This window comes from Homo sapiens, chromosome 2 (assembly GCF_000001405.40).
Source record: "Homo sapiens chromosome 2, GRCh38.p14 Primary Assembly".
NCBI lineage: Eukaryota > Metazoa > Chordata > Mammalia > Primates > Hominidae > Homo > Homo sapiens.
In genome coordinates this window covers 218,371,733-218,606,428 of record NC_000002.12, presented here as the reverse complement: position 1 = coordinate 218,606,428, position 234,696 = coordinate 218,371,733, and the positions used below count along the sequence as shown (strand labels likewise).

At 44.4% G+C, this 234,696-nt stretch overlaps 5 protein-coding genes, 1 non-coding gene and 2 pseudogenes across 44 annotated transcripts, besides 22 other annotated features; 3 read left to right on the top strand and 5 right to left on the bottom strand.

Moving 5' to 3' along the window:
* Positions 1–9,348: 9,348 nt before the first annotated feature.
* CNOT9 (CCR4-NOT transcription complex subunit 9) lies at positions 9,349–37,590 on the bottom strand. 6 transcript variants are annotated; one of them, NM_001271634.2, is made up of 9 exons: positions 37,451–37,590; positions 25,689–25,868; positions 23,343–23,458; positions 21,708–21,817; positions 19,029–19,124; positions 18,734–18,843; positions 14,027–14,125; positions 13,722–13,813; positions 9,349–12,321 (listed from the first exon to the last, which is right to left on the bottom strand). In NM_001271634.2, the coding sequence occupies exons 1-9, from the start codon at positions 37,472–37,474 to the stop codon at positions 12,153–12,155; spliced, it is 996 nt and encodes a 331-aa protein (NP_001258563.1). In that variant the 5' UTR covers positions 37,475–37,590; the 3' UTR covers positions 9,349–12,152. The 6 variants fall into 6 exon arrangements, 5 of the variants coding, with proteins under 5 accessions (NP_001258563.1, NP_005435.1, XP_047302227.1 ...); NM_005444.3 differs by lacking the exon at positions 19,029–19,124; NM_001271635.2 differs by lacking the exons at positions 9,349–12,321; positions 19,029–19,124 and adding an exon at positions 12,582–12,901.
* On the top strand, positions 17,109–17,215 carry RNU6-136P (RNA, U6 small nuclear 136, pseudogene; annotated as a pseudogene).
* Positions 28,317–28,817: an enhancer, noted in NCBI's record as "H3K27ac hESC enhancer chr2:219442335-219442835 (GRCh37/hg19 assembly coordinates)". NCBI's record gives its function as "activates a minimal SCP1, AML or CMV promoter by ChIP-STARR-seq in primed H9 embryonic stem cells {active_cell/tissue: H9 hESC(primed)}" and the evidence as "EXISTENCE:reporter gene assay evidence [ECO:0000049][PMID:30033119]".
* Positions 36,980–37,607: an enhancer, noted in NCBI's record as "OCT4-NANOG-H3K27ac-H3K4me1 hESC enhancer chr2:219433545-219434172 (GRCh37/hg19 assembly coordinates)". NCBI's record gives its function as "activates a minimal SCP1, AML or CMV promoter by ChIP-STARR-seq in primed H9 embryonic stem cells {active_cell/tissue: H9 hESC(primed)}" and the evidence as "EXISTENCE:reporter gene assay evidence [ECO:0000049][PMID:30033119]".
* Positions 36,996–37,185: an enhancer, noted in NCBI's record as "active region_17125". NCBI's record gives its function as "activates an Ori minimal core promoter by ATAC-STARR-seq in GM12878 lymphoblastoid cells {active_cell/tissue: GM12878}" and the evidence as "EXISTENCE:reporter gene assay evidence [ECO:0000049][PMID:35858748]".
* Positions 37,608–38,235: an enhancer, noted in NCBI's record as "NANOG-H3K27ac-H3K4me1 hESC enhancer chr2:219432917-219433544 (GRCh37/hg19 assembly coordinates)". NCBI's record gives its function as "activates a minimal SCP1, AML or CMV promoter by ChIP-STARR-seq in primed H9 embryonic stem cells {active_cell/tissue: H9 hESC(primed)}" and the evidence as "EXISTENCE:reporter gene assay evidence [ECO:0000049][PMID:30033119]".
* Positions 37,896–37,955: a silencer, noted in NCBI's record as "silent region_12323". NCBI's record gives its function as "represses an Ori minimal core promoter by ATAC-STARR-seq in GM12878 lymphoblastoid cells {active_cell/tissue: GM12878}" and the evidence as "EXISTENCE:reporter gene assay evidence [ECO:0000049][PMID:35858748]".
* Positions 38,046–38,115: a silencer, noted in NCBI's record as "silent region_12322". NCBI's record gives its function as "represses an Ori minimal core promoter by ATAC-STARR-seq in GM12878 lymphoblastoid cells {active_cell/tissue: GM12878}" and the evidence as "EXISTENCE:reporter gene assay evidence [ECO:0000049][PMID:35858748]".
* USP37 (ubiquitin specific peptidase 37) lies at positions 38,078–156,178 on the top strand. Its single transcript, NM_020935.3, has 26 exons — positions 38,078–38,251; positions 43,616–43,756; positions 45,546–45,609; positions 47,752–47,931; positions 52,705–52,876; positions 56,520–56,620; positions 59,338–59,510; positions 60,131–60,208; positions 71,723–71,820; positions 76,389–76,473; positions 96,289–96,450; positions 108,272–108,403; positions 108,572–108,695; positions 110,479–110,669; positions 118,008–118,125; positions 120,686–120,765; positions 124,195–124,359; positions 126,714–126,779; positions 129,448–129,589; positions 131,544–131,799; positions 140,253–140,419; positions 143,063–143,123; positions 146,524–146,639; positions 149,268–149,337; positions 150,711–150,849; positions 151,412–156,178. Exons 4-26 carry the CDS (start codon positions 47,776–47,778, stop codon positions 151,497–151,499), a joined length of 2,940 nt encoding a protein of 979 aa, NP_065986.3. The 5' UTR covers positions 38,078–38,251; positions 43,616–43,756; positions 45,546–45,609; positions 47,752–47,775; the 3' UTR covers positions 151,500–156,178.
* Positions 104,314–104,885: an enhancer, noted in NCBI's record as "NANOG hESC enhancer chr2:219366267-219366838 (GRCh37/hg19 assembly coordinates)". NCBI's record gives its function as "activates a minimal SCP1, AML or CMV promoter by ChIP-STARR-seq in primed H9 embryonic stem cells {active_cell/tissue: H9 hESC(primed)}" and the evidence as "EXISTENCE:reporter gene assay evidence [ECO:0000049][PMID:30033119]".
* RN7SKP38 (RN7SK pseudogene 38) lies at positions 105,392–105,700 on the top strand (annotated as a pseudogene).
* Positions 140,009–140,303: a silencer, noted in NCBI's record as "tiled region #3568; K562 Repressive non-DNase unmatched - State 13:Ctcf". NCBI's record gives its function as "represses a minimal TATA promoter and a strong SV40 promoter by Sharpr-MPRA in K562 cells {active_cell/tissue: K562}" and the evidence as "EXISTENCE:reporter gene assay evidence [ECO:0000049][PMID:27701403]".
* On the bottom strand, positions 153,134–187,306 carry VIL1 (villin 1). Its single transcript, NM_007127.3, has 20 exons — positions 187,261–187,306; positions 182,576–182,661; positions 182,078–182,152; positions 180,618–180,814; positions 178,356–178,464; positions 178,092–178,202; positions 176,942–177,144; positions 176,754–176,832; positions 176,482–176,580; positions 175,551–175,704; positions 174,472–174,572; positions 174,246–174,383; positions 173,478–173,636; positions 171,724–171,903; positions 170,995–171,140; positions 169,803–169,947; positions 169,117–169,305; positions 167,703–167,771; positions 165,567–165,707; positions 153,134–157,206 (listed from the first exon to the last, which is right to left on the bottom strand). The coding sequence occupies exons 2-20, from the start codon at positions 182,648–182,650 to the stop codon at positions 157,093–157,095; spliced, it is 2,484 nt and encodes an 827-aa protein (NP_009058.2). The 5' UTR covers positions 182,651–182,661; positions 187,261–187,306; the 3' UTR covers positions 153,134–157,092.
* Positions 180,423–180,640: a silencer, noted in NCBI's record as "fragment chr2:219290512-219290729 (GRCh37/hg19 assembly coordinates)". NCBI's record gives its function as "represses an EF-1alpha promoter that drives an FKBP-Casp9 reporter gene in an ReSE screen in K562 erythroleukemia cells {active_cell/tissue: K562}" and the evidence as "EXISTENCE:reporter gene assay evidence [ECO:0000049][PMID:32094911]".
* Positions 181,523–182,023: an enhancer, noted in NCBI's record as "H3K4me1 hESC enhancer chr2:219289129-219289629 (GRCh37/hg19 assembly coordinates)". NCBI's record gives its function as "activates a minimal SCP1, AML or CMV promoter by ChIP-STARR-seq in naive H9 embryonic stem cells {active_cell/tissue: H9 hESC(naive)}" and the evidence as "EXISTENCE:reporter gene assay evidence [ECO:0000049][PMID:30033119]".
* Positions 199,361–199,510: an enhancer, noted in NCBI's record as "active region_17124". NCBI's record gives its function as "activates an Ori minimal core promoter by ATAC-STARR-seq in GM12878 lymphoblastoid cells {active_cell/tissue: GM12878}" and the evidence as "EXISTENCE:reporter gene assay evidence [ECO:0000049][PMID:35858748]".
* Positions 199,541–199,750: an enhancer, noted in NCBI's record as "active region_17123". NCBI's record gives its function as "activates an Ori minimal core promoter by ATAC-STARR-seq in GM12878 lymphoblastoid cells {active_cell/tissue: GM12878}" and the evidence as "EXISTENCE:reporter gene assay evidence [ECO:0000049][PMID:35858748]".
* Positions 199,861–200,240: a silencer, noted in NCBI's record as "silent region_12321". NCBI's record gives its function as "represses an Ori minimal core promoter by ATAC-STARR-seq in GM12878 lymphoblastoid cells {active_cell/tissue: GM12878}" and the evidence as "EXISTENCE:reporter gene assay evidence [ECO:0000049][PMID:35858748]".
* CTDSP1 (CTD small phosphatase 1) lies at positions 200,488–210,078 on the bottom strand. Of its 28 annotated transcripts, NM_001400268.1 has the most exons (8): positions 207,265–207,687; positions 206,272–206,484; positions 204,717–204,865; positions 204,214–204,315; positions 204,024–204,080; positions 203,302–203,394; positions 203,012–203,197; positions 200,488–202,132 (listed from the first exon to the last, which is right to left on the bottom strand). In NM_001400268.1, the coding sequence occupies exons 2-8, from the start codon at positions 206,336–206,338 to the stop codon at positions 202,004–202,006; spliced, it is 783 nt and encodes a 260-aa protein (NP_001387197.1). In that variant the 5' UTR covers positions 206,339–206,484; positions 207,265–207,687; the 3' UTR covers positions 200,488–202,003. The 28 variants fall into 28 exon arrangements, 14 of the variants coding, with proteins under 14 accessions (NP_001387197.1, NP_001387202.1, NP_001387201.1 ...); NR_174456.1 differs by lacking the exons at positions 206,272–206,484; positions 207,265–207,687 and adding an exon at positions 209,915–210,078 and having other exon boundaries at positions 204,214–204,318; NR_174457.1 differs by lacking the exons at positions 206,272–206,484; positions 207,265–207,687 and adding an exon at positions 209,915–210,078.
* MIR26B (microRNA 26b) lies at positions 203,707–203,783 on the bottom strand. Its single transcript, NR_029500.1, has one exon. It is a non-coding gene; the product is annotated as a microRNA 26b (primary transcript).
* Positions 206,114–206,273: a silencer, noted in NCBI's record as "silent region_12320". NCBI's record gives its function as "represses an Ori minimal core promoter by ATAC-STARR-seq in GM12878 lymphoblastoid cells {active_cell/tissue: GM12878}" and the evidence as "EXISTENCE:reporter gene assay evidence [ECO:0000049][PMID:35858748]".
* Positions 206,434–206,513: a silencer, noted in NCBI's record as "silent region_12319". NCBI's record gives its function as "represses an Ori minimal core promoter by ATAC-STARR-seq in GM12878 lymphoblastoid cells {active_cell/tissue: GM12878}" and the evidence as "EXISTENCE:reporter gene assay evidence [ECO:0000049][PMID:35858748]".
* Positions 206,584–206,953: a silencer, noted in NCBI's record as "silent region_12318". NCBI's record gives its function as "represses an Ori minimal core promoter by ATAC-STARR-seq in GM12878 lymphoblastoid cells {active_cell/tissue: GM12878}" and the evidence as "EXISTENCE:reporter gene assay evidence [ECO:0000049][PMID:35858748]".
* Positions 207,644–207,913: a silencer, noted in NCBI's record as "silent region_12317". NCBI's record gives its function as "represses an Ori minimal core promoter by ATAC-STARR-seq in GM12878 lymphoblastoid cells {active_cell/tissue: GM12878}" and the evidence as "EXISTENCE:reporter gene assay evidence [ECO:0000049][PMID:35858748]".
* SLC11A1 (solute carrier family 11 member 1) lies at positions 209,535–224,156 on the bottom strand. 7 transcript variants are annotated; one of them, NM_000578.4, is made up of 15 exons: positions 224,054–224,156; positions 223,327–223,469; positions 222,064–222,186; positions 221,163–221,282; positions 219,688–219,794; positions 219,199–219,269; positions 218,797–218,864; positions 218,474–218,629; positions 216,401–216,559; positions 215,142–215,231; positions 214,934–215,053; positions 213,299–213,448; positions 212,236–212,309; positions 211,644–211,797; positions 209,535–211,504 (listed from the first exon to the last, which is right to left on the bottom strand). In NM_000578.4, the coding sequence occupies exons 1-15, from the start codon at positions 224,058–224,060 to the stop codon at positions 211,394–211,396; spliced, it is 1,653 nt and encodes a 550-aa protein (NP_000569.3). In that variant the 5' UTR covers positions 224,061–224,156; the 3' UTR covers positions 209,535–211,393. The 7 variants fall into 7 exon arrangements, with proteins under 7 accessions (NP_000569.3, XP_005246850.1, XP_016860255.1 ...); XM_005246793.5 differs by lacking the exon at positions 223,327–223,469; XM_017004766.3 differs by lacking the exon at positions 224,054–224,156 and having other exon boundaries at positions 223,359–223,446.
* Positions 209,874–210,003: an enhancer, noted in NCBI's record as "active region_17122". NCBI's record gives its function as "activates an Ori minimal core promoter by ATAC-STARR-seq in GM12878 lymphoblastoid cells {active_cell/tissue: GM12878}" and the evidence as "EXISTENCE:reporter gene assay evidence [ECO:0000049][PMID:35858748]".
* Positions 210,154–210,493: a silencer, noted in NCBI's record as "silent region_12316". NCBI's record gives its function as "represses an Ori minimal core promoter by ATAC-STARR-seq in GM12878 lymphoblastoid cells {active_cell/tissue: GM12878}" and the evidence as "EXISTENCE:reporter gene assay evidence [ECO:0000049][PMID:35858748]".
* Positions 211,173–211,841: an enhancer, noted in NCBI's record as "H3K4me1 hESC enhancer chr2:219259311-219259979 (GRCh37/hg19 assembly coordinates)". NCBI's record gives its function as "activates a minimal SCP1, AML or CMV promoter by ChIP-STARR-seq in naive and primed H9 embryonic stem cells {active_cell/tissue: H9 hESC(naive and primed)}" and the evidence as "EXISTENCE:reporter gene assay evidence [ECO:0000049][PMID:30033119]".
* Positions 211,842–212,510: an enhancer, noted in NCBI's record as "H3K4me1 hESC enhancer chr2:219258642-219259310 (GRCh37/hg19 assembly coordinates)". NCBI's record gives its function as "activates a minimal SCP1, AML or CMV promoter by ChIP-STARR-seq in primed H9 embryonic stem cells {active_cell/tissue: H9 hESC(primed)}" and the evidence as "EXISTENCE:reporter gene assay evidence [ECO:0000049][PMID:30033119]".
* Positions 213,180–213,849: an enhancer, noted in NCBI's record as "H3K27ac-H3K4me1 hESC enhancer chr2:219257303-219257972 (GRCh37/hg19 assembly coordinates)". NCBI's record gives its function as "activates a minimal SCP1, AML or CMV promoter by ChIP-STARR-seq in primed H9 embryonic stem cells {active_cell/tissue: H9 hESC(primed)}" and the evidence as "EXISTENCE:reporter gene assay evidence [ECO:0000049][PMID:30033119]".

Genomic DNA, 234,696 nt, shown 5'->3' with positions numbered 1-234,696 from the left:
CAGGCGTAAGCCACTGCACCCAGCCGATTATAAATAATTTTTTAAAAATTCAATCCTAAGGTCAAAGTAGATTTTAAATAATTTATACCTAGGTTGGGTTGTCTATATTCTTTACTGAGAGCAGGTTTTGATAGAAGAGTAGTAGTATGAAGGAAGGGGACACATTAGGAGGGAGGCCATTCATGGGGAACAGGAAGATTGGGGGGCATCGTAGTTTAAACTGTGCTGATTTCAGATTTGACTTAATAGAGGCCCTGTTTTACATGCTTGTCTTGCTCTCCCATTTCTACTTCCCCAACATGGCCAGCTTATTTTTCCAAGCCTCACCTTCACAGTCCACACTCCTCTTCTATACCCCCAGATTATATACCATCTTTCTGAGTCACTATTTGCATCAATTTAATGCTGCCCAACCTCCTTCCCTCTTGGGTAATCTGTGAGGGGTGTTATCACTCATAGTGGATTTTCTGGGAGAGTCTAGATCTCAAATATTCTGTTTCAATGTTCCCATGAATACAACAGTATTCTTCAGCCCATATGTTCTGATTTTTGGGGCAGGGACTTGGAGACTTTCACAAGGTTAGTATGGTTCCAGAGTGCCAAGGCATGCCCACTGCAGGACTCTCATGAAACAGAGGGAGGGAGCAGACAGACAGGGCCCCCTGGGCACAGTAAATGTCCATCTGGTATGGTTATTCCTATTTCCACCATGATCCTGGCTGCCCCTTCCCCCACTGTTGTCTATTATTAACAGATCCAGAAACCTGATCAGGGCAGTAGCAGCAGAGGGACTTTCTGGGAACCATGCCCAGGAAAAGCCTAGAAGCCCTAAACTGAAATGAAGCAGCAGCTGGCAAAGAGGAAGACCTAAACATGGTACTCTCGCCCTGCCACCCAGGCCTGCCTAGACCTTCTTCCTGACATCCAGAGCAGATGCCACCCAATTAAATGTCTCCGCTTGTCAGGACACTCAGGCTGGAAAGTCTGAGATCAGTTCCCCAGACTATCGAACCAAACTACTCAAACTTCTGAAATAAAGCCCAACTCCTTCCTGATCAAAAATGCAACTCAAAACAGTAAATTCCATTTAAAAATCATCAACATAAGGCCAGGCACAGTGGCTCACACCTGTAATTCCAGCACTTTGGGAGGCCGAGGTAGGAGGATTGCTTGAGTACAGAAGTTTCAGACCAGCCAGGGCAACATAGCAAGACTCTGTCTCTTAAAAAAAAAAAAATCAGGGCCGGGCACGGTGGCTCACGCCTGTAATCCCAGAACTTTAGGAGGCCGAGGTGGGCAGATCACGAGGTCAGGAGTTTGAGACCAGCCTGACCAACATGGTGAAACCCGATCTCAACTAAAAATATAAAAATTAGCCAGGCATGGTGGCACGTGCCTGTAATCCCAGCTACTCAGGAGGAGGCTGAGGCAGGAGAATCGCTTGAACCCAGGAGGCAAAGGTTGCAGTGAGCCGAGATCGCAACACTGCACTCCAGCCTGGGTGACAGAGCGAGACTCTGTCTCAAAAAAAATAAAAATAAAAATAAAAATAAAAAAATAAAAGGACTGGGCGCGGTGGCTCATGCCTATAATCCCAGCACTTCGGGAGGCCGAAGCAGGTGGATCACTTGAAGTCAGGAGTTCGAGACCAGCCTGGTGCCTGGTCAACATGGTGAAACCTGGTCTCTACTAAAAATACAAAAATTAGCCAAGCATGGTGGTACATGCCTGTAATCCCAGCGACTCAGGAGGCTGAGGCAGGATCATTGTTTGAACCTGGGAGGCGGAGGTTGCAGTGAGCTGAGACGGTGCCATTGCACTCCAGCCTGGGTGGGTGACAGAGCGAGACTGTGTCTCAAAAAAAAAAAAAAAAATCAATATGAGACCACCTGTAGAATTAAAAGCCAGGATATATAACTTCAAAAGACCAGAGAATATACATATGTGTGTGTGTGTATATATATATATATATATGTGTGTGTGTGTGTGTGTGTGTGTGTGTGTGTGTGTGTGTATGGTCAGTCCTCCATTCTAACAAAATTTAAAAGCAGAGTCCCAGTTCTGCTATTCAATTCTTTAAGTGGGCGTGGGGAGTGGGCAACAAGGTGGTATTAAAAACCCCAGAGAACAAGATGATGGAAAGTAGAATAAAAAATACAAATAGTATTTTACACCAAGAAATAAAACTTTCAGAAAAGGTCACAAAACAAAATATAAGTATGTGCTACTGGTAAGAGTCATGTCTACAGGCCGGGCACGCTGGCTCATGCCTGTAATCCCAACACTTTGGGAGGCCAAGGCAGGCAGATCACTTGAGGCCAGGAGTTCGAGACTAGCCTGGCCAGCATTGTGAAACTCCATCCTACTAAAAATTAAAAAAACAGCCGGGCATCGTGGTGCATCCCTGTAAGGCCAGCTACTCTGGAGGCTGAGGCAGGAGAATCACTTGAACACAGGAGGCAGAGGTTGCAGTGAGCCAAGTTCACGCCATTGCCACTGCACTCCAGCCTGGGTGACAGAGCAAGACTTCGCCTTAAAAAAAAAAAAAAGTCACATCTACAAAAAGGTGTTACTAAAAAAAAAAAGAAAAGGCCAGGCGCGGTGGTTCACGCCCATAATCCCAATACTTTGGGAGGCCAAGGCGGGTGGATCACTTGAGGTCAGGAGTTCGAGACCAGCCTAACCAACATGGAGAAACCCTGTCTCTACTAATAAATATAAAAAATTAGCCGGGCGTGGTGGCACATGCCTCTAATCACAGCTACTCAGGAGGCTGAGGCAGAAGAATCGTTTGAACTTGGGAGGCGGAGGTTGCGGTGAGCCGAGATCGCGCCATTGCACTCCAGCCTAGGCAACAAGAGTGAAACTCTGTCTCAGGAAAAAGAAAAAAAAAAGAAAAAAGTTCCAGCCTGGGCAACATAGCAAGACCTTGGCTCTACAAAAAAGTAAACACTCTCTTTTAGTCCCAGCTACTTGGGAGACTGAGATGGAAGGATCACTTGAGCCCAGGAGTTAGAGGCTGCAGTGAGCCACGATCATGCTACTGCCCTCAAGCCTGGGTGACAGAGTAGGATTCTGTCTCAAAAAATAAAATAAAAGTTGAAAGTCAAAGGAAAGTGGCTGTGTGTGATGGCTCACTTACGCCTGTAATCCCAGCACTTTGGGAGGCTGAGGTGGGCGGATCATGTAAGGCCAGGAGTTTGAGACCAGCCAGGCCAACACGGTGAAACCCCCAGCTCTACAAAAAATAAAAAAATTAGCCGAACGTGGTGGCACATGCCTGTAATCACAGATACTCGGGAGGCTGAGGCACAAGAATTGCTTGAGGCCGGGCATGGTGGCTCACGCCTGTAATCCCCGTACTTTGGGAGGCCAAGTGGATCACGAGGTCAGGAGTTTGAGACCAGCCTGGCCAACATGGAAAACCTCCCCCTCCATCTCTACCAAAAATACAAAATTAGCTGGGAGTGGTGGCGCATGCCTGTAATCCCAGCTACTCAGGAGGCTGAGGCTGGAGAATCGCTTGAACCCAGGAGGTGGAGGTTGCGGTTAGCCAAGATCACGCCATTGCACTCCAGCCTGGGCAACAAGAGCAAAACTCTGTCTCAAAAAAAAAAAAAAAAAAAAAAAGAATTGCTTGAATTCGGGAGGCAGAGGTTGCAGTGAGCTGAGATCATGCCACTGCAGATCAGCCTGTGTGACAGAGCAAGACTCTCTCTCAAAAAAAAAAAGAAAGTTAAAGGAAGAACTCCAATTTTCTTCTTAAGATTGCCTTGGCCGTGCACGGTGGCTCATGCCTATAATCGCAGCACTTTGGAAGCCCAGGAGTTTGAGACCAGCCTGGGCACATAGTAAGATTTTGTCTCTACAAAAAATAAAAATATGGCCAAGGGCAGTGGCTCACGCCTGTAATCCCAGCACTTTGAGAGGCCGAGGTGGGTGGATTACGAGGTCAGCAGTTCAAGACCAGCTTGGCCAAGATGGTGAAACCCTGTCTCTACTAAAAATACAACAAAAAAAATTAGCCAGGCATGGTGGCGGACACCTGTAATCCCAGCTACTCGGGAGACTGAGGCAGAGAATTCTTGAACCCGGGAGGTGGAGTTTGCAGTGAGCTGAGATTGTGCCACTGCACTCCAGCCTGGGCAACAGAGCAAGACTCCGTCTCAAAATAAATAAATATAAAAAAAAAATAAAAATATTAGCTGAGTGTGGTGGCGCACATCTACAGTCCCAGCTACTTGGGAGACTGAGGTGGAAGGATTGTTTGAGCCCAGGAGAGTGAGGCTGCCATGAGCCATGATCACTCCACTGCACTCCAACATGGGTGACAGAGACCCTGTCTCAAAAACAAAACAAAAAAAATATCCTCGGCTCTTCGGGCAAAATTTTAGAATCAGCTTACTAATTTTCAGAAAAATAAACCTGGTGGGATTTTACTTAGAACTGAGTTTAACAAGCAGATCAATTTGAGAGAATTGGCATCCTCATAGTATTTTTGTTTTCCAATCCATGGAGATGATATATCCTTCAATTATATAGCTTTTTAATTTCTCTCCACAATGTTTCATTGTTTTCAATGTAAAGGTTCTACACACTATTTGATATATCTATTTCTAGCTACTTGATTTCTTATGCTTTATAAACTATTTTTGAAATTTTACTTTCTATTTATTGTTGTATATGAAAACATATAATTGACTTTTTATTTTTTTTTGTGAGACAAAGTCTCACTCTGTTGACCAAGCTGGAGTGCAGTGGCGAGATCTCGGCTCACTGCAACCTCCACCTCCTGGGTTCAAGCGATTCTTCTGCTTCAGCCTCCCAAGTGGCTGGGACTACAGGCACATGCCACCATGCCCAGCTAATTTTTGTATTTTTAGTAGAGACGGGGTTTCACTATTTTGGCCAGGCTGGTCTTGAACTCCTGACCTTGTGATCCTCCCGCCTTGGCCTCCCAAAGTGCTGGGATTACAGGCTTGAGCCACCGTGCCCGGCCATATTTGACTTTTTTTTTTTTTTTTTTTGTATATTGACCTTATAGTCTGTGACCTTGCTAAATTCACTTATTATTATTATTTTTGAGATGGAGTCTTGCTCTGTTGCCCAGGCTGGAGTGCGGTGGCGTGATCTTGGCTCACTGCAACCTCTGCCTCCCGGGTTCAAGCCTGCTTCAGCCTCCTGAGTACCTGGGATTACAGGCATGTGCCACCACGCCCGGCTAATTTTTGTATTTTTAGTAGAGATGGGATTTCACCATGTTGGTCAGGCTGGTCTTGAACTCCTGACCTCGTGATCTGCCCACCTCGGCTTCCCAGAGTTCTGGGATTACAGGCGTGAGCCACCGCGCCCGGCCTCACTTATTACTTTTTAGGGGTTTGTAGGTTATTTCAGGTTATCTATGTACACAGTCATGTTACCAAATACCAAGGGTTTTTTTCTTTTCCTTTAAAATCTTTTTTTTTACTGGCTGATAAATGGAGGTGTGATTGATAGTGGACAAATGTGTTTAATTCCTTGTCTCATAAATAATATAGTATTTTATTGAGAGGTTTACGGTAGAGTTTTTGTTGATACTTTTTTTTTCCTTTTTTTTTTTTTTGAGACAGTCTCACTCTGTCACCTAGGCTAGAGCGCAGTGGCACAATCTCGGCTCACTGCAACCTCCACCTCCCAGGTTCAAGCGATTCTCCTGACTCAGCCACCCGAGTAGCTGAGGTTACAGGCACCTGCCACCACGCCTGGCTAATTTTTGTATTTTTAGTAGATCTGGGGTTTCACCATGTTGGCCAGGCTGGTCTCAAACTCCTCAGGTGATCTGCCTGCCTTGGCCTCCCAAAGTGTTGGGATTACAGGCGTGAGCCACTGCGCCCGGCCTGTAGACCTCTTGTCTGTATCTATCTAGATGATTGTGTGACTTTTCTCCTTTTATGTTGATATATGAATTGCATTGTATTTTTTTTGAGATAGAGTCTCACTCTTACATAGGCTGGAGTGCAGTGGCACAATTTTGGCTCACTGTAACCTCTGCCTCCCCGGTTCAAGTGATTCTCCTGCCTCAGCCTCCCAAGTAGCTGAAATTACACGTGTGCACCACCACACCCAGCTAATTTTTGTGTTTTTAGTAGAGACAGGTTTTCACCATGTTGGCCAGGCTGGTCTCGAACTCCTGACCTCAAGTATCCACCCGTCTTGGCCTCCCAAAGTGCTGGGATTACAGGCATGAGCCACCGCGCCTGGTGATTGATTTTGAAGTATTGAATCAATCTTCTATTTTTGCAATAAATCCCAATTAGATCTAATGCATTATCATTTTTATATATTGATAGATTTAGTATGTCCGGGAATCTTATATCTACATTCATGGGAGAGGTTTGTCCCTGGTTTTCCTTTCTTGTAATGTTCTTAACCAGTTTTGTTGTCTAGGTTATGCTGCTTCAAAAGTGAATTGGGATTTATTCCCTTTTTCTGGAACTTTATATTAGATTACTGGCTTTGGTGTTTCTTCTTTTGCAATGTGTGAATTTAAGGTTATATATTTCTTTTCTTTTTCTTAGACAGAGTCTCACTCTATCGCCCAGGCTGGAGTGCAGTAGTACGATCTTGGCTCACTGCAACCTCTGTCTCCTGGGTTCAAGCAATTCTTAACCCTCAACCTTCCAAGTAGCTGGGATTACAGATGTACATCACCACACCCGGCTAATTTTTGTATTTTTAGTAGAGATGGGGTTTTCACATGTTGGCCAGACTGGTCTTGAACTCCTGGCTTTGAGTAATCCACCCGTCTCAGCCTCCCAAAGTGCTGGGATTATGGGTGTGAGCCACCACACCCAGCCAAGGTTATATATTTTTTAAATTATTTTTTATTTTATTTTTTTGAGACGGAGTCTCGCTCTGTCGTCCAGACTGGAGTGCAGTGGCACACTCAGCTCACCACAAGCTCCACCCCCGGGTTCACGCCATTCTCCTGCCTCAGCCTCCCGAGTAGCTGGGTCTACAGGTGCCCGCCACCACACCCAGCTAATTGTTTGTATTTTTTAGTAGAGACAGAGTTTCACCGTGTTAGCCAGGATGGTCTCGATCTCCTGACCCCATGATCCGCCCGCCTCAGCCTCCCAGAGTACTGGGATTACAGGCGTTAGCCACTGCGCCCGGCCATATATTTCTTTTTACTCACGGCACCCTCCAACTCCTGGGCTCAAGCAATCCTCTTGCCTCAGCCTCCTAAGTAGCTGGGACTACAGGAGTGCCACCACACTCAGCTTTATTTATTTATTTATTTATTTAAAGAGATGGGGTTGGCTGCGCACGGTGGCTCATGTCTGTAATCCCAGCACTTTGAGAGGCCGAGGCGGGCGGATCACGAGGTCAGGAGTTTGAGACCAGCCTGTCCAATATGGAGAAACCCCATCTCTACTACAATACAAAAAAAAAAGTAGCCTGCCATGGTGGCATGAGCCTGTAATCCCAGCTACTTGAGAGGCTGAGGCAGAATTGCTTGAACCCAAGAGGCAGAGGTTGCAGTGAGCTGAGATCATGCCACTGCTCCAGCTGAGGCGGCAGAGCAAGACTTTGGTCCTGTTATGTTGTCCAAGCTAGTCTTGAACTCCTGCCCTCAAGTGATACTCCTATCCTGGCCTCTGAAAGTGTTGGGATTACAAGTGTGAGTCACTTACATCGTGCCATCATTTCAATTTTCTTAGGGTCTTCCTGTAACCTAGACTGGAGTTCAGTAGTGTGATGGTGGCTCACTGCAGTCTTGAGCTCCTAGACTCAAGCAATCCCCCGACTTCAGTAGCTGGGACTACAGATGTGCACCACCATGCCTAACTTTCTAATTTTTTGGTGGAGACAGAGTCTCACTATGTGGCCCAGGCTGCTCTTGAACTCCTGGGCTCAAGCAATCCTCCCACCTTTGCCTCCCAAAGTGTTGGAATTACAGGCATGAACCACAGAACCCAGCTTTCCTTTTTTTTTTTTTGAGTCTCTGTCGTCCCGGCTGGAGTGCAGTGGGACAATCTCAGTTCACTGCAACCTCAGCCTCCCATGTTCAAGCACTTCTCTTGCTTCAGTGACCCAAGTAGCTGGGATTACAGGTGCCCGCCACCACGCCTGGCTATTTTTTGTATTTTCAGTAGAGATGGGGTTTCACCATATTGGCCTGGCTGGTCTCGAACTCCTGACCTCAAGTGATCCACCTGCCTTGACCTCCCAAAGTGCTGGGATTACAGGCGAGAGCCACCCTACCCTGCTCTCAGCTTTATCACTTAACCAAAAATATTTTCTAGGCTGGGCAAGGTGGCTCATGCCTGTAATCCCAGCACTTTGGGAGGCCAAGGTGGGCAGATCACTTGAAGTCAAGAGTTCAAGACCAGCCTGGCCCACATGGTGAAACCCCATCTCTACTAAGAAAATACAAAAATTAGGTGGGTATGGTGGCATGTGCCTATAATCCCAGATACTTAGGAGGCTGAAGTAGGAGAATCACTTGAACCCAGGAGGCAGTGGTTTCAGTGAGCTGAGATCACGCCACTGCACTCCAGCCTGGGTAACAGTGAGACTCTTCCTCAAAAACATATGTATCTATATGTATAGATACAGATATATATGTATTTTTTTTCTAATTTCCTTTGTGATTTTTTTTTGACCCACGGGTTATTTAGAATTGTACTGCCTAAGTTTCAAACAGCTAGGGACTTTCTAGTTATTTTTCCTAGCTTACTCCACTGTGGCCAGAGAATATTATATTAAATTTTTTGAAAACTTTTTGAGGCTTGATGGTCCAGCTATGATCAGTTCTGATAAATGCTTAGGTGTAATTAAAAAGAGTATGTATACTATTGGTTAAGAGTGCAGTGTTCTATGAATGTCATTTAAGCCAGGTATGTTAATTGTTATTCAAATTTTCTGCTTGTTGGCCAGGCACAGTGGCTCATGCCTGTAATCCCAGCACTTTGGGAGGCTGAGGCTGGCGGATCACCTTAGGCCAGGAGTTCGAGACCAGCCTGGCCAACACGGCGAAACCCCGTCTCTACTAAAAATACAAAAATTAGCAGGATGTGGCAGCGGGCGGCTGTAATCCCAGATACCCAGGAGGCTGAGGCAGGAGAATTGCTTAAACCTGTGAGGCAGATGTTGCAGTGAGCTGAGATTATGCCACTGCACTCCAGCTTGGGAAACAAGACCGAAACTCCAATTCCCAAAAACAAAACAAAACAAACCAACAAATTTTCTATTTGTTATATCTGCTTTTGAAATAAACATATGAAAATATTTTTCCAAAAATTAAATTCCATAATGTATCAGGAAAGAAAAATATAATTTCATTCTAAGGTTTCCTATTCCAAATTTTTTCTCTGAGTTTTTGAAAGCAACAACTTTGTATATCCCCCTTTTCCTAGCCTTTAAGCAGCAGGAACAATGAGCAGAGGAATAATATGTAGTTAGTAAGCAAGGCATGCTCTGAAGGCTACCAATGCTGCTCCTGTTCCACCAGTGAAACAGGCCACAGGCCCTCTAAGGCTCTTGAAAAAAGAACGTGGAAGCATAGGGCAGCTGTGTCCCACTGACAGCCAGGCATGGAAACAATCCTGGAGATGTGCTCCAAGCCTTGAACTTGAGGAAATGAACATCAAAGTTCGTAAGATGTTTCAAGCATTACCTTGTCACTATGGAAGTCTCTCCCTACACTGGCACTAAGTTCTGGCCAATATGGCCAGGAGTGAAGTTCTGTCCCAGTAAAACATACTTTTATCAGGTAAGGGGCATCATCCCCCTCCCAGCCTCCCAAACAGCTTTTGTACCTCAGATGGAGTCTCCCCAAAAAACATGTTCACAAAAGAACCACTACTGCCATCTTAGCAGGGCTGTGTGTGTGTGTGTGTGTGTGTTGTGTAGGTAGACAGAGGGGAGAAGCAGGCATGACAAGGATCACCTGACCAAAGTGCCTAGTTACCCATATACTGATAGAATAAAATCTCCAGTGTAAAGGAAAAATTATTTTTACAAAAACAGAAGCATGTTTTATTTCAATCCTGTTAAGGGAGAGGGATGGAAAACACAAAATAAGGGGAGGGGTCTCTTTATATAATACACACACCAGGATCAACTACAATGAATAATACCCATTCCATCCCTCCCCCACCAACTCCTATGTGGGTTCCAAGGCCAGCTGAGAATAGATGGGACAAGAATTAAGACACTTTGGCACAGTAACATGGCCAATGCACCGAAAGATGGAGAGAAGAGAATTTCCCAGGGAGCAAGGCCCTGGGCCTCAGCTGCTTCCCCAGTGGAGGGGTAATGAGAAAACTTTGGCTCAGCAGGAAGGCGGTTGTCAAAAATCTGGGTTACCTTAACTGGACTCTCCAGATCACAGACTACGGGCTGAATAGAGTCAAGATGTCTATCCAGTCCATTCTGTTCTCTGCTTTCTCTAAGATCACTTCTCTTCAGGCTTGCAATTATTGAGGGTTGGCCTGCTTCTCCTCTTCATCTTGGAAGGCAGGGGGAGTAAGTGCTTATTCTGCCCTTCCTATATCTAGGCCACTTAATTACTATTTTCTTGGCTCTAAAGAGACAGAAGCCAACTAACAAGTCCGGCTCTCTTTGTGAAAGTCGGCTTGAAAGAGCCCTTGTGTTGGCAAAACTGCCTCTGCAAATGGGTTTTTTTTTTTTTGAGCCTACCCCTTATAGACCCTCCCCAAGCTTGTTCAGACACCTCAATTGTGTGAGATGTGGGCAGAAAAGACTTGGTCCCTCTCCAGAGTTGGATTAAGCAATCCCATCTTTGACTGGAGATAGGGATGAGAAAGCAGGTGCTAGCAGGGGAAAGAACCGGGGAAAGCAAGGCAGTTTACACTAGGTTGCAGATTCAAGCCTATGGATTGTGAAGAGCCACCTAAGCTCCAGAGAAGAGGAAATCTCTGACACGATATGAACAAGTGAATATTTTAGCGGCAACCCTGTAATTCCCATAGACTAAAAGAGAATGGTCAAAAAAAAAAAAAAAAAAAAAAAAAAAAGACTGAGTGAGCAGAACCCAGCCCTCCATCTTCAATCTGAATAAAATTAACTCATACAGCTAATACTGCTCAAGTACAATCATGAAGACAGATGGAGCTGCTGAAATTCACACTAAAACAAAGAAAAGGATCAAGTGGACTGTCACCTTAATCCCAAGCACCTCCCTTTTAGAGTTATTGAGAAAATATCTTTGAAAACTTGGATTGAAGGTGAGGTCCACCACCGCCCCTTGTCTCCCAATACAATACCCTTCCAAGACAGCCTGATTAATTAAGACATCTGTTTTAAGTTTAATAGAAGGGAAGTTCAAAAAGGGAAAGCACTGAGATTTGGGAAAACTAGCAGCTAAAGCCAGAAACAAGGTTAAGGTCCTCGTGGCATTCCGGACTGGGAGTAGAATGGGAGAAGGAAGGGAAACAGGTGGTGGGTTCCTGCTGTACTTTGGCTTTACATCTTTCCCCTGCCCTCCCATTTCTCCCAACAGCTTGATGCAGCTATTGGCCTGCCAGAGGGGATGTAATGCCCAGACCAACTTTTTATTGAGCTTATGCAGCTAACAGACTTGTAAACAGTGCCAGTCGACAAAGTTTTGCTGAATATTACAGCTTGTGCCCACTAAACACACCTCTCTCTGAGATTAAAAACAAAAAAACCAAAGTAAACAAATACTGAGAGAGAATGAAGAGACATATCTTGAGTCTTCCAGAAAGGCAAAATAAAAAACGCCACATGGCTTGGTCCCAGGCGTTCACCATGCCTAGAGTGCTGCTGCTATCACCACTGTCTCCCCTCCCTGCCAGTGGCTAGGTAGAGGTAGGGGAGAAGGGTCATCTTGGACATGCTGCAAATACAGCATTTGCTGGTGTTGACACCCTCCTGGGGCTGTGGTGGCAGACTGCTGTGTCAGGAGCCCATTTCCTGGGAGTAGCAGAGGGAGCCCAGGTCCTCAAGACAGCCTGAGATGGCAGCCCATACACCTCAGCAGGGGTACCTTGCCCCTTTTCTCCAGTGCGGTTCAGCATTGAGGTTGTCTATTCCCAGTCGGTGATAAAACCTGAGCTGTTTTTCTCGTAGGTTCCCCCTCCTTTCCCCAACTTGGGGGAGTAGTGGGAGGGAACAGGGAAGGATCACTGAGGGGGCAGGGGGATACCCCGGGGATCGGTGACCTGGCCCTCTTGCAGGTTCTTCACCAGTTGTGCAAGCCAGCGTTTCGTGGTGGTGTCATCTTTTAGCACCTGGGCGAAGGTTGTGTCTTTCAGCTGGTCAGGGAGGCACTGTCTGAGTGCTTCACGTGCCCTACATCAGAAACAAACAAACCAACCAGGGAGACCAACAAATAAACCCACATTTTGTGGACAGGGAAGAGCCCCCTTCTTAGACATAAATATTTAGAATACTGTGAATCTATGGCTCCTTAAGAAGCCATTAAAATTCTCTAAAGCTATATTAGGCATAGGCTTAGAGATCTCCAAAATCTGTATCCACAAATATTTTCTGAATGATGCCCCAATGTAGAATTTCATGAAAAAGCAAAATTAAAAGGTTCAATAGTTTACTTCCATTCAAACAGCTTTCTGATTTATTAAATACTGTCAAAATACTCATGTTAGAAATATATGGATTATGGCAAATAAAATAATTCAAAAATCAGTACATTAACAAGGATATCATCAAACTTATGATAACTTAATGAATTTTAATTCTATACTAAGTTATCAATTTGTGTCTTTACAGAAATTGCTTCAGTTTTATGGTTAAAAACCTTAATAAGAGATGAGCAGTGAAAACAAAACTATGGTAGCAGTATTATCAGATGAACTTTTAAACGTTTCATTTTCTTTGAAAAGATGACCAGCAGAAAGTCAAATCTGAAAACCTAAAAAAGGTAAATGTTAACTATGTGTAGAGCTATTTTAAACAAAGTTATAGTTTTTGCACTCAGACTAGTTTTCTTTGTACAAGTAGAATTTTAAATAAACACATTTTTAAACTTTAGTGAAACAAGAACCACTGAAGAACAGGATAAAATGGTCAACAAACAGGTAGGGCTTGAATAAACTCAGTGGCAGGAGACTGAGTTCACATTAAATCAAATCAAGCTAGCTCTCTTCCCAGGAACACAGAAATTGCTCCATTACGTGGTTTAGCAGAATATGAGCAGGTTGCTTTCAGCATGAATTATGGATTTACAAAGCAAAAGGTCAAACATTTCTAAAATGCATTATATCTACAGTGTATGATTTCTGGCAGAAAGATTATGAACATAAGCAGATAAAATAATTAGCTCAAGAAACTTATAGGAATCAAGGACAGAATTGGAAATAGAATTCAAGAGCCCTCTGGGCTGTGTTCCTTTTTAAGAGATCTTTGAAAATATACTTCTCTCTCTGACCACGTAGAGTAGCAACAGAAAATTCAAACAACAGGAGTAATGCATCATAAGGTTTCCTTTGGAATCGCCTAGACTCTCTGGAATTTCACAGTAGGATGGAGAGTTACAGTGAGAAGATGAAACTGATGGCTACTAAAATTCAGCATTTCAGATTTTTAAAAGAATCTAAGTTCTGTCTCAGACAAACTAAATGCAGTTATATCCCCACTTCCCTGTCCTAAAGACACAGGAGCTATGCCATGAGATTAGGAAACTGTTCAGCAGAGTATTTCCCTAAAGTCCTATACATCCTATAAATGTTTACCTGGGGTTATCTGAAAGTCGAAGGTAACATCTCACTACATGCTTCAGCAGACGGGCAGAAGGCTCTTTGGATAGCTGCAGGACCATCTTACCCTGTTTCCCCCAAAATAAGGGGAGGGGTTGGAAAAAACACACAAAACACAAACAAATTCTAATTGACATCAGAGATCAGATAGTCCAAGAATCATAAAAGGTTCCAAAATTGTTAGTTCTAGTCAGAGGACTGAAGTTGTTCAATGCCAGTTATAAAGAGATTAAGCTTTGTGATGAGAAGTAGTTGTAAAGGGGATAGATGAAAGAACTCACCAAGATCATGGCAACATGGGAGAAACGCTCATACGTCTGACATATATAAGCCAAACCAGTGTCATCTAACAAGATCTTCTGGAGGATGAATGTGGCAACCTGAAGCAAAACAAAATCGAAGAGTTTATAAAGTTGCTCAGATTTAATCTTCTCATTTTCTACTCATTTTCCCAGGCATGACTATCAGTCAGAAAATTGAGCAAGCAGGGATCCTTGTATATTATGTACAACTTTATCATATATGTATAGTACAAAGAATAATAAATATTACCATGTTGAACATTACTTTGTACCAGTTTTTTTTTCTAGAGGCTTTACATGCTTATCTTATTTTTATAATAAATCAATGAGGTAGGTACCATTATTATTCTCACTTTACATACAAGGGTAGGTTCCGTGTAATTATCAAATTCTTAAAAACTCAGAGACCTTCTCATTTACAGAGTACCTACTATGTGCCCGGTATAACTGTTAATCAATAATGCACCAGGTTAAGGTCCCAAGTGACAAAGTTACTATGGCACAGCTGAGATCCAAGCCTCATTTGAATATCTAAGGCTCTTCTCTTTTCCATAGGCCAAGATGATTTATTCAGCTATGCCTCCTCTCTTCCAGATGAAGTAAGGCCTTTCTTTCTTTTTTCTTTTCTTTTTTTTTTTTTAGATGGAGTCTCACTCTGTCGCCCAGACTGGAGTGCAGTGGCTCCATTTCAGCTCACTGCAACCTCTGCCACCCTGGTTCAACTGATTCTCCTGCCTCAGCCTCCCGAGTAGCTAGGATTACAGGCTCCTGCCACCATGCCTGGCTAATTTTGGTATTTTTAGTAGAGACGGGGTTTCACCGTCTTGGCTAGGCTGGGCTTGAATTCCCTGACCTCGTGATCCACCTGCCTTGGCCTACCAAAGTGCTGGGATTACAAGCGTGAGCCACTGCACTCGGCTGAGATAAGGCCTTTTTTGTTCTTAAAAGATCTTGAAGAAATAAGATTTTCACGCTTCTCTTTGAAGATTATCTAACAGTAATAAAACATATCCTGGCTGTGAAGCTTATATGTGGCCTCAATTTTTCCCTCAACTTGAGCTCATTAGCTCTTACATAAAAGAGATATTAAAATATTAGTTTAATTTAAATTAGACAATCACGATAATGATACTCTTTCTTGGCTGCTCATCAAAATGAACTGTGGAATTATTTTACTATTTTATTGGGGTTATAACACTGTAGTAGGCTGAATAATGGCTCTCAAAGATATCCAGGCCCTAATCACCAAACTCTGCAAATGTTACCTTAAATGAAAAATGGGACTTTGCAGACGTGATTAAGTTAAGGATCTTGAGATGGGGGATTATCCCTGTTTATCCAAGTAGGCCTTAAATGTAATAACGAAGTGTCCTTAAAAGCGATGTAGAGAAGGCCAGGCAAAGTGACCCATGCTGGTAATCTCAGCACTCTGGGAGGCCAAGGTGGGAGGACTGCTTGAGGCCAGGAGTTCAAGGATGCAGTGAGTTATGATCATGCCACTGCACTCCAGCCTGGGCGACAGAGAAAACCCCATCTCTTAAAACAAACAAACAAACAAAACAACAACAACAACAACAACAACAAGAGAGATGTAGGGAGAGATTTTACCACAAAGGAGAAAGCAATGTGACAAGCAGAAAGAGATTTGAACATGCCACATCGCTGGATCTGAAGAGGGAGGGGGCCATAATCCAGGGAATGCAAGAAATGCAGTTCTAGAAGCTAGAAAAGGCAACAAAAAGACTCTCCTCTATATCCTCCAGAGAAAGCATGACCCTCCTGATACATTGACTTTAGATTGGTGAAACTCATTTAGAACTTGTGACTTCCAAAACTATAAAACAGTAAACTTCCATTGTTTTAAGCCACTACCCTTCTAGCTTGTGGTAATTTGTTATAGCAGCAGGTTATATAGGAACCTAATATAAACTTACACACAGTGAAGTGTGTTAAGTGCACTAATCTTAAGTGTACCTTGAATTTTTACCTATGTACACATTATGTACTATAACCAGATTAAAATACAAAATATTGTATAAAATACAGAATATTTGGGAGGTGGAGGCAGGCAGATTGCCTGAGCTTAGGAGTTCAAGACTAGCATGGGCTACATGGCGAAACTCCATCTCTACTAAAAATACAAAAAATTAGCTGGGTATGATGGTGTGTGCCTGTAGTTCCAACTACTCAGGAGGCTGAGGCATGAGAATTGCTTGAACCCAGGAGGCAGAGGTTGCAATGAGCCGAGATCACTCCACTTCACTCCAGCCTGGGTGACAGAGTGAGACTGTCTCAAAAACAAAAAACAACAACAACAAAAAAAAAAACAGAAAAAAGCAATATTTCTACCAACTCAGGATTCCAGCATTCCCTTGTACCTTTCCCCAGTCAATGTTCTTTCCTCAGAGCTAACCACGAATCCAACTTATTGCCAGTAATTGGCTTTGCTTGTTCTTAAACTTCACATAATCAACATACAGTATGAATTCCCATGTGTCTGGCTTCTTTTGCTCAACAATGCCTTTGACAGTCATCCATATATTGAATATTTAAAATAAAAAGCTTAAAAATAGCCAGGTATAGGGATGTGTGCCAGTATCAAAGCTACCTACTCCAGAGAGGGAAGTGGGAAGACTGCTTGAGCCCCGGAGTTCAAGGCTATAGTGTGCCATTATCATGGCTGTGAATAGCCACTGCATTCCAGCCTGGGCAACATAGTGAAACCTTGTCTCTTTAAAAACAATAAATTGGTCAGGCACAGTGGCTCATGCTTGTACTCCTAGTACTACGGCAGAAGGCAGGAAGATCCTTTGAGCCCAGGAGTTCAAGAGTAGCCCAGGCAACATAGGGAGACCTTGTCTTTACAAAAAATAAAAATAATTAGCTGAGTGTGGTGGAGCAGGCATGTGGTCCCAGCTACTTGTGAAGCTGAGGTGGGAGGATCAACTGAACCTAGGAGGTCGAGGCGGCAGTGAGCCATGCCTCTCTACTCCAGCCTGGGTGACAGACAGAGATCCTGTCTCTAAATAAATAAATAATTTAATTAAAAATTAAAAAACCAGTGCTCACTTAGACAGCACATGTACTAAAATTGGAACAACACAGAGAAGATTAGTGTGGCCCCTGTGCGAAGATAATACACAAATTCATGAAGCATTCCATATATATATATTTAAAAGTAAAAAGCCAAAAAAATCATTATACCTGCTTACACCCAACTCAAGAATAAAATATTTGTTAGACTAAAAAAGTAATTTAATGTGACAAGGCAAATTTTAGAGCAGAGGTTGAATACTACCCAAAATTGTCAGCAGTATGGAAAAGTAACCTTGAAAAAAATCAAATAATATGAAATTTAAAAATTGAAAGTGATTAGAGAAAAAAATATGAAAGACAGATAATAGAGCATAACTGATGTTGAACCAAGAGACTTGAACGAATAAAAGAGAAAAATATACAAATCAACAAAAAAGACACAAGTAATATGCTCTTTCAGAAAAAAATTGAGGCTGGGTGAGGTGGCTCACGCCTGTAATCCCAGCACTTTGGGAGGCCAAGGTGGGCGGATCATCTGAGGTCAGGAGTTCAAGACCAGCCTGTCCAACATGACAAAACCCAATCTCTACTAAAAATACAAAAAAAAAAAAATTAGCCAGGAGTGGTGGTGTGTGCCTGTAGTCCCAGCTACGTGGGAGGCTGAGGCAGAAGAATTGCTTGAACCTGATAGGTGGAGGTTGCAGCGAGCTGAGATTACATCACTCCATCTCAAAAAAAAAAAAAAAAAAAAAAAAAAGGCCGGGTGGAGTGGCTCATGACTGTAAACCCAGCACTTTGGGAGGCTGAGGCGGACGGATCACCTGAGGTCAGGGGTTCAACACCAGCCTGGTTAATATAGTGAAACCCCATTTCTACTAAAAATACAAATATTAGCTGGGTATGGTGGCACATGCCTGTAGTCCCAGCTACTTGGGAGGCTGAGGCAGGAGAACTGCTTGAACCCGGGAGGCGGAGGTTGCAATGAGCTGAGATTACACCACTGCACTCCAGCCTGGGTGACACAGCAAGACTCCATCTCAGAGAAAAAAAAAAAAAAAGATATATGATTATCAAATGAACTTTAAAAATAATAAAAGACACTTGTAGGTAACCACACAAAAAAGTAAGTTCACCTAAAAAAGGAAAGAATTAGGCTGACCCTGAGACTTCTCTGCAATATTCAATGTTAGAAGACAAAAGGACTATGGCAATGGAGGTCTGAGACAGAACAATGAGGTAAGAATTCTGTACAATGAGTAAGAATTCTGTACCTTGTCATGTTGTCATTCATGGTTAAAGTACATAGTAAGCAGAAGCTCAAGTACATATAATTGATTATGTATTTTAAAAAAGCCCGGTTATAGAAGGAGCAGGATTGAAATTTTAAAATTAAAAAAATGAAACCGTAATAATATACTTAGAATTTACCTGTGGAGTGAGATGTGGGTTTGGAGAAAAGAAATTTAGTGTTTAACTTGATTTTCTTCTGAATGGTTTGGGTTTTTCAATAATTGTTTCATAATAATTTTTATTCAAAACAGAAAATATTCATACAAATTTCAAAAGCTTGAAGAGAGAAAATGATCCCAGGACCATAAGGAAGCAGCTTAAGAGTCAACACAATGTAAAATCTAAGTTAAAAGTACATACTGTTTTAGAAAGTTCACTTCCAGATTCCATAATTCGCAAACATAAAGGGATAATTTCTGTTGTTAATAAAAAGTTGATTACTTCTTGTTCATCTGTTTTCACCAGGGCCCCTAAAGAAAATAAGGACAAACAAAATTATTTTACAGTTAGGGTTTCCAGTTAACATTAACTTCGAACTGTTTATCCAGTGAGTTGTGAACTTAAATAACAGAACACAAACTGGGGTTTGTTAAAGGAATCAGATTCACACTCGTATTAAAAAAAAAAAGGAAGAGGGCGGCGCAGTAGCTCACACCTGTAATCCCAGCACTTTGGGAGGCCGAGGCGGGCAGATCACTTGAGGTCGGGAGTTCAAGATCAGCCTGGCCAACATGGTGAAACCCCGTCTCTACTAAAAATACAAAAATTAGCAAGGCATGGTGGCAGGCTCCTGTAATCCCAGCTACTCGGGAAGCTGAGGCAGGAGAATCAATTGAACCTGTACAGGTTACAGTGAGCTGAGATTGCACCACTGCACTCTAGTCTGGGTGACAGACTCTCTCTAAAAAAAAAAGCTTTCTGCACTAAATTGTCTTTGTACCTTTGTCAAAAATCAACTGACCATATATGTGTGGGTCTATTTCTGGACTCTTCATTCTGCTCCAATGGTCTGTAAATCTTTCTTTTCTCCAGTATTACACTGCCTTGACTACTATATTTTTCCAGTAGGTGTGGAACTCAGGTAGTATATGTCTTCCAACTTTGTTCTTTTAAAGAAATGTTTGGATATTCTAGTTCCTTTGGCTTTCCATATAAATCTTAGGATCAGTCTATTAGAAGGCTGCCATAACAAAATACCATAGACTGGTGGCTTAAACAACTGAAATTTATTGTCTCATAGTTCTAGCAGCTGAAAGTCTGAGATCAGGCTGGGCACAGTGGCTCACACCTGTAATCACAGCACTTTGGGAGGCTGAGGCAGCTGGATCACCTGAGGTCAGGAGTTCCAAGACCAGCCTGGCCAACATCGTGAAACCCTGTCTCTATTAAAAATACAAAAATTAGCCGGGTGTGGTGGCACGCACCTGTAGTCCCAGCTACTCGGGATGCTGAGGCAGAAGAATTGCTAGAACCCAGGAGGCGGAGGGTGCAGTGAGCCAAAATTATGCCACTGCACTCTAGCCTGGGCAACAGAGCAAGAATCTGTCTCACAAAAAAAAAAAAAAAAGCTGAGATCAGGGTGCCAGCATGGTATGGTATAGTTCTTGTAAAGTCTCTCTTCCTGGCTTGTAGATGGCCAGCTTCTCACTATGTCCTCACATGGCAGAGAGCGAATGAGGGAGCACAAGCTCTTTGGTGTCTCTTCTTAGAAGAATACTAACCTCATGAGGGCCATGTCCTCATCTAAACCTAATTATCTTTCAAAGGTCCCATCTCCAAATACCATGACATGAGGGGGTAGGGTTTCAAAGCATGAAATTTTGGGGAGGACACAATTCAGTCCATAGCAGTCAGCCTGCCAATTTCTAAAAAAAGTGCTGCTGGGATTTTGTTGGAATTACTCTGAATCTATAGATCAGTTTGGGGAGAATGAACAACTTAACAATACTGAATCATTGATACACCAATCAATGAACATGGTTTATCTCTGCATTTTATTTCATTAGAAATCAGTTTTGTAGTTTTTAGTTATAGATCATGCATATATTTTTAAAGATTTATACCCAAATTTTCACATTTCGGTGCTGTTATAAATGGCAGTTTAAAAAAATTTCAGCTAGGTGCAGTGGCTCACATCTGTAATCCCAGCACTTTGGGAGGCCAAGGTGGGAGAACCACTTGAGCCCAGAAGTTTGAGACAAGCCTGGGCAACAAAAAGTGAGACCTTGTGTCTACAAAAAAATAAAAAAATGTAGCCAGGTGTGGTGGCATGTGCCTATGGTTCCAGCTTCTCAAGGCTGAGGTGGGTGGATTTGTGTGATCCCAGGAGTTTGAGGGTGCAGTGAGCCATGATCATGCCACTGCACTCAAGAGTGGGCAACAGAGCAAGACCTTGTCTCAAAAAAAAAAAAAAAAAATAAAATAAAAAATAAATTTCCTATTGTTCATTGCTAGTACATGGAAATTTAATTTTTTTTTTTTGAGTCTCCCTCTGCCGCCCAGGCTGGAGTGCAGTGGCGTGATCTTGGCTCACTGCAATCACTGCATCTCCACCTCCCAGGTTCAAGCGATTCTCCTGCCTCAGCCTCCCCAGCAGCTGGGACTACAGGCACATGCCACCACGCCCGGCTGATTTTTGCATTATTTTTTTAGTAGAGACTAAAAAAAAAGTAGATGAAAAAATTTAACTGGGTGAACTGACAGATTCATATTCCTGGAGTTATGGGAGAATTACAGGTTTTCAGAATGCTTAGTGTATTTGACATGCATATTCTTAGGGCATTTCAGATATACGAAGCATTCCGGTATTAGAAGTAAGACAAACAAACAAAAAAAGACAGTGGTGTGTGCCTGTGCCCATGGTCCCTATTACTTGGGAGGCTGAGGCAGGAGGATCACTTGAGCCTAGGAGTTCAATTCCAGCCTGGGTAACACAGCAAGACCCTATCAGAAAGAAAAGAAAAGAAAAGAAGAGAAGAGAAGAGAGAAGGGAAGAGGAGAAGTCCCAAATTTAAACTCTTATTCCTTTAATAATACTCTTTATATATTGAATCAAGTTCTTATGCTTTACTCTCCCTACAATTCCAGCAAATGTTTCCACATATATGCTGAATTTAATCCCAAATGTTGGATCTCAAAGTCTTATTAACAACACTTAGAAGAGTGCTTGATAGGAGTCATCATGTTCCTGATACTTATTGATTAGTGAATGAGACAACCTCAAAGACAAAAATGAATGACTGGTGTACAAAAATCATAACCGGCAAGACAAAACACCCAACTTAGACTACTACTGTGAGTATTTCAGGCTTGCAAAACAATTCTAATAACTTACCAATAACTCCAAGGCTGGTGAGCCGGAGATACTCAAAGGGACGTGTTTTGCTGACAGTGTGCAAAAAGGGGTACAAAAAAAGTGGGATGTGTGCTGCGAGAAACGCTGACCTGGAAGAAAACAATAATTACATTCACAGCCCAGGGTTGATTTCTAAGGATCCTGAACTTTCAAATTTCTAGGTGGTTAATTCTGTAAGGCCTTAACATTGTCAGAGCAAGGAATCCTTAGGAAAACAATGTTACTGGTCATTAGTCTCAACCAATGGTTCTCAAATGGGGTAAATTTTGCCCCCTGGAGGACATGTGGCAATGTCTGGAGACATCTTTGATTGTCACAACTCAGGATTATGAAGCACTATTGGCATCCAGTGGGAAGAGGCCAGAGATGCCATTAAACATCCTACAATGCACAGGACAGTCCTCTCCTGCCCTCTCCTTTCCATCACAAAGATTCATCCAGCCCCAAATGGTAATGGTGCCAAAGCTGAAAACCCTAGTCCAGATCACAGTGGTTAAGAAAACACATGATTTTCCCTGTAATCAGCAAAAAGTACCTTACAAACTGATTAACTTAAAATATCCAATTGTGGATTTTAAAAAATAGACCACAAAATGCTATTAAGTGTCCAAGAGATTGTCCTAGATTATCTCCCTCACCTATGACTGAATAATAGTATTCACAGGTGCAGTCGAATAAACCTTACAAACCAATACAACAAAACAAAGCAGCCATTATCAGGCTTACCTGCTATACTTTAATAAGCACATTCTTCTTTTTTTGTTAGGGCATTTCAGATACACAAACCATTCTGAAAACAGTTTAGTCAGGCAACTAATAAGGAAATCAGTCTATTATTTTATATTATTTATAGTTACACCTTGTAGAAGAGCCAACGCCCAAGATTTTTAACACTCAAAGTACTCTTGTGTTTTTGTTAAGTGCTTAAAAGTAATTTTCTTAGTAATTTCTCTAAAGCTGTGTAAGGTCAGTGCCAACCTAGCATACATATTTCATAAGGAAACTTGACAAAGAGGAAAGGCTTTAATAAGATGACTATTAAGTGCCTTTGGGGCCATAAAAGCCCACAAAGTAGATTCCTGAACAGGATTTCCCTTTTCTTAATTTTTTAGATATGACAGGTGGCAAAAATATTTTAACTTACATGCCAATTCTCGTCTATTATAGAGGCCGCCCAGAATGCTATGTTAAGAAGGATTCTGAAGTCAAATCTGGGTTCAGTGTGGGAAAAGTGCTGGAAAAATAATTACTAAACTCCTCTTATATGCCATGCACTATGCCTCACAGATGACATAGTGTCAATAACAGGTCAGGGAGTGAGAAGTAGCTGTATGCCTGATACCTTTCCTGTAATGTGAACACTGTTTCTTTAAAGTTCATTGGGTAAAAGTAAATAAGAATCCGGAAGACCAGGAGAGAGAGAGAGAGAGAGAGAGAGAGAGAGAGAGAGAGAGAGAGAGAGAGAGACACACACACACACACACACACACACACACACACACACACAAACGTTCTCTCTCTCTCTCCTCCATGCCCTTCCTTTTATTATTCAGAGAACGTTTAGGACCATATTCAATGTATATCTCCCCCAAGTGACTCACCCAAAGCATTTACCTGGTTTCTGGATGTGATGCTACACATTGCAGTAATGCCAGAGCATTGCAAACTCTGTTAGACTGGTGTGCTGTCAAGGTGGGTGGGTTGATAGATGGATAAATATTTACAATTTCCTAAAAAATGGAAATCAGCATCAGATGAATAAGGAATAACTAAAAATTAATTCCCATGGTAATAAAGCAAAAAAAAAAAAAGGCAAATAAAATAGCTCTTAATTCTGTGCATCTTTTAAGAACTCAGTCATCAAAGAGGGAGCAGAAATAATGCTCATATCCTTTCATCACAAACTTACTTGGCTGAGACTAGCTAAGACATTTCTACATTTGTCTCTAGGAAGATTTTTTTTTTTGAGACTCACATTTCTACATTTGTCTCTAGGAAGATTTTTTTTTTTGAGACGGAGTCTCGCTCTGTTACCCGGGCTGGAGTGCAGTGGCACGATCTTGACTCACTGCAAGCTCTGCCTCCCAGGTTCACACCATTCTCCTGCCTCAGCCTCCAGAGTAGCTGGGACTACAGGCGCCTGCCACCACGCCCAGCTAATTTTTTGTATTTTTAGTAGAGATGGGGTTTCACCGTGTTAGCCAGGATGGTCTCGATCTGCTGACCTCGTGATCTGCCCGTCTCGGCCTCCCAAAGTGCTGGGATTTCAGGCGTGAGCCACTGCGCCCGGCCTAGGAAGATTTCTGTGGAGGCAAATGTAGTCATCTACACTTCCTCTTATATTCTCCAGCTACTGAGGCTATCAGTTGAGGGATACTCAAATTTTTATAATTTTGCTAGCATCCTGCTTTAAGTTACAGTGATGAGATCACTGGCCAGAAAGTGTTAAGTCAACCACGGTGACTCATAAAGAAGTTTGAATTTGGTTAGGTAGTAACATGGTAAGGACATGAATCAATGGGTGGGGATATGTATAAACAGCAGTGAATATATGCACTATCTGTCAAAAAGTAATGATTTACTCAATACAATTCCATTTACATTTTTTTTCTTTTTTTTTGAGACAGGGTCTCACTCTGTCATCCAGGCAGAGTGCAGTGGCATGATCATGGCTCACTGCAGCCTCCACCTCCTGGGCTCAATTGATCCTCCTACTTCAGCTTCCCAAGTAGCTGGGATTACAGGAGTGTACCACCAAGCCTGGCTAATTTTTGTATTTTTTGTAGAAATGGTGTTTCGCCATGTTGCCCAGGTTGGTCTCAAACTCCTGGGCTCAAGCAATCCTCCTAACTCAGTCTGCCAAACTGCTGGGATTACAAGCATGACCCACTGCACCTGGCTACAATTTTCCATTTACATTATTTGTAAAACTTTTACATAGAAAAACGTTCCCATAACAAAGATCAGTTTCTTGGCTAAATGCAATAGAGATGGAATGTGAATTTACTTAAGAGTTGAAAAGTTAATCTAATTGTTAGGAATTTGGGGCAATACTTTAATGGATGATCATGCCACTACCTAGGTATTTTGGTATTGTTATTGTACCATATCAGTTAATTAGCCACCAGTGACCATTCTGGTTTGAACTGAACTTCAGTTATCTATTCTTTAATGTACAAGTGTACCCACCTTTAATACTACAGCTGTTATACCTTCAACATTTCCTTTCCAGGCCAGGCATGGTGGCTCATGCCTGTAATCTCAACATTTTGGGAGGCCAAGGTGGGTGGATCACGAGGTCAGGAGTTCAAGATCAGCCTGACCAACATGGTGAAACTCCGTATCTACTAAAAATTAAAAAAAAAAAAGCCAGGCATGGTGATGCAGGCCTATAATCCCAGCTACTCAGGAGGCTGAGGCAGGAGAACCACTTCAACCCGGGAGGCAGAGGTTGCAGTGAGCCGGGATTGCACCATTGCACTCTAGTCTGGGCGACAGAGCGAGATTCCGTCTCAAAAAAAAAAAAAAAAGAAAAACAAACAAAAAAACCCAAAAACCCATTTCTTTTCCATAGAATATATTGTACCTTGTGGTCCTTATACTCTACTTTCCACCTTCCTCCCCCTGTCATGTAGATTTATCTTACAGTACTCCTAAAGCGGTGTTCGTCAAAGCGTAGTTCTTAGATCACTTGCATCACAATCACCTGGGGGAGGTGAAAGTGCTTATTAAAATATAGATTATAGGGCCCACCTCAGACTGACTAAATTGAATCTCTTGGGTAAGGATCCAAGAATCTGCATTTTAACAAATACCTCAGACCTTTCTAAAACAGATTCTTACAAATGCAGTTTTTTAAAGAATCATCCTCCTAAAGTCTTCAAATCATTTGGGCAAAGGTAAAGAAATATACAAGTGTAATGAAAAGAACTGAACTGCCAATCATGGACATGAACCCACCTGTAAAAGTGCTGCAATAGTACCAAATGAATGCCACAGCATGGGTGCAAGGTCAGGAACAGATTCTCGCTTCTTACTTAGCTCCAGCAAAGCATTTTCCCTAGTCTCAGGACTGGACAGCTCATTGATCCACTGATAGATCTTTTCTCTATCCACTTGTGCCAGTGTAGTAGGCACAGGCTTCAGATGAAGACAAGAAAGTAAATATCAGTTTATTAGAGTCAAACCAAGTCTTACCCTGCAACAGAGTTTTAGAGGAAATATATTTTTCATGAATACCAGGGGAGCGTTTCTAAATACATACATTTGATGTCAACTATTCAATCTCTTTGGTAGTTACTGATGAAAATCTAAAATGCACACATACCCTTTGATAATTCCATGTTTAGGAATTTATCCTGTAGGTATAATTGGGCTGTGCTAAAGACATACCAGGATGTTTACTGTTGCACTGTTTTAAAAGCAGAAAAGTGGCCGGGCGCGGTGGCACACCCCTGTAATCCCAGCGCTGTGGGAGGCCATGTTGGGTGGGTCACTTGAGGTCAGGAGTTTGAGACCAGCCTGGCCAACATGGCGAAACCCCGTCTCTACTAAAAATACAAAATTTAGCTGGGTGTGGTGATGGGCGCCTGTAATCCCAGCTACTCAGGAGGCTGAGACAGGAGAATTGCTTGAACTTGGGAGGTGGAGGTTGCAGTGACCCGAGATAGCGCCACTGCACTCCAGCCTGGGCGACAGAGCAAAAAAAAAAAAAAAAAGCCAGGTGTGGTGGTGCATGCCTGTAGTCCCAGCTACTCAGGAGGCTGAGGCACTAGAATCGCTTGAGCATGGGAGGTGGAAGTTATAGTGAGCTGAGATTGCACCATTGCACTCCAGCTTGGGCGACAGAGTGAGACTCTGTCTCAATAAACAAACAAACAAATAAATAAATAAATAAATAAATGCAGAAAACTGGGCCAGGCGTGGTGGCTCATGCCTGTAATCCCAGCACTTTGGGAGGCCAAGGCAGGTGGATCATGAAGTCAGGAGATTGAGACCATCCTGGCTAACACGGTGAAACTGGTGTCTCTACTAAAAATACAAAAAATTAGCTGGGCGTGGTGGCAGGCGCCTGTAGTCCCAGCTACTCTGGAGGCTGAGGCAGGAGAATGGTGTGAACCCAGGAGGCGGAGGTTGCAGTGAGCCGAGATCGCGCCACTGCACTCCAGCCTGGGTGACAGTGTGAGACTCCGTCTCAAAAACAAAAATGCAGAAAACAAACAAGTATCTCTCACTAAGAGACTGGTTAAATATTGGTGCAGCTTTATAATGTGATACTATGTAGTCCTTTAAAAAAAGAAGCAGCTCTCTATATACTGTATATTGATACTAAGTAAAAACAATAAAAGGGTTACAGAAGAGCATATAAAATGTTTCCATTAATATACACACATATAAAAATAAAAAATACATATACATTCTTACACATTTACATATAACATTTCTAGAAGGACACATAAAGAACTGTTAACTGTAGTTACCTCTAAGGTTGGGGATTTACAGGGAGACTTACTTTTCATTGTTTACACTAAAACCTTTTGCATAAACTTTTTTTAAAAAACCATATGCATATAATAGTTTTTGAGAGGAAAAAAAATTATGCCTTCCCAATACTGGTCCCTCCCCAGTGATTCTGACATCCCCCCTCAACTGAGCAGAAAACCTGTAATTTGGAAAAGCTCTCCCTCTTAATGATTCTTCAGTATATTCTCTAACTACATCCCTTTGAGAACCATTCATTACTTACTCATGTAGGAAATACATACTTAATAGGGCATGCTTTCATTATTATGCTAAAGAATCACAATATTCCCCCCAAATTTGAATATTTTATAATTCTCTATAGTCATCAAATATGTTTGTGACCTTGGTTAAGTTCCTTAATTATTCTTATCTGGAAAACAAGATGGGAGACTAGAAAAATGATAATTGCTACCCCTAAGCTCTAAACTGCTAACAAATTCCTGGTGATTTCCATCTCTATGCCCAATATGTTCTCAGGTAATTGCCCCCAACCATGAGAAATAAAAGAAGGAGCGGGAGGCGGGGGGGAAGGCTATCTACACTTGCAGATGAGATCACTAATGTTCAGAGGAATTAACTCACTCAATTTAACCAGGTATGAAGGTATGAAGTTGCATATTCCCGTACTTTTTTGAACTATATTACAGTTTCTCACAGTACTTATAAGTTCCCAAAAGATCTTAGCTTGACAGAATGATGACCTACCCATTGTACAGATGTAAAGACAAAGAACACAAAGAACTGCCTTTGTTGAAGATCAGAAGCATAAAATAGACTTTGAAGTGGATTCAAATTTACTCTACCCAATCTGAATAATGGCCTTTTAAAAATGGAAGCTTCATTGTAAGTTTTTAGCTTTATTTTTACTATTTCACTAGCCTGACAGAAAGAACCACAAGTTGTTCTGCTAAATAGACTGAAATACAATGCAGCTTAAGCTTTAAGTGCCTTACAGTAATCTGCTAAAAGCTGTTTTGTAACTCCCTTCAGGGATGGTCCTCAAGGAATCAATCATAGGCTCTTAAAGCAACAATATGATAGAAGGAATATGGTAGCTTTTTTCCTCCTTTCCCAACAGCAAAAGCAGTGTTGTTCAGGCACTTGCCCTTTCTAGGCAGCCACAAACAGGCCCTCAACTTAAAAACTATTTTTGGAAATGTAATTCCTACCTGAAGATAGGGTATGTGTTTATTTAGAATATTACATCACCTTAGACGCTCAGCAGAAACACAGGATAAAATTTTAGTGTTAGGTTTCCTGCCCAGTCTCTTGGATGACCCCACAATCCAGTAACCAAAGGGGGCCTCACAGATACTGGTCTGGCAATATAGTACCTTTCCTGATTAATCAGTACCCATTCCAGCTGACCTTCCCCAAAGTCTTGTCATACAGATACCACCATCAGTAAACTCCATCATCCCTACTGGAGCCAGTGTGTGACTTGCAGTTGGCACCTTGTACCCCATCTTGCCCTGGTAACCACTGGTTTGCATACCATGCCTCCTGAACACCAGGCCCCATCCCTACATATTCTCTTTCTGGAGCTGGCCTGATGCCCACAGAGAAGATGGCCCTGCTGGCAGTGGTGTAGGCACTCTGAAAGGCCAATGCCTGGTGCGTACACGGGTTCCTAAAGCCATGGACACCTGCTGCTAGCAATACTCCAATTTGTGAGATTATTTGTGGGGGCTGCAGCCTCCATGTGATTTTGATTCTAAGAGAGCTAGAACCATGTCAGGTGGGTGGTAATGTGGCCCCCATGGGCACTAGCTTGGTGTTATGGGTTCTGCTGTCATTCTAGCCAAAAGGAGGGCAGTTTGGTGCCAGGAAATATCTAGGGTGGGGATCCTCCTTTTCATCATCCCTGTTGCATTTCACCCCCAATTTAATAACAGCAGTAAGTTACACCAACTGAATACCCACCTGTCATGGGATGAATACAATTTTTTAAAAATAAAAATGAGAGCTTAAAACATACAGTGCTTACTCTGCCAGGCACTGTCCTAAATACTTATATTTACCAGCACTCTCATTTTATAGATAAGGAAAATCTGAGGCACAGAGAAGTTATGTAAAATTTAAATGGCAAGCTAGGATTTGTACCCAGGTGTTCTAGCAACAGAGCCCACACTTTTAACCGCTTTGCTAATGCTGCTTCTCATCTGCCTGAAAGACAAAATCTGATCTAAAGATGACTTTTTTTTTTTTTTTGAGATGGAGCCTCACTCTGTCTCCCAGGCTGGAGTGCAGTGGTGTGATCTCAGCTTACTGCAACCTCCGCCTCCCAGGTTCAAGCGGTTCTTCTGCCTCAGCCTCCCCGGTAGCTGGGACTACAGGCATATGCCACATGCCCAGCTAATTTTTGTATTTTTAGCAGAGATGGGACCTTCCCACGTTGGCCAGGCTGATCTCAAACTCCTGACCTGAAGTGATCTGCCTGCCTTAGCTTCCCAAAGTGCTGGAATTGCAGGTATAAGCGACTGTGCTCAGCCTAAAAATGACTTCCTAATAAATTATATTCTTTGACCTAGACAATATAGTTAATACATAAAAATCTCAGACAAAAAGTAAAATGTTATTGGTGGTAGTTCAACAAAATCTGAAAGAACACTCAGTACTATGAACAGTAGCATTGATGTTAGGAGAAATTCTCTACTTATTGAGATTACAAAGCACTTAATAGGTATTGTTTTCAGAGAGAAGTCAGTACAATAGTTTCACATAGTTCCCTGTGTCACATTATGGATCAGATGGGGCATAATTTACTTAGTGAGAACCACCAACACACACATGGACATATAACAAGCAATTTTGTAACACACATATAGGAATTTCATTGTTTTGGAGAATAAAAAGGAAATATTCTTATATTTTGAGTTATATATTAATTTATATAACCAGATGATTGATAAAATATTTTGGACATTCCTAAATAAAACACCAAAACTCAAAATGTATCTTACTCTCCTTCCATATCCCAAGAGTTATTTAGGCCCATCTTTCACAAAAAGAATCTGTAATTGACATCTTTTTAAAAGGAGGCGGGCAGTAGAAGAAGGGGTACGGCAGGTGAGGGAAGAGTTAGTTCTGTTGTACCACCTTTTTTTAAAAACATGGTTTCATTTAATGATCACAACATGGTGGTTATTAACCTCATTTAACAATCGATGAAACCATGGGCAGACAACAGGCAGATTTACTCCTCATGCCACTCTGTAACGATCACCTCTAATGATTCCTAGTTCAGATGCTACAACTCTTTGAATTTTTAATTTACTAATACATTTCTAAGGCTGTGGCTGATATGGAACTCAATCTAGTAGCACACATTGCTCACTGACAGGCAAGCAAATTAATCTATGACTTCTCTACTGGAAATTACCTTATTTGAAGCATTAATAATAATTGCAGGATACCAACCAAGAGAGCAGAGGTTGACATTTTTTGAGGCCCAGACCCTTTAAGAATCAAATGAAGTCCGGCACGGTGGCTCACGCCTGTAATCCCAGCACTTTGGGAGGCCGAGGTGGGAGGATCACAAGGTCAGGAGTGTGAGACCATCCTGGCTAACATGGTGAAATCCCATCTCTACTAAAACTACAAAAAAATTAGCCAGGTGTGGTGGCAGGCACCTGTAGTCCCAGCTACTTGGGAGGCTGAGGCAGAATGGCGTGAACCCGGGAAGCGGAGCTTGCAGTGAGCGGAGATTGCACCACTGTACTCCAGCCTGAGCCACTGTACTCCAGCCTGAGCTACAGAGCAAGACTCATCTCAAAAAAAAAAAAAAAAAGAAAAAAGAAAAGAAAAAAGAAAATTGTGGATCTTTTACTCAGAAAAATACACAACTGCAAAAACACGAAAACCTACACATAATTTTAAGGAGTTCACAGAGTTCCTGCAATGTATCCATGTACCCAGGATTAAGAATCTGTTTATCAAATTGAAGAACAGGAAAGACCTCAATTTGCAAGGAACTACATGTGTATATAATTGGAACACACACTGGCGTGGGAGCCTGAAGTGACTTCAAAATCCAGTTTTGCTCTTTCTAGAATTGTGTGACCTAGGATAAGTCATTTAACTTTCCAAACCTCAATTTTCTCATTGTTAAAGTGAAGGAACTATATTAAATAATTGTCAGTCTCAGGCAACTCTAAAATCTTAGAAATTATTTAGTTCTTAGTTGTGAGAGTCTAATCTAAGAGGCTCTTTTTTTAAAAAAAAAACTTTGACGTATAATTTGCATACAATAAAAGTGAACTCATTTTAAGTGTACGCTTCAATAGATTTTTGAGAAATTTATACACCTAAGTAACTGCTACCATAATGAAGATATAGATCCATTCACCCCAAAAAGTTCTTTAATGCCCTTTTCAGTAAACCCCATACTCAGCCTGAGGCAATCATGGGTGTTTTCTGCTACTATAGATTAGGTCTGCCTTTTCCAGAAATTATTAATATGCAGTAATATTTATTGAGCATACCATGTTTCAGGCACTGTGGATTACATCATTTTATTCTCAAAATTCTAAGAGGAAACAGGTTAATAGAGGTTTAATGTGCTCAAGGTCACACAGCCAGTGTACAGCAGAATGAGACTGAAACTCTACTTCTCTCTAGAATCGATGAGTTCTATCTGGTCTCAAGGATAGAAAGCACAAATACTCCTCCAAGTTGAAGAAATTACTCTTAAGAACCCAAAAAAACTTTCTTAAATTTAATATTCCCTTAGCACAGAACTCATTAACAGCTGGATTTGGATACACAGTGAGCTCAATTACATACCTGGACACATAGAATCATCATGAGAAATCTGATTTAGATTATGAGTTATCCTTAACACTTCCAAGAATAGAAAAAAGCTCTATAGTACATTACCGTAGATTATTAATTGTAACCTGCTAAAGTCAACAGTCCTGGCCAGGCACAGAGACAGGTTCACACCTGTAATCCCAGCACTTTGGGAGGCTGAGGCTGGTGGATCACTTGAGGTCAGGAGTTTCAACACAGTGAAACCCTGCCCCTACTAAAAATACAAAAATTAGCCTGGTGTGGTGTCGTTTGCCTGTAATCCCAGCTACTCAAGAGGCTGAGGTGGGAGAATCGACTGAACCCAGAAGGTCGAGGTTGCGGTGAGCCAAGATCACACCACTGCACTCCAGCCTGGGTAACAAAGCGAGATCCTGTCTCAAAAACATAAAATAAAATAAAAAAATAAAGTCAACAGTCCTGTTCTTTTAATAAGTGTGTTAAAAAACTTTCATATTATCAAAATTTAGGTGGTAACTCTCCCTCCTTTTCTGTTTAATGATTTGTATATGGAAAATGTATTTCAAATGACACCTTTTTTCCCCAAGAAAGCTTAACATACAGATAAGGTATTTACCAAAGTAAGTTACCAATGGTTAACTCCAAGTGTCACACAGGGTACTGACAGTTTAAGTTGGTCTTCTATTTCTGAAAGATTTTAACACATAATGTGAAAAGTATAAAGATGTTTATAAATTATTTTAAATAAAACATGACATTTATCTATAAATGGTAAAGAAAATGATTTCCTTCTCTGAGTAAACTAAAAAATTGATGCTGATGGTTTCTTAAACAGAAAATAGCCAAATTATCAATGTAACTTTATGTTTAAGGGCCAAAATAGCTGTTTATTTTCCTGCCAATACATAAAGAATGGAATCAGACTGAAATAGAGATTATTTTCCCAAGTCTGGAGATCAACACGTGGATTTGGGTGTCAGCATGGTATTCCAAGAAAATGAACTTTCTAATAGTGCTGGAAGTACTAAATTAGCTTACCTTCATAATTTTATAAGAGCCAGAATGTATCTTTTTTTTTTTTTTTTTTTTAAGATGGAGTTTCGCTCTTGTTGCCCAGGCTCGAGTGCAATGGCACAATCTCAGCTCACTATAACCTGCGCCTCCCAGGTTCAAGCGATTGTCCTGCCTCAGCCTCCCAAGTAGCTGGGATTACAAGCGCATGCCATGACGCCAGGCTAATTTTTCTATTTTTAGCAAAGACGGGGTTTCACTACGTTGGCCAGGCTGGTCTCGAACTCCTGACCTTATGATCCACCTGCCTCAGCCTCCCAAAGTGCTGGGATTACAGGCATGAGCCACCATGCCCGGCCCAGAATGTATTTTTTCAAAATAACTTTTAAAAAATGAAAGTGAATAAGGAAAGATAAGTTAGGCAATTTGCCTAAAGCTTCATCAGGAGACTCGGGAGGAGAAAGTGAATTAAATCCTTTAGAGTGCAGTGTTCTTTCTACTTGCCAAAAAGGAAGGCATCTGGCAGTCCATGACAGCTTCAATAAAAAGATGTAAAATAACTAATGATGCTGCTGGTTAGGCGGAAAGTGAGAGAAAGACAAGTGTTTAGGGATGCTAGAATTGTCAGTGGAAATCAGTGGGAAATTAAAAACAAAACAAAACAAAAACACATCCCCTAAAGGCTTACCTCCGGTTGTTTCACAAGCATAACATCCATTACAGAATACCTATGGCATGCAAAGATTTGTAGTTTTCTTTTTCCTTTGAGACAGGGTCTCACTATGTCGCCTAAGCTGAAGTGCGGTAGCATGATCATGGCTCACTGCAGCCTGGAAAATTTTTAAACATTTTTTGTAGAGATAGGTTCCTACTGTGTTGCCAAGGCTGGTCTTGAACTCCCGGCCTCAAGTGATCCTCCTGCCTTGGCCTCCCAAAGTGCTGGGATTATAGGTGTGTGAGCCTTTAATTTGGGAATTAAATTCCCAAAGCTGAAGTCTGGGAACAAGTCACATATCAGTGAGTGAATCTAGCCAACCACTGAGCATTTTGTTATTCTTTCTTTCATTTTTTTTTAAAGATGGAGTCTTGCTCTTGTCTCCCAGGCTGAAGTGCAATGGCACGATTTTGGCTCACTGCAACCTCCACATCCTGGGTTCAAGTGATTCTCCCGCCTCAGCCTCCTGAGTAGCTGGGATTACAGGCGCCTGCCACCATGCCCAGCTAATTTTTGTATTTTTAGTAGAGATGAGGTTTCACCACGTTGGCCAGGCTGGTCTGGAACTCTTGACCTCAGGTGATCTATCCGCCTTGGCCTCCCAAAGTGCTGGGATTACAGGCATGAGCCACAGTACCCGGCCGCATTTTGTTATTCTTACTTAATCTTTAGAATAATCCTGTGTGGTACTTCTGTCCTTATTTATTAGAGGAGAGAAAAAAGAAATTATGCTCAATGGTAGCGGTAATGAATATATGAAGATGTTAGGATGTATTCCATCAAGAATGACAACAGCAAGGTCGGGCGCAGTGGCTCATGCCTGTAATCCCAGCACTTTGGGGGCTGAGGCGGGCAGATCACCTGAGGTCAGGAGTTCGAGACCAGGCTGACCAACATGAAGAAACCCCATCTCTACTAAAAATACAAAAAAAAAAAAAAAAAATTAGCCAGGCGTCGTGGCTAATGCCTGTAATCCCAGCTACTTGGGAGGTTGAGGCAGGAGAATTGCTTGAACCCAGGAGGCGGAGATTGCTGTGAGCTGAGATCTCGCTATTGCACACCAGCCTGGGCAACAAGAGCAAAACTCTATCTCAAAAAAAAAAAAAAGAATCACAAAAGCCTACTACACTAAACATTTCTAGCATACGACTACTCAAGAGTCAAAATTTAAGATACTTCCCATACTATCTTAATTTTTCCTTCTAGTGAATAATATCCTGCATTTACATGTGACTACATTCTCTCTCTCTCTTAATAGACAAAGTCTTGCTATGTTGCTCAAGCTGGAGTCCAGTGGCCATTCACAGGTGCCTTCATAGCACACAGTAGCCTGGAACTCCTGGGGTGAAGTGTCCTCCCTCCTTAGCCTCCCAAGTAGCTGGGACTATGGGCACACACCACCCGGCTTACATTCTCATTTGGCAGTACTTTGTTATCTCCCTAGCTGAAATGATGATTTACCTACTATTTTAAAAAAGAGATAAATAAAGTCACAGATACACACTTTCATTGTTCGGCAGAAAGTAAGCATCTTCTCAAGTGGCTTTGATTATTCTGGGCACGGTTGCATGCATTAATTATGCTTCTCAAATTCCAGTGAGTGATATGCATCATTACTGTCCCTTTACCCACATCAGAATAATGCAGTTTGCTCCAACGGAAGGCATGAAGAATTGAGAATGAGGTGGCTCAACTTTTTACGTTTTAGTTTCCTCACTAGCTAAATATAACCTAGTGAATGAGTGGTACGAAGGAATTTGTCAGAGCTGCTACGAGGTCCAAACATCCTAAGTGAAAGTGCATCTAAAAGTTCAAATTTTAAAATTAATGTAAGGCACTGAAAACGTGAAGAAACATGTATTGAGTACTTATTATAAGTAATGTACCACAGCTTTAATGGTTGTTTAAAAGATGCATTAGGGAGCAATTGAAAATAAAAGGAATAGCTACAGAGTTTGGGAAGGCACAGGGAAAAGAGTGGCTCAGTATCGAAGATAAAATTCGGGAGAAGACACAATCAGATTTTGAGAGATGGACAAGTCAACCTTAGAATAATTTCCCTTATTTAACCTGTCTTTCCCCTAATAGCAGCACACTCATCTTTCAACTTGCTTTTCCCCACGTTACATATATAATTTGGGAGAAGGAACAAAAAAGCTAGGGGAATTGCAATGACCTAATTGAGATATAAAAGATACTCTCTACATTGAATAGTTACAAACACTTAGAAACAGTATGAAAGGAGGCAGAGATACCAACAGCACTGGAACTGACAATGGAGATCAAATCTCAAAAAGCAGTTTTCTATAGCTTAGTCATACTTGGCTCAATTTTTCACTTTTTGTACTTAAACGTATGGCAATTTTTGGTGCTTTATTTAGTAATTACGTCATTTTGCCTGATAATACAATTTCAGTACATTACTTTCCTTAAATCATTTCCCTTTGGTTAAACAGAAAAAGCAGAATTGGTCTTCAGGCAGGTATGCTCAAATCAAATGATCTCCTTTCCCCATCATGGCAATGTTCTTTCAGTGGTCACCTTCCCTTCAATATTCTTTCATGCAGCAAAGTATCTGAGTCTTTAATCTTGTACTAGGAACTGTCCTGGCACCGGGGAAACCACGTCAACAGGGCTCACATGATCCCTGTCCCTGCCCTCAAGGAGACAGACAACAAATAAACGAATACAATAATTACACGGGGATCAGGGCTGTAAAGGGTACTCTACTAAAGTTAGAGGCTGCGGAACTAATTTGAAGAGGATAGTCAGGGAAGGCCACTCTGAGACCGATTTAGGCAGAGACCTGAAGAAAGATGGATTTGGATAAACAGTTTAAGGAGAGGAAGGAGAGTTCAAGGAAGAGGTACCAATTACACTCATGCTGTGTATGTAAAGGAGGAGGGATAAGAAGAACATTCACTCCAGGCATAGAGACCACAAAGTGCATCTTGGAGAAAAATAAGCGCGTTGCAGAGGGTTAGGTGGCCAGAGTAGCTGAAGCTTTAGGAGCAAGAGACATAAAACGAGATTATAAACGTGGGTTAAGTACCACATCATACAGGGCCGTGCAGGCTATGGCAAGGAGTCTAGATTTTATTTAAATGCCAAGAGAAGTAGGATTACTTCGGATAGCTGAATTACACTATCTTTCTTTTTTGTTAAAAGATCACGCGGGTAAAACGAGATGTGTCGAGGAAAAGTTTTAAATGCAGAGAACCTAAGTCAGATGCAAAAATTATGCACTTTTCCGGGCCTCAGGTTTTCCATAAATAAAGCAAGTGGTTTGAACTAGAAGCCATTTCCTTCCCGCTGCGACGTGGTGAGTTCTAAGAGCAGGGGCCGCGTCAGATTGACCATGGAATTCCCCTCATCGACGCCGGCGCCCAGAACACAACTGGCGCCCTGAAACTGTTGGTCAGCGCAATAAATCAATGAATGGCCTGCTACGGGCGTGGGACCAGGCCCCGGCGCCCGCAAAGAACGCGATGGGTCGCGCTGAAGGCCGCGAGAGGCGTCCGGCAAGGAAATAGGGGCCGGCTCCACCACAACCAAAGCGTGCCGAGGAGGGGAACCGGGGCCTTGGAGATTGAGGGCAGAAAAAAATCAGACTAGGGACCCGACACCGGGAATTAGGAGAGAAGGCCGAAACGTGGGTCTGAGAAAGGATTCTGGTTCCAAGCCTGGGGGCCCAGCCACTCACCGCAGCCGTCGCCAGGCTGTGCATGTTGTGAGCGGCCGCCGCTCTCTTCCACAGCCGGACGCGTCCGACCCGCGTCCCCCCTTCAGCACCCCTGCAGCGGAAAACAATGAGCCGCCGTAGCCGCCATCCGACTCCGGCTCGCTCCGCCCACTTCGCGGCCCTCTGACCTCTCACCCCTGACCCCACCCACACATCCTCTTCCCGCCTCCAGGGCCTAGTTAACAGTCCCAGAGTATGTCCTTTGCCCCTTAAGATTTAGGACCGGAAGGACGTCCGCGACCACTAGTCCCCGCAACTTCTGGCTTTGAGCAGTTATTTCCAGAGAGCGGCGTGAACTCTGACCCTCCTCCAAAAGCCAGTGAACGGCGGGAAAAGATGGACAGTCCCGGCAAGACAACTATTGCGCATGCCCGACTGGGTTGCGTAGGAGGGAAATGGTGGGGGGGCGTCGAAATCGGGTGAGGTGGAAAGTGCGCGTGCCTACTACAGTCACGGCAGGGGCGGGGCTGCCCGGGCTAGGCCGCTCTAGGTACTGGCGGGGCGGGGCGAGGGCGTGTGAGGGGCGGAGTTTTCGACTGACGCGCACGCGCCTGTCTGGTCGCGTCGAGTGTGCGTGCGTGCGTGCGTGTTTGCGTGTGGTCACAGTTCCCGCCATCAGCCGCTCTCCCTGACTAGGGGTAGCTAGCGGCCTCCCTCCTTTGGGTTCGGTATCCCTACTTCCATTACCCTCGGCTCCTCCCACTCCTCGCGGGCTCCGTGCTTTCCGCGGGTCTGTCCGGGGGCTCCGGACCCTCGGCGCAGGTAAGGCGGGCCGGGGTAGCTTCTCAATTGAGCCGTTTTCCCTACCTCCTCCTCCTTCTGTGCGATCCGCCCACTCGGCGTTCACTCCTCTGGAGTTCGCCCTGCTGCTACTCAGCCCGCCCACAACCCCTCGATGCACCCCCAGCCTCACAGGTACTACCTTTGGGTGCACTGCCCCGGCTTCCACCTCTCCTTTGACTTGGTCTCCACTGCCACTCGCTCCCTCCGAAACTCAAACCTGGCCCCTTTTCTCTGGGGCTGTTGTCGTTCGCCTCTTACCTTCTAACAGGGCCTGCTGTCTCTTCAGGTGACTTTCGTTACGGCACATCCACCAGGCCTTGGACATGATACTCATTCACTCTCTTGACCATCTTCACCTTCCTCTTGACCAGTCCTCACTGCAAAACATGAATTGTATTTTTGTTGTGCATTTCCTTGCGCCCATTTCTAGCCGCCAGATCAGGTTGTTAGATGTAACTATTTTAAGTCATGATCCATGAAAGGAAATGATGATTGATGATAAAATCCTGTGTCCTGAAGAGTTGTCCTAAAGTGGTTTTGGGGTATTCCTCTCAAAATTTCAGCTCTGTATAAATTCCTTTATTGAGGTGGCAATTCCTGACAAGTGTCTAACTGGAAGAGATACCTGAGAGGGAATGTCAAGTAGGCAGTTGGATATAGTGGGTTTGGAGATCTTAGGAGAGTTCTGGGCTGCGTACGTAAATGTGCGCGGTGTGTGTATGTGTTTGTCATCTGCCATATTGATAGTAATTGAAGCCATGGATGTGGATGAAATTGCCGAAAAAGAGTATAGTGCTGTAAAATAAAGGCACCTAGGATGGAGCATTGACGAATTCCTGCTGTTTAATAACCAATAGAGGAGGATGCGTCTTGCAAGCCATGAAAAAAGTCATCAGTAGTGTTGCATTCTGCTGAAAGGTAAAATGGAAGGAGGACTGAAAAACCCAGTGATATAAAAGTACTCACTTGTCTTAAAGATGTTTGATGAAGTAAAATGAGTATTTGGGTTCAGTCCTAGGTCCTCTTCTTTTACTCTTATATTCCTCCCTAAGCTTTAAATTTGATCTATATATTGATGACTTAAAAATTGTTATTTCCAGCCTATTCCCTTTGTTTTCAGCTCCACATCTAGATAGCCAGCTGTCTGCTTGACATCTCAACTTGATTTTTTTCTTAGGAGTTTCAGATGCAACACAGCCAAATCCAAAGCCTTGATCTTTCTCTCCATATCGAAATTCTTTCTTCTCCAGTGTCCCAGTTTATTAAGTGGCACATGACACAGGCTACACACTTGGGAGGCATTCTTGACTTCTACTCTCTCCAAGTTCTATCCTACTTCCAATACGTGTCTTGCATCTTTTTCTGTACATTTTCACTGTCACTTTTCTAGTTTAAGCCACAGTCCTTAAAAAACCTGGACTTGATTGCCTTGGCTTCCTGTATTATCATCTGTAAAATGGAAATAGTAATTTTCAGCCTATTGGATTGTTATGAGGATTAAGTGAGATAACCATGATAAGCACTTGGCACAGAGTAAATGGCCAGTAAGCATTAATTGTTATTGTTATAAGCTGATCAACTCAATACTCTTCTATCTGGTTACATTATTTTCTTCTGTTCTTGCTCTTAGTCACTCTCCCAAAACCCAAACCAACCATATATGACTTCCTCATTCAGTAGTAACATATTTCTTTGCTTAAAACCTTTTGGTGGATTTCCTCCTGGTAAGTGCTTGTTACATTTAGGATAAAATTCGGAATCTTTACTGTGGTTCACAAGACTGCATAACCTGGTTCTTGCCTGCTTCACTAACTTCATCTTCCTCCTCTCCTTCACTAAACTGTAGCCACATTGCTTTTAATTTCCCTAGTCATATCAAGTTATTTTACAATTCAAGGCCTTTGGGGATGCTGTTTGCCTGGATTGTTCCAGCACCACCATCTATCAGTCATCTCCTTCTGCAGTTTTCAACTTAAGTGATACCTTCTCAGGGAAGCCTTCTCAATGTTATCCTCTACCCCAAGTCTTAATCTTAAGACTCATCATTCCATGTATCTTGCTTTATATCATTTCTCAGAACTTGTAATTATTGTTATTATTATTTTTTGAGATGGAGTTTTTGCTCTGTTGCCTAAGCTGGAGTACAATGGCATGATCTCAGCTCACTGCAACCTCCGCCCCCTAAATTCAAGCGATTCTCTTGTCTCAGCCTCCCAAGTACCTGGGATTACAGGCACCCGCCACCATGCCCGGCTAATTTTTGTATTTCTAATGGAGACAAGGTTTCACCATGTTGGCCAGGCTGGTCTTGAACTCTTGACCTCAGATGATCCACCTGCCTCGGCCTCCCAAAGTGCTGGGATTACAGGTGTGAGCCACTGCACCCAGCCCAGAACTTGTAATTATATATTTACATGTGTGATTATTTAAAGTCTGTCTCCTATTAGAATATAGGCTAGTGACCACTTCTTTTTTATTTCCCAATAATTTGTTAAATAAGCTGGAAGTTGCTGTAAGAACCATCATGTCTTTTGGAAGCAAAGCTTGCTGATGTTCTTGTCATCATCTCATGACAAACACTTTTCATTCTGAAAAGTTAGAGGACACATGAGAAAAAACAAAACGTTTTCCAACTTTGGATTCTTTTACCCATTTTTATATCATAAAACCATTCAGATTTTAAACTCTTTGAATTGGAGATAAACTTTAGGTCAGCTTTCCACTTTCAGTAACAAAACTAATTTTTTCTCCTTTGTCCATTTGTTTTATAGGTCTTTTTAAAGGAAAGAAAGCCTTCAAAAATCAGAGTAGTGGTTTGTATATTTTAACAACCGGTTAATCTTTAAGACCAGTGAAGATGAGATTTCCATAAATAAAGCAAAATTCCATATTTAAGTCAGTTGTTGGTGAATGACAAAGAAAATATTAATATATGGCCAGCTGCATTGGCTCATGCCAGTAATCCCAGCATTGCGGGAGACCAAGGTGGGCGGATCGCTTGAGCCCCGGAGTTCGATACCAGCCTGGGCAACATGGCAAAACCCCATGTCTATAAAAAATTACAAAAATTAGCCGGGTTTGGTGGCATGTGCCTGTAGTCCTAGCTACTTGGGAGGCTGAGGTGGGAGGATTGCTTCAGCCTAGGAGGTGGAGGTTGCAGTGAGCCAAGATGGCACCACTGTGTTCCAGTCTGGGTGACAGAATGAGGTTCTGTCTCAAATGAAAAAGAAAGAAAATATTAAAATATAATAATTTTTGTATGTGTAGAACAGGATTCGTGTTGAAAAATAGGGAATTTAAAATGGAGGTGTATGAATACCAAACACAAGCATTTGGATTTATTTTATTTTCTAGGTAGTGATGAGCTATTTAGTTTGGGAAGGTCCTAGCATCAATGGCAACCATTTAGCACTTAACAAGTGTTTGTTATTTTGTTGGAGTATACAGTTAGAGTACCCAAGTTCTGTGTGTTACCTCCCTGTCCCGTGCCCCACCTCTACCCCCCACTCCCACCTTAGGGAGAAAGTTAAGAAGATACCTAGTGCATAGTTCAGTTGAAAAGTGGTAAAAAGAGTAGTTCTTTAGAAAGGATGTTACAATGTAAAGGATTTGTTGGAGGTAAAACCCCAAGAGCTGAGACTGGAAAGGGAAGGGGTTGCCATAATTCATTGATGAGGATGAACTGTGGTTGTAGTTAAAAATGTAGGTTCTGGCATTAGACATAGCTTTGTTTCTCACTGACTGTATTTATAAATTATGTAATGTCTCTAAACCTCAGTTTCCTCATCTGTGAAATAGAGATAATATCCCTATCACTTAGGATTATTTTAAAAATTAAATTGAGATAATGCATGTATGGCATTTAGCACTGCTTAGTAAATGTTGCATAATAAATGTTGGGTTGCATAATAAATACTAGGTGGGATGATGGCATAGTGATGAGTTTCTGAGAGTAGTAGCTATTGAAAATCTGGGATTTGAGTAGATAAGAGTGAGGATAAAGCTGATGCCAAGATTTCTTGCCTGAATGATGGTAGAAGGACAAAAGTAGGGAAGTCTGGGAGCTTCTTTTTTTTTCTTTCTTTTGAGACGGAGTCTTGCTCCCTCACCCAGGCTGGAGTGTAGTGGTGTGATCTCTGCTCCCTGCAACCTTTGCCTCCCAGGTTCAAATGACTCTCCTGCCTCAGCCTTCCAAGTAGCTGGAACTACAGGTGTGTGCCACCACACCCAGCTAAATTTTGTATTTTTAGTGAGAACACATTGTGGTCTCAATGTGTTCGAGACCACATTGGCCAGGCTGGTCTCGAACTCCTGACCTCAGGTGATCTGCCTGTCTCTGCCTCCCAAAGTGCTGGGATTACAGGTGTGAGCCACCGTGCCTGGCCTCTAGGAGCTTCTTAATGAGGGCATGGACTGTATCATCTTCACATCTATATGCCTACCAGGGTGCCTTGAAAGTGCAGTAGCTTAATAAATGTTGTTTACTAAATGAACAAAGGAGTTTAAAGTTGATGTTGTAGCATTCAGATAGGCAGTGAGAGATGTGCGGGTAGAACTTCAGAGAAAGTTCAGGCCTAGTGAAGCCTAATTTGAGAAACAATGTTAGCTTTGAAAGAAAAGTGAAAGCACCAAGTTTACCCACCTTTTGAAATAGTATCAACATGTTATGGAAGTTTTAAGACTTAAGACATTATTATGTAACAATGTTTATAAAGTGAACAAAGGACATATTCTTTCTCACTGACTTCTTAGTTTCAAAATGTAGCAAGAATGAATAAACCAAGGTACAAGTTGAACAAGGTGCAGGCTCATCCTGTAATCCCTCATTATGCACAGCAGATAAGTTCCTAAAGTTCTGTTGATCTTTTATGTGTGTCTCTGTGTGTTGTGCATCATATTTTAAATATTTTCATTAAGGTAATCTGTAGTTTTTAAATAACCAAGAAGTTAATCTTTGTTGTATAAACGATCACTTTCCTTTTTTTTTTTTTTTGAGATGGAGTTTTGCTCTTGTTGCCCAGGTTGGAGTGCAATGGCGTGATCTCTGCTCACTGCAACCTCCACCTCCTGGGTTCAAGCAATTCTCCTGCCTCAGCCTCCCGAGTAGCTGGGATTACAGACATGCACTGCCACGCCCAGCTAATTTTGTATTTTTAGTAGAGACGGGGTTTCTCCATGTTGGTCAGGCTGGTCTCGAACTCCTGACCTCAGGTTATCTGCCCGCCTCCACCTCTCAAAGTGCTGGGATTACTCGCGTCAGCCACCGTGCCCAGCCCACTTTCTTTTAAGTATTAATTTTGTATATTGGGTTCTTTTTAAAAAGCACATTTTTATTTTCTTTAGCTGAGTTGATGGCTTCCGGAGAACTGGCATAGCTGCAGAATATGAGTAGTGTCCCAAGAAGAGTGCTTTGCCTTTGGCACAAGGATCAGAATAAAGGTGAATTGCTATTACATAGGGTTTTTCGGTAAAAGTCACTGAAAAGTAAGTAATGTTTTTGTTTTGGATATATGTTTCAAAGAGCATGCAATCTGGCGGGAACTGACAGTTTTGTGTTTGTTTTGTAGTAATAGTTTTTGTGTTTTGGCCATACTTTATTTACCACTGAATGCTCTCTGATTAAGGATGTTTTCAAAGCAGTACCTAAAATGTGAGCACTTAAATAAATGTACAGGGCATAGAAACATTTTTGCTAATATTGTTGCTTTGAGCATTCATGGTGATGCTCAAAGTTGAACAGTAATTTTAATAATTGTGAAGAAATTTAGAGAAAGAATCTCTGGACATATTTAAAGAATAATTCATTTTAATTATCTTTTGTCTTCTTATTTTTTTGCTTTAATAAGACAATTACCATTACCGAGTTTAAGGAAACCCTGTCTTTGTCTTAGGTTCATAGGAAGTTTAACTGTTACTGGATCATGCTTCATGCTGAAAAAGAAACTTAGTTTTTTACTCTTAACCAAGTAGAGCAAGCCCTGATAATATAATGAATGAGCAAATGTAGCTGTCAATTCATTTAGTGCAAAAGCAGGTAATGAACTAAATTGAGGCATTATGAAAAAGTTTATTATATTGGTTCTGCCAATTTTATGTCCTACATCTTTTATATAAAGCTTTTTAAAGAGGGTAATGTGTAAATTGAGTCTTGATTTTAGAGCCAGGAGAAGAAATTAAGGAGGGTTGGGGATGGGGAGAACACATAAAAATCCTCTAGACATGACCTCTGTGTATGCAAAGGTATAGTGGCATGAGAACATAGAGATTTTTGAGGAAATTATAAGTAATTCAGAAGGATTTGGGGGTTTTATTGGGAATAGACAGGTAAGCAGGGCCTGAGTCCTGAAGGGCCTCTACGTCACATTAGTGAGTTTAGATTTTATTGCGAGAACAAGTGGAGAGCTATTGAATGATATAAAGCAAGAGAGGGATATGATTTGATCTGCAGTTCATTATAAGGCTGTCTGAAAGGTGTATGGAGGTAGAATTTTTTTTTTTTTTTTTCTGAGACAGAGTCTGGCTCCAGGCTGGAGTGCAGTGGTATGATCTCGGCTCACTGCAGCCTCTGCCTCCCGGATTCCAGCGATTCTCTTGCCTCAGCCTCCCAAGTAGCTGGAATTACAGGCGCACGCCACCACACCTGGCTAATTTTTGTATTTTTGGTAGAGATGGGGTTTCACCATGTTGGCCAGGCTGGTCTCAAACTCCTGACCTCAGGTGATCTGCCCACCTCGGCCTCGCAAAGTGCTGGGATTACAGGCATCAGCCACAGCTCCCGATCTGTGGAGGCAGAATTGATGGGATTCTCCTGACTTTCCATCTCTAATCTAATACCAATAATTATCAAGAAGGAAGCCAAAGACAAGTCTTCTGTTTCTGGCATGGGAAACTGGAGTAGAAGAGTGATGTATTCTTTGTAGCACTGAGTGGCGGAGTGGAAAAAAGTCTCAAGGATGTATCCAACAATAAAGTCACAAATTATAATTGCAGAAAAAAGTATTACAGATATACATTGCTGGCTCAAGTTTCTGTAGCTCTGTAGCATTACTAGTTTGAGCCAAATGTCATGTTAACAGACAGTTCTATAAACATTAATGGACTCTATTACTTTGACGAATTCATATTACCCAGCACATTATACTAATATCTAAATCTGCCCATAGTAAGCACTTAAAAATTTTTGATGAGATGAGTGAATAATAATAGAGTACTTATGATACTTAACACCTTTAAACTCTCGAAAGTGTTTTCATATATCTTCTTTTATCTTCAGTTATTTGCCATACAGTAACCAGAGACCTCCAACTAGGGGCCCCCAAACTGTATCCTGCCTGTAGGTGAGTTTTGTTTGATTTGTAGCTGTTAAAAATAAATTTGAATTCATTGCCAACAATTAAAAATGGACAGTTTTACATAAACGTTTGGATGTCTTTATTTTCTTGAAAAGTTAGATGGTCTGGCAATGCTAGGTTCGCTATTTCTACATGGTAATAATTGGCTAGATTGGGTAGCAATTGTTCAAATTTTGCCTGCTTAAGTCATTTCTGTCACCTGCTAGCCCCTATAGATAGTTGAGTTAGTGACTCCTGTTAACATTGTATTTATTGAGGTCTTTGGAGAAAGAGGTATTATGGACATGGAATAAATTCAGAAAACAGACATTAATTCCATTAATATTAATTACTGCTGTCTGCTGAGTGCCTAGTATGTATTATTTCATTCTACAACACTAAAACATTTGCTATTCCTATTTTGTGGTTGAGAAAACTTATGGTTAAAGAAGGTAAGTTACAAATTAGTAAGTGATAGGGCTGGCTGGCTGCTGATTTCTAGACCTAGCATCATTTTCCTTTATATACTAGCCTTTCTGGCTTTTCTTGTTGAGCTGTTTAGGCAAAGGTAATGTTTAATTGTGTTTAATTTAGTAAATTATAAGCAAGAATCCACTTTAGAAGTAGTGTTTTTAAAGGTTTGAAATAGTATAAAATTTGAGTTCGCAATTTTAAATGATTGCATATTTATGTATGTAACACACTATTTGATAACATTCTTTGCTATAACTGTAATTTTATTTACTTGTTGACTTTTGCAAAAGCTAATTTGAAGAGTTTTACACATCCGATTATTGCTGTAAGTTTAAGTTTTTTGTGTTTTTTTTTTGTTTGTTTGTTTTGAGACAGGGTCTCACTCAGAGTGTCACCTAGGCTGGAATTGAGTGGTGCAATCATGGCTCACTGCAGCCTCGACCTCCCTGGCTCAGGTGATCCTCCCATCTCAGCCTCTGGAGTAGTTGGAGCTACAGGAGCACATGACCATGCCAGGCTAATTTTTTGGTATTTTTTGTAGAGATGAGGTTTTTGCCGTGTTGCTCAAGCAGTCTGCCCACCTCATCCTTCCAAAGTGCTGGGATTACAGGCATGAGCCACTGTGTCCGGCCATTTTTTCTTTTTAGTTTTCAAATATTGCCTGACAAGCACCCAGCCATTTTTGAGTATTAAAAGTTCATTCAGGAAACTTGAGTATTTGTTAAAGATAAAATTGGTAAAGATTCTTTCTAGGAATGGTAGTTTAAATATAAATGGTAGGTGGTTCTTTGGAAGAGAGGTTTTTTGTTTGTTTTCTCTAGAGATTAAATGATTTCCTCAAATATTGTAATTCTGGAGGTCAAATAACTTGGTTATTTTTAAAATTTTTTACTCATTTAATGTCTTCTGTACATACGGATATGCTTAGATTGCTCACTGTTAGAAGGAAGCATTTGGTGATATACTTTGATGTTTTGGGAGGAACTCCATTCTAAGAAATGGAGTCAGAGGCCTGAATTTTGTATTGTTTTGTTTTGTTTTGAGACAGTGTCTTCACTCTATTGCCCAGGCGGGAGTGCAGTGGGTAGTCATGGCTCACTGCAGCCTTGACCTCCTGTGCTCAAGTGATCCTCCCACTTCAGCCCCTCTAGAAGCTGAGACTATAGGCGTGTATCACCATGCCTGGCTAATGTTTTTTCAGTTTTTTTGTAGCGATAGAGCCTCCCTGTGTTGCCCAGGCTGGTCTCAAATTCCCAGGCTTAAGCAGTCCTCCCACCTCAACTTCTCAAAGTTTTGGGATTACAGGCTGAGCCACCATGCCTGGCCTGAACACACTTTTTTTTTTTTTTTAACTTATATTTGGAAATCCAGACCCATTAGCTTTCATGAAGGAAGAGAATAATCAACACTTTAATGGTGAAGGCAATCACTTTGAGAATGGGATCTTATTCCTGTTGACATGTCTTTAGCGGTAGCAGTATGGTTGTGAATGATACAAAATGTAGAATTTAGGCACTAATAAATACAGTACTGGACACATGGCAAAGAAGGGAAAATGAAGGCGCAGAAGAAATGCATGGTGGTTAGAAATTAATTACTAGTAAGTTATAACTTATCTTATTTTTCTTCCTTAGAACCTGCCAGGTAAAGGTATATTTTTGCTTTTTAATTTAGCCAGAAGCAATTTTTAAAGAAAATATGTCTCCTCTGAAGATACATGGTCCTATCAGAATTCGAAGTATGCAGACTGGGATTACAAAGTGGAAAGAAGGATCCTTTGAAATTGTAGAAAAAGAGAATAAAGTCAGCCTAGTAGTTCACTACAATACTGGAGGAATTCCAAGGATATTTCAGGTAATACCAAATATTGATTTGGAATAGCTCTTGAAGCAGATCATTTAGTAAATAGCTATTCTGTGCCATAGTAAACATCACAGTAGCCCTCCTCCTAGATTAATATTTCTTGCTTCTTATTTCTAGGACATTAATATTTTTATGTACATGTTTTATAAATTATTCATCAGTATTGTTGTTGGTATATAATAAAAGCAGGAAGTAGTCACCATTATTGAAAAGAAAACTTGTGGGAGGAAGCTGACAAGAGTTCGGATACTGTATATCTAAGCTATTTTTAAAACCACTTTAAGATAATTTTAGTTCTTCCTTTTTTTCCCCTTAACATACATGACGATGGATTCATCACTATTTAGTGTTAGTTTTTAACAGAATTTATTAGTGTCTTCTAAAAGCCAGTGTCTACTTCCTGAATAATCCTGCCAAATGTCATGGTGTGAATCATTCAAGGATGATTATTCAAGGTTATCTTTATAGCTATTTTCTTCTAACTGTGAAGTTTTGAAGAATCTTCATTTTCACTGCAAAAATTAATTTTCTTTTCACCTTTTTTTTTTTTTTTTTTTTGAGACAGAGTCTTCCTCTGTCACCCAGGCTGGAATACAATGACATGATTTCGGCTCATTGCAACCTCTGCCTCCCGGGTTCAAGCGATTCTCCTGCCTCAGCCTCCTGAGTAGCTGGGATTACAGGTGTGCGCCACCACTCCTGGCTAATTTTTTTTTGTATTTTTAGTAGAGACAGGGTTTCACCATGTTGGTCAGGCTGGTCTTGAACTCCTGACCTCGTGATCTGCTCGCCTCGGCCTCCCAAAGTGCTGGGATTACAGCCGTGAGCCACCGCGCCCAGCCAAGATATTATATTTTTAAATTAGATTATGCAAAAGTGTAATATCCGTTCTAAAATATTCTATTGAAAAACAATATTTAACTTTATGCTTCAGAACCTGATCTTAGGTAAAATTTGTATTTGTCTCTGCTTTTGAATTGTAAAAATAGATTGCCTATGATTTCGTGTATCAAAGGTAGTCTTAAATAAGATAGAGGTGGTGATGGAAAAATAGTAGTTTGTCACATGCATATATCTGCTAATTGTTCGCCTCATCAAAAGAAAGGGTTTTTTGCAAATACAGGCTCATTTTTTTTTCAATCCTCAGCCCAATTTGGCAGTGAGTAAATATTCAAATGTTTAACCAAATACAGATCTTTAGGAGCATGACGGTTTTACCTGTGACTTCAGCCTTTATCTCAGTTCCAGATCAGTTTACATTCAGCATTCGTTTGTTAAAACCATGTACAGGTTACTGCTATGGATATTGTGCTAAGGGATGGCTGGGCGCAGTGGCTCATGCCTGTAATCCCAGCACTTTGGGAGGCTGAGGCAGGAGGATTGCTTGAGTCCAGGAGTCCAAGACCAGCCTGGGCAACATGGCGAGACCCTGTCTCTACAAAAAAAAATTCAGAAACAAATAGCCAAGCATGTTGGTATGTACCTGTAGTCCCAGCTACTTATAAGGTTGAGGTGGGAAGATGGCTTGAGCCTGTGATCATGCCACCGCACTCCAGCCTGCGTGACAAAGCAGGATCCTGTCTGAAAAAGAAACAGGGTGGTTGGGGGACAGGGGCTGGTAAGTATACACAGCTGAATGAGACATCATTTCCTTCAAACTTAAGAGTAACCAAATAGGCCAGGCGTGATGGCTCACGTCTGTAATCCCAGCACTTTGGGAGGCTGAGGTGGGCAGATCACCTGAGGTCAGGAGTTCGAGACCAGCCTGGCCAACATGGTGAAAACCTGTCTCTACTAAAAATACAAAAATTAGCAGGCACGGTAGTGGGCACCTGTATTCCCAGCTACTCGGGAGGCTGAAGCAGGAGAATAGCTTGAATCCGGGAGGCAGAGGTTGCAGTGAGCTGAAATCTCACCATTGCACTCCAGCCTGGGCAACAAGAGCGAAACTCCATCTCAAAAAAAAAAAAAAAAAAAAAAAAAAACAGAAAAACCCAGAGTAACCAAATACATTTTTAGCTGTAAAAACATTACAAAGATCCTGAGGTAACACAAGAAAGCAAGCCATTTGCACTCTGAAGATTCAAAGAATAAATAGAAGTTTGCCAAACATAGTAAAGGTGGAAGTGATGTCTTTTTTTTTTCTTTAACCCTGAATTTTCTGGCCAAACTGGAAGTGATTTCTGTATATTTTCTGGCCAAACTGGAAGTGATTTCTGTATGTAGACAAATACATGAAATGTGAATCAGCACTCAGGGAACTAGAAAGTTATTTTTAAAATATATGGACACTGAGGAGTGAGTAACAGAAATAAGGCTGAAGAGCTAGGTAGGAACCAGATATTGATGTTTCTTGTTTGTCATAAGGAAAGCAGAAGTTCTAAGGAGCCAAGAATCTCAAACTCACATTTCTTTGGGGCTAGGCAGATGACTTTATTTCAGGTGATAGTGGGAGAATAGAAGGACATATAGGAGGTTATTATGGGAGTTTAGATGAGGAATGAAAGTAAGGAAAAGGGAGTGGAGTAAGCAAGAAGAGGAAAGGATAGATCTGAAGAGATTTCAAGAAGATTTAAAGATTTGGGAGGTGTGAGAGAAAATTATCTGGGGAGAGTCTCAAGTTTTTGAGTGGATGGCAGTCACTTTTATGTCTTCCATGATACGGAGCAGAGGGGAAGAATTGGGGTGTGAGGATTAGGAGAGATGAGTTATCTGAGGTGTCAAGCATTCAGAAGGTAAACAGGACTGGAGCTCCAACAGAGAGGTCTGGGCTTAAGATAGAGGAAGAGTTGTGTGTCGTTACCATATGAATAGTTACTGAAATTGTGGGGCTGGATGGGCTTTTCAGTTGTTGAAGTGTCGAAGTTCAAGAAGATTCTCATCTTTTTTGTTAATGAACAAACTTTGCTTTGTATATTTAATTTTTAAAAAGTGATAAATTGACTGAAATAATGCGTTTAATGTTATCTATTTTCCTTTTGCATACTAAACTGCTTATTTAAGTATTTTGGAGTTAAAAGCATCTAAAACGAATTATTGTGTTTTCCTAGAGAATTTCCACTCAAGGACATAATTTTACGACCCACTTTGATGCTAAAAATACATATATAATTTAAAATTTGAATATAAATTGGCAAAATTGTTTTTCATTCTTATCTAATAATTAACAAAAGTCAATTTTCTCTAGTTTAAAAAAAATTCTGAAGTATGTTACTAGTTCTTTGTTTATGCTTTTCAGAGGGCATGTCTTCAGTAAAAGGCAGTTTAGAAACTTTTATATATGCCTGCTGAGAACATTAGAGAATAAGGCTGCCTGACTGGCAGGAATTATTTAGATAATGAAGAAACTGTAAGATTTACTAATTTAGCCTTGGAAAAATTCCATTTAAGAGAAAATAAAAGTTATCGCTTCATAGCACATTTCCAAAGTCTGGTAGAGTCTAAGATGAATTATTGAACCAGTTCTGTGGAGAGAGAAGTAAGTTAAGAGTTTTCAGGTCCATATGATCTTTGAATGAAACTTAAGTGAGTTTTCTTAGTTAAAAAAGAAAAAAAAAGTGTGCTATATTGGTAAAGGTTTATTTTTGATGGTTTTTGAAAGTTTGGAATTCTTTTGAGGATTATTTAATTGCTTGGAATAATATCTTTTATATTGAAACTACCTAAATAATTTGCCAAATGTCTTACAAACTTTTGTTTAACAAAAGACAAAGATTCTACTCCAATTTTTTTTTTTTTTTTTGAGACAAAGTTTTGCTCTGTCATCCAGGCTGGAGTGCAGGGGCACACTCTCAACTCACTGCAGCCTCCACTTCCTGGGTTCGAGCTATTTTCCTGCCTCAGCCTCCCGAGTAGTTGGGACTACAGGTGTGCTCCACTATGCCTGGCTACTTTTTGTCTTTTTAGTAGAGATGGGATTTCGCCATGTTGGCCAGGCTGGTCTTGAACTCCTGACCTCAGGTGATCTGCCTGCCTCAGCCTCCCAAAGTGCTGGGATTACAGGCATGAGCCATGGCACCTGGCTTTCTACTTCCATTTGGTTTTCTAAACTGGTGATAATGTAACCGTCCAAGGTTCTGAAATGTGTTAACTCAGTAGTTTTTATCCTCTATAACTATATCTGAAAATAAGGGATTCCCTACCATGAGATCAAGAGTTCTAGGATTGTTCCGTAAAATTAATTTTAGTAGAAGAGTAAGTCCACACTTTATATTGTCAGTTGGTTCTTGAAAACTGTGACTAAGAAATGAAACTAGTTTTTTTCCTCATCAACATTATAATGAAGGAAATGATGTTATTTGAGGACCTGCTATATGTCCTTTTGCTTAATGTTTAACACATTAAAAACATCAGAAAATGAAGGGGTAGCAGTGCTGCCTTTAATTAATGTCTCCATTTGACACAATATTCTTATAAAATAAAAAGTTTTCATGGTTGTTTGCCATTTAGTACCAAGAACCTATTGACAACATTCATTAAGGGCTTTTTTAAAACAATTCTTTATTTTTCCTTCTCTATTACCCTTGGTGCAAGATCTCTGTATAATTAAAGGCTTATTGCATGTGTTTGCATCTCCTAAAAGGTAAATCTTTAATTTAAATGTATCAAGAAATGGGAACTTCTTTTGGTTGAAAAAAATTAAATTACTGTGGGGAAGAGTGATAAATGTAACATGGAAAGTATAAAGTTTAGTATTTATTATACAGATTGTTATACTTAGTTGTCATACATTTTTGATGATAATTTTCCTTTTGTCTTGATTAGCTAAGTCATAACATTAAAAATGTGGTGCTTCGACCCAGTGGAGCGAAACAAAGCCGCCTAATGTTAACTCTGCAAGATAACAGCTTCTTGTCTATTGACAAAGTACCAAGTAAGGATGCAGAGGAAATGAGGTTGTTTCTAGATGCAGTCCATCAAAACAGACTTCCTGCAGGTGAGTACTAATCACCCCAGGGTCTAACGTTAGTATTTTTACAAGGCTATGACTAGACTACAGACCAATATTCAACTGAATTCATCAGCACATTAAAAGGATTATACACCATGAGCAAATAAGATTTATTCCTGAAATTCAAAGATAGTTCACCATATGAAAATCAATCTGTGTAACACATCATTCTTGACAAATGAAGGACGAAAACCACATGATCATCTGAATTGTTGCAGATGAAAACATTGACAAAATCCAACACTCTTTCATGATAAAAACACTCAACAAACTAGGAGTAGAAGGAAACGACTCAGCGTAATAAAGGTCATATGCAACAACTTACAGCTAACATCGTACTTAGGGGTGAAAAACTGGAAATGTTTCCTCTAAGATCATTAGCAAGGCAGGAATACCTGCTCTTGCCACTTCTATTTAACATAGTACTAGAAGTCTTAGCCAGAGCCATTAGGCAAGAAAAGGAAATAACAGGCATCCAAATTGGATAGGAAGAAGTAAAATTATTTGTGTTTGCAGATGACTTGATCTTATATGTAGATTCCACAAAACAATATGATTAGACAAAGGAGCAGGATTTTTTATTATTTATTTATTTGTTTGTTTGTTTGTTTGTTTGTTTTGAAATGGAGTCTTGCTCTAACACCTAGGCTGGAGTGCAGTCGTGTGATCTCAGCTCACTGCAACCTCCACCAGGGAGGAGGATTTAAATTACAGTTGGGAAAAGTTACCTTGTTGCATAAATCTTAGACACTTACCTATCTATATGAAAATTATTCTGAAGTTTTACTCTTGCTGTGGAAAATGAGTCCTGTAAAAAAATCACATGGTATGATCAGGTTCCTCTGCCCCCTCTAACCCCTTTCATTTAAAATAGTGGTTTTTTTTTCTTTTAATGCATTTACAGGCACTTTTTCTTTTCTTTTCTTTTCTCTTTTTCTTTTTCTTTTTTTTGAGACAGTGTCTCACTCTGTCACCCAGGTTGAAGTACAGTGGCAAGATTCCACTCTGTTTCCCAGGCTGTTATCGAACTCCTGGGCCCAAGCGATTGACCTTCCTTGGCCTGCCAAAGTGCTGGGATTACAGGTGTGAGCCACTGCCTGGCCCTACAGCCATCTTTTTAGGAAAAAATCTCTGCTTAAAATGAGTTCTCTACTATCACATTAGTCTTTAGCTCTGTCATCTTCAACATTTTACTATTACTTCTATTTTGTAGTTGACAAACTTACTTGAATTTTTTCAACTTAAATATGACACATTAAAAACATCAGAAAATGAAGGTGTAGCAGTACTACCTTTAATTAGTATCTCCATTCGACACCGTATTCTTGTAAAATAAAAGCTTTTTATGATTGTTTGCCATTTAGTACCTACTCATTATATGTTCATGCCACCAAATTGGAGCATATCAATTTACTAAACTATTGAATTTTAGAATCAAGAAATTGAGGCCAGGCACGGTTGCTCACACCTGTAATCCCAGCACTTTGGGAGGCCGAGGTGGGCGGATCACGAGGTCAAGAGATCGAGACCATCCTGGCTAACACGGTGAAACCCCATCTCTACTAAAAATACAAAAAATTAGCCAGGCATGGTGGCGAGTGCCTGTAGTCCCAGCTACTTGGGAGGCTGAGGCAGAAGAATGGCGTGAACCCGGGAGGCAGAGGTTACAGTGAGCCGAGATTGCGCCACTGCACTCCAGCCTGGGCTACAGAGTGAGACTCCATCTCAAAAAAAAAAAAGAATCAAGAAATTGAATACTATTTAAAATTCTTAGAATATGTCAGAGGCTAGTTTATATCTCTGTTTTAGTTTTATTTCATCTTACCCATATTAATGGAATCACTGTTTTAACAATTGATACGTGTAAGAAAAGCATGTCTTCAAATCCACTGGAGTGGAAAGCACAATATACTGTCTGGGGACCAATATTGAACAACATAGCATAATGAAAAAATATGGGCTTTGGCCATAAATAGATGTAGGTTGAAATTCTAGCTCTGCCTGTTATTTCTGTGTGGTTTTAGGTAAGTCACTTAGTGACTGAATTTTAATTTCCTAATCTCTAACATGAAAGTATCACCTTGATTTCAGGGCTTCTTAAAGAATGAGAGCTCGTAAATGTAAAAGTATGACTTCCCTATGCTAGGCACTCAGTAAGTCATTGGCGTTATTAGAATAGCTAGCTGTGGGCTTAACTCTTAATTCATTCTGTGATCTTGGGCAAGTTATTTTAATCTCAGGTTTAGTTGCTTTAGCTGCCCAAAGGTGGTTATTATATACTTTGCAGAGACTAGAGCAAAATAATGAATAAAAATACTTTGAACAGCATAAAGCATTTAATATAAGCATGGCATTTCAAATCAGTGGACAAAAGACTAATATTTGATAAAGTGTTAACCATAAACAAGACAACTAACCATTTAGGAAGTTAATACACTTGGATCCTTATCTCCAGTGACCAAAGATTTGAATGTAAAAAAAAATGATAAAAGTATTGTAAAAAGTACTTTTAACATAATCTCTGGATGGAAAAGACTTTTCTGGGTGTTACATAAAAACTAGAATTAATAAAGGAAAAAGATTGAAAACTTGTGTTAAAAAATTAGACAGTCTATCTGGCAAGGAACAAAAGACAAAGGAAGAAAATAGTAGCCAGAGTGACAAAGTTAATATTGCTAATATACAAAGACCTATTTTGCAAATCAATTAAAAAAAAACTAGTAGAGAAATTGACAAAAACTGCAAATAGAGAATTCAGGAAGCAAAATAGATGGCCCTTACACATGAAAAAATTCTCGACTTCACCAAACTCAGATTCCTACTACCACATTGGTAGCAGTGTGAGGGGAAGCAAGATACTCTCATATACTTGGTAGGAGCATAGAGGTTTTTTTTTTTTTTTCTTTTTTCTTTTTTTTTTGAGGACTGTAATAATGTCAGTTTAGTTTAAAATTGTATGTTCGCTCAGTAATTCTTATTATAAGGAGTTTTTCCTACAAAAAGGTTTGTGAAAGGATGTTAAGCATTGTTTGCAACTTTGAAAAATTAAAACATTTCAAATGGTCATCAGTTGGAAATTGGCTAACCAAATTAATTATAAAATATTTTTAAAAGTATATGCAAATTTATATTTATACAATACCTTGAATGTTCCTTGAACTACCATTAGTTTCTTCAGAATAGAAGCCATTTATTCTGCTGGATAAACTTACCTGTAGAGAATGTTTTGGAGTATATGTTATTGGAGATACAACTGTCACTGTTTCTGACATCCAGTGTCAGTGTTCATGTTGTTGATACACAATGACTTTTCCATAGTGTTATTAATATAATTACCAAATGTTTATTCTAGCTTTTTTTTTGCTTTGTAAATTTTAGCCTTCTATTAAATGTTTTCAGGTATATGTGTTACTTAATTTTTTGCTTCAGATTCTAGCTCTAAATTTTAGTTTATATAAGATGTATATTCTGTCAGAAAGAATTGGTTGATAGGCACTTTGATTTGTTTTCTTTTTTGCCTGCTGTTTCGTCCATTTCTTCAATATTATATAAAAATAATAATGATAAATCTTTTTGTTAAAGTGAGTGATTTGGGGATTTTAAAAAAAATTATATTTTTGGTCACCAGCCATGAAACCGTCTCAGGGGTCTGGTAGTTTTGGAGCCATTCTGGGCAGCAGGACCTCACAGAAGGAAACCAGCAGGCAGCTTTCTTACTCAGACAATCAGGTATGTTCATTTGAATCTTTTTAGCATTTAAAAAAAATGATAGTTGGCCAGGCACAGTGGCTCACGCCTGTAATCCCAGCACTTGGGAGGCCGAGGCGGGTGGATCACCCGAGGTCAGGAGTCTGAGACCAGCCTGGCCAACATGGTGAAACCCCATCTCTACTAAAAATAGAAAAATTAGCCAGGCGTGGTGGCACATACCTGTAATCCTAGCTACTCAGGAGGCCGAGGCAGGAGAATTGCTTGAACCCAGGAGGTGGAGGTTGTAGTGAGCTGAGCTCATGGCATTGCACTCCAGCCAGGGCAACAGAGCAAGACTCCATCTCAAAAAAAAAAAAAAAAAAGATAGTCATAGACTATCAAGGGTATTTCTGCATACCTGAAATGTATCATTTCATTTAGGTATCATTCCAAACCATAGAGTAAGAGAAACTTTGAAGCTTTTCTGTAAGTAAATTTATGAATTCTCTTTGGCTGTGCAAAGAGGTGATCACTTAGTCCACTTATTGGACTAAGCAATGAATAAGATTTCATTTTTGTCAGGTTCTTTTTATAGGTTAGATTTTTGGGGGACATTTTTATTGAGATATAATTGACATGCAGTAAGTTGTGTATATTTAAAGTACAATTTGATATATTTTGACTTACATATGTCCTTAAAATCGTCATCATAATCAACATAGTGAACATAACCATAACTCTTGAGATTTCTTATTCTTCTTAGTAATCCTTCCCTCTGATCCCTATCCAGAAGCAACCACTGATATGTTTTCTCCCACTATAGATTAGGTTGTAATTTCTGGAGTTTTATATAAATGGAATGAGCGTGTAATTTTGGGAGGGCAGGGTCTGGCTTCCCTCAGCATAATTATTTTGAGATTCATACATTCCTTGGAATTTAAATTGTTGAAATATTATTTAAATGCATAAGTGTTAACACATATAGCAGAAGCAAGTATTTATGCTTTCACAAGTAGTAATTCTCGTTAGTGGAGTCATAAATTCAATTTTGTGGGTCATAACTAACATTAAATTTAAAAAGTAGAATAGAAAATAATAGAGAATATTGTACATATTAAGGATAAATACTGATTTTTCAAACTTTTATTTTGGTTTATTTATACATATTTATAATAGGTTTTGATGTAAAATATTTCTTACTATGCGGCCAGGCGTGGTGGCTCACTCCTGTAATCCCAGCACTTTGGGAGGCTGAGGTGGGCAGATTCCTTGAGCCCAGGAGTTTGAGACCAGCCTGGGCAACATGTGAAACCCTGTCTCTACAAAAAAAAATACATAAATTAGTTGGGCATGGTGGTGTGCACCTGTAGTCCCAGCTGCTTCGAAGACTGGGGTGGGAGAATCACCTGAACCTGGGAAGTCAAGGCTGCAGGAAGCAGTGATTGTGCCACTGCACTCCAGCCTGGTTGACAGAGTAAGACTCTGTCTTAAATATATATATGTAATATATATATTTGTTACTATGGGATGGGATAATATTCAAAATTCTGAAAAAGTTGCAAAACAGTGGACATGTAGTATGCTACTGTTTGTATAACAAAAAGTAAAATATTGATTTGTATTTGCATAACAGAACAAGGGAAGAATTAGTGGGAAAAGGGGAAGTGGAAGAACTGAGTGGATGGTCATAGTGAGACTTATCATTGGTCTGTGGCTTCTAATATTACTTTGATTTGTGAACCTTGAGAATATATCACTCATTTGAAAATAAGTTTAACTTTTTAAAGTATTCATTCAGATGCTCTTAGAAGTTTTAAAATTTCCTATCCTAGGATTGTAATTCTGTAAAACAAAAGTAATAGGACATAACTTCTATAGAAAAATCGCATAGCTCTTAATGTAGAGATATAAAACTTAACTGGCAGAGTGTTCATGTAAAGCTGTATTTCTCAGCTAATGCTTACATTGCCATATTCTCTTTGAGTGTTCTTGCCATGTCTTAAGGGTAGACTCTTTGATTCATCTTCATATTGAACTCTATCTCACCTTCCTTTTCCCTATCATATGTTTCATTCCTCCAAACTAGAACCCTCTCAAGAGTCATGACTGTTTTGTTGGCATTTAAGTTGTGGCAACCAAATGTCACTGTCACCTTTTCTTAACTTGTCATAATCATAATTAGATATTTTTTTCCTCCAAAGATCAGTTCCCATGCTGATCACTAGAGCCATGTCTGTGTGTGTCTTTTTTTTTTTTTTTTTTTTGGTTAGTAATTCAAAGCAGTGTTCTTGCCCCCTCAACAGGTGTGCTGTGGAGTTTTTAAGTTTATAAGAATGCTATAGGAAAATAAGTGTCAAGCTCAATTTTTCACACTGACTGTACATTAGAATCACCTGGAGTGCTTTTAAAAACAACAACAAACAACAACAACAACAAAACTGATGAATGAGCCTTACCGCAGATCAACTAGAATAGAATCTCTAGAGATGTATCTCCATTTGTATTTTTTCCTTTTTTTAGAGATAGGGTCTTGCTCTGTCGCCTAGGCTAGATTGCAGTGGTACAGTTGTAGCTCACTATAACCTCAAACTATTGAGCTCAAGTGATCCTCCCGCCTTCGCTTTCTGGGATTACAGGCATGAGCCATCGCACCTGGCTCCATTTGTATTTTTTAAACCTTTCCATTGGAGAATCACTGTTCTAAAAGTATTCCAGTTAATTTGAAGATTTAACTATCTCAAACTTTATTTTTACAGGCTTCTGCAAAAAGAGGAAGTTTGGAAACTAAAGATGATATTCCATTTCGAAAAGTTCTTGGTAATCCGGGTAGAGGATCGATTAAGACTGTAGCAGGAAGTGGAATAGCTCGGACGATTCCTTCTTTGACATCTACTTCAACACCTCTTAGATCAGGGTTGCTAGAAAATCGGTAGGAGAGACTTTTTTCTTAGTCACTAGCTGTATCTGTAAATGTCTTTTAGGCCTTTTAGAAATACCAGTAATTTGAGGAGAAATAAAGTATAGAGTACATTTTTGGTAGATGTAATGATTACAAGTATTTGTCATATGTAGTTTATGTCAGTGACATGTATTAAGCATACAAATATACAGCATATAAATTTAAATATGGGCCAGGTGTGATAGCTCACGCCTGTAATCCCAACACTTTGGGAGACTGAGGCGGGCGGATCATGAGGTCAGGAGATTGAGACCATCCTGGCTAACATAGTGAAAACCCTTCTCTACTAAAAATACAAAAAAATTAGCCTGGTGTGGTGGCACACGCCTATAGTCCCAGCTACTCGGGAGGCTGAGGCAGGAGAATCGCTTGAACCTGGGAGGCAGAGGTTGCGGTGAGCCAAGATCATGTCACTACACTTCAGACTGGGGTGACAGAGCGAGACTGTCTGGAAAATAATAATAATTAAATATGGTGTAGAGAATTAGATAATAGTAGTCCCATTTCCTGTCCTTCAGTATGTTGATTTATGAATTTTTGTGATATGAATTGTGGCTTTTTAAAAGTAACCTTTTCTTTGTTCTCTGTAGTACTGAAAAGAGGAAAAGAATGATATCAACTGGCTCAGAATTGAATGAAGATTACCCTAAGGAAAATGATTCATCATCGTAAGTTACTTTAAGGGCCTTTATAGTGTTAGAGCAGTGTTTCTTATATTGGTATTTGTAACCACTGGGGAAGATTGGGGAAATGGTTTTAATTTATGAGAATTCCAAAGATGGAAGAGCAGAATGTAAAGTAGTTTGGTGACAGTAGACTGTAGGCTCAATAGAGAGGGAAATTAGCCAGTGCTATTGCTTTGGTCATTTCATTGCATTTCTCTTATCCTGCCTTTTCTTAAATCTGCAGTACTTAGTGGGAGAATAGAACTGAAGAACTCTAAACAAATGTTTCTTGCTGGCTGCTGTTTTAGTGTGAACCCCTTCTTGTCTTCTTTATGCTTAATTAAAAAAAAAATTTTTACTTTTTCATTTTACTCATGTAAAAAGTCAGCCTAGAGGTTAAAGGATGTGAGCCTATGTGTTCTAGGCAAGTAGCATTAATCTTTCAGAGATGTTTTCTGGGTTGAACAAAAGGGAATAGATCAACCCAGGGTGCTCGCCAACTCGTAATCATCGTCCTCATTTTGTGAGGATTTTTTTTTTTGTCTTCTAGGGGAGAAAACTAATTATACAGTTATCAGTTAAAATCTCAATTAATACCTTAACAGAATCAGTTGGTAGACAGTTAATTGGTACTTGAGGTCAAGAGGTCACTAGAAAGGAGTTGGGAAAAAGCCAAAGAAACTTTATGTATTAATTGATTTGCTGCTGTAATAGATGTAAAAGTCTGAATAGGTGGTAGGACTGGTATCTGAAACTATAATCACCAAGGACTCAGATTCTTTCTGTCTTGTTGTTCTGCCATCCTTAATTAATAAGCAGCCTCCATTTTGTGGACCAAGGTAGCCACTTCAGTCTCTACTTTCTTGTCTCCATTTCTATTAGTTGAAGAGAGCAAAGGGAGGGCATGCTGTTTCCTTAGGCTGGAAATTGCATATACCACCTTTGTGCATATCACATTGGCCAGAACTTAATCACATGGTTATATCAGGTTATGAGAAGGTCTGGGAAATATGCCTGTATTTCAACTATTGTGGCAAAAGCGTACAGTGGTTATTTAGGGACAACTAATACAACTAATAGTCTGCCTTAGTTTGCCCCTACAGCCACTGAAATAACCCAGTTCACTATTCTTCCATACATAGAACACCCTTATCTCTATCCAAATGGAGAAGAACTCCAAATCTCATGAGAACATTGTATCCAGCTCAGAGTCTAGGATCTTTGAGTGATCTTTCTCTCTGGGTGCGGTCTTCTCTAGAAGGTCTAAATGTACCTTGGACCATGCCCCTCATGGTCTGGTACCTAAAAACTAAAAGGCATGTTAATTTGCATTCCCCACTCCAGACCTCATGCACACATCATTATACATTGCTGGAGTAGGAACAGAATAATCACAGTAAAAATTTCTGTTTAAAATAGACAAGAATAGGAAACTGGAGGGGTCTTGGGTCTATAGCAGTGATAAAATCTTGCTAGGTGGAAATTCTGAGGACAGTGAAGGCGTTGGAATAAGTTCCTGGTTAGCCCATCTAGCAGTCTGATTCTGTTGTCTGGGAGAAACCCCCTTGCCCATTGTACTCCATGTGACCCCTGGCTTTGCCCTCTGGCAGATTTTCCTTGTTTGTTTTCTTTAAAGGCTACCACCAAAATAGATTTTGAAGACTATATTTTTCATCAAGGCCATATAGCTTTTATAGCCTGCTTCATCCAAGTTTAAAGATTCTTTAAAGGTAAAACAAGCAGGCTTGAGAAAGAATTGGGGTCTCTCTCTCTCTCTCTCTCTCTCTCTCTCTATATATATATATATATATATATATTTTTTTTTTTTTTTTTTTTTGTGAAACGGAGTCTTGTTCTGTCACCCAGGCTGGAGTGCAGTGGCACGATGTCAGCTCACTGCAACCTCCACCTCCCAGGTTCAAGCAAGGTTGAAGCACTGCCTCAGCCTCCCATGTAGCTTGGACTACAAGCGTGTGCCACCACGCCCAGCTAATTTTTGTATTTTTAGTAGAGACAGGGTTTCACCATGTTGTCCAGGCTGGTCTGGAACTCCTGACCTCAAGTGATCTGCCCGCCTCGACCTCCCAAAGTGCTGGGATTATAGGCATGAGCCACTGCACCTGGCCTGTTTTAATATACTTTTTAATTTTGAAATAATCTAATTTGCAGAAAAGTCACAAAGATAACATAGAATGTTCCTGTATACCCCTTACCCAGCTTCTGCTAATATTAATATCAAAGTTACTTTCTACAAAACTGACTCTCTAGTTAACTCTTACCACTGCCTCAGTTTGAGAATCAAAAGCAATTGGATATTTTTATCCCATGGTTTCAAATTACCAGACAATTTTGATTCTAGGTTCTTGGCACAGAGAGCTATGTTTTTTTTTTTGTTTGTTTTTTGTTTTTTGTTTTTTTGAGACGGAGTCTCGCTGTGTTGCCCAGGCTGGAGTGCAGTGGTGTGATCTCAGCTCACTGCAAGCTCTGCCTCCTGGGTTCACACCATTCTCCTGCCAAGTAGCTGGGACTACAGGCACCCGCCACCACACCCAGCTAATTTATTTTTTGTATTTTTAGTAGAGACAGGGTTTCACGGTGTTAGCCAGAATGGTCTTGATTTCCTGACCTCGTGATCCATCTGCCTCAGGCTCCCAAAGTGCTGGGATTACAGGCATGAGCCACCACGCCTGTCCTGTTTTTTTTTTTTTTTTTTTTTTTTTTTGAGACGGAGTCATGCACTGTCGCCCAGGCTAGAGTGCAATGGTGCCATCTCGACTCACTGCAATCTCCGCCTCCTGGGTTCAAGTGATTCTCCTGCCTCAGCTTCCCAAGTAGCTGGGATTACAGGCGTGCACCACCATGCCTGGCTAATTTTTGTGTTTTTAGTAGAGACGGGGTTTCACCATGTTGCCCAGGCTGGTCTCGAACTTCTGAGCTCAGGTGATCTGCCCACCTCGGCCTCGCAAGGTGCTGGGATTATAGGCATGAGCCACCATGCCTGTCCACTATGTTTCTTTTCATCACTGATTGCAAGCTGATTAGCTTTGGCCTAAATTTATATGTCTCAAATAGGACCTTGTTGAAAGCAATAAGAAGCACTAACACAGACCAGTATCCTTAATTGTAATCTTTTACTGTAGAGCTATAGGTTCAGTGAGTATGAGATCTGCCTTTCAAGACATTAATATGACCGTTTTTATCAAATATTTTACTAAGGCATAAAATGGTCATCACCTTTCTAATCTGTAATATCGGTATTCGTACCTCCCTATCCTCTTACTAAGCCAGTGCTACATGTTTTAGGTTTGTTATGGTAGCACCCTACTTTTAATAACAAATTTTGTATATTCAAGGTCTAGTTGAAGGGAACAAAATTCACTCTAGCGAGTTTATGCACAAAGGTATTTGCACACAATAAGTATTAAACGGCTTACAGAATCATTAGGACAGTTGAAAAGACAGGCTTTAAGTTAAGTTTTCAGGAATGATTTTGAGAGGTTTGCCTCAAACCAGATCACCAAAGATGCTCCCAGCTATTCTATCATGAAGCTAACAGCTGAATTGGAATCTATCATGAAAGCTGTCCTCTCTAGAACCGTGCTGTCACTGCCAATATTGGAAACCCTGTATAGAAAAACCAAGGTGATATTTAGCATCAGAAATAGTGGAATGGTAATGCTTCTGCCTTATTTACACTTCCCAGATCTTGCATGTAATTGCCTTATTTTAAATCTGATCCAGAACACTAACTAAGAAATGTAGGGTTACTTTATTAGCATTCTTGTTTCTGCACATCAGGGAGGTACACCAGAATGTGGTTGTGCATGCCAGTCTAGCATGTTCACTACACTTTTGGGAAGTCCCAGTTGTTCCAATTAGAAGTCTGTCTGTTAAACACTAGGTTACCGATCCTTGTTCTGGGTTACTAATACTTTTACACCATCACATCTAGATTTTTTTTAAGTTTGCACTCCTTAGAAGCTGACCTAGATGAATATACTTGTGCAAATGACATTTAAAGCAGTGCTTATAGAGGAGACAAATAACAGAGTGGGAGAAGCAGGCCAGAGAAGAAGAGGAAGCCAAGCAAGAGTGTGATCTCAGGTAAAAGTACCACAGAGAATAGGCTTCGTCTTGATCTAGCAGGGAAACTCTTGGGTTGTTCTAGCTTGAGGCAGGGAGGCTGGGATTTCCTATTTCCATACTGGACCATCTTTGGTTACCAGTTGCTCTGGCTCTGTCCAGGTGGGCAAAATGTTTTAAGTAGTTAAATGCAGTCCTCTGAAGAACTGCAGATGCTGACTGGTGAACCACATTGAAAATACACAGTCTAGGGGTGTGTAAAGGATAAAAAGGATCTTAGAGACTCTGATGGAGCGTCACCATTGTCCACTAAAAGAGTTGGTACTATAGTTCCCCCTTCCCCTAGCTTGTACCGTTTATATTGACTCCTGTCTTGTATTAAGTTTATTCCATTTTGTCATGGATTCTTCATATTGTTGCTTCCCACTTCTGGGGAAGAATCTTACAAAAGGAGGCTTAGTGGGATTAACCACAGTGTGTTGCTGCAGGTGGTCTTAGGGCTGTAACCCATATTGACATCTCTTCCTACCATCAATTCCATGCATCCTCTATTAACACTTCTGCTCATCTTGATAGTTTGACTGAATGGCATTACCGAGATCTTCATCTGAGGGATTTGAGCCTTTGGTCACCATGTGCTTGTCAGACTGTGGTTGTTGTGATTGCCCATTATAATTACATGAGAGCTATGCTTATCACTGAGCATGAGAGCATTAAGAGGCACCCTAGTGAATCCCCTTTATACCATATAAATTCCTCACTGCCCTCGTTATATAGCAGCAACCCGTCTTCCTTACAATAGTCATTTACCCCTGCCAGTATGGTAACTCCTTTTCTTTCCTATGAATCTGCCTGCATGAGGAGCTCAAAATAGCTAGGTAACAGCCATAACTTCAGGTTTAATTGTTCTTCAACTGTCCTCCTTGATTAAAAAGCACCCCCTCTGGGAACTAGGACCCACAAAATCTAATTTGGAGAGACAGCACAAATTCTCCAAGTGAGTTATTGAAAAATAATGGCAAATGGGGCTACTCCTGCTTTTACTTCTTGGTTGCTGGACCCATATATTTTTTACAAATGGAATGATTTATTGGTATCTTGAAGGCCACCCCATTCTTAATGAGATCCTCTTCATTCTGCACTTTTAAAGGGTATTGCAGCACTTTATCAGGCCAGCAGCTTTGGGGTAATACTGTATGTGGTAGGAACTGTGGATCTTTGTGGTCATATGCTGTCATTGTACCTCCTATTCTGCAAAGTGGAATCCTTGTTCTAAGATACTATGTGAGTTTTCTTGTTAGTGAATGAGATACTCCTATGAGTCCTTGGATAGTAATACTGGTCAAGGCACCATAGACAGCATAGGCAAATGTATATAGTAGTCCCCCCTTATGCATGATTTTACTTTCTGTGGTTTCAATTACCTATGGTCAACCTTGGTCCAAAAATGTTAAATGGAAAATTCCAGAAATAAATAATTCATAAGTTTTGTTTTGGTTTTGAGACAGGGTCTTGCTCCAGCCCAGGCTGGAGTGCACTGGTGTAGTCATAGCTCACTGTAGCCTCCAACTCCTGGGCTTAAGCAGTCAAGCCTCAGCCTCCCAAATAGAACTACAGGCATGTGCCACCATACCTGGCTAGTCTTGGCTATTTTTATTTTTATTTTTATAGGGATGCAGTCTTGCTATGTTGCCCAGGCTGGTCTTGAATTCCTGGCCTCAAATAATCCTCCCACCTGGCCTCCCAAAGTGCTGGGATTATAGGCAAAAACTACTGCACCTGGCCCTAATTCATAGGTTTTAAATGGTGCACTGTTTTGAGTAGCACAATGAAACCTTGAGCTGTCCCATTCCATCTGGCCTGGGATGTGAATCATTCCTTCGTTTAGTGGCTCCACACTGTATATGCTACCCGCCCATTAGTCACTTAATAGCCATCTTGGTTATCAGACCAACTGTGAGAGTATTGCTGTGTTTATGTTAAGTAACCCTTATATTACTTAATGATTATCCAAAGCACGACAGTAGTGATGCTGGCAATTCAGATGTGCCAAAGAGAAACTGTAAAGTGCCTCCTTTAAGTGAAAAGGTAAAAGCTCTCAACAAAGAAATAAAAAAAAAGATTTTTTTTTGAGATGGAGTCCCACTCTGTCACCTAGGCTGGGATGCAGTGGCATGATCTTGGCTCATTGCAACCTCTGCCTCCTGGTTTCACTCAATTCTCCTGCCTCAGCCTCCTGAGTAGCTGGGATCACAGGTGCGTGCCATCACACCCGGCTAATTTTTGTATTTTTAGTAGGGATGGGGTTTCACCATGTTAGCCAGGCTGGTCTCGAACTCCTGACATCGTGATCCGCCTACCTCGGCCTCCCAAAGTGCTGGGATTACAGCCATGAGCCACTGCGCCCGGCCAGGTTTTTTATTTTTTTGAGACAATCTTGCTCTATTACCTGGGCTGGAGTGCAGTGACACAATCTCAGCTCACTGCAACCTCCGCCTCCCGGGCTCAGGCGATCCTTCCACCTCAGCCTCCCAGGCAGCTGGGACTACAGGCATTCACCACCGTGCCTAGCTAATTTTTGTATTTTTTGTAGAGACGGGGTTTCACCACGTTGCTCAGATTGGTCTCAAACTCCTGAGCTCAAGTGATCTGCCCGCCTCAGCCTCCCAAAGTGTTGGGATTACGGGTGTGAGCCACTGTGCCCGGCCAATAAAAAGAATCTTATGCTGTGGTTGCGAAGATCTATGGTAAGAATGAATCTTCCATCCATGAAATTGTGAAGAAGGAAAAACAAAAATGTATGTTACTTTTTGTGTTGCACCTCAAACTGCAAAAGTGCAGCCACAGTACAGGATAATTGCTTAGTTAGAATGGAAAGGGCAGGTCGGGCACGGTGGCTAATACCTGTAATCCCAGCACTTTGGGAGGCAGAGTCAGGTGGATGGCTTGAGTCCTGGAGTTCAAGACCAGCCTGGGCAACATAGCAAGATCTCATCTCTACAAAAATTAGCTGGGTGTGGTGATATGTGCCTGTCATCCCAGCTACTTGGGAGGCTAAGGTGGGAGGATGGCTTGAGCCTGGGAGGCAGAGGTTGCAGTGAGCCGAGATCACACCACTGCATTCCAGCCTGGGCAGCAGAGCAAGCCCCTGTCTCAAAAATAAAAATAAAATAAAGTAGCATTAAATTTGTGAGTGGAAGACATGAACAGAATTTGTTCCAGTTGCTGGCAATTGAGTTCTATACTATCTGTGGTTTCAGTACTATCTGTGAATTCCATCATATTCATTGTGGGTCTTAGAACATGTACCCTGAAGATAAGGGGGAACTACTGTATCTAGAATATTGTCAGTCCCAATAAGGATTAATTGCTGTCTTTTTTAGTGTGGAAAAAATCTGACATAATCAATATGCTACCAAATGACTGGTTTTCTCAAGGGATGCCCTTGGATCAGGGTCTCAGTCTTTGCTGTTAACCAACTGGACATTCAGCAGCCACAGTAGATAAACCTTGGTGAAGGGGAACCCATTTTTTATAGCTTCTATCTGCCACCATGGCTGTTACGTTATTCATGGTCCCTTTGTGGAAATAACGGAATGTCTAAGGACAGAGGCTGGCTGACATGCACTGGACAAGTTATCCTGCTGATTGTTTAGTGTCTCTTTAGTGTTGTTCTCTGGTGAGCATTAACATGTAAAACAGATCACTCTTTGTACATACTCCCATAAGTCTGTCCATATGCCTCTTCCATAAATCATTTCTTTCCAATCTTCCAGGCTTGCTCGTTCCAAGCCCCTATTTATCCAAATCATTTGCCACAACCCAGGAGTCCATGACCCACTTCTCTCTCCATACAAAGTAGATGATGAGATGCATCCCTCCAAGCTCTGCACAATGGAGGATTTCCCCTCACAACTGTCTTTCAAGGCAGTCCCTAGTGGGACTATAGTGCAACAGTAGTTTATTTGCAGTTTGTACCAATGTACCAAGATGACCTATCCATTAATCAGGCCCAGGTTTATTCCTCGTTTCAGCTTGATGTAGGAAATGCCCCTAACGCTTGTTCTTGTCATCTCTTTCTTACTTGGGCCCAATTCCAATATACCTGCTTCCATTTTATGATGAATTGCTGTTGTACTCTCCTGGTCTTATCACTTCATGGGTGTGATAGCACTTAGCTCCTGATGGTTAGCTCTGGTTGCACAGTCCCTTGATGACCATCAGTCAGATGCTCTGTCTCTTCCAGGGCTTAATAATATGCCAAGAGTAGTATGCCATACTTTACAGATGAGGTATAATTTTTGGCTGCAGACAGCATGGTCTTGCTTTACAAGGTCTGGGCTGCAACTCTCCTGTGGGTGACTCTACACATTGTCTTTGTCCTTTAAGTTGGTAATTGGCTCAACTGAGCCTGTCTTCTCTCTTGAACACATAAATACTCAGCATCAACCAGTCAATTCCATAGTCTTTTTGATGATTATTTACCTGATATCACCTACATCTTATCTGTTGCTGTATCCAAACCACTCCAAAATTTAGTGACTTGAAATAGTAACTATTCATTTTTGCTTATGAATTTATGGTCACCTGGGTGGTTCTGTTTATCTGGGCCCAGTTTGGCTCATAGTACCTGGATTCTAATTTTGTTACGCCTCTGTAGTCAGTAGATGGTTTGGCTAGAGTTTGACTGGTCTAGGATGGCCTCACTCATATAACTGGCCATTGAGTGGTGGGCGTGATTGGGCCATGTGTCTTCCACTGTTAACAGGCTAGCCTGGGATTATTCACATAGCAGTGGCAGGGTTCCAAGAGAGTGAGTGGAAACCTGCAGGGCACCTTTAGACTTAGGGTCAGAACTCACACACTGTTAACTTCTGTCACATTGTTTTGGGAAAAGGAAATCACAGGACTAGCCCCATTAAGGGATGAAGAAATAGACTGAATTTATTGATTAGAAGCTTGAATATAGGGAGTGAAATAATTTGCGACATTTTAAAAACAACTTTATTAAGCTACAATTTACATACCATGTAATTGACCCATTTTAAGGGTATATAAGTCAATGATTTTTAGTAAATTTTTTTAGTTATATTACGTCATCATTATCTAGTTTCAGAACATTTCCATTACCCCAATACGATCTATTGTGTAATCATTCTACCACATTTCTAAAATACTGGAGATACTGCGTGAGCCCTATCCTTCTCTACCTTATTTCATCCTAATTCACCATAGGTGAAAATCTTAGCAATTGTAACACTATAAGATGTCAGAGGTATTACTATCAGCAACAGAATTTCTGTTGCCATTGCCAAACAAGGGTCCAATTCCAGAATCCTATCCTTAGAGTGTGCTTCCTAGGCCCACTTTTAGTACCAGCTGTTGTAGATTATGTTCCCCAGAAGCAGAATCTGAAATGGAGATTAGTGTGCATGTGAATTACTAAGGAAGTACTCCCAGAGAAGATAGTGAAGGGAGTAAGGAAAGCAATATAGTTAAGGGCAGGAAACAAAGCATGGATGTGATCCTGGAGAAGTCACACAAGGACATGAAGGTTAGTCTTCATCCTGATATTACAGAAATCTGTTATGTAGCTTCCACCATAAAGTTGTTTTAATCCAAATCAGGAGAGCTGGGCTTCTCTACTGTAGCGCCCGGCCTTGTTTGTGACTCTGAGATTACAGGCAAAGTATCTCTAGTAACTTGAGGGCAGTCCTGTGAAGAAGAGCCCTTGGTACTGGCTATCAAAAACATAAGTTGGTGTGAAGATATGGAAGAGAGAATATAAAAATGAGTCAGTGGGAATCTAGGTGGGGCACACTTAGGCATTGTCTGCCACAGGCTTAGTTCATGATGGTTCCCCTTAAATTAGCACTGTTAAAGCATGAACATTTATTTGAATGGACACTCTCTACTTATATGGGTTGAGGTATTTGAAAATAATACAGGGGAGAAAAGGGCTTTTAAAAGAAATTTTAACTTTGTATTCATGATCCTAAAGAATTTTAATCAATATAAATTAAAATGCTGTTGCTGCTTAGCAAATAGTATTGCTATTCATGTGGAATACACAGTTTTGATTTTGATTTTTCTTTTCCTTTTTTTTTTTTTTTTTTTTTTTTTGAGATGAAGTCTCGCTCTTGTCACCCATTCTGGAGTGCAATGGCGTGATCCCTGGCTCACTGCAACCTCTGCCTCTGGGTTCAAGCAATACTTCTGCCTCAGCCTCCTGAATAGCTGGGATCACAGACGCCTGCCACCACGCCTGGCTAATTTTTTTTTTTTTGAGACAGAGTCTCGCTCTGTCACCCAGGCTGGAGTGCAGTGGCGCGATCTTGGCTCACTGCAAGCTCCGCCTCCCGGGTTCACGCCATTCTCCCACCTCAGCCTCCTGCGTAGATGGGACTACAGGTGCCCGCCACCACGCCCAGCTAATTATTGTATTTTTAGTAGAGACAGGGTTTCACTGTGTTAACCAGGATGGTCTTGATCTCCTGACCTCATGATTCACCTGCCTCGGCCTCCCAAAGTGCTGGGATTACAGGTGTGAGCCACTGCATCCAGCCCACTCCCAGCTAATTTTTGTATTTTTAATAGAGATGGGGTTTCCCACGTTGGCCAGGCTGGTCTCGAACTCCCAACCTCAGGTGATCCGCCCGCCTCGCCCTCCCAAGCTGCTAGGATTAAGGCTTGAGCCACCGCGCCCAGCCTGATTTGTTTTTCTTTGTAAACCTATAAACTGCCAAGCTTGAACATTGTACTTTTTTTTTTTTTTAAGACTAAGACTCACTCTGTTGCCCAAGCTGGAGTGCAGTGGCGCGATCACGGCTCACTGCAACCTCCACCTCCCAGGTTCAAGTGATTCTCCTGCCTCACAGCCTCCCGAGTAGCTGGGACTACAGGAACGCGCCACCATGCTTGGCTAATTTTTGTATTTTTAGTTGAGACGGGGTTTCACTATGTTGGCCAGGCTGGTCTCGAACTCCTGACCTCGCGATCTGCCCGCCTCAGCCTCCCAAAGTGCTGGGATTACAGGAGTGAGCCACCGCGCCTGGCCACAGTTTACTTTTTAATTGATTCTTTTGGTCTTAGTAGCTGAATCATTTTATCTGGTCTTGCTTTTGGCCAAGAAAATCTAATAATCTTGCTGTCTCTGATTTGACTTTTATATAAAGAAAAATGCTCCTTTACTTTTGCTAAGTTATCAGAGTCATGGATTGGATTGGCTCTTGAGATAGTAATTAAAGATTATTTTTGTAATTTTCATTTGTTTAAGTCATTGACCTTTTGAGACTAACAATCTTGTAGCTTAATTTTCAAGCATATCAATGAATTTGGCACTTTAAATGTAAATGTTTTAATGACAACTATTTAAAATTAAGAACAATATTTTTATACACCTGTACTATATTGATGTAAAATTATTAACTATAGGAACAACAAGGCCATGACAGATCCCTCCAGAAAGTATTTAACCAGCAGTAGAGAAAAGCAGCTGAGTTTGAAACAGTCAGAAGAGAATAGGACATCAGGTAAGTGTTTGATCTTACAATAAATAAGGTGCTCATTTATTATATATTTATTAGATTAGAAATAAAAACCTAACCCATCTGTACATTCTTTTTATTTTTATTTATTTATATATATTTTTTGAGACGGAGTCTTGCTCTGTCGCCCAGGTTGGAGTGCAGTGGCACAATATCGGCTCACTGCAACCTCTGCCTCCCGGGTTCAAGTGATTCTCCTGCCTCAGCCTCTCAAGTAGCTGGGACTGCAGGTGTGTTCTATCATGCCTGGCTAATTTTTGAATTTTTAGTGGAGACGAGATTTCACCATATTGGCCAGGCTAGTTTCAAAATCCTGAACACAAGTTATCCACCTGCCTTGGCCTCCTAAAGTGCTGGGATTACAGGTGGGAGCCACCATGCCCGGCCTAATCTGGTGTTAGTTATTGGGTGCCAATTTGTACCCAGTACTTGGCTAAAATATTTTAAAGTATTAGAAATCCAGGGAATTTGTATTCTGTTTATAAAGAATCCAGTCTTTACCTTATTCTTCCCCTATTTGACTGCCTAGAATTAAGCTGTTTCATTGTCAAAGTACCAGGACCATAGAATGAATTAGAGGAGTAAAGTGGTTGAAATTAAAGTGCATCAGTGTTAGTGCTTATTAGAAGCTTCAGAAGATCTTGAAATTATTGTCTGAAGCAGTTTTTTAAACTTAACCTTCTACCCTGTTTTTACAAAAACATTTTTGTCAGATGTTTCCCACACTTAACGTATCTGTTCGATTCTCTGAAATCCTTAGAGAGTCCGTTATCTGGTATTAACTTGAGTATTATGTCAACTTTAACTTGAAGTAAGCTAAAATATGGCATGATTTTGATAAATTGATAGTTTAAGAGAATCCAGTTGATCAGGACCCTAGGAATATTCTTCTTTTAGTGGTTTGGGATTGTGACATTGACTCCTACAGAAAGAAATATCACATGTAAGTCTTACCTCTGAAATAATAATATTTAGAAGATATAAACTCTGCTTATTGTCTCTCAGCTTTTATAATCAGCCTATAGTTAAAAAACAGAAAACATAAGCTGTAATAAGCCTTAACAATGCTGAAGTTAAGGTACATCTCACAAAATTTGATGTGGAGGAGAGAAGGAAGTGCATGGCCAAATGACAAGATTAATGGAACAAAACGTAGATGTTTTAAATGTGTTAAAGTTACAGAGTTAATCGGTGGAAGAACTAAAGTAACACTACTAATGGTTGGAGAGAGGAGAACAAGAGTAGGGGTGATACTAATTTTCTACAATAAAGAGTCAATTGATACTGTTTAAAATGAGTAAATCAAGAAGTAGTAGAAATGTTATTAGCACTGTTGAAGAAATCAGAAAAAAAAAAGTTTTTTTAAATCGTTAAAAAATAGAAGTACAACTTGTGGAACTTGGGGGCAGGAGAGGGTAGCTTTGCTATTATAGCTTCTTTCACGGTATTTTATCTTTTAACATACATGTGTACCGGCATACTTCAGAGATATTGCAGATGTAGTTCCAGACCACATAAATAAAGCTAATAGCACAAAAAAGCAAGAATGAATTTTTTGGTTTCCCAGTGCAATAAAAGTTATGTTTATACTATGCTGGAGTCAGTTAAGTGTGCAATAGCATTATGTCTAAAAAAAAAATAATAATAAAGTACCTTTTTTTTTTTGAGATAGGGTCTCACTCTGTCGCCCTGGCTGGAGTTCAGTGGTGTGATCTTGTCTCACTGCATCCTTGACCTCCTGGGCTTAGGCTGTCTCCCACCTCAGCCTCCCAAGTAGCTGGGATTACAGGTGCACACCACCATGCCCAGCTAATTTTTTGTATTTTTTGTAGAGACATGGTTTTGCCGTATGGCCCAGGCTGGTCCCCAGCTCCTGGGCTCAAGTGATCCACTGCCTCAGCCTCCCGAAGTACTGGAGTTACAGGCAGGACCCACTGCACCCAGCCAGTCATAATTTTAAAATAGTTTATTGCAAAAAAATGCTAACAATCATCTGAACCTTCAGAGGGTTGTAATCATTTTGCTGGTGGAGGGTCTTCTGTGTTGTTGGCTGCTAATTAGGGTGGTGGTTGCTGAAGGCTAAGGCAGCTGTGGCAATTTCTTTCTTTCTTTTTTTTTTTTTTTTTTGAGACAGAGTCTTGCTCTGTCGCCCAGGCTGGAGTGCAGTGGCACGATCCTCGGCTCACTGCAACCTCTGCCTCCTGGGTTCAAGCAATTCTTCTGCCTCAGCCTCCCGAGTAGCTGGGACTACAGGCGCACACCACTACATGCAGCTAATTTTTGTATTTTTAGTAGAGATGGGGTTTCACCATATTGGCCAGGCTGGTCTCAAGCTCCTGACCTCATGATCCGCCTGCCTCAGTATCTCAAAGTGCTGGTATTACAGACGTGAGCCACTGCACCCGGCCAAGGCAATTTCTTAAGACAATTTGTCACATCTCTGATTGACTCTTCGTTTCATGAAAGGTTTCTCTGTAGCATGTGATGCTGCTTGATAGCATTTTACCCACAGAACTTCTTTCAAAATTGGGATCAGTCCTTTCAGACACTACCATTGTTTTCTCAACTAAATTTATGTAATATTCTAAATCCTATGTTGTAACTTCAACAATATTCATGGTTTCTTTACCAGGATTAGATTTCATCTCAGGAGACTTCTTTCTTTGCTCATCCGTAGGAAGCAACTCCACATCCATTAAAGTCTGATCATGAGATTGCAGCAATTCAGTCACATCTGCAGGCTCCACTTGTAGTTCTCTTGATATTCCCACAATATCTGCAGTTGACTGCATCTCCACTGATGTCTTGAACCCTCAAGGTTATCCGTGAAGGTTGGAATCAACTTCCAAACTCCTGTTATGGTTGCTATTTTGACCTCTTTTCATGAATTACAAGTGTTCTTAATGGTATCTAGAATGATAAATTCTTTCCAGAAGATTTTCAGTTCACTTTGCCTAGCTCCATCAGAGGGATCACTGTCTGCTGTAGCCTTCTGAAATGTATTTCTTAAATAGTAAGACTTGAAAATTGAAATGACTCCTTGATCCATGGGCTGTAGAATGGATGTTGAGTTAGTAGGCGTGAAAACAACATTATCTTTGTATGTCTCCATCAGAGCTCTTGTGTTACTAGGTGCATTGTCAAGGAGCAGTAGTATTTTGAAAACAATCTTTTTTTCTGAGCATTGGGTATCAGTAGTGGCTTAAAATATTGATTAAATCATGTTGTGAACAGAAGAGTTGTCATCTAGGTTTCGTTGTTCCATTTCTAGAGCACAGGCAAGTAGAATTAGCATAATTCTTAAGGGCCCTAGTATCTTCAGTATGGTAAGTGAGCATTGGCTTCAGCTTCAAGTCCTCAGCCACATTAGCGCCTAGCAAGAGAGTCAGCCTGTCCTTTGAAACTTTGAAGCTAGGCATTGATTTCTCTCTAGCTACGAAACTCTTAGATGGCATCTTCCAATATAAAGCTATTGCAGCTACATCGAAGACCTGTTGTTTAACGTAGCCACCTTCATCAGTGATCTTAGCTAGATCTCAGTAACTTGCTGCAGCTTTAATATCAGTAGTTGCTGCTTCACTTTGTACTTTTATATTATGGAGATGGCTTCTTTTTTTAAACCTGATGAACCAGCTCTTACTAGCTTCACATTTTTCTTCTGCTTCTCTCAGCCTTTATAGAATTGAAGAGAGTTAGACTAGACCTTTACCCTGGATTAGGCTTTAGCTTAAGAGAACATTGTGGCTGGTTTGATCTTCTGCCGAGACCACTAAAACTTTCTCCACATCAGCAATAAGGTTGTTTTGCTTTGTAATTCACTTGTTCACTTGAGTAGCACTTTTAATTTCTGTCAAGAGCTTTTCCTTTGCATTGGCTGTTTGGTGCAAAAGGCCTAGCTTTCATCCTGTCTCAGCTTTTGACGTGCCTCCCTGACTGGGCTTAATTATTGCTAGATTTTTATTTAAAAGGAGATGTGCATCTCTTCTTTTCACTTAAAAACACAGAGGTCATTGTAGGGTTATTAATTATCCTAATTTCAATATATTGTCTCAGGGAATAGGGAGGCCCAAGAAGAGAGACAGAGATGGGGTAATAATGACAATTTGGTGGAGCAGTCAGATAAATTGAGTTTGCCGTCTTATATGGGTGCAGTTCGTGGTACCCCAAAACAGTGACAACAGTAACATCAAAGATCACTGATCGCAGATCACTGTAATAGATATAATTAAAAAGTTTGAAACATTGCAAGAATTACCAAAATGTGACATAGACATGAAGTGAGCGAGCGTATACTGTTGGGAAAATGGCACTGATAGACTTGCTTGGTGCAGGGTTGCCACAGCCTTCCATTTGTTTAAAAAAAAACATACAAAAAAACCTGCAATATCTGTGAGGCACAATAAAGCAAAGAGCAATAAAATGAGGTATTCCTGTATTTGATGAGAAGGAAAAAGAGTTAAATATAATCAGGACTAATGTATACTTTTATTATTAAATGAACTTGAATGGTTGATTTAGGAATTAAGTTTTTCCTTTGTTCATTTGTTTTATAGGGCTTTTACCTTTACAGTCATCATCCTTTTATGGTAGCAGAGCTGGATCCAAGGAACACTCTTCTGGTGGCACTAACTTAGACAGGTATGCATTGGTTATATTACTTGTGAAAAACTTAGGAGTTCTTTTTTTTTCAGAATATTGAATGATTGGATAGGTTATGTATTATCCTCTTAAGTGAATATGATAATTTAACAAAATTGACGAGACTCATAGAATCCTGACATGTTAGTTAGAAAGTATTCTAGAAATGAGCTGAGCACAGTGGCTCACACCTGTAATCCCAGCACTTTGAGAGGCTGAGGTGGAAGGATCACTTGAGCCTTGGAGATCAAGGCTGCAATGAGCCATAATTATGCCACTGTACTCCAGCTTGAGCAACAGAACGAGACCCTGTCTCAAAAAAAAAGAGACAAGATCTCACTGTGTTGCCCAGCCTGGTCTCAAATTTCCTGACTTGAAACGATCCTCCCACCTCAGCCTTCCAAAGTGCTAGGGTTATAAGTGTTGAACCACTGCTCCTGCTCCTGGCCTCTACAGAATTTTTTTTTTTTTTTTTTTTGTTTGAGACCAAGTCTCGCCCTGTCACCCAGGCTGGATAGAGTACAGTGGTGCTATCTTGGCTCACTGCAGCCTTGCCTCAGCCTCCCACATAGCTGGGATTACAGGTGCCTGTCAGCACACCACGCTAATTTTTGTAGAGACAGGATTTTAGCATATTGACCAGGCTGATCTCAAACTCCTGACCTCAAGTGATCTGCCTTTCTTGGCCTCCCAAAGTGTTGGGATTATAGGCGTGAGCCATCGCATCCGACCACTCTACAGAAAATTTTTTAAAAATTAGCTGGGCATGGTGCCGTGTGCCTGTAGTGATAGCTACTTAGGAGGCTGAGTTGGGAGGTGCTCTTAAACCTGGCTCTGGGAAGTTTTGTAGTGATGCCATAGATTGCGACAGACAATATTATCAGACTGTAGACCAATATATATTCTACCATCCCATGTGGATGAACATACTAAGATCTCTCCTCTGAAGCATTTTTATTTTCCTTTTGTTGCTGTTGTATTTGTTAAGCTACATTTTAAATATTTAGGAATTTCCCTTAAAAATCAAAAGCTGTATTACAGCAGTGAATGTCTTTTATTAATAAATTGGAAAAGGCTAGTTGGATATTTAATTGCCAATTCTATAGATAAGCTCTTTTTTTTTTTTTTTTTTTTTTTTTTTTTTTTTTTTTTCAGATTTATTGGGTATAAATACATAAGATACCTGCTAAGCACTTGTTGAGAACATGTGATCATGCAGTGCAGCACAGAAGGGTTGATGGTTTTAAATGTAAAAAGTGAGGGTAATGGCAAATGCCCATCAATGATAGACAGGATAAAGAAAATGTGGCATATATATACCATGGAATACTATGCAGCCATAAAAATGGATGAGTTCATGTCCTTTGCAGAGACATGGATGAAGCTGAAAACCATCATTCTCAGCAAACTGACACAGGAACATAAAACCAAACACCACATATTCTTACTCATAAGTGGATGTTGAACAATGAGAACACATGGACACAGGGAGGGGAACATCACTCACCGGGGTCTGTCGTGGGGTGGGGGGCTAGGGGAGGGATAGCATTAAGAGAAATACCTAATGTAGATGATGGGTTGATGGGTGCAGCAAACCATGATGGCATGTGTATACCTATGTAACAAACCTGCACATTGTACACATGTATCCCAGAACTTAAAATATAATTAAAAAAAAAAAGTGAGGGTAATGGTAGTCTATAATATACATGCTATATAATGACCTATTAAGTCATATGTTTGTTTGTTTGTTTGAGATGGAGTCTCGCTGTATCGCCCAGGCTGGAGGACAGTAGGGCAATCTCGGCTGACTGCAACCTCTGCCTTCTGGGTTCGAGTGATTAGCCTGCCTCAGCCTCCCAAGTAGCTGGTATTACAGGCGCCCACCAACATGCCCAGCTCTTTTTTTGTATTTTTAGTGGAGACGGGGTTTCACTGTGTTAGCCAGGATGGTCTCGATTTCCTGACCTCATGATGTGCCTGCCTTGACCTCCCAAAGTACTGGGATTACAGGTGTGAGTGACCGCGCCCAGCCCATATTTGGTTCTTAATAGAATTTAATTCAAAGTGTTAAAAACATCTTGGTTATTTGTATAAAATGATTAAGGTAAAGAATTTGATATTATATATTTAGGTATATTCAGCCTTGGGTGGTATCTCAAGCACTTTATAGATTACAGTGGTAATTAAGTTATTTGAATTTAGGAGAGAGGAAGTTTGACATATTTCTGCTTATTAGAAGAATCTTAAATCTAAGTTTTAAAAAAGCCTACATTTGGTTTGCAAATGATTTCCTACATACAAAATTCTTCTCAAAATAATAGAATGGACATATTCATTCCATATAGGAATGATTGAGGAAAGAAATCTTTTTAGTGCAAAGCTGCACTGAGAGATAAGGTGAAAATTTCCAGATTGGTGAGAAAACTAATAGTGTGCAAAGGCTAAAGCGGTAAGGAATGTGGAGAACACAAACGAGAGCCAGGTGTCAATAGCTGGGACTTCAAACCAGCACGAGATTGGGAACTAAATGTAAATTAAATGTAAAACTTAGAACTTGTTTTCTCATAAGAAGCTGGGTGTTTAGAATAGCTCTTTGAGCTAGTAAACCAGAGTGGAACACTTGTGTATAAGTGCTTGGGGTTGGAACTGTAAATATGCTGCTTTCCTACTCCCTGAGTAGAGTGCAAAGACATGAAAATGGGACAACAATGATTAGCCTCTGCTTTACTGTTACCTGCATGGGGCCAGAATTATGACCATTTAAAGTCCTATGCAGGGTAGACGGCCAGGCAGAAGTAACTACTAAGTCCTTGTCAAGAAGGCTTGATCGTGGAATATAGCAAGGAAACCGAGATGATAAAAGCAGGCCGGGCGCGGTGGCTCACGCCTGTGGTCCCAGCACTTTGGGAGGCCGAGGCGGGTGGATCACGAGGTCGGGAGATCGAGACCATCCTGGCTAACACGGTGAAACCCCGTCTCTACTAAAAATACAAAAAATTAGCCGGGCGTGGTGGCGGGCGCCTGTAGTCCCAGCTACTCGGGAGGCTGAGGCGGGTGAATGGCGTGAACCCGGGAGGCGGAGCTTGCAGTGAGCCGAGATCGCGCCACTGCACTCCAGCCTGGGCGACAGAGCAAGACTCCGTCCCAAAAAAAAAAAAAAAAAAAAAGCAAATGAAATGAAGAAACTTACGTTGGTCTTCTTGGTGTACCCTCCATGTCTTAACAGTATTCTGGAAGAAAAGACTAAGGAAAATAAAGGCAAGGAAATTGGCAAAGAAGTAATAAATGAAAATGGTGAAAGTCCTCACATCGAAAAGCCTCAAAAAATACCAAACAACAAATACTTTTTAAAAAATCCACATTTTGTCAAAAAAGATGCTGGTGAAGTTGTGGAGAAAAAGAAATGTGTATACACTGTTGGTAGGAGTGTAAATTAGTTCAACCATTGTGGAAGAGAGTGTGGCCATTCCTCAAAAACCTAAAGACAGAAATACCATTCGAACCAGCCTGGGCAACATGGTGAAACCCCATCTCTACTAAAAATACAAAAAAATTAGCTGGGCGTGGTGGCAGGTGCCTATAAATCCCAGCTACTCAGGAGACTGAAGCAGGAGAATCACTTGAACCTGGGAGGCAGAGGTTGCAGTGAGCCAAGATTGCACCACTGCACTCTAACCTGGGCAACAGAGCAAGACTGTCTCAAAAAAAAAAATAAATAAATAACCATTCAACCCAGCAATCCCATTACTGGGTATATACCCAAAGAAATATAAACCATTCTGTTATAAAGACCCATGCATGTATATGTTCACTGCAGCACTATTCACAATAGCAAAGACATGGAATCAACCTAAATGCTCATCAGTGATAGACTGGATAAAGAACGTGATACATATACACCGTAGAATACTATGCAGCCATAAAAAAAGAATGAGATCATATCCTTTGCAGGGACATGGATGGAGCTGGAGGCCATTATCCTTAACCAACTAACACAGGAACAGAAAACCAAATACTGCATGTTCTCACTTATAGGTGGGAGCTGAATGATGAGAACACGTGGACATATAGAGTAGAACAACACACACTGGGGCTTGTTGGAGGATGGAAGGAGGGAGAGGATTGGGGAAAATAACTAATGAGTACTAGGCTTAATACCTGGGTGATGAAATAATCTGTATAACAAACCCCCATGCCACGAGTTTACCTATGCAGCAAAACTGTACATGTACCCCTGAACTTAAAATAAAACTTAGAAAAAAATTTATATTGTAAAATTTTAGAAGCTACCCGAAAGAAAATACATCCTCTATAAAAGTGGAGAAATCAGATTGACATTAACACTATTGGAATAGGAAGCAGATAGTTAGATATTATTAGCAGAGTAACAGTATCAAAAACTTCTATACCTAGCTAAATTATATTTCAAGAATATAGACAAAGAATGCAATATTTATTTATTTATTTTTTAGACAGGGTCTCACTCTGTCACCCAGCCTGGAGTGTAGTGGCATAATCATGGCTCACTGCAGCCTCAGCCTCCTGGGCTCAGGTGATCCTCCCACCCACAACCCCCCCAGTAGCTGGGACTACAGGTGTGTGCCACCACACCTGGCTATTTTTTTGGTATTTTTCGTAGACACGGAGTTTCACCATGTTGCCCAGGCTAGTCTCAAACTCCTGGGCTCAAGTGATTCGCCTGCCTCAGCCTCCCAAAGTGCTGGGATTACAGGCACGAGCGACTGCACCTGACCAAGAATGTTATTTTTCAGATGTGCAAAGACAGATAGAATTAATTCATCAAAAAGAAAACTGAACAAGGAAGGAGTGATAAGAAAAATCAGTGAATAAAAACAATTTTAAAGTATATTTTTTAATCTAAATGTTTTTAAAGTTTATCTTTTAGCTAATAAGTGAATGTGGTAGAAAATTCAAATGACATAGGGTGTATACAGTAAAGAAGATCTTCTTTTCTTTCCTAACTCCTAGTTTTCATTTTCCCTTTTGAGACATAACCACTGTTACTATTAATAACATCCTTCTGGCCGGGCATGGTGGCTCACGCCTGTAACCCCAGTACTTTGGGAGGCCAAGGCGGGTGGATCACCTGAGGTCAGGAGTTCGAGACCAGCCTGGCCAACATGGCGAAACGCTGTCTTTACTAAAAATGCAAAAATTAGGCAGGCGTGGTGGTGCGTGCCTGTAGTCCCAGCTACTCAGGACGCTGCGACAGGAGAATCACTTGAACCCAGGAGGCAGAGGTTGCAGTGAGCCGAAAACGCGCCACTGCACTCCATTCTGGGTGACAGCGCGAGACTCCATCTAAAAAATAAAATAAAATAACATCCTTCCAGGGTTATTTTATGTATGTAAATACGTCTTGATATTTTCTATCAAAGGAGGATGTTGTTGGATTAAAAGCCAATACTTAATAAAACATTGGACAAAAGAAATACAGGAGTGGAGAAGATTCAGGGAAATTAAAATATTTCAAGCTTTAGTTTCAGAGGAGGCTGCAATTACATAGACATATTAAAAAGTTAAAGATGGCTGGGAGTGGAGCAGTGGTTCACACCTATAATCTCAGCACTTTGGGAGGACTAGGTGGGAGGATCACTTGAATCCAGGAGTTCAAGACTAGTCTTGGCAAGATAGCAAGACCCCCATCTCTACAAAACAGGAAAGGCTACATAACTAATCTAGGAATTTAATAAAACCTTGTAACAGCAATATGAGAAGAGAAAATTATAGTTTTTCACTTATGAACACAGAAAAATCCAAAATAAAATTTTAACAGTTGAATCTAATAGGGCATTGAAAATGATACACAGTGACTGAGTAGGGTATATCCCAGAAATGCAAAAGTAAACATTAGAAAACTCTTTTGGGATTGTGGTAGATTTTTAAAACTATTTGATAGCCATTGATGATACCTACTTTTAGCATATTAGGAACAGAGCATTATGTTCCTAGTTTGATAAAAAGTTATCTGTCAAAAACTTAAATCACATTACAATTATGAAACTTTGAGAAGTATTCCCATCAAAGTCAAGAACAGGGTGATATTGTTCTGAAGGTTTTAGCCAATGCAGTAGGACAAGAAAATGAAATAAAGAGGTTTGGGGATTGGAAAGGGGAAAAACAGAATTGTCATAATTTGCAGACTGTGTGATCTGTTAAATATTTAACACAAAGAGAATCACCAGAGGTTATTAAAACAAATTAAAGTGCTCTAGGCCGGGTTCAGTGGCTCACACCTATTATCACAGTACTTAAGGGGGCAAAGGCAGGGGGATAGCTTGAGCCCAGGAGTTCAAGACCTGCCTGGGCAACATAGTAACATCCTGTTCTCCACAGAAAAAGGATGAAAAAAGACCCCCCCGCCAAAAAACAGCTTTATAAGGTTTCTGGAATACAAGATCAATTCACAAAATTAATGGTGTTTCTAAATCCAGCAATAATAAAATGTAAACTGTAACAGAAAACAGATTAAGTATTCCTAATCCAAAAATCTGAAATCTGAAATGTTCCAAGTTTCATTAGAAATTTTTTGAGTGCTGATATAATGCACAAAAGGTCATGCTCAAAGGAAATGTTCATTGGAGTGTTTAAGACTTTCAGATTAGGGATGATCAACCAGCGTAATACAAATACAATATTTCAAAATCTGAAATTCTTTTTTTTTTTTTGAGACGAAGTCTCGCTCTTGCCCCACAGGCTAGAGTGCAGTGGCACAATCCTGGCTCACTGCAACCTCCGCTTCCCGGGTTCAAGCGATTCTCCTGCCTCAGCCTCCCAAGTAGCTGGGATTATAGGCGCCTGCTAATTTTTGTATTTTTGGTAGAGACGGGGTTTCACCATGTTGGCCATGCTGGTCTCGAACTCCTGACCTCAGGTGATCCACCCGTCTCGGCCTCCCAAAGTGCTGGGATTACAAGCGTAAGCCACCGCGCCCAGCTCCAATTTTTGTATTCTTAGTAGAAAGGGGGTTTCACCATGTTGGCCAGGCTGGTGTCAAACTCCTGACCTCAGGTGATCCACCCGCCTTGACCTCCCAAAGTGCTGGGATTACAGGGCATGAGCTGCCGCATCCGGCCCTGAAACTCTTCTTTCCAAGCATTTCAGGGATACTCAACCTGTACTATTTATAAGAACTACAAAATCAGTGAGATAGATAGGAATAAATCTAATAAAATATGTATTTTTATGAAGAAAAGGATTACTAAGGGACATAATGGAAGACCTAAGTAAACAAAGCTCAAGGATATCATTTATCCCCAAATTAATAAAAAAATTTAAGGTAGTTCCAGTTGAAGTCTCACAAAGTACTTTTTGTGGAACCCCCGCCCATACAAAAAAAAAAGAATCTAAACTTTTTTTTTTTTTTTTTGTGGTGGAGTTTGCCTCTGTCACCTAGGCTGGAGTACGGTGGCACAATCCTAGCTCACTGCAGACTCTAACTTCTGGGCTCAAGCAATCCTCCTGCCTCAGCCTGCCAAATAACTGGGACTACAGGTGTGTGCCACCGTGCTTGGCTAATTAAAAAAAAAAAGAGAGAGATGGGGTCTTTCTATGTTGGCCAGGCTGGTTTCAAACTCCTTGCCTCTGGCAATCCTCCCTCTTTGACCTCCCAGAGTGCTGGGCTTACAGGCATGAGCCAGTGTGCTCAGCCTTAAATTCTATTTCTTATAAGTAAGCTTATAAGAATAGCCAAGATAATTTTGAAGAAGGCCTAAGAAGATGGGTTGAATGGCCAGATATTAAGACTTAATGTTGGTGCGGTGTGGTGACTCACCCCTATAAATCCTAGCACTTTTGGGAGGCCAAGGCAGGAGGATGGCTTGAGCTCAGGAGTTTGAGACCAGCCCTGGCAACATGGTGAGACCCTGTCTCTACAAAAAAAAAAAAAAAAAAGCCACGTGTGGTGGCATGGACTTGTAGCCCCAGCTACTCAAGAGGCTAAGGTAGGAGAATCGCTTGAGCCCAGGAGGTCGAGGCTGCAGTGTGCTGTGATCACGCCACTGCACTCCAGCCTGGGCAACAGAGCAAGACCTTGTCTCAAAACTGGAAAAGACAACGTTAAGTGGTGGTGATTATTACAGGGGATGCATTAGAATTAATCTTTAATCCCTGGAGCAAAATAAAGACCCAGAAACAATCTTGTGCATATATGGGGACTACTTGGATTGTGGTACAGATGAAATTAAAAATTAGTGTAGGATCCAGACTTTTTAGTCAGGTGGGGAAAAAATGAACAAATATTGCAGGCATAAAAAAGAATGAGTTCATGTCCTTTGCAGGGACATGGATGAAGCTAGAAGCCATCATTCTCAGCAAACTGATACAGGAACAGAAAACCAAACACTGCATGTTTTCACTCATAAGTGGCAGTTGAACAATGAGAACACATGGACACAGGGAGGGGACCATCACACAGTAGGGCCTGTTGGGGGATGGAGGGCAAGGGGAGGGGAGGGCATTAGGACAAATATGTAATGCATGCGGGGCTTAAAACCTAGATGGTGGGTTGATAGATGCAGCAAATCACCATGGCACATCTATATGTAACAAACCTGTACATTCTGTACAGTATCCCAGAACTTGAGGTAAAATTTAAAAAATAAAATCTCTAGATCTAAAGGCAAGGAATGCATGGACAAAATCTGAAAGTAGCCTATTGTATTAGTCTGTTCTCACATTGCTATAAGGAAATACATGAAACCGGATAATTTATAAAGAAAAGAGGTTTAGTTGACACACAGTTCTGCAGGCTGTACAGGGAGCATGGCAGCGTCAGCTTTTGGGGAGGCCACAGGGAACTTAGAATCATGGCAGAAGGCAAAGTGGGAGCCAGCACTTCACATGGTCAGAGAAGGAGGAAGAGAGTGAGAAGGGGGAGGTACCATACACTTTTAAATGACCAGATCTCATGAGGACTCTATCAGGAGAACAGCACCAAGTTTAGCACCAGGATAGTGCTAAAGTGTTCACGAAGGATCCACCTCCATGATCCAATCACCTTCCACCAAGCCCCACCTCCAACATTGGGTATTATGATTTTACATGAGATTTGGGCAGGGACAAATATCCAAACTATATCAGCTATTCTGAGGGACAGCTGGCCTGTTCTCTTCACCAAGTTGATGTCATGTCAAGTAAAGGTTGCAGGGAGTCAGGAGAGCACTCTTAAAGGTTATAAATGATTTAAGAGATATAAAAACCAAATGTAATATATGGACTTTGGTTGGATCTTGGTAAGAATAAACTGGGAATAACACTTTTTTGTAAAACTGTTGGCAAGGGCCAGGCACAGTGGCTCACACCTGTAATCCCAGTACTTTGGGAGGCTGTGGTGGGCCGATCACCCGAGGTCGGGAGTTTGAGACAAGCCTGACCAACATGAAGAAACCCCATCTCTACTAATAATACAAAAAAATTAGCTGGGCGTGGTGGCGTATGCCTGCAATCCCAGTTACTCGGGATGCTGAGACACGAGAATCGCTTGAACCTGGGAGGTGGAGGTTGCAGTGAGCCAAGTTCGCTCCGTTGCACTCCAGCCTGGGCAACAAGAACAAAACTCTGTCTCTGGAAAAAAAAAAAAAAAAAAGCTGTTGGCAAGGTTTAAATATGAGTCAGGTATTAGATGATGATAATAAAGAATTGTTAACTTTGAAAAAAAATTAACAAATATAAAAATTAAAAGAAAAAATTGGCCAAGCTCAGTGGCTCATGTCTATAATCCCAGTACTTTGGGAGGCTGAGGTGGGTGGGTGGATCACATGAGGTCAGGAGTTCGAGACCAGCCTGGACAACATGGTGAAACCTCGTCTTTACTAAAAATACAAAAATTAGGCAGGCATGGTGGCACACACCTGTAATCGCAGCTACTCAGGAGGCTGAGGTAGGAGAATTGCTTGAACCCGGGAGGCAGAGATTGCAGTGAGCCTAGATCGCACCATTGTACTCCAGCATGGGTGACAGAGCAAAACTCTTTCAAATAAAGGAAAAAAATAATGCAGGAATTTTCAGAGCATTGAAAAACTGACAGGAGGCCTGGTGTGGTGGCTCACGCCTGTAATCCCAGCACTTTGGGAGCCTCAGGTGGGTGGATCATGAGGTCAGGAGTGCAAGACCAGCCTGGCCAACGTGGTGAAACCCCGTCTCTACTAATAATACAAAAATTAGCCACTGCAACCTCTGCCTCCCCAGTTCATGCTATTCTTCTACCTCAGTCTCCCGAGTAGCCAAGATCCCGCCACTACTGCACTCCAGCCTGGGACAGAGGGAGACTGTGTCTCAGAAAAAAAAAACAAAAAACAAACAAGAAAAAACTGATAGGAGTGTGAGGAATTACCAAACCGAGAAGGGAGGAGGAAATCCAGAGTTCCCAAGCACGTTGGCTGAACCAGAAGAGATTGCTGAAAGACCAAGCAGTGCTTTTGACACACTCATGAGTCTAGAAGGACAATAGAGGCTAGGACCTACCAATATAGGGAGCCTAGTACATTACTCCACATATTTCAGTGTGTACTGAAGGGTTCCCTCTGGGAATAAGGATGAGCTAGAAGTAAGCCAGCCTTTCTGTGAATTTTATTAATCTGTATGGCCCAGTTATTGCAAGCACTGAAATTTAATTAAGTTGATTATAAGTGGCTAGTATCCTAGATGATTGACATAATAAATGTACTAAATGAAAATTCTCTCTGGGGGAAGACATTTTCCTACTACACCTCAACATATTTCTATAATTCTTAGATGTACATTTTTTCACATTAGTATTTACAATGGAAGTATATCAGATATTGTGACATCTTAAATTGCTGCCAGGAGGCAGTTGTAACATAGTTGGCATTACCTGCACATTAGCAGACTTGGTTGTCATTTGTGGTATTACTGAAAAACTATATTTTTTAGTCAGACCACTTAAAATGACCACTTAAGAAAGGGCAGCAAATTCTAGTTGTGATCTGAAAATCTGTGGGCTTCTTTTGGTAAGATTAAGATAACCTCAGTATTAGACCTTGCCAAATGAATGTCATTGGCTTAGAAGGAAACTCCCGGAGACATAGTGTGGCACTATTTACTATCTAGAAATGCAGCATCATCACACTGTGGGCTTAATTGGAGAAAAAAGAAAAGAAAGAAAGAAGAAATACAACATCACCTTTGTTTTTAGTAGCACAGGTAGCAGCACTTTTTGGAAAAACTGAAAAATCTATGACCCTGGGTGGGAAAAATGATTCAGAAGATTCAGATTCTGAATGTGAGTTATTAGAAATATCTTAACCGGTTTTATATTTTCCTTTTTGTATAAGAGCAACATGATAAAAATGTGTATCTAGTTACATAAAAAGCTTCCAGTAAGAAGTAAAAATTCTAAGCCATAGAAGTCATTATATACTTTGGTTGACATTGTTTTTTCTTTCTTAGTACTACCTGAAATAAATGTTATGTCTTATAATTGGTTGTATCTTAGATTTGATTAAATACTGTTCAGTGTCCAGACATGCAGCAAGACAGGTCAACATGAATTATTACTAGAAGAAATAGTTTAGATCGGCAGTGGACCACAGGGCTCCACATATTCTGGAATTAATGAGTCAGTGATTATAAAAGAACAATATTTAACACATCAAAAGAAATAAAGGAAATTTCTGTAGAAAACCTTAAACTGTGAAATTATCACAGATTTAAAAAAATCAAATAGAAAATCTAGAAATGAAAAATACAAAAACTCAAATCTGTTTTGGATTTTTTTTCCAGCATAAAACATAATTGAGACCAGCCCGGGCAACATTGGGAAATCTCGTCTCTACAAAAAAATTAAAAATTAGTCAAGCATGATGGCATGCACTTTTGGTCCCAGCTACTTGGGAGGCTGAGGTGGGAGGATTGCTCAAGCCCAGGAGGTCAAAACTGCAATGAGCTGTGATTATGTCACTGCACTTCAGCCTGAGTGACAGAATGAGACCTTATCTCAAAAAAAAGGGGTGGGGGGAATAGTAATTGAGAGAATTAGTGATCTGAACGATGACTCAGAAGAGGCTCTAGAATAAAACATGAAAAAGACAATACAGGAGAGTGTTAAGAGACATAATATAGTTAAAAGGTCTATTGTGTCTTATTAAAGTCTCAAAGAAGAGGGACATTGGGGTATAAACTGTATTTAAAGATATTGGCTGAGAATTTTCCAAAAGTGATAAAATCAGACTTTAGAATTAAGAAGCCTAATGAATACCAAGTAGGATTGAGAAAAAGAAACCTACCCTTAGGCATGTCATAGTGAAACTCTAGAAATAAAGACAAAGTCTCAAAAGCAACCGGGAGAAAACATTTCAGCTTCAAAGGAGCAAAAATATCTGACCTTTGACTTTTCTATAGCAATTGTAGAAGCCAGAAATATCTTCAATATGCAGAAATAAAATAACTGCCAACATAGAATTTTATTTGCTGTGAAAATATCCTATAGTTTCGAAGTAAAGGTGAAATAGACACTATCATACAAAACAAAATAATAACAGAGTTTACCCACAAATATGTACTAAAGGAAATGCTAAAGAAGTTTTTGGGCAGATGGAAAAAGAACTCAGATTAAAGGTTGGAGCTTCAGGAAGGATGAAGAGCAACAAAAAGTTAATATGCTGTCTATCTTGATAAATTCTGTTATACAAAACAATAGTAATATCTTGTTGGGTTTAAATGACAACAATAACATATAAACCAGAAGTGAAGGAAGACACAGAATAATTAAATGGAGTTAAATTGTTCCTAGTTTCTTTCATTATCCAGGAGAAGGTAAAAGAGTCAGCTACATTAGACTTCAATATATCAAAAATGCATGAGTACACAAATATTGTACTCTAGTTCATAATTTGTTTCTCACAGGGGTGTAGGGTTAGCAGTTCTGAAACCACCTCATGTGTATACTTGGATTGAACAAGTAAACATTGTAGATACTGAGATCCAGGCTTGCAATGTCAGAGAAAGAAATAAGGAAAGGAAGAAAGCTAGTATGAACCTTTGGTGTTCAGTTAGAATCAGAGATGTTAATATGAACTCAAGGTTTTATATATGTAAATTCATGTATAGATTGATTCAAAATAAACATACATGCATTTGTATGTCTTGGGTTACACACGTACATACATTTCCTAGCTCAGTCCACTAGGGGGGGTACCTTGAAGCAATTGCACCCAAGTAACTATGAGCACCCTAGTGCCAGACCCTGATTTTTTTATTTTATTTTATTTTACTTTAAGTTCTGGGACACATGCAGAATGTGCAAGGTTTGTTACATAGGTATACATGTGCCATGGTAGTTTGCTGCACCTATCAACCTGTCATCTAGGTTTTAAGCCCTGCATGCATTAGGTATTTGTCCTAATGCTCTCCCTCCCCTTGCCCCCCATCCCCTGACAGGCCCCCATGTGTGATGTTCCCCTCCATGTGTCCATGTGTTCTCATTGCTCAACTGCTACTTATGAGTGAGAACGTGCAGTGTTTGGTTTTCTGTTCCTGTGTTAGTTTGCTGAGAATGATGGTTTCCAGCTTCATCCATGTCCCTGCAAAGGACATGAACTCATTCTTCTTTATGGCTGCATAGTATTCTATGGTGTATATGTGCCACATTTTCTTATTTATCCCGTCTATCATTGATGGGCATTTGGGTTGACTCCAAGTCTTTGCTATTGTAAATAGTGCTGCAATAAACTTATGTGTGCATGTGTCTTTATAGTAGAATGATATATAATCCTTTGGGTATATACCCAGTAATGGGATTGCTGGGTCGAATGATATTTCTGGTTCTAGATCCTTGAGGAATCGCCATGCTGTCTTCCACAATGGTTGAGCTAATTTACACTCCCACCAACAGTGTAAAAGCATACCTGTTTCTCCACATCATCGCCAGCATCTGTTGTTTCCTGACTTCTTAATGATCACCATTCTAAATGGCATGAGATGGTATCTCATTGTGGTTTTGATTTGCATTCTCTAATGACCAGTGATGACGAGCTTTTTTTCACGTTTGTTAGCCGCATAAATGTCTTCTTTTGAGAAGTGTCTGTTCATATCCTTCACCCACTTTTGGATGGGATTGTTTGGTTTTTCTTGTAAATTTGTTTAAGTTCCTTGTTGACTCTGGATGTTTGTCAGATGGATAGATTGCAAAAATTTTCTCCCGTTCTGTAAGTTACCTGTTCACTCTGATGATAGTTTCTTTTGCTGTGCAGAAACTCTTTAGTTTAATTAGATCCCATTTGTCTGTTTTGGCTTTTGTTGCAAATGCTTTTGGTGTTTTAGTCATGAAGTCTTTGCTCATGCCTATGTCCTGAATGGTATTGTCTAGGTTTTCTTCTGTGGTTTTTATGGATTTAGGTTTTACGTTTAAGTGTTTAATCCATCTTGAGTTAATTTTTTCGTAAGATGTAAGGAAGGGGTCCAGTTTCTGTTCTCTGCATATGGCTAGCCAGTTTTCCCAGCACCATTTATTAAATAGGGAATCCTTTCCCCATTGCTTATTTTTGTCAGGTTTGTCAAAGATCAGATGGCTGTAGATGTGTGGTGTTATTTCTGAGGCCTCTGTTCTGTTCCATTGGTCTATATATCTGTTTTGGTACCAGTGCGATGCTGTTTTGGTTACTGTAGCCTTGTAGTATAGTTTGAAGTCAGGTAGCGTGATGCCTCCAGCTTTGTTCTTTTTGCTTAGGATTGTCTTGGCTATACGGGCTCTTAAAAAAAAAAAGTTCCCTATGAAATTTAAAGTAGTTTTTTCTAATTCTGTGAAGAAAGTCAGTGGTAGCTTGCAGACCCTGATTTTTAAATACCATTATTCAGTACAAGAAAGCAGAGCTCCTTGAAATAATAGTTGATTCCAGGGCTAGAGCAGGGAAAATGCAAGATCAGTCTATAACATCTTGTGGTGCCAGAAAGTAAAGATATGCACAAAAAAGTATGAGGAAATGTCCGAAAGACACAGGAGCCAACCTGAAAGGGTTACCAATGGCCCAAACTAGAACAATTATAGTTACGAAATGATAATATTGGATTAAACCTATAGAAAAAAAATAAATATGTCTGAGTCCATACTGAAATGAATGAATGAATGTGTAGAGACTGAAGAGCTCTCCTAACAGAAGAATTCCAATTAAGAATTTCAGAGGGTTGTAGGAATAAAATATTACCTTAATCAAATACTGCAGTAATAATTGCAGTCAAAATGTATCATTGGGTGCTAAAATTAGTGGACAAAAGTTTGATGAGAAACAGGGTATTTGCATAGTCTCAAAAGTATCTCCCTATATTTCTTAATTACAAAAGGAAAAATAGAAACTTCACTGTAGAGAAACCCAGAAGATACCTTAACCAAGAAATCAAGATTACCAACACCAGTAATAAGACATTGTCATTATAGACTCTGTGATATGATGCACTGAGGAGGTCACAATGTCACTTAGCTGTTATTGTTTGCTAATGCATAACCTCAATCCAATCATGAAAAAACATCAGACAAACCCAGTTGAAGGAAATAAAGTAAAATACCTGACCATTACTCTTCAAAATTGTCAAAGCCATTAAAAAAAGAAGAAATTGAGGATTGTACGAGTAAAGAAACATGACAACTACTTGCACTGTGGGATCCTGGGCCAGAAAAAGGACTTTAGTGAAAATACTGATGAAATTTGAATAATATGTGTAGGTTACTAGTTAATAGTATTGTATCATTGTTAATTTCCTGGTTTTGGTCATTGTACTATGGTTATATAAGATTCTAATATTAGGAGTAGCTGGGTGAAAGCCATTTTGCAACTTTTTTGTAAATCTAAAACTGTTTCAGGCGAGGTGCAGTGACTCACGCCTGTAATCCCAGCACTTTGGGAGGCCAGGGCAGGTAGATTGCTTGAGCTCAGGAGTTCAAGATCAGCCTGGACAACATGGTAAAACCTCATCTCTACCAAAAATACAGTTAAAAAAAAAATTAGCAGGGCGTGGTGATGTGCATCTGTGATCCCAGCTACTTGGGAGGCTGAGATGGGAGGATCTCTTGAGCCTGGGAGGCAGAGGTTGCCGTGAGCCGCGATGGCGCCATTGTACTCCAGCCTGAGCAACAGAGTGAGACCCTGTCTCAAAAAATAAAACTATTTCAAAAGAGAAAGTAAGTGGTTAAACAAATTGTGGTATATTCATACAATGGAATGCTGTCTAGCAATAGAAAGGATGAACTGTTTATACACCCAGCAGAATGGATGAATCTCAAAATAATTAGGCTGAGTAAAAGACCTCATAAGAAAGTGCATATTGTAAGATTCCATTTATATGAAATTTTAGAAAATGTAATCTATAGTGACAGAAAACAGATCAGTAGTTGCCTGGTCACAGAGACAAGGTCACAGGCAGAGAGGAGTGGGAGGAAGGGATACAAACGGGCACCAGGATACTTTTGGGAGTAATAGATATGTTCACTATCTTAATTCTGGTGATGATTTCATGAGTGTATATATGTCAGAACTTAAAGTTATACACTTTAAATGTGTGCATTTTATTGTATGTCAACTATACTTCAGTAAAGCTGTTTCTACTTTTAATGCATAATATAATTTTTAGGACATCCATTAAATTTCTAGACTGGGCATGGTTGGCTCACGCCTGTAATCGTAGCACTTGGAGAGGCCAGGATGAGAGTATCACTTGAGCCCAGAAATTTGAGACCAACTGGTCAACATAGCGGGACCCCATCTCTTCAAAAAAATACAAAAATTAGCCAGACATGGTGGTGCACGCCTATAGTCCCAGCTACTTGGGAAGTTGAGATGGGAGGAATGCTTGAGCCCAGGAGTTAATATATATATATATATGCCTATATTATTTCCAGACTAACGGAGGGGAGACAATGAAATAAATAGTTAAACATTCTAAAAGAAGGCATAAAGGAGAGAAAAAGGAACATAGAACATGTAGAACAAATAGTAAATGCATCATAAAATTCAAGAAATAACCCAAATCAGTACTGACATTACTGATACAAATATACTAAATTTATATAAAATTTATATGAGTATGTACTAAATATTCCAGTTAAAGTATACACAGGATTTAATGGAAGAAGAAAATGTATGTGCTATGTAAAAGAGAAACAACTACAATATAAAGATGCAGAAAGGTTGAAAACAAGATGAAAATAGATACATCACATATTATCCAAAGTACAATATTTAGGGGTTTGTAGTAAGGGATAAAACTTTTAGATAATGCCGACTTTTAGGTTAGAGGAATGCAGAGTTGTAATTGGAAGGGGAACTTGGGGTTTAGACACTAATAAGGTTATTTACACAAGTGTTTGTTTTATGAAAATTTGTTATGCTCCACATTTGATTTTTATACACTTTTCCCATGTGAGTATTCTATTTCGCAATTTATTTTTAATTTTTAACTTTTTTTATTTTTTTTGAGACAGCGTCTCTCTCTGTCCCTCAGGCTGGAGTGCAGTGGCATGATCTCAGCTCACTGCAACCTCTGTCTCCCAAGTTCAAGCAGTTCTCCTGCCTCAGCCTCTCAAGTAGCTGGGGACTACTGGTGTGCGCCACTACGCTTGGCTAATTTTTGTATTTTTAGTAGAGACAGGGTTTCTCCATGTTGGCCAGGCTGTTCTCAAACTCCTGACCTCAGGTGATGCGCCTCCGTTGGCCTCCCAAAGTGCTGGGATTACAGGTGTGAGCCACCGTGCCCAGCCTTAATTTTAAAATAATAGAGACAGTGTCTTGATATGTTGACCAGGCTGGTTTCAAACTCCTGATCCTCCTGCTTCAGCTTCCCAGAGCGTTGGGGTTACAGGCATAAGCCACCTGTGCCTGGCCTACACATTTTTTTTAAGTACCAAACCAAACAGCCACTAACACATGGCTTAGACAAACAATAAGTAATTTGGGAACAATTGGTTTGCCTTACAGAAAAGTAAATCTTATAGAAAAGTATGCCTCACAACATACAGAAAAAGACACTTATAACTGTATTGAAGACCTAAATAGAAGGGAAAGCAAAATTTAACTGTTAAGAGAAAATACAGGAAAAAATTTCTGTGCTCTTATGGTACAAGATGATTTCTTAAACAAAATACAAGATACAAAAATCTTAAACGAGATACAAAAAAAAAAAAAGAAAAGAAAAAATTGATAAATTTCCCAGTATAAAAATTTTAAAATTAGAATGTGGGCCAGATGCAGTGGCTCACGCCTGTAATCCTAGCACTTTGGGAGGCTGAGGCGAGCAAATTGCCTGAGCTCAGGAGTTTGAGACCAGGCTCGGCAACATGGTGAAACCCCTTCTCTACTAAAATACAAAAAAATTAGGCTGGGCATGGTGGCTCACGCCTGTAATCCTAGCACTTTGGGAGGCCGAGGCGGGCAGGTCACCTGAGGTCAGGAGTTCGAGACCAGCCTGGCTAACATGGTGAAACCCCGTTTCTACTAAAAATACAAAAAGTAAGCCAGGTGTGGTGGCGCACGCCTGTAGTCCCAGCTAGTCGGGAGCCTGAGGCAGGAGAATCGCTTGAATCCGGGAGGCGGAGGTTGCAGTGAGCCGAGATTGCGCCATTGCACACCAGCTTGGGCAACAAGAGCAAAACTTCATCTCAAAAAAAAGAAAATTAGCTGGGCATGGTGTTACACACCTATAATCCCAGCTACTTGGGATTGGGAGGCTGAGACACAAGACTCGCTTGAAACCGGGAGGTGGAGGTTGCAGTGAGTCGAGATCACGCCACTGCACTTCAGCCTGGGTGACAGAGCAAGACTTTGTCTCAAAAAAAAAAAGACCTACTCTATAGGAAAGCAATTCAGAAAAGAGTAAACAACTATATGAATATGTTAGTTTCAGTAGTAATCAGGACAGTGCAAAATCAAATAACAGTGAGATCAAGTGTCTCCTTATTGGTAAAAATTAAAACTTTTTTTTTTCTTTTTTGGAGATGCCTTCTCACTTTGTCACCCAGGTTGGAGTGCAGTGGTGCAATCTGCGCTCATTGCAACCTCTGCCTCCCAGGCTCAATCAGTCTGCCCACCTCAGCCTCCCAAGTAGCTGTGACTACAGGTCCTCCCCACCACGCCTGGCTAATTTTCTTGCATTTTTGATAGAGATGGAGTTTCGCCAGGTTGCCCAAGCTGGTCTCAAACTCCTGAGCTCAAGCAATCCGCCCACCTTGGCCTCCCAAAGTACTGGGCTTACAGGCGTGAGCCACCGGACCCAGCAAAAAAATTAAAACTGATAATAATAAGTAATGTAAACATATGAGGCGATGGAAGGTCACTGTTGTTTGAAGTATAAACTGGTATAGCCTTTTTGGAAAATAATCACAATATCTCAAAAAATTAAAAATGAAGATTGAAAATACCTCCAACATTTTCACTTCTATGCATATAAACTAGAGGAATTTCTCAAGGAGATTGGGTAAGAATGTTTGTTGTGTTATTTGTAACAGTGGAAAAAGTATACTGTAAATCTGTTCAAGACTAGGTAAATGTAATATCCATAAAATGGATAACAGTGAAACTATATGTATTGTTTTCTTTTTCAAGCCATTAACATGGATTATTTTGGTTGTAGGTTAAATATGTTCTGTATTATAACCCTCTCCAACTGTGTAGGAACAGATTTGCTAATTTACGTTTGTAGAGTTTTCCCTTAAGTGATCATTATTACTGATATTTCCCTAAATTCAAGATTTTTTTCCTTAAACATTGACTTCTCTTAATCTATTCAAGGAAAATAGTAGTATTCAAAAATTTATTTTGCTTCTTCATTATTTATGCTTTTTTGTAGGACTAATGTTTCAAGCCAGACTCCCTCTGCCAAAAGAAGTTTGGGATTTCTTCCTCAGCCAGTTCCTCTTTCTGTTAAAAAACTGAGGTGTAACCAGGATTACACTGGCTGGAATAAACCAAGAGTGCCCCTTTCCTCTCACCAACAGCAGCAACTGCAGGGGTAGGTCAATTCTTTCATTTTACTTTCTTTTTTATAAAGTGATTCAATAGAAGTGTGCTTTGGTGTAAAATGTAATTAAAGGAGTCACATTAAAGTTCTAAAATATTTAGAAATTAGATCACTTATTAAAGATTTATTACATCCATAAGTAATGTTAACTTCATTTTCTGTTCACCAAACAATTTTAGAACTTTGGAATATATATAATATTCATTTTAAAGCAGAAAATGTGTATTTTCCAACCCAGTACACTTCATTCTGCTGCTGAGATACTTTCAACATTTTTTATATATTTTCCCTAGGTTCTTCATGGTTATATATATATTAAACACAAAAATGAGATCATAGTATAATAACTGTAGTAATTATAGTAGCTATCTTTTAAATTTTTTTTTTAATAGAAATGGGATCTCACTATGTTGCAGGTTGGTAGAACTCCTGGCCTCAAGCAGTCCTCCCTCCTCAGCCTCCCAAAGTGCTGGGATTATAAGCATGAGCCACTGTTCCTGGCCAGTAGCTCTATTACCTAAAGTGTTTATTACATGCCAGATACTGTCTGCTAAGTGCTTAAATTGATTTTTTTTAAATTTTAAATCTTCGCAACAAGTCTTTGAGATAGATATATTAAAAATCTGGTTTTATGAATAAAATAAGGCTTAGCAAAGTTAATTAACTTGCTCAAAGTGATATAGTCAGTAGTACAGCAGTAGTAAATCCAGGCAGTAGTGCTGCAGTTGCATTCTTAATCACTATGCTATATTGCTTCTCTGTTATCTTTTTCACTGCACATTAATCTTGGCACCTATGTATATTAATACAGAACTTTCAACCATGTAAGTGTGCATAAGGTTTCTCTTTTTTCCAAATGTAATTCAGGCTAGAGTGAAGATCGTTATACACATATGTATGTTTTTAATGCTTGTTGGAAATTTTCTGTAGGATAAATTGTCGGAAGTAAAATTGTTAAGGATTAAGACTAAGGAAGACAGTTTGAAATTTTTAATTGTTTTTACCAAACTGCTCTCTCATAACCTATTAACTTATTTGTTTTTAATCTCACTCAAAGTACTGCTTTTATACCAGCTTTAAACTTACAACATTACTTGAATGAGTGGTATTTGCCAAATGGCTTATCCGTAGTAGTTTATATGCTTCATATATTGGCAGAAAACATCATAAAATTTGCAGTGAAAACAATTCACTCTCCTTTCTGCTTACCTGTTGCTTTCTTTAATCTTCATCTTTTCTACTCTTCTATGATGTTTGCTTTCCAGTCAAATGCTTAATTTCCTTTGTTCTTCATTCTAATTGTTCAACCTCAGTTATCTTGCTGCCTCCTAACCAGACAACATTTTATATTGGTCTTATCTATCCCATTTTGTGACCATTCTTCATCTGGGTCTGTGTCTCTGTCTACCCTGATCTTACTTGTTTCATTTTCCTATTGCCTTCTCCTGTATATATTTTAGTTTACTTGTGGTTTCTGTTATTCACCTCCTTCAGATTCTTTTGAGAGCCTTGTGAGTTGCCACCCTTGGTACTCTAGGCTTCTTCAGTGTTTCTTTCATTTCTGTATAGTACCTATACCCATCTCTAGAAATACATCTTTCCTCTTTTTTAGACTTCTTCCAGGAATTAGTTTAGTGTAATTTCAAGCAGTGTAAGTACTCAGGACTAAGAACTCCTTTTAAAAAAAAAAAAGAAAAAAAAACTGAGTAGAAAACTACCAGGTCTAAAGGGTAATGGAGACTGCCTAATTGCAATGTTCCTCACAAATCCTCCAAAAAAAACCATAAGATTAACCAGGAGTACAAAGAAAAGCACACATAATCTATGCTTCAGCATTGCTAGGAGACAATACCACCACCTTTAAGTTACCTTCTTCAGAACAGAAGCAAACCAAATTCCTTCAGTGTTCCTGTTTTCTACTGGTGAAGCCTGTGGGTGCTGAGAGTTAGGGAAGGGAGCCTAAGGGATTCCATGAAAAATAATTTATAGGAGTGGAAGACTTAGATGAAGCACTGAAGAAAATCACTCCCAGAAACATAAAATCCAATAATAAGTAGCAAAATACTGAATCTGGATCTTGGTAGTTTGCAGAACTAGTTATAGGGAAGAGGCTTGAATGTCAGTGGTACCAGAATAACAGCCTCAAAGAATCATTACTTATAGAGAAGAATTAGCCAAGTCTGGAAACTTGATTTAGAAGCAAGAGAAGAAAATTAAGGATCATGTCAAAATGAAAGGGAAACAAGACGTGCCAACCTCTCTTTTTCCCCTCCCTCCACCTCCATCATTCTCATCCATTAAAGAAACTATACTTTGCTAAACTAAGTGCTTCAATTAAGCCCTATTCACAAAATGAATAGGAATGTAAAAAAGCAGGCCACTTCCATAAAAAAATGACTATAAGAAAAAAACAGAAGCATGAATCAAAATATTTCAGCCAGTGAAAATTCTGCCCCCTAGAACAAACCATGAAGTAAACCGTTTACAGTGGGTAGACGCTAAATAGAATTAAGGCCAGGCACTGTGGCTCACACCTGTAATCCCAGCACTTTGAGGGGCCGAGGCAGGCGGATAACTTGAGGTCAAGAGTTCGAGACTAGCCTGGCCAACATGGTGAAACCCTGTCTGTACTAAAAATACAAAAATTAGTTGGGCATGGTGGCACAAGCTTGTAATCCCAGCTACTTGGGAGGCAGAGGAGGGAGTATCACTTGAACCAGGGAGGCAGAGTGCAGTGAGCCGAGATTGCACCACTCTACTCCAGCCTGGACAACTGTGAGACTCCATCTCAAAAAAACAAATAAATAAATAAATAAATATAATTAAATACCTTGAAAGAAGCACTTGAAAATATGAAAAAGTAGCATGAATAAAAATCCAGGCACCACTCACACCTGTAAACCTAGCACTTTGGGAGGCCAAGGCAGGTGGATCACTTGAGGTCAGGAGTTCAAAACCAACCTGGCCAACATGATGAACCCTGTCTCTACTAAAAATACAAAAAAATTAGCTGGATGTGGTGGCGGGTGCCTGTAATCCCAGCTATTCGGGAGGCTGAGGCAGGAGAATTGCTTGAACCCAAGAGGCAGAGGTTGCAGTGAGCTGAGATCGCGCCACTGCACTCCAGCCTGGGCGACAGAGCAAAACTCCGTCTCAAAAAGAAAAAAAAAATTCAAACTGAGAATGACAATGGACAAGCAAGAATAAATGAAATGACAAATGCTTTAACTCAGAAAAGATGGAGAAGAAAAGACATATTGAAAATGAAGTTTTAAATTAAAGATACTCAAGTGAAAATAATTTCAAATGGAAATGGGCTTTAAAAAGGAAAGCCAGGGAAAAAAAGATGAAAAAAAAAAAAAAAGAAGTATAAAAAGCCAGAAAGGGCCGGGCGTGGTGGCTCACCCCTGTAATCCCAGCACTTTGGGAGGTGCATGGATCGCCTGAGGTCAGGAGTTCGAGACCAACCTGACCAGTATGGTGAAACCCCATCTCTACTAAAAATAGAAAAATTAGCCAGGCATGGTGGCGTGTGCCCGTAATCCCAGCTACTCAGGAGGCTGAAGCAGGAGAATTTCTTGAACCCAGGAGGCGGAGGTTGCAGTGAGCTGAGATCGCACCACTGCACTCCAGCCTGAGTGACAGAGTGACACTCCATCTCAAAAAAAAAAAAAAAAAAAAAAGCCAGAAAGAAAGTAGTTGAACTAGAAAAAAGGCAAAGAATACACCCATATTACATATAATTAGTGTCCCGGAAGAAGAAGATTAAAGCATTGAGACAGAAGTAGTGTTAAAAACTATAATCCTGCTGGGCATGGTGACTCATGCCTGTTATACCAGCACTTTGGGAGGCAGAGGTGGGTAGATCTCTTGAGCCCAGGAATTCGAGACCAATCTGGGCAACATAGCGAAACCCCATCTCTACAAATAGTACAAAAATTAGCTGGGCTTGGTGGCGTGCACCTCTGGTCCCAGATACTCAGGGGACTGAGGCAAGAGGCTTGCTTGAGTCCAGGAGGTCAAGGCTGCAGTGAACCATGATAGTCCACTGCACTCCAGCCTGGGTGACAGAGAGCAAGACTTTGTCTCAAAAAAAAAACAACAAAACAGCTATAATCCAAGAAGACTTCACTGAAATAAAAGTCTCGAATCTGTATATTGAAAGAGCTTTCCAGCTCTTTCAATCTGGAAAATTGACCTAGAATAATCAAGACATATCTTAGTACAACTATTAGACTTTAAAGACAAGGAAAAATCCTCAGTTCCTGAATCAAAAAGATGAAATAACTTACAAGGGCAACAGAAATAGTCTGGCATCAGACTTCTCAAAATCATCATGCAAAGCAGGATAACACTAACATCATTTTCAAGAAACTCAATGAAAGGAGGTGTGAAACAAAGATTTCATGCCAAGCCAAGATGTCAAATATGCAAGCTAGAGAAAAAAGGTTTGGAGTATAAGAACTTGGAATACTATACACACATTTGCTCTTCCTGAGGACTCTACAGAAAATGAGCTTCATGCGTCCAAGAGTAACTGGAGAAACATTGACAAAAACGTAAATGATGAACATTTCATATATTCAGTTATAGAACTAAGACAAACAATGGTGAGAATACATATAAAAGAATGGTATATAAACATTATGTCAGCTGGGCATGATGGCTAACACCTGTAATCCCAGCACTTTGGGAGTCTGAGGCAGGCAGATCACTTGAGCTCAGGAGTTCGAGACCAGCCTGGGAAACACAGAAAAACCACATCTCTACAAAAAATACAAAAAAAATTTAGCTAAGTGTGGTTGTGCACACCTGTAGTTCCATCTGCTTGGGAGGCTGAGGTGGGAGGATTGCTTGAGCCTGGGAGGTCGAGGCCACGGTGAACCGTGGTCACACCACTGCACTCTAGTTTGAGTGACAAAATGAGACACTATTTCCCCCCAAATTTTTTTTTCTGATAAAGTAGTAAGATTGCAACTAAAAGAAAATGGGTGAAGAGAGAGAAGGAAGAAAGTAGAATAATGTAGTTGACTGTTTCATAAAGTAATAGGTGTGAGTCAAAGGATACCATTTAAAATGAATAGGCTGAGTGTAATGGCTCACGCCTGTAATCCCAACACTTCAGGAGGCCAAGTTGGAGGGATCACTTGAGCTTGAGAGTTCAAGACCAGCCTGGACAACATAGTAAGACCCTGTCTCTACAAAAATAAAAAAATAAATAAAATGAGCAGGCTAGGCCAGGCACAGTGGCCCACATCTGTAATCCTAGCGCTTTGGGAGGCTGAAATGGGAGGATCACTTGAGGCTAGGAATTCAAGACCAGCCTGGGCCACATAGCAAGACCCTCTGTCTACAAATAATAAAATAAAATAAAAAATTAGCCCAACATGGTGGTACATGTCTTTAATCCCAGCTACCGGGGAGACTGAGGCTGGAGGATTGCTTGAGCCCAGAAGTTTAAAGTTTCAGTGAGCTATGGTCGTGCCACTGTGCTCCAGCCTAAGTGGCAGAGCAAGACCTTGTCTCTAACATAAAATAATAAAATGGACAGGCTAGATGATTTTAAAAATTTATGATAAAGGGGTTAACAGCAATATAAAAAGTCTAAAACTGTCTCATAAAGCAAAACTGAACTCTGTGCTGCATACTAGAAATATACGTAGAACAGTAATTCAAAAAGTATTATAATAAAGGGAGGGAGAGATTATTTAATGGAAACAATAAGAAATCAGAGGCTGCAGTCCTGATACCCAGTAAAGTAGAACTTAGGTCAGAAATTTGTATATTAGGCCAGAAACCTGTATATTTTTCCTTCCAGTTCTGTCAGTTTTTACTTTATGTATTTTATAGCTTTGTTTTTGGCACATACACATTTAGGATTATATTAATTAAATCTTAATGAATCGACCTCCCTATTGTTATGAAATGCCCCTTTTTATCCCTGATAATATTTTTCTGAAGTCTGCTGTGTCTTATATTAATAGTGACTCCACATTTTTATGATTAGATCATCCAGTCTAAATTGATGGTTGAAGTATTTAGACCATTAACATTTTTCACAATTATGGATAAGGCTGAGTTTAAGTCTACCATCTTGCTAATTGTCTTCTATTTGTTCCATCTGTCCTTGGTTACTTTTTTCTCTTTTCTTTCTTTCCTTTGTGTTCATTTTATCTCCATTATTGCCTCCCACCCCACATCATTTATACTGTTATCATACATTTTACTGCTTTTTCTTTTTCTTTTTCTTTTTTGAGATGGAGTTTTGCTCTCGTTGCCCAGGCTGGAGTGCAACGGTGCGATCTCGGCTCACTGCAGCCTCCGCCTCCCGGGTTCAAGCAATTCTTCTGCCTCAGCCTCCAGAGTAGCTGGGATTATAGGCATGTGCTACCACGCCCTGCTGATTTTATATTTTTAGTAGAGACGAGGTTTCTCCATATTGGTCAGGCTGGTCTCGAACTCCTGACCTCAGGTGATCTGCCCGCCTCGGCCTCCAAAGTGCTGGGATTACAGGCGTGAGCCACCGCGCCCAGCCCATTTTACTTCTATGTATGTTATACATCCCACAATACGTAGTTAGGATTTTTTTACAGCCTTAAAAATTCACGTACCGTGTAGTTACCTATTTAAAGTGTATTATTTGGTGTTATTGTTTTAAACAGTCCAGTGTATTTAAAGAAATTAAAAGATGAGACAGAAATGTATTTTGTATTTTCCCACATGATTTCCTGTTTTAAGTGCTCTTCTTTTGTGTAGATCTGAGTTTCTGTCTGGTATCATTTTTCCTTCTGCATGAAGAATGTCGCTTTAACATTTCTTACAGTGCGTGTCTCTTGGCAGCAAGTATTCTCAGATTTTGTTTGTCAGAAAAAGGATTTTGCTTTTAATTTTAAAAGATATTTCCATTGGATCTAGAAATCTAGCTTATATAGAACTCTAACGTGATAATGTGTTTCTTTCAGTATTTTAAAGATATCTTTTCTTTGTCTTCTTTTTTGTATAATTTCTGACTAGAAGCCTACGGTCTTAATCTTGTTTTAGTCTTAACTTTACAATTATGTACCTTGTTTCCCTAGTTCTTGCATATTCAAAATTTTTTCTCTAGCTTGGATATTTGAAAAATAGTTTGGCTGGATGTAAAATCCTTGGGTCATGCTTTCTTTCCTTGGGTTTCTTATAATGCTACTTTACTGTTACCTTGCTTTGTATTTGCTTTTCAGAAATAAGATGCCAGTCTAATTCTTCTGCCCTTGTAAGTGATTTAATCTTCCTCCTTGAAGGCACTGAGACAGTTTTTCTCTGACTGCTTTTCAAGATTTTCTCTTCGTTGCTAATTTTTAGCAGTTTTATTTTGGTGGGCTTCATTTTGATTTGTGTTTATCTCACTTGGGATTTGTTGAGCTTCTTGGATCTGTGGGTTTCTAGTTTTTATCAGATTTTGAACGTTTTTATATATTGATTTTTTCAGATTTTTTTTCTGACTCTTCTCTCTGGATTCCAGTTATATTTGATATAAATATAATTGTATTTGATATCGTCCCACAGGTTTAGTGGGAATCTATTCTGTTGCTGTCTTTTCAAGTTCAGATATTTCCTTCTACAGTGTCTAATATGCTATTAATCGCATCAAGTGAAATTTTCATTTTAAATATTGTGATTTTCATCTCTAGAAGTTTAATTTGGGTCTTTAAAAAATCTTTCACTTCTCTCATTATGTTTATGATTTCCTTTCCATTCTTGATCGTGTAGAGCATATTTTAAGTAGTTGTTTTAATATTCTTGTCTGCAGTAGTTTTGATTGTTTTGAGTCTCCTGTTTAAGTTCTTCTTTTTCATTTCTGTTTTTTTTCTTCTTTCTCAGCTGTGTGATCTGCTTAAGTTCTTTTTGAATATAGAGTATCCTTTACTCTAAGGCTAATTTGCTTCCTTTCCTAAAGCATAGTTCCTTTGGAGTCTCTGTTAACACTCTGTGAATTCATCTAGGTCTCTCTACTCTGACTGGTGTAAATTCGAACTGGTGGAATTTTAGTCCCTGTGTGAGTTCTGGGAGTTGTTTGGCCAGTAGCTCCATAGTAAACATTCTTTTCCTTGAAGTTGTTCTTGATTAGTGTCAAGAAGACTGAGTTTCACTCTGCATACACAGGTTGGTATTCAGCCAAATATTCAAGCAGACTGCTATGCAGATTTCTGGAGCTTTTCCTTTGTTCAGTTCCTTCCTCTCAAGTACTCTGTCCCAGAAATCTCAGCAACCTCAGCTTTTCGAACTCATTTCTCTCAGCTCAACTTGGTAAGATTTCTAGGCTCTGTTTGGGTGCTCCCTGAATTGCAGTTCACAAATTGCCTCCAGACAGAAAATCTGGGTAATAGTAGGACTCACATCATTTATTTTCCTTCTCTTATGGATCACTGTTTTGTGCTGCCTATTGTCTAGTATCTGAAAATAGCTGTTTTCTCTATTTTGTCCAGTTTTCTCATTGTTTATAGTAGGAAGGTAATTCCAGACTCTCAAACTTCCTCATAGGCAGAAGCAGAAGCAGTAGTTCTCTCAGGTACTCAAAATTGACATCACCCATGGGCAACACAGGAATATCATGTATTCCTGGATGTGATGCCCTTAGAAGGATACAGTGTCCACCAGACATGTGGCTCACACCTATAATCTCAACACTTTGGGAGGTCAAGGCAGGCAGATTGCTTGAGCCCAGGAGTTCAAAACCAGCCTTGGTAACATGACAAAATTCTGTCTCTACAAAAAAATACAAAATTAGCCTGGCATGGTGGTGCGCATTTGTAACCCCAGCTACTCAGGAAGCTGAGGTGGGAGGATCATCTGAGTCCGGGGGGGTCGAGGTTGCAGGGAGCCAAGATTGTGCCACTGTGCTCCAGCCTGGGCAACAGAATGAGACCCTCTCAAAAAAAAAAAAAAAAAGATTGGATGTGAGGGCGATCTGACTGTGACATCTGTCACCCCGTTGTTCACCAGGGTTGATTTGGCTGATCTGACTGGCTAGGCGGGTATCCCCTTCCTCCCTCACCACTCCATGTGTGTCTGTCGCAAACCTGCGTGCTCAGTCAAAGAGGATGACCATCCCCAATAGAGGAGGACTGGTCTTCAGCCAAGAGTATACGAGTAGCTGCACTCCCCTGCTAGAAACTCCAAACAAGCTCTCAAAAAAAAAAAAAAGGCATGACATGGTATCACTGTTTGTTCATGTGCTCTTCCAGTTTAGGCTGAATCTCATCATGAGGAAATAGCAAACCCAGTATGAGGGATGTTCTATTAAAAATAAGGCTAGGTCAGGTGAAGTGCCTCACACCTGTAATCCCAGCACTCTGGGAGGCTGAGGCAGGTGAATCACTTGAGGTCAGGAGTTCGAGAGCAGCCTGGCCAACATGGGGAAACGCCGTCTCTATTAAAAATACAGGCTGGGCACGGTGGCTCATGCCTGTAATCCCAACACTTTGGGAGGCAAAGGCGGGCAGATCAGGAGTTCAAGACAAACCTGATCAACATGATGAAACCTCTACTAAAAATACAAAAAAATTAGCCAGGCCTGGTGGTGCACACCTGTAATCCCAGCTACTCAGGAGGCTCAGGCAGGAGAATTGCTTGAACCTGGGAGATGGAAGTTGCTGTAAGCCGAGATGACACCACTGCACTCCAGCCTGGGCAACAGAGCAAGGCTCCGTCTCAAAATAAATAAATAAATAAATAAATGAATACAAACATTAGCTGCGTGTGGTGGCACACGCCTGTCACCCTAGTTATTTGGGAGGCTGAGGCATGAGACTTGCTTGAACCCGGGAGGCAGAGGTTGTAGTGAACTGAGATCACGCCACTACACTCCATCCTGGGCAACAGAGCAAGACTCTGTCTAAAAAAAGAAAAAACGAAAAAAACAGGCTGGGTGCAGTGGCTCACGCCTGTAATCCCAACACTTTGGGAGGCCAAGGAAGGAGGATTGCTTGAGCCCTGGAGTTCAATACCAGCCTAGGCAACATAGTGAGATCCATCTCTACAAAAATTAAAAAATTACCCAGGCATAGTGGCACACATTGTAGTGGGGAAGCTGAGGTGGGAGGATTGCTCGAGCCCGGGAGGTTGAGGCTGCAGTACGTTGTCATCACACCACTGCACTCCAGCCAGGACAACAGAGCAAGACCCTGTCTCAAAAACAAAAATAAAACAACCCAGGGTAGGGAGAACTGTATTCTTCAAAAATGTCAGTGTCATGTAAGAGAAAGCTGAGGACTTACTCCAGATTAAAGAAAACTAAAGAGACATACATGAAAACAGCATGTGATCCTGGACTGAATCTTGTACCTAAGTGAGGGAAGAAAAGCTATAAAGAACCTTCTTGGATCTGTTGACAAAATTGAATTAAGAAACGTATATTAGATAGAATATTGTATCAGTGTTACATTTACTGATGCTGATAATTGTACTCTGATTATTTATAAGAATGGTCTTATGAAATATACACTAAAGTATTTAGAACTAAAGGGGTTTAATAAATGCAACTTACTCTGAAATGGTTTCAGAAAAATATATAGAGAGAGGGATATTAAGTGATGAAGTGCACATTACAGAAGTATAACAGTTGGTGAATCCAGGTAAAGATTTTTGCATCTCTTCTGGAAGTCTAAATTTATTTCTAAATTAAAAGGTTTTTTTTTGTTGTTTTTTGTTTTTTTAAAAAACATAGTCTTGCTCTGTTGCCCAGGCTTGAGTGCAGTGGCGTGATCTCAGCTTACTGCAAGCTCCGCCTCCCGGGTTCAAGCAATTCTCTTGCTTCAGCCTCCCAAGTAGCTGGGACTACAGGCGCATGCCTCCACGCCTGGCTAATTTTTTGTATTTTTAGTAGAGACAGGGTTTCACCGTGTTAGCCAGGATGGTTTCCACCTCCTGACCTTGTGATCCACCCGCCTTGGCCTCCCAAAGTGCTGGGATTATAGGCATGAGCCACTGCACCCGGCATAAAAAGTTTTTAAAATATATTTGTACTTAGGAAAAAGATTTGGCAGTACCTAAACACATATATTCTATGACCCAGTAATTCCTTTTCTGAGCATTCATTTTCAGAGAAATGAATAAGTTATATTTAAATGAAAAAATAAATTATAAGTAAGAATGAAAAGCACTTTAGTTAAGCCCCCAGTCATGTTTAGCATTAATTTTGAAAATGTATACTTTTCCATTAGATCAAACTAAGTTATTATTTATTTATTTATTTTATTTATTTTGAGACAGAGTCTCACTCTGTTGCTGAGGCTGGAGTGCAATGGCACAATCTTGGCTCACTGCAACCTCTGCCTCCTGGGTTCAAGCGATTCTCGTGCCTCAGCCTGCAAGTAGCTGCGATTACAGGCGCATACCACCATGCCTGGCTAATTTTTGTGTTTTTAGTAGAGACAGTGTTCCACTATATTGGCCAGGCTGGTCTCAAACTACTGACCTCAAGTGATCTGCCTGCCTCGGCCTCCCAAAGTGCTTGGATTACAGGCATGAGCCACTGCGCCTGGCCTATTATTATAATGTCATAATGCAGTAGTTCTCAAAGTAGAGTCCCCAGACCAGCAGCATCAACGTGATCTAGTAACTTGTTAGAAATGGACATTTTTGTGCCTTCTTTTTTTGGACACATTTGTGTCCAAACCTACTGAATCAGAAACCTTGGGGTTAGGGTGTAGTAATATGTAGTTTAACAAGCCCTCCAGGTGATTCTGAAACATAAAGTGGAGAACTCCTACTATACTGAACATACTTTAGGAATTCCTGTTGCCTTCTAAAGCACTATTTCTTTAATTTTCAGCTTCTCCAATTTGGGAAATACCTGCTATATGAATGCTATTCTACAATCTCTATTTTCACTCCAGTCATTTGCAAATGACTTGCTTAAACAAGGTATCCCATGGAAGAAAATTCCACTCAATGCACTTATCAGGTAATCATTATGTACTGTACTTACTGAGTAACCTTTTACTTCATTGATTATAGAATAATGGAATTTTAGACACTCAAAAATTTTCTGTGCCATTATTAGTAATTATTCTTTAAAATATCACGCCATGTCATGTAAAACGTGCTAACTTTGTGTTTTTTGTTTTACTAGACGCTTTGCACACTTGCTTGTTAAAAAAGATATCTGTAATTCAGAGACCAAAAAGGATTTACTCAAGAAGGTTAAAAATGCCATTTCAGCTACAGCAGAGAGATTCTCTGGTTATATGCAGAATGTGAGTATTAATTGTTTTAAAACGTTTCAGAGGCCTGACACGGTGGCTCACGTCTGTAATTCCAGCACTTTGGGAGGCCTAGGTGGGCAGGTCACCTGAGGTCACTGAGGTCAGGAGTTTGAGACCAGCCTGGCCAACATGGCGAAACCCTGTGTCTACTAAAAATACAAAAATTAGCCAGGCGTGGTGGCATGCGCCTGTAATCCCAGCTTCTCGGGAGCCTGAGGCAGGAGAATTGCTTGAACCCGGGAGGCAGAGGTTGTAGTGAGCCAAGATCATACCACTGCACTATAGCCTGGGTGACAGAGCAAGACTCCATCTCAAAAAATAAATAAATAAATATTTATAAAAATAAATAAAATAGGCCAGGTGCGGTGGCTCACGCCTATAATCCCAGCACTTTGGGAGGCCACGGTGGGTGGATCATGAGGTCAGGAGTTTGAGACCAGCCTGGCCAACATGGTGAAACCCTGTCTCTACTAAAGATTAAAAAAAATTAGCCGGGCATGGTGGCACATGCCTGTAATCCCAGCTACTCAGGAAGCTGAGGCCGGAGAATCTCTTGAACCTGGGAGGCAGAGGTTGCAGTGAGCTGAGATCGCACCATTGCACTCCAACCTGGGCTACAGGGCAAGACTCTGTCTCAAAAAAATAAAAATAAAACAAATAAATAACGTGTAAGAAATCATGGAAATTGACATGATTTTAGTGTGTTTCTTGATTTTTATTTTAAAACGAGATTTGTGTATGTGTGTTCATTATAGATTGAAAAACCTGAGGAGAGGCTGGGTGCGGTAGCTCATGCCTGTAATCCCAGCACTTTGAGAGGCCGAGGCGGGTGGATCATCTGAGGTCAGGAGTTCCAGACCAGCCTGACTGATGAGGTGAAACCCCATCTCTACTAAAAATACAAAAAAATTAGCCAGGCGTGATGTCGCATGTCTGTAATCCCAGCTACTTGGGAGGCTGATGCAGGATAATCGGTTGAACCCTGGAGGCAGAGGTTGCAGTGAGCCGAGATTGTGCCATTGTACTCCAGCCTGTGTGACAAGAGCGAAAATCTGTCTCAAAGAAAGAAAGAAAGAAAGAAAAACCTAAGGAGCTGTAGTAAGATTAAATGTGACTCTTCAAATATAGATTTGATTTACCAGTGCAAGGACCTGGGCTGTGTTACCTGCGAAAATTACCTCTTTTAACAAAGTGAGGAGTTATTCATTGATTCATGTCAGTGCAACTGATATAATTATTAAGAATATATAATCTGTCATTTGTTTTTATTCACAAAATATGCAGCTCCCCAAATTCTTATAAGAATAAACCTGACATTGTTCACATATGTCATTGACTTTCAAGGGTTTTCACTGTATAAATTATAATGTTAATAAGCTATTATTTTTTGTTTGTTTTGTTTTTTGTTGTTGGTTTTTTTTTCTTTTCTTTTGAGACGGAATCTTGCTCTGTCACCCAAACTGGAATATAATGGTGCGATCTTGGCTCACTGTAACCTCTGCCTCCCAGGTTCAAGAAATTTTTCTGCCTCAGCCTCCCAAGTAGCTGGGATTACAGGGACTGCCACCACACCTGGCTAATTTTTGTATTTTTAATAAAGATGGCATTTCACCATGTTGGCCGGGCTGGTCTCGAACTCCTGACCTCAAGTGATCCGCCTGCCTCAGCCTTCCAGAGTGCTGGAATTACAGGTATGAGGCACAACACCCAGCCTCAGTAAGCTATTGTGACAAGAAATGTTTTTATCTGATTAAGGATATTGTTGTCTTATTAGGATGCTCATGAATTTTTAAGTCAGTGTTTGGACCAGCTGAAAGAAGATATGGAAAAATTAAATAAAACTTGGAAGACTGAACCTGTTTCTGGAGAAGAAAATTCACCAGATATTTCAGCTACCAGAGCATACACTTGCCCTGTTATTACTAATTTGGAGTTTGAGGTTCAGCACTCCATCATTTGTAAAGCGTAAGTAGTGTCTAAGAAATGATTTCCCTTTTTACTTCTTTATGGCAAGTGATTAAAATTCTTCTATGACATACCAAATGCCATGAATTCTTTTCTGTTTTTAAGACAGGGTCTCACACAGTTGCCTAGGCTCTTGGGTGCAGTGGCACAACCCCAGCTTATTGCAGCCTGGATCTCCTGGGATCAAGTGATCCTCCTACCTCAGCCTCCCGAGTAATGAATTTTTATCTCATCTTCCTTTCTACGTCATAGGGGAAATATAAACCAACAGATTATATCAAACCTTTTTTTCAGAGTCTTTTTCTATAGAAATGCTTGGGCTGGGCACAGTGGCTCATGCCTGTAATCCCAACAATTTGGGAGGATGAGGTGGGCAGATGGTTTGAGCCCAGGAGTTCAAGACCAGCCTGGGCAACATGGGGAAACCCCATCTCTACAAAATATATAAAAATTAGGCAGGTGTGGTGATGCACACCTATAATCCCAGCTACTTGGAAGGCTGAAGTGGGAGGATTGCTTGAACACTGCAAGTTGAGGCTGCAGTAAGCCATGATGACGCCACTGCACTCCAGCTTGGGCAACAAAGCAAGACCCTATCTCAAAAAACAAAACGAAACAAAAACGCGTGGCAGAGTGAGAACTGAGGAAAATTTAAATACTTTATTATACACTTTAGTATTGCCTAACACTTAATTTTAATCTATAGTTTTATTTTTTTCATTCTACATCTTTTCCATTGTAGAATATCGATTTGTTTGGGAATACTTGTTTTTCTTTGTCACTGAAAAAAAAACACAACTTATTACTTGCTTTTTTGGTTGAACCCCAAATTATTTTTACTAAAAATATTTTCTTTTACAAAATAGATCCGAATTTGAATTATTTTTACCTTTTGCAATGTTTTTCAACCGTATTTACAGTAATTATCCAGACTTTCTACATTAAATTAATTTCCATACTTATCAGGACTTCTATAGCCTGCACATCACTTTAAAATATTTTACTTTGACTAATCTTCCAGTCATCTGTAGTACATCTCTGAATAGATTTTTTTCAGATAAAATGTAATTCTTCACAGTCTCTATATAAGAGAGAATTATTTCTATGACTTTCACACATGACTTAATGCAGAATTATTGACTCACACATAGTCTTTACCCATCAGTGTATTAAGTATACCGCCCTATCATATCCTATTACTCTGTGCCACTCATAAGAAACCTGACTTTGTGGGAATTTTTTTCTTTTTCTTCCTGAAAATCTGTGGTATTCTTTATTTTTGAAATTCACAGTTTCACTAGTTTACATCTAGTTATTAACACTTTTTGTTACTTTTGCCTTAATATGGTAGAGCCTTTTCATCTGAAGCTTTGGGATTTTCTCCAGCTCCAGAAAACTATTCTCTAAATACTGCTTCTTTTCCATTCTGGAATTTTCTTCAGAAATATTCATAATCCATATTGGTTCTCCAATTTTCTGTCCTCCATATCTATTTTTCTCAGGCTGCTCAAAATGATAGTGTTCACTGACATCTTTTCCAGCTATAACATTCTAGCATTTTTAACCAGAATTTTAATAAAGACAGTTTTGCATCAGTAGTCTGTGACACTGCTTGCTTTCATTCAGGACTTCATCAGACTTTTCCCCCTGGTGGATAAATGGTTGTCTAAAGAAAATATCCGGATCTTGCAAGTATGGTTCAGCTTATAAAAGCTGGAGAGTCCAACAGCAGTTAATAATATAATAGCCATTTATCTCTTCCTTCTAATGCACCTTCCAGACAAAATTTGTGCAAGTCAAAGTGAGAGGCAAAGTTTTCAGTTATTATTTCATTGAATTATGGGCGTACCATTCAAATTTTTTTTATAGGAAAATTTAAGTTGCCTCAGTTGAAAATGACCACAGGCAGTCCACCAGCTCTGTCAGTCAGGTCTGGGGAGCTGGACAGTGGGATCATTCAGGCAACCCAGAAGAAAGCAGGCCATATCAGGCTGGGCATGGTGGCTCCCGCCTGTAATCCCAGCACTTTGGGAGGTCAAGGTGGGTGGATCACCTGAGGTCAGGAGTTCGAGACCAGCCTGGCCAACATGGTGAAACCCCATCTTCATTAAAAATACAAAAATTAGCCAGGCGTGGTGGTGCACACCTGTAGTCCCAGCTACTAGGGAGGCTGAGGCAGGACAATTGCTTTAACCTGGGAGGAGGTGGTTGTAGTAAGCTGAGATTATGCCATTGCACTCTAGCCTGGGTGACAGAGCAAGACTCCATCTCAAAAAAAGAAAGAAAGAAGGCCATATCAGAGTAGTAGCTTCTACACTGTGCCAGTGGTGTTAGGCACTTTAATTGTACAGCACCCAGATGTTGGATATGCAGTTGAGGTATGTGCATCAATGCAATAAATGGCATGGGTCATGGGATATAGGCACACCAGGTGGCTAGACCGGGCAGGTTGTGCCAGCTGGGTGGGGATAGGGTTCTGTTGCTTCATTAGTAATTTTATTTAGGACAGTTCTCTAACACAAAGTAGTTTCTGGCTGAAGGAAGATTCCACACACATTACCCTTTGGATTGTAATTTTGTGTGTTTATCCTCTGCCCCATCTTGCTATAGGTTTGTTTGGCCAGTTTGGCAAATGTACTTTTTTTAAAAAAAACCATTACAGTTTAAACTGACTGCTTTTTAATTAATATAAGGCAATTCAGTGTATTAATAATATATTCTTGAATATGAGGGAAAAAAATTTTTTTTTTTTTAAGACAGAGTCTTGCTCTGTCACCCAGGCTGGAGTGCAGTGGTGCAGTCATAGCTTACTATAGCCTGCTAACTCCTGAACTTAAGCAATCCTTCCCACCTCAGCATCTAGAGTAGCCAGGACTACGAGCACATGCCACCACACCCAGCTAATTTTTAAATTTTTTCTAGAGACGGGCTCTCACTGTGTTGCCCAGTCTAGTCTTGAACTGGCCTCAAGCAACCCTCCCACCTTGGCCTCCCAAATTGCTGGAGTTTACAGGCGTAAGCCACTGTGCCCAGCTTTGTATTTCTTTTTCTCAAACCTGACATCTCATATGTCTGCAAGTCCTTTCAGCTCTACCTTGGAAATACATCCAGAATGTGACCTCTTTTTACCACTTTCATTGCCACTACCCTACACCAAGCCACTATCATCTCTTGTTTGAATTGTTGCAGCATCTTTTAAATTAGTTACCATGTTTCTGCAGTCTGTTTTAAACACATAAGCCAAAGCAATCCATTTAAAATGGAAGTTAGTTCATGTCAACCTTCTGCTTATAAAATTTAAAAGCCTGTGACTTGTATAACCTCATGTAATCTGCCTCTCAGCACTCCTACCCCCATCTCTCTTAACTCTCTGTCTTCATCTTCTGTCACACTTTTCCCTTGCTCATTCTATTTTAACGAAATGAGCTTCCTTGCTTTTGTTCAAAAACACCAGGATCATAGTGCCTTAGAGTCTTTGCACTTACCATTTCCTCTATTTTGAATTCTCTTTCCCAAAATTCTCTTATTTTTATTTTTATTTAATTGCTGATTTGTTTCTGAGACAGGGTGTTGCTTTGTCACCCAGGCTAGAGTGCAGTGGCTTAATCACAGCTCACTGCAGCCTCAACTTCCCTGGCTCAAGCAATCCTCCCGCCGCAGCCTCCCGAATAGCTGGGACTACAGGTGCACACCACCATGCCTGGCTAATTTTTTTGATTTTTTGTAGAGATTGGGTTTTCCAATGTTGCCTAGGCTGGTCTGACACTTGTGGGCTCAAGCCAACTTCCCACTTCAGCTTCCCAAAATGCTGGGATTACAGGCACTAGCCCCCACACCTGGCCCCCATATTCTCATTTAGATAGTGCCCTCACTTTTCCAGATCTTTACATAAAGGCCATTTGTTCAGTGATGTGTTTTCTTGCCATGCTATCAGATACTCTGCTCTGATCTTTCATTTCCCTCTTCCCTACTATGTATTTCCTCTTTACATATATCACTATCTAACATACTGTATGTTTTACTAGTGTCGATTTCATTGTCTCTCCCAGTATAATGATGGCTTCATGAGAGGAGGTATTTTTGCCTTGGTTTATTCACTGCTATCACCCCAGTGCCTAGAACATTTTCTGGCATGTAGGAGGCCCTATTAGGTTTTCAGTGCTGTGTAAGAAATTGCTTCAAACATATTAGCTTAAAACAACACCCATTTATTCATCCCAGCTCTGTAGGTCAGAAAACTAAGCACAGTATGGCTAAGTTCTCAGCTCAGAGTATCATAAGGCTGAAATAAAGGTATTACTGCCTGTGCTCTCATCTGGAGCCCAGGTTCCTCTTCTATCTCATTAAGGTCGTGGGTAGAATTCAGATCCTATGGTTATAGGACTGAGATCCTCATTTTCTTGCTAGCTGTCCACTGGAACCACTCATTTCCTAAAGGCTGCCTATAGATCCTTGCCACATGGCCCCCTCATAGGCACTTCACAACAGTGCTGTTTGCTTTTTTCCAGGCTAGTAGGAAGTATACATCTTGCTTACTTCAGACTTCTCTTTTTATCCTCTAGACCCAGATTTAAAGGGCTCATATGGGCAGAGCATGGTGGCTCATGCCTGTAATCCCAGCACTTTGGGAGGCTGAGGCAAGAGGATCACTTGAATCTAGGTGTTTGAGACCAGCCCTGACAACATAGCGATACCCTCTTCTCTACAAAAAGTTTAAAAATAGCCAGACATGGTGGTGCACACCTGTAGTCCCAGCTATTTGGGAGGCTAAGGTGGGAGGATTGCTTGAGCCTGGGAGGTCGAGGCTGTAGTGAGCCGTGGTCGGGCCACTGCTCTCCAGCCTGGACAACAGAGCAAGAGCCTGTCTCAAAAACAAACAGAAGGGCTCATATGATTGGATCTGACCCATTCAGATAATCTCCTTTTTGATTCATTCGAAGTTAAGATTAGTAACCTTAATTATGTCTGCAAAATTCCTTTGGGCCAGGTAAAATAACATCATCATAGGCGTGACAGCTCATCATTATCACAGGTTGGTTCTACCCACACTCAAAGGGGACAGAAATATACAAAGTCGAGGGTCACCTTAGAATTCTGCCTGTTAGAGAGGCACTCAGTAAATGTTCGTTGAATCAAAGACAAATATACTCTTATGTTTTTCAGTCTTTAGCTGTAACAGTAGGGAATTAGGGTAGAAATATGAATATTACCTAAAGTACTGATAAGACAAAATGAAAAACGGTCAGCTAAAGCTATTTAAAAGAAATTTGCCTCTAGGTAAATTGAATATGGTGTTTTAATCTCTGAGCTCACGTTTTAAAATTCTATAAAAAATATATTTGATAACTAAATCATTCTGCTGCCTAATAGAAGTATCCACATATGCACATAAAGAACATGTAGATTATTTATTTATTTAGAGTTGGAGTCTCACTCTGTTTCCCAGGCTGGAGTGCAGTAGTGCGATCTCGGCTCACTTCAAGTTCAGCCTCCTGAGTTCACACCATTCTCCTGCCTCAGCCTCCGGACTACAGGTGCCTGCCACCACACCTGGCTAATTTTTTGTATTTTTAGTAGAGACGGGGTTTCACCGTGTTAGCCAGGATGGTCTTGATTTCCTGATCTCGTGATCCGCCCACCTCGGCCTCCCAAAGTGCTGGGATTACAGGCGTGAGCCATTGTGCCTGGCCAAACATGTAGAATTTTTAAAGCAGCATTACTTATATAGCCAACAACTGGAAACAACCTAAATGCTCATCAGTACTAACATGGATAATTGTAGAATATTCATACAGATTAAAGCTATACAACAACGAAAATGCAGTAGAGTCATGCGCAGCAGGCATAGTTAAATATTACAATCATGCTGAACAAAAGAGGGGCCAACTAAAAGAAAACATATTGCATAATCCCATTATAAAAGGTTCAAAAACAGGCAGAACATCTATAGTGTTGGAAGTCAGAATAATAATTGTCTTTTGGGACCAGGTGTGGTGGCTGGTGCCTGTAATCCCAGCATTTTGGGAGGCCGAGGCAGGTGGATCACGAGGTCAGGAGTTCCAGACTGGCCTGGCTAACATGATGAAACCCCATCTCTACTAAAATAGTAAAAATTAGCCAGGCGTGGTGGTGTGCACCTGTAATCCCAGCTACTTGGGAGGCTGAGGTAGCAATTGCTTGAAACGGGGAGGCAGAGGTTGCAGTGAGCTGAGATCGTGCCATTGCACTCCAGCTTGGGCAACAAAAGCAGAACTCCGCCTCAAAAAAATAAAAAATAGTTATTTTGGGGGAGAAGGAAGGAGGGTAGTGATTGGAAAAGGATATGTGCAAGGGGGCTTCTAGGGAGTTGATGGTGTTGTTCTGTTTCTTTCTTTTTTTGTTGTTTTTCTTTTTTTTTTTTTTGAGACAGAGTCTCTCTCTGTCGCCCAGGCTGGAGTGCAGTGGCGTGATCTCAGCTCACTGCAACCTCCGCCTCCTGGGTTCAAGTGATTCTCCTGCCTCAGCCTCCCAAGTAGCTGGGATTACAGGCACGCGCCACCTCGCCTGGCTAATTTTTGTATTTTTTGTAGAGACAAGGTTTCACCATGTTGGCCAGGCTGGTCTCGAACTCCTGACCTCAGGTAATCCACCCACCTTGGCCTCCCAAAGTGCTGGGATTACAGGCACCAGCCACCACACCTGGCCCTGTTTCTTGATTTGAGTGGTAATGAATGTGTTAACTGATAATTTATCAAGCTGTATACCTGCGACAGGTTCACTTTTGTATGTTATGTTATACTTTAGTTTTTTAAAGTTTGGGGGTTGCTTATATAAAGTTTAAAAATTGGCCGGGCGTGGTGGCTCACGCCTGTAATCCCAGTACTTTGGGAGGCTAAGGCAGGAGAATCACCTGAGATCGGGAGTTCGAGACCAGCCTAACCAACATGGAGAAACCCCGTCTCTACTAAAAATACAAAATTAGCCGGGCATGGTGGCGCATGCCTGTAATCCCAGCTACTTGCGAGCCTGAGGCAGGAGAATCGCTTGAACCCGGGAGGCGGAGGTTGCAGTGAGCCGAGATCGCACCATTGTACTCCAGCCTGGGTGACAAGAGCGAAACTGCATCTCACAAAAAAAAGATTTAAGTAAAGTACTTAAATACTTGCAATTGAGGTTTTATCTGTATTAATTTAATAAGGGTTAAAGTAAGCATGAAAAAGTCTTAAATGTATATAGTTCTTATGCCTGGTGATAGTGTGTCAGTACCATAAGTTCTGTGGAAGAACAGAGTTTCTCAGGTATATTTGTGTTTCTTGTGTATTGGTCTAAATGCTTACATGTCTCATTTTATTCTTACAGATGTGGAGAGATTATCCCCAAAAGAGAACAGTTTAATGACCTCTCTATTGACCTTCCTCGTAGGAAAAAACCACTCCCTCCTCGTTCAATTCAAGATTCTCTTGATCTTTTCTTTAGGGTAAATAATATCTTTTGTATTTTCACATAACTAAATTTTATATCATTGATAGTTGTATTTGAATATTTGAAGTTGGTTTCTTCAAGGCAAAGTTTCTTTTCTTTTCTTTTTTTTTTTTTTTTTTTTTTGAGACAGGGTCTCACTTTGTCACCCTGGCTATAGTGCAGTTGCACAATCTCAGCTCACTGCAACCTCTGCCCCCAGTTTCAAGCGGTCCTCCCACCTCAGCCTCCCCAAGTAGCTGGATCATGCCACCATGTCTGGTGAATTTTTGTACTTTTTGGTAGAGTCGTGGTTTCATCATGTTGGCCAGGCTGGTCTCGAACTCCTGACCTTAAGTGATCTGCCCACCTTGGCCTCCCAAAGTCCTGGGATTACAGGTGTGAGCCACCACACCTGGTTTTGGCAGAGTTTCAACAACATTATTCGTGGGGAAAACAGATGAGAAGTTTTTGTAAATTATTATTATTTTTAAAAGCTTGATAAATCTAATTATAACTCATTGAAAAAGAAAATTAATTGCTTAAATAGATTATAAATTTAACTCAATAGCAAGCATTTAGACAATCTTAGAAATAGTTTGTTGGCCAGGCGCAGTGGCTCACACCTGTAATCCCAGCACTTTGGGAGGCCAAGGCAGGCGGTTCACAAGGTCAAGAGATCAAGATCATCCTGGCCAACATGGTGAAACCCGGTCTCTACTAAAAATACAAAAAATAGCTGGGCATGGTGGCGTGTGCCTGTAGTCCCAGCTAATCAGGAGGCTGAGGCAGGAAAATCACTTGAACCTGGGAGTGGGAGGTTGCAGTGAGCCAAGATCACGCCACTGCACTCCAGCCTGGCGACAGAACGAGACTCCGTCTCAAAAAAAAAAAGTAGTTTGTTATTTGTAAACAAATATTAAAGTATTTGAAGTAACATATTCTAAAATTTGGTAACATGAAATTAAAACTGTAGATATCACGTAAGTTGGTATCCTAAGATCTGCAGAATAAGAAAATATTCTTTGCTCTTTCTTAGGTTGTACGTACCCTATTAGAAACAGGAAGAAAGAATCATGTTTATCCAAAGCTGTAGATACATATTTGTGTCTGTGATATACCGTTACAGATATTGAGAAAGTTTCTGGGGCATAATCAGACTGTTGTTATAGCAGTCCTTATAAACTAGTGGAAATTTGCAAGAATCGATTCCCCCTTGATCTGTCTAGTAGCGGTCCTTGTTGTGTTGTAGCAAATTGGCAGGATTGTCTTCCTAAGGTATAAAAAATAAAAATAAGGCCGGGCACGGTGGCTAACGCCTGTAATCCCAGCACTTTGGGAGGCTGAGGTGGGAGGATCACGAGGTCAGGAGATCGAGACCATCCTGGCTAACACGGTGAAACCCTGTCTCTACTAGAAATACAAAAAAATTAGCTGGGCGTGGTGGCGGGCGCCTGTAGTCCCAGCTACTCGGGAGGCTGAGGCAGGAGAATGGCGTGAACCTGGGAGGTGGAGCTTGAAGTGAGCCGAGATCGCGCCACTGCACTCCAGCCTGGGCGACAGAGCAAGACTCTGTCTCAAAAAAATAAAAAAAATAAAAAATCTGGCTGGGTGTGGTGGCTCCCACCTGTAATCCCAAGGTGAGGCCAAGGGAGGCCAATCACCTGAAGTCAGGAGTTCAATACCAGCCTGGCCAACACGGCAAAACCCTGCTTCTACTAAAAATGCAAAAGTTGGCCAGGTATGGTGGCACATGCCTGTAGTCCCAGCTACTTGGCAAGCTGAGGCACGAGAATCACTTGAACCCTGGAGGTGGAGGTTGCAGTGAGCTGAGATCACGCCCCTCCCTCCCACCCAGTTGCCTGGGTGACAGAGCAAGGCTCTGTGTCAAAACAAACAGACAAAAAAATCTGTTTATTAAATGGTGAACGTTGAGCTCTACCCAAAGATAAATACTCTGCTTTTCTTTTAGTCATTTTTAAACTATTCTTGTTATTATCATAGACTTTGAAGATTTTCCTATGTATTTTTACCCCCATTTTTTAAGGATTTCTTGTTTCAGTGTTCTCTAGGTAATGGTATTCACCCCAACTTTTCATCCTTTTAAAGCAGTTGTTCTTAGTGGGCTGTCACGAGAAGATTGAGTTCCATTATGCGAAAGGGGTAGCGTTACACCTAACAGACAAGAAATTCTACCTAACCTAAAGGTGATCTTATCTCTGCTATGGCCATATGGTAAAATCTGGATATACTCTTGGTAGTGGTTCATATGTGTCCATGGGGAAAAGGCTGAAAAGGCTAAGAATCTTCTATTTTAGAGTCTAGTTACTATCATAAATTTAGATATATTCTTGGTGAAAAAGGAAATTAGAAGTTCTGAAATGGGGCATGATATTATAGGTATATTTTGAGGATTGGGTCTTAATTTGGTAAGGCTCATGGCTCTAGACACAGAATTTTTAAAACTGGTTCAGAGTTGTCATTCCACTAATGGAACTAATAAGACTAGAGCAAATTATTTGCATTTAAGATACTAATGCTGATTCACCTTCATGCTTTATTTTTCCTTCTTTTTATAGGCCGAAGAACTGGAGTATTCTTGTGAGAAGTGTGGTGGGAAGTGTGCTCTTGTCAGGCACAAATTTAACAGGCTTCCTAGGTAATTTTTTTTTTTTTTTTTTTTTTTTGCTATGGACTAAAGAATTCCCAGGTACATTTAATTGCTTTTCAATTTTTCTTTTTAAAGTTCATACAAATATTACTGAATAAATGAAGGTTACCAGAATGGATTGGTAAAGAGGGTCAGGAAAGCTGAAATGTGCAGAGTGTAAGAGGGCAGAGAGCTAGAATGCTTTTGCATAAGAAAGGTGACCAGGTGTGATAGCTCACGCCTGTAATCCTAGCACTTTGGGAGGCTGAGGTAGGAGGATCACTTGAGTCCAGGAGTTCAAGACCAGCCTGGGTAACGTAGGGAAACCCCATCTCTACAAAAGAAAGAAATATATATTTAAAGGAAGGAAGGAAAAGCGTTTGAAATATTGAAGAGAAAAAGGGTCTTGAGAGTTCCAAGAAAATGGCAACAGAGGATACAGCTGCTGAGACTTTGGAATAATTATAAGAACTAGCTAGTCAATTTTTAATTCAGTAATGTGTAATATTCAGTTATATTTTGTTGCCCTGTGTTGTGCTGTAGTCTTTTTCTGTTATCCCATACTTTCAGTAAAAACCTGCTATAGACACATACACACATGTATATAAGAATAAAACAGGGAGTAATTTTTTGCAGTTTGTGCGTTCCTTCATTCTAAGGATCTTATAAATTAGTAAATTTCCTGTAATCATAAGATAAATTTTCTGATATAGGAATGAAATTAACTTATATTGTATCTGCTCTGTATAAACATAAAACTGAAGTAGTTACAAAAAATTATTATGTGGTTACAGGACAGCTTTTAGTTCTTTCCAAGAATAGATCGCAAACACCAAGGTTGTTATTAACATTAAGTATTTATGTAGCACTTTGCCTACAGAGTGCTTTACTTTCTTTTATTAGCTTCAATATTCTGTCAGTAAGTGTGGAATTTCTGGAACCTAGCCCCTAGAGACTAGTTCTTTTACATTTCATAATCTACTCCTTTCTAGAAAATGGGAGTTGGTTTTTTTTTTTGGTTGTTTGTTGTTGTTGTTGTTGTTGTTGTTTTGATACAGAGTCTTGCTCTGTCCCCCAGGCTAGAGTGCAGTGGCACGATCTCAGCTCACCGCAACCTCTGCCTCACGGGTTCAAGCGATTCTCCTGCCTCAGCCTCCCGAGTAGCTGGGATTACAGCTGTATGCCACCACACCTGGCTAATTTTTGTATTTTTAGTAGAGACGGGGTTTTGCCATGTTGACCAGGTTGGTCTTGAACTCCTGACCTCAGGTGATCCACCTGCCTTGGCCTCCCAAAGTGCTGGGATTATAGGCATAAGCCACCGCGCCGGGCCAAGGAAGTTGGTTTTAAAGAAATGACTTTATAAAGGCTGGGTGTGGTGGTTCACGCCTGTAATCTCAACATTTTGAGAAGCCAAGGTGGAAGGTTTGCTTGAGACCAAGAGTTCAAGACCAGCCTGGGCAACATGGTGAGACCCCCATCTCTACAAAAAATGTTGTGTTTTTTGTTTTTTTCAAACAGAGTCTCGTTCTGTTGCCCAGGCTGGAATGCGGTGGCATGATCTCGGCTCACTGCAACCCCCGCCTCCTGGGTTCAAGCGATTCTCCTGCCTCAGCCTCCTGAGTAGCTGGGATTACAGGAACGCGCCACCACGCCTGGCTAATTTTTGTGTTTTTGGTAGAGACAGGGTCGCGCCGTGTTGGCCAGGCTGGTCTCAAACTCCTGACCTCAGGTGATGTGGCCGCCTCGGCCTCCTCAAGTGTATAAATCATAGCAGTATTATTATATTGACTTAAGAGACTTATATTTTTGGATTAAGAGAATTTGTTCTTTCCTGTTTGTGAGTGGTTTGAGGCCAGGAAGGTGGGAGGAAGAATCTTAAGGCAAAGAATTGGTTGTTACCAGCTGTCACTAAGGAAATTATGTGTACAGTTAAAAAGACTAGTTTTGACCTCACATGCTGGATGTCTTTTCTCTTTCCCATTCTCTTGCTATTTGGTTTTTCAAGTGGGGGGAAAAAAATGCTAAGGGGAATTTTTCTCCTTGTTTTTCTTTCTTTTTTTTCTTTTTTTTTTTTTTCCTGGTAGATCACTTGTGTTAAAGGTTAATTTATTCCAGACTTATGTGATAGAAGCTTCTGTTTGTCAAATCCTAATATTAGTTTTGTTCTACTTTTGTTCAATTTAATATTCAAAGCCACTCTTTAAATCCTAATGATTAGTCTTGTTCTACTTTTGTTCAGTTTAATATTCAAAGCCACTCTTATTCTTGAAGAGCCTGATGCCATTATCAAATCTGTTCACAAAGTTGGGCCTCATCTTTGAAGATCAGTGATTTTGACTATCATTTTCCTGTTTTATATTACCTTCCCCCCCACCTTTTACTGCTCCATGCATAGCAGGGCTACACTATAGGCAGTGTGTCCAGAGTAGCCTCATATTACCTTTTATTTTGGTTAGGTTATTTGAAATTCTAGTTAAAATATTTAATTTTGACATTGGTTTCATATCAGTTGTGTCCTTGTATTCTCTCAAATTGTATATTTGAAGATCCTGAGTTCTAGCACGCTTTTTAAAGAGAACTACAATCTATAACTTCAGTTTGCAAATTTTTGTTTGTGGCTTCTGTGATGAAGGCATATATGGTAAGAATCAGTTTTTTATAGATCATTTTTGTGTGTGTGCCTAGAACTGAAGTTTATTCCCATAAGATGTTTGAAATTCAATTTTTAAAGTGTTCTTGTGGGTTGAGAAATATATTTAATCCATCAAGCAGAGATCGTGTTCTGTGTGAGAAGTGAAAAGGTTACCACAATTTTAACCACAAAGAATTCAGTGCTTCTAAAGAGCTAAAAGCCTTTACAGACCCACAGATCAGATTTGGCATGCAAATTTTTGTAAAGCTTTTTTCTAAATGGGGAAAAGTTTTGTATTTCCTCCTTAGCTTTCTACAGAGAAAGTACTTCTGAAAATAAAAGAATAATTCTCATCAAAAATCATCTTGAAGTAATTAATGTTTACCATCAAATATAAGAGCTATGTAACATTTTAATAGACATTATTTTACTAGTAGTGGTTATATAAAACCTATTGCTTTTTAAACTATGTAACAGTGAAGTAAATAATTTAAGGATTTAACCCAATATCAGTGCCAAATTTAACATTCTTGTCTGCTATATTTTATTTATTTGTGTTTTTTCTAGGAACATTATAAGTATTTTACCCAAACCACACTAATCCACCATTATTTGTATGCTTTTTACCTAGCCCAATGCCTGGCACTAACAGGTATTCAGTAAATATTCTTTGACGTGTCTTTGGTTTGGCCAAATGGATTTTTTAAATCAAAAGTCGTCTAACATAGAGTGATCTCTTTTACTGTAAGAAAGATACATGTATTATGTATGAATTAGTAAGGTTGTCATCTCCTGTTTTTCAGGGTCCTCATTCTCCATTTGAAACGATATAGCTTCAATGTGGCTCTCTCGCTTAACAATAAGATTGGGCAGCAAGTCATCATTCCAAGATACCTGACCCTGTCATCTCATTGCACTGAAAATACAAAACCACCTTTTACCCTTGGTTGGAGTGCACATATGGCAATGTAAGTCCTTGAGAGACTATGTCTTTATATTCCCTTTTGAAATAGAAAGGCTTTAGTATCTAATCAAAAGAATGACTGAATTACATAATATGACTCCAAGGTAAAATCAGATCAATGGCCAGATGCAGTGGCTCATGCCTGTAATCCCAGCACTTTGGGAGGCTGAGGCAGGAGAATCGCTTGAGCCTAGGAGTTTGAAACCACCTATGGCAACAGAGCATGACCTCATCTCTACAAAAAATAAAATAATAAAGCCAGCATGGTGGCACACACCTGTAGTGCCAGCTACTCGAGGCTGAGGTGGGAGGATTGCTGGAGCCTGGGAGATGAAGGCTGCAGTGAATGGTGATCAGAGCAAGACCCTATCTCAAAAAAAAAAAAAAAAAGAAAAGAAAAGAAAAGAAATCAGACCAAGAAGGAGATTTTAATTTTGCTTTACTTTGTTTTAGTGTTAAATCACTGCCTGAAGTAATTGAAGAAAATGCTTAAAATTTTTCCAAAGTTATTAGTTGCTTTTCATAGTGAGGTGCTTTTTTAGGAAGTGCTCTTGGTTAGAGTGCTAGAAGACAGTTTGATATACTTCTTGAATATGAGTCAAACTTAGGTGATAATAAGAGTCACCTAGACACTAAAAATACTGATTTTTGTGTTTTTTCCCTGGAAGTTCTGTTTCAGTAGGTCTGAGATAGGCGCTTAGGAATCAATATTTTTAGCAAATGCTTCAGTTGACTCTTCAGGACATGCAGATGTGAGAAACCCTATACTCAATGTTATGCCTTCATGCATATATTATCAGCAGTGTAAAGAACTTAAATGGCTCCTGAAATTTCTCAAGAAAAAAAGAAGTAATCTTTACTTTAGGTTTTTGCTTCATCATGTATGCTGGGAAAACCTTCGGACTTCTTTGAGTGTTCCCCTTTTTTCTACATACTTGCATTACTTTGAAGCCATATGTTATGTCATTCTTTTCTATACTTGAACACTAGTTTGGTAGAATAATAAAATTGTAGAACTTTGAAGATGGAAGAGATTTTAGAGGTTTTTGTCCAAACCCTTAAGAGGACCAAGGAAATTAAATGATTTTCCTAAAGTCATACAGTTAGTGTCTGAAAGAGCCACGTCTCATAGAAGTTTACACTAGTGTCTCAAGGGTCTACTAATAAAGGCATGTGCCCAGAGAGTCTAAGTGTTTCTGGTTTTTTCCTCTCACAGCTTTTCACGTTTTTGCTTGGTGCATACTACCTTCTGCTGGTAGAGCTATTACTCTTGCTGGCAGTAGTACTATGTCACACTAATAGTGTATGATCACAGGCCTGAAGCCAAGCTATCTGACTGTACAATTTGATAGCTTTTAGACCTTGCACAGATTCCTTGACTTGTCTATAAGAAAAACAATAGGATGGTTGTGAACATTAAATGAGGTAATAATATGTAGAGTTCTTAGCACAGTGTCTGACATCCAGTAAATCCTCCATAAATGAGAGCTATTACTTTAAAAGAACTGAGACAAGGTAATTTTCTCCAAGTTATTTTTTTCATATGTATTACACTTGACTTCATTTCCAGTGCTGTCTATGTAGATTATTGGATCAAGGAGAGCCTAGAGATGGTATTTTATTTTCTCTTTTGGCCTCTATTGCTAGTATTTTTTTTTTTTTTTTTTTTTTTTTTGAGACGGAGTCTCGCTCTGTCGCCCAGGCTGGAGTGCAGTGGCGCATCTCCGCTTACTGCAAGCTGCGCCTCCCGGCTTCACGCCATTCTCCTGCGTCAGCCTCCCGCGTAGCTGGGACTACAGGCGCCTGCCACCATGCCCGGCTGATTTTTTGTATTTTTTTAGTAGAAACGGGTTTTCACTATGTTAGCCAGGATGGTCTCGATCTCCTGACCTCATGAGCCACCATGCCCGGCCATTTTTTTTTTTTTTGAGATGGAGTCTCACTCCGTTGCCCAAGCTGGAGTGCAGTGGTGCGATCACCACTTACTACAACCTCCGCCTCCCAGGTTCAAGCAATTCTCATGCCTCAGCCTCCCGAGTAGCTGGGATTACAAGCACCCGCCGCCAAACCCAGCTAATTTTTGTATTTTTAGTAGAGACAGGGTTTCACCATGTTGGCCAGGCTGGACTTGAACTCCTGACCTCAGGTGATTCGCCCACTTAGCTTCCCAAAGTGCTGGGATTACAGGCGTGAACCACTGCACCTGGCCTATTGCTAGTAATTTAAAAAGTATTATAATTGTTCAATTTTCAAGAGGACATAAAAGGAATTATAGTAAGAATAATTCATTTTATAATTTAAATATATATCTTTAATAATTCATTTGTATACATTATATATTTTCTAATTTTCTGATAGTTCTAGACCATTGAAAGCCTCTCAAATGGTGAATTCCTGCATCACCAGCCCTTCTACACCTTCAAAGTGAGTTATATTTCTTATGTACCCAAAATCTGTGTTTAAGGTTTTGGCTTACCCTAATCTCCAAGATTGCCTCCCTGCCTTTTCATTATTGTTTTTCTTTTTGCATGATAATGCTCTTTATTACCTATACTTTTGAAACTTTCCTGAATTTGGTTTAGAATATATTGAAGGATATAACAAATTTTAATCAGTGACACAAGGTTAGCTCATCCTCTCAATATTCTGTCTTAAAACTTTTAAAAACTTATTATTGTTAATATGTAATACTTTCATCCTAAAACTCTAAAAATTAACTGAGGACAAGGGAGTCTAGGGATTTAAGGGATAAAATAACCCCTATTAGTCTAAAGCACTCTTCCTTAAAGATAGGCATGGAATCCCAAAACATTTTTTACCTGTTGTTAGCCAGTCTGGAACTTCTTGTCTTTGACACCGAATAGGAGTTGTTTTGAAAGGGGACAGGAAAACAAGCAAGCATTCTACAAATGCCCTATTTTTTTGTTTAAGACCAAACTTTATCCAAGGAGGGAAGCACATGCCTTTTTTGTTTGCTTTTTAAATATATTTCCTCTAAGATTTTACTAGAGGAGTTCCTGATTAGATCATTTCAATTGATTTAGTTGTCGTTTGACTTTTTAATTAATTTTTCTAAAAATTTGATGGCCCAAAGTACTTTTAGAGAAGAGACATTTTTGTTGTTTAAGGGCTTTTGGGGGGCTTATATAACCATAAAATGACATTTGGGAACTGCTATTTTCTTTTCCTCCTGTTAATTATTTTTCAGTGCAATTAAAACCAGATGACTAACATGACTAGAAATCTGAAATGGTACCGATATGAATACTCTTGCCCGTTCTCAAGATACAAATGAGCAATACCACTTGGCTGCTTAGAAAGTGAGCAAGTGATGCATTTACAGGATGAATATTTTTCATTGCTACAGGCAAGCTGCCTTCTGTAAATATAGTAATCATTAATGGAATGCACTCTATGTACCAAGTCACTGTAGTTTCAAGAAAGAAATGATTTCATTGGGCATCATTGTACCTTGGCATGGTCATCTGTTCTCCAGGGTCTGCTGGTATGAAAATTTGGGAGTTGATCAATAAAGAATGATTAGGCCCTAGAAGACCTGTCATGCCGATCAAACTTAAAAGAGGCTGAGTTATGAACCAGAATACCATTGATTCTTCTACAATGTCCTTTGTCACAAATTTACCCTGGTGCAATGGTAGCCAGGTGTCATCCTCCTTCAGCAAAATATTTATCTGGGTAAACAAATTAATATGTTCAGGTTTGCTTGGTGAGCGTGAAATCTGAATTGAGGAATTAAGATGGCTAATTGGCTATTATACTAAAAACCCTTTTGAGCACATGGGAGGCTTTTCAAGTGTTCAGGTTGGAGTGCAGTGATATCCTGGCTGCTCTGAGCCACACACTATGTTTGGGCTTATCACTGACCACTTGCCTCTTTTCTTTGATCTACATTGCTATGTAATCTTCCTGATTTCCACTCTGGCCTCTTATTTCTTGGTGCCATTAGTCTATATGTTTATTTTCAGTTTTTACATTCAGGTTAATTGTATTTTCTAGTTTTCATTTTATATATATTTTTTGTATTGCATATGAATTTGTGTTAACCTCCATCAAAGAAAGTTCTTGTTCTTTGACCTTTACCACTTTTTTCTTTAGTTTATTTTCGGCTTACCTAGAAGACAACACAGTAACACCTTACTTATCTGGCATCATTAAAGGATTCCACATAAGTGAATTTTTATATAACTGAAGCTTACCTTTTAACGATTTATCTTTTAAAAGATTTTTAACAGTTTGGATGAAAATGTTTCTAAAATATGTTACACTGTTCCTTACATTCTTAAAATAACTAAGGATAATTTAAGTATATCTTAATGACTTAGAATCAGCATTTTAAGTATCAATTATTGCACTGTGTTTCAATATGATATTGCCCTCAGAGGCTCTTAATTATTACAAGATAGTTTGCTTTTACATTAAATGACTTTATAGTTCTTGTTTGCCTTTCTTGTGGTTATTCTTTCTCATTTCTTAGCTCTCATTTCTTGATGAACTTGATACACTATTTTATTCACCATTTCCTGGGAAAGAAAGGGTCCCTCTAAGTACATGGGCTTTGGAACTGCCTTCCTCAGAAGCCTTTTTTCTTACTTTGGAATCCCTATGTTCTGGAAAGTAGAGGTTGCCAGAAGTCTGACCTACAGATAAGTGGATAAGTGGAATGTTACTGTTATTTTTAAAGTGCATGGATCATAATTTAAAAGATCACAAATTAGTCTTCATGCACTTTGTTGTCAAAAACATTTATTCATTGCTATGCCTGCATGAATTCAATAGCATAATTTATAAAGACAATAGCAAATTTCATTGGGGTTGATCATTAAAAGAAAAAAGGCACAACATGATTAGTTTACTGATGATACGTAGTAGCATAAGAGTTGTCCAGTTTTCAAAGCATGGCTCTTTTGGAGTGGGGCAAAGGTAATGCTGAAATATACCTCTTTTGATATATCTTTTTTTTCTGTTAAGTAATTTTCCGTAATGGAAAAGCAATTTGTTTTGATATTTTTACAATAAAAGAATAACAAAGACAAATGTTTATCAGGCTTTTTTTTTTTTCCTTAAATTACAGGAAATTCACCTTCAAATCCAAGAGCTCCTTGGCTTTATGCCTTGATTCAGACAGTGAGGATGAGCTAAAACGTTCTGTGGCCCTCAGCCAGAGACTTTGTGAAATGTTAGGCAACGAACAGCAGCAGGAAGACCTGGAAAAAGTAAGTAATATTTTCTTAAAACATCTGACAAAGATTTGTTTATCTCTTACTGTCCAAACAAATGTCTTTCATAACCATCATCAAACTAATTAGTTTTAAAGAAAATGCCTTCTCTGGCTACAGAAATCAGTCTGTTTACAGATGGATCAAGACTTACGAGAAATTCGTTGTTCTAAACAAATTACTTTCTTTTTTTGCCCTTCAAAGCTACTTTTGCATATTCGTCCTCAAATAATTACTTGCTTTATTTTGGTAGCAGTTTTTTAAGACAGGGTATCGCTCTGTTGCCCAGGCTGGAGTACAGTGGTGTAATCACGGCTCACCACAGCATCGTTCTCCTGGGCTCAAACAATCCTCCTACCTCAGCTCCCCAAGTAGCTGGGACTACAGGCATGTACCACCATGCCTGGCTAGTTTTTAAAATTTTTTGTAGAGACAAGGTCTTACTGTGTGACCTAGGCAGGTCTAAAATTCCTGGGCTCAGGTGATCCTACCACCTCAGCTTCCCTAAGTGCTGGGATTACAGGCATGAGCCACTACTCCCAGCCTGTAGCAATTGTTTATGTGAGGGAACTGTAGTAAACATTTTACATCAACAGAGCAACCAAGTAATCTAATTGTTTAAATTATGGATTTATTAATTGGATTAATATATAGATAATTATATGGATAGTTAATACTTTGAAGATCTAAGCTTTTCTAGGTGTTTGCATTATCTTATGCTACTGTATTTTATTTTAAGCCTCCCTTTTAAATAATAGAATTATTTTAGTAGTTATTTTTGTTCTGTTTCCTATCTTACTTTAAAGCCAGAGGTAGTTTGTGGTTGTTCAACTTGAATGAGAAATGTGTGAAAGTCCAAAATTCTCCCAGAAAACAACTTTTGAATATTTACATAATCTTTTTTTTTTTTTGAGACGGAGTCTCACTCTGTTGCCCAGGCTGGAGTGCAGTGGCACGATCTTGGCTCACTGCAGTCTCTATCCCCCAGGTTCAAGTGATTCTCCTGCCTCAGCCTCCTGAGTAGCTGGGATTACAGACGTACACCACAACATCTCCCTAATTTTTGGGTTTTGGTTTTTTATTTAATTTATTTATTTATTTATTTTTGAGACAGACTCTTGCCCTGTCACCCAGGCTGGAGTGCAGTGGTGTGATCTTAGCTTGCTGCATCCTCCACCTCCCAGGTTCAGGCGATTCTCTGTCTCCCTAGTAGCTGGGACTACAGGTGCGTGCCACCATGCCTGGCTAATTTTTTTGTATTTTTAGTAGAGATGGAGTTTATCCATGTTGGCCAGGCTGATCTCGAACTCCTGGCCTCAAGTGATCTGCTGGCCTCGACCTCCCAAAGTGCTGGGATTACAGGCATGAGCCACCACGCCCAGCCTAATTTTTGTATTTTTAGTAAAGACGGGTTTTCGCCATGTTGGCCAGGCTGGTCTCAAACTCCTGACCTCAGGTGATCCACCGCTGGGATTACAGGCGTGAGCCACCTCGCCCAGCCTTCTTTACATAATCTTGATGTCGTGTTTATTTTTCTCATTTATTGTTAATAAGATCAGCTAACATTTATAATGGTGTAGTAGGCATAATGATAGAATATTTACTGTATAATCTATATATATCTGGAAGAAAATAAATTGAAAATACTTAGAGTAATTATCTCTGAGTAATCTATTTTGAATGAATTTATTTTATTATTTTTATGTATTCTCCAAATTTGTACAAAATATATACTTATTTCAATCAAGAAAAAATAATGTATTCTTATGTATTTATTATTTTTAAAGTTAGACTCACCATTTAGTTTATATATTGGTTATTGATTGTTAAATAACCCAAAGCATCAAAGAAAGGAAACTTTTTAGAAATAAAGTTGCTACTTTAAATACTAATTAAGATTGCTATATTTGTAGGTATTCTGGTTTCTTCTAAAAGTAACTCTCTTCTTCAGGATTCAAAATTATGCCCAATAGAGCCTGACAAGTCTGAATTGGAAAACTCAGGATTTGACAGAATGAGCGAAGAAGAGCTTCTAGCAGCTGTCTTGGAGATAAGTAAGAGAGATGCTTCACCATCTCTGAGTCATGAAGATGATGATAAGCCAACTAGCAGCCCAGATACCGGATTTGCAGAAGATGATATTCAAGAAATGCCAGAAAATCCAGACACTATGGAAACTGAGAAGCCCAAAACAATCACAGAGCTGGGTAGGTTTAATGAAGATTAAACCTCTGTGAAACAAAACATAACTCTTTCAAAGTTTTGTAGTGACAAATAACCTCCAAATAACGGGAGATAAATAGAAAAATTAGCTGAGCATGGTGGTGTGTGACCCTAATCCCAGCTACTCGGGAGGCTGAGGCAGGAGAATTCGCTTGAACCGGGAGGCGGAGGTTGCAGTGAGCCAAGATTGCACCACTGCACTCCAGCCTGGGCGACAGAGTGAGACTCCTTCTCAGATAAAAACAAATAAAGGGAGGTGAAGTGGATCTGTATATAACAGGGTTGATGGCATTTTCATTCTGTATTATAAAAAGCTTTGAAAAATGAGAAGCAAATATTGTGACTAGTACACAGATACTAGTGGTAAAGTATGCCATATCCCTTTAGGTATACATCACTAGTAAAACTAGCCTTCTTATGTGCATTTAATATATGTTTGTGTCAGTTCTGAGGTGCTTTTCTCACCACTGCTATTTCAGAAATTCATATAATTCTTTCATTTTCCTATATCTGAATTTACACCAGGTGTTAGGGTATAAATAATTCAAGTTCTCCATTCCCTGCACAATGCATTGCTTTTTCTATGTTTAGATGTATTTAGATACACAACTACTTACCATTGTGTTACAGTTGCCTACAGTACTCAGTACAGTAACATGCTTTACAGGTTTATAGCCCAGGAGCTATGCCATGTAGCCTAGATGTATAGTCAGCTATACCATCTAGGTTTGTGTTGAATATACTCGAAGATGTTCGCACAAAGACGAAATCACTTAACCATGCAATTTCTTAGAATGTGTCTTCATCATTAAGCAACACATGACTGTACATAAAATGCTATACTATTTTTTTGGTAATTTTTACTCATTTTTTGTTATCTAAAGCTATCAGTGGGAACAACAGAGCTGAGCCATCCTGCCTTGTACTGTGGGTGTTTTGAAATTTTTAGGTAGATAACTTTTACTATCTTTTCCTATGACCAGTTCAAATTTTTCTCTCTTGATAGCCCCAAGATCTAGACAACTATATATTGCTAATGTGTTTCAGGTACACCAGCCATAGGATTTTGGAAATGAAGAGAATACTAGAATATCAGGAAATTATTTTCTACATTCTCATAGTTGGAACCTCTTCAATTATGAATTATTTTGCATGCAAGTAAAATAAGAATTAGTATATCCCCATTTAACTGGAAGCAAAAACGTGATGGTTTTTATACACAGGCATTACTTTTTTCCTTCTTGATACAAGTATCATTATGCAGTCCCCTTACTACATTTATAATCACTGCCCTTAGGTATCCCTGGTTAATATTAGTGCTTTTGTCCCTTCCTGATTTATTTCCTGCTTTCTGCTCTCCTTTTCAGTTCTTTGCCCAGTCCTATAACTTCCTAAAATTAACAAAGGGACAGCTACAGGAAGAGGTAATATGTGGCAATGTCCTATATCATGCACTTCAAGGGAGCTACAGTTTTTATAGCCTGAAAGGAGACAGAGTAGTTGGAAATGGCAGTGGGTAGTAAAGAGGAAACCCACCCTGTCTCCAGGCTCTGGGGTATGGGGAAAAAAACAGCCTGTACTTAAAAGAACACTAGAAAAATCCATAATGGGAGGCTTTAGAAGAAAAACTGGCCCTGACTAAAGACTAAAGAGACCTGACAACCAAATGTAGTGAGTAACCTTAGGAGTCTAGGTTAGAAAAAATTCTACAAAAAATATTTTGGAAACAACTGGAGAAATGAGAATGTGGGCTATATATTGGAATTATAAATAGAATTACTGTTAATATTCTTAGATGTGATAATTGTTATGTAGGAAAATGTGCTTTTAATTAAGAGATTCAGGCTGGGCTGGGTACGGTGGCTCATGCCTGTAATCCCAGCACTTTGGGAGGCTGAGGTGGGTGAATCACCTGAGATCAGGAGGTCAAGACCAACTTGACCAACATGGTGAAACCCCATCTCTACCAAAAATACAAAATTAGCCGGGTGTGATGTTGCATGTCTGTAATCCCAGCTACTTGGGAGGCTGAGGCAGAAGAATTGCCTGAACCCAGGAGGTGGAGGAGGTTGCAGTGAGCCGATATTGCACCATTGTACTTCATCCTGGGCAACAAGAGCAAAACTCTGTCTCAAAAAAAAAAAAGAGAGAGAGATTCAGGCTGACGTGCTTTGGGGTAAAGTATTATAATATCTGCAATTACAGTGTATTCACATGGCTCCATAGAAAAGAAAAGTGTGAGTGTGTGTATATACACACTCAGTCTCCAAAGACAGCATCTAGTGAACCGTGGCTACCAGTATGCATACTCTTGTGTAGACCTCTTCACAGTGAATTTGGGAAGGCTATGTGAGTGCAATAAAATGTGATTGAATTGATTCTGTGCCAAGTTCGTGATTAAACATTAAGATGGCCTGGCAACTTCCCCTTTTGTGCTTTTGGGAACCCTAAGCTGCTACGTAAGAAGTTTGGCTGCCCTGCTGGAGAGATCACATTGCGAAGGAAAGACTCTTGAGATCACCAAAAGAAAGAGGATATCTAGCCATCCCAGCTAATCTTTCTTTTTTTTTTTTTTTTCCTGGGGCGGACCAAGTCTCTCTCTGTCACCCAGGCTGGAGTGCAGTGGCATGATCTCAGCTCACTGCAACCTCTGCCTCCCAGGTTCAAGTGATTCTCCTGCCTCAGCCTCCCGAGTAGCTGGGATTACAGGCGCCCGCCACCACACCCAGCTAATTTTCTTGTGTGTTTTTAATAGACATGGGGATTCACCATGTTGGCCAGGCTGGTCTCGAACTCCTGACCTCAGGTGATCCACCTGCCTCAGCCTCCCAAAGTGCTAGGATTACAGGCATGAGCCACCACGCCCAGCCCCAGCTGATCTTTCTAACCAACACCACAAAGGTGCCAAGGGAAAAAAAAAATCAAGGGAGACATGTTTTTTGGCCTGAGCAATTGGATAGATAATGGTACCATTTGCTGATATGAGGAAGGCACAGTTGGTGGGACAAGGGAGGAATAAAAATTAAACAGGCAAATGGAGATTTCACCTAGGCATTTCAATATACAAGTTTAAAGCTCAGGGGAGAAATTCAGACTAGAGATATGAATTTGATATTTCATCAGTTTGTGAGGCTATAGTAATACATGAGATCACTTAGAGAGCTTAAGTAGAAAAGACAGTCCAAAGAAGTGTCATGATCACTTTCTTTCAGCAGCCTGTTTTCTCAGTTTCTGATATTAATTCCAAAAGTCTTTTCTTCTACCCTATTTTGGTTGCCCACTTACAGAAGTCATTACCCTAGACCAGTGCTTCTCAAAGTGTGAACTTAGATCATCAAATATAATCTGTGAACTTCCTGGAAATGCCAATTATCTCCTTCCTCTTTTCTTCTGTCGCAGTAGCCTGACAAAACCCCAACTCCCAACTCAACTAGCTACTTTTTCCATACCTGCACCCAAGCTGGTGAAGATTGCTAAAGAAAATCACAAAACTGTGTTCCGTGGACTTTCCTCAAACTCAGGACTACACTCTTAAATGGGCACTAAATGCTACTAGTCAGTTTTGTAATACTTTCTTATTTGTTTTCTCAGTCTCCATGATGTCTTCCTGAAATCTGTACTTATTTCTCTCTTTTTCTCCCTCCCTCTCTCCCTCCCTCAAATATGCCAAGGCCATTCTCATCTCAGAGCTTTTGCACTTAAGGTCCTTGAGGGCAGGCACCATCTTGCTTTAATTATCACTATATCCCCAACTTCTACAACAGTGCTTGGCACATAGATTCTCAATAAATATCTGTGACTTAACAGTTGGGCTGTTTTGTGAATCAGCTGAGGAGGGGCAGGAAGGCAAAGTAAGGTTTTACAGTCTCTAGACACTAGCCAGAAGGAATAGTGTGTACAAAGACTCAGAAATGAGAAAGCCCACAGCAAGTTAGTGGACCTAAAAGAAAGTTCAGAATGATCGGCATGACTGGAGCATATTGTTGAAGGGGAAATGCAAAAGATGAGACTAGAGAGCTAAGTAGTCTCTGGTTTTTGCATGGCCTGAAGCCATGTTTAGGAATTTGGACTTTTGTTTCAAAGGCATTAGGAAGTTATTGGATATTTTAAGCAAACAATTATTTGATAAGGATTTATGTTTGAAGAAAAGATCATTCTGGCTACAGAAGTTAGAAAAAAACAGTAATACTTGAGACCTCTTAGGAAATTATTGCAGTAGTCCAAACAAGAAGTTAGTGGTGTCCTAAGCCAAGGTTTTGGCTTGAAAAAAAAAGTTGATGGATTCAAGAGATGCTTAGGAAATAATAATTTATCTTATGTGAGGAGTGAATGAGAGGGAGAAGTCACATATGATCCTCAGATATCTGTCTTTTAAAAGAAACTGTGGAAAATTATCTTATTCACTGAAATATAGAATATCAGGAAGAGAGTGGGTTTCAATTAGGGCGTGGGGAAGAAGCAAACAGTATATTCAGTGGAAGAATGTTGAGTTAAGGCCACACGCAGTGGCTCACGCCTGTAATCCCAGCACTTTGGGAGGCTGAGGTGGGTGGATCACGAGGTCAGGAGATCGAGACCATCCTGGCTAACATGGTGAAACCCCGTCTCTACTAAAAATACAAAAAATTAGCCAGGCATGGTGGCGGTCGCCTGTAGTCCCAGCTACTTGGGAGGCTGAGGCAGGAGAATGGCAAGAACCCGGGAGGCAGAGGTTGCAGTGAGTCGAGATGGTGCCACTGCACTCCAGCCTGGGCGACAGAGCAAGACTCTGTCTCAAAAAAAAAAAAAAAAAAAAAAAAGAATGTTGAGTTAAACACATGAATCCCCTTTGATCCATTGTACAGTCCTTAAAAGTGGATTATTATTTCATGGCCATGTTTGTCCCCATAGATTTTTAAATACGTTCTGTATCTGTCTGATAATCTTATCCTGAAGACAAATGTATATTGACTTTAGCATCTTCAAGCAAACTTCCTTGATCTCCTTTCTAACACATGGATTAGTTACTAGTATAATCCAGGATTGTCTGAGGTACATTGAATCATTGAGTGTTCAAAATTATTGGTTAAGAAAAATTATTCTGTCACGTTTTTGAGTACGTTTTGATAATAAAAATAATAATACTCATTTTATACTCTAAAATAGCAATATCAACCCCCAAGTCTTCCTTCCACTTGAAATGCTCATCATCAGCTAACTTTGTATATCTCAGTTCCAAATTTCCAAAACAGATAATCTGATTGGTTGAGTCAAATAATCCATTCCCAGTTCAGCAGGCGTAGGTAGGAGGGACAGGCAGGGTCATGTAGACTTCCAAGCTGCCCCTTCTAGGCCATGGCAAGGGTTGTTTCTCCAATAATAGAAGAAAGGAAGAAATTATTGACATCTCTAGGATAATTGTTTTTTGTGTGTTTAATTGGGATTATCTGTAATATAATTTTTCTGAACAATTGGGATTTTTCCACCAAATAAATTCTGAGTCTCTTTTCCTCTTTTAATAAATATTCACTCAGCAATTCAGTACAACTCAAAATGCTAACTAGTTGCTGACTTAGAATCTAAAGCCAGGATGCTGTAAGCTTCAGGGTTACCTGTGCCACAGAGAAATACAGTATTAGGAGCCGGGCGCAGTGTGGCTCACACCTATAATCCCAGCACTTTGGGAGGCCAAGGCAGGTGGATCACCTGAGGTCAGGAGTTCAAGACCAGCCTGGCCAACATGGTGAAACCCTGTCTCTACTAAAAATAAAAAATGAGCCGGGTGTGGTGGCACACGCCTGTAATCCCAGCTACTTGGGAGGCTGAGGCATAAGAATCTCTTGAACCCGGGAGTTGGAGGTTGCAGTGAGCCGAGATTGTGCCACTGTACTCCAGCCTGGCCAACAGAGTGAGAGTCGGTCTCAAAAAATAAAATAAGATAAAATACAGTACTAGGGCAGGTAAAGAGCGTATACAAACTCAATAACAGTATGTATAGCATGAGTATATAAAGGTAATTCTCGTTAGCCAGTTAAATACTTCTTGATGAGGAGGTTTACTTTAGTAATGTTTGATATAGTTAACGCTTGTATTTGTATTGAAAATTATCGTGGGCCGGGCATGGTGGCTCAATCCTGTAATCCCAGCACTTTGAGAAGCAAAGGCTGATGGATCACCTGACGTCAGGAGTTCGAGACCAGCCTGACCAACATGGTGAAACCCCGCCTCTACTAAAAATACAAAATTAGCTGGGCATGGTGGTGCATGCTACTTGGGAGGCTGAGGCAGGAGAATCCCAGCTACTTGGGAGGCTGAGGCAGGAGAATTGCTTGAACCCGGGAGGTGGAGGTTGCAATGAGCCACAATCACGCCCTTGCACTCCAGTCTGGGCAACAAGAGCGAAACTCCATCTCAAAAAATAATAATAATACAAAAATTATGAAATTGCCGGGTATGGTGGCTCACGCCTGTTAATCCCAGCACTTTGGGAGGCCGAGGTGGGCGGATCACTTGACGTCAGGAGTTCGAGACCAGCCTGGCCAGCATGGTGAAACCCCATCTCTACCAAAAATATAAAAAATTAGCCAGGTGTGGTGGTGAACACCTGTAATCCCAGCTACTCGGGAGGCTGAGGCAGGAGAATCGCTTGAACCTAGAAGGTGGAGGTTGCAGTGAGCGGATATTGTGCCGCTGCACTCCACCCTGGGCGACAGAGCAAGACTCAGTCTTAAAAAAAAAAAAAACAAAAAAAACATGAAATGTTATTGCTCTAACAATTCAGATAACCAGAAAAAAATCATAACTATTCTGTTTATTTTAGCTAGCCGTAGTCTAGAAATTGAGAAGGAACAGGCCGGGAGGGGTGGCTCACGCCTATAATCCCAGCACTTTGGGATGCCAAGGCAGGTGGATCACCTGAGGTCAGGAGTTCAAGACCAGTCTGGCCAACATGGTGAAACTCTATCTCTACTAAAAAATACAAAAATTAGGCCAGGCACGGTGGCTCACGCCTGTAATCCCAGCACTTTGGGAGGCTGAGGTGGGCGGATCACAAGGTCGGGAGTTCGAGACCAGCCTGACCAAGATGGTGAAACCCCGTCTCTACTAAAAATACAAAAATTAGCCGGGCGTGGTGGCGTGCACCTGTAATCCCAGCTACGCGGAAGGCTGAAGCAGGAGAATCGCTGGAACCCTAGAGGCAAAGGTTGCAGTGAGCCGAGATCGCGCCACTGCACTCCAGCCTGAGCAACAGAGCGAAACTCCATCTCAAAAAAAAATAGATAGATAGATAGATAGATAGATAGATAGATAGATAGATATAGATTAGCTGGGCATGGTGGCGGGCGCCTGTAGTCCCAGCTACTCAGGAGTCTGAGGCGGGAGAATTGCCTGAAAGAGGTGGAGGTTGCAGTGAGCCACTGCACTCCAGCCTGGGCAGGGGGAGGGGGAAGGGAGGAGGGGGGAGGGGATTTCTTACCTTCCTGAATGTTTTAAACACACACTGTATATTGCCATACACTCTTGATTTAGATATATACAATGCTTGTTTGATTATTAATGTTTAAACACATGTTCAACATACAGTGTAATAAATGGGGAAAATCGGCGAGGCACAGTGGCTCACACCTGTAATCTCAGCATTTTGGGAGCCCAAGGCGGGCAGATCACCAGAGGTCAGGAGTTTGAGAGCAGCCTGGCCAATGTGATGAAACCTCATCTCTACTAAAACAAAAATTAGTTAGGTGTGATGGCGTGCACCTGTAATCCCAGCTGCTTGGTGGCTGAGGCATGAGAATTGCTTGAACCCAGGAGGCAGAGATTGCAGTGAGCCGAGATAGTGCCACTGGACTCCAGCCTGGGTGAGAGAGCAAGACACTGTCCCCAAAAAATAAAAAAAAGAATGGGGAAAATCTCAATAGTAGCTTGATCATTTTGGCCTAATTCTTACTTCATTTGCTCTAAAAATATTTTATTTCCAGTACTTGGTCAAGTGACACTATGACCTATGGCTGTTTTTTCTTCCCCATCTTTACATAGTGTGTTTCTGATGATTAATTAACTTTTAGAACCATCACTGTAGATCATTTGTTCTCAAACAAGAACAATTTTGCCTTCCAGAGGACATATAGTAGTGTCTGTCATTTTTGGTTATCACAACTGTAGAGGGTGGATGCTACTAATATCTAGTAGGTAGAGGCCAGAAACACTGCTAAACGTTCTACAATGCACAGGACATACTCTTCTCCCCTCACCCCAACAAAAGCTTGTCCCACCCAAAATGTCAATAGCTCTAGGTTGATCAACCCTGACGTAGATCTAGTAAGGTGAAATTGTATGTCCTAAGCAAATTATAGATGAAATTAGGGTAAATTGCTTTATGAACAGTAGGTGTCACTCTAGTTCAGAAATTTCCATTTATTAGGATTTTCCAAATTAATGTTATGTTCTGCTTCCTCAGATCCTGCCAGTTTTACTGAGATAACTAAAGACTGTGATGAGAATAAAGAAAACAAAACTCCAGAAGGATCTCAGGGAGAAGTTGATTGGCTCCAGCAGTATGATATGGAGCGTGAAAGGGAAGAGCAAGAGCTTCAGCAGGCACTGGCTCAGAGCCTTCAAGAGCAAGTAAGAGATATTTATATTGCTACTTTCTCTGTACTTACCTTTCCTGAGAAATATAATAATAATAACTAATGTGTTGAGCACTTACTATGTGTCAGACATTGTTCCAGATGATTTACATAGAGTAAGTCATTGGGGAAAAAAAAGACTTGTTTGAGGCAGGGTTTGGTGGTTCATGCCTGTAATCTCAGTACTTTGGGAGGCTGAGGCGGACGGATCACTTGAGGCCAGGAGTTTGAGACCAGCCTAGCCAACATGACAAAACCCCATCTACTAAAAATATAAAACTTAGCCAGGCATGGTGGCACACACCTGTAGTCCCAGCTACTCAGAAGGCTGAGGCAGGAGAATCGCTTGAACCCAGGAGGCAGAGGTTGCAGTGAGCTGAGATCACGCCACTGCACTCCAGCCTGGGTTTGAAACAGGTACGTGGGTAGTGTTTCTTTTTTTGACAATCCAAATGCAATAAAATGTATTGTTGGTTACCTTTCATAACTATAATTCATTGCTTGCTAAAACAGGATGGGGTATTATAGATTATTCCTAGTCCAAATTTATTTTTTTCTTTTCTTTTTATTTTTATTTTCTATTTTAATTTTTTAGAGACAGAGCCTTGTTATGTTGCCCAGGCTGGTTTTGAACTCCTGGACTGAAGCACTCCTCCCCTTTTGGCCTCCTAAAGTGCTAGGACTACAGATGTGAGCCACCATGCCTGGCTTCCCAGTCCAGCATTATTTTGCAAGCTGTAGAAACAACCAGTATAACACCATGATTTTATAATTGTATTTTAAGGCAATGTATTTGTTTTGGTTATTTTCTAAGAATATAAATTTTTTATGAATTATTTGAACATAGAATTATCACAAATATTTTCTAAAATCTAATTTTCAGATTTTAGTATTAGAACATTTATCTGTCTTCCTGTTTATTTATTGAGATAGGGTCTTGCTCAGTTGCCCAGGCTGGAATGTAGTGGCTTGATCATTCCTCACTGCAGCCTCAAACTCTGAGCTCAAGCAATTCTCCTGCCTAGGCCTCTCAAGTACATGGGACCACAGGAGCATCCACCATGCCCGGCTCATTTTTTTATTTTTAGTAAAGACAGTGTCTCACTGTTGCCCAGGCTGGTCTCAAACTCCTGGGCTTAAGCAGTCCTCCCACCACAACCTCCCAAAGTGCTGGGATTATAGGCATGAGCTATTTGCCCCCAGCCCTTGCTCTTTTCTTTATGTAGTAACCTATTCTTCAATGTTCAGTTTATGCCATTTGTTTTCCACTGTTACAGTCACCTGAAATATCAGATTTATAGGCAACAGGATCTGACTTACAGGTCTGATTTTTCATAGTTATCTAATCCTGTGCAATCCAAGTCATGTTAGTAAAAATTTACCAAGACTCCCTAGAATGAATGGGTAGGTTTAGTACTTGTTTGAGGCCTGCTTTGGGTTCATCAGATAATCAGATTAAGAAATCTAAGCTGGGCACTGTGGCTCACGCCTGTAATCCCAGCACTTTGGGAGGCCAAGGTGGGTGGATCCCTTAAGGCTAGGAGTTCTAGACCAGCCTGGCCAAAATGGTGACACTCTGTCTCTGCTAAAAATACAAAAATTAACCTGCTGTGGTGGCGTGCGCCTGTATTCTCAACTAGTAAGGAGGCTGAGGCACAAGAATTGCTTGAACCCGGGAGGTGGAGGTTGCAGTGGGCCAAGATCACGCTACTGCTGTACTTCTGCCTTGGCTATAGAGCAAGACTCTGTCTCAAAAAAAAAAAAAGAAATCTAATTTCTCTAGATCAGTGGTTCTTAATCTTAACTGCACATTCAAATTTACTGGGGAGCTTTAAAAATACTGGAATGGGCTGGGTATGGTGGCTCATGCCTGTAATTCCAGCACTTTGGGAGGCTGAGGCAGGCAGATTGCAAGATCAAGAGATCGAGACCATCCTGGCCAACATGGTGAAACCCCATCTCTACTAAAAATACAAAAAAAATTAACTGGGTGTGGTGGCACGCACCTGTAGTCCCAGCCACCCGGGAGGCTGAGACAGGAGAATCGCTTGAACCTGGGAGGTAGAGGATGCAGTGAGCCGAGATCGTGCCACTGCCCTCCAGCCTGCCAACAGAGCAAGACTCCCTCTCAAAAAAAAAAAAAAAAAAAATCTTAAAAAATACTGGAGTGGGCCGGGCGCAGTGGCTCACACTTGTAATCCCAGCACTTTGGGAAGCCGAGGTGGGCGGATCACAAGGTCAGGAGATTGAGACCACCCTGGCTAACATGGTGAAACCCCATCTCTACTAAAAATACAAAAAATTAGCTAGACGTGGTGGCGGGCGCCTGTAGTCCCAGCTACTTGGGAGGCTGAGGCGGGAGAATGGCGTGAACCCAGGAGGCGGAGCTTGCATTGAGCCGAGATCACACCACTGCACTCCAGCCTGGGGGACAGAGCGAGACTCCGTCTCAAAAAAAAAAAAAAAAAAAAAAAGTAAAGAACTTCCCCACATTCCTCAAAAGGTAATATTCCAAACATCCATAAGGTTATAGAAAGCATTCTTAGCAAATGCTTCCAGAGAAACTGATTTTATCCTCATTAAGTAAGTTTAATCAGTACCTCTTTAAATACCTTAGTTTTTGTTCTTTTCCCTTTAGGAGGCTTGGGAACAGAAAGAAGATGATGACCTCAAAAGAGCTACCGAGTTAAGTCTTCAAGGTGTGGAGATCTTTTTAATTACATTTTTTTAATGGTAAAATTACCATTCACACATAGAAGAACATATAAAGAAAGTGTGTGTGTGTGTGTGTGTGTGTGTGTGTGTGTGTGTGTGTGTGTGTGTGTGTGTTTATTGTGGGGGAGAGCCTCTCACTCTGTCACCCAGGCTGGAGTGCAGTGGTGCAATCTTGGCTCACTGCAACCTCCACGTCCTGGGTACAAGCAATTCTCATGCCTCAGCCTCCCGAGTAGCTGGAATTAGCGGTTGTGCCACCACACCCAGCTAATTTTTGTATTTTCAGTAGAGACGGGGTTTCACCATGTTGGCCAAGGCTGGTCTTGAACTCCTGGCTTCAAGTGATCCACCCTCCTCAGCCTCCCAAAGTGCCGAGATTACAAGCTAAAATGTGTTTTTTGATAACAAATTTGAATACCTCCCAGGTAAAGAAATAGAACCTTAGAAGTAACCTTTATATCTCTCCTTTTTGTCTTCCTCCCAGAGGAAACCACTATTCTAACATTTGTATTCATCTTCAGCTTGCTTTTTTCAAAATAATTTTTGTCATCTATACCCATATCTCTAACAATATGTTTTTTAATATTGAAAAATTAGCAAGAACAATCTATCATCTGTTTAATGAAAGAATTATAATTTTGCCACTGTTACGACTCCTAGAAGAACATAATGTGGCTTCAGTTTCCCCGTGAATTTTCAAGAGCTTATTCTGGGGCAGTCAGTGGGCAGTCATGAGTGAGTGTATTCAGTAGCATAAGGTTCACATGTCGTAGCATTTGGCAGAACTAATATGTGGACCAGGTTTTAGAAGTCCATGAGTTAGGAAGCTGGAAGAAGTAGATGTAGGAATCTGTTTCTCAAACAGCTTTTACCTAATCTTTATTTTATCCCCTCCTTATCCCCCAGTTTCAGAGGTACCTGGTTCCTGGTTCTTCCATGTCTTCATTTTTTTGGAGACAGGGTCATGCTCTGTTGCCCAGGGCCTGGAGTGCAGAGGCGTGATCTCTGCTCACTGCAACCTCTGCCTCCCGGATTCAAGTGATTCTTGTGCCTCAGCCTCCTGAGTAGCTGGGACTATAGGCGTGCACCACCACACCCAGCTAATTTTTTAATTTTTTTTTTTTCTTTTTTTGAGACAGAGTTTCACTCTTGTTGCCGAGGCTGGAGTGCAATGGCACAATCTTGGCTCACTGCAAACTCAGCATCCCAGGTTCAAGCAGTTCTCCTGCCTCAGCTTCCCAAGTAGCTGGGATTACAGGCACCCACCACCACATCCAGCTAAATTTTGTATTTTTAGTAGAGATGAGGTTTCACCATGTTGGCCAGGCAGGTCTCGAACTCTTGACCTTAGGTGATCCACCTGCGTTGGCCTCCCAAAGTGTTGGGATTGCAGGTGTGAGCCACCGTGCCCAGGTTCCAGCTAATTTTTTATATTTCATTTTAGTAGAGATGGAGTTTTGGCATGTTGCCCAGGCTGGTCTCGAACTCCTGATCTCAGGCAGTTCACCCACCCGCCTCGGCCTCCCAAAGTCCTAGGATTAGAGGTGTGAGCCACCATGCCTGGCCTAGTTCTTCCATGTCTTCTTGTGTCTTTTGAACATTCAGTGATATAAATTGGATTAGTTTTCAACTTTTCCATTGCTGGCTTGGGGTATGGCTTTGGCTTTCTTAGGTCTGCTGAGTCAGTCACACATGTATTTCCAACTTCCAGAATTTTGAAGCTATATTCTCTTTTCCTGTTCTTCACATTCTTAGATTTTCTTTTTTCTTTTTTTTTTCTTTTGAGATGGAGTTTCTCTCTTGTTGCCCAGGCTGGAGTGCAGTGGCGTGATCTTGGCTCACTGCAACTTCTGCCTCCTGAGTTCAAGCGATTCTCCTGCCTCAGCCTCCCAAGTAGCTGGGATTACAGGCATGTGCCACCATGCCCAGCTAATTTTGTATTTTTAGTAGAGGTGGAGTTTACCATGTTGGTCAGGCTGGTCTCCAGCTCCTGACCTCAGGTAATCCACCTGCCTCGGCCTCCCAAAGTGCTGGGATTACAGGTGTGAGCCACCGTGCCTGGCTTCATTCTTAGATATTCATGTGATTGTAAATCACACTATACTGTGATTTTAGTGGAGCTAATTATATATTAAAGCAAATAACCATTTATGTACAAATGCTCCTGGGATTCTTTATTTAACACCATTAGTAAAGATGGATGCTTCCAGTGGACACGTATTATTCAAGAAAATACAGATCTTGTATTTGTTTAGTATATCTTACGTGAAATTTAAGAGTTAAAGGTTGAATTCTCTTTACTTTTTTGGTACGTTTCAAGAAATGATTTTTTTTTTATTTTTATTTTTTTGAGACAGAGTCTCGCTCTGTCACCAGGCTGGAGTGCAGTGGCGCAATCTCGGCTCACTGCAACCTCCGCCTCCCGGGTTCAAGTGATTCTCCTACCTCAGCTTCCCGAGTAGCTGGGACTACTGGTGTGCGCCACCACACCTGGCTAATTTTTGTATTTTTAGTAGAGAAGGAGTTTTACCATGTTGGCTAGGATGGTCTTGATCTCTTGACCTTGTGATCCGCCCACCTCAGCCTCCCAAAGTGCTGAGATTACAGGCATAAGCCACCACACTCGGCCAAGAAATGATTTAATACAAAGAAAAAAAGAACATTGACCTTTTTATAATCCTTTTTCTGTGAGGATAATTTATGTTTGCTAATGACACCAAGTACTTGAAATCTAACATATATAGCTTATATCATATAGAATTTAGTGAAATTGGATTATATGTAAAATTATTTTCTAGTTTTATATCTTTCTTATAAGGGTTAGATCCCTTTATCATATAAATATATTTAAAAGAAAAAGAGCGTTTCTTTTACAGATACCATGTCTCCCGTGTTCCCCACAGTGGGCTGAGCGTGTTGGACCGTCATATTACGTTTTATGTTTTCTTAGAATGATAAAATGTGTACCTCAAACTATTTTATCTTTCTAATTATATCTGTTATGTCTATTCCAAGAACTTTTTTTTTTTTTGGGACAGAGTTTTGCTCTTGTTGCCCAGGCTGGAGTACAATGGTGCAATCTCAGGTCATTGCAATCTCTGCCTCCTGGGTTCAAGAAACTCCTGCCTCAGCCTCCCAAGTAGCTGGGATTACAGGCATTAGCCACCACTCCTGGCTAATTTTTTTTTTTTTTTTTTTGTATTTTTAGTAGAGATGGAGTTTCTCTACCCCATCTCTGACCATGTTGGTCAGGCTGGTCTCGAACTCCTGACCTCAGGTGATCCACCTGTCTCGGCCTCCCAAAGTGTTGGGATTACAGGTGTGAGCCACCACGTCCATTCTATTCCAAGAACTTTTATAAGATTTTGTCTTTGTATTCTTCAGAGTTTAACAACTCCTTTGTGGATGCATTGGGTTCTGATGAGGACTCTGGAAATGAGGATGTTTTTGATATGGAGTACACAGAAGCTGAAGCTGAGGAACTGAAAAGAAATGCTGAGGTAATTGTTTTCATTCCTGAGTACAGTTGGTCAAATTCAGTGTCACTCTTCCCACTCTTTACTTCAAAGGCCCCACTTTCAGTGTCCACTGCAGGTTCATTTTGGCCCTTTCAGTAGCCATTAGATGGTCTCATTTTCTCTTGTCATTTGCTGTTCATTTTTCACATACAAGATTTAAAAAAACAAACAAACAAACAAAAAAAACAGGAATACATCCTGACCACTTTACATGCATGTTAGGTAAGAACTCAGTAAAGGCATGTATGTATTAAATTACCTTTAGTTGGCCGGGCATGGTGGCTCACGCCTGTAATCCCAGCACTTTGGGAGGCTGGGGCAGGTGGATCACCTGAGATCAGGAGTTCGAGACCAGCCTGACCAACATGGTGAAACCCTGTCTCTACTAAAAATGCAAAAATTAGCTGGGCGTGGTGGCACACGCCTGTAATCCCAGCTATTTGGGAGGCTGAGGCAGGAGAATCACCTGAACCTGGGAAGAGGAGGAGGTTGCAGTGAGCCAAGATTATGCCATTGTACTCCAGCCTGGGCAACAAGAGCGAAACTCCATCTCGGGGGGAAAAAATTACCTTTAGTTACACTGAATAACTGTATCATCTTTATAATTAAATACCAAAAACGGTTGTTCCTCACTGAAAACTATTGAATTGGTGATGTTAATTAGGGCACATTGAACTGTTTTTTTTTTTTTAACCCTTTTTCCCCCCTTAAATAATTGCTTTTTCTCCTCAAATTTTGATTATCCAGGATCCTACCATCCTAACACAATTACTCTCAGCACTTTGACATATTTCTTTGTTATTCTCACCTCCATGTATACTTTTTAAAAAGTCGTAAGTATAGTTTTTATTTCATTTGCTTTTTTGTTCTAGAGACAGAGTCTCACTGTGTTGCCCAGGCTGGCTTCAGACTCCTGGGCTCAAGGGATTTTCCTGCCTCAGCCTTCCAAATGGCTGGAACTAGAGGCACACACTGCCACACCCAGGTTATCCTGTTTCTTAAAGAGTAGTTATTTATAAGCTTATGTTTAATGGCTGTACTATATTGCCTCAAATAAATATCCTACTTATTTAACTTTTAGCTAACATTGAGTATTTGTCTAAGTTGTTTTTAATTTTTCACTATGATAATAAGTTGGGAAACTGTATGCTTATAGCATTTTCCTTATTTTATTTTATTTTATTTTTTAATTTTTTTGAGACAGAGTCTCGCTCTGTCACCCAGGCTGGAGTGCAGTGACACGATCTCAGCTCACTGCAACTTCCTCCACTTCCTGGGCTCAAGCGATTCTTGTGCCTCAGCCACCTGAGTAGCTGGGATTGCAGGCATGAGCCACTATGCCCAGCTAATTTTTGTATTTTTAGTAGAGATGCAATTTCACCATGTTGGCTAGGCCAGTCTCAAATTCTTGGCCTTGAGGGATCCACCCATCTCTGCCTCCCAAAGTATGGGGATTACAGGCCTGAGCCACTGCACCTGGCCAAACATAGAGTTGTTTTTTTTTTTTTTTTTTTTTTTAGGCAAGGTCTGTCTGTCACCCAGGCTGGAGTGCAGTGGCGTGTGCTCTTGGCTCATGCATTTTCTATATTTTAGAATTTCTCCTTTTATATTCTCCAGAAGTAAATTACTAAATCGAAGTTTATGAACATTTTAAGTTTCTGGTTTACATATAGCCATATTCCTTCCCCCAATTTTTTTTTTCTTTTCTTTTCTTTTCTTTTTTTTTTTTTTTGAGACAGAGTCTTGCTCTGTCGCCCAGGCTGGAGTGCAGTGGCCCGATCTCAGCTCACTGCAAGCTCCACCTCCTGGATTCATGCCATTCTCCTGCCTCAGCCTCCCGAGCAGCTGGGACTACAGGCGCCCGCCAGCTAATTTTTTGTGTTTTTTTAGTAGAGACAGGGTTTCACTGTGTTAGGCAGGATGGTCTCAATCTCCTGACCTCGTGATCTGCCCACCTTGGCCTCCCAAAGTGCTGGGATTACAGGCGTGAGCCACCACGCCTGGCCTTCCTTCCCCAAATTTTACCTTATAGTGCTGTCTGCAGTGCATGAATATCACTTTTTCAGTTTTGCTTTATTTTACCAAAAATATTTTAATCATATTTTTTAAAATATAAAAGTTCACTCTGATCCCTACAGCAACATAGCAACTCTTTTTAACATTTTTGTTCTATTGTCCAATGCCTAACTCTTAACGTAACATTTTTTTAATAGAGTTATAGTTACTATGTGCATTCATATGGGTTTGGAAAAAAGGTTAACATGTTCCTGATCCATGTAGTTTTTTTATATAACTGAACATTATTATATTGAATTGATATACTAACCAGTTAGCTATTATTGGATATATTGTTGGTTCCAGCTTTTCACCAGATAATGCCACAGTAAATAATTTGATACATATACTCTTCTTTTGACTTATTTCCTTAGAATAAATTCTTAGTTGAGGGTGGAATTCTTGGGTCAAAGGGTATGAACAGATTTTTTAATTGATTCTTACTATGCCACATACCAAAGCTTAGCCATGTCAGCTTTGATAATAAATTTATATTCAGTGTTTTGCTTTTATTCAAATGAAGACTTAAAAGTTATACCCACTTCTGTTTTCCAGACAGGAAATCTGCCTCATTCGTACCGGCTCATCAGTGTTGTCAGTCACATTGGTAGCACTTCTTCTTCAGGTGAATAGCCATCATGATTTCAGCATTTTATAAATGAACTAGTCAGCATTTGCTCTTTATTATATTGCTCTTTGCCTAGCTTTGTGAAGTGTGTTTTTCTTTTTCTTTTTCTTTTTTTTTTTGAGATCCAGTCTCACTCTGTTGCCCAGGATGGAGTGTAGTGGCACAATCTCGGCTCACTGCAGCCTCCACCTCCTGGGTCCAAGTGATTCTGCTGTCTCAGCCTCCCAAGTAGCTGGGATTACAGGCATGCACCACCACGCCCAGCTAATTTTTGCATTTTTAGTAGAGATGGGGTTTCACCATATTGGCCAGGCTGGTCTTGAACTCCTGGGATCAAGAGATCCACCCACCTTGGCCTCCCAAAGTGCTGGGATTACAGACGTGAGCGACCATGCCCAGCCCACGAAGTATAAGTTTTTCAAGAAAATCTTTGAAATCTACTTTGATCACACTCAATGTGCATTGTGTTAATAGGTGTAACTGTTTTGATTTCTCAATTCATAAGTGACCTAAATTCCCCTGAACAAAATACATTAATCAAAAATGGTGTACCAGTGTAGCATATGCCTCCTTGATTCTCTGTGTATATACAAATATTTTTTTCTTCTTTTTTCTTTTTTTTTTTTTCAAGAGACAGGGTCTCACTCTGTCACCAGGCTGGAGTGCAGTGGCACCATCATTAGCTCATTGCAGCACTGAATTCCTGGGCTCAGGAGCTCAAGAGATCCTCCTCCCTCAGCCTGCTGAGTAGCTGCGACTACACGTGCATGCCACCACACCTGACTAATTTTTTTAAATTTTTTGTATGGACGGGTTCTTGCTTTGTTGCCCAAGCTGGTTTCAAACTCCTGGCCTCAAGCAGTCCTCCTGCCTTGGCCTCCCAAAGTGCTGGGATTATAGGAGTGAGCCACTGTGCCTGGCCTGTATGTTTCTTCAATGGGTTTTAGACACAGTGTTGAGGATAAGGTGAATGTGGTAGCTTTTTTTCTTTCTCAAACTTCCTGCACCTGAGATAAAATTAATGCGTTTTTGTTTATTTTTTTGAGATGGAGTCTCACTCTGTCACCCAGGCTGGAGTGCAGTGGTGCTATCTCGGTTCACTGCAACCTCCACCTCCTGGGTTCAAACAATCCTCCTGCCTCAGCCTCCTGAGTAGCTGGGACTACAGGCGCACGCCACCATGCCTGGCTAATTTTTGTATTTTTAGTAGAGACGGGGCTTCACCATGTTGGTGAGGCTGGTCTCAAACTCCTGACCTCGTGATCCGCCTGCCTCAGCCTCCCAAAGTGCTGAGATTACAGGCGTGAGCCATCGCGCCCAGCTTCGGTGTGTTTTTAAAAACCTTGATTTTAAGATGTTATTTGTTTCAGGTCATTACATTAGTGATGTATATGACATTAAGAAGCAAGCGTGGTTTACTTACAATGACCTGGAGGTATCAAAAATCCAAGAGGCTGCCGTGCAGAGTGATCGAGATCGGAGTGGCTACATCTTCTTTTATATGCACAAGTAAGAAACTTTGCCAGATTCTAAATAATGAGTTAGAAATCACCGGAACTCTTTTTTTTTTTTTTTTTTCCTTTGAGGATAAAATGTTTCCATCAGTTGATTGGTTGAAAATTTTTGGTTTTTATCATCTTTGGTTAGGGTCTATCTCTTGATATTTCCTTGTAAGTCCAGAATATTTTCTCTCATAACTCAGCATTAATTGCTCATTACACAGTTGTATCTAGGTATGGAAGTTAAGACAGTTTGTTTTATGATAGAAGATGTCCTGTCATAAATAGTTTTGGTCATCCAGTTTTATCAGCTAGAAGATCTGATTTATATGGATGGGAATTACCTAGCATGTTCATTAAAGCTAACTGTTGTCAGTTCCCCTCTATTCTTAAAAATCAGCATTCAAAGGGTTAAGATCAAATGAGTGAGCTGCTTTTTAAATAAAATACAGGCATGAAATGGAATTGTGAAGGCCTTATCCATATCAATTTTATTTTACTTTTTCTCCTGCCTATTCTTTGGTTCTGCTTACTAAATTTCCAGTTTTATTTTTTGCTTGTTTTATCTTAAGGGAGATCTTTGATGAGCTGCTGGAAACAGAAAAGAACTCTCAGTCACTTAGCACGGAAGTGGGGAAGACTACCCGTCAGGCCTTGTGAGGAACAAACTCCTGGGTTGGCAGCATGCACTGCATATTTGTTACTGCTGCCCACCTCACCTTTCCTCTGCTGAAGGAGAATTTGGAATTCTACTTGATGCGGGAGCAACAAACAGCTCAGGGCCAAACCAAAAGACAAAAATTGGAGTAACGTAGAATGCTCCATGCTATTTTATGGAAACTTTGGTCTCACATCCGTAGCTGATTATCCTCTTTTTCTCCTATGAGTGGCACTTCTTTTGTCTTAGGAATACATGTTGTAAATATATATCTGTGTATGTGTGTATACACACACACAGACACACACACACACACACGGGATGAATGGAGCCTTAAAGAGTTAGGATGAGCCACCAGAATATGCCTGCTCAAAATTAATAGCACAGCAGTTTGGAGAAGAAATGAAGGTGTCAAAGAGTCCATTCACCTGAGAAATGTGTGAAGACATACTTATCAGTTGGCTTTTAGCTTTTATGTTCCTTGAGTAGTTTCACTCAAGTCTGTAACCTTTTGTGTTTCCTTATTAGTAAAATTCACTGGAAAGCCAGCTCTTCATGTTACACTAATGACAGTTTGTTCTCTTTGCAAGAGAGGGGCATTACTGTCACCTGACTTGAGGAGCTGTTTTGTTGTTGTTGTTGTCTGCAAATTTCATGAATTTGTGATGTCTTTGCTGTTTACATGCAGTCCCAAGAAATGGATTGTTGGTGCTTTGGAATATGTTACAGTCCCACATTTGATATTTCTTATATACTTTGTTTTCTCTAAGGAGATTTCTTCACACAGTATGTTCATCATATATCATCATCATTATTATGGTGGTAAAGATAGAATCTTTTTTCTTTTTTGTCATTCTGCCATGGAGCAGCATTACCCTAATGGATTGCAACCAAAACTTTAAACAAGTAGAAAGATAATATTTCTCCAATTGGGACTCCCCAGCAGGAATACTTAGGGATAAGGAAGAATGCTAGCATCTCTGTCTCTCAAACATAGGGAGGATAAGAAGAGTGTTCTTCTGGTAAAGCTAAAATTCTGGACCACTGAAGCTAAAAGCCCTATTGCAAGTATGAAATTAAGTACTTGAGCTGTAGGACAAACCTTGGGCATTTAACCATTTACTGTCTGGCTTTGCCCTTAAAATAGGGTTGCAATTAAAATGTGATTGGCTTAGGTAATCCCAAAAACTAACAAATAACAAAGGTGCATAATTTATTTATCTACTTTTTAGGTGCTCTGAGTTGAGGCAAAGTAGAGCGGCAACATTAAGTGCTATGCTAGTCACTTAGCTGACGTAACCAGCTTGGTTAAGCAGCTTATGAAACCATATAAAGAATTCTTTTGAGGATGGAATTCTGTCCACAAAATAATTTTGTGAGCCCAGATATCATTAGGATCACACAGAGTTAAATATAGAAAAATGAAACCATCATTATATTCTTTCGTGTTTTTTCTTTTATTATAAACAAGGGGATTATTCTTTAGTTCTCAGAGGTAGGGACAAAACCACATCAGGTTTTCAGAAGGAAAAAACATTTAAAAACCCACCATCACATGAGAGAATCACTTGAACCCAGGAGGCAGAGGTTGCAGTGAGCTGAGATCGCATCATTGCACTGCAGTCTGAGTGACAGAGTGAGACTCCATCTCATTAAAAAAAACGAAAACAAAAACAAAAAAAACACAAACCATCATCACAGAAGATGCAACATCTTTTCTGAAAGATTGCCTTAAGAGAGCTCCAGTCCTACTCTTGGAACTTGGATGTATTCTAATGTAGTAAACTATTCTAAGTTTTCATTCTTTGAATTATAAATGGCCTCAGCAGTTTTGCTCAACTACTGATAAATGCTTTGCCTCCTACCATCTACCTATATACCTTATTGTAATGAATGTTCCAAAATGGTAGAGTGGTAGAAAACGCCAGAGTAGTTTAGAGCAGAGGAAAATATTTGTTTTAAAACTAGCTTTAAAGTTTTGTTTCATTTCTACCAGGAGCCTCTTTGGTTTGGTTTGATTTTGCTTGGAAATAATTGGTTTTCTTATAAATGAGTGAAGCGGTGATAAAATTCTTTGGCTAGTTATTAATTCTTTTACGTGTCTTTGCATTTGAGAGGCACTGTTAAAAATTATTGGGAAAGATTTAAAGTGCAGGCTGCAATTAAAACATGGAGAAAAGTAGAAATAATGCCATAAGTCTAGATTGCCTCATGAAGCAGCCTCATTTGAATTGCTTTCATAGCTTTCATGTGTGTATGGTTTAGAAGTACACTTACCTCAGAAACCTGATTTGATCTTCATGTCTTGGGCAGGAGTTGTTGAAAATAGGTTATTGGAATATATAAGTTATCTCACTGCTCATGTACTTGCATGTTTGGGACTCAAATTTTACTTGATGTCTGTCCATTCTTGTGGCCCTATCAGCCTTCTCCTTCCTTTACTCCTTTAATCTACTTCTTTGACTACCAGTGGAGATTTCAGCTGGACTATGTTGATGGGGTTTGTTGTTGTTTTTGAGCTGGCTGTATATATTTTAAAATTATAAATAGATAATATATTATTTTTTGCACATTGTGATCAGTTTGCCCAGAATTGGGGATGGGGCAGTTAGCATGTTGGGGCCAGGAAGGGACAAGTTAGATAAGGACTGAGTGCTTCCGTTGCAGGCAGTTTGCACAATACCTAATTAACCTTCCTATTGAAAATACCAAATGTGTGGTTACATTACTTTAAATGACATTGAATTGGAACTTGATGGCAATTAGTTCTAGATACAACCTTTTGATCTTTGTTGGAATTTTAAGGGAAAAATGAACTAAACTTCATATTTGTTGATTTTAATCACCTAATAGTACTGAAGGTTGGAAAGTTGCATGTGGCTGGATGCTGTTAATTTCTTTAATAGCCATGACTATAATTTAAGCCTATGAGAAGATAGACTGTTTCGTAGGGATATATTCACATGTGTGTGCACACTCATGAGTTTTGTCTCAGCAGGATAGAATAAGCAAATCCATGAACTGGTCTTCTATTAATACTTTGATTCTAAAAATTATTTGTTTACTTGCTATGGTCTGTTCATTCTGGGCCTAACCTTAAAGGCTCAATAACAAATACAACAAATGTAAATATGTTTACATTTTAAGACATATGCAGTGGTTCTTACAGATCAGTTAATTAACTCCAGAAAGCAAATGTTAGACTACACATTTATTTTTCTCCTTGATCAAGTATAAAATTCTGAAACAGAGGCTTTAAAATTTAAAACCTCAGCAAAATAATCCATGAATTTACTGATTCTTCTGTATCGTGTGTAGTTACCATTATGTAACTATACACACATACAGCTACGGATATAATGAAAATTATCTGCAAACACCTAAATTAAAGAGAAAAAAAAGTAGTTTGTAAACTCATTTGTGATCTACTGAAAAGAGGTTATATTAAAGCAAATTAAAATATTTTCCTTCTCTGTCCTCTGAAATGACTGCAGTAGATACTCTTAGTTATCCCATTTAGGGTGGTTGGAGGGCCTTTTTAATTTAATTGACCCCCCGAGGTGGTCTTTTGTTTTAAACAGGGGGCAACAGCTGGATCTCCAAGTACATATGGATTTTGTATATATAGGAGATTTTTAGAAAAATCAACAACCTAACACCAGATTCAAGTCACATAAAAGTGTTCCAATAAAATGGATGGATGTCTTTTTCCTCCCCATTTTGCTTTATACTGAGTAATGCACTCTTGCAAGTGTATACAAAAACTAAATAGACTTCTGCCCTCCAACATCTTTTTATTGCATTACTTCAAAATCCTAATTTTGTCTCTACTGATATGTCTTATTAACATCTGAAAAAATATATATTTTTTATTGGAAAATTCTAATTTGTTAGGCCTTGAAAGTTTTGTGACAATTATTTTGCTGTGTTTAACCACAATCATTCACCTTATGGCATGCTTTGATTACTAGACTTCAGGCAGTCTCATTCATTGTATCATACTTACACACAATTAGTAAGTTGTCTCCATGTGTGCTATATGTCTGAGGTGTATGGAGTTTTTATTTAAAAAGTGTGCCAGTCTGAATATAAGCATTTGATTTTGTAACATTGGACTTTTCTTAAAAGTACAGAGGTTCAAAGTATAGGTATGTCCATTGGCATAAGAATAGAGTGGGTGAGGGTCTGGACCAGGTTCCAGGTTGGTCCAGTCAGATGCCAGAACAAAGAAGAACAGTCAACTAAACTGGTCTACTTCAAAAATAGTGGGCCTGTGTGAAGAGTGAGACCACATGTGGGTGTGCACACCTCTTGTCCCCAGGTTTCCCTCCCTTTGAGCTTTTCTTTCCCTCCCTAACTTCTCTGGCCTATTGTCATTGTTGTTTCTTTAAACTTAAGGAGAGAAAAACAAAAATGAGATTCCTACACTTTGCCTAATTGAGCCACTACCAGGTTTTCTGGCAGCTGTGGCCACATTATTTGTGAGATGATTTTTTTTCTTTATGTTCAGAGTGACTTTTGATTCTGATTCTTTATGTTTTGTATGGAGCGGCACTTTTATCTGTGTTTTAGCAGAACTGTTCCTCTGTATCCTTTACGGTTTTTCTTTGTTTTTGTTTCCTTTTTAAATTATGCATAGAGTTTTTTTGTGTGTATGAAATTAAAGCCTTTATTAACCTTCTTTGATTTGACTGTTATTTCTGAAAAGGACACATTCTTGCTGATACTTGTAACAACCTGTTCAAAGTTGTGGAAATCACCTTCTGTTGGCTTTCTGACATGGACTTCCTTGCAGCACTGTTACTTCTTAAAAGGAACAGAATGGCAAACCAGTGTCTGGCCGTAGTCCCCATTGATTCCTGTTATTTTCATCTGAGGAGCCTGTGAAGCTTTGCAGAGGCTTCTGGGTAAGTTTGTAAACCTAGCATTGGCCTTCACTAGGCTCTTGCTTTGCCTCATTATTAAGGGTTGGGAGAGGGAGTGAAGTAGCATATGCATTTCATACTTGCCTTTAGGTCTCAAGCCTAGCCCCAGTGGAAGTGCTGCTCTCACTGGTACTGTTTGGAATTTGTGAAACCTCTTAAGAGGGTAGTCTTGTGGACCATTCAACTCTCCTTCAGCCCTTTAACTTACCCACTGAGTAAGGCAGTAAGGAAAGTATATGTGAAAAGGAAAAGCTGTTACTCTGGGGAAGATGTAAACCTGCAAAGTGCTTCAGCCTACCTGCCATAGATAAAAATGAGTCATGATAGAGGACAAGCTAGGGTAGTGCCTCAGAACTCTAATGTTCCATGGAGTGTTTGTGCTCTTCTAAGAAGAGAAAACTATAGGAGTATTAAAATTGATGCAATACCTCAGGATAGAAACAATCTAGCGACCTTAGAAGTTGAAATGAGGACCATAGGCTCCTTTTGGGGTATCATCTTTCTGAAGGAATAGGTACATTATTAAACAAAACTGGCATTTGCCACAGAAGTTTGTGCTCATAGGCACATCTGCAAAATTTCACTTCAATTGGTGTAGGACTAATATCGGTGAGAAAATGAGACCCTACAATCAGGGTAGGGTACTGCTTTACAACCACAGCTACTCTTCTCAAAATAGTCCTTTTTCTTTCTTGAGGTTTTGTTGCTTCCATCGAGGCAGAGCAGAGAAGGCAGCTGGAGTCATCCCAAAGGCCTGAGTGAAATCTTCAATGGACAGGTGTTCCTAGAAGAAGAGAGGGACCAGAGGGCAAAGGTCACATATCCTTCCTTCCTCCCTCACCCTCAGGCACCGTTTGCTCTGATGAGTCATAGATGTGGTATATAATCAAATAAATGAAGAGTAAACAGAAGCAGTGTCAGGAGAGCCAGGAAAGGGATGGAGAGGAGGAGAGTATGGTATTTTGGTATTCCAGAGGTTTATCCCTGATTTTTTTTTTTTTCCAGACCATGTCTTGTTCTGTTGCCCAGGCTGGAGTGTAGTGGCATGAACTCAATTCACTGCAACCTCCGCCTCCTGGTTTCAAGTGATTCTCCTGCCTCAGCCTCCCAAGTAGCTGAGATTAGAGGCATGCGCCACCATGCCCTGGTAACTTTTGTGTTTTTAGTAGAGACGGGATTTTACCATGTTGGCCAGGCTAGTCTCGAACTCCTGACCTCAAGTGATCCACCCTACTTGGCCTCCCAAAGTGCTGGGATTACAGGTGTGAGCCAGCACACCTGGCCTGATCCCTGAATTTTTAACAATGAAAAAGATAGTAGTGTGGTAGATTGAGATTTTCTTTGTACAAGGGTCAAGTTCACATTAGCCCAAATAAGAATTAGGACTCCTCTTTCCAAGCCTTAGTTTCCTCTCTATTAAATGGGGAACTTTTTTTTTTTTTTAAGACAGTGTCTTACTGTGTTCCCCAGGCTGGAGAGCAGTGGCGCACGATCTCGGCTCACTGCAACCTCCACCTCCCAGATTCAAATAACTCTGCCTCAGCCTCCTGAGTAGCTAGGACTACAGGCACCTGGCACCATGCCCAGCTAATTTTTGTATTTTTAGTAGAGATGAGGTTTTGCCTTGTTGGCCAGGCTGGTCTCGAACTCCTGGCCTCAAGTGATCTGCCCGCCTTGACCTCCCAAAATGCTGGGATTACAGGCATGAGCCACCATGCCTGGCCATTGTTTTTTGTTGTTTTGTTTTTTGAAACGGTCTTGCTCTGTCACACAGGCTGGAGTGCAGTGGCACAATCTCAGCTCACTCCAGCCTCAACCTCCTGGACTCAAGCAATCCTCCCACCTCAGCCTCCCGAGTAGCTGGGACCACAGGCATGCACCACCACACCTGGCTAATTTTTGTATTTTTTGTAGAGATCAAGTTTCACCATGTTGCCCAGGCAGGTCTGGAACCCCTGAGCTCAAACAGTCCACCCGTCTTGGCCTCCCAAAGTGCTGGGATTATAAGCATGAGCCACCACCCCCAGCCAGAAACATTTCTTAAAGGCAAATTTTCACTTGCTTTTATGAAAATGAAAATAATACTACATATGAAAGTATACTGAAAACAAATTAGGCAGGTATGGTGGCACACGCCTGTAATCCCAGCTACTCTGGAGGCTGAGGCAGGAGAATTGCTTGAACCCAGGAGGCAGAGGTTGCAGTGAGCTGAGATTGTGCCACTGTACTCCAACCTGGGCAACAGTTTTCCATCTCAAAAAAAAAACAAAACAAAGTATGTTGTTCATTTACCTCCACTTAAACAGTGAATCCAAGCTGCCCACAAAGTAAGCAGATGAGCCCTATAAGGGTATCTGCTCAAGTCTGGGTAAATGAGATTTTATTAGGGCCAGGTGTGGTGGCTCACGTCTGTAATTCCAGTATTTTGGGAGGCCAAGTCAGGCAGATTGCTTGAGTTCAGGAGTTCAAGACCAGCCTGGGCAACATGGTGAAACCCCATCTCTACCAAAAAAATACAAAAGTTAGCCAGGCATGGTGGTGCACGCCTATAGTCCCAGTTACTGAGGAGGCTGAGGTGGCAGGATCACTTGAGCCCAGGTGGCAGAGGTTGCAGTAAGCCAAGATAGTGCCATTGTACTCCAGCCTGAGTGAGAGAACAAGAAAGACCCTGTCTCAAAAAAAAGATTTTATTGCTGTCACAGGACATACAACTCTTCTAGCAAAAGCCTGTCACCCTCAGGAGAAGTCTCCCTCCTGGGCCCTACTTTGCTTTGGCTCAAGTTAACAGACTGCCTGCAAGGGAAGTAGGGCCCAATCCAGCCCTAATGGATGGAGCAAAGCAGGAATCTAATTTCCATATACTGCTGTGGCACTTAGAAAGGAACTGAGGCGGATTTGAATGTTCTCATTTTCACATGATGCAGCTAAAGTTTAAGAAAGTCAGGCCGGGCGCGTTGGCTCACACCTGTAATCCCAACACTTTGGGAGGCCAAGGCGAGTGGATCACTTGAGGTCAGGAGTTCGAGACCAGCCTGACCAACATGGTGAAACCCTGTCTCCACTAAAAACACAAAAATTAGCTTGGTGTGGTGGCAGGCGCCTGTAATCCCAGCTACTCCGGAGGCTGAGGCAGGAGAATTGCTTCAACTTGGGAGGCGGAGATTGCAGTGAGCGAGATCGCACCACTGCACCTCCAGCCTGGGCAACAGAGCGGGACTCTGTCTCAAAAAAAAAAAAAAAAAAAAAGTCAAGGTCACTTGATTACAACATATGTTCCACTGCACCATACTGACTTTCTTCCTTGAGTATTCCTTGAGTTTCAGGTATACTATAAAGCCCTCTTGTCAGCTTTCAACTCCCAGACCTGCAAGGTAAACTATTAACACTTGCAGTTGGCCACAGTTTTACCATTATGGATAGCTTCATCACTCTTGGCTTACAGGTTTGGTTCCCAGTTAAAAGGCAACTTGTTGGCCAGGCGTAGTGGCTCATACCTGTAATCCCAGCACTTTGGGAGGCCAAGGCAGGTGGATCACCTGAGGTCATGAGTTCGAGACCAGCCTGGCCAACATGGTGAAACCCCATCTCTACTAAAAATACAAAAAATTAGCAGGCATGATGGTGGGAACCTGTATTCTCAGCTACTCGGGAGCCTGAGGCAGGAGAATAGCTTGAACCTGGGAGGCGGAGGCTGCAGTGAGCCAAGATGATGGCACTGCACTCCAGCTTGGGCAACAGAGTGAGACTCTGTCTCAAAAAAAGAAAAGAAAAGACAACTTGTTAATCCTCATCAGTTTTTTATATTCTTCTGTGAATGTGTCAGATTATTTTGTAGGAGCAGGTTTTGCTTAGAGCGGGAGGGTAGCGGCAGAAGGTACAACTGAGGTCGGGGGAAGGATTCCAAAAGAAGACACTAGGAAGGCCAAAGATCAAATTCAGAACTAAATTTTGCCTAGCTTTTTGAGTCAAAAAATATTTGTATAAACAACTTGTACCAGCTTCTGTCATCCTGTGAATGATCCAGAAGATTAGATAGCACAATTTTACCTTTTTACTCTTGGCTAAGAAATCACAACTGGAGTCACTACCTTTCTAAGCCTTGGGTGTCTTCAGCCATAAGATGAAGGAATTCACTGAAATGACCTTTGTTCCCAGCACTAAGATGATAATGATACTGTTTAAGGCAAGCTAAATACCCTCAAGGCACACTCAGTTAAGAGTCCCTAATTAAAGTTGCTATAAAACATCATCTCCCTGCCTTCATCTCTGCTCCTCTAAGCACCAAGAGGTAGACAGGGTAGAGGTGAGACCTGTGGGTTTCCTTTAATACTTAGGCTGCTCTGCTAAGGTGGAGTTGCCCTAGGGAACATTTTATTGACTCCCACAGAGAGCCCTGAATTAAACAGCTTCTTAGTAAACACCTATAGATGGATTTCAACCTCAGGGGGGTCTGATGCTCCAGTCTCTAACTTGTCAATAGATTTGCCTCCCACCCTGGGCATTCTCTCCTTAAGGTTCCTGGAAGCCTTCCCCACTCCCTGAGGCAGGGTAGTGAAGTGTTTGGTTTTGGTTTGGGGGTTCTTTTTGTTTTGGCGGGGAGGTTGAGACAGGGTCCTCCTGCTCTGTCACCCAGGCTGGAGTGTGGTGACACAATCACAGATCACCTGCAGCCCCAATCTCCTGGGCTCAAGCAGTCCTCCCACCTCACCCTCCCAGGTAGCTGGGACTACAGGTGCACGCCACCACACCGGGCTAATTTTTGTATTTTTTGTAGAGACAGGGTCTCACTTTGTTGCCCAGGCTGGTCTCAAACTCCTGGGCTCAAGCAATCTGCCCGCCTTGGCCTCCCAAAGTGCCTGGGATTACAGGCATGAGCCACCGCACTCGGCTGAGTACTTGGTTTTGGAAGAAGAGAGTAAATATAAATGATTTGGGGATCAGTGGATGGGGAGAAGCTGCCATACCCCAAATCTGTTTGTAGCACCCTCCCCCCAGGTTCCTCACAGCTGTGGCTGCTATGTCCTAGGTCTTTGCTCTCTCTGGTCCAGCCAGGCTGGCTCTTCCGCTTTGTCAAGACTGCTGGACTCTGACCCCTCAGGCTAGATAGCAGGGACTACCCATCCTAGTGGACTTGTATCTTTCCATTGGTCCTGTTCTTGAACTCTGCAGTCCTGCCAGCTGATTACCAGCCTCACCCATGCCTACATCCGCCTCCCTGTTGTTTACTCATCAGTGCACAAATACTTAGATTACTATCTTGCTCTGCCTGCAGCCAGACCCACCACCCCACTGTTGTCACTGGCTCACCTTGCAAGATTGGAGCAGACAGAGAGATCTGAAAACCTCTCCTACACTCCCACATGACACTGAACTCAGCTCTCCCACAAGAATGTATACTACTTCCATGATTAAAAAATCAGCTACAGGCCGGCCGGGCACGGTGGCTCACGCCTGTAATCCCAGCACTTTGGGAGGCCAAGGCGGGCAGATCACAAGGTCGGGAGATCGAGACCATCCTGGCTAACACAGTGAAACCCCGTCTCTACTAAAAATACTAAAATTAGCCGGGCGTGATGGCGGGCGCCTGTAGTCCCAGCTACTCGGGAGGCTGAGGAAGGAGAATGGCGTGAACCCAGGAGGCAGAGCTTGCAGTGAACCGAGATCGTGCCACTGCACTCCAGCTTGGGCGACAGAGCAAGACTCCATCTCAAAAAAAAAAGAAAAAAAATCAGCTTCAGTCCAGGTGTGGTGGCTCATGCCTATAATCCCAGCACTTTGGGAGGCTGAGGCGGGTGGATCACCTGAGGTCAGGAGTTTGAGACCAACCTGACCAATCTGGTGAAACCCTGTCTCAACTAAAAATACAAAAACAAATTAGCCGGGTATGGTGGCGCACGCCTGTAATCCCAGCTACTTGGGAGGTTGAGGCAGGAGAATTGCTTGAACCAGGGAGGTGGAGGTTGCAGTGAGCCGAGATTGTACCATTGCACTCCATCCTGGGCAACAAGAGTGAAACCCCATCTCAAAAAACAAAACAAAAAAATCAGCCACAGGCTAGGCGCAGCGTCTTATGCCTGTAATCCCAGCACTTCGGGAGGCAGAGGCAGGTCGATCACCTGAAGTCAGGAGTTGGACACCAGCCTGGCCAATATGGTGAAACCGTATCTCTACTAAAAATACAAAAATTAGCCAGGCGTGATGGTGTGCGCCTGTAGTCCCAGCTACTAAGGAGGCTGAGACAGCAGAATTGCTTGAACTCGGGAGGCGGAGGTTGCAGTGAGCCAAGCTTGTGCCACTTCACTTCAGCCTGGGCAACAGAAAGAGGCTCTGTCTCAAAAAAAAACCACAGAAAACTGATTTTTACAAAAGAATCTAAGCCTTCTTTGACTGCTTCTACCATAATGGGGCTGTCTTGAGTCTGTCTATTTAAAATTAGCAATCCATTTCTGCCTTCCATCAATCCTCTGGTTCAATAACATTGGCTGTCCTCCTTTAGAAACACCTCCATTATTGGCCGGGCGTGGTGGCTCATGCTTGTAATAGCACTTTGGGAGGGCAAGGTGGGCAGATCACCTAAGGTCAGGAGTTTGAGACCAGCCTGGCTAACATGGTGAAACCCCGTCTCTACTAAAAATACTAAAATTAGACAGGCGTGGTGGTGTGCGGATGTAATCCTAGCTACTTGGAGTCTGAGGCAGGAGAATCGCTTGAACCTGGGAGGCAGAGGTTGCAGTGAGCCGAGATCGCGCCACTGCACTCCAGCCTGGGCGACAGAGCAAGACTCCATCTCAAAAAAAAAAAAAAGAAAGAAATACCTCCTTTATGCTGCATGGCATGATGGTAACAGTGGGACTCTGAAGGCCTGGTTCTTGCTCTGGCTTTGCAACTAACTAGTAATGTTAGGCAAGTCACTTCATCTCTCTGGACTTCAGTTTTCTCAGGTGTAGAACAGGCAATAATAACAGCTTTCATTTGTAGAGTACTATGTACCAAGGGCTGGGCTTAGCTTGTCATCATACAGGGATCATCCCAATGTTACAGTGAGGACCCATGTGCCTCCTAGCCTCCCAGCAACCTCACAGGTGGGAGAATCCAGGAGAGAACACAGGAATGTGCTCTCTAAGGTAAAAGGCAGAATTGAAATTCTCTGAGAACAAAACACTTATATAAATATTGAGCCGAAACCCTTAACAGACTTTGATGTTCTGAGAGAGAAACTAGGTATCTCTCTTCTGTAGATCCCTTGATTCATTTGTAAGACTACTTTATGACTTATTATACAGAGTATATTATCTCTCCTCTCAATACCCCTAAGCTAGATTGGCAGCCTATTTTGGATCTTCATGAAGTGGGATTGAATATTAGAAATGTGTTCTTAGGCTGGGTGCAGTCGCTGTAATTCCAACACTTTGGGAGGCTGAGGTGGGAGGATCACTTGAGCCCAGAAAGTTGAGGCTGTAGTAAGCCATGATTGCAACAGCACTCCAGCCTGGGCAACAGAGTGAGATCTTATCTAAAATTTAAAAAAAAGTGTCCAGCCCCAAACTCCATTCCCCACACATACACAAAAAGTGTTTTGAACAAGCTCTTCTTGCTGTGCTAACCCCAGTTACCAGATGGACCATGTGCTGATGAGTCTTAAATTCATATCTCTGCCCTGGTGTTCCTCTGAATTGCTTGCCCACTGAACATGTATCTAAACCTCAAAGGACATAGCTACCACCAAACTCATGATTGTCTTCCCCTAAGCTCAGCCTGATCCAGTTTTCTATCTTGGAGAATGATGCTATTTTCTCTTCTCTCATACTCTTTATCCAGTAATTACCAAATATCATTGATTTTACCTCCTAAATGTTTCTCTCCACCTCCTCCACCATGACTTGTTCTAGGTTCCCACCTACCTGTCGGCCTGAGAGCAGCTGTGCTGTCTCTCCTAACTGGTGTTCCTATGGCTGCTCTTGCCACCTTCCAGGCTATTGTTCGATGAGAAGCTATAATTATTATTATTATTATCATTTTGAGATGGAGTTACACTCTTGTCGCCCAGGCTGGAGTGCAATGGTGAAATCTCGGCTCACTGCAACCTCCACCTCCTGGGTTCAAGTGATTCTCCTGCCTCAGCATCCCGAGTAGCTGGGATTATAGGCACAAGCCACCATGCCCGGCTATTTTTGTAATTTTAGTAGAGATGGGGTTTCACCATGTTGGCCAGGCTGGTCTCGAACACCTGACCTCAGGTGATCCGCATTCCTCGGCCTCTCAAAGTGCTGGGATTACAGGCATGAGCCACCGTGCCAGGCCAATGTAAGTCTGTCACTCTGCTACTTCAACCATAATGATACTCCCCTTCACCACCAGGATACATGATACGATCCTTAACTTGGGGTAGAAGGCACTGCCAGTTCAGCCCTGCCTCCCTCCCTGGCTCTGCACACCACCACAGCCACTCTGGCCCTCTTGCAGTTTTGCCCCCATTTTTATTCCTTGCCTTTGGGCTTCATGTTAGCTGTCCCTTCTCCAGAACTAACTTACTTTGCCTCAATAATTCCTATTTGTCTTTCAGAAAGAAATCTCTAAATCAGGCTCCTCTTTGTAATACCTTTTTTTTTTTTCTTTTTTTGAGACAGTCTCACTCTGTCACCCAGGGTGGAGTGCAGTGGCATGATCTTGACTCACTGCAACCTCCACCTCCCGGGTTCAAGCAATTCTCATGGCTCAGCCTCCCGAGTAGCTGGGATTACAGGCATACACCACCACACCTGGCTAATTTTTGTAGTTTTAGTAGAGATGGGGTTTCCCCATATTGGTCAGGCTGGTCTCAAACTCCTGACCTCAGGTGATCCACCCACCTCGGCCTCCCAAAGTGCTGGGATTACAGGCATGAGCCACTGCACCCGGCCCTGTTTGTAATACTCTTCACAGCTCCTGTACTTCACCTTTCTGGCACTTAACCCTGAAATTAAATAATAGTGTAACCAGGCTTCTCTGATCTCTCTCCTCCTGGGATATAAGGTGGCATGAAGGCAGGATCCCATCTGTCTTGTTCATCCCCAGCACCTAGTCACCTGCAGGGCCAAATCTGGGAGTCAACTATGGTGGTCCAACAAATGGACTTCTTTGTCTTCCTTTGAGAATCTGACCTACCTCCTTCCTGCTGGGGTCCACACCCTCGGGGAGCTCCTCTACAGGCTTGTTCACTAGCTGCTCCAGGGGGAAGATGGGCAGAGGCCCAGAACTGAGGTTGCTGTTAGCATTGAACACGTCCACTTTGGGGCTTGTGACCTCCTAGGAAAGAAAAGGAAACCACTGGTTACTTTAGCTGGTGCACAGCTACCTCCCAGGCTGCCTTTCTCTCTGAAGTCTCTAGGGCACCACCTTCAAGAAGCCTCCCATGTCCCACCCCACCCTGCCACACACACACTCATAAGAACAACATAGGCTGGGTGCAGTGGCTCACGCCTGTAATCCCAGCACTTTGGGAGGCTGAGGTGGGTGGATCACTTGAGGTCAGGAGTTCAAGACCAGCCTGTCTAACATGGTGAAACCGCATCTCTACTAAAAATACAAAACTTAGCCAGGTGTGGTGTCAGGCGCCTGTAATCCCATCTACTCAGGAGGCTGAGGTAGGAGAATCGTTTGAACCTGGGAGGTGGAGGTTGCAGTGAGCTGAGATTGCGCCACTGCACTTCAGCCTGGGCAACAGAGAGAGACTCCTCAAAACAACAACAACAACAACATAGAGCTTAGTGGTCTGTTCTGACCGAAGTCCATTGGTGGAAAATGACTCTTTTCTTTAACGATTCATTAACTTTCCCATGGCTTTCCCCAGAGTTGGAGATCTAGCCTGGATATTTATGACCCTGTCTCTCTTATCTGTTGTGAAATTGTCATCTATAAATTCACTTAACCTTGACCTATCTATACATGCCAGTCTGTACTGTCAGTCCACCAAGAAGGGTTTCATGAGTGCTGCAGGTTTTGACCATCTGTTGATTATACCCCAGTGTGCTTGTGAACTTGCTCTTGAATTCTGGACACATTCCTCAGAGTTAGCTCTGTCTTGTTCTCTCTATAAGCCTGTGAACTTCTCAAAGCAAAGGTTTTGATTTCATATTCCCGTGTCCCAGGCCTAAAGGCTAAATACATTTTTTTTCTTTTCTTTTTTCGGGTTTTTTTTTTTTTTTTTTTTTGAGACAGGGTCTGACTCTGTTGCCCAGGCTGGAGTGCAGTGGCACAATTTCAGCTAACTGCAACCTCTGCCTCCTGGGTTCAAACCAACCTCCCACCTCAGCCTCCTGAGTAGCTGGGACCACAAGCACGCACCACCACACCTGGCTGTTTTTTATTTTTTGTAAAGATGGGGTTTCCCCATGTTACGAAGACTAGTCTCAAACTCCTGGGCTCAAGCAATCCACCCACCTCGGCCTCCCAAAGTGCTGAGATTACAGGCGTGAGCCACTGTGCCCAGCCTAAATACACTTCTGTTAACTCACTGAAAGACCAAAGGAGTTGTAGTTATTCTACCTAGAGAAGGGATCCCAAAGGTGATGGAGTATAGAGACAGCATTATTTCTCAAAGTGTAGTCCATGGACTAACTACATGAAATTACCTTTTTAAAATAAGATTTAAAAGATGCAGATTCCTAGGTGCCAATTCTAAGTCTATAAACCAGAATATTTGGGAATGGGGCCTTGGAATCTGCATTTTAATATGCTTCCCCCTCACTCCCTGCCCCCATCTCCCCGACTTCTATGCATGATAAAATTTGAGAACCAGGCCAGGTGTGGTGGCTCATGCCTGCAATCCTAGCACTTTGGGAGGCCGAGGCTGGTGGATCACTTGAGGTCAGGAGTTTGAGACCAGACTGGCCAACATGGTGAAACCTCGTCTCTACTAAAAATACAAAAATTAGCCAGGCGTGGTGGCACACACCTGTAATCCCAGCTACTTGGGAGGTTGAGGCATGAGAATCACTTGAACCCAGGAGGTGGAGGTTGCAGTGAGCTGAGATCCTGCCACTGCACTCCAGCCTGGGAGGCAGAGTGAAACTGTGTCTCAAAAAAAAAAAAAAAAAAAAAATTGAGAACCATTTCACTAGGAAATTGAGGAAACAAAACCACTAGAGGCACTGAAGTAAAACAGCAAGAAGAATGAGAAGTGGGGGAGAAATAGGAGGGAAAGCACAGGACTCTGGTGTCTTCTCTGCAGCGTTCTTGGCTCCCACAGGTCTGACCACCAGCTGGCCACTGCAGGGCCCAGCCACCCCGCCCCGGACTCACAGCAGTGATCTGGCTCCAGTCCCTAGAGTTGCCAAGCTCCGCCTTCAGGTCCTCATAGGATTTGGTGTTCTGCACATAAAGTAAATAACAGATTAGACCTGGATCTCAGCAGAGGAGATGGATGAGAAGCCATTTTCCCTCAGGAATGAAAAGAAGGCTGGTCTGGGGCCTAGTGGTAAGAAAGGAAAGAGGATATGAAGGCTGAGGCTGGAGGAGGGTCCCTGAAAAAGGAGATTAGATGGTGAGATTGGGACCAGAGGGGCTGCCAGATCAGAAAAGTGGAGCGCAGGCTATATTTGTCCCAGCTCAGCCTGACATGGGGATGGGCAGGATCTTTTGCCACCTGCAGGGGCCAGGGCAAGAACCCACAGGCAGTATGGAGAACCCTGCCTAGGCTATGTAGGCTCTGGGAAATGCAGGGCTCCTGGGGATGGGTGGGGGTCCCCCCAGATAATAGAAGGGAGCCCTGCCACAGAGGAGTGAAGGGACCATGGCTCTGAGGAGTCCCATCTCCATATCCTAGAGCACACTTATGCTGAATGAATGAATGAATGAATGAGTGAATGAGGCTGAGAGAGAAGCCAGCACACACTTGAGGTGAGGGAAAGGTGATAACTAAAGTGGATTGAGAAAACCTGGCATCTCGATATGCTGCCTTGAGTAAAAACTAAAAGCCCATCTAACTGCAGAATTTAAAAAAACAAACCAACAAATTTAAGGAAATTAAGCTTTCTGCTTCCCTAAAGCCATCTGTTGTGACAATTTAGAGCACCCAGAGCCACCAGGCCAGGCTTCACTGTACCTTGGCCTTCTTCCTACCGAAAACCTTTGCTGGAGTTCCATTGTGGGTATCTGCCCCTTGCTTCTATGTGGGGCCAGTTTAGGAAACACCCCGTGGGAGGTTGGCACACCATCCCTCAGGTAAGGACCACACACATGACCCATTTTGCTTAGAATTTAGCACCAGGAAGACATTTGTCAGTCCTTTAGAACCAACGTGTTTCAGCTGGCATGGAGGATCCACCATGTTGCTGCAATGATGAGAACATTCTCACCTCTGCTGCCCAACACAGTAGCCAGCTGCCACATGTGGCTAGTGACAAACTGAATTTTGAACTGTGTTTAATTTTAATTTAAGTAATCAGTACATTTCTTACCTATACTATCCAGCAGCTTTGCTCTAAATGTAGTGCACAAACAAGGCACTATAATTAGCCTTGGTTTTTGATAGACTTCTTCCCTCTCACCAGAGGCCTAATGGCCTTAGTGCAGCCTTACTTTCTATTCTAAGCCTCCTCTAGCCCCTTTCTAAATCAGCAGGTCATATATCCCAAAGAGACAGAATGGCCTGCAGGAATCAGCACTGATCTCCAGGCAGGGCTAGAGAAGGACATGCTGGGATGAGGCCACTCACACTCCACTTGAAGGGATCCCAAGCCAGGAACCAGCCTGTGAAGGTGGGGGGCTCGTGTCCCTGCTTCACCACAATGATGGGGGTCTCAGGGTCACGCCCGCTGGGATGGGTCTTGAGGTATTCCTGTGCAGTGGTTGCTGCGGCCTTCTTCTCCTCCTCGTTGGCATGTTTCCCAATCCAGAAGAAGACCTATTGAGAAACCCAGGGGATCAGTCCATCCTTCCTGTCCTCCCTGGCCCACAGGGCTCTGCCTCAGTTGTCCAACAGTGAAACCCTGACCTTGACCCTGACTCTACCACTACCAGCCAAATGACCTAGGGCAGGCATCATCTGGCCTTGAATTTGTATCTGGGAAATTAGAAGGTTGGACAGATGCCTTGTACTTGGATATTCTGCAAATGTGTGTCTCCCAGACTGTCCAAAGCCCAGGATTCTCAAAAACACTCCTGCTGCCATGTGAAATAAATAGGACTTTGGGAGAGAATACGTTCTTCCCTGCAGCCCCTCTGAGCATGTTCCTCCCCACCTTCCTTCTTTCTTACACTTCTGGTGTTCATACCATTTCCAGGGAGAAATTATGTAAGGGCCAAGAAAACATTGACACTTACCTAACCTTAAAGCCACTCTTTCTTGGCCCTGGGGATTGAGGTGGCTGGGAAGAGGGGTCCCCAGGCCCTTGGTCCTACCTGGTCCCAGACATCTAGTAGGAACACATCATCCTCTTCCAAGTCATCCTGATTGAAGTCAGGGATCTCTGTGGCCAGGAAGCGCCCAGTCTTGTTGGAACACTCAAAGAGCCGGGGGGTGATGACCAGGTTTTCTTCCTGTAGTCTGCAGGATGGAGAGAAGATTGTACTGGCAGAAGGAAGGTGTGGCAAAAGGAGAATTGAGGACACAGAACTCTGAGGAAGGGACTCTGGCATAGAAAGGTCATCTCCAGCAAAATGCTCTATCTTCTGATTGATAAAAGGGTCCCCTCTCATTCCAAGAGTGCTCTGAGGAAGAAATTGTCACTGCTTTCTGGACATGCATTCCAGTGTCTTTTGCAGAGCCTTGTTAGGAAGTTCTTCCTGATATCTTCCCTCCATCCCTCCTACTGCTACTACAGTACATGCCCTTTTGCTTTTGAACTAGGGACTAGTAGATCATGGATATTCTCTAGAAAAACCATTTGAGCCAGTCACCGTGGCCCACACCTGTAATCCTAGCATTTTGGGAGGCTGAGGCAGGTGGATCACCTGAGGTCAGGAGTTCAAGACCAGCCTGGCCAACATGGTGAAACCCTGTCTTTACTAAAAATACAAAAATTAGCCGGGCACGGTGGTGGGCGCCTGTAATCTCAGCTACGCAGGAGGCTGCAGCAGGAGAATTGCTGGAACCTGGGAGGCGGAGGCAGAGGCTGCAGTGAGCTGAGATTGCACCACTGCATTCCAGCCTAGTTGACAGAGCGAGACTCTGTCACAAAAACAAAACAAAACCATTTGAAAGAGGGCTTGTGGCTGGGGCTCCTCAGCATCCCAGGCCTGTGTCAGGACCTAAAAGCAGGCTGGCCTCTGGCATCTTGTTACTGAAAGGCAAACCTCTAGCCCTGCCCCTTGCTTTGAGCTGCCTCCTATGGCCAGGAATTCCCTTTGCCAAGGAAATACCCCACCAGGTCCTGGGCATACTGTAGTGAGCAGCACAGACACAGCCCCTGTGCCAAGAGGCTCCAAGGGTATGGGCTGCCCTTTATTCATCTTGTAGCCCTGGGGGTCTGGCACAGTGCCTGACACACAGAGTCCTCAGTCCATGCCTGCTGTAGGCTCTGGGTGTAGGGATGGAGATGCTGGGCGGCTCCCCCACCTTGGTAACCTGGAGGCGGAGGGACCTGAGAGTTACCTCTTGGTGTTGGCATAGGGGGCCTTCCCACCCAGGGCCATCCAGAAGTTGGCTGGCTCCTGCCCTTCCACCACCACTTGCTTCTCCGTCCGGGAGATGGTGTCAGCAACCATCTTGGCCATCTCCCGCTCGTCCCCGCTACAACCCTAGGAAAAAAAAGAGTTGGCTAATTTCTAGTGCCACCCCTACCTCCACCCTCCTACTACATTCACTGCCCAGAGTTCAGGGGTCAAAGAGGGCTCTCCTGGGTCAGGACCTTGTGTATACAGGCCACACAGGGACAATTCCATGCTTTCTTCTGTCCTTGACACTCCAAAGAATAGCAGAAGAAACTAGAGAGTCTTTTCAAGGTTCGAGAGGGACTCCAAGAGGCTATGCATTCTTCTTACAGAGATCAAAGGAGAGGCAGTGACAGGCTCAGGGTAGTGAGAGAGAGCCCAAGACATAAAGACAGACCAACACAGGGACAGATGGAGGTGGCCAGAGAAACAGAACAAGAGAGACTGACTCCGACAGAGAGGCAGAGAATCTGAGGATGGTCATTGATGAGGCAGAAGGATAGACCCAGAGCTACTGAGGAGGGAGAGACTGGGCTCCAGAGGCGGCTGAGAATTGAGCAGGCACAACTTAGTTGGCCAGGGGTTCCTGCCCTGACCTAGGGCTGCTGCGAAACTGGGGGACTCCCAGGACCCACTTGCGGATGGGGAGGCCTCTAGACCCTGAACACACCTTCCCACACCATAGATAGCAGCAAGACTGGGTCTTGAGGACAAAGACATCATTGGAATTGAGGAAATTGGCCCGCGCTGGGACCTCAAAGGCCTTGGTGTTGTTGGCGCCAGTTCCCTGGACCTGGAACAGCCGTGTGGAGGGCCCGGTCTCCAAGTTGTTAGTTCGGGAGGTGCCTCCCTGCAGGTGAGGGCAGAAGACAGGGAGAGAGAGTCAGGAGTCACTTAGTAAAGAAGATGATGGGGAACAGAGGGGGATAGGGTAGGGCGGGGAGGTTTGCCCCTGAGCTCCTCTGATGCTCCGTCACCAGGTCTTTCTAAAACATTGTTTGCATCACAGCGTTTCTCTTTTCAAAAATGTTCAGTGACTCCCCATTGCTTCTAGCCTAAAGCCCAGCTCCTCAGCTTTGCCTTTGAAGGCCCCACATGACGAAGATGCAAACTGCCTTTGCAGACACTGCTGCCATCAAACCCTCCAGCTAGCTCTGCCAGGCTTTTTTTTTTTTTTTGAGACGGAGTTTTGCTCTTGTTCCCCAGGCTGGAGTGCAATGGCACTATCTCAGCTCACTGCACCCTCTGCCTCCTGGGTTCAAGCAATTCTCCTGCCTCAGCCTCCTGGGTAGCTGGGATTGTAGGCACCCACTGCCACGCCCGGCTAATTTTTATATTTTTAGTAGAGACGGGGTTTCTTCATGTTGGTCAGGCTGGTCTCGAACTCCCAACCTCAGGAGATCCGCCCGCCTTGGCCTCCCAAAGTGCTGGGATTACAGTTGTGAGCCACAGCGCCTAGCCTTTTTTTTTTTTTCCTTGAGACGGAGTCTCGCTCTGTTGCCCAGGCTGGAGTGCAATGGTGTGATCCTGACTCAGCGTCTCCCAGGTTCAAGCCATTCTCCTGCCCCAGCCTCCCCAGTAGCTGGGATTACAAGTGTGCACTACCACGTTTGGCTAATTTTTGTATTTTTAGTAGAGACAGAGTTTTGCCATGTTGGCCAGGCTGCTCTCGAACTCCTGACCTCAGGTGATCCACCCACCTCTGCCTCCCAAAGTGCTGGGATTACAGGCGTGAACCACCATGCCTGGCCAGTTCCACCAGGCTTCTGATGTTCCCCAGGGAGCCTCTCCCCCAGGCCCTTGTCCTTGCTGTGCCCCCTGCATTGCATGCCCTCATTTTGAACTACTGACCTCAGGTGATCCACCCACCTCAGCCTCTCAAAGTGCTGGGATTACAGGTGAGAGCCACCGCAACCGGCATTTTTTTTTTTTCTTTTTTTAAAGATGGAGTCTCCCTCTGTTGCCCAGGCTGGAGTGCATTGGCACAATCTCGGCTCACTGCAACCTCCGCCTCCCAGGTTGAAGAGATTCTTCTGCCTCAGCCTCCTGAGTAGCTGAGATTACAGGCACCCACCATCATGCCTGGCTAATTTTTGTATTTTTGTAGAGATGGGGTTTCACCATGTTGGTCAAGCTGGTCTTGAACTCTTGACTTCAGGTGATCCACCCGCCTCAGCCCCCCAAAGTGCTGGGATTGCAGGCGTGAGCCACCATGCCCGGCCCAATTACACGTATTTCTAAAGTAACCAAATGGGTTGTTTCTATTACCAGTTCCACATAGGTGATAGAACCTCCAGGGTAGTCTCCTATGAAGAATGGGCTTCACCTCAAGCCCTGCTCCCACCACCCATCCCCTTCTCCATCTCCCGGATGCCTGTCTTGCCACAGTGGTTACTGCCAGACACCTCAGTTCAGCAGCCACACCTGGTAGACCACCATGCGTCCCTTGAAGATGGACATAAGATGAGGTGGCTCCTTGCCCATTGGGACCCGGATCTGGACTGGTTCACCATTGTACTTCTGGTCCAGGATGACGGCTTGATAAGCTGATGCTGTAATTTCATCTTGGCTGGCCTGGCTGCCCTGGGGATGAGCAGGAGGGAGTGAGTGGGATTGGGTCAGCCCCCAATTCTGACCCCATCCTCAGCCTCAGCAACAACTCCATCCTCAAGTCTGAACTGGTCCTAAACCCAATTGTCTTCCCCACCAAACTCCACTGTGAAACAGCCAAAACCCCAATCTGAACCATACCTCAGTTCTGATCTCAACCTCAAACCTAATTCTTTCCCAGACCCAGCCCAGCCCTGACCTACCTGCAACCCCAGCCTTAACCCCAAACCTCCTCCTTTCCTTTCTGCTCCTTCTTCAGGGAGACATCACAGGCACCACACCACTCAGTCCTAGACACACTCCCTGCTCCCTCGCATCTAGACACAAAAACCCATGGGCAGAGCAGGTGACAAGAATGTGCAGAAGGCAATGAAAATTGGAAGGGAGACTCAGAGAACCAAAAGGAAAAGGGCTGTGAATGGGGGTACTAGCGGGACCTCATAGCCAAAGCAGTCCTTCTTGAAGGGGTGAGCACCCCATCCCCAGAGGTATTCAACCCAAGGGTGATGGCCACTTAGCAGGAGTATGTACAAGGCAGAGCTAAGCCGGCTGTGCTCTGGGTGGGACGTGGCGGGACCTGACCTGCCAAACGTAGAGCAGGTAATGCTGCTTCTCGCCGATGAGGTAGGTGTAGAGCAGCAGGTAGCAGTCGCCCCCATAGAAGTGGCCTAGCCACTTGGAATCCACAGGTACCAGCTCTAGGTTCTCAATGCGCCACACCTAGGGCCAGTATCAGGCCAGGGTGAGGTCCAGGACAGGCTCCACCATTCCTGCTCCACCCAGCACGGGCCTCTCTGCCCTCACATACCTGCACTTCCCCACTCCCATCATCTACCATCTTCTGCTGGGCAGCCACCTGAGGCTTGACATGCATGGATGTGGCATCGAACTTCACCTGTTCCACTTTGGCTAGAGTGGGGGAAATCATGAAACCAACTGTCACCAGCTGAGGTCTCCCAGGTCCTCACAACAGCCCTGAATGGTGGCTACAATTCTTAGACTCATTTTCAGATGAGGAAACCGAGGCAAGAGAGATTCAGTAGCTTACCTGGTTGCACAGAATGTGGCAGAGCTACAATAGAGAACCACATCTCCCTCCCTCTAAAACTCCTGCTCCCAGGGAGCCAGGAGAGGCATAAGAGCAAGGCTTTAGCTTTGTTGATCTACGTCCTGACCCCTGCAGCATTCAGACTTCAAGCCTTGACCTTGTCTCCCAGCTCAATAGGGAGCTGTGCAATGTTGGGGGCTGTACACTATTACTTGTCCTCTCCTAGGTGCTGGGCACCGAGCTTGCCCTCAGCAAATACTGGCTGGTAAGAGACTGAAGCTGTTCGGTTTTCAGGGAGGCCCAACCCCATCCCAAATGAAATATCACATCACTGACAGCTCCCCTTTTTTTTTTTTTTTTTTTTTTGAGATGGAGTTTCGCTCTTGTTGCCCAGGCTGGAGTGCAATGGCATGATCTTGGCTCACTGCAGCCTCTGCCTCCTGAATTCAAGCGATTCTCCAGCCTCAGCCTTCTGAGTAGCTGGGGTTACAGGCATGCACCACCATGCTTGGCTAATTTATTAGTTCTTTTTTTCAGTAGAGACGGGGTTTCACCATGTTAGGCTAATCTCAAACTCCTGACCTCAGGTGATCCACCCGCCTCAGCCTCCCAAAGTGCTGGGATTACAGGCATGTGCCACCATGCCCAGCCCTCTCAGCTCCCTTTTTGTGACAACTAGAGTTTGTCCACGTCCCCATCTGCTAGGACAAGCCCAGAGCCAGCGTAAAAGTCTTCGTTGAAGATGCACGTCAGGGAAGGAGGGTGGGTGGTGGACCAAGTGGCTCTCCTGGCCCAGCTCCTGGATCCTGGCTCCCTCACTGCCCCCGCCTGGCCCTCACCCACGGAGCCCACAGTGTGGGTTTTGCCTAGGCCTGAGGTCCGGTTGGACGCTGTCCACTTCTGGAAGAGCTGCTGAAAGACGGCCGACTCAGCCCCATCATTCTGCACCTCCACCTGTGTGCTTGGTGGGTACTGCTTGGCTTTGATGAAGTTCTGGAAGAGAAAGGGGTGGCTGGAAGCTATGCACCTCCCCTAGTCCCCACTCCCAATGCAAGCCAAAACCTAGCTCTAACCTAACCAGATCCACCATCAGATCTACCCCGGCACCAAAACTGAACCCAAACCCAATCCCAATGCTAATCCCCAACCTAACCCTACTCTGACCCCAGCCTCAAGGTCAAATCTGATACCGCCTGAAACCTAACACTGGCCTCAAGACTCACTCTGACCTCAGCTTCAAATCTAATACCGAAACACAACTCTGACCCCAATCCCAAAGCCAAATCTAACGCCTAATGTGACCCTACCTCAATGCTAATCCTAATGCCCAGTCCCCAATCCAACACTGGCCCCAAGCCAGTTAGGGTTACGACTCCAGCCCCAGCAATGACCCCAAACTCTGACTTGGCCCTGGTCTGAGCTGACCCAATCCCCTTTTGTAGGAAGCCAGCCTCCCTCCATTTCTCCTTCCCTTCTCCAAACTCAGCTCAGGTGCAGGGAGGTGAGAGCCCACATCCTGAGGTGGCCCCAGGGTTGCCTGGTGGTTGGCTCCCTGGTGTGCAGAGAACCCCGAAGATGACCACAGAATGGCCCCTCAGGCCCCTCCCATTGGGCCGGGCCCAGCCCTCATCCTGCTCCTCCCAGCCTTCCCTGCCTCTGCCTGGCACTATGCCCTGGTCTGAGCCTGCCTGCCCACCCCATGCTGCTATCTGCTCTCTCCCTCCCATCACTCTGCCCTCCTCCTGGACCCTCCCCCGCCCCCACCACTACCAGCGCATGGCTCATGGCTCCCTTCTTCTCCTGCTCATTGGCTTTCTTCCCTTTCCACACGTAGATCTTCAGGCCCCCCTGGTCCAGGATGTAACAGTCCTAGAGTCGGGAGAGGTAAGAGTCTGATGGAGCTGGAGGTGCTGGACTGGGAAAGCCTCACACACAAAAAAGTCTCTCCCTCCCAGGCCCACCCCAAGCCCCCTGGAATTTTTCCTGCTTGAGGGAAAGGGGGCCAGGCTGCAGTAGGCTGAGGGGTCTCCAGACCCTCTTACCTCGTGACTGAGCAGGTCCTGTGTCAGTGGCCGTGTGGCGACTTCCCTCACCACCAGATTCCCCTCGGAGTCAGACACACTGCAGGACAGAAGCAAGGCATAGATGGGGAGGGGGCCCAAGTCCCTCAGCCAGGGCACCTTCTCCCAGGGAGTCCCCAGCACCCAGGAAGACCCCGCTGGGCGCTCACTGGTACAGTTTGAGTGCAGCCTTGAGTGCCGGCTCCACCACCGTGTCGGGCACGGCCGCCTTCAGCTCCCTGCGCTTGCCCAGCACGTGGTTCATCACCTCCATCAGCTTCGGGGATGCCAATTCATTCTCTCCGTCCACCACGCCTACATAGGTGCGCCCTCCCCGCTCCTGGTCTCGGATCTCCTTGGCCAGAGTCATGCCCTGCAGGAAGGCCCCTGGTGACCCATCGGGAGTAGTCGGGGAATGAGGCAGTGTCTGCCACCCTACACCCTGCCAGGCAAGCCCAGACCACCTACAGCAGCCACAGGGGTTGAGACCCCTGCCCTGCTTTTCCCCGTCGGAGGGGTCAAGCTTTTAAGGCATGTAAGGAAACCAGGGGGAAGGCAGCTGGGAGAGCAGGTTTCCCCACTGTCAGGGAGGTGCTCAAGCGGGCTTGCTGGGCCTTCTGTTCTGACAGTGTGGGAAATGTGTGCTTAGACTTCACAGTTCGGGACACGAGCTGAGCCCCAAGGATCACAGTACTCAATCATGTTCATGCCTGTAATCCCAACACTCTGGGAGGCCGAGGCGGGTGGATCACCTGAGATCAGGAGTTCAAGACCAGCCTGGCCATGGTGAAACCCTGTCTCCACTAAAAATACAAAAAATTAGCCAGGTGTGGTGATGCACGCCTGTAATCCCAGCTACTCGGGAGGCTGAAGCAGGAGAATCACTTGAACCCAGAAGGCGGAGGTTGCGGTGAGCTGAGATTGCGCCATTGCACTCCAGCCTGGGCAAAAAGAGCAAAACTGTGTTTCCAAAAAAAAAATCTCTTTGCACCCAAACATGCCTGCAGTCTCACAGTGCACACACAGCGTCAATGTACTGTGAGTATAAACACACGTATGTCCATGCCCATTTCATTCACCACTGGATCCCTAAGGCTTGGCACAGGCTCTGTCACACTGTAGAGACTCATTCTATCTGAGTGGATTGACCACAAGTACACACACGCAAACTCCAACATGCATGCCTGCACCAAACACATGGAGACTGAGCCACCTTCAAACATGCTGTCCCCAGCAGTCAGCGGGGAGAGGCCTGGGGAAAGGAGCAGGTGGGGGCAGTCTAGGATTCGAGAGGGAGGTGTGGTGCATGGGCAGGTTTACCCTGAGTCTCTCCATACGGGTGCTTTCCGGTCCATTCCACTGGATGATAAGCTTCCCAAGGTCCAGGAGGAAAACATCCCCTCGGTTGAAACTCTTCCAGGACATCTCTACCTAGGGAGCCACAGGGGAGGCACAGACCCCACTCAGAGCTCACCTATCATCCATCATCTTGGCCATCCCTCCCTGCCCCTCACCCCTCCTCAGCCCCTGCCCTCCACCCTGGGCCTCACAGCCCTGGCCGATGCTCCAGTGGGGCCTGCCTACCTCTCCAGCTACCACGTTCCTCTTGCCCTTGACATGCAGCAGCCTCTGGACGTCATAGGAGTTGGTCTCCACGTGCTTCATGCCAGAAGCCACGCCCCCTTTCCGGATCCTGAGAAGAGAGGTGAGCTGACCCAAGGAAGTGGGCTGGGAGGTGTGCCTGGCCCCTGTTCTCCCAGGTCCTGGCTGCCACGCTGGGGTCACGTGAGGGCCAGGGTGGGAGTAGGCGAGGTCAATGAGGTGCTGAGGGCGCAAACTTTAGGGAGTCACTCACTGTCAGGTCCTGAAAGTGCAAGGTCTGCCTGTGGCATGCCCTTGCACGACCCTGACAGTGAGAGCAACCTTAAAGTCTGCACCCTAGATCTTCACTCGTCTTGCCCTAGTCCCTGCCCTGTGGAGAGGCCTGCAAAGATAGGGTCATGATATATTAAGAGTAGGAAATATATTAATAGGCCAGGTGCGGTGACTCACACCTATAATCCCAGCACTTTGGGAGGCCGAGGTGGGCAGATCATTTGAGGTCAGGAGTTCCAGACCAGCCTGGCCAACATGGTGAAGCCCCATCTCTACTAAAAATACAAAAAATTAGCTGGGCATGGTGGCGGGTGCCTGTAATCCCAGCTACTCAGGAGGCTGAGGCAGAAGAATTGCTTGAACCCAGGAGGCGGAGGTTTGCAGTGAGCCGAGATCGCACCATTGCACTCTAGCCTAAGCGACAGAGTGAGACTCCATCTCAAAAAAAAAAAAAAAGGAAATGTATTAATAAATAGGGACAGAATCCTGAGGACAGGGGATCAAAGTGGAAGAAAAGAAAAGAATGGAGAGGTGCCACTCCAGTGCCCATGGCAGTGGACTACTGCCATAGCGTGGGAAGAGAGGAGCAAGACAAAAAAAGAGTGGGAACTGTGGCTAATTAGAGAGCCCTCAGCCTGTCCTACAGGTCAGTAACAACTCAGCTCCAGAGTGTGTGTTTTCCTGGGGAAAGCTAAGCTAGAACTTCAACTTGTATAGAAAAGCCAGCAGTCTGGGCTGGGAGTGGTAGCTCATGCCTGTAATCCCAGGACTTCAGGAGGCTGAGGTGGGAGAATCACTTGAGCCCAGGAGTATGAGACCAGCCTGGGCAACAGAGCAAGACCTTCGTCTCTACAAAATATATATATTAAAAAATTAGTGCTGGCCAGGCATGGTGGCTCACGCCTGTAATCCCAGCACTTTGGGAGGCCAAGGCGGGCAGATCATGAGGTCAGGAGATTGAGACCATCCTGGCTAACACGGTGAAACCCTGTCTCTACTAAAAATACAAAAAAATTAGCCGGACGTGGTGGTGGGCACCTGTAGTCCCAGCTGCTGGGGAGGCTGAGGCAGGAGAATGGCGTGAGCCTGGGAGGCAGAGCTTGCAGTGAGTTGAGATCGCGCCACTGCACTCCAGCCTGGGCGGCAGAACAAGACTCTGTCTCAAAAAAAAAAATTAGCTGGGCATGGTGGCTCGGGCCTGTAGTCCCAGTTACTCAAGAGGCTGAGGTGGGGCCAGACGAAGTGGCTCACGCCTATAATCCCAGCACCTTGGGAGACTGAGGCAGATGGATCACTTGAGGTCAGGAGTTTGAGATCAGCCTGCCCGTGGTGAAACCCTGTCTCTACTAAAAATACAAAAATTAGCCAGGCCTGGTGGTGTGTGCCTGTAATCCCAGCTACTGGGGAGGCTGAGGCATGAGAATCGCTTGAGCCCAGGAGGCGGAGTTTGCAGTGAGCCAAGACTGTGCCACTGTACTCCAGCCTGGGCAACAAAGCAAGACTCCATCTCAAAAAAAAAAAGGAAGAAAAAGAAAAGCTGTCGGTCTTGGTTTTTAGTGTGATAGGCCTGCATTAGAGATGGGGGAGCAGCCATTTGCCCGTTGGCCAGAGTTGGGGGGCTTGATTAGGCACTGAGCTCTCCAGGACATTCAAGTAGGAGCTGATTTACAGAGATTCACGAGAGTTATAGAATTTCAGAACAGCCTCCAGACCAAGGACAGAGCAGTGGCAGAAATAAGAGTTAGGGAGTGGAAAGGTGAGGGACAATCACCAAAAACTCATGAGGGTCCCCCTCGTGCCTCCCCCCACAGCTTCAGGGTCCCTTCCCCGCCCCAGGTCACCTCCCCCTGCTCCAAGTGTTCTTCCCAGGCCTGAACAGGTCTGGGTGTCCCTGCCTCTTCAGCTCAGCCCCAACATCTCTATCCCTACCACTCATCCTCATTCCCCCGGCCTGCAGCCCACCCTCCCTACACAAGGCCTTGCTTGAAGTAGCCTCGGAAGGCCTCGCTCTCGTTGCCCTGGACCTCGCGGTGCTGCACAGCCCGGCCCTTCAGGAAGTCATCCATCTGTGTGGTGTAGATGGCAGCTGCCCCCTGCTCATCCAGGGATGAGTCCTGGCCAATCCAGTAGTGGATGTCATAGGACAGGCTGCTGGCTGTCTTGTGGATCTAGGGAAAAGGTGTCCAGTGTACCCGAGACCCTGGGCTCCCACAGCCCCTCCAGCTCTGTGTGACCTCCCACACACGTGCCGTCCAGGACTATGGGGGAGCGTGGCACAGGGCAAGTGCACTAGGCTGGCGGTTAGGAGCCCTGAGTCATGGCCCAGCTCTACCATTGACTCTCTGAGACATGGCTTCTCCTCTCTGGGCCTCCCTTGCCTCATCTCAGAAATAACTTGCTTGTGCCAGGCACAGTGGCTCACGCCTGTAATCCCAGCACTTTGGGAGGTCGAGGCAAGTGGATCACCTGAGGTCAGGAGTTGAAGACCAGCCTGGCCAACATGGCAAAACCCTGTCTTTACTAAAAATACAAAAATTAGCCAGGTGTGGGGGCAGATGCCTGTAATCCCAGCTACTCAGGAGGCTGAGCCACGAGAATCGCTTGAATCCAGGAGGCAGAGTTTGCAGTGAGCCAAGATTGTGCCATTGCACTCCAGCCTGGGCGACAGAGCGAGACTCTGTCTCAAAAAATAATAATAATAAATACATAAAATAAAATAAAAATTTAAAATGAGTCAATATAAAGAAAAAAATACAAATGTCTTAATAGTACAGGTGGTACCAGGGTATGGTGAAAATCAAGGTGATATGAAGATGACTGCCAGGCTGGGCATGGTGGCTCATGCCTGTAATCCCAGCATTTTGGGAGGCTGAGGCGAGTGGATCACCTGAGGTCAAGAGTTCGAAACCAGCCTGATCAACATGGTGAAACCCCGTTTCTACTAAAAAATACAAAAAAATTAGCTGACTGTGGTGGCACGTGCCTGTAGTCCAAGCTACTCAAGAGGCTGAGGCAGGAGAATCGCTTGAACCCGGGAAGTGGAGGTTGCAGTGAGCCGAGGTCGCTCCACTGCACTCCAGCCTGGGTGACAGAGTGAGACTCCATCCGGAAAAAAATTTTAAAAAAAGAAGATGACTATGGATTGTGGAAATGTGGACTCAAGTTAGGGTGATACGGCAACAACTCAGAAGTTTCCCCAAGACTGTGAATCCACAGAAGTTGACCTCAGCTGGGAGCTCAGTGGATCAAGGGCAGCAAGAGCCTCTGACCTCTGTGAAGCCCCCACAGGGTTGGGCACTTGGGCATACCCAGTAAATTGTGTCTTGGGGTGAAGCCAGGCCAACTCTCCCCACGGCCCCCAGCCTGTTTCCTCCCTGACACCACAGTGGGTTTTGCTCTCTGCTCAGCCCCCTCCCCTGCCCCTGACTCACAGCCAGGATGATGTAGCAGTCACCATCGAAGAAGCTTCCAAAGGTGCTGGAAGGAACAGGCACCATCTGCATGGCCTAAGGAGAGAAAGAGGGTCAGAGGGGCTGCCCTGGACCACCAGGACCCCTAGGCCTGGGAGGAGGGCCCAAGGGGAGGAGGCGTCGGAGACAAAGAGCCGGGCCCAGGAATGAAAGGAGAGAAAAGGAAGAGAGGAGAAGAAAACTGTGAGGGGCGGGAGAAGGAAAATCAATGGAGGGAAAGGAAGGGATGAGTGAGGAAGAGGAAGTGGAGAGGAAGGTTGAGAGACAGAGGGAGAAGAAATGGAGAAAGGGAAAGGGAGACCAGCCGGGGTGTGGATGATGCGGGAGGTGAGGGGCTGAGCTCTCAGGGGCTTCAGGGCAGGAGCAGAGGAAACGAAGAGAAATCCCAGGCCTCCCTCCTTGGCCTTGCCTCCCTCCACCCCAGGCCTGAGCAGCCCCCATGCCCAGACAGGGCCTCACCTCGATCCTCCATATCTGCAGCCCCGGGGTGGTGATGTTGAGAGAGCCTTTGACTTGGGCGCTCAGCTTGGTCATGGTGAGTGAGCCTGGGGGAGAAGGCGTTGGGAGCAGGGGCACCCTGAGTTCGGATGCTGCCCTTCCAGCCTGCCCCTAGAGAACTCCCAACAGTGCCAGGAGGTCGCAGGCTCAGGGGCTTGGGGGAGCACAGAGGGTTACTCCCCACTCAGGGACCATTTCCGCTTGTTTAGTACCAAATCCGCAGTGTCTAGCACAGTGACTTTGCTCAATAAGGAAGAGAGGGGGAGGGAAGGAGTGAGAGATGGATGAATGAATGAACAGAGTGAACCCTCCCACTGTGAACTACTCTCTGCCCGCTAAACTGGAAGGAACCCCCCTCCCCAAGCTTTTCTCCTCATGTCAGCCCTTTCTCCATATTATTTTTTTCTTCTTCTTCTTTTTGAGATGGAGTCCCGCTCTGTCGCACAGGCTGGAGTGCAGTGTCGTGATCTTGGCTCACTGCAACCTCTGCCTCCCAGGTTCAAGTGATTCTCCTACCTCAACCTCCCGCATAGCTGGGATTACAGGCGTGAGCCACCACGCCTGGCTAATTTTGTATTTTTAGTAGAGACAGGGTTTCCCCATGTGGGCCAGGCTGGTCTCAAACTCCTGACCTCAGGTGATCCACCTGTCACAGCCTCCCAAAGTGCTGGGATTACAGGCATGAGCCACTGTGCCTGGCCGGCCCTTTTTGCTTGGACCTGTAGCTGTATTCGCTCCTGCTGCTCATCAGCCTCAGCTGGGGAGCTTCGGAACGTGCTGATGCTCCAGGCTCTGGTGATTCTGATTTAATTAGGCCAGGGTGGGGCTTGGGCATGGGTGCTTTATTTTCTGCCTTTTGGGAGGTGAGGCATGGGTGCTTTTAAAACTCCCCAGTGATTCTGATATGAACTAGGGCAGACAGCCACTAGTGCCCAGTTATTCTCCTCCCTAGTTTTGAGGTTCCTCCTCATCAGGCCAGAGGCCACCCCGATCTCCATGGAGCCTATCACCCAGCCTGGCAGAGAGCTGCCCTCCATGAATGCTCCTTGAACTGATGAATAATGAATGAGAGGGCATGTGGCCGACAGGTCAGGCCTCCACTCGCTGACAGCCTGAAATCTCACTATCTAATCTCTCCTTGCACCTTGACTTTGAGTCACCTCTTAGTGACTTGGCCTTTTAGTACTTAGAAACTCCCTTTTCTGAGCCCTGAGGGGTGGCTGCTGCTTCCCTGGCGTTCTAGAGTTGGAGGTAAGGCCCTGCCCAGTCTCTGATCATTGCCTGCTCCGACTGATTAGCAGCAGCTTGCCGTGTAACTGTAGGAGCCCCTTGGGCTTGGGTCCTGTCTGATGGCCTGTTGGCTATGGCCTTCTCCATCAGGCAACCATGGTCTCCTCCATCAGGTATTTTTCAACCTACCAAGTCCCCAGGGCTCCCAGGATTCCTGGTCCAGCAGAACCAGGTTGGGTATAAAGGAGGAGACCGTTTTCTGTTTCATTTCTGTCATCACCTTTGTCTCTGTCCCCTTCTTTTATTTATTTATTTATTTATTTATTTTTGGGACAGAGTTTCACTCTTGTTGCCCAGGCTGAAGTACAATGGCACAATCTCGGCTTACTTCAACCTCCGCCTCCCGGGTTCAAGTGATTCTCCTGCCTCAGCCCCCCAAGTAGCTGGGATTACAGGCGCGAGCCACCAAGCCCAGCTAATTTTTGTATTTTTAATAGAGACGGGGGTTTCACCATGTTGGCCAGGCTGGTCTCGAACTCCTGACCTCAGGTGATCCACCCGCCTCAGCCTCCTAAATTGCTGGAATTACAGGCGTGAGCCACCGCGCCGGGCCCCGTCCCTCTTTTTCTTTGACACTCACTAGCTGTATGAACGTAGACTTCCCTTCTTCATCTATGAGCTGAGGGGGTCAACTTAGGGGGTTAACTAAATCGATGATCTCTAAAGCCTCACCCAGGGACATGCTGATTCCAGGGTTAACTGGCAGCAAGAGGAATAGAGGGTGGACATGAGCAGGCACTTCTTGCTTATCAGAGAGGGGATTCAGGGGAGCAGAGACTTGAAAAAGCCAGCGCTCCCCCTCCCCAGAGAGAAATCAGGATTGGGGCCAGCCCCCACAGGCCAAAGGTGGGCAAGGGGACTCAGGAGTGGAAGCTCTGAGATGTGGCCCCCCTACCTGGTGTATACCCTCCAGATGCTCCTGCCCTCTACCCATGTTGGTCAGAGCAGATGCCTCTCCTCCACCCCTTGGTAGGGCCTCCTCCTCACTTCTCCTGTCTTCCCTGAACTTCCAGGAAGACCAGGGCCCGTCACTTCCCCCAGCCCTGCCACCGTGGACTCTGGTTTGGATTTGAGTTGTCTCCTCCTTCAGTTTTAATTCACTGGCTTCCTCCACTCCTGGTACTTTCTCTTCTGTGTCCCCAGACCAGGGAAGGGCATGGTCACCCCAAGACCCCAAAGTCAGCCATCTGTGCAGCATCCTGGACTCTTTCTGCTCCTGCCCTTCCATCCACCTAAACTCCCTTGAGTCTCCCCACTACACACAGCCCCCTGGCCCCTCTCTGCTGGCACTCTGCCCTCTAGAAATGCCACACTGCTGGCGGCCCCACCCCCATGCTGCCTCTCACCCCACGCCTGCTTGCACTGCTCCAATATGGAAAGCTCTCCCCACCTTTCTGACACTAACATGCTCTTCTAGACTCAATTTAGATCTCATTTCTTCCAGGAGACCTTCCTAGAATCCTCAGCTGGACAAGGGGCCCCTCTGCATCCTGGACTGTCCCTTCTCTTGGCCCCCTGACCACATGGTGATGAAATAACCTGTTTGTAAGTTGGAGGTCCCTGAGCTCCAAGACCTAGATATGTTTGTCTTTGCAGCCCCCAGCTCCTAGCACATAGTAGGTGCTCAACAAATACTCATGGGCTGGGCGTGGTGGCTCACGCGTGTAATCCCAGCACTTTGGGAGGCCGAGGCAGGCGGATCACGAGGTCAGGAGATCAAGACCATCCTGGCTAACACGGTGAAACCCTGTCTCTACTAAAAATACAAAAAATTAGCCGGGCGAGATGGTGGGCGCCTGTAGTCCCAGCTACGCGGGAGGCTGAGGCAGGAGAATGGCGTGAACCCAGGGGGTGGAGCCTGCAGTGAGCTGAGATCACGCCACTGCACTCCAGCCTGGATGAAAGAGTGAGACTCCTTCTCAAAAAAAAAACAAAAAAAAAAAAAACAAATACTCATGATGCTGAAAGGCTGAACTGTGGGATGGAAGGAGGACCCTCCCAGGGCACTGGAGGGGTTTGGGCTCCCACTGTCTGCAGGTCCATCTTGCCTTTCTTTCTTTTTTCTTTTTTTCTTTTCTTTTTTTTTTTTTTTTTTTGAGACAGAGTCTCACTCTGTCACCCAGGCTGGAGTGCAATGGTGCAATTCTGGCTCACTGTCATCTCCGCCTCCTGGGTTCAAGCGATTCTCGTGCCTCAGCCTCCCGAGTAGCTGGGACTATAGGCGTGCGCGAGCACACCCAGCTAATTATGTATTTTTAGTAGAAACGGGGTTTCACTATGTTGGTCAGGCTGGTCTTGAAGTCCTGACCTCAAGTGATCCACCCCACTTGGCCTCCCAAAGTGCTGGGATTCCAAGCATGAGGCTCTGCACCTGGCCCACCATGCCTTTCTTATCTGAGCCCTGTTGTACTTGAGTTGCGGCTCTGTTGTAAGTGGGGTGCTGCCACGGCTCCTAGTTCCCAGTCGTGCAGCTCTGAGCTGGACAGGAATGTGGTGGGGCAGTGGGGGTGAAGTCCCACCCCTCAGACAAAGGACATCCTCCTGCTTCCCAGGCTCATGATAGAAGAGGGAATGGACACCCGCCAAGACCCTCCAGCCCAAAGGCTCTGCCCCAGCAGATGATGTCCCGAGAAGACAGCAGCCAGTGTGTCCTCAGAGCCTGGTCTGCAGCTAGCTCCCATTCCTAGTTCTGCTGAATGGGCCCACAGTGGCTGGGGAGGCCAATGGGGCAGCTCCGGGTAGAGGGGAGATGGGGCAGAGGTGCATGCTAGGGTGGCCCGGCATGGCCCAGGACCTAAGGCCCTGCCACCTCCAGCCCCTTGCCTCTGCCCTTGCCTCTGTGTGTGCCCATTCAATTGCTGGTGGCTGTTGCTCATATGCTAGGAGCCAGGAGGCAGGACCCGGAGGTCCCAGGAGTGTCAGAGGAATGGTGACACAAAGAAAAAAACACTTCAGATGAAGAACGCACGGGCAAAGAGATGAGCTGGTGGGGAGGGGGCTCGGGGAGTGAGGTCAGGGAGACCAACTAGTCCCGGTCTGCCCAGCACTGTCCTGGTTTTAACTCTAGAAGTTCCAGGGCAATTGGGATGGTGACACCCAAAGTGGGATGGGGCTAGCCACAGGTAGGAGACTGAGAGAGCCATTGTCTGGGGCAGGGCCTGCAAAAGTCTCTCCCTGGAGGCCCAGGGCAGACACACTGGGCTCCCAGCACTTCTCACGCTATCCAGAGTGTCAAGCCTCCCCTTCGAGCCCGTACCAAGGTGCTCCAGGAGGCCCCAAGTTGCCCGAGAAAAGCAGAGGACCCCGTCCCCTCGCACCACCTAAGGTCTCCATGTGTTCCCACCAGGTTGCCTTACCTGTCTTGGGGAGGCAGCTGCCACCTGGGAGATCTCAGGGAATTGTGGCAAGCTGGCTGCAGAAGAGCGACCTTTGTCCCCACCCCCCCTCCTCTAGGAACTGCCTTCACCATATAAGGGAAGATAGGGCCCCAGAGAGGTGAGGGGGTGGGGAGGCAGGTGCTGCCAGGTCCCTGGGAGCCCAGAGCCCTCCACAGCCTGACAATGAGAGCTGATGTGCCCCACCCTTGGCTTTTTTTTTTTTTTGAGCCTCACTCTGTCATTCAGGCTGGAGTGCAGTGGTATGAATTCGACTCACTGCAACCTCCGCCTCCCAAGTTCAAGTGATTCTCCTGCCTCAGCTTCCCAAGTAACTGGGACTACAGACATGTGCCACCATGCCTGGCTAATTTTTGTATATTTAGCAGAGACAGGGTTTCACCATGTTGGCCAGGCTGGACTTGAACTCCTGACCTCAAATGATCCACCTGCCTCGACCTCCCAAAGTGCTGGGATTACAGGTGTGAGGCCCGGCGCCCAGCCCCTCCCTTGGCTTCTGAGTGAGCAAGGGATGGGGTGCTTTTCTGCCCAGGGCCCAGGCCCTCACCACAGGCAGACAGCACTGTCCAGGTAGGGTCAGCGGCGCCTGAACCTTTCCTCCTACCAACCAAGAGAAGGAGGCTCAGCTGTCCTCCCACCTGCCCTGGGGTGAATGGTTCATGGAGAAAGAGAGGCAGGACTCTAGGGTTGCAGAAGCCCCAAACCCAGGAATGCAGGGACTTATACTCAGGGCCCCTCCAGAACAGATGGGAGGTCTCTTAGAGGTCTCCTAGAGGTCTCTTCTCAGCATGACCCTCACTTAGCAAGGGCCCCAGTGAGCACAACTGCTCCTCCTCTCCACCCTTAGGGGCACTGGCTCCACCTGGAGTGTTTTTTTTGTTTTCGTTTTTTTTGCTGAGATGGAGTCTGTCTCTGTCGCCCAGGCTGGAGTGCAGTGGCGTGATCTCATCTCACTGCATCCTCCGCCTCCTGGGTTCAAGTGATTCTCCTGCCTCAGCCTCCCGAGTAGCTGGGATTACAGCCGCACACCACCACGCCCAGCTAATTTTTGTATTTTTAGTAGAGACGGGGTTTCACCATGTCGGCCAGGCTGGTCTTGAACTCTTGACCTCGTGATCCGCCCACCTCGGCCTCCCAAAGTGCTGGGATTACAGGCGTGAGCCACTGCACCCGGCCCACCTGGAGTTTTTATGAGATGCCATAAACCAGTGCCTTTGAACTCTGTTCTGCTACCCTCTCCCAGAAGCCAAGGTTTCCATGTCTGACCCCTGACCCTAGGGGATCCATCTCACTCAGGCAGGAAAGTTGTGCAGCCAACTCCAGCGTGGATCTCGCTGAGAAACCAGCTTCACACGCAAACTCAGCACCTTGGGCAGCTGCCTCCCAGACTGCAGAAATTCTCCTATCACCTGTGAAGCCTGGTCCTTAGGAGGGTGACGTGAAGTGGGCTGGGTGAGGGCAGTACGTCCTTCTCATCACAGCCTCCCAAGAGTTCTGGAGACCAAATGTACAGTAGTCCCCCCCTTATCCAACGGGGGATACATTCCAGGACCCGCAGTGGATGCCTTAAAACCTCGGATCGTACCGAACCTGGCTGCCATCAGCTGGAGCATGTTTCTGTTCGTGTCTTCCACCCACAAATTGAAGCCCCTTCTATTTTCATTAGCACTTATCCTGCACTGTGGCTGCATTTTGCAGTTTGAGGTACACCAGCAAAATTAACACAAATTTCTGTTTCCTTCTTCACAATTTCATGAACAGAAGATGCATTCTTATCATAGATCTTAGCAACCTCAGTATATGATGTTTTTTGTTCTTTCCTTATTGAGAACTATTACCTTTTCATTTAAAGGAAACATTTTATGGCTTCTTTTTGGCACTTCCAAATTGCCAGCATCGCTACTCTTGCATTATTTAGTAAAATAAGTGTTACTTTGGGTGGGGGGTTGTCTTTATTTTTGTTTTTTGGAGATGAAGTCTCGCTCTGTCACCGAGGCTGGAGTGCAATGGCATGATCTCGGCTCACAGCAACATCTGCCTCCTGGGTTCAAGCAATTCTCCCATCTCAGCCTCCCGAGTAGCTGGACTACAGGTGCATACCACCACACCCAGCTAATTTTTCTTGTATTTTTATCAGAGACATGGTTTCACCATGTTGGCCAGGCTGGTCTCAAACTCCTAACCTCAAGTGATCCGCCCACCTAGGCCTCCCAAAGTGCTGGGATTACAGGCGTGAGCCACTGCGCCCGGCCCAATAAGGGTTACTTTGAACACAAGCCCTGCAATGCCATGACAGTGGATCTGATAGCCCACACGGCTGCTAAATGCCCATCAGGGAGCATGCAGCATGTGGAGGTAGTGGACAAAGGGATGACTCACGTTTCAGGTGGGATGGAGTGGGGCGGTGGGAGATCCCATCACGCTACTGAGAATACTGTGTAATTTAAAACTTATGAATGGTTTATTTCTAGAATTTTCCATGTAGTATTTTCAGAACATGGTTGACTATGAGGTACCTGAATTGGTGGATAAAGGGAGACTGCTGTGTGTTTGCGCACATGTGGGCATGTGTGCACTATATGTGTGTGCACACGCTCATGTGTTGTCTGGAAAGAGGAGTAAACACTGGAGTTGCTATTTTGTTTCTTTTAAAAAAAAAAATCGCTGGGTGTGGTGGTGCACACCTGTAATCCCCGCTACAAGGGAGGCTGAAGCACAATAATTGCTTGAACCCGGGAGGCAGAGGTTGCAGTGAACTGAGATTGTGCCACTGCCCTCCAGCCTGGGTGACGAAGTGAGGCTCTGTTTTGAAAAATATACACATATATAAATATAAAAATAAAAATATATAATCCTGCCTCCTATGTCACAGGTTATGAAAAAAATAACACTTTCTTGTGAATAAAAAGGAGTATATATATATATATATATATATATAGAGAGAGAGAGAGAGAGAGAGAGAGAGAGAGAGATACACTCGATTACAAGGACAAGAAAAAGGAAGGTAAAAACTCACCTATATTTTCAATATAGAGATATTCTCCAGATAAATCACTGTCACTGAATTGTTTTGGAATATTTCTTTCAAGTCATTGTCCAGTACAGGTAGATACCTGTCTGTCTGCATGTTCATATATATATATATATATATATATATATATATATAGAGAGAGAGAGAGAGAGAGAGAGAGAGAGAGAGAGAGAGAGAGAGAGAGAGATGGAGTCGCACCCTGTCACCCAGGCTGGAGTGCAGCGGTGCAATCCTGGCTCACTGCAACCTCTGCCTCCTGGGTTCAAGTGATTATCCTGCCTCAGCTGCCCAAGTTAGCTGGGATTACAGGTGCCCGCCATGATGCCCGACTAATTTTTGTATCTTTAGTAGAGACGGGGTTTCACCATGTTGGCCAGGCTGTTCTCGAACCCCTGACCTCAGGTGATCTGCCTGACTCAGCCTCCCAAAATGCTGGGATTATAGGTGTGAGCTACCATGCCTGGCCTATGTGCATATATTTTTAACTGTCATATGATATATCTTATTTTGCAATTTCTTTTTTTTTTTTTTTTGAGACAGGGTCTTGCTGTGGCACCCAGCCTGGAGTGCACACTGGTGTGATTATGGCTCACTGCAACCTCGACCTCCCTGGACTCAATGATCCTCCCACCTCAGAAGTAGCTGGAACCACAGGCACACGTCACCACATCTGGCTAATTTTTGTTGTTGTTGTTGTTTGGTAGAGACAGAGTTTCCACTATGTCGCCCAGGCTGCTCTCAAACTCCTGGGCCCAAGCAATCCACCTGCTTTGGCCTCCCAAAGTGCTGGGATTACAGGTGTGAGCCACCGCACCCAGCAACTTCATTTTCAGTTGTTTTATAGTAATTCATTAGACAGTACAGTTTATGTAACCAATACCTCATTATTGGACTTCCAAATTATATCCAATTATTTGATACTACAAAGAATGTTGTGGCAAATATTCTTATTGCTAAATATTTGCCATTAGATTACATTCACTATCTCTTTGGGATAGATTCAAAAAAGTAAGGCCGGGCGTGGTGGCTCATGCCTGTAATCCCAGCACTTTGGGAGGCCGAGGCAGGCAGATCATGAGGTCAGGAGATCGTTTCAAAACCATCCTGGCTAACATGGTGAAACCCCGTCTCTACTAAAAACACACACAAAAAAAAAACAAAACAAAAATTAGCCGGGCGTGGTGGCGGGTGCCTGTAGTCCCAGCTACTCAGGAGGCTGAGGCAGGAGAATGGCATGAACCCGGGAGGCGGAGGTTGCAATGAGCCAAGATCGCGCCACTGCACTCCAGCTTGGGCAACAGAGCAAGACTCTGGCTCAAAAAAAAAAAAAAAAAAAAAAAAAAAGTGAGATTGCTGAGTCAAAGATGTGAATAGGAAAACTGTCTTCCAAAAAAGCTGCATGAATGGATAGTCCCGCCTGCAATACATGAGTGGCTGAATCTCCACCTCTCCCCAGTGCTCTGGTACAGTATCGATGAAGCTCTCTATCAGTTTGATTGACAAAAAAGAAAACAGTCATTGTGTTGATTTATGTTTTTTTATTATCAGTGAGACAGACCATTTTAAACTATATTTATTGGCTATGTCTCCCCTTGTGAGTTTTTAATTAATTTGTTGGGATTGTTTATATAGTTAATGTCTTAAGGCTGGTAATTTGCCTACCATTTATGTGATACTTGTCTCTAGTTTCTTGCTTGCCTTTTAATTGAGCCGGGAGAATCTTTTGGTGAACATGTTCTTAAAAATTGTTTCCAATGTCTTTGTTATGATAAATGTCAAACACATAGAAAAGTGAAAATAACAGTACATGGACTTAAGCATTAACATTTATCATATTGTTTATTTATTTATTTGTTAAGACTGTATCTCACAGGCTGGAGTGCAGTGGCACGATCTCGGCTCACTGCAACCTCCGCCTCCCAGGTTCAAGCGATTCTCGTGCCTCAGCCTCCACAATAGCTGAGATTACAGGCATGCACCACCATGCCCAGCTAGTTTGTGTATTTTTAGTAGAGACAGGGTTTCATCATGTTGGCCAGGCTGGTCTAGAACTCCTTACCTCAAGTGATCCACCCACCTGGGCCTCCCAAAGTGCTGGGATTACAGGTGTGAGCCACCATGCCCACCCCAACCATTTCCTTTTATTGTTATATCTCTTCAGTGTTTTTCTTTTGTCTACAGTAATTTTATTTATTTTAATTTTATTTATTTATTTTTTTTTTGAGATGGAGTCTCGCTCTGTTGCCAGGCTGGAATGCAGTGGTGCAATCTTGACTCACTACAACCTCTGCCTCCCAGGTTCAAGCAATTCTCCTGCCTCAGCCTCCCCAGTAGCTGGAACTACTGGTGCGTGCCATCACGCCCAGCTCGTTTTTGTATTTTTAGTAGAGACGGAGTTTTACCATGTCGGCCAGGATGGTCTTGATCTCTTGACCTCATGATCTGCCCGCCTCAGCCTCCCAAAGTGCTGGGATTACAGGCATGAGCCACCGCACTTGGCCTATTTATTTATTTTTATTATTATTTTTTGAGACAGAGTCTTGCCCTGTTACCCAGGCTGGAGTGCAGTGGCGCAATCTTGGCTCACTGCAACCTCTGCCTCCTGGGTTCAAGCAATTCTTCTGCCTCAGCCTCTCAAGTAGCTGGGATTACAGGCACCCGCCACCATGCCTGGCTAATTTTTGTATTTTCAGTAGAGATGGGGTTTCACCATGCTGGCCAGGCTGGTCTCGAACTCCTGACCTCAGGTGATCCACCTGCCTTGGCCTCCCAAAGTGCTGGGATTACAGGCATGAGCCACCACGCCCAGTATTTTTTACATGTAGTATATGCTGAACATTTTGTCTTCAGTATTTTTTAATCTCGAAGAGTTCTTTCACATTTCCCCCCCATGACATTGACTTACCTGAGTCAAAGACAGTTGCCCTGTAGAATGTTCACATTGTGGAACTGAGCCTTTCCTTACGGTATTATCTAATTTGTTACATTTCCTTCTGCACTTCCCACAAACTGAAAGTGCAACTAGTAGGTCCTGGTTAAACTCTTTTTTTCTTTTTGAGACAGAGTCTCGCTCAGTCACCCAGGCTGGAGTACGGTAGCACTATCTCGGCTCATTGCAATCTCTGCCTCCTGGGCTCAAGCGATTCTCCTGCCTCAGCCTCCCAAGTAGCTGGGATTACAGGCGCCTGCCACCACACCCAGCTAATTTTTGGTATTTTTAGTAGAGACAGAGTTTCACCATCTTGGCCAGGCTGGTCACAAACTCCCAACCTCAGGTGCTCCGCCCTCCTCTGCCTCCCAAAGTGCTGGGATTACAGGCGTGAGCCACTGCACCCAGCCTAAACTCTTTTTTCAAGAATACTTCATAGAACAGTGCTTCTCAAACTGTAATGTTGTTAAGAATCACCTAGAAATCTTTGTAAAGTACCTATTCTGGTTCAATAGAACTGGTGGGGAGGGGAGCTGAGATTCTGCATTAGTAGCAAGTTCCCAGGTGATTTTGCCTTTCCAGGTGATTTTCCCAGTTGAACCATTCTTTCAGTAGCATGCTCAAAGGTATTGACTTTGCATGGCATCAGAAGGAATATATAATATCAAGTCATCCCTGCATGAGTGTTGCAAAGGTGGATCCCTTGGTTACAGCAGTGCCAGGCAGATACCCTTATGTTTGTTGTTGTTTTAGATTGGTGAACTACCCATGTCCACAGATACCCTTCTGTATTGGAAAGGCACAGCTCCCCCTTTACAATTAGAAGTCATCTTGGGGCCGAGTGCGGTGGTTCACACCTGTAATCCCAGAACTTTGAGAGGCCGAGGTGGGCAGATCACTTGAAGTCAGGAGTTCGAGAGCAGCCTGGCCAACACGGTGAAACCCCATCTCTACTAAAAATACAAAAATTAGCCAGGCATGGTGGGGCGCACCTGTAGTCCCAGCTACTCAGGAGTCTGAGGCACGAGAATCAGTTGAACCTGGGAGACGGAAGTTGCAGCGAGCCGAGATTGTACCACTGCACTCCAGCCTGGGCAACAGAGCGAGACTCCATCTCAAAAACAAAAACAAAAAAACACAAGGCTGGGCACAGTGGCTTATGCCTGTAATCCCAGCACTTTGGGATGCCAAGGCAGGTGGATCACTTGAGGCCAGGAGTTCAAGACTAGCCTGGCCAACATGGTGAAACCCTGTCTCTACTAAAAATACAAAAATTAGCCTGGGTGGTGGCAGGTGCCTGTAGTCCCAGCTATTCGGGAGGCTGAGGCCAGGAAAATTGCTTGAACCCGGGAGGTGGAAGTTGCAATAAGCCGAGACTGCACCACTGCACTCCAGACTGGGCAAAAGAACGAGACCCTGTCTCAAAAAAAAAAAAAGAAAAAGAAAAAGAAAAGAAAAGAGAAAAGAAAAACAAGAAGTCATCTTGGGGTGACAATTTGGCAGCACAAGTTTTTGATTTTTTACTTACCACTTTCTACTTCTTTTATAATACTCATTTTTAAATAACTTTTCCTTCATCTTACAGTGAAGTATTAATTACTTTTTATTTTTATTTTTCAGACAAGGTCTCACTCTGTTGCCCAAGCTGGAGTGCAGTGGTGCAATCAGGGCTCACTACAGCCTTGACCTCCTGGGTTCAAGAAATCCTCCCACCTCAGCCTCCAGAATAGCTGGGACCACAGGCTCTCGCCACTACCTCTAGCTAATTTTTTGTACTTTTTGTAGAGATGGGGTTTTGCCATGTTGCCCAGGCTGGAATGGAACTCCTGGGCTTAAGCAATCTGCCCACCTGGGCCTCCCAAAGTGCTGGGATTACAGGCATGAGCCACCGCACCTGGCTTACTTTTTATGTCTATTACCCCTCCCTCCCCCAGTGTTTTACTCCCTCTGTCTCACCCCAGTGTTTTACTCCCTGCTACACCCAGGAACCTGGTGCATAGTAGGCATGCAATGAATATTTAAAGGAAAGAAATGGAAATGGAACTTATGATTTCTTTTTTTTTTTTTTTAGACAGGGTCTCACTCTGTCACTCAGGTTGGAGTGCAATGGCGCGATGTCGGGTCACTGCAACTTCCGCCGCCCGGGTTCAAGTGGTTCTCTTGCCTCAGTTCCTAAGTAGCTGGGATTACAGACGTGTGCCACAACGCCCAGCTAATGTTTGTTATTTTTAGTAGAGACGGGGTATCACCATGTTGGCCAGGCTGGTCTCAAATTCCCGACCTCAAGTGATCTGCCTGCCTCGGCCTCCCAAAGTGCTGGGATTACAGGGGTGAGCCACCATGCCTGACGGAATTTATTATTTCTATCTTGGCTATTATATTTAGGAAGCTGAGTGAGTGTGTTTTAAATTTGAACTCTTTTTATTTTTATTTTTTATTTATTTGGTTTTATTGAGACGGAGTCTTGCTCTGTTGCTCAGGATGGAGTGCAGTGGCATGATCTTGGCTCTGCTCTGTCTCCCAGGTTCAAGCGATTCTTCTTGTGATCCACCTGCCTCGGCCTCCCAAAGTGCTGGAATTACAGGTGTGAGCCACCACGCCCAGCCTATTTTTATTTTTAAAATTGAATAAGGCGGAGTGTGGTGGCTCATGCCTGTAATCCCAGCACTTTGGGAGGCCAAGGCAGGCAGGTCACCTGAGGTTGGGAGTTCGAGACCAGCCTGGCCAACATGGTGAAACCCCGCCTCTACTAAAAATACAAAAAATTAGCGGGGCGTGGTGTCAGGTGCCTGTAATCCCAGTACTCGGGAGGCTGAGGCAGGAGAATCACTTGAACACAGGAGGCAGAAGTTGCAGTGAGCCAAGATCGCACCACTGCACTCCATCCTGGGCAACAAGAGTGAAACTCTGTCTCAAAAAAAAAAAGTAAATAAAATAAAATTTAGTAAATGTACCTGGTAAAATAATTCAAATTACAAACAGATATGTAATAACATGTGTCTCTTATACATTAGATGAATCTCACTCCCCCAGCCTCACTCCCCAAGATTAGCCACAATTATCTTCTCAGAGTAAGTGAAAGTATATATTTATATTTGCGTCTATTTTTATATTTTGCCTTAATAGGAGTACACCATCATTGTTATGAATCTTGCCTTGTTTCATTTAACAGTATCTCTTGGAGATCATTCTATATCAGCTTGTATAGTTCCTCCTCATAGTTTTCACGACTACATGGTATTCAATAACAAAATGTATTTAACCAGTTCTTTATTGGTGGACACTTAGATTATTTTAAGTGTTTTGCTATTACAAATGATACAATGGGCTGAGTGCAGTGGCTCAAGACTGTAATCATTGCACTTTAGGAGGCTGAGGTGGGTGGATCACTTGAGCCCAGAAGTTCGAGACCAGCCTGGGCAACATAGTGAGACCCAGTCTCTATTTTATTATATTTTATTTATTTTTGAGACAGTGTTTCGCTCTTGTTTTGCCTAGGCTGGAGTGCAATGGCAGGATCTTCGCTCACTGCAACCTCTGCCACCCGGTTTCAAGCGATTCTCCTGCCTCAGCCTCCTGAAGTAGCTGGGATTACAGGAATGCGCCACCACACTCAGCTAATTTTTTTTTTTTGTATTTAGTAGAGACAGGGTTTCACCATATTAGTCAGGCTGGTCTTGAACTCCTGACTTCAGGTGTTCCACCTGCCTCGGCCTCCCAAAGTGGTGGGATTACAGGCATGTGCCACCGCACCTGGACCTATTTTTTTTTAAATAAAACAAATTTTAAAAAATGATACAATGGGCCAGTGGCGCATGCCTGTAATCCCAGCACTTTGGGAGGCTGAGGCAGGTGGATCACGAGGTCAGGAGATCGAGACTATCTTGGTTAACATGGTGAAACCCCATCTCTACTAAAAATACAAAAAATTAGCTGGGCGTGATGGTGGGTGCCTGTAGTCCCAGCTACTCGGGAGGCTGAGGCAGGAGAATGGCGAGAACCCGGGAGGCTGAGGCAGGAGAATGGCGAGAACCCGGGAGGCAGAGCTTGCAGTGAGCCGAGATCATGCCACTGCACTCCAGCCTGGGCGACAGAGCGAGACTCCATCCAAAAAAAAAAAAAAAAGTTGTCTGCATTAAAAAAATATTTTTGGCCAGGTGCGGTGGCTCACACCCGTTATCCCGGTGCTTTGGGAGGCCAAGGCGGGTGGATCAGAAGGTCAGGTTTGAGTTTGAGACCAGCCTGGCCAACATGGTGAAACCCTGTCTCTACTAAAAATACAAAAAATTAGCCGGGTGTGATGGTAGACACCTGTAGTCCCAGCTACTCAGGAGGCTGAGGCAGGAGAATCGCTTGAACCCATGTGGTGGAGGTTGCAGTAAACGAAGGTCACTGCTCTCCAGCCTGGGCAACAGAGCGAGACTCTGTCTCAAAAAAAAAAAAAAAATTTTTATATACATATGGATATTCTCAAATCACTTTCCAAGGAGGTTGCACCAGTTTACAGGCCTGTTTCCCTACATCCTCTGGAGTGATTGTGTGTGTGTGTGTGTGTGTTACAAGCAAACAGGGAATCTCTGCCCCACACCAGGCTCTAGTAGAGACATTTTCACATCTGACATCTCCAAAGCCAGAAGACATCACCTTCCTCCAACTCCTCCACTCCTGCCCCCAGGGCCAGCTAGCCACCTCTTCCTGCCAAGTTTATCTCCTATGTCACATCCATCCCTCCTTCCTTTCCTCTTTTTTGAGACAGTCTTGCTCTGTCGCCCAGGCTGGAGTACAGTGGTGTGATCTCGGCTCACTGCAAGCTCTGCCTCCCGGGTTCAAGTGGTTCTCCTGCCTCAGCCTCCTGAGTAGCTGGAATTACAGGCGCCTGCCACCACGGCAGGCTAATTTTTTTTTTTTTTGAATTTGTAGTAGAGATGGGGTTTCGCCATTTTGCCCAGGCTGGTTTTGAACTCCCGAGCTCAGGCAATCTGCCCGCCTCGGCCTCCCAAAGTGCTGGGATTACAGGTGTGAGCCACTGCACCCGGCCCCTTCCTTTCCTCTTTATTCTGCCTAAGTTCAGGTCTTCATCCTCCATGTTTGGGACCACGCCTGTGGTCTCCCAATAGGGTCTTGTATCCTTGTACGCCTAATTTAGCTTCCAACGTGCAGCTGCCAGGTTTCAGCACAGCTCACTCCTGCTCAGGGTTCCTCAAAGGCACCCTCTGCCTGCAAGAAAAAGGCTACTCCCAGCCAGGCGCGGTGGCTCACACCTGCAATCCCAGGACTTTCAGAGGCTGAGGTGGGAGGATCGCTTGAGCCTAGAAGTTCCAGACCAGCCTGGACAACATAGTAAGAACCCATCTCCACAAAAAAAAATTTAAAAATTAGCCAGGCGTGGTGGTGCATGCCTGTAGTCCCAAATACTCCTACAGGCTGAAGCGGGAGGATGGCCTGAGCCCAGGAGGTTGAGGCTGCAGTGAGCCATGATCATGCCTTTGCACATTAGCCTGGGAGACAGAGACCTCGTCTCAAAAAAAAAAAAAAAAAAAAAAAAGAAAAGAAAAAAAAGAAAAAAAGAAAGGCCACTCCCTTGGTCTGGCCATAGATCTGCATAATCTACCCCCTCCTGCATTCTGCGGCCTCATTTCCTCATTTCCAAACTCCTCTGAGCCTCGCTACTGCAGGGAGTGTTTTCCAATCCTCCAGGGCTGCCCAAGTAGGGCTAGGTGTCCCCTGTCCTCACCCGCCTTCCATGGTTCTCCCGTGCTGCATTTGCAGAATTGCAGTGACCATCTGTTCACGTTTCTTTCTCTCCACCCTAGGATGTGAGTTCCCTGAGAGCAGAGGCACAGCCTGGTCCTGGCACGGTGCCTGGCACACAGTACGCACCCGATACATGTGGTTGACTTGAACTTCATGTGGGTACAGGGTGTGTAGGTGGTGGTGGTGGGGAAGCCTCACTGTGGTCTCAAAGTCTGGAGCTCCTTTGCGTGTTTATCTGGCCTCTGCGATGCACATCTGGGAGGATCAGTGTTTGCATGGAGAGCAGGAAATAAGAGCAGGACCCGAGGATGAGGGCAGAGACCGGAGAGGACTGTGAATTTATATAGCCAAGGGCTCTTGTGGTCCAGCCCAGGCCAAAACTGAGACTAGGGTAACTGCAGGTTTTTCCAGGGTGCTTCTTGAATCTTTTTTACCAGAGAAAAGTAGTGGAAGGAGGACAAAGGGCGGCTTCACACAGCGCTGACTCCCCCTCACACAGACTTGGGGACCGATCAGCGTCTGGGGCACCAAGAGGCCGCCTGGGGGCTGGATTCAGGAGGTAAGGTGTTGAGCAGACACGATGGGGAGGTGGAGCTGGGGCGCAGGCACCAACACCTGAGAGGCATTTCCCCCTTCTTCCCTGGGTGTGTGCGGTGGGGGCTCCAGAAACGCCCGACCCCCGGGAAAGGGGTGAGTGAGGTGGGCCCCATCTTTCCAGCCCCCGGGGAGTTCCTGCGTCCGCGAGGACAGGGAGGCCTCTAGCGGCTGGCGTGGGAAGCAAGCAAAGGCTGGCTGGGGACGGCGGGAGGGCATTTCCTGCCGGCGCCTGGGGCCGCGCGGTTTCGCAAAGGAAGTGCCTCCCGGACGCGGGGCGGGGCGGGAAGTGGGGCGGGGGCGCGGCCAATGGCTGCTCAGAGGCCGCAGAGGGGCGGGGGGGGCCGAGCCCCGGCGCCGGCCCCACCCAGGCCGCCCGGCAGAGCCAGGCGCCGGAGCCCGCCGCACCCAGGCCAACAAGTTCTGCCGCTGGAGCCTCCACCCAGAGCCTCGCCCCGCTCCCCGCCTCTGCCTTCGGAGCCGCACAAGCCCCGCCCCTCTGCTCCAGGGCAGAGGCCACGCCCCCTCCCCCGCCGCATTCCAGGACTGCCCCTACCCAGGCCTTCGAATTTTGCTTTCCAGCTACTAGTATCCTGTCGTCTGTGTCCAGGCACTTAATTAGTCCTGCCAATAGGGCACATCTCCATTTTGCAGACCACATACCCGAGGCGGGAAGACGTAGACGAGCACAGCCTGGAGGCTCAAATTTGTGCTCTGACGCTGCCCTTCCCACCTGAAGTGTCGAGGGCCGGGCAGCCCCTCCCTCCACCAACAGCCCTCTAGGTGTGCTGAAGCGGGGGGGGGGGGGCCCACGGCAGCCGCAGGTGCAAGGCACACACCCCACTTGCTGAAGTCCCCCGCAATAACCACAGAAGCAGGATAGGGGTCTGGCTTTCTCTTTAGTTCTCATCACACTAGGGCTCTCAGTCACAGAGAAGGCACTTAAATGGGAAGGCCACCTGATGCAGGCCAACCATATTCACCCCCCGCCCACCCGCTCTGGGGGAGGGGAGCACAACGACATCACCACTTGACATCCCCCTTGGCACTGGTATGTGGGTCCCCTTAACCGTTAGACCCTGGGGAGAGCCCAAGGCCTTGACCTCCGGAATCGCCATGTTAGGAGGAGGGGCTTCAGAAACAGTTGGAAGGCAGGATATCCTGGGAGCTGCCCCCAGCCAGCAGGGGATCAGGCAGGGGGCTGTAGGAGATGGGTTGGCACAGGGGAAGGGGACAGCTTGGTCGGGCTTCCTGGAGATCCCCAAACCCCACAGAAGGTCCCACCTCCTACAGATCCCCCAAAGGCACCGGTGAAGGATGGGCAAGGAGGCACTGATGAGCTGGCGTAGAGACCCCCCACACACACTTAGCTGGTGGGCCTAGCATATGCTGGGCACAGAAGGTGCTCAAGAAATGTTTTTTTGAATGAATGAACGGAGCAAAGGGGTGTGAGGGACAGAGGACAGGGCCTGGGCCCCTTGGCCCAGCTTGTTCCATTCAGAAAATAGCAGTTTAAAAAATGTAAAAATCCTTTCCCTCCCTCCCCCCAACTTCTGGGCCCAGGAAAGGGGCAAGGGAGGGGTGTCTCTACCCTGACCCTTCCCTCTCTCCTTCCCCTAAAAATCTATATACACATGTACATATTTATATGGCACCACAAGGGGGGTCCTGCCTATGCCCCCACGCTCAGAGCTGGGGGAGCCAAGCCCCGGGGCTGGTTAAGGCAGAAGTCTGAGGTCATTGCTTGGATGATGCAGGGAGCAGCCCTCAGCTGTCGGCCCTGGAGAAGCTGCACTGTGGGGCCTGAAGGACAGACTCCTGCTGCCTTCCCCAGTGGTAACAGACCTCCCCTCCCTCCAAGGCAGAGGCAAAGGTTGGTAGGGGCCCTCTCAGTCCCAAGGGAGGAGGTGGGGCAGGGGGAGGGGCTGGTTCTCCCCTCCCAGCCTAGAGCTGTGCCCCTGGGAAAGCTGGGCGGGGAAGAGGGGGCTCTATGCAAGGCACTTGATGTCCACCGTTCCCAGACTGGGGGTCCAAGGCAGGAACCCTGCCCCCAGGAAGCAGAACCGGAAGGGGCCAAGGGGCCCAATTTGGCAGCAGAGAAACATGGCAGCATGGACAGAGACAGAAAAAGGGAGCAGCAGGCAGGGCCCCCCAGGTCCCCTGAGAATAGGGGAGGAGGTTTGAAGGCACTGACACGGGGCCTGGAGCTCACGGTCCTCAGTGCAGCCTGCTGCCCCTACACCGCCTGGTGGGGCTGGTGGGGGAGACGCCCGCTTCCCCATGGCACTGAGTGTGGCGGCGGCCCATGGGTTTTCCTAACAAAGGCCTGGGCAGTCTTCCTGGGAGGAGGTGTGGGTATCATTGGTCAGGGGCAGGTCCTGGCCCCATCACCCTCACTAGCTCCCTGGCCGTGGCTGCCTGAGCACTGAGTACACGTCGTCCACACGGCTGAGTTGCTCGAAGAAGGGGAGGAGGTCGTGGAGCTCTGTGTCACTCATGTTGTCAAACCACGAGGCCACCGGTACCTGGGGAAGTGGGTGTAGGAAGATGAGGGGGGCAGGTGGTCCTGGGTGCAGAATTTCCAGGCCAGCCCTATGTAGCCACTACTCAGATCATGCAGTTTCTGAAAACCCCTCACCCACAGTGTTCAAACTTTTTTGACAGCAATCCCCAGGAAAACACATTTATAACGTAACAATGCAAAAGCTTCACAATTCCTAACCTTATCTGTGCGAAGCACTCGGATACTTTTTTTTTTTTTTGAGGCAGGGTCTTGCTCTGTTGCCCAGGCTAGAGTGCAGTGGCACAATCTTGGCTCACCACAGCCTCTGCCTCCAGGGCTCAAGTGATACTCCTACCTCAGCCTTCTGCATAGCCGGGACTCCAGGCATGCGCCACCACGCCTGGCTAGTTTTTGTATTTTTTGTAGACATAAGGTTTCACTATGTTGCCGAGGCTGGTCTTGAACTACTGGGCTCAGCTACCTGCCCACCTCAGCTTCCCAAAGTGCTGGGATTACAGGCATGAGCCACTGCACCCGACCGGATATTTTCTATTCTATTTCATTTTGTTAAAATTCCCAATCAGAACCCACTAAATTAATTCTGTGGGCCATCAGTAGGTCACAACTGGCAATTCGAAAAATTGAAACTTTCCAAACTCCGTTGCCCTGTGGGGGCCCCTGTGCATGGCAGATGCTCTGCTTTGTGCGAGGGGAAAAGACCATATGGCTACAGGGCAGGTGGATGAGGGGAGTGGGCGGCAGGCACAGGCAATGAATGCAGGAAGGACTGGGAGGGCACCCACCCCCCAACTGGGGATCCAAGAGGCCAAGGTGGCCTGAATGGACTGACCCCTTCCTGGGTCTCAGCTCCTGTCCCAGTCCCAGTCCAGCCCGCACTCACAGCATTGTCTGGATGGAAGACATAGGAGGCAGGTGAATTGTCCAGGATGAGCACCCGCCGCAGGTCTCGACCCAACCGGCTCAGGTCCTTCACGTAGTTCCCCCGGTGGAAGACGCAGGACTCTCGAAACAGCCGGGCCCGGAAGGCCCCCCATTTGTCCAGCAGGTCAGCTACTGGGTCTGCGTACTGGGAGCAGGAGGTGGGTCATCCTGGGGCCCGCAGGTTCATTGGGCTGCATGCGGGAGGTAGGTAGGAGGGCAGGGTTGCCCCGGGACCCCTGTGGGGCTCACCTTGGCGAGGCTAGCAGTGAACAGCACACATTCAAAGAGCTCGCCCATTCGCTGCAGGAACTCATCCACGTGAGGACGCTTCAACACGTAGACCTGGGGGGCGGGCCAGTGAGGGGGCTGCGGGCCAGTGGGGCAGTGTGGGGGTGGCCGAGGGCTGGCAGGGCATGGGCCAGGGAGGCAGAGGCGCACAGGAAGGAGACTGGGCCCGCAGGCTCCGCTTGGCCAGCTACCCTGACCACTGCTGGGGAAACTGTACCCACCCCCCGCCAGAAAACGATCAAAACTTCCACTCCACTGGCCAGTCCTACCTCACGAGGTCCCTAATTCCCAATCCCTTCCCCTGCCTCAACCTCAGCCTAGTGCAGGAATCCAGGGGCAGCCCCCTCACCCCAAGGCTGCAGGGCACCGGTCCCCGAGCCAAGTAATGGAGAACAGGCTGGACAGCACACAACCTATCCTGAATTACTTGAACTGGGTCCCGGGCAGGGTGGGGCGAGGGAGCACAGCACGGGGGAGCCTAGAGGAGGAGCCCACTCTGCAGGCTTGGAGTCAGCACAAGCCCTTGAGGTTCTGTGTGACTTTGGGACAAGTCTCACACCCTCTCTGGGCCTCTGACATTCCACATGTATCCAATTCCCATCCGAGGCGCTCCGGATTGGTGGGAAGAGCCTAGGGTCTGGAGGCAGATGCCAAGCCCACCACTGCCTCTTCCTGGCCCTCACCTGGTGGACCACCCCATCAATCTCCACAGGGATGATGAAGTCCGCGTTGTTCACTGGCTGTGGGGGGAAAAGAGCTGCTGGAGTTGGAGGAGGAGCCCCAGGGCATGGGGTCCAGCACACACCTCCCTCCCAGGCCAGGGTGGGGGATGCCCCCCGAGACCCGGGCTGAGGGCTGTTGAGCAGGGCCCACCTTGAAGGAGCTGTGCACCAGGGTCTCGTCCAGGTCGATGACCACGCAGATCTTGTCTGAGTCCTGGGCCTTGGCCTCAGGGAGCAGGTATTGGACTGGGGTCTGCTGTAGGGAGGGCGGGGCTGGCTGGGGTGCCTCTCTCCGGGCCTGGTCCTTCCTCCCACGCAGGCTTCTCCCCCTAGCCGTCTCCAGAGGAACCCCAGGCCCCAGGAACAGATACTTCCCCCTTCCCAGCTTTGCCCCTGCCAGCTCTAGGGCTTGGGTAGGCCTCTTGGCTCTTTGAGACCTCTCTAAAAACCAAGGTAGGAAAAAGCTTCCACTTATGAGGGAGAATTCAGTTTCCCCACAGTGGGCAGGGCCTGGCAGGGGAGGCTGCCACCCTCCTACTCTGCACCTTTCAGGTCTGCAAGTCCATCCTGAAAAGCTCAGTCAGGAGCCCCTTCCCCTAAAGCCCTGAAGACTGAGTCCAGGTGCCCCCGTGGCCCCACCTGGCCCCCACGCACCTTAGGGATGGCGCCATTCTCCTCCACAAGCAGGGGCGCCCCGCTGTGAGCAGGCAGGGCCTCCCCATCATCCCGGCAGACACAGCAGAAGAGTGAGTGGAGGATGCCCCGGCTTCGGGGCTTCTGGGAAGCTGCTGACTTCTGGTCACCTGAAGTAGGGAGGCACAAGTTGGAGGCTCGGTGCACACTGGCCTGCAGAATCCTGCATGTGTGCCCAGGTGTGAACCCCTGAGCCAGGAGGATCTTGCCGTGGCCCCTTCATCCAGACACACGAAGGCAGCTCCTGACTTTCTCTGAAACGCCCCTGTCAGGGCTCCACAATCAACTGCAAGGCTCCTGCAGCTCCCAGACAAATAGGTCTAGCAGGTATTAAGGCGCCCACATAGGGAGTGCGTGGCCTGGAGAAGGAGGTCCTGGGGTGCTCTCTCCCTGCCTCTCACAGCCTCCATGACTGCTGCTGATCAGCCCCATTGCGGTGCCTCCTGACCCCACCTTACCTGAGCACCCCTGCTCAGGACAGCCAGGGCCTGGGACCCAGGGCAGTCCACCCCTGCCCTCCCTCCATCCTCTCCACCCCCGTGGGTACGAAGTCCTCACTGCGGCTGGGCCCAGAGGCAGGGGTGCAGTCCCGCGGCCTGGGGCCAGTGTCCAGTGGCCATCTGTTTGCCCTGCCCCGCCCAGACCTCCGACCTGGAGCCCAGCAGCCTGATTGACAGATACCCCTCCCACCCCACCCCCCTCCGGCCCCCTGCAACTAGCCTTTCCACCTTGCCCTCAGTTCCGGGGCAGCCAGACCCAGGCGAGGGTGGGCAGACCTGGGGGCAGCGTCCAGATCCTGAGGTCCACACGGGGAAAAGGAGAAGACAGACCCCCCCACCCCGGCCCAGCCACGCTGGGGGACGCAGCCTCGTCGGGGCGGCGAGGCTTTGCGGGGTGGTGCGTGCCCACTAGGCGCACGACTCTCCCCGCGGGCGCCAAGCGACTCTTGGAAGTGCCGGCCGTCCTCTCTGTGCCTCCGAGGGGGTCGGCGCCTCCACGCGTGACGCGAAGTTTGTGGGGAACGTAGCTGTGTGTTGGCGGGAGATCCCTCCAAGCCTCCCCAGCCTGCTGTCACCTCGGCGCCCCCTCCCAAGACCCTACCGGACCGCAGCCCGGGGGGGTGGGGGTGGGGGGTGGGGCGGAGTCTCAGCGGGTGGCCCATAGGCGCCCTCCTCAGCTCCCCCATCTCCCAGCCCCATTGGCGCCAATGGTGGGGGGGCGCCCATGCACCACGCAATGCCTGCCAGGAAACCCCCGAAGAGTTCCCTCTCTATTCCTGCCTCAGTTTCCTCACCTCGAGCGAACAGGAGCGCCCCAAAGGCGCCAGGCCCCGCCCCGCGTCTCTGAGCCTCCTCTGAGTTCAAACTCTCTCCCTGCTCCCTCTCGGGCTGGGAGCTTCGGGCACAGCTAAGGCGGCCGCCCGGGGCGGCGGCGGCGGCTCCCCTGGGGAAGATCCCGGCCCCTTCTCTCCTCCCACGGCGCCCCGGCTTCGGCCCCCTCCCCGCAGCCCCGGTACCTTTGCCCCGCAGCGGGCCCCGAGCCTCCTCCTTGCTGATCTGAGTAATGACGGCCGAGCTGTCCATGGGGCCGGGCGCGCTCCGCTCCGGCCGGACTCTGGCCCGGGCGCCCGGCCTCCCCCCCGGCTGGGGCCGGAATCGGGGCGCGGGGGGGAGGGGAGGGGTGGGAGGGAGGGATCCCCGCGAGCTCCGGAGGGGAGGGGAGCCAGGTTCTAGGGGGGAGGGGGAGGGAGGGGGCGCGGAGGAAACTTTGTTACAACATGGAGTTTCCTTCCCGCGAGGCGGATGCAAACATGGAACCCAGGCGCCGTTTCAAGGCTCCCCCTTAAAAGGGCAACGGCTTCGGCGTGACCTGGACTCGGCTGCGGCTTTCGCCACTTCTGGGACCGGCGCGGCTAGGCGGACTGGGAGGCGGGCCGGGCCGGGTTCCTGCCGCGCTCCAGGGGGCGTCGCCTCCCTTCCTGCCGCCCGCCGGCGGGGCTGAGTCTCTGCGGCTGCGTGGCAGGCCCGGCACCCGGCTCACCGTTCCAGGCCGCCGAGCGCCCTCGGCCAAGGCCCGCCCGCCGGGAGCGCCCACGCCGGGGAGTGCCCGAGTGCGGCGCGGCTCCACCTCTGCGTTTTCTGAAGACCCGGGACTAGAGGCTTCTCGGTTTCCTCGTTGAGGACTTGGAGATAGCACTACCTCATCTGTAAAATGGGTCTTCTCTCCTGTCTGGTGGTCGCAGAGATCACCTCGCAAGGACGTCAAGAGCCAGCGAAGGCTCTGCTGGCCCGAAACAGCTGTGCAAACCTCAGAATCACGCTCTTGAATGGGACGGTCGCCGCCCCCCGCAGCCCCAGGGCGAGGTGCCCCCGGTCTGTAGGACGTGAAATTCTAACTCTCTGCCCTGGGAAAGCCCCCTGCCGACCTCTCCCCACGGCCCCACCCGGGGCCCCGCACGTCTACCCGCCGCGCACGGGCCACCGCGCGTTCCCGCCTGAAGTTTTCGTACGCGCTGTTCCTTTCGCGTAGCCAAATTCCACCGACCTCGAGGAAATGCCACCTTCTCCAGGGGCCTTCCCAGACCCCCTCCCCTGCCCGCGGTCGACGGCCGCCCTGTGATTACTGGGGGTGCGGTGGGAGTCACTGGACTCGCTGCCGATCCTAGGAGCCCAGCACGGCGCCGCACGCGGTGGGCCCAAAGCCCGACCGTGGGGGACCTCAAACCAGAGGCCCTCAAGGCCCGTTCCACCCGGCCTGTGGCGCAGTGCTGGGCACTTGGGAACGGAGGTCCCTGTCTTCTCGCTGCAAGCCCCTCCGTGGTGCGCGCCGTGGGTCTGCGGGTTGGTCTTTTTCCTCGTTTATGAAGTTCTTTTCACTCGTCGTTACTATTTTGTAAGTTCACCATTTAAAAATTAATAATGCCAAGCCCGACAAACACCCCTCGGCACTTCCTCCCCTCCCCCTCTCCCGCGGGCCTCCGTGGCGGGGCGGGGCGGGCGCGTCCTGTCCCGTCCGGCCGCCGGGTGCGACGCGGCGCACGTCCGCCAGGCCCTGCCGAGGGGGAGCCGGGGAGGGGAGGCCCCGCGCGGGGGCCGGGAGGGGAAGGGAGGGGAGCGGCGTCTGCCAGAAGGCGCGGCGGCTTCGTGCGCTGAGGCTGGGAGTAGGGGCGGGAGGGGACTGTCGGGGACTGATACCCCGGTCCCCGGGCTGGATCCCTCGGCCCTCCTCCTGCTCCTGGGTAGCCCACGGGGCGGCCACCATTGCGCTTCATCACCGTGATCGCCACACGCTGCTGGCGTTTTCCTAGGCCTGCTCTGGCTGCGCCCCCTAATCTCATTTACCCCTTAGAACGGCCTCCTTCTTAACCCATTTCACAGATGAGGAAACTGAGTTTCAAGAAAGGAAGCGACGTGCTTCGGGTCTACCGGCAAGGGCAAAGGCGGGATTCCAGCCTGGGAGCGGGACATCTGTCTCCCCTGCGGTCCGGCCCCCTGGGTGGGGCCTCGGCTTTATCTCCGGATGCGGGGCCCTCATGACCCCAAAAGGAAGCGTGTGGCGAGGGACTGAGTGGAGTCGTGGCCTCGCCCTTGGCCTGGGTTGGGTGGCGCGCTTTCCTCTCCCTCTGTGAAGGGGGCTGGTACCTGGCCGGCTGTCCCCACACCCACCATTCCCAGACGCGCCATCCTGAGCTCACAGGATTCCTCAGGAATCCCCCACCTCCTCCACCCCATCTTATCGCCACTTCAAGCCGTTGCCCGTGCAGTTCTTTTCCCAGGGAGACCTAACTCCTCCTCCCAGGCTCCCAAAGCGGCAGAGGTAGCCGCGCCTTCTGCCTGGAGCCCTGGACTTATCTCCCCACGCCTGGGGCGGGTAGTTAGTTACGGAGTGAGCGAGAGGCCAGGATTGCGTGGGGGGAGGGGGGTCCTTCGAGTGTCCTCACTGTAGGGGTTGTCTACACCCAGCTGCCCTCTGTCTCTACAGGTGGAGGTCGCTTTATGCACTCTATTTTTTGTCTGTTTTATCATTCGCACCCCAGGAAAAATAAAATCATGGGGGCCACAAGTCAGAAACGGGGAGGGGCAGGAACGGGATTCAGCAAGGTGCTGTCTGGCACCTGTGGATTTGGAAGCGTCTCTTCCAACACAGTCCCTCAGTTTCCCCATCTGCCAAACAGGGCTGGTAAAAGCCCAACCCAGGGGGAGGCGGGGAGCCGTGCACAAAGTCGGGGTGCATTCAGCAGGCTCTTGGGGAGTGCCAAGTGCGACCACGCCCTCCCTGGGAGGCCTAAAGGGAGCTTCCAGAAGAGCAACTCTGCACCCCTCTTCCTGGAGGGTCGATTTGAGGCCAGGCTGGAAGAACCAGAGCTACTATGGGGGGAATGGGGGCAGCTCTAAGTAGACGCCTTCCAGTGTCCAAATGACTGACCTTGGCGCGACCTCATCACTAGCCCTTTGCCCAGGTCCTGGGTAGCCCTTTAGCCGGGTCTCCGTGTCTTCTTGACCAACCTGCCCATTACTCTGCCGTCCCCCGTCCTGCCCCACAAGATCTAAGACGTCCCCAGAAAGCTTCAGGTCTTGGCAGATGTGCACACACGTGCCCCCATGCTCCTGGCACTCTCATTCCTCCTGGGCTGTCCTGTCAACACTCCCCCCTACCGCCGACCCCCCCTTCAGCAAGATTCAGTCCCCTTCCCTGGCTGGCGTCACGGGCAGCGCCCTTCACCGCATCCTGCCACAGGGACTTGTTTGCACAGCTGTCTCCCGCCGCTGGAGTGTGGGGTCCTTGAGAACTGACATCTTTAATTCGGGACTTTGCCGCCCTCCCCAACTTGTAACACAGAGCCTGGCAGAGGACTGGCACTCAATGCCAAGAGGGGTGTGTAGGGGGTACAACGGGGGCACTTCCAGGAGGCTAAAGGATCTGGGAGATGCCTTTCTTCGCTAAACGTCCCCCATCCATCTCCTCCTTCAGCTGGCATGGACCCATCTTCTCCAGTGCCAAACCCAGAGGAGGCGGGCGGCCCTCTTGCCCAGGTACCCTCTGCAGCGCTTGCCCAGGTCGCACCAGACCGGTCCCATCTCTTCTCTCCTTGAGGGACCCACTCGCATCGTTGCCCTTTTAAGAAAGAGGAAATTCTTCTCATAAACAAGCGTCCGGACCTGAGCGCGGAGCCAGGCCGCCTGCCCTGCTGGGTCCCCAGGAAATCGGGGGTTCTTCCAGGTGCAACACCCGGCCCAGGTTCAACTCTAGGGAAAGGCCTGTTGGCCTCTCCTCGCTGCGGCCCTCCGCAGGTCCTGGGCTGGGGTCTGAGGGACCCGACGAGGCTGGAGGAGGGACTTGGGGGAGCCTAGAAACAGCCTAGGGAACGTCTATAAAGTGCAGCCCCTGAATGGGGCGAATGGGTGCCCAGCCGCTCCCTAAGGCAGAGGGGGCTCCCCGCCCACACAGCTTCCTCCCACCCACTCTCCCCGAAGGATTCTGGGGCCCCTGGCGCGAGCCCCGAGCGCCCGCCTCCCCGCGTCGTTCCGCCTGGCGGGGAGGGGTGAGGCCGGGGCGGGATGGCGGGCGTCGGGACCGTCTCTGCCCCTAGGGGGAGCAGTCAGCAGAGAGGGAGCGGTAACGGCGCGGCGTGGGAGTCGCGGCCGCCGGCTCCCCTGAGGAAACAGCAAATAATTTGGGCCTCAGAGGCACAGACTCTTGGGTTCCTTATGACCTGGTGCCTGACGGAGAAAGAAGTGCGCCGCCGTTTTACTGTCTGGAAAATGGGTTGCAGGCGGAACAGAAAGGCTGCGGCGAATAGGAGCGGACCAGACCCTGGTGTAGGGGTCTTCTGGATGCTTTAGAGACTTCGTGCCTTCCCGGTTCCCATTCCCTGCTCCTTTGGACGAGAAGGGAACTAGTATTTATTTAACTTTAATCAGGCCGGGTTTGGTGGCTCACGCCTGTAATTCCCAGCACTTTGGGAGACGGAGATGGGCGGATCACTTGAATCCAGCAGTTCGAGACCAGCCTGGCCAGCATGGCAAACCCCGTCTCTGCTGAAAATACACAAATTAGCTGGGCGTGGTGGCGCGCGCCACTCCCGGGGCTGAATAAAGAGAATCGCTTGAACCCAGAAGGTGGAGGTTGCAATGAGTTAAGATTGCGCCACTGCACTCCAGCCTTGGCAACAGAGGGAGACCCTTTCCCTGTCTCAAATAAATAAATAAATAGATAGATAGATAATTTAACATTCATCAGACACTATTTCAAGCTCCAGTTTGGAGCCTGTGTCCCGCCCAAGTCCTCAAGCCCTCACCCCACCCACCCTTGGGCTGTCAGGTCACGCCTGCAGGTGCTCAATAAATACCTTTTGAAATGTTTTTCGTTTGTTTGTTTTTGTCCCAAGTGCCAGACACTGTGTTAAAGTGCTTAACCTCCATGGCAAGGGTGGTGGTGTCTCCATTTTACAGATGAGGACACTGAGACCCAGAGGGTAATCACATGGCTGCGCTAGGAAACAGCAGGTCCCTAAAGCCCCCAGGTTGGCTGGTCTCAGGAACTGTCCCACTCTATCCTGCTGCCTGCACGCGCCCCCTCCACATCCAGCAGGCCAGTCACGTCATACATGCCACTCCCAGCCAGGCCCTGGTGTGGGCCTAGCCAGAGGTCTCCCCTTTCTGGTCCTCTTCAAGGAGCCCATACAGGAAGTGGTGGTGGGAGCTGTGGGCCAGAAAGGTGGCTCCGTGGGCAAGGCAACAGGTCCAGACCTGGGGGAGGGGCAACCATGAATTGGGGAGATGCCAAGACCTCTGGGGAAGCCCCATTGTGTCCCCCCAAACCCTCCCCATTGGTTGCCTCTTGTCCTTCCCTCATCCATTCCCAAGGCATCCCCTGGCCCTACTGTACCAGGTAGGTGCTGAGGCCCAGGTAGGCTGCGGCCAGCAAGGCTGCAAGGCCGAAGTAGGCAGGGTGGGGCAGGCTGGGCAGATAGCTGACCACGAAGTAGAGGTTGATGGCGCAGACTAGCACCATGATGGAAGAGGTGACGACCTTGTTCAGCCTGGGGGACACGAGAGAGGCTCAGGACTGGCTGGTTGCTGCTGGCCCACCTGCATCAACTCCTCTTCATCTCCCAGCGCCCACACTGGGGGTGGGGATACACTGAGGCCGCTTCTCTGGTCTGTGGGACCTGGAGCAGACAGACCCCCTCCCCACCTCCTGCCTCCTGGGCCCTCCAGGCTACACACTGGCGGGATTTGGCAAGAGCTGAGTCTGAGGCGAGAGTGAGGCGCTCAGGCTCTAGAAACAGCCCTCTTCCCTGGATTCCAGTCTTGGCTCCTCAACTTGCTAGCTGTGTGAACCTGGGTAAGTCCCTTAACCTCTCTCAGCCTCTGTGGCTTCATTGGGATAATGGGGAGAATTGTAGCTCGTACCTCTGGGTGGCTGTGAGGATGAAATGTGGTGATGCAATCCAGCACTTGGGAAAGGGGGTACTCACAGGCCATTGGCAAACTCCTGCATGAGGGTGGGCATGCTGGTGAACGTGAGGATGGGCAGCACGGCGAACGGGAGCTGGGGAGAGCAGCAGGAGCCTAGGCTGAGGAATTCTGCCTCAGAATATGGCAAGGGTGGGGGCAAGATGGGCGTGGCTTGACACCCTCTGTGTGGGTGTGAGCTCAACTGCCCTAACCACACTGAGCCTACTTCCCCGTCTCCTGCCTTATCAGGTTGTGGGCTCCAAAGCAGGAGAAAGTGTTTGGGGGCTCTGGCACCAGGTTGCTTCGGTTTGAATCCAAGCCCTGCCACTAGTAACTTAACTGAGTGCATCAGTTTTCCCATCTGTAAAATGGAATAATGAGCCTGGGCAACAAACATAATGAGCTTTTGTCTCTACTTAAAAAAAAAAAAAAATTAGACCTGCCTCAGTGGCTCATGCCTGTAATCCTTGCACTTTGGGAGGCCAAGGCGGGTGGATCACCTGAGGTCAGGAGTTTGAGACTAGCCTGGCCAACATGATGAAACCCTGTCTCTACTAAAAATACAAAAAATTAGCTGGGTGTGATGGTGGGCGCTTGTAATCTCAGCTACTTAGGAGGCTGAGGCAGAAGAATCGCTTGAACCTGGGAGGCAGAGGTTGCAGTGAGCCAAGATCTCACCACTGCACTCTAGCCTGGGTAACAAGAGTGAAACTCCGTCTCAAAAAAAAAAAAAAAAAAATTAGCTGGGTGTGATGGCATGCACCTATAGTCCCTGCTACTCGGGAGCCTGAGGTGGGAAGATTGCTAGAGACAGGGAGGGCAGGCTGCAGTGAGCCATGATTGAACCACTGCACTCCAGCCTAGGTGACAGAGGGAGACCATCTGGGGGGTGGGAGGGGGGAAGGATAATGGTGATTCCTACCCTCCTGCCCCCCAGGGTGGCTGTGGGGACAATGGAAGCCTTGTAGGCAAGATGTGCCTGGGACAGGGCCTGGCAGGCCCATGCAAGGCTCAGCGTGGGGGTTGCTGGAGGTCCTGTTTCGCTCAGCAGTGGGCAGGGCTGGTGGGGTTGGCGCATCTCACCAGCAGGCTCTGCAGCACGTTGAGCAGATCATTGAGGCCCGACAAGTCCCTCAGGTCCCGGAAGACAGCCACGAGCACGGTGGGCAGGATGGCGCAGGAGCGGGTGAGGAGGACACGGGCGAAGCGTGACCACCGCAGCCTCAGGAAGCCCTGGGGTGGGGGTGAACTCCTTGGTGAGGAGTAGACAGGACTGGGGATTCCAGAGGAGAGATCCTCTGTAGTCCCTCAACCGATTTATCCCTGGGGGCATGCTCTGTTTTTCCACTGTTGAACTGGGACAGCTCTGTCCCTAGGTGGCAAGAGGGGATGGGTGGGGAGAAATGGGGAGCTCCCATCCCATAGCTGGTTGCTGAAGACTAAACAGTTTTGGGGAAAAGGCTTCTGTTAGTCCTGGGTCTGCAGCTTCCAGCAAGTCACCTCATCTGTCAGGATCTGTTTTCTCATCTGTAAAATGGGGCTTATAGTGTCGCCCTCTGGGCTACATGAAGGAAACAAAGCTGAGTGGGGTGGCTCACGTCTGTAATCCCAGCACTTTGGGAAGCCAAGGCGGGAAGATCACTTGAGCCCAGGAGTTCGAGACCAGCCTGGGAAACATAGGAAGACCACATCTCTACAAATAATTTTAAAAATTAGCCTGGTGTGGTGGCATGAGCCTGTAGTCCCAATGACTCGGGAGGCTGAAGTTGAGGCTGCAGCGAGCTGTGATGGCGCCATTGCACTCCAGCCTGAGCAACAGAGTGAAATCCTGTCTCAAAAAAGAAAGAAAGAGCCGGGCGCGGTGGCTCACGCCTGTAATCCCAGCACTTTGGGAGGCTGAGGAGGGCAGATCACCTGAGGCTGGGAGTTCGAGACCACCCTGACCAACATGGAGAAACCCCGTCTTTACTGAAAATACAAAATTAGCTGGGTGTGGTGGCCTGTAATCCCAGCTGGTCAGGAGGCTGAGGCAGGAGAATTGCTTGAACCCAGGAGGTGGAGGTTGCGGTGAGCCGGAGATCGCGCCATTGCACTCCAGCCTGGGCAATAAGAGCGAAACGCCGTCTCAAAAAAAAGGAAAGAAAGAAAGAAAAGAAAAGGCCGGACGCAGTGGCTCACGCCTATAATCCCAGCACTTCAGGAGTCCAAGGCGGGCGGATCACGAGGTCAAGAGTTTGAGACCAGCCTGGCCAACACAGCAAAACTGCGTCTCTACTAAAAATACAAAAATTGGCCGGGTGCGGTGGTTCACACCTGTAATTCCAGCACTTTGGGAGGCCAAGGCAGGCGGATCACTTGAGGTCAAGAGTTCAAGACTAGCCTGGCCAACATGGCGAAACCCTGTCTCTACTAAAAGTACAAAAATTAGCCAGGCCTGGTGGCAGGTGCCTGAAATCCCAGCTACTGAGGAGGCTGAAGCAGGAGAAGCTTGAACCTGGGAGGGGGAGGTTGCAGTGAGCCGAGATCGCGCCACTGCACTCCAGCCTGGGCGACAAGAGCGAGACTCCGTCTCAACAACAACAACAAAAACAAAAACAAAAAAAAAGGAAGAAAAGAAAGAAAAGAAAAGAGGACCCACAAGGCTCGGAGTTCTAGCCCCCAGTAGTGTGCCTGCTGTCCTTGGACCCCTTGCCCTCCTGGGCCCGCCCCCTGCCCTACCTCCATCACGAACTGTCCCGCGTAGGTGCCCGTCATGGTGGAGCTCTGCCCAGCCGCCAGGAGACCTATGGCCCAGATGTAGAGGGCCGCGGGGCCGAACAGGCAGCCCAGGATCACGCCCTGCAGGGACGAGTGTGGTAGGACCGGTGGCCCTGCCCGAGGCGGGGAGCCTCTCTGGGTCACGCCCTCCCCACCCACCCGCGCTCACCCCCTGGTAAATGTCCACGGCCACGGTGGCGTTGTTCATGGGGAAGATCTTGGCGTAGTCGTGGAGGCTGCTGTTGGCACAGATGTTGAACTGTGGGTACCAGGGCAGTAGAAGGAAGATGTGAGGAGCACGCTCAGCCTTGGGAAACTGGACTGCCTAGCACTGACCAGGGTTCCAAAACTGGTGGCCCAAGGCTGAATCTGGCCAGACATATTTTGTTTGGCTAACAAAATAAGTTGGGTTTTGTTTTGTTTTACTTTTACGTTTTGTAGCGATGGGGGTCTTGTCATGTTGCCCAGGTTGGTCTTGAACTCCCGGGCTCAAGCGAGCCATCTGCCTCAGCCTCCCAAAGTGCTGGGATTACAGGCGTGAGCCACCGCACCCGGCCGGGTTTTTTTTTTCTTTAATGTGGATTTGTTGCCAACATTTAAAATTGAGAAGGCCTGGCATAAGAACCCAGTTTCCAGCTTCTTTTAGGTTCGTAAGAGCTGGCATCACCACAGAGACAGCTGGCTGCCATGCCCTCTTCACACTGTCCACTTCCCACAACTCTGCGCCTGCCTGGTCTTGAAGACAAGGGTTTGCAGTCCTGATGTTGATCTCCCTCCTTGTGCCAAGGAACAGAGTGAGACCCAGGGAGGAGTGTGACCTCCCAAGGTCACAGAGCAAGGCAGTGGCAGTGCCCAGGTCCTTGGAGGCCTGGCCACCCCTTCTCCCACAGGGCTCAGCATTCAGGAAGCCCCCAACCCTGGCTGCAGTTGTTAGAGCCTCATGACTGAGATCCACTCAGAAGGGGAGACAGACACAGGTCCCAGATCCCAGAGAGTCAGGGAGGAGCTGGCTAGTTCCTTTTCCAGTATTAGCACAAATGTCATCTCTTCCAAGAAGCCTTTCCTGACCACCTGGGCTAATGCAGACCCCACCCCCATACCCCCAACTATGCTTCTTCACCCCCTTTATTTCTTCCCACTCTGTACTTCCCTTGGGTATTCATTCCTGTCTGCTCACCTCCCTCCCTATTTAAGCTGCAGAGAGCTGGGTCTTTGTAGCATTGACTGCTGTATCCCCAGGGTCTAGGATGTGCTTGGTATATAACAAATGCTCAATGATTATTTGCTGAATGAATGATATCTGCCAACAGGGAAGATCATCAGGGCAGAGACTCAGAAGGGCTCAGCTGCATTGCCTAGGGTCCTCGGCAAGGCTTACAGGACATGAGTACGTGTGTGGCCTCAGGTGCGGGGGAAAGTGTGTCTCACCGCAGCCTGGTTGGTTTTCTGGTAGAAGGCCTGCCCAAAGACAGCCATGACAAAGAGGTTGATGATAAAGGAGACGGACAGGGCGATGGTGGCCTCAATCAGGAAGTACATGTTGGCTTCTCTGATGTCTGCTCGGCGGGCCCGGTCTATCTCTCGAGACTACGAAGATCAAAGGGAGAGGGAAGTGCCAAAGTCCCTCAGAGCCACCACAGTGTCCCCCACCCTCACACTTCTATGTTCTCCCCAAAGCCCAGTACCTTCTTAAGTCCCCTGCGTGGCAGTCTGGGGCAGGTTCAGGTCAGCCGATGGTTTCCTACATCTCTGTTCTTGCCACAGAGGCCTTACCACTGTAAGCCACTGTGTGGGTGAAGCAAGGCTGGCCTTTGAGGTCCCTGGCTACCTCAGGTCCTGACACGCTCCTTCACTCACCTTGTTCCATCCTCAGACGTGTCCAGCTTACTTTATTTTATTTTTTAGAGACAGGTTTTGTTCTGTCACCCAGACTGGAGTGCCGTGGTGCAATGCATGGCTCACTGCAGCCTCCAACTCATGGGCCCAAGTGATCCTCCTGCCCCAGCCTCCTAAGTAGCTGGGACCACAGACACACACCACTACAACCCGCTAATTTTTAAATTTTCTGCAGAGACAGGGTCTTGCTAGGCTAGCCTTGAACTCCTGGGCTCAAGCATTCTCCTGTCTTGGCCTCTTAAAATGCTGAGATTACAGGTGTGAGCCACTGTTAAGCTGTTAGGGACCCAAGCCTTGTTCACTTCTGCCAGTGGCCTTTGCACTTGCTTTCCCTCCGCTTGTAATATCTTTTCCCTGATCTACTTCCCCAACTTTCAGTCATTCTCTATCATATTTCTCTGTTTTGTTTACTTCAGAGTCCCTTTCGCAATTATTATTATTATTATTATTATTATTTTGACAGGGTCTCACTGTGTCACTGAGAGTGCAGTGGTGGGATCTCAGCTCACTGCAGCCTCGACCTCCAGGGCTCAAGCCTCAACCTCCTGAGTAACTAGGACTACAGGTGTGCACAACACCCAACTAATTTATTTTATTTTTTATTTTTTGTTGGTAGAGACAGGGTTTTATCATGTTGCCCAGGGTGGTCTCGAACTCCTGGGCTCAAGCGATCCACCTGCCTCTGCCTCCTGAAGTGCCGGGATTACAGGCGTGAGCCACCTCGCCCAGCTCTATAGTTCTTGTTCTTTTTCTTTTTTTGAGACGGAGTCTTGCTTTGTCACTCAGGCTGGAGTGCAATGTCACCATCTCCCCTCACTGCAACTTCCGCCTACTGGCTTCAAGCGATTCTCCTGCCTCAGCCTCCCGAGTAGCTGGGATTACAGGCACGCGCCACCACTTCCGGCTAATTTTCTGTATTTTTAGTACAGACGGGATTTCACCATGTTGGCCAGGCTGTTGAGGTCTCAAACTCCTGACCTCGTGATCCGCCCGCCCGCCTCGGCCTCCTGAAGTGCTGGGATTACAGGCGTGAGCCACTGCGCCCGGCCTATAATTCTTTCCTTTGTTGGTTTACTTGCTTGTCATCCGTCTACCCCACTAGCACGGAAACTCTAGAAGGGCAGAGGCCTTGACGGTCTGTTCCTCCCAGCGCACAGTAGACACTTTTTCTTTTCTTTTTTTTTTTTTTTTGAGACAGAGTCTCGCTCTGTCGCCAGGCTGGAGTGGTGCAGTGGCAAGATCTCGGCTCACCGCAACCTCTGCCTCCCGGGTTCAAGCGATTCTCCTGCCTCAGCCTCCCGAGCCGCTGGGACTACAGGCGCGCGCCACCACGCCCAGCTAGTTTTTGTATTTTTAGTAGAGACGGGGTTTCGCCATGTTGACCAGGATGGTGTCGATCTCTTGACCTCGTGATCCGCCCGCCTCCGCCTCCCAAAGTGCTGGGATTACAGGCGTGAGCCATGGCGCCCCGCCTGTCCCTCAATTATTACAGGCTCCGCAAATCCTGAGGGAAGGAGCCAGAGGGGAGGGGCTCCAGGCTTGGAGGCGGAGCCAGCATGGCTCCGACTGAGTGAGGGGGTCTCCTTTCCCCTCCCCTCTGCTCACCTTGACCAGGGCCGAGTGCAGGTAGATGTTGTGGGGCATGATGATGGCGCCAACAATGCCCACCGCCTGCAGCAGCTCGGGGTGGCCGCAGCCCGGGCACGAGGGCAGGAACAGGCCCCGAAGAAGCGCTCCCTGCTCAGGACGCGCCACCACATACTGCAGGGAGGAGCCTGGTCAGGACAAGCCCCGCCCCTCGCAACCACGCCGCGGTCACCATTTCTCAGCCTCCATCCCACCCCAGCCCCCCGCAGCCCGCGGCCAGAGGGAAGGGAGAGGAATGATCTTGGGAGGTCCACAGTGGGGTTGCAGCACTGGCTTCCTACCTCATAGCCAAAGGTCAAGGCCATAATGGTTATAAGGAGTCCAAAAAAAGCTTCCAGCTTCCGCAGCCCTACGGAGCAGAACAAACAAACTAAACAAACCAACGAAAAAAATCTGTGACATCAACAATTCGTAATGGCTAATACTACGAGCGCTTCTAGGCACAGTGCCAAGTGCTTAACATATGTTACCTCACTCAGTCTTCACAACCACCCTCTGAAGTCTGTGCTATTATTTCCCCATGTTACAGGTGAAGAGAGGCACGTCCAAGTAACTCGCTAGAGGCCACCCAGGGAGAGTGAGGGAGCTCAGGTGCGCTCCCAGGCTGTTCGATGTCAGAGCCCTTCTCCCAGTACAGCACCCTCACCACCACCACTCCCCTATGAGGTGGGGTGTGCACCCACCGTAGTTATCGAGGAAGAGGAAGAAGAAGGTGTCCACGATGGTGATGAGGACGCCACCCCAGAGTGGGATTCTGAAACCAGAGTGGCCCGGGTCAGCCCAGCCTGGTCCAGGGGTCTCTAACTCCTACGGAGCCTCAGGGCTGGAGACAGGAATCTGGCCTCCTGGGAGCAGGACCCTAAGCGCCCCCAGACAGCTAGGGCAAGGGGAGTGGGAGTGTGGCATAGAACAGTCGAGGCAGGGCAGAGCTAGAGGAGAGACCTGGCACCCGGCGCAGCAGGGAGTTTGGGGCTGCAGTCCCAAAGTCCTGCATGACTCACATCTGTGTGACTTTAGACAAGTCACTTTACATTTCTGGAAAACAGGGCAGCAGCCCTGCTTCAGAGGGGACAGCAGGATAAAATAGACTCTGGGAGGGACTGGTTAGGGGGGGAAGTAGCAGCAGCTGTTCTCTGCCTGGCCTGAAGAGTTGGGGTACACTGGGGTGGTACCGTCCAGCTGAGAGCAGATTGAATGCAATGGCCGTGCCGATGACTTCCTGCATGTCGGAGCCCACAATGGCTAGCTCGATGGTCAGCCAGAGGACGGTGCGGGGCACCTATGGGGAGGAGATGATCCTTCATTAAGGGTGGGCCGGTTATTTGCCTGTCGTCTCAGACTACATTTGTCTGTCGTCTCAGACTACATTTACTAGACAGTCTGGCCAATGGGCTTCCTACCTTATGTAGGAAGAGCATACAGGAGATGGAAAGGCAGAGATAAACTTTTTTTTTTTTTTTCGAAATAGAGTTTTGCTCTTGTTGCCCAGGCTGGAGTGCAATGGCATGATCTCGGCTCACCACAATCTCCGCCTCCCGTGTTCAAGCGATTCTCCTGCCTCAGCCTCCCGAGTAGCTGGGATTACAGGCATGTGCCACCATGCCCGGCTAGTTTTGTATTTTTAGTAGAGACGGGGTTTCTCCATGTTGGTCAGGCTGGTCTCGAACTCCCGACCTCAGGTGATCCACCCGCCTTGGCCTCCCAAAGTGCTGGGATTACAGGCGTGAGCCACCGCCCCAGGCTGAGATAAACCATTTTCTCCCCCTGCTTCTTGTATTTCTGGCAGTGGCACCAGGCAACCCGGACTCTGGCAGCACTAGTGGCCATTTCATCAGCATCAATAATGCTTCCAGGAGCTCAGCAGCAAAGGATGGCTCTGGGGCTTGTGCCAGAGGTGTAGCAGCTTTCTGATCTTTTTGTAACACCCTCTTCCCTTGCCCCTCAAGCCCTCCCAAACCTTTCAATCCCTGCATTCAATACCTTTGAAATGTCCAGTGCTGTAATTTCTGTTTTCCAAACTGGACACTCACAACAACGAAGTCCCCAGGGTCCACCCCAACCAGTGACCATTCCTGAGCTGATGCCTCCCCATTTTTTGTCTTGGGCAAGTCTCTTTCCCAAATTTTAATTACCCCTTCTGTGAAATGACATGCCTCTCATGTCCCTCTAGGCTATGTGCTATCAGTTTGAGCCTCAGTCTTTCCATCTATCAAATGGAATTGGGGCCGGATGCAGTGGCTCATGCCTGTAATCCCAGCACTTTGGGAGACTGAGGTGGGTGGATCATCTGAGGTCAGGAGTTTGAGACCAGCCTGGCCAACATGGTGAAACCCCAGCTCTACTAAAAATACAAAAATTAGCCGATGATGGTGGTGGGCGCCTGTAATCCCAGCTACTTGAGAGGCTGAGTCAGGAGAATCACTTGTACCTGGGAGGTAGAGGTTGCAGTGAGCTGACATCGCACCATTGCACTCCTGACTGGGCGACGGAGCGAGACTCCGACTGAAAAACAAACAAACAACAACAAAAACAAACAGACTTGGGATGCCCCATGTGAGATGATGTATTTATTTGATCGTGGAAGCTGAAAATGGCTGTTTGGGGTTTGGGGCCAGTGGTTCTCCCTGTCCAGGCCCCCCAAGCTCACCTTAGGGTAGTAGAGATGGCAGACCTCGCCCAAGTCCTTGCCTGTCACCACGCCCAGACGTGCAGCCAGTCGCTGGCAGAGCAAGCCCAACACGGTGGCCCAGAGCAGCACCCAGAGAAGCTGTGAGGAGGCAGGGAGAGGCCTTCAGCCAGAGAGGCCAGCCTCAGAAAGCCCCTGAGCTCGTGGTACCCTCTAACCAAGCATACTCCTCGGGGAGGGGGTGGGAGAGATGGAGTCCCATCCTGGCTGGGCGCTGGTAGCTCACCCTGTAATCCCAGCACTTTAAAAGGCTAAGGTGGGAGGATTGCTTGAGTCCAGGAGTTCAAGAGCAGCCTGAGCAACATAGTGAGACCCCCATCTCTAAATAAATAAATAAATTACGCCAGGCAAGGTGGCTCACACCTGTTATCCCAGCACTTTGGGAGGCCGAGGCGGTGGATCACTTGAGGTCAGGAGTTCAAGACCAGCCTGGCCCACACAGTGAAACCCCATCTCTACTAAAAATACAAAAATTAGCCAGGCGTGGTGGCATGCACTACTCAGGAGGCTGAGGCAGGAGAATCACTTGAACCCGGGAGGCAGAGGTTGCAGTGAGCCGAGATTGTGCCACTGCACTCCAGCCTGGGTGACCGAGTGAGACTGAGTCTCAAAAAATAAAATTAAATAAATAAATAAATAAATATACATATATATATTTTAAAGAGAGGAGTCCAGTCCCCTACCCCCCACACAAATGCCCCACCTTCTGGCAGGGCTGCCCTGGGGACCCTTTTCGGGCCCATTTGAACTTAACACCAGCTCCCAGGCCACATTGGAGAAACATGGCCAGCAGGGGCCTTCAACACTTAGCCTGGTCACCTCCCTCTCGAAAGTGTCCCCACTCAGGTCCCGACTTAGTTACTTTGAATCCCGCCACGGCGCCAGCCTGAAGATCTGACTCGATGTTTCCTGGGTCCAGGAAAGCAATGCTCATGAGGAAGCCAGGCCCCGTGAAGGCCCATAGCTTCCGCAGGCTGAAGGTGCCCTGTTGGGGGGTGGGAGGAGTAGAGTGAGGGGGTCCTGGGTATAGGGATGGTGGCAGCTGGCCTTGGCCATCCCCTAGAGGAGCCCCAACAGGCTCATCAGCCCAGCCCTGCCCTCCATGGCCCATTCCTGGGTCTGCCACCCAAGGGATGGGGAGGGCATGGGTGGAGGAAGCAGCATGCTCTGATGAGTCACAGAGGATCTTTTTCTGGATCTGTTAAGCTCAGCAGCCGGCTTGCACCTGAACTGCCTGCCCCTCAAGCCCTGACTTGTCAGGTCCTCAGAGACCTCACAGGGGGCTGTCTAAGGGGGTGAGGGGGCCAAGCTTCCCTAGCCCAGCTCCTCCCTTGCCAGCTCCTTTTCAGACCACGGGGCCTCCTCTCTGTGGTCCGCTGAGGCTATGGTCCCCCCACCCTGTTCCAGAGCATGGCATATTGACTTAGAAATCTGCTGAAGATATTGGAGGCTGGGAGCGTTGGCTCGTGTCTGTAATCCCAGCACTTTGGAAGGCCGAGGTGGGTGGATCACTTGAGCTAAGGAGTTTGAGACCAGCCTGGCCAACATGGTGAAACCCTGTCTCTAGTAAAAATACAAAAATTAGCCTGGCATGGTGGTGCATGCCTGTAATCCCAGCTACTCGGGAGGCCGGGGCAGGAGAATCGCTTAAACTTGGGAAGCGGAGGTTGCAGTGAGCTGAGATCGCGCCACTGCACTCCAGCCTGGGCTACAGAGCGAGACTCCATCTCCAAAAAAAGAGAAGATACTGGAAATGCAGGTGACAGCATCCTAGATGCTAGATGCCAGCCTGCAGCCTCCTTCACTTCTCCCTATGCCCTTTCCTAAATGCTATAACATGTCCTCAAGGCTCCAATCCCAATTCCCCCTGGGCCTCTTTTCCTTCATAGGAAAGCTGAGATTCATTGAGAAAGTCATTTAATCGCTTTTAGACAAATACTGAAGCACCCCAGCTAAGCACTGGGGACGGAAGCAGGAAGGGGCAGTTGCCACTGTCCACCACTGCTGCTCAGACCTGGAAGGGACTTGCCACCCATGATCATAAGGAGACCCCATTCTCCAGCCCATGGGATCCTTCAGGATCCTGTCAATCTTGCAAGCCCCCAGGAAGTTTCCAGCATCCCACCGGTTTTGTGTCTGGGATGGGGATCTTCTCACTCAGGTAGGTCTCTCTGGGAGGTGCTTGCTGTGGCCCTGGGCTGGTCGGGCTGGTCGGGCTGGAGATGGAACCATAGCTGGACCCGCTTAGCCTTTGGGGACCCTTGTCACCTGTGGGGGCCCATGAAGCATGGTGAGTGTCCTGCCTCTTTCTGGTGGCCCAGAGTTAAAGCCGCCTGATCCTTTCCCTCCTCCTCCCGGAAAAGTGGAGAAACTAAGGTCCCTGGCCCCCATCTTGGGTCCATCACCTCCACCTCTCAAACAAACATTCCAGATGTGTGGGACATGGCAGCTTCAGAATTACTGTCCTCTCATGTGAGGACAGATGCCCAGAGGCAGATCTCCTGCCACAGAGAATGCAGAGAGACCCTAGGCTCTAAGAAGGGCAAGCTGAGGCCACATGTCTGCCCCTTGGCTGGACCCCTCACCTTCTCCGGCAGCCCAGAAAGCTCCAGGGGCTTTGATCCACGGACTTCAGACAAAGGAAAGGTAGACCGCTTAGGGGTGTGAAGGACTCCACCCAGTGAGATTGAGTCTGGTGTCCAGAACTGTGTTCTAGACTAGGACTCCCACGGGGGACCAGAGGCTTCCACAGGGGACCAAGGGCTTTCTTGCTTCCTCAAGTCTCCACCAGCCTAGTGATCTCCTCCACTCCACCCCCCAATCAGGCTCTGTCCCTAGGGGCCACTACTCACCTGTCATTGAAATGCCGACTTCAGGTACTCTGGGAGTGTGAGCGGTGCTCTGGGCAGCTCCTCAGCCTGCACCCCCTCTCTGGGCACTGGTGCAAGTAAGTGTGCCAGCCCACGCCCTGTTACCCATCCGCAGCCGAGTGCCCTGCCTCTTACATCAACATTCGGTTCACATCGGCCGATTCACACACACACACAACATGGGGCGTTGTGAAACATTTTCCAAAGGCAGAAGTGGCCAGCCCTGGCGGAAGGGTCTGGTTACCCATGGAGTGGACCTTTGTTCCCCTCCCAGCCTGCCCTGTGCCCCACAACACATCTGTTCCCCTTCCAGGCACCCCGTGTTCTGTGCCTCCCAAGTTAGCTCTGATTTCAGATGCTTCCTGCCCCTTGCGTATTCATGTCAATACCCCATGACCACACCCCCCTCTGCCACACACACACACACACACGTACACACACACGTACACACACACAGAGTCAGGTCTTTCTTATTCTCTTTGATCTGGAGTTCCAAGACCCCTCGTTGGCCTAATGCGAGTCTTCATGTCCTCAAAGGCTTCAGTTTCCCTTTGAGGGCCACAGAGGAAGGCACTGCAGAAGGGACATGCATTGAAGATTCAGACCCAGGACGTCCCCAGAAGATGGGGCACTGGGATCTGGTCCTGGTTCAACCACTGATTCACTTGAGATTGTCACCAGATCATGTCCCTTCTCAGAGTTGTTTATTCTATTCCACCCCCACCCTTTTTTTTTTTGGTTTTTCGTTTTTTGTTTTTTTTTTTAGAGACAAGGTCTCGCTCTGTCACCCAGGCTAGAGTGAGGTGTGAAGTGCAGTGGTGCCATCTTAGTTTACTGCAGCCTCAAACTCCTTTTTTTTTTTTTTTTGAGACAGAGTCTTACTCTGTTGCCCAGACTGGAGTGCAGTGGCATAATCTCAGCTCACTGCAACCTCTGTCCTCCATGTTTAAGCAATTCTCCTGCCTCAGCCTCCTGAGTAGCTGGGACTACAGGCATGCACCACCACACCCGGCTACTTTTTGTATGTATGTATGTATGTATGTATTTATTTACTTTGAGATGGCGTCTTGCTCTGTCACCCAGGCTGAAGTGCAATGGCGCGACCTTGGCTCACCGAAACCTCTGCCTCTTGGGTTCAAGTAATTCTTCTTCCTCAGCCTCCTGAGTAGCTGGGATTACAGGCACCTGCCAACCACACCTGGCTAATTTTTGTATTTTTAGTAGAGATGGGATTTCACCATGTTGGCCAGGCTGGTCTCAAACTCCTGACCTTGTGATCCGCCCGCCTCAGTCTCCCAAAGTGCTGGGATTACAGGTGTGAGCCACTGTGCCCAGCCAATTTTTGTATTTTTTTTAGTAGAGACGGGGTTTCACTATGTTGGCCAGGCTGGTCTCGAACTCCTGGTCTCAAGTGATCCACCCACCTCAACCTCCCAAAGTGCTGGGATTACAGGTGTGAGCCACCATGCCTGGCATATAGCCTTAAACTCTTGAGCTCAAGAGAGCCTCCCTTCTCAGCCTCTCGGGTAGCTGGGAATACAGACCTATGCCACCATGCTTGACTGTTTCTTCTATTAACTGAGGGGCTCACAGGAGTTTGAGACCAGCCTGGGCAACATAGTGAGATCTCATCTCTACAAAAAATTTAAAAATTAGCTGGGCATGACCGGGTGTGGTGGCTCATGCCTGTAATCCCAGCACTTTGGGAGGCTGAGGAGGGTGGATCACGAGGTCAGGAGATCGAGACCATCCTGGTTAACATGGTGAAACCCTGTCTCTACTAAAAATACAAAAAAAAACCCAATAAACAAACAAACAAACAAAAAACAATTAGCCGGGCGTGGTGGCGGGCTCCTGTAGTCCCAGCTACTCAGGAGGCTGAGGCAGGAGAATGGTGTGAACCCGGGAGGTGGAGCTTGCAGAGAGCCGAGATCGCGCCACTGCACTCCAGCCTGGGTGACAGAGCGAGACTCCGTCTCAAAAAAAAAAAATTTGCTGGGAGTGATGGCCCACACCTGTAGTCTCCATTACTTGGGGCAGGGCTGAGGTGGGAGGTTTGCTTGAGCCCAGGAGGTTGGGGCTGGCATGATCAGTGAGCCGTGATCATGCCCCTGCACTTCAGCTTTGGTGACAGAGTGAGACTGAGTGAAAAAAAAAAAAAAAGAAAGACTCAAACTGGCTAAGAGGTCAAAAATGTAGCTGCCCAAGGATGGCAAGCAGGTAAGATAAACTATGAGAGAGGTTGGGAGTAAGAAAAACTGCATGGGAAGGGAGAAAAAAATGAAAGAAAGAAAAAGAGGCCGGGTGTGGTGGCTCACGCTGTCATCCCAGAACTTTGGGAGGCCGAGGCGGGCAGATCACTTGAGGTCAGGAGTTCGAGACCAGCCTGGACAACATAGTGAAACCCCGTCTCTACTAAAAATACAAAAAATTAACTGGGCGTGGTGGCACATGCCTGTAATCTCAGCTACTCTGGAGGCTGAGGCAGGAGAATTGCTGGAACCCAGGAAGCAGAGGTTTCAGTGAGCTGAGATCAAGCCACTGCACTCCAGCCTGGGAGACAGAGCAAGACTCTGTCTCACCCCCCACCACAAAAAACAACAACAAAAACAAACAAACAAACAAAAAAAACAAGAAAATACTATGAAATCCAGCTTGACTCATGCCCACTGGAGTGAGTGGTGGCTCACTCCTGTTAATCCTAGCACTTTGGGAGGCTGAGGTGGGAGGATTGTTTGAGTCCAGGAGTTTGAGACCAGCGTGGGCAACATAGTGAAACCTTGTCTCTACAAAAAATAAAATTAGCCGGGCATGGTGGTACTCACCTGCAGTCCCACTCAAGTGATCCACCCACCTCAACCTCCCAAAGTGCTGGGATTACAGGCATGAACCACTGCACCTGGCTGATTTTTTATTTTACTTTTTCTTTCTAAATTTTTTAGAGACAGGTCTCACTATGTTGCCCAGGCTGGTCTTGAACTCCTGGCCTCTGGTGATCTTCCCATCTCAGCCTCTCAAATTGCCAGGATACAGAGTCACGAGGATTACAGGCCCCCAGGCTTGGCCAATGGCCAATGATTTAATCACTCATGCCTACATAATGGAACCTCCATGTAAATCCTAAATTGTGGGTTTCAGGGAGCTTCCGGGTTGGTGAACACGTTGAGATTCGGGGAGGGTGGCATGTCTGGAAAGGGCAGAAAAGCTCTGGGCACTCCCTCCATCCCTTGTCCATTAGGCTGTTCTTGGGTGTATCCTTAATAATAAACCAGAAAGAGCAAAGTGTTTCTTTGAGTTCTATGAGCTACAAGTTACCAAACCTGAGGGTCATAGGGACCTCCTGTTTGTAGCTAAATTGGAGAGGAGAGTGGGTAATCTGGGAACCCACTACCTGCAACTGGCACCTGAAGTGGGGGCAGTCTTGTGGGACTGAGCTCTTCACCTGTGGGGCCTGTGCTGGCTCCAGGTAGTTCATGTCAGAATTGAGTTAATTGTAGGAAACCCAGTTGTTGTCCACAGAGAATTGGATAATTTTGCTGGTGTGGAAAATTCACACATTTGGTGTTAGAACTGTTGAGAGTAGAGAAAGAGAGTTTTTCCTTCTAGAGAGGTTTACAGGCCCAGAATTGACCTGGGTTATAATTTATCCCCATGTTGAGTCAAAAACTATTTTTTTTTTGAGACAGAGTCTCACTCTGTCACCCAGTCTAGAGTGCAGTACCGTAGCCTTGAACTCCCATGCTCAGCCTCCCGAGTAGCTGGGACTACAGGTGCATGCCACCAAGACTGGCTAATTTTTGTATTTTTTGTAGAGGCAGGGTTTTGCCATGTTGCCTACGCTGGTCTCGAACTCCTGGGCTGAAGTGATCCGCCTGCCTCAGCCTCCCAAAGTGCTGGGATTACAGGCTTGAGCCACCGTGCCTGACCCCGTCAAAAACTTAGATGAAGTTTGGGAGGCTAGGGTGGGAGAGGCAGCCAATTTTCTGGCTCCTCATTGATGGACGAGGCTGGAGGAACTAGAGAGGTGTGGGAAGAGGGATGAATGATGGGTCCAGAGAGGAGACAGCAGCATCATGGCTTGTCACTCACTGTGCAATCCTATTGCTCACGGTACTGTCACCATCCCTTGCCTCAGAGGTTTGCACGTATTTCCTAATCACTGCTTTGGGCTCATGTGGGGATGACTGGGGTTGAGGCTGGGATGTCTTCCTTTTTTGCATCTTTTGTGGGACCTTTCCTATAGTTAGAAACTCAGTAATTGTAATTGATCAGCCATTGATTAATATGCTGCACAACCTCTAACTTAAGAGGCAATATAGTGTAATAGTTAAGAACAGAGGTCCTAGGCTACGTATCAGAGAGCAGGAAGCTATGTGAAGAGTTACAGAAATCTGCAAGGGCATCTCTTTGGGTCTGGAGCTGTTGCTGAATACTAAACCTTGCATGGGTGGGGTGTTAGTTCATGAAGTCTAATTCACTCAAGATTCCATATATAGCTAAATATAAAGCTATAGAATGTTTAGAAAAAAAACCTAGGAGAAAATCTTTAGGATCTAGGACTAGACAAAGACTTCATAGACTTGATATGAAGACCATGATCCATAAAGGGAAAATTTGATAAATTGAACCTCATCAAAATTAAAAACTAATTAAAGGCCAGGCGCGGTGGCTCACGCCTGTAATCCCAGCACTTTGGGAGGCCGACGCGGGTGGATCACCTGAGGTCTGGAGTTCAAAACCAGCCTGACCAACATGGAGAAACCCCATCTCTACTAAAAATACAAAGGGAGGGGAGGTTGCAGTGAGCCGAGATGGCGACATTGCCCTCCAGCCTGGGCAACAAAAGTAAAACTCAGTCTCAAAAAAAAAAAAAAAAAAAAATTAAAAGCTTTTGCTTGGTGAAAGACCCTGCTACGAAGATAAAAAGACAGGATACAGACTTGGATGACATATTTGCAAACCACATGTCTGACAAAGGTCTAGTATCTAGAAATATAAGAATCTCTTAAAACTCAACAGCTAGGCTGGGCGTGGTGGTTCATGCCTGTCCAGCACTTCGGGAGGCCAAGGCGGGCAGATCACCTGAGGTCAGGAGTTCGAGACCAGCCTGGCCACCATGGTGAAACCCCGTCTCTACTAAAAATACAAAAATTAGCTAGGTGTGGTGGCACATTCCTGTAATCTCAGCTACTCAGGAGGCTGAGGCCAGAGGATCGCTTGAACCCAGGAGGCGGAGGTTGCAGTAAGCCAAGATCGAGCCACTGCACTCCAGCCTGGGCAACAGAGTAAGACTCTGTCTCAAAAAAAAAAAAAAAAAAAAAACTTAATAGTTAAAAAAAATAGGCCAGGCGCGGTGGCTCATGCCTGTAATCCCAGTACTTTGGGAGTCCAAGATGGGTGGATCACAAGGTCAGGAGTTCAAGACCAGCCTGGCCAAGATGGTGAAACCCTGTCTCTACTAAAGATACAAAAAATTCGCTGGGCATGGTGTCGTGTGCGTGTAATCCCAGCTACTTGGGAGGCTGAGGCAGGAGAATCACTTGAACCTGGGTGGCAGAGGTTGCAGTGAACCGAGATCACGCCACTGCACTCCAGCCTGGGCAACAGAGTGAGACTCCATCTCAAAAAAAAAAAAATAAATAAATAATAATACAACAGCCAGGGGCGGTGGCTCATGCCTGTATTCCCAGCATTCTGGGAGGCCGAAGCAGGTGGATCACGAGATCAGGAGATCGAGACCATCCTGGCTAACATCGTGAAACCCTGTCTCTACTAAAAATACAAAAAATCAGCTGGGCATGGTGGCACGGCCTATAATCCCAGCTACTCAGGAGGCTGAGGCAGAAGAATTGCTAGAACCAAGGAGGCAGAGGTTGCAGTGAGCAGAGATCGCACCACTACACTCCAGCCTGGGTGACAGAGCAAGACTCTGTCTCAAAAACAAAAAAAAAAACAAACAAAAACCACAACAATGAGCAATGAGAAATAGGCAAAAATCATGAACAGATATTCACCAAAGATGATGTACAAATGGCAAATAAACACATGGAAAGATTTGCAACATTATTAGCCATTAGAAAAAAATTCAAATTAAAATCATAACAAGATTCTGCTATTCAATTATCAGAATGGCTAAAATAAAACATAGTGATAACACCAAATGTTAGCAAGGATATGGAGAAACTGGATCACTCATATGTTGCTCGTGAGACTGTAAAATGGTAGTCAGTCTGAAAAGAGTTTGTAAATTTATTTTTAAAGTTTTTTTTTTTTTTTTTTTTTGAGACAGAGTCTTGCTCTATGGCCCAGGCTGGAGTGCAATGGTGCGATCTCGGCTCACTGCAACCTCTGCCTCCTGGGTTCCAGCGATTCTCCTGCCTCAGCCTCCCGAGTAGCTGGGACTATAGGCATGTGGCACCATGCCTGGCTAGTTTTGTACTTTTAGTAGAGATGGGGTTTCACCATATTGGCCAGGCTGGTCTCGAACTCCTGACCTCAGGTGATCCGTCCGCCTCGGCCTCCCAAAGTGCTGGGATTACAGGTGTGAGCCACCATGCCCTACCTAAAATTTTTTAATTATTATTTTATTGTATTTTTTAGTGACAGGGTCTTTTTCTGTTGTCCAGGTTGGAGTACAGTGGCATAGTCATAGCTCACTGCAACCTCAAACTCCCGGGCTCAAGTGATCTTCCAACTTCAGCCTCCCAAGTAGCTGGGACTACAGGAATCCGCCACCATACTCAGCTTATTTATTTATTTATTGCAGAGACAGGATCTTGTGATGTTACCCAGGCTGGTCTTGAATTCCTGGGCTCAAGCAATCCTCCTACCTCTTCCTTTCAAAGTGCCAGGATTACAGGAATGAGCCACCACATGCAGCCCCTGTAAATTTCTTAAAAACTAAACATGCAACTACAATACGACTTAGCAATTGCATTCCTTGGCATATTTCCCAGAGAAATGAAGATTTATGTTCACACGAAAATCTGTGTACAAATTTTTATAGCATCTTTATTCATAATAACCAAAACTGGAAACAACCCAGATGTCCTTCAACAGAGGAATGGTTAGTCAAACTATGGTCCATCTATCCCACAGAATACACTCCTGGGCATTTATCCCAGAGAAATTAAAACTTATGTTCACAGGAAAACCTGTACATAAGGCCAGGTACAGTGGCTCACGCCTATAATCCCAGCACTTTGGGAGGCCAGGGCAGGTAGATTGCTTGAGCCCAGGAGTTTGAGACCAGCCTGGGCAGCAGAATGAGACCCCCCCATCTCTACAAAAAATGCAAAGATTAGCTGGGCTTAGTGGCATGCGCCTGTAGTCCTAGCTACTCTGGAGGCTGTGGTGGGAGGGGCGCTTGAACCTGGGAGGTGAAAACTGTAGTAAGCCGTGATTGCATCACTGCACCCAGCCTGGGTGTCAGAGCAAGACCTCCCTCAAAAAACAAACAAACAAAAACCAAATACTTAAAAATTACAGTAAAAAAAACCCCAAAAACACCTGTGGGCCAGGTGCAGTGGCTCACACCTGTAATCCCAGCACTTTGGAAGGCTGAGGCGGGCTAACTGCAACCTTCGCCTCCTGGGTTCAAGCAATTCTCCTGCCTCAGCCTTCCGAGTAGCTGGGATTACAGGTGTGCGCCACCACGCCCGGCTAAGTTTTGTATTTTTAGTAGAGACGGGGTTTCACCATATTGGTCAGGTTGGTCTTGAACTCCTGACCTTGTGATCTGCCTGCCTCGGCTTCCCCAAGTGCTGGGATTACCGGTGTGAGCCACCACACCCGGCCAGCTAATGTATTTTCACTGTACCTTTTCTCTGCTTAGATATGTTTTCTTTTTCTTTTTATTTTTTTATTTACTTTTTTTTTTGAGACGGAGTCTCGCTCTGTTGCCCAGGCTGGAATGCAGTGGCCTGATCTTGGCTCACTGCAAGCTCTGCCTCCCGGGTTCACGCCATTCTCCTGCCTCAGCCTCCCGAGTAGCTGGGACTACAGGTGTCCACCACCACACCTGGCTAATTTTTTGTATTTTTGGTAGAGACAGGGTTTCACCATGTTAGCCAGGATGGTCTCAATCTCCTGACCTTGTGATCCACCTGCCTCGGCCTCCCAAAGTCCTGGGATTACACGCATGAGCCACTGCGCCTGGCCTGCTTAGATATGTTTAGATACACAAATACTTACCATTGTGTTACAATTACCTACAGTATTCAATACAATAGCATGCTATACACATTTTTAACCTAGGAGCAGTGGGCTATACCATACAGCCTAGGTGTGTAGTAGGCTATGCCATCTAGGTTTGTGTATGTAAACACTCTATGATGTTTACACGAGGGCAAAATCTCCTAATGACACATTCCTTAGAACATATCCCTGTCATTAAGTGACACAAGACGGCATATCATAAAACAAAATGGGAAAACCATCCAACTGAACAAGAATGGATTTTATGATGCTGGTGTTGGAATAGCAGATTATTAAAGGAAGAGCCTGACAGATTCAATAGGCTAGGTCTGCACCTTCCAGGGACACTCCAGCCCTGGCTTTTTATTTTGTCTAGCTGGATGTCAAAATGCTAGACTCTTCTTGCTTTTAGGTGTTTTTTGTTTTTTGGGTTTTTTTTTGAGACGGAGTCTTGCTCTTGTTGCCCAGGCTAGAGTGCAATGGCACGATCTCGGCTCACTGCAACCTCCTGGGTTCAAGCGATTCTCCTGCCTCAGCATCTCGAGTAGCTAGGATTAAAGGCGTGCGACACGCCCGGCTAATTTTTGTATTTTTAATAGGGACAGGGTTTCACCATGTTGGCCAGGCTGGTCTCGAACTCCTGACCTCGTGATCCACCCACCTTGGCCTCCCAAAGTGTGGGGAGTACAGGCGTGAGCCACTGCACCTGGCCTAGACTCTTTTTTTTTTTTTTTTTGAGACAGAGTCTCGCTCTGTCGCCCAGGCTGGAGTGCAGTGGTGCAATCTCAGCTCACTGCAAACCTCCGCCTCCCGGGTTCATGCCATTTTCCTGCCTCAGCCTCCCAAGTAGCTGAGACTACGGGCACACGCCACAACGCCCGGGTAATTTTTTGTATTTTTAGTAGAGACAGGGTTTCACCGTGTTAGCCAGGATGGTCTCGATCTCCTGACCTCGTGATCTGCCTGCCTCGGCTTCCCAAAGTGCTGGGATTACAGGCGTGAGCCACCGAGCCCAGCCCGGCCTAGACTTTTCTTGTAGGACTCCATCTGTAGCATTGCTCTTAGCTTATCTGCTCTCATTAAGGCCTTTTGTGGGAGGGGAAAAAAACAACAACACAGACACAGGTAGGCATTTGGGCATTTGCCTAACCCACTTCCAGAGTTTCTCAGTCTCTGGGGCAGCAGGCAATGCTTTAGTTAGGCTCCCACACTTCACTATCTTCTCCTGAGTTCCTTGCAGTAGCTCAGACTCCTTCCCTCAGTGCTCCCTCCCTCTCACCTCTAGGCCTTTGCATATGCTGCTTCCTCCTGAAACAGCCTCTATACCCTTGGCCTGGTGAATGACTTCTTGTCCTTCAGGATTCAGTTCTGGTGTGACCTCCTCCAGGAAGCCATCCTTGATCTCTCCCAGGCCAGGCTATGTGCTCCCTTAGCACAATGCCCTCCTCTTCTACCCAGGCAAGCCACAGCAGTGAGACTCCCAGTGGTGTCAATGCACTAAGGAACAACGCACTGAGGCCGGGCCCAGTGGCTCACGGCTATAATCCCAGCACTTTGGGAGGCCGAGGCGGGCAGATCACCTGAGGTTGGGAGTTCGAGACCAGCCTGACCAACATGGAGAAACACCATTGCTACTAAAAATACAAAATTAGCTGGGCGTGGTGGCGCATGCCTGTAATCCCAGCTACTCGGGAGGCTGAGGCAGGAGAATCGCTTGAACCCGGGAGGCGAAGGTTGCAGTGAGCCGAGATCGCATCGTTGCACTCCAGCCTGGGCAACAACAGTGAAACTCCATTTCAAAAAGAAAGAAAGAAAGAAAGAATGCACTAGTTTCTGGGTGCCTGGGGAAGGAGAAAGTGTAAAGTCAAGCCTACTCTGCATGTATTAAAGCAGGAAGGTGACTCTTCTCTGTTCTGGGATCTGTCTCCAGAGAGTTACATTTGATCTGTTTAGGAGAGTGGATTGGCACATGGGCTCTGGAGCCAGACTCTCTGAGTCCAAATTCTGGCTCTGACACTAACCAGTGTGTGGCCATGAGCCTTGACCTCTTCCTCATCTGTAATATGTGAATAGCAATAGAAACCACCTCATAGGGATATTGTGAGAATCACATGTATTATGGGTTTCCTCTTAATATTGTTACTATTTTAAAAAAGATTTTTATTTTATTTTGTGTTTTAGAGACAGAGTCTCACTCTGTTGCCCAGGCTGGAGTGCAGTAACAAGATCATAACTTACTGTACCCTTGGACTTCAAGACTCAAGGTATCCTATCTCCTCAGCATCCTGAGCAGCTGGGACTACAGGTAACTGCCGCCACGGCTGGCTAATTAAAAAAATTTTTTTGGTGGGGCGCAGTGGCTCATGCCTGTAATCTCAGCACTTTGGGAGACCTAGGTGGGTGGATCACTTGAGGTCAGGAGTTCGAGA

What these genes read in the sequence shown, in the direction of transcription:
- CNOT9 (NM_001271634.2), bottom strand. Translation starts at nt 37,474, where the DNA reads ATGCACAGCCTGGCGACGGCTGCG. An exon ending in GCATCACATCCAGAAACCAG is followed by an intron (nt 21,818 to 23,342) that starts GTAAATGCTTTG and finishes GTTTTCTTCCAG; the next exon opens with GTCAGCGTTTCTCGCAGCAC. An exon ending in GAAGTGAACTTTCTAAAACA is followed by an intron (nt 14,126 to 18,733) that starts GTATGTACTTTT and finishes GTTTTGCTTCAG; the next exon opens with GTTGCCACATTCATCCTCCA.
- USP37 (NM_020935.3), top strand. Translation starts at nt 47,776, where the DNA reads ATGTCTCCTCTGAAGATACATGGTCCTATCAGAATTCGAAGTATGCAG. An exon ending in CAACAGCAGCAACTGCAGGG is followed by an intron (nt 96,451 to 108,271) that starts GTAGGTCAATTC and finishes TTTAATTTTCAG; the next exon opens with CTTCTCCAATTTGGGAAATA. An exon ending in TGGTAGCACTTCTTCTTCAG is followed by an intron (nt 149,338 to 150,710) that starts GTGAATAGCCAT and finishes TATTTGTTTCAG; the next exon opens with GTCATTACATTAGTGATGTA.
- VIL1 (NM_007127.3), bottom strand. Translation starts at nt 182,650, where the DNA reads ATGACCAAGCTGAGCGCCCAAGTCAAAGGCTCTCTCAACATCACCACC. An exon ending in GGAACGTGGTAGCTGGAGAG is followed by an intron (nt 178,203 to 178,355) that starts GTAGGCAGGCCC and finishes GTGGCTCCCTAG; the next exon opens with GTAGAGATGTCCTGGAAGAG. An exon ending in ATGGGAGTGGGGAAGTGCAG is followed by an intron (nt 174,384 to 174,471) that starts GTATGTGAGGGC and finishes TACTGGCCCTAG; the next exon opens with GTGTGGCGCATTGAGAACCT.
- CTDSP1 (XM_011511569.3), bottom strand. Translation starts at nt 205,941, where the DNA reads ATGGGGGAGCTGAGGAGGGCGCCTATGGGCCACCCGCTGAGACTCCGC. An exon ending in AGAATGGCGCCATCCCTAAG is followed by an intron (nt 204,319 to 204,716) that starts GTGCGTGGGGGC and finishes CCCTCCCTACAG; the next exon opens with CAGACCCCAGTCCAATACCT. An exon ending in TCACTGCTAGCCTCGCCAAG is followed by an intron (nt 203,198 to 203,301) that starts GTGAGCCCCACA and finishes TCCTGCTCCCAG; the next exon opens with TACGCAGACCCAGTAGCTGA.
- SLC11A1 (NM_000578.4), bottom strand. An exon ending in CCTTGACCTTTGGCTATGAG is followed by an intron (nt 218,630 to 218,796) that starts GTAGGAAGCCAG and finishes TCCTCCCTGCAG; the next exon opens with TATGTGGTGGCGCGTCCTGA. An exon ending in CAGGAGTTTGCCAATGGCCT is followed by an intron (nt 211,798 to 212,235) that starts GTGAGTACCCCC and finishes CGTGTCCCCCAG; the next exon opens with GCTGAACAAGGTCGTCACCT.